At 37.5% G+C, this 288,358-nt stretch overlaps 19 protein-coding genes and 1 non-coding gene across 30 annotated transcripts; 12 read left to right on the top strand and 8 right to left on the bottom strand.

Annotated features, from left to right (window-relative positions):
• Positions 1-11,441: 11,441 nt before the first annotated feature.
• On the top strand, positions 11,442-30,966 carry slc12a5b (solute carrier family 12 member 5b). Its single transcript, XM_028453721.1, has 24 exons — positions 11,442-11,489; positions 11,574-11,717; positions 16,508-16,654; positions 17,697-17,751; positions 17,819-17,949; positions 19,403-19,650; positions 19,735-19,946; positions 20,037-20,204; positions 21,918-22,016; positions 22,765-22,822; positions 22,935-23,109; positions 23,740-23,858; positions 23,945-24,043; positions 24,283-24,402; positions 24,666-24,770; positions 24,856-25,024; positions 26,015-26,210; positions 27,045-27,214; positions 27,333-27,464; positions 28,275-28,382; positions 28,526-28,645; positions 28,730-28,890; positions 29,519-29,652; positions 30,845-30,966. The coding sequence occupies exons 1-24, from the start codon at positions 11,475-11,477 to the stop codon at positions 30,934-30,936; spliced, it is 3,177 nt and encodes a 1,058-aa protein (XP_028309522.1). The 5' UTR covers positions 11,442-11,474; the 3' UTR covers positions 30,937-30,966.
• A 3,601-nt stretch (positions 30,967-34,567) lies between these two features.
• LOC114467452 (ammonium transporter Rh type B) lies at positions 34,568-36,525 on the top strand. The gene has a single exon (XM_074783814.1). It carries the CDS (start codon positions 34,681-34,683, stop codon positions 36,097-36,099), a length of 1,419 nt encoding a protein of 472 aa, XP_074639915.1. The 5' UTR covers positions 34,568-34,680; the 3' UTR covers positions 36,100-36,525.
• A 1,733-nt stretch (positions 36,526-38,258) lies between these two features.
• rbm39b (RNA binding motif protein 39b) lies at positions 38,259-48,139 on the top strand. Its single transcript, XM_028453759.1, has 15 exons — positions 38,259-38,525; positions 40,621-40,678; positions 42,153-42,202; positions 43,194-43,385; positions 43,469-43,522; positions 44,427-44,544; positions 44,643-44,795; positions 44,917-45,054; positions 45,520-45,585; positions 45,657-45,861; positions 46,728-46,814; positions 46,897-46,990; positions 47,667-47,772; positions 47,880-47,958; positions 48,039-48,139. Exons 2-15 carry the CDS (start codon positions 40,628-40,630, stop codon positions 48,137-48,139), a joined length of 1,494 nt encoding a protein of 497 aa, XP_028309560.1. The 5' UTR covers positions 38,259-38,525; positions 40,621-40,627.
• Positions 48,140-49,365: 1,226 nt separating this feature from the next.
• Positions 49,366-54,854, top strand: uqcc5 (ubiquinol-cytochrome c reductase complex assembly factor 5). Its single transcript, XM_028453796.1, has 2 exons — positions 49,366-49,663; positions 54,509-54,854. Exons 1-2 carry the CDS (start codon positions 49,510-49,512, stop codon positions 54,598-54,600), a joined length of 246 nt encoding a protein of 81 aa, XP_028309597.1. The 5' UTR covers positions 49,366-49,509; the 3' UTR covers positions 54,601-54,854.
• Positions 54,855-55,764: 910 nt separating this feature from the next.
• LOC114467470 (mimecan-like) lies at positions 55,765-60,872 on the bottom strand. Its single transcript, XM_028453786.1, has 6 exons — positions 59,972-60,872; positions 59,827-59,899; positions 58,673-58,834; positions 58,392-58,594; positions 57,254-57,346; positions 55,765-56,235 (listed from the first exon to the last, which is right to left on the bottom strand). Exons 1-6 carry the CDS (start codon positions 60,203-60,205, stop codon positions 56,065-56,067), a joined length of 936 nt encoding a protein of 311 aa, XP_028309587.1. The 5' UTR covers positions 60,206-60,872; the 3' UTR covers positions 55,765-56,064.
• A 512-nt stretch (positions 60,873-61,384) lies between these two features.
• LOC114467474 (14-3-3 protein beta/alpha-1-like) lies at positions 61,385-66,717 on the top strand. The gene is made up of 6 exons (XM_028453792.1): positions 61,385-61,548; positions 63,677-63,978; positions 64,080-64,203; positions 64,910-65,073; positions 65,167-65,262; positions 65,358-66,717. The coding sequence occupies exons 2-6, from the start codon at positions 63,685-63,687 to the stop codon at positions 65,412-65,414; spliced, it is 735 nt and encodes a 244-aa protein (XP_028309593.1). The 5' UTR covers positions 61,385-61,548; positions 63,677-63,684; the 3' UTR covers positions 65,415-66,717.
• Positions 66,718-67,429: 712 nt separating this feature from the next.
• LOC114467433 (embryonic polyadenylate-binding protein-like) lies at positions 67,430-80,316 on the top strand. Of its 6 annotated transcripts, none has more exons than XM_028453737.1 (18): positions 67,430-67,576; positions 70,744-70,800; positions 70,931-71,135; positions 71,900-72,093; positions 72,190-72,305; positions 73,745-73,825; positions 75,537-75,676; positions 75,767-75,861; positions 76,292-76,429; positions 76,541-76,636; positions 77,148-77,408; positions 77,570-77,657; positions 77,731-77,841; positions 77,911-78,047; positions 79,222-79,330; positions 79,404-79,534; positions 80,087-80,161; positions 80,244-80,316. In XM_028453737.1, the coding sequence occupies exons 3-17, from the start codon at positions 70,943-70,945 to the stop codon at positions 80,147-80,149; spliced, it is 1,953 nt and encodes a 650-aa protein (XP_028309538.1). In that variant the 5' UTR covers positions 67,430-67,576; positions 70,744-70,800; positions 70,931-70,942; the 3' UTR covers positions 80,150-80,161; positions 80,244-80,316. The 6 variants fall into 6 exon arrangements, with proteins under 6 accessions (XP_028309538.1, XP_028309540.1, XP_028309536.1 ...); XM_028453739.1 differs by having other exon boundaries at positions 70,928-71,135; XM_028453735.1 differs by having other exon boundaries at positions 70,744-70,815.
• A 1,459-nt stretch (positions 80,317-81,775) lies between these two features.
• On the top strand, positions 81,776-97,643 carry LOC114467438 (natural resistance-associated macrophage protein 2-like). Its single transcript, XM_028453746.1, has 16 exons — positions 81,776-81,986; positions 83,815-83,907; positions 84,825-84,979; positions 86,221-86,343; positions 88,766-88,885; positions 89,956-90,062; positions 90,128-90,198; positions 90,279-90,346; positions 92,471-92,626; positions 92,708-92,866; positions 92,984-93,070; positions 95,206-95,325; positions 95,421-95,570; positions 95,862-95,935; positions 96,017-96,170; positions 97,324-97,643. Exons 1-16 carry the CDS (start codon positions 81,965-81,967, stop codon positions 97,429-97,431), a joined length of 1,767 nt encoding a protein of 588 aa, XP_028309547.1. The 5' UTR covers positions 81,776-81,964; the 3' UTR covers positions 97,432-97,643.
• A 9,744-nt stretch (positions 97,644-107,387) lies between these two features.
• ctdsp2 (CTD (carboxy-terminal domain, RNA polymerase II, polypeptide A) small phosphatase 2) lies at positions 107,388-120,776 on the top strand. Its single transcript, XM_028453791.1, has 7 exons — positions 107,388-107,851; positions 111,441-111,613; positions 112,963-113,064; positions 113,961-114,017; positions 116,220-116,312; positions 117,409-117,594; positions 119,682-120,776. Exons 1-7 carry the CDS (start codon positions 107,791-107,793, stop codon positions 119,805-119,807), a joined length of 798 nt encoding a protein of 265 aa, XP_028309592.1. The 5' UTR covers positions 107,388-107,790; the 3' UTR covers positions 119,808-120,776.
• A 1,513-nt stretch (positions 120,777-122,289) lies between these two features.
• On the top strand, positions 122,290-132,154 carry tegt (testis enhanced gene transcript (BAX inhibitor 1)). 2 transcript variants are annotated; one of them, XM_028453794.1, is made up of 10 exons: positions 122,290-122,531; positions 125,220-125,321; positions 125,398-125,506; positions 127,352-127,472; positions 128,134-128,182; positions 128,258-128,355; positions 128,455-128,534; positions 128,620-128,720; positions 130,536-130,611; positions 131,278-131,301. In XM_028453794.1, the coding sequence occupies exons 2-10, from the start codon at positions 125,266-125,268 to the stop codon at positions 131,299-131,301; spliced, it is 714 nt and encodes a 237-aa protein (XP_028309595.1). In that variant the 5' UTR covers positions 122,290-122,531; positions 125,220-125,265. The 2 variants fall into 2 exon arrangements, with proteins under 2 accessions (XP_028309595.1, XP_028309594.1); XM_028453793.1 differs by having other exon boundaries at positions 122,316-122,531; positions 125,217-125,321; positions 131,278-132,154.
• Positions 132,155-142,571: 10,417 nt separating this feature from the next.
• Positions 142,572-198,471, bottom strand: nckap5l (NCK-associated protein 5-like). 3 transcript variants are annotated; one of them, XM_028453717.1, is made up of 13 exons: positions 198,252-198,470; positions 166,244-166,330; positions 158,942-159,082; positions 156,727-156,795; positions 156,615-156,653; positions 155,006-155,128; positions 154,218-154,310; positions 150,734-153,603; positions 149,230-149,362; positions 148,422-148,494; positions 147,602-147,880; positions 145,496-145,641; positions 142,572-143,270 (listed from the first exon to the last, which is right to left on the bottom strand). In XM_028453717.1, exons 3-13 carry the CDS (start codon positions 159,080-159,082, stop codon positions 143,010-143,012), a joined length of 4,227 nt encoding a protein of 1,408 aa, XP_028309518.1. In that variant the 5' UTR covers positions 166,244-166,330; positions 198,252-198,470; the 3' UTR covers positions 142,572-143,009. The 3 variants fall into 3 exon arrangements, with proteins under 3 accessions (XP_028309518.1, XP_028309519.1, XP_028309520.1); XM_028453718.1 differs by lacking the exon at positions 198,252-198,470 and adding an exon at positions 177,255-177,506; XM_028453719.1 differs by lacking the exon at positions 166,244-166,330 and having other exon boundaries at positions 198,252-198,471.
• A 1,201-nt stretch (positions 198,472-199,672) lies between these two features.
• On the bottom strand, positions 199,673-208,776 carry kansl2 (KAT8 regulatory NSL complex subunit 2). Of its 2 annotated transcripts, none has more exons than XM_028453757.1 (10): positions 208,647-208,776; positions 206,861-207,118; positions 206,584-206,756; positions 206,382-206,496; positions 204,492-204,655; positions 204,240-204,403; positions 202,670-202,766; positions 202,065-202,318; positions 201,233-201,439; positions 199,673-200,134 (listed from the first exon to the last, which is right to left on the bottom strand). In XM_028453757.1, exons 1-10 carry the CDS (start codon positions 208,706-208,708, stop codon positions 200,045-200,047), a joined length of 1,584 nt encoding a protein of 527 aa, XP_028309558.1. In that variant the 5' UTR covers positions 208,709-208,776; the 3' UTR covers positions 199,673-200,044. The 2 variants fall into 2 exon arrangements, with proteins under 2 accessions (XP_028309558.1, XP_028309559.1); XM_028453758.1 differs by having other exon boundaries at positions 206,650-206,756.
• LOC114467747 (small nucleolar RNA SNORA2/SNORA34 family) lies at positions 202,443-202,577 on the bottom strand. The gene has a single exon (XR_003674568.1). It is a non-coding gene; the product is annotated as a small nucleolar RNA SNORA2/SNORA34 family (small nucleolar RNA).
• A 5,644-nt stretch (positions 208,777-214,420) lies between the features above and the next one.
• On the bottom strand, positions 214,421-222,670 carry ccnt1 (cyclin T1). Of its 2 annotated transcripts, none has more exons than XM_028453728.1 (9): positions 222,461-222,670; positions 221,287-221,368; positions 221,014-221,142; positions 218,591-218,651; positions 217,636-217,698; positions 217,506-217,560; positions 217,186-217,349; positions 216,096-216,166; positions 214,421-215,920 (listed from the first exon to the last, which is right to left on the bottom strand). In XM_028453728.1, exons 1-9 carry the CDS (start codon positions 222,631-222,633, stop codon positions 214,652-214,654), a joined length of 2,067 nt encoding a protein of 688 aa, XP_028309529.1. In that variant the 5' UTR covers positions 222,634-222,670; the 3' UTR covers positions 214,421-214,651. The 2 variants fall into 2 exon arrangements, with proteins under 2 accessions (XP_028309529.1, XP_028309530.1); XM_028453729.1 differs by having other exon boundaries at positions 217,506-217,551.
• A 1,432-nt stretch (positions 222,671-224,102) lies between these two features.
• Positions 224,103-229,104, bottom strand: sarnp (SAP domain containing ribonucleoprotein). The gene is made up of 10 exons (XM_028453795.1): positions 229,052-229,104; positions 227,809-227,908; positions 227,629-227,672; positions 227,462-227,535; positions 227,240-227,297; positions 226,334-226,407; positions 225,900-225,966; positions 225,749-225,817; positions 224,546-224,632; positions 224,103-224,452 (listed from the first exon to the last, which is right to left on the bottom strand). Exons 1-10 carry the CDS (start codon positions 229,082-229,084, stop codon positions 224,411-224,413), a joined length of 648 nt encoding a protein of 215 aa, XP_028309596.1. The 5' UTR covers positions 229,085-229,104; the 3' UTR covers positions 224,103-224,410.
• Positions 229,105-231,269: 2,165 nt separating this feature from the next.
• Positions 231,270-241,028, top strand: pmelb (premelanosome protein b). Its single transcript, XM_028453747.1, has 12 exons — positions 231,270-231,327; positions 232,810-232,905; positions 234,198-234,344; positions 235,142-235,270; positions 235,492-235,653; positions 236,221-236,553; positions 236,617-236,841; positions 237,742-237,879; positions 237,970-238,072; positions 238,151-238,356; positions 238,454-238,544; positions 240,869-241,028. The coding sequence occupies exons 1-12, from the start codon at positions 231,270-231,272 to the stop codon at positions 241,020-241,022; spliced, it is 1,842 nt and encodes a 613-aa protein (XP_028309548.1). The 3' UTR covers positions 241,023-241,028.
• A 1,449-nt stretch (positions 241,029-242,477) lies between these two features.
• Positions 242,478-245,310, bottom strand: tuba1c (tubulin, alpha 1c). The gene is made up of 4 exons (XM_028453764.1): positions 245,178-245,310; positions 243,901-244,123; positions 243,670-243,818; positions 242,478-243,586 (listed from the first exon to the last, which is right to left on the bottom strand). Exons 1-4 carry the CDS (start codon positions 245,178-245,180, stop codon positions 242,606-242,608), a joined length of 1,356 nt encoding a protein of 451 aa, XP_028309565.1. The 5' UTR covers positions 245,181-245,310; the 3' UTR covers positions 242,478-242,605.
• A 7,168-nt stretch (positions 245,311-252,478) lies between these two features.
• LOC114467453 (tubulin alpha chain-like) lies at positions 252,479-254,979 on the top strand. The gene is made up of 4 exons (XM_028453763.1): positions 252,479-252,617; positions 253,206-253,428; positions 253,511-253,659; positions 253,742-254,979. The coding sequence occupies exons 1-4, from the start codon at positions 252,615-252,617 to the stop codon at positions 254,720-254,722; spliced, it is 1,356 nt and encodes a 451-aa protein (XP_028309564.1). The 5' UTR covers positions 252,479-252,614; the 3' UTR covers positions 254,723-254,979.
• A 2,012-nt stretch (positions 254,980-256,991) lies between these two features.
• Positions 256,992-259,177, top strand: LOC114467455 (tubulin alpha chain-like). Its single transcript, XM_028453765.1, has 4 exons — positions 256,992-257,118; positions 257,680-257,902; positions 257,977-258,125; positions 258,204-259,177. The coding sequence occupies exons 1-4, from the start codon at positions 257,116-257,118 to the stop codon at positions 259,173-259,175; spliced, it is 1,347 nt and encodes a 448-aa protein (XP_028309566.1). The 5' UTR covers positions 256,992-257,115; the 3' UTR covers positions 259,176-259,177.
• Positions 259,178-261,488: 2,311 nt separating this feature from the next.
• Positions 261,489-286,349, bottom strand: jph2 (junctophilin 2). The gene is made up of 6 exons (XM_028453727.1): positions 285,535-286,349; positions 278,071-278,884; positions 268,548-268,666; positions 266,699-267,594; positions 265,010-265,110; positions 261,489-264,930 (listed from the first exon to the last, which is right to left on the bottom strand). The coding sequence occupies exons 1-5, from the start codon at positions 285,911-285,913 to the stop codon at positions 265,030-265,032; spliced, it is 2,289 nt and encodes a 762-aa protein (XP_028309528.1). The 5' UTR covers positions 285,914-286,349; the 3' UTR covers positions 261,489-264,930; positions 265,010-265,029.
• Positions 286,350-288,358: the final 2,009 nt, after the last annotated feature.

Raw genomic sequence — 288,358 nt, 5'->3', positions numbered from 1 at the left:
GACACTCTAATTTGCAACTTTTAACACATTTCTGTAGTTATTAAAATGAAAACACCAAAAATATTTTGGGAAGTCAGTTTTAACAGTGTTTTTTAGGGGGCAAACACAATAAATCACGGTAAGAATGACATAAGAATACTTCAATGCATCCGACTGCAGGACTCCAAATCCCACAATGCAATGCACAAAACTTTTTTACAGTGGACATTAAACCAGAATTTCAAGTAGCAATTTCAACTTTTTACCGGTTTTTTTGGAGAAAATTATCTTAAATGTATTGATCTATGAGGCCTAAACTTTGTCTTTATCTGAGTGTATGTGTGTGTGTGTGTGCATGTGTGTGTGCGTGTGTGCGTGTGTGCGTGTGTGTGCGTGTGTGTGCGTGCGTGTGTGTGCGTGTGTGCGCGTGTGTGCGTGTGTGTGCGTGTGTGTGTGTGTGTGTGTGTGTGTGTGTGTGTGTGTGTGTGTGTGTGTGTGTGTGTGCGTGTGTGTGCGTGTGTGTGCGTGTGTGTGCGTGTGTGTGTGTGTGTGTGTGTGTGTGTGTGTGTGTTCATTTCTGCCTCCTCTGTGGTCCTAGCAGCTGCTGGATAATCCCTTTGAGCCTTCGTCCCCATTAAGCTTTTAAAAGCTGGTATAAACTGCCCATTTTTTAATAGCCATGTCACATCAAAGGGACAAATCTGCCCCGTCGCGTTTCATCTCTGTGCTGTGGTCACCTTGTCACAACAGCAAAGAACTGATAGTTTCCTGTTTTTAGCATTAACGTCTTCAACCATCCAGCCTTCCTGACCTGATTACACCTAGTTTGACCCTGATCGGGGGTCGCAGGTGACGTCATGTTGCATCAAATCAAGAGTCACAGTAATAGTGAAGTTGGACTAGGATAGAGCTTAATTACTTCATTACTTATCGCTTTCTTTGGAAAGCCTAGAGTCATCCATGAATAGATCCTCCACTGTTTTTACAAATGTGATTGAAAACCTTATTAGAAAATCTATGCCTTAAAAAATGCAATATATTGCACAATATTTGTTTTATTAACTTTACAGAATGGGACTACTTTACCGTTTTAGAGCCTGTATTCCGCCATCTTCAAATCACGTGATAGATGATGTCACACGGCCCCACTGTCTGTAAACATCCCATTGTTTTATATGGGAGTGATACTTTCAGCCTGCTTTTTAAATCATTTAGCAGCTTTTTCACTCAAAATGCCAATTTGTGTTGCTTTTGGTTGCTCTAGATAATCAGGAAAAGTTAAAGATGCCAATGTAAACCTCCGAAAAAACAAAACTGTTGAAGGACTCCCACCCAAAATGACTTCTATTATCATGGTGTGTGTGTTTTCAGCAGTCTGTAATTACTTTTTAAGGGGGAGTAAAAGTTCCCTAGGAGAGCACTTCTTCTCTGCTTCATTGTCTACCGTCGAACAGCAGAGTTTGAACAGTCTGTTTATTATTCTCTTTTGGTAAACAAAAAAGTTTAACATTGGCATCTTTAACTTTTCCTGATTATTTAGAGCAACTAAAAGCAGCACAAATTGGCATTTTGAGTGAAAAAGCTGCTAAATGATTTAAAAAGCAGGCTGAAAGTTTCACTCCCATAGAAAACTGGATGTTTACAGGCAGTGGGGCCGTGTGACATCATCAATCACATGATTTCAAGATGTCGGAAAAAGGCTATCAAATGGTCCTATTTTAGTCAATAAAACAAATTTTGTGCAAAATAAGGCATTTTGTTAGGTATAGATCTTCTAATAAGTACATTTAGAAGATTTTAGGCCACATTTGTAAAAACGGTGGAGGACCCACTTAGAAGGATTCATTTGAAAGAGTCTTTCTTTATTTGAGTAAATTTTTGTGCATGTATTTCTCTACGGTATAAAACTATAGTCAATATTGCTTCAGTTCAGGTTGACCTGAGCCACAAACAGACACATATAATTCTTTCCTGCTGCTAATTCACAGTGAGACCTGGATTTGTGGTGTAATATTTCTGTCTCACAGTGGGAATGCTCTGTGCTTGCCTGAGAAACATTTCTGTGTGGAGGTTGTGGTTAGAGACTTAATCACAGCTTGTCCAAACGTGACAGCACACTCACTCACTTGGGTGAAACGTCCAGCCTGAGCCGGAGATTAAATTATTCAGTTGTCAAAAACATGAAGTTTCGGTTGAGACATAAAACTCCTAATATGTGTAGATGTTTCATTTCAACAGTTTTTTATTTTTTTATTTTTTACATTTACTGCTCACAGTCTTCATGAGCCTCATTAGCCAAGACAGACTATTGTCATATTTGCTACATAGGCCTATTGGGTTTTTGAAATATTCTTGAATGCATTATTCATTGGGTTTGAATTCCATATGTAGAAACATTTGCAGTGCTCAAATACCTACTGTAAGTACAGTAATGTTCTGTGGTAAAATCTAACCTGGTTATATAATTATTTGGGCTTTTATGAATGAGTTTATTTAGTGTCCATCTCCAACACCAGAACACACAAAGTCTCATGTTCAAAACATCATAATTGTAATTACTTGTGAATTACGTGATTACAATTATAATTGACTCCAACCCTCTACAGCACCTTACTGAAAAGAAATTTGACAACTTGGTGTCTTTTTTTTTTTTTACATAGTCTTTTTATCAATCAACTATTGATTCCTTTCTTGATGATCAATACCATTTTCATGTTGCGCTGCATCACAGGCTTTTAAAACATTGATGTGCACAACTTTTTAAATGTGACACAAACCCGTACCTTTGAAAAAAAACAGTCAGTGTAACTACACTAAACAGTGGAAGTGACGCACACACTGCTCCGTGCCATTTGTAAACGTCTATTTCATTCATCTATTTATGGTGCAAGAGATCGAGTTCAAATGTAAAAAATTAATTTCTAATCTGGATTAAAATCTGTTAAAATGAAGGATGAAGGATGGATAACTATTTATCACTCATTCTTCAGTCTGTCACTCCTTATTGGGTCCTTGTACCAAAGTAACCAGAAAGAAATCCACACTGGCACAGAATGAACATTAACACTCACATAATAAGACACAGAAAACAAAATCCAACATTTAACAAAATAAAGCTTTGCATTCTTTTATAAAAACCTCAACAAAGTCAAACCTCACATTGTTACTACACCATTAAATTCTTAGGGCGTGGTTTTGTGCTGAGGTGACCCACACATTACTAATGAAGTCATGACATAAATACAATAATGATTTTATTGCTGCAGCAGTTCAGCTTCTCTAACAGGCTGTTTACGGTAAACTGAGCTTTCTCACACACATTTGAATCTGATACCTTACAAATGTGAATATAAACCATGCTCAACACTTCAGCATGTCAATCTTCTTCTGAAATGAAGTGTTTTTCCTGTGTTTTTACTTCAGAAAAAAAGCTATTTTTTTCTTTTGCACTTACAACTCCTTTACTTGGCTATAGATATTTTTATTGATTATACTCAGGCAGACCAGGCCATGGAGCATATTTTCTGCCTGGGAAGATTAACACTAGAACACTATCGTTAAAATTAGTAACACCATCCCTATCACTAGGTGATTTTTACTCCATATATCTGTAAATATCTGAATCATATTTGTATACAATTTGTATATTATTATTATTATTATTATTATTATTATTATTATTATTATTATTATTATTATCTATCCTACTTTATTTTCTACTACTGTAATGTGTGTGTATCTGATCCCTATTTTTTTTTACTTCATTTTACACTTATTTAACGTTTATTCTTTCTCTCGTCTTTGTTAAACGTTTTATTCTTTTATTTGTGATTATTTTCTGTGGCTGTAACATAAGCAAAATTCTGATTCTGATTCTGATATATTATACCCAATAAAAAGTAAATTACAGTTGTGTTCCTTTATTTTCAACTATGCCATGTCTAACAAAATGAAAAAAACTACCATGGGTGGACTCTAAAAATATCAACCAAAATCTCTCAAAAAATTAGCAATGTAAGAACAAAAACTTCTTAGAAAAAAAAGATGAAACTTGAAAGTTGGTCTTTGGTCCACACCTTCTAAAAACATCAGAGAAAACACTGAATCCACTACACTCTGACAAACACAACTTCATGAAAATAATGTAAATATGTAACATTTGCTCAGTAAAAATCACCCGCTGATAGTGTTCTAAATCTGGGGTTCATAATTCCGGACATTTAAAAGTGCTGACTATTCTTAAAAACTAACAGTTATTAAAGTATGAGTCATGTTTTCAGGCTCCGGCTCTATCATTCTGCTGCAGCCACATAGAAACAGAAGTCTAATGATGACGCTGCTCCATATACAGTATGGTATAGAATGAATGTGATGATGTATGATGACCTGCCTGAGAGGAGTTTAAATGCAGAACAGCGGATTTGGATTTCCAGTGTGAGTATGAGACTAAGGTCATTGCATCCAAGGTTTTCAGATCAGCTTTCTGCTTGTAATGATAAACGTTTTTATTGATTAAGGCAAGGCAAGGCAGGGCACATTTATCTGTATAGCGCATTTCATACACAAGGCAATTCAACATGTTTTACATGATTAAAAAGTGCAACAGAAAACATTTAACAGTCAAAAAGGAAAGAAAAAAAATAAAGAATAACATTAAAATCAGCAGTAAAAACATTGAAAAATAGCAATAAAAACATTAAAACAACAATAATATGATTTTAAATCTCCTTCTCAGTTGTACGCAGTAGAGAAAAAGAGTACCTTTGATTAAAATAATAAAAAGTAAGGAAGTTGCCACATAATGATTTTGGTCCATGAATTTTCTATTTATTACGGTGTTGAAATGTGAAAATTCCTTTGCAATGACGTCAGATTAGTACTGCACCGTACTTTGAGTAAGCAGATCTAATGCTGTGCTGTTAAAAGCTTTGAAGCCAGAGTATAATACCAAAATAAATACTTTTTCCAGGTGCTCACGTCACAAGCAAAACAGTATTTTACTGACTAGACTAGAAGTCAGAGGTTTAAACTAATCCATCAGGCTTCTCTGACATTCATCAGAACAATACAAATGCTTTTCACTCCACTCTGCAATGGCAAACAGCGTCATAGGATGAATACGCATCCTTCAAGTAGATGTTAATCCAGATCCTATTCATTATAAACCTGCAATAAAACGCTTTTTTCATCGAGTCATGGCTAGACAACAGATGCTAAAAAGCATCCTGAGATGTTCTTGCATTCAGGAGGACAAATGGCTGCCAAATCCCTTTCTTCATGAAGGATTAGACCTGCCTGCTGGGTCACATTTCACAAAAAAGCACAGAAGTTTTTTCACAGCTGTGAGAGCGTGTTTCCCCTCCAACCAAGGGGGTTTCCTGTTGAGAAAAGGTATTTTTTTAAAAAGCAGTGGCAACCGCTTTCCTACCTGTGTAGAATTACGAGACTCTACAGTGCAGTCAGACAACAAAACTAAACCTTTAATCTCTAAATATTCACTGAACATCTGCTGTGACTGTGCGTCCTCGGGGGCAGAGAGAAGTCATGTGTTGAAGTATTAAGCAGATTTGTAGTTGTTGTGTTTTCATAGACATCACTACAGATAAAGTAGCTCAATCCTTGTTTACAAGGGAACTGCATCTAGTAGTAGTCATAGCATGGCTCCCATCTTTATCAGAACATCTGTGTAATAAAAGACTTATTGGTAACACTTTACAATAAGGGTCCCTTATTTAACATTAGTTAATGCATTTTTAAACATTCGTTAACAGTTTGATACTATATTTGTTGTTTTCAGAGGAGACAGATGCTTTTTTCCACCATAATGGCAGCTATGCGCCACCCTTTAATGTCTACTGCACAGAGTTAATAAAAACATTATTCAAAAAGTTACATAATCTAATTATTTATCCTTATTTATCCATTACTTACTAATAATTAAAATTAAAAAACAATTTTTTTTTTTTTTTGCACACAAAGCGCGGAACCTTTTTCATTGCACACGTTCCCGGTATACCCATAAATACTGAAGCACCGGCTGCAATGGTAGAAGCTGAGGAGTCTTTTAGCTCATACATTCTAGTGAAAAAAGACACCAGATAAAAAACTAAAGCCCAGCTCTACCACCTCAATGCTAACTATGTAGCAGCTTGCATGGACAGCGGGCCTTCGGACGGTACTGTAATGACACAGTTGACCAGATGAAAAGGTTCAGAGCCAAAATGAATAAATCCATGAGTGACAACTGAACAAAGTGAGTAAATAAATGATTGTAGTGGACAGTCAGCCACTCTTGGTAGAGGATGTGGGCTACTACTACAAGAAGGGATTACTTGATGTTATTACAGTGCTTTGTGATGAACAATGTTAATTTTGATGTGTTAATTTACAGCACTGTGATTGATGGGTCTGTTTTATTTATTTTATTAATAACAAGCAACAAGTTTGATGTTCAATAACTGTGTTGATCAGAAAATGATTCTTACTGTTTATAATGTGCTAACTTAGAGCACTACATTTGAACCTGATGTTTTATTTCATTTCTGTTTTCTAATATTTGGAGATCAATTTTCCCCTGATGGTCTAAACTAAAGGTGTCAGCAGCCCTTTATAGTCTCACATACAGAAGAATGGAAATGTTCCACGTCTGTTAAAAATAATAAATGACTTTATTAGTCCACTTTGCTATATATTAATGTTTCAATCTGCCACAATAATGTAATTTAAATTAAATATCTCAAGTTTTCTCAGCAATTTTTAGGTGAGTATAAAAAAGAGATTATTAGATTAATTAATCACAGAGCATAATTCATTAATGGCAAATTATTTTTAATCTGTTGACAGCACTAGTTAGAATACATTTTAATTTTAATATTTGTCTGTTTTGACGTATTTGATGCTAAAGGGAGAGGAGAGATTTAAACTGAAAATGATTCTTGTAAAAACAATGAATAATACAAAAGTAATCAACCATGCATTCTCTAGCTAAATATGATATTTAAATTTTTTGCCAGAGATGGGCAATATTTTTGGCTGACATTTGCTATTAAATGTAATATTGGTCAACGTCGGAATCAGTCTTTGTTTTAAATGTTTATTATCTTTCTTATGACATCAGATTTATCTCTTTAGCATGTGTAGCAAAAACGAACTGGCATGTCAAATCTCACGCTACGTAATCTAGCGTGACTTTAGCATCTGCTTTTGGCGCACTACTGTAGCGAAAAAACAGGAAATACATAACAATGGCTACCTCAACGAACCGTATTGAGCATTTTTGGCTCGATTTAAAACAAAAAGAGGGTTATAGCCAGTAATGAAATCTAATTTATGAAAAGCTAATGAAATGAAAACAGTGGAATAACAGAAAAAAGGGTAAACTTTGAAACTGAATTAAGGAAATTTTGAAACGGAAAATGGAAGGGTGACAGCATGCAGCACAGCAGTAATGTAATCAGATACTTTAGTGAACACAATAGCTGAACAAATCACTGAGGACTGATGGGTTGCGCAATCACAGTGGGATGGATCATCAGCAGATATTTGACCTCTGACCTCTGCTCTAAGGTCACACGCAGACTAAATGAAGAGGATGGGGAATCTCTAGTCACAAAAGTAATTTGCTGCAGCTTGCAAATGAATGACTTGTTGACTTCAGGAGGAAAAAGTGTAACAAAGGAAATGAGAGTTCAGCTTTTCATCTGCAGGAATGTAATGAGTGATGTTTGTTCTACAACACTACATAGTACACAGTTTGCACCTCTCTGGGCACTAACTCAGGGCAGCCTGTAGAGATGTACCACTGCTGTTTTTCTGGCAGTGAAATAAAATTTCTGTTGCGTGACTAACTTTAAAATGTTTTGGAGAAACTCTGTGAGGCTCGAGAGGCCGAAACCCAGCAGGGTTTAAAGTGTTTCCTGCTGCGAGAGAACTAATAACAAGACATTTCCATTTCTTTAGTAATCACAATGTTCAAAAGTAAGAAGAATGGTGACTAAAATAAAAAAAAGCAACCAGCACTACTAGAAGAATGACATTTCATACCAGTTCTAAATGCTTTGATGGTCATGCTTGTTTGTTTGTTTGTCTGTTTGTGTACACAATAGTGTCCTCAATTTTTGACAAATCCACTTCAATTTTTTTTCTGTGAATTGTTTTTTTGGGCACAGATGAGAGCATTCAATTTTGGTGAAGGTAGGTTGAAGACCAAGGTCACAAAAAAATATGAAAAATTGCAAAATTCCCTAACTTTAACAAAGGGCAAAATTTCCAACACTCATATTTCCATCAGATTTTCATCGATTTGTTCAAGATTTAGCAGGATGATGTAAGGCTATGACATGTAGCATCTGACCAAACAGGATCCGTATCTGATCCAGATTGCTGACTCATTGATGTTTGGAAATTAACATTGGACAGCCCATTTACGACTTTGGAATATTCCTATAGAGTTTAAATAGATTTTGATTTCATTCAAATTTGGTGGATTGATGTCGAGTTGTGACCGCTATCAAAATGTTGAGTACCGTACGGATCCGATCCAGAATGTGGATTTGGCAGCAGGTTGAAGTTTACCAATTTTGACATGGAAAACCCCATTTAGCTGTATTTTATCTAACTGACATCCGTAGATCCAGTAACTATGATTATGACAAATTTTGTCAGCGATGGAAACGGTTAAGAACGAAATTGGCCATTTTCGAAAGTCTGCGCTGCACGAGCACTTTCATTTATTTTGTCATTGTCGGGTGTTCTATGTGACCTTTCCTAATACAAATGTGAAGTGATGTAGAAGCTGCATATTCAATAAAAAGTACTTTAAACTCACACTTGTGGAGGTCGACATGTTTGATAAATTGTGACGTAGTCAGTGTTGTGATAGTTACCAAAAAAAAGTAACTAGTTACCGTTACCAGTTACTTCATTCACAAAGTAACTCAGTTACTATTTTGATTACTTACCCCAAAAAGTAATGCGTTACTGGAAAAAGTAACATTTGAGTTACTTAAAATTAAAGAATGTGTTATTTATTTTGGGTCATTCGTGTCCATACAGCTTCATATTAATGCTGTAATAATATAATTCACTATTGATCAACTGCTATAAAACAACCATAAATGATGTGCATATAAAGCACAAAACAGCCGCTCCAAAATGAAGACAGTAATTTTTCAGCCTTAGCACAATAATGTAAAGTAAACTGTGCATATTCCAGGTGCACATTCTGCTGTTGAAAATTAATGTGGAAAAACAAATTTGCAGCATTTTTGTTTTTTTTCCTCAGCTACACAATGCTAAACATATCAGGCTAATGAGCTGCTGTTAGCGGTGACTCAGCAGCAGCGACATGCTTCTTATTTACAACAACATACCATGCAGTAGTTTGGCTGACCTGTCCCTGGATAACAGTCACAGTCCGTTAAAATCCAGCCACAATGTTAGCTTAGCTTCACTGATGCATCTTTTGGAGACAAAAATAATGCACGTATTTCCACTCTGAGAAGCTCGTCCTTGACTCGCCATGATTGCCGCACGTGATGTAAACAGAGACACGCTGACAATGCTTCTTCTTCTACTGTTTTACCGTGTTTGGCACGGCATCCCGCGAAAATATGTAGCGCCACTGTAAACAGGAAGTACACTGCAGCTAGCAAAGTAACGGACAAAAGACCATATTCTAACGGTAACGGCGTTATTTCTTTAGAAATATATTGCGTTACAGTACTAGTTACTGTCAAAAGTGACGTTGGGGCGGTAACACTGAACGTAGTGATTACTCAAGGAGGTGCTTCATTTACATAATTCACACTGGTTTGATGAGATTAAAGGCATCCGATAGATGCCATGGTAGCGTATAGACTTTTCACGATCATGAAATTTGGGTTGATCATATGAATTCACGTTGTTTTTTTTAGGTACCGAACAAATTCCTTCGGTACTACCTGATACAGACTCACGGAAAATCAAACGGTATGATGTTTCGGGACCTAAACACAGCCTTGTGACTGTGAGGGAGTGGAAGAGTTGAAGAATTTCCATGCAGGACCTGAACATAACATTTGTTGTCAGTGTGTGTGTGTGGATGCGTTGCCCTTTAACTCCGAATGAATGTGCTGGTCGCTCAACCTGAGTGAGGGACCGAAGTGTGACCGAAGTAGATCAATTATAAGCTGTATGCCATTTTTAGTGATTGGCAAAATAAACGTTGCAGTTGTTGAATAAACCGGAGTCCCATATCATACTCAATGACTGCTGTGAAGCAAGGGAGTTAACCCCAAAGCTGAGGATAGCTTCAACTACAAGAGAGTTGCAGACTCTGTAGTGGCAGACCACACTGGAACTACATGAAACCTCAATTAGCATCAGCATTAGCATTAGCATTAGCATTAGCATTAGCATTAGCATTAGGAGCAAAGACATATCTCCTGAGCGTGGCATCGCAAAACCTGTTGTTGCTTATAGTCCGTAATAGTATATTTACTTCATTTATCAACAGTGAATGTATGCATGTACAATACAGGAAACAGTTTGATGAAATCATTATCAAATATGATGAGGCTGCAAAATGGAAGGAAAAAAGACACAACGATAACTTCAGAATAGCTCTCTTACCGATCTGAGTATATAGAAGTTAAACAAACAATATTTGTGTATTTTAAAATTTTAAATTGATAAATGATAAAATGGCTGTTACCGGTAAGAGACTTTACCAATGTTATAAATTATCATTTGAAATGTTTTTCACTCTGGTTTTAATGTTAAACATTTTCTTTCTTGAAAAAAAACAGTTAAATATTTTGTGGAGATCATACTGTTTTGACTGTGTGACCCTGGGGAACATGCTTTTTTTTTTGCTGTACTAAAGTGTAATTGCACATCTACTACTGTAGGCGGCAGTGGCGCTGTCATGTGTGTGAGTTTGCGCTCTATTTAGAGACCATAGAGCAGGGGTTCACAACCTTTTCAGCCCATGACACGATACAAAATAAGTAATTATTATTTTTTCATTAAAGAAAAATAAAAAGTAATAAAAGTATGTATGATTCATGCTGATATCGGATCAATATCAGTATCAGCTGATACGCAAGGCAGCAATATTGGTATCATATTGGAAATGAAAAAGTTGTATTGGGACATCCCTAGTAGTATTTTGATTAGAGATTTTCCTGTCATAAAAACACTGTTTCATCTGTCTGTATTTTAATTACTCCTACCCTAGGAAGCAGGGTAGGAGAAACATGTACAGCATGTTTAGTCTCTTCTTTGCTAGAAAACTGCCCTTATAGAGAGCCCTTTACTATGCATGGACTAAAAAACACTTTATTCCAAAACAAAACCAAAGCCAACCATACTTTTCTACATTTGTATATACACAGCATGTCAAACTGCTGGTTTTCTATCTTTCAGATGATGGAAACCCTAAAGAAAGCAGTCCTTTCATCAACAGCAGTGCAGACCTTGACGTGGAAAAGAACCTGCAGTATGACGGCAATAACATGGCTCTGTTTGAGGTGACGACCTTTCCTTGATTAATGATTGACATCCTGGTGTTTAAATATTTTCATTTATAATTGATCTATGTGTTCCGGCTGCAGGAGGAGATGGATACCAGTCCGATGGTGTCGTCTCTGCTCAGCACATTGGCAAACTACTCCAACCTGCCCACGGGCAGCAAAGAGCACGAAGAGGCCGAGAACAACGAGGACGGGACACGGCCGCCGTCCAAGAAACCTGTCAAGGTATAGTACAGCATGGGAATGAATCCTATACGACATGCACCAACATAAACCTGGGACAGCCATTTAGTCTCTATCAGTGATAACAAACCCTTGACCTGAAGGATCACTGCAAGCTTACTTTAAAGCACAAATAAATTCAACTTTATTTATATAGTGCAAGTTACAACAAAAGTAATCTCAAAGCGCTATCAAATAATAAAATTTGTAATAAGAAGGAAAAAACCCAACAAAATCCACATGAACAAGCATTTAATGACGGGGGAAAGAAACAATGGGTAGAAATCTCCAGCAGAACCAGGATCAGAGTTGGCAGCCATCTGCTTCGACTAAGTGTGGAGTGAAAGAATAATCCCTTAATTCTGTAAAGCGTCTTTGAGTGTCCAAAAAAGCGCTATATAAAATTGATGCATTGTTATTGTTATTATTATTATTATTAGATAAAACATCAGAGTGTCCCAGACTAGTTGAACCGTGAACCACCGGTCAGGAACTATCAGCTCCAGCTTCAAGACACCTGAAACAGAAAAGAGCGAGGAGAAGGCACAGACTGCAGAAAAACATGATACCCTATTAGCAGGTCTGCTGCACGGTTTAGGGCTTTGTTCCTAGTGGTTAAGTTAGCGGCATCGCCATGGTTTGTAGATGCGGCCATTACAGAGGAGACCATGTCTGCTCTATTGATCAAGTTAACGCTGTTACACAGTATATGCTTTAGCGAATAAGTAGGTTTTAAGTTTAGCCTTAAAGGTGGAGAGAGTAGTAGCCTCCCGTACTAAGACTGAGAGCTGGCTCCAAAGGCGAGGAGCCTGGTAGCTAAACGCTCTGCCTCCTGTTCTACTTCTAGACACGTTTGGAACTTCTATTAGACCAGCAAATTGAGAAAGGAGTGTTCTGCCCGGACGATAGGGCACTAACAAGTCTTTATGATATACAGGAGCTTGACTATGTAGAGCTTTGTATGCTAACAGGATGATTTTAAACTCTATTCTAGATTTTACAGGAAGCCAATGAATGGAAGCCAATACTAGAGAGATATGCTCTCTCCTGCTTGTACCTGCTAATAACCTGGCTGCAGCATTCTGAATAGACTTTTTAGTGAGTTACTGGGACATCCTGACAGTAGAGAGTTACAATAATCTAGTCTAGATGTAACAAATGCATGTATTAGTTTTTCAGCATCACTCTGGGCCAAGATATTCCTGGAAGAAGGCTGTTCTTAAGTATTGCTTAATATGAGAGTTAAAGGATAAGTCAGTATCAAAGTTAACGCCTAAGTTATGAGTCATTTTAGTTCAGGGTCCAAATGGGAGGAGTTTGATCTAAAGTGGGCCACAGATTTTAAGCAGTAAAATGGGCAATTTCAACATTAATGTGCCCTAGTTTACATTTCTAAATATACATAAATTATAAAATATGTAAGAAACCGACCTTATCCAAGCAATAAGTGGAGAGGATATTCACTTTAATTTCCTAGATTTTGTGACCAATTTCCATTTAATTAAGGGAATTATTATGTAAAGACTGAAGAAAATTGAAGGACTTTGTGAGAATTTTGCATTTTCTAAACACACATTCACACAGGGGATTGGTAAGTGGTTCTCCATTGGGGATCGGGGGTCATCTGGGGCGGGTGGCGTGTGCTGAGATTGGGGTCGGAGGCAGGGTGCGCTGGGCCCTCAGCACCTTGGGGCTTTCGCGGGTGTGTGTGTGGGGGCTGCCTCTCAGCCTGTGATCTCTGCGGTGTCTGGGGGGTGCTCGGTCGTGGGGGGGTGGCCCGGGGCTCCTTGGCCCTCACTTTTTCTGCTGGCCTGGCGGCTTCTTTGGGCCCGGGGGGGGGGGGCACCTGGGGTCGCAGAAGTGGATCTTGCACAAACTTTGGTCATGGACGGACTGGCATGTTTTGGGCTGTGGGATAAACTTGTACTGGGCTTAACCGTAGACACATTAATCTCAAATACCAGTTTTAGGGAGCCAAGGACCCAGCGCACCCCACCACCAACATCAACCCTAAACCCCCACCCACGTCCCAGCACCAAACCTTTCAAACAAACATTTCACCCAAAAATAACAAGAAGTGTTTCTGAACAAGATTGCTGATCCTTAGATCCTTTAAATCCTTTGAACCTCCTATTTTCCTTTTTTTCCCCTTATCTTCTGACCATTCAAAGTCAATGGAAGAGTCGAGTTTATCAGCGAGCACATGTAGGAAGCATCTGTACAACACAAAGACTTTCTCCTTGAATCACGCCAACGAGCTCGCTATGCTAGCATCATTGAGCTAACAGACACCACAGTCACTTTCAACATTCAGCTCCAAATCAAACCCGAGGCCACATCTGCAATCAGCATGAGTCCAAAACGTCTGATTTCTTCAGACGGTTTTAATCATGTATAAATAGAAACCTGTGTGTGTGTGTCTTCAGAAAACATAAAACTAAACAAATACCTGCCGCAAGTCAGAAATCAGGATTATTTTCCTACTTGACAACCACAGAACAACCTTTATCTTTGCAGAGGGCTGATTACCAGATGTACCACCTTCACACTCATTTTTAGTTTAATTCATACTTCATACTTATTTAAGTCATGGTATATTCTCCTGTAAACCTAACACCTTTGTTTTATTGCATATAAGAGGGCATTCTTAAAACAATGGCTCAGGTCTGTGTTTGCAGTGTCGGAGCTTTTTTCATGAGCATTATTTATATTATTATACATCAAGTTTACATAGCTCTTTCCTGGGTACTCAAAGTCGCTTTACAATGAATGGAGCAGTGTTCGGGTTCGGTACCTTGCTCAAGGGCACCTCGGCAGTGCTCGAGAAGTGCCCTGGCACCTCTTCTGTAACTAGAACAAGTTTTTTTTGGTATAGGCACTGGGAATTGAACTGGTTCCCAACCTATGTCCCTACGGACTGAGCCACTGCTTAATATGAACAATATGAAATTTATTTACAAAAGTAAGTATAACAGGTGCTTCTCAGAGAGCACAAACCTCCGTTAAGCGCCAAAAATCTTCTTTGCAAGATATTAGCAATGATCTGGATCGGTGATCCTGATTATGGTATCATGGTCATTCACACTTTTAAGGCTTGAAGGAAATTTCCATCAGCAATAAAAACCATACGATAGGTCAAAATTATACAACAAAATCCAAATGAAATGCACAATCTGGAAGAATTTCATGAAGATTGTTCAATTACAAACCAAGATATGAATTTTTGAAATTTCGCCAATAATGAGAGAGGGATATTTTTCATTTTTCAAAATTACCCAGAATCATTATGTTGATGCAGATCCCCTCCCAAATTTAATAGAATCTTTCATGGCCGAAGGCAGACATGGGCAGCTAACGACCCGGGGGCCCCCTAAACCCCCCTAAACCCAAAAAATTATATTTCAAGAAGTTGGAAGGAATATAACGCCCGACATATAACACAGAACAACTCCCAAAACACACAAATTGACAGCAAAATGCACAAAGTACACAAAACCATACAAAAAAATAAAAAAAAATACACAAAATGACTCATAAAACACAAAATGACAACAAAGACAGACACAACAACTACTTAAACAAGCAAAATGACTACAAAAACACATGACAGAATAGCTCCAAAGACACACAAACTGTAAACTAAATCACACAAAATGACAGACAAACAAACTAACAAAATAGTCATGTAGAAGCACATGTGGGAGGCTTTTGGTACGGGTCAATGCGATGGCTTTCAGTAGCGGCTATTGTGGGTGCACGGGCTTGTTTGAAGCTTCAGGACAACTTACATTGGCACAGCTTAGACATGACTGTGTCACACCTATGAGAGCACACTCACTCCCTCTGTTCACCTTTATCTCATTATGTCTGAGCAGTAGGATATTTGCTACTTATTATCTTTTGTCACTACTGGCACAGCAGACTCCACTTCTTTACATAATATCAGCAGCACGACTAAAATGGCTTTGCTTTAACCATTTTTTTTTCAACGTTCTCCCTAACTCTTTTTCCCTTGCACAGTATTTCCCCCTCTCATGCAAGTGTAACACAGCCCTCCTTTTTTTATTACTTTCACACTGATAAAGTCTGGTTTAATTTCCCCACAATAAGGCAAAAATAAATAAACATAATTTTGTTTTTGCAAGAATAAAACAAGTATATCTGTGGCAAAAGGACTGGACCACATGTATTATTAACTTATGACAAAGTATGCAGACATGAGGGAAAACAAGTATACAGTATAAGATTACAGTGAATCTTGGTAGGCTTTAAACATTTAATCACAGCAAGGTATGGAACTGAAAAATTTAATATAGTAGTCTGTCTAACTATTAAACAACGTGTCAATACAAAGATATTAGTATTGTTACTAATATTATTATAACTGTTTTTTTTTGTTTCTTTATTCACAAAAGATATTTGACATATTAAGACTATCACAGAGGGTAAATCCAGGACAAGTTTGAATTAATTAAGGTAGAATTTCCTTTTACAGACAGTTCTTCTCTTCAGACTCAGGGAGTTCATGAGCTTTTGCTGCCATCTGTTGTTCACCTCCTTTTTATGTTGTGTTTTTTTATGTAATTTACTAAAACAGTGCAACCCCCTGTCCATAAATGAGGAATAGCAGTTTGTTTTATTGTATAAACACTTTGCATCCGCTGCTGGGTTGGTTGTGGTCTGCGGGCCATATGTTTAACACTCCAGCTAAAAGCTGAACTTCAAATTAAGATCATTCCAATTAGCTGAAAGTAAAATTTCAAACTCACCTTGTCTTTGCTCTTTGTTTGCAGGCGCCTCAGCTCGGCACTCTGATGGGAGTCTACTTACCATGTATTCAGAACATTCTTGGGGTAATTTTGTTTCTACGAATGACGTGGATGGTCGGGGTCGGAGGCGTCCTCGGCTCTTTTGTTATTGTCTTCATGTGTTGTTCGACCGTAAGTAAAACCTGCATGTGTTAATGTGTTAAAGCTGTGTTTTCACCATGCTGATAGTCTTTCACTGCTTTTGGTAAATTCTCCTAAAACCAAACCAGAAAGATGGAGGTACAATCTTAAAATGTAAATTTAATCTCATCCTTTAACTTTCTGTTGTTGCCTCAGTTCTTTCCATCTGAAATGACTGAATATGACAGCTGATCAGCTGTTCTGTAAATGAGGCATTTGCATATTAACAATGTACATAATTTGTGTTTAGAGTTTCATTTAATCTGTAGTGAGTGATGCTATAACAGGTGATCAAACTTAATCTTGAGTTTTTTAATTGTCTATATTCGTTGGTTGTAACTTTAGGCCACATTTGTCAAACTCAAGGCCCATGTGCCAAATCCGGCCCTTTAGAGCATCCCATTCGGCCCCCAGAAGAAAGTGAAAATGACAGGGAAAACATCAATCTTTGTATTAATTACCAACTCGGTCAGTTGTAGAAATATCTCAGCCCCTCCAATTACACAAATACAATGAAATATTTGCAGGGCTCACAGGGTCCCCGTGCTGCAATTGTTTGTTTTCCTCGCCTTAAACCTGCGATCCACTTGAGATCAAACTGCTCTGTATTTGGCTCCTGTGCTAGAATGATTTTGACACACCTGCTTTAGGTTTTTTTTTCTGAGCTTTAATCACTTCTAAACTGTTCTAATCTGATCTAAGCACCTTCATGCCATTTGTGTCAAAGTCAGACAAGCTTGAAATGAACCTGAAAACTGTTTTTTTATGGTTTACAAACATCTAAATGTTGAGTTTCATGATTTATCAGCAAAAAGACTTAAAAATCCCTTTCCTGCACATAGTCTAACATTCGTTCTCAGCAGGACGTGATTACATGATGTCAGAGTTCAATTCACTTGACTACAGAGATGTTAAACCTGAGTCACATTGAGCAGTTTAGATGTGTGATCGCCTTGACTGTATTATTCATTAGGAATAAAAAAAAAAGCTTGGTTAAATTCTCTGTGAATTCTCTACCATCTTCTATTTTCAGACCATGCTAACGGCTATCTCCATGAGTGCTATAGCTACCAACGGAGTCGTACCTGGTGAGCACACGTCACTCTCCTTTTACCTATACGCGTCTCTGTGTTACTGAGTGTGTGTGACTTTCAGCTGGAGGATCTTATTACATGATCTCTCGCTCCCTTGGGCCGGAGTTTGGCGGCGCCGTTGGCATCTGCTTCTACTTGGGCACCACTTTTGCTGGAGCCATGTACATCCTCGGCTGCATCGAGATTCTGCTGGTAAGACAAGGACGATGTCGACGATTTTATTTTTGGTTGTTTACTTGAGTTGACAGTTTGGCATCTAGCGTCAGTATCAAAACATTCTTTAATTCAATTTTGTCACAATGTACCCAAAATTCATCATATAAACACTCAATCTTAGTATCTTGTAGGGCCTGTACTACGAAGCTGGATAAGTATATCTGGGATATCTCTCCGTTAGCAAGCTTCACTTAATCAAACTTTCCCTGTGACAGAGCACCTGTACTACAAAGCAGGATATAAACACTTTCACTTAACCGAGGTGATTTCAGCCTGGAGACTTTGCTCGCTCCTGTGACGGGGGTAGAGATTGCAGCATTGCAGACTCACGTCACAATTCCGAAATAATTCTTTAAAATAGAATTAAAATCTATAATTCAGACCAAAAACAATACTCTTGCTGCAGCATAAGCAGGACGTAAAGAATGCAGGAATTGATGGCTGTTAAATTTCTGTAAATTAGTGAAATTGTACAATATTCATCAGAGAAGACAGACACTCTGATCAGTTTCACTTTACTAAGGCGCAGACCTTGTCTGTGGCTCTGATGCTGCGTTCATACAGCTCAGCCTACATCATAAGGTGGACAATATTTATATTTTATACAGCCTGTATTATCTTAAAAATCTAATTATCATAGGGGGTACGTGAATATATATTAAAAACCACCTGACAACATTTCAAATTAGAATATGAATTGACCAGCACTCAGGAGCCTCCATGTCTTTTCACAAATTGCACATTGTGCCGACAGTGAATCCGGAAAGTATTCAAAGTGCTTCACGGTTTTCGCATTTTGTCATGTCTCACCCTAATTCAAAATCCTATTAAATTAATCTCTTTCCTCAACATTCTACACAAAATACAACATAATGACAATGTGAAATAGTTTTTATTTAGATTTTTGTAAATTTGTGAAAAACAGAAAACAAAAGTTTTTTAAGTGTGCAGGAGTAGGTGGTACATGGCTTCAGATTAAATATCTGAGACTCTGAAAAGTTTGGAAACCACTTTTCCAACAGATGTCATCGGGTAAATGAAAGAATCGCATCGATGCCCAAATACTTTCTCTCTCCTGTCAGCATCACATCAGATCCTTAGAATGATCTACCTATTCTTGGGAAGGAAATTTTCCAAGAGAACTGATTGGTCAGGAGGCGGGGCTTTCATACTTGCTCACATCCTAGCCAGAACAAAACCTGGTCCTGACCAGGTTAGCTGTTCAGCCTAAGTTATCATGGTGATTTAGCCGCGTAAGACGTTATCCAGCGTCATTGACAACACACAGAATAAATCCTGGCAGTTAGCGCAATAAGAGGAAATCCAGCTTCGTACTACAGGCCCTAAAAGTGACAAACTGTCAACAAAGCTTAAGCTTAAGTTGCACTTGTTCCCTCCTCACAATCCTGTCTTATTTGTACCTTTTCAGATTTATATCGTTCCCCAAGCAGCCATTTTTGAAATCGAAGGTCTGGAGGGTCCAGAGGCTGAGCTGGCTTTACTCAACAACATGCGCGTGTACGGCACCATCGTGCTGAGCTTCATGGCGCTTGTGGTGTTTGTGGGAGTGAAATACGTCAACAAACTGGCTTTGGTCTTCCTGGCTTGTGTCATCCTCTCAATTGTGGCCGTGTACGCTGGAGTCATAAAGACCGCCATTGATCCACCTGTGTTTCCGTAAGTGAACTCTTTTCTTCATCTCAGAGATGTATGGTTGACGTGAAGGGAAAGTAATTTTTGTGGATGCATGACTTCTTGCAGCGTCTGTCTCCTGGGAAATCGAACCCTCAGCTCTAAAAGTTACGACGTTTGTGCTAAAGTCATTGAGATAGAAAACAATACGGTGACAACCAAACTGTGGACGTCCTTCTGTGACTCTGACACCCTCAACGCCACATGTGATGAATACTTTATTAACAATAACGTCACCGAGATACAAGGAATACCAGGCATCGCCAGCGGCATCCTGGCTGGTAATTATTCACTCAGAACAAAACAAAATACGTCTCTAAAATCCTCTTTTGCTTCTTTGATTGAAGAGGTATTTCTCTATATTTCCACAGAGAATTTGTTCGGAAACTATCTGGAGAAAGGCGTAATCCTGGAGAAACGCGGACTTGACTCTAACATGGATCCAGACAGTACTACTACCAACTCCAACCCCTACATCCTTGCTGACATCACCAGCTTCTTCACTCTGTTGGTGGGGATTTACTTCCCCTCTGTCACAGGTTCGCACTTGTTTTTTTCTTGGGATCTTGGGGGCGTCTGGGGGGCTGCTCGGCCGTGGAGGGGTGGCCTGGGGCTCCTTGACCCCGCTCTCTTTGTTGGCCTGGCTGTAGTGCCTGGGTTTGCAGTAGCGGTTCTTGCACATACATTGGTCTACGATGCACTGGCACGCCTTGGGCTGTGGGATAAAACTTGTACTGGGCTCAACCTTAGACACGTTGATCCCAAACACCTGTTTTAGGTATAACCACTCACTCCTTCCCTCTGTCCACAGCCACCACCATTACACCTAAGCTTCACACCTGTCACCAGACTGGCTTGATTACACAACACAATAAGCACAATATGCACAACTACAACTTCACACCTCACTCTCACTCTAAAGTAATCCACTTTTCTCCACCCTCTCCATTTCCTAAACTGACTCCTTCTTCCCTGTTCCCTTCCCCCCACCTAGATGTAACACTATTTAATTGCAATATTAATACATGCATTGCTGTCTTAAAAAGATTGCACTTCTTGTAGTGTTGACCTTTGACAGCATGTGCAGACAAAGGGGAAAAAAAGGAAGAAAAAAGGTTTGCACCTGTTAAACATCTCCAAAACTAATTAATCTATTATCAAAGATATTTCTTATTTAAATGCAACAGCATTGTAGAAACTGTATACAGGGAACAGTATACACGTAACAGCAACAACAACTCAACACCAGGAAACATCCACATCATACAAACAGGTTATACATTTTACAGAGGTTCAATGTTTTGACAGCCTTTTCATTAACTGACTTGGCAATACATTTTAAAATGAAGTTCAACATATTTCTGGAAGAAAACAAATGAAGGGTCTTTACTAGTATATTATCATCACAGCTCTTTCTGGAACGCACAGGCAAAAACAGTTGTTCATACCTTTTGGATTTGTCCATATACTAACATTGTTTATCTCTCCAAGGATTTTATTTTATACTGGGAAAATGTTGTTTTTGGTTTTCATAATTTTTCTAAAAAAAGAAGAAAAATGTTACTAAACTTTTTTTTGTTTGTTTTTGATTTAAGTGAAAAAAAAATGTATCTGTAAATATAAATAAACTATTAAAAGACTAAAATACAATTGCTGATTTGCTGAAATCTCCAAAATGGCGACGCCCACATACAAATTTGAGGCTAAAATCTGAATAGGTTTTGTAATTCATATTTAGACAGATCATCATGTATCACTTTAAAAATTACAATGTACATATATTACATAATGCATATATGTTACAATACATGTATTTGTATATGTTGCAAAAAAAAATTCCAATTCAATTTTAAACAAATATCTTAAAGCCAAACATTACATATTCTAGTTACCGGTAGACTGCTTGACAAAGAGGAAATATTGTATATTATGTTTGTTTGTCCAGTTTTAAGGTGTAACTTGAAGAAAATCAAACTAGGTTTCATTACAAGATACTCATTCATTTATTTTATTTATCTTTATTCTTTTTCAGGGTCACAGGGTCCACTAGTCTACTAGCAATGTTTTAGCAATGTTATAACTGCATAGCTGGAGAACATTTTTAGAATGTTCATAGAGAATGTTTTTCTAAATATTTTTAGAACTTAAAAAATAAACTATCCACATTTTTTTCTTTTTAAACAGTAAAGCATAATGTTCTAACAATGTTAAAGCTAAACACGTACCTCCACTCACCATTCCTCCTTTCTCAGGAATCATGGCTGGCTCCAACCGCTCTGGGGACCTGCGGGACGCCCAAAAGTCCATTCCCATCGGCACCATCGCAGCCATCCTCACAACGTCCATAGTGTGTATCCTTCACTGAGCCATAAAAGAAGAAGCTCATGTTCAATTTAAAAGTTAAAATAAATAAAACCTTTGAGTTAATCAAACACTGTCGGTAATAAAAGCACTGACTGACACTTTATTTAGCTAATTGTAATCTAAACTGATGTCAGTGTTTAAAACAGTTGAATGTTTTGTTAATTTAGCTCTGGGAATGTAAAATTATTTAATTTTACACCATTACTTCAGGAATATACAACTAAAACTTTCCCTTTTAAATATACTGGGTGTTCAATTTTATTCAGCAGCTGACTGAACTAAATACTGTCAAGTAAAAAATAACTGAAGTGAACTTGAATTGTAATTTTGTACTTTAAAAGTACGTTGTTTTTATTGGTTTCGTTGGTTTTAAGGTTATGTATCTGGGGGTTCTATTTTGTTTTAATATAATGTATCCTATTCAATTGTAGAATATGCTTCTGTTTAAGGTTAAAACGTATGTAACACATTGATTTATAATAAATAGGTCAGTTTTTTTCATACCTACTGCTGTTGACTCTTTTTCTCTGTTGAGTAGAATCGCTTAAACAATCCTTTTCTAACATTCCACACCGCAAAATAAGTAATAAAAGTATGAATGATTTATTATGATATTGGGTCGGCTTGATATCGGTATCGGTCAATATTCAAAGCGGTAATATTGGTATTGTATCAGAAGTGAAAAAGTTGGATTGGTAGGCCTCCACAGTCTATTCCTTAACAGTATATTTACAGACATCTCCGCCGTGGTGCTGTTTGGTGCTTGTATAGAAGGAGTCGTCCTCAGAGACAAGTACGTAATGTCTATTTAATCCAAATTTTTTCATATAAATTTGACATCAAAGGGTTTTTTTCAGAACTCATGCTCATATTACAGTTCCCTCCTCATTTCTTGATTTTTTTAGGTTTGGTGAAGGCGTCAACGGGAACCTGGTGCTTGGTACGCTGGCTTGGCCGTCGCCGTGGGTCATTGTGTTTGGTTCTTTCTTCTCAACCTGTGGAGCTGGACTGCAGAGTCTGACTGGAGCTCCACGCCTCCTACAGGCCATTTCCAGGGACGGAATCATTCCTTTTCTTAGAGTGAGTTCCTAAAACCCAGCACAGCTGTGTCCCTGGACAATCATCCCATTGCAGCCCATTAGAGCTATGTGTAGATGGTGGATCATGTTTGAATATAATGTTGGTGTTCTACTATATATGGTGATGAGCTAAGGTTAGAGATATGACCCGATAGGATGACCTTTCTCTTGTCTATATGGGCACTAGCTTGTTGGGAAATGCTTTAGAGTTTGCAGACATTGCAGTGGTTGCAATGATCTGGCCAGCAGCTCTCAGCAGGTTGTGACTCTGATTGTACAATAAATGTCGTACAATTTGCAATTCAGCTGTACCAAAGATTTCTTCTACACCACCTTCTTTGTCATCACCATCCACACCACCAGATGCAACACTATCTAATGTGAATGCATTACATACTAATTTTGACATTAAGCTTAGTATGAGTAGTACGTTAGTATGACATTTACAACACACCCTTTGTCTCTGTGCTTTTTGGTCTTGGATAGTGTGGCTACACACTGGACCAATCTGGATTATAAATCCGAACAAACTAATACTGTATATACTATATTACTACTAATGAATTCTTGCAATGTTTCACAAATTAGTTGATTCAAATTTGAGTCATTCAGGTTGTGTTTGATGTTGCAGGTTTTTGGTCATGGTAAAGCCAATGGGGAGCCTACGTGGGCGCTCCTACTCACAGCCGGTATCTGTGAGATCGGCATCATCATCGCTTCCCTGGACGCGGTTGCTCCAATTCTTTCCATGTAAGGACGACAAAATGTTTGCCTTCTCTTCTATTTTCATGTCACTTCTTCTTCATTTTACATCTTTTTCTGTCCTTTTTGTGTAGGTTCTTCTTGATGTGCTACATGTTTGTAAATCTCGCCTGTGCACTGCAGACTTTGTTGAGGACTCCGAACTGGAGGCCGCGCTTCAAGTTCTACCACTGGTATGTGCAGAACAACATTAGACACCAACAACAGGCATTCGTGCTTAGAACAGTGGCCTCTGCCATGTTTCAAATGAATAAGCGTTAGAAACCCAAGCATGCCTTTCTCCAATTTCTAAAGACAAAATACAAAACATCTGGGGTTCACGCTGGCGTCATTACAGTGTTACAGCTGCTGATGGAGTAGCAGAAAAAAAAATCTGTTACACAAACATCAAGTGACGTGCTGTCCTTCACAGGGCTCTGTCTTTCCTGGGTATGAGTCTGTGCCTGTCGCTCATGTTCATCTGCTCCTGGTATTACGCCATAGCGGCCATGGGCATCGCCACCTGCATCTATAAATACATCGAGTTCTGTGGGTAGGTACTTTTGATTTGTATTTTCAACATCAAGGTTGGGGTCAATTACATGATATTAAATGAATGGGAAAGAAAAAAGTCAAAAAGTTAAAAGTTACAAATTATAAATGTGCAAGCATAAATCTCGGGAACTTTCAGAATTTTTTGATAGCTTATTTGTCAAAATAATTGACCCCAACCCTGTTCAACATCTAACTCCACAAAGCTTCTGGGTTTTTGCATAGCTTTGTTTTATAAGTGTGAATGAACTTGATAATGCACAGGGCTGAGAAGGAATGGGGCGATGGAATACGTGGGATTTCTCTCAGCGCTGCTCGTTTTGCTCTGATGAGGCTCGAGGAGGGTCCGCCTCACACCAAGAACTGGAGGTCAGCTCAGATCAGCAGGATGCTTTGGGGAGGATTGTTTTAAAGTTCTCTCTGTAATATCTCCTGCTGTTTTATGTGTTGGCAGACCTCAGATCCTGGTCCTGGTGAGCGTAGATGCTGAGCAGAATGTGGAGCAGCCTCGTCTGCTGTCGCTCACCAACCAGCTGAAAGCAGGGAAGGGTCTGACCATCGTCGGCACTTCTGTACAAGGAACCTTTCTTGACAATTACACTGAAGCCCAGAGGGCAGATCAGGTCACTGCACTGCTCATTATAATAACATTTCTATATCTTGACACTATTTGATACCTACAAACATTTTAAAAAGTTGTCAACTTGGAAATTTCAAATGCCATTGATAATAAACATGACCTTTTCTGTGTTTTTGTAGATCTTCAAAAAGCTTTTGACATACTAAATGATAGAAGAATATTTGCTAAAATGTACAAATGTGGTATAAGAGGAGTGGCACATCTAGTTATCTAAAACAGGGGTTCTCAATGTTGGGGTCAGGACCCCATTTGGGGTCGGGAGACACATGCCTTTAAAAAAAAAAAAAAAAAAGAATAATTTTTTTTGAACAATTGGAGCCAATTTTTGCTCTTTTTACTCTTTTTCTGCAACTACACCCAACTTGCCATATTTTAACCTATTTTCATCACTTTTTCTTGCTATATTTTTGCTCCAAAAGAGAAGTTTCTGTCACTTTTCAAGGCCTTTTCTGAACATTTTTTCCACTTTCAAGACATTTCCGGCATTTATCAAGCCTTTTCCACCCCTTTTCCCACCTAATGTCACATATATTGACCCATTATTGTTCCTTTTAACTTTTTTTCACCATATGCCATGCTTAGTTTGACCAATTTAACCCCATTCACACTTTGTCATGCCCATTATTTGCCATTTTAAACTAATTGTTCCTAAATTACATTACCCCAATACCCCCCCCCCCCCCCCCTTTTTTTTGCCCCTTTTAAACCAATACTGACACTTTGAGAACACATCAAATTATCATAATTACCTAATATGTTAAAAAAAAAAGTGTAGCTGTATTGTGGTTGTTTGCCTTTGTTTAATGTATTTTTTTTATTTTATTTTATAGAGCGGGCAGATATTATAAGTTATACTTTGCCCTGCTCCTTTTCATTCAAGTCTTTTTTTCAATGTGAAGGAAGAGTAAATTTGTTTTAAAATGTCTTGAACGAAGTAAACAAACTAGTAAACATCTGCTTGGTTTTTCTGTAGTCTTTGCGTAAGCTGATGGAAACAGAGAGGGTGAAAGGATTCTCTCAGGTGGTTATTTCCTCTAACCTGAGGGACGGGACCTCTCACCTGATCCAGGTGGGAGGACTGGGAGGTCTGAAACACAACACTGTGATGGTGTCCTGGCCTCACAACTGGAAACAGCCGGAGTGCCACCAGCAATTCAGAAACTTCATCGGTAAGTTCATCAGTAGAAGAGAATAATGTGATTCGGTGATTTGTGGATTATGTTACCATATCATAACATATCATCTCAGCTCATGAAAGAATATGTACATTACATCATATTCAAATGTTTTAATTCTGCTTGTGAACAACCAAGATAAAACAAAAGTAATATAATGCAATGCAACATTATATAACACAGCAAACACCATGTAACACAACAAAGAGCAAGAGAATGGAAGGAAAACACAGCATATTGTAACATTTGGCTAAGAAAATTAATGAAAAGTGCAATTAAACATAATATAACAAAAAACAAAGCAACGCAATGTAACACAACTCACAAAGCAATACAAACGTAGCTGTATACTTCTTAAAGCGATACACAACCAATCAAATGACGGTCTAAAGCTGAATAATAAAACGTTGTTACTAATTAATGTCAGAAATGTATTTCATAATAACTTCGTCACATTTTGTCACACATGTCGACCTCCACGTGTGCGTTTAAATTTAGGACCAATGTCATGACCTATGCCATATTTGAGGTGAAGGAAGTTGTTGGCGTGCATCCAGGATCTTATATTGTCGATGCAGTTGGTCACAATGTAAGTTGAACTGGTGGAAATATAGATCTGGATGTCATCGGCATAGCAGTGAAAGTAGTCACCATGATGATAAATGATATTACCCAGGGGGAGAATGTGAAGCATGAAAAGGAGAGGGCCAAGTACTGAACCTTGCGGGACACCTTGTGTAATGTAACTATATACATTTTTTCATGAAGTAAAACTCCTAAAGCTTGCTGAGGTCCTTTGTCACTCTGTGTTCTTTCTTCTGTGTGCAGAGGTGGTCAGAGAGACAACAATAGCCAGTTTGGCCCTCATGGTTCCTAAAAACATCTGCAATTATCCTTCCAATGGTGAGCGCTTCACTGAAGGTCACATAGATGTTTGGTGGATTGTCCATGATGGAGGAATGCTGGTGCTCCTGCCCTTCCTGCTACGCCAACACAAGGTGTGGAGGACGAAAACTCATTTTCCTGCACTTTGAACATCATAAATGATAAAGTGCTTTTTGAATAAAAAGAACACCAAGCATGATGTAAGAAAAATATCAATGTTTTGTTCTGCAGGTGTGGAGAAAATGTAAGATGCGCATTTTCACCGTGGCTCAGATGTGTGACAACAGTATCCAGATGAAGAAAAGCCTCATCACCTTCCTCTATCAGTTACGCATTGATGCTGTGGTGGAAGTGGTGGAAATGGTGCGGAATGACTTTTAAATGTTTGAAATCTGTTTAGTGCAAATCAGGGATTTCTGACTCTGAGTAGCAGTATTACCTTTTACAGCAAATTTTGGTTTAGTTTTAGTCTTTTGACTAAAATACAATGTAGTTTACTAAATGACATTAAGATTTTAGTCGACTAAATCTGTTACAGATGTAGTCGACTATAATGTATGGAAATATTACTCAATCAAATTTCAAGATGGTGTTTACATCTGAACATCTGCAAAACCTTTTCATTGTATGCCTAAGAAGATCAATATTAAAGGTGCAACGATATACTGTATTGTGATATTAAAATGTCACAAGATGTATTGTCAAGGGTATGAGTGGTATCTCTGGGGGGGGTCAAATCCTTTTTTTTAAATCCAAACAATCTCCTACACATCACATTGCAATGTTTTTTTTTTTTTTTTTAATTATTTTTTATTTATTTACATTAGTTAAAAAATTAGTAGTTAAAAAGGTCATACCTGTCCAGAGTAAATGTCAAATTAAATCATGTTACATTTCCAACTGCAGTTTCTCTTTTTTTCTTTTTTCTTTTTCCAAAAATATTGCAACGTATTGTTATTGTGAGCCCATTATTAACCATCGTATTGTGAACTCAGTGCATCGTCCCAGCTCTACTGAGCATCATTTGCTGAAGCCATTGAAAAGTGTTCCAGGGAGCCATGAGCCAAATGGAATCAATACGCTCTTTCTAACTTTGTGAACATGTCATTCGGGAGGTAAACCAACTGTCTTGACATATTTATTATCTCAGGACTCTGTTCTCTGTTTTCACAGCACGACAGCGACATGTCAGAGTACACTTATGGTAAAACACTGATCATGGAGCAACGATCTCAGATCCTCAAACAGATGCATCTGACCAAGAATGAGATGGAGAGAGAAGTGACTTTTTTCATTATTACCATAGCTGATTAAAATACTGCCATTAAAACAGGAAATTCGTTTGTAATAGAATGAACCTGTCTGGACCTGTCCTCACTGGTGTGATAGCAGATAAGGTGATCATTTGAATCTTGTTTCCACAGATCCAGAGTATTACAGATTCATCCCGTGGGTCAATTCGTCGTAAAACTCCATCTACACTCCGAGCTCAGCAAAGTGTTGAAGAGGCAGCCGGCATAGCTGAAAAAATAGCAGAGGAGGAGGTAAAAACCACATTACTGATGTAGCCTACAACTTCATGTACTATTATAGTTGACCTTTTTCATACAGAGCTCTCTTGTTCACAGGTGGCTTACAGTAAGAACACCTCCACACCAACCAGTCCAACAGGTGTCACGTCACACACAGTGTCTGCAGGTGGCGCTACAGCGGCGAAGAACATCAAAAGTGCAGAGACAGGGAAGAACCTGTCAGCAACAACCCAGGAGGCCAACAAAAACATGAAGCCGTGAGTCAAAGAACAACAGTCCCACACATAACGCCCACTGATTAGTAACAAAGGTTTGTGCATTGATTCATGTCTTTATTTAAACAAAAAAGAAAAAAAGTTGAATGTAAACAAAGCTTTGAACTTGATAACAGAAAATCCTGAGAAAAACACTTTGAATTCCAGTTTTGTTTGCATGCTTTGAAGAATGGATCATCGTAGTTTACTTTGATTTAAACTTGATAGACTTGACGATGGAGGGAAAATAGTGGAGAGTTGGACTATTTTTAGTGTAGAAAGAGAACATCAAAGTATCACAAGCTATTAAAACTCCAACACCATGACATAACGAGAGAAAAAGGACAGAGAGAGGAGGTTCCCGAGCATCCTAAATCTAGAGTTTCACTTAATTTTTATGTATAGATTATTTTCCAGATGGCTCAATTATTTAAAAAATATTTTTTTGGTCCACATGATGTATTTTCCATAAAATGTTTCCAACTTCTGGTATCAAACTAAATGATTACTATATCTCCCCCAAAACTGCTGCAGTGAATGGGAGAACCTGTAAGTAACACAGTTTGTAAAAGGCAAAATGAGTGGTGGGGTTTTTTGTGAGCTGAATTTTCTTGGACGTTTCTTTCCTCAGGAAACAGACGGACCTCCGGCGAATGCACACGGCCGTGCGGCTGAATGAAGTCATCATAAAGAAGTCTAAGGAGGCTAAACTGGTCCTGCTCAACATGCCTGGGCCTCCAAAGGACCGAGAGGGCAATGAAAACTGTATCCTTTTTTCCTCTTAGAGCTGAGTGTTTACCCCTGTAAATAAATGCACAGAACAGTCTGGTGCATTTTTAGTTTATATGTGTTAAAATGATCAATTTGCTTCTTTTCCTCCCAAGTTTTTGTATTGAACATTTTGTACAATCAGAGGCCAAAAACAGGGTGTCAAAACCTGCTGAGAGCTGCTGGTCAGATCATAGCAAATACTGCAATCTCTGCAAACTCTGCAAACTGCCAACTCGAAAACATTTCCCAGTAAGCTAGTGCCATGTCTCTAACCTTTGCTCAATGCCGTATATGGAATTACCTTGCTCTAGAAATAGTTGAAGAAAAAGACGACATAAATCAGTAACACAGGGCGCTGGGTTTTTGACCCCCAAGTTTAAATATATCTTAATGGTAGACTGATTGAAAAATGAAGGCCTCTAAGCTCTTCACTGTGATCTATTGAAAACAGTTAACCTTTGTTCAAAAGAGTATAAACCTTATAATATCGAGATGTTAAATACTTTGATACACTTCATGACAAACGCTGCTCATGTTTATTTTGCAAGTTTGAAAGACACACTCTTTTAGAAAATATGACCTTTAGTGTTTGCTTTGTATTGTCCTCAACAATTCCATTTTTTCTGGTCCTTATTTTATACTTTATTACCTCCGCCAATGACGTAATACTTTCGCTGGCGTTTTTTTGTTTGTTTGTTTGTGTGTTAGCAGAATTACGCTGAAAGTCCTTAACGAATTTTGACAAAATTTTAGCCAAAGATAGACCTTATGCCGTGGAAGGTTTTACTGTGATTCGGATCAATATACGGATTTGGGATCAGTTTCCAAAAACGAAAAATCCCTATCTCTCAATATCGGCGAAATTTCTCAACTTTCTATCTCGGTTCGCTTATGACCGATCTTTATGAAATTGGACTCAGTTATGTCGGGTTGGTTCTTCAATCACCTCAAAGAGTTTTATCCAGATTGAATCTGGATTGCGCATTTCATCACGATTTTACATAAAAATGTAGGTGCCCATACATTTGGACCTACTGTATGGTTATTAATGGTGATAGAAATTTCTTCCAATCCTTTGAAGAATAAATGATCATGATATCAGAATTACTGATCCAGATAACTGACAATATCTGGAAAAGAGGAGATGTAAACAGAGCTGCAATCCTTGACTTGGATCATCTCTCAGACATGGAGTTCCTTGAAGTTCTCACCGAAGGACTGAACCGTGTTCTCCTGGTGCGAGGAGGAGGACGTGAGGTCATCACCATCTACTCCTGAGCTGAGCTTTGAGCACGTTTCATCATCACCCACATGAACTCTGCTCTCACTTCCTCCGTTCCAGTCTAGGAAATACTATACCTCCTAATCTAAATGCTTGTGATGTGGAGTTTGTTGGTTTTATATTTTGATAGCGCTATGAGATGACTTTAGTTGTAATTTGTGCTATTTAAAAAAAGTTGAATTGAATTAATCTTTTGCCACCAGTCATACATCATATCTGCATTGTTTTTAGGAGACACAGAGACACAAATTGTTAAGGTTTCACCTCTGAAGGAAACACAAGCATGAAGTCACCTCTTTTTCCTGAATGCAGAATAAGTTACAGGGAGCTTGAGAGTCCGCAGCTTCATAATCTAAATTTACCCTTTTCTTCCTGCTTTTTCTTTATGTTCTGTGAAAAAAAAAACATGCGATATAATTTCATTATCTCCTGCTTTTTAGTTTCGGTGTGTGTTAACTGTTTATTTACCCAAACGTATGTCCATCTATTTTTTTTTTTTTATATATATATATTTAGTTTTATTTGAAGCAGGCAAACACTGGATTGTAGTCGAGTGTACGGAGTAACTTTGGTGAAATGCCAATAAGCACAATCTTGTATATGTGTATGTGATTGTACTCATGCTACCAGGGATTTTATGACACTGCAAATTTGTTGCATATTTATTATTCATGAATTAATAGCATAACCAACAATTATTCCTTTAGTTTACACTGACTTTTTGTGTTAAACAAACATTAAGGTCCCATCTAATTTTTATTTCCTTTAAGTATTTTATTATTTTACGTATTTTAGTTTTTCCGAGTTAAACGCAATATTAGTTGGTGGAAATTCTAACAGGGATGACGTCACGCAGTAAACGTTAGGTTCTCTAACCTGACCCTTACCTGCTAAATCAGGTTTTACTTTGTAGAATATATTGGTGATGGTCAAATGTCCCTACGCCGTAAATCATCTCTGGCTCATCCTCGGATTTATGTGCTCACTTGTTGACATTGCTCACAAAAGCTTGGCACAGAACCACATGTAAAGCAATGATTTAATAGACAAAATCCATTAAGTCTCAACCAACCTGCCTGTGTGTCTGACATCCGCCACAGTGAAAATGAATCGAGCGACGCCATGAAATCTAAAGCCTTCCTTTGAGCTTCGATGTTTAGATTCTACTTGTGTGTTATTTAATTGATAACTGAAAACTCAAGAATCCAGGTTTAACTGACTACTTCTTGTTGTACGAGGGTGTGTGATGTTTGAAGTCATGTCAGAGGAGACATTTAGGAATAAGAGTGTGTGTTTTATAATGTGTATAAACACAATATTTCATCTTAACGTTAGTTCTCTCTTACTCTTCATCATCATAATTATTAAACCTCAGAGTTTCCCACAATGTGGTTAAAACTTCACATTATTCCTTTGAACGTTTTTTGTAAATGTTGGGCCATCATAGCTGTAAAACATTTGTAGAGCCATCAATGTTCAAATATTATAATGAGCACGACAGCGACGTGAGGCTTGTAAATAAATCTGTAGGTTTTAGGTTTAGTCTCCATGTGTAACATGTCAATGCGGGTATTTTGATTGTGTTTAAACTGGTAAATAAATACAATTTATGTTGTATTTCATTTGATGACACTAAATGCAATAAATTGATATAATTTTATCATGATGTACAATGCGTCTATTTTCTCGCTTGAAGAATTGATGATGTTTTACAATAAAGTCTGTTTTTGTACAAGTCTGCACCACAAATACAATTGATCTTAATCTTCTTTAGCTCATTTTATGAACAATCTTCCTCACATAGGAACAAAATACAGAGTCTGACTTTTGGCTGTATATGATAACTTTTCCCCAACAGCACTCAGACTCTCAAACGTTTTGTTCTTTGGGGACGGGAAGCAATAAAATGTTCACAGATCACATGCTAATAACAGTTTTCTAAATTATAAACCCTGTTTATAGACGTAGGATTGCGTCTCAAGCTTTAAAAGAAGATAAAAAATACTTTTTTGTCTCTCAGTGGGAACATTTGGTCATCACAACAGAACAGGTTTTACATAGAATAGAACATCAGTGCAGTAAAAGGAGACTGGAAAAATTGTTCCTCAAGAAATCCATTTTGATCTCCTTACAAAAAAGAAGACATAAAGAATCTTGCGGGAAATATTATGCGGCAGTCAAGGAAACTTCAATGGAAACATCAAAGCAGTTAGCAGACGCCTCTGACGAAGACTGGCAGTTGTCAGGAGATCAAAGTGGATTTCCTGAGGAACAGTTGTCTGAATAAATGCAACCTTAACATATTCAGAAAGAAGACAAAAAAAAAATGTCGCTGGAATTATTACGCGGAAGTCAAAGAAACTTCAATGGAAACATCAAAGCGATCAGCATGCGCCTCTGACGAAGACTGGCAGTTGTCAGTCGAAACATGTCAGGGGATCAAAGTGGACTTCCGGAGGAACAGTTGTCTGAATAAATGAAACCTTAATGTATCAGGAAAAATCTATAAAAAAAAACTGTTTGCACACAAACCTTTTTTCACACAGTGAGTGGAAAAACCATAAATCAGTAAATACAGTAAATGTCTTTCTGCAGCTCCAATATCCCTAACTCAGTCATTTTAACACATTGTGTACCGACTGATTACCTGGAAAAAACCTGATTTACTTAAAAAAGCTGAGGATAGACTTTGAAAACAGTCCCAGTTTGAACCTGTCACGCTGAAATCAGCTGAGTGAGGTTTAAAGGTCAACCATCAGCAATGCCAACGTTTGGGAAAAGTTCCACAGCGAGGTCAGAACGCGGGCACGTCTGTTTGGGTTCCCTGTGAGATGGGACAGCATGTTGTTTAAACGTCACAAAACATTCATTCTTTAAGGATTTGACCTACATTCACTGTGTGGAGATAAAACTTTAAAACTGTATATTCTACATCAGGCTTCAAATGACTTCAAAACCATGCAAATGACAACAAATATACACAAAATGATAGAAAATAAACACACAAAAGCACAACAAAAATATGCAAAAAGTTAAATAAACATCCTAAATATCCTATATCTTATTTCATTAACTGACATAATTCAATTCAATTCAAACAGCTTTATTGACATGACAAACAAGTTTAAATTGCCAAAGCAAGTGTGACATAGAACGTAGACATAGAAGTACACACAAAAAGAATAAATATTAAAAAGAGCAACATTTTTGTTGTGCAAAAGAATAAAATAAAAATTAGTTTTCACTATATATATGTAGAACAAAATGTACAATTAACTTATAAGTGTTATAAAGGAGAAAATGTTTACATATATCTGTATACAAACACGTGCATCTGGTTATAGTACATACAGTACATGTATACATACATGTACTGTACATAAACAATCTCTATGTAGTTTGGTGGGGGCGTCCTGCTAAGGAGCCACACATAGGTAGAAATGACTCTGAAGAAGGCAGAAGGGAGAAGGCTTTAACTTTAAAAATGTGTGATTTTTATAGAAATATATGATTGAGATAAACAATCTACTGTATGAGTATCTATACTTATCACGATGAAACATACGATAGACTTTTCAGAGCTTGGTTTTATGATGTTGGACAAAGTCCAGCCCCTGCAGCCTTTCACTGTGTTTCACTGTGTTGGTGCGACCAATGTCTTTGACCTGCGTTATCTCACCACCGATAATAACCTCACAGGGAAAAGTCATGACTGTCATTTGCTCTGATGAGCTTTGAGGATGAAGACGCGCTCGCTGAGCCTGAGAGTGAGGTTACCTGTGTTTGTGTTGGTGGCAGAGGTGGCGTTTGTCGGCCTTTACGCTGCCTTCGTCACCTACGACCAACACACCGACGCCCGGCTCCAGTCCAACCACACGGACCTCATGCGTAACTCGGTCTACAAAGACTACCTGGTGTTTACAGACATACAGGTCATGATCTTCCTCGGCTTTGGGTGCCTGATGGCGTTTTTCCGCCTTTATGGTTTCGGAGGGATGGTTTTTAACTTCCTCGTGGCTACTTTTGCCATCCAGTGGGCCATTCTGGTGCAAGGCTACTTCCAGTTCAGTCACAATGGTAAGATCCACCTTGGACTGATTAACCTGATAAATGCAGAGTTTGCCTGTGCTGCTGTGCTGATCTCCTTTGGTGCAGTGCTGGGGAAAACGAGTCCTCTGCAGCTACTCTTCATGGCTCTGCTGGAAGTGCCAGTGTTTGCAGTCACAGAGTGGGCCGTGCTCCACTATCTGAAAATCAATGATGCAGGAGGATCGATTCTGATTCACATCTTTGCTTGTTACTTTGGTCTGGGGGTCACGTTCATGCTCTACAGGCCTGGCCTGAGCAACGGCCATGTGAAGCAGACTAGCAGCTACCAGTCGGACATCCTCTCTGTGATGGGGACTTTGTTCCTGTGGGTGTTCTGGCCTTCATTTAACTCTGCGTTAACGCTGGGGGGGGACGACCAGCACAGGGCCATCCTGCACACCTTCATCTCCCTCAGCGCCTCCACCCTCACGGCCTTCGCTCTCTCAACCATGCTCCACAAAAATGGGAAGATCACCATGGCTGATGTTCAGAACGTGACCCTGGCCGGGGGAGTAACAGTGGGAGCCTCTGTAGACATGATGATAACTCCTGCAGCGGCCTACGCTCTGGGAATGATGGGCGCCACCGCATGCATGCTGGGATACAAGTACTTGAGTCCCTTTTTGGCACGGCGCTGCAGGATCCAGGATCAGTGTGGAATACACAACTTACACGGACTAACAGCACTTATATCCTGTGCTGCTGGGATTTGGGCCATACTGGTGGCCACTGAGGAGGATTATGGTCCCAGTTTGTATGAGATCTTCACTCACAGAGCGCCACAAGAAGGAGATCCAAAGCTCAAAGAGCTCCAGACGTTGATTCCCAGTTTACGCCCAGGTTTGGGAAGGACTGCCCAGCAGCAGGCTCTGTTCCAGGCAGCAGCCGTGGTTTCCACCATTGGATTGTCAGCAGTGGGCGGAATCATCACTGGGTTCATTTTAAGGCTGCCGTACCTCGCACCACCATCAGATGACTTGTGTTTTGACGACAAAGCATTTTTTGAGGTTCCTGCAGAATACGATTCACCACTTTATCTCCATCACACAATAGAGGACTCTGCAACCTAATGGGACCAGACAGTAACACTTTACTTTAAGTTTTATACATAAGGCTGACATTGTGCTGTCATTATCTGTCATTAGCAAGAATCAGGTGTCATGAAGGCTGTGATTAAGTGCTGTTCGCTAAATTATGACATCTTTGGAGCCATGTTGGCATTTCTTGGGTTAGGTGGAGGAATCAATTGGGGTTAGGTAGGGTTAGGTGCATTGATTATTGGTCTTGATGAAGCCTCATGAATAGTCCTGGGACTGATCCAGCTTGGAATAGGGAATCAAAGGCAGGGCATGGGCCAGCATATGTGACAGGTTTCTCCATACCGGGTACATTCATCAAAAAGGTTTGTGAAGGTGTATCAGTACGGAGTGTTAGTTAATTTTAGGGTTAGGGTTAGGGTAGCGAAAGGCTAGGGTTGGGGTAACAAAGGGGTAGTGAACGACACTTAATGACAGCCTTCATGACACCTTATTCACGATAATGACAGGTTTCATTTCATAATAATGACAGCGTAATGTCAGACTTATGTATAAAAACTCAAAGTAAAGTGTTACCAAAAAGACTAGAAATGCAAATACAAGCCTTTACAAATGTTTGTGGGAATGTTTTTTTTTACAATCTTGTTGACAGCCTCCGTTTACAGTGAATATAATATGTTTACATTTAAGTAGTTTGATAAGCACTACACATTATCTGATGCAGCTTTAAACACCACCTTGAAACTTTTTAACAGGAAATATGAGTGATGAAAAAAATAAATAAAAAAGCTACATCTCCAAAGTGTAATCATATCCATCTATCTATCTATCTATCTATCTATCTATCTATCTATCTATCTATCTATCTATCTATCTATCTATCTATCTATTTATCTATCTATCTATCTATCTATCTATCTATTTTTGGCAGTTTATGTGATGATTGTAACTAGTATTTTTTTTATTTAGCTTCAGTTGACTATCTTTTTTATTCAACATGTTTTAAGACGTATTCAAATAACCCCATTGCATTTAAAACAGATGATTATTATGAGTGTGTTATTACTGTGAAGTGTAATGTGACCATCAGCACTGAGGATGCTGTATTTACAACAGTTCTCTTTATTCTTCTCCATGATTCATACACTTAAAAAATCAAATGCAATGTGGAAGTAATCCATACATCCCTCCATTTTCAGACCCGCTTGTTCCTGTTTTTCAAGGTCGCGGGATAGGTAATCCAAGTAATCAAATTACCTTACTCAGATAGAGTAATATAAGCAATTACGTAACAAATTACATTTTTGGGCATGTCTTCTGTAATCTGTAACAAATTACATTTTGAAAGTAACCTTCCCAACACCGTATTTAGCACATTTATTTAAAACATTATAAATGTAACATTACTAAACTTCAATTATTTACAACTCTATTAAATATATACCCTACTACTAACCTTGGGAAAGATGAAAGCCAATAAAAAATACATCAATAACTGAAAAAAATATGTTTAAAATGTATTAATCTATCATCCAACAATTTTAAAAAAATGTATTAGTGGTTTATTATTACATTAATAATGAATAGTTTTAACAATTTGACTTTTAAATGTCAATTTTGTTACTGTAAAAGAGCATCCGATTTTTGTCATAAAATAATCTATGTGTAAGTAAAATTTTGCAGATTAAAATAATCATATTTAGTTAGTTAGTTAGTTATTCAGCTACAAGTGCAGTTGTCATTGATTGATCCAGATTCATTAGTTATCATAAAGAAGTGTTTGTCATATTTGTGTCTTTATTATTCAATAATAAAAAAAAAAGCAAAAACAATTCAATCAAAAAAAGTTTACTTCAATCAACAACAACAACAAAAAACATTTTCAATCAAAGAAAAGTGTGGGGTTTTTTGTTTTTTTTACATTTGAAAACTTTTTTTTTCTTTGATTGAAAATATGCATTTTGGATTGAAGTAAACTTTTTTTTAATTTAATTTTTTTTTATTGATTGAATAAAAAAGGCATAAATGTACCTCATATTGTTGCGGCAGTGGTAAAGTTTGAATATTCTACTAACTTCATTCGAAGGCGTAAACTCGTCATAGTGTAATACCCCTTTTAACCACTGAACGGCAGCAATATGCCAGTCGGCGTCGAGCCTGCGGGAAATGCCCTAGAGTCGAAGAAGATCTTCTTCTTCTGTGTGTCCAGTAGGTGACAGTAGAGAGTCGGTGAACAACGCCGCTGCTGCTGAAAACTCTAGAAGACAACGAAGAAGAAGAAGAGGAAAGAAGAAAGGCCACGAGCGCTGCCTCCAACAAGCTTACGTAACTTCGATTTTGTTCCACTTTTTAGTCTGTTTCTTCGACATTCGTTGAGAAGAACACCGAAGAGGATATCTCCTGTCCAGCGTTAGGCAACACATTCTCACTTTGGAGGCACGTTTTTCTGCCTTTTCACGGTAATGTCGCTGTTTGCTAAGCCAGCTAGCAATTTTTAGCTGCCGCGGAAACAGTGTTCGCTGCCATGTTGTTTTTAGTGCCCGCTGAACAAACGCCAGCATGTTAACGACAAAAACATCCACTAGGAATAAGTTAGCTAATAAAATGTAGCCCCTTTCCTATTTATTTTTGCTTTATATTGATAATTGAGGCAGAAATGTCCATAATATTGATTTTGTAGGCGTATTATTTGAAGTGTGGCCTGTTGGTTCACGACCGACGGGATTCCAGACCAAACCGTCAGTCTCGTGTTCAACAACACGCTTTTGACCAACTCTTCATTATTTAAGTCCTATTATGGCATTATAAGATCTTTTAATTGCGCTCAAAGCAATTTTAAGTTTTAATTAATACTCACCGTGTGTTACATTGGAAGAAAACATATCGGGTACTGAATATAAGGGTAGGACTAAATAACTTTATACTTGTTCCTACTCCTTTTCGCGCTTGTAAACTGAGATGTTTAAGTGATTGTGAATCAAATCAATGGTCTTTTTCTGCTGTTGTAATTTATCTTTTTTTTGTTTTAAGTAAACTAATGATCGGTTATCATTTTGCATATTCAAAATGAGGACATTTATTAAAAACGTTTAATAATCACACTTAATTCTTTCGATTGTGTAACTTAAATCTAATATTTCAAATATCTTGTGTAGGGGTAAGATGTACTATTGATTTCCAATCTGTGCACATAATTCTGCGTTTTGGGATCTTTATACATAGAATGTAGACATCAATGTTGCGTTACGAATTTGTTGGTTAGTACTTTTGACTAAGGGTGTAAGGATTCACTCAACTCCCGATACGATTCGTTTCACGATTTATTTTACAAAATGGGACTGTAGTCAAATGATGACTGAAAAATATTCCTTTTTTTTGGGGGGGGGGACTAGAAAATACTGTATTTTCCTTTTATTTTTAATTGTAAAAATAATCCCTTGATAAACTATTCAAAACAATGCAATTTAACTAAAAATAAATCTTGAATGAAAAAAAAAAGGAATAATACAAATCAATGCCAATCGTGATACCTATGAATCGATTTTTAACTTCCTTACGATTAATCGTTACATCCCTACTTTTGACTAATAAATCTGGTGTTTGACTATTAAAGGTCCTCCTTGTATTTGGTGATTTATTGCATTTATTAATTTTTTTAGGCCGTTAGACTGCCACTCTGCATACGCAGTGCCCTTCAATGGCCAGTTTAGGTCACGTGATAGGTGCACCACGTGACTTAAAGTTCCGTCAGTTGTATTTTAGCTCATATTTATTTGTAGCTACCCCACTAACATGGCAAGTCATAATTATAAGTTAGTAAATGTATAATTGAGAGTTAGTAAAGTTATAGTTGTGAGATAAAAACTGAGCATTTGCTGCAGTCTACCAACACTGTTACTATTCTTAATTCATTTTGAATATTAATTCAATATAAACATATTTTGGCTGTTTATTCACTTCTTAGAAACAACTCATGGCACATAGTGTAGAAAATAGTGGAAGTACCGTATATAAATATGTCTTAATTGCAAAAATGATCGTCACATCTTTGATTCTTTGCAACTTTACTTAAAAAAATAATTTTAATGATGGCTTTCTATCTCATAATTATGACTTTCTATAGTGGTGGAAACTTGCTTCTATAGATATGTGTTGGATTTGATGTTTTAAAAAAGAATGAATGTATTTTTTGCAGGACACAATATCTCAAGACAACACACAGAGATGCGTTGAACAACTAATTTTATCAACATTTCTGTAAACAAGTCATTCTACTTATTTATTCTTATGGGAGTCTTACTCTGTGCAATTCTGTTTTTTAATATAATGCTCTGTCTAGAATAAATAACAATATTTGTGGTGTCACTTTGGTAAACCATTCCTTGCAATTAAAAAGCAAAAGAAAGTTTGTTGCATCGATAGCATTTTGATTTACCTTACCTGTGAAAATGTCACCGTGTAGCTGTTTTTTAGTTATTTTTAGGGCCACCCATTAGCATCCACGTCTCATTTCTAGCACAAGTTTTAACGGTGCCTATTTTTACTTGTTTACAGGATAAAAATGGCTGATGACTTTGACGTTGAGGCCATGCTGGAGGCTCCTTACAGAAAGGTGGGTTGAGACGCAGTTACAGCCGTGAAGCCTGTTATGATGTCATGATTTTACTCCTGTTGTTGTTTTTGATGCTGTGACAAAGTTGACTTGAATGTTTGTGTGGTGTGATTGAGTATTTAAGACGCAATACAGAATTATAAATAAATCCACATCTATCTCTCTTTATAGACTTCCCTAATGATATCTCACCTCTACTCCCATGAATTCATCTTTGATTCCACTGTGAACTGTGAAAAAAAGGAAGGTAGTTATTGCGCATATACTGATGTACTGTGGTTCACTTTAGGACTAAAAGAGATTCAACCTCTAAAAACATCCAATCCCTATTCAGTTGCAACTAGATGAATACCAAAGGTTGATAAGCCCATCTTTATCTGTCCAGCAAAGGAGGCAGTATTCAGATTTACAATCTGCATGTTGGTGCTCTATGACAAAGGAACTTTAGCTCATGATTCACCATATTTCTACTCTCCTGCTGTTTTTACATTTCTAGATGAGATGCTTTTTAGTTGTTTTTTTTTTTTTTTGTTAAATATTTGATTTTAATTTTATTTCTTTATTACATTGTGCTTATGAGTGTAATTATTTAGTGACTACATTTTTACTGTTTTTGACATAAATGCTAAAGTTGAAATGTAAACATGTAGAAGTTGTAAATCTTGGTTGTGTGTAAAAAAGACATGTTACTTATTTTTTTATTTTATATTTGCCAGTAAATTAGAATACTGCCTCTTTGCTCTAGTCTATTGTAATGTGAATCAGCATCTTGATGTTTATTTGCATGCTACACAACATGCTACTTCTATTTAGCATTTATGTATTGTTACAGTATGTTACATTTTCACTTGCTAATCTAAAAACAATTGAAGTCAGACTTAAGGAATATGGTAGTGTAACACGTGGCTGAATTTTTATTTAGATTTACTTTTTTAATCTTTTATTTTCCTTGGGCGTCAATATTACTAAGAAGTGTGAATCCCTGTTTGCTTCAGGGCAAGATGTGTGACAGAGGTGGCATCGAGCTCTTACAGTCCAAGAACGAAAATGGGTGAAGATCACTGGACTGACACCAACCACACAGGATCTCTTTTAGTGGCCCGTGACTCATACGTGGTCACATGATTAGACACAAATAGTGGCATTGGTACGACTTTTAGGAATGGGAATGAAGTGAAGATGGATATCCTGTTACTACCAAAGCTTCCTGAACTTTGCTAATCAATCAGTGACAGCCGTCCATTGGCTTTTGTTTTGCTAACTTAAGTTGTGAGCAGTCTCATTAAGTAAAACGTGGGATGGGAAGCTACTGGGGTGGTGGAGAAAGGACTGGCCAGCCATGCTGTAATGTTTGCATTATTATTAATTCTATATATTTGTTATTCTCTTTTGTCCCGTCCCTTCCCCCTTTACCTTGACGACTTGAAATGTCTCATCTTCGTCCTCATGATGTTCTTCTATCAACCCTGCTTAGGATGAGAACAAGTCCTCTCATGCAAACGGACACGATGACCAGAGCAGGAAGTAAGTAATGCACCACCAAACCATTCACATCCTTCACCATTTGGTTTTTTAAAAAAAGAGTTGGCTGTGTTTGAAATGTCATACTAACGTACTACTCATACTAAGTCAGATGTCAAAAGGAGTATGTAGTGCATTGCCATGAATCTGACAATACGATAGATCCCGAAACTAAACACTACAGTATACGTCGCGATATATCGCAATATCAACAATTGCTAATTTCACCTTTACAGGTACAAAATAATCTGAAATAAAATGTATTTTTTTTTTTTTTTTTATCTTCCGAGATCATGTAAATGGTAACTAACTGTAATTGAAGTACCAATATCAAAAACAAGTGGTATGTTTATCGTACTGGTTTTTTCTTTAAACATGATTTGAAAAATAGATTTTAAAATAATCACACGTTGAATTGTTGCAGAATTGATTTTTTTTTTTTAGGACCCTTATTAGATGTTCTGGAAAGATTGAGTATGTGAGAAATACCCGGATGTATACTATATCGGGACATTTCTTAAGTATGCACGGTGGGCACATTAGTCATACTTAAAAGCATCTCTTCTTGTCTCCTTTGTAAATAGGGATCTTGTTTTGCCCGTAGCACAATGGCGGGTCTCTGAAATGTCGGCATGGAATCTGTTTTTCTCTAGTTTTATGAATAAAATCCCCACATGTTGATATTCTACTTAATCACTTTCTCACTTAAAATGTTTTCAGAACTTTCTAGGGTGAAGAATCAACAGAGATATTTAGCCTCTGTGTGATTCAGGTTTTTGTCGTTGGTTCAAAATACATCTTGAGACATTTGGGGGAATACTTCAGTGGAAACGGTCATCACCCTGATCATACTTATACTATATAGTAAACAGTATATACTCATTGAGTCTGTCGTGTATCGTACGGATTATGCCATTTCGAACACAGCCAGAGGGTAAACTAAATTATGGATGTTACTTTGCATGTTGAGCTTCTTGTGCCCCCACCTTTTCAGAAAAAGGAGGAGCAGGAGCCGTAGCCCCGGCTCCAGAAAAAGGAGAAGCCGAAGTAGGAGCAAAGATAAAAGGAAGGCCAAGAGGAGGAGCAAGAGCAGAGAGAAAAAACGCAGCCGTAGCAGAGAGCGCCATCGCAGCCGCTCCAGGAGCAAGGAGCGCTCCGGACGCTACAAAGCACGCAAGAGCCCTGTGTACGTCAGAACACGTGGAGGAGATCACTGATGCATTTAAGTTTTACCTTTCACTGTTCATCACCTTTTGTTTTTCATTTCAGGCGTAAACGTTCCAAAAGTCGGAGTCCTTTCAAGAAAGAGAAAAGTCCCATTAGGTGAGTAGAAATGGCAATTTCTATTCTTTACATGTCTGTCGGGCTGCGTTTAAGAGAAAAACAAGAGCGCTCTGAGAGCTCCATTATCCTCTGGTAGATGTTATCTGCATCATTGATCATGTTATTATGATCATTCACACTTGAAAACAGGGGTGGTAAACTAATTTTAGTTCAGGGGCTAAATATGGACCAGTTTGATTTCTAGAGGGCTGCAGATTTTAGGGGAAAAAGAAGAATTTATCATTGTGCCATAGTTTTTACTATCAGTCCCTGCAGGATCTTCACTTCAAAAATTCTTGATTTTGTAAGTAATTTAAAGGAATTGTTTGTGAGAAATTGACTAGATTTATGGAAATATTTAGAGATATTTCCAAAATTTGTAATTAAAAATGATTATGTGCTTTAAACAAAGTAAAACTGCAAGCCCTTAAAAATATAGTAGTTTCATTAAATTGGTGACTTTAAGATATCTACAACTGGATTATTGGATAATTTACACAATAATTAATGTTTCCTCTGTCATTTTTACTGTCTGCTGTGTGCCAAATTAGATGCTCAAAAGGGTCGGATTTGGCCCCCGGGCCACAAGTTTGACACACCTGCTTTAGAGGCCTAAAAGACATTTGTGGCTGTGCTTATGACTGTCATGCACAGTCACCAGCAGGGGGTGTTATAGAACAATTTTCTAGAGTCATATTGATCCAGATCATCTCCAAAATGTAACCTTGTTCCTTTTCCCATTTCAGATCTTTCCTGAATTTCCTCAAAATCAGTGCATTAGTTTTAGAGTTGGACCGAGCACAGACAAATAACACCAGCAAAACCACATTTACCTCAGCAAAGGTTAAATTAAGGCTGTCTATGATCACATTTTAATCACATTTTTTATTCCCAATATTCTCAGGCAACCCATCGACAATCTGACCCCAGAGGAGAGGGATTCCCGCACAGTGTTCTGCATGCAGCTCGCTGCCAGAATCAGAGCGCGAGACCTGGAAGATTTTTTCTCAGCTGTTGGAAAAGTCAGTTGACCTTAAAAATTTCTCTCAACAAATCAACTCTTATTCCTAGTTTATAAATGTTGCATAAATATTGATGATGTTACTGCTTCATTCTGCAGGTCAGAGATGTCAGAATGATCTCAGACAGAAACTCCCGCAGATCCAAGGGCATTGCTTACATTGAGTTTGTGGAGGCGTCGTCCGTCCCACTCGCCATCGGCCTGACGGGCCAGAGGCTGCTTGGAGTGCCCATCATTGTCCAGGCATCTCAGGTGTGTTAGCTTAGCACTTATGAACTGTTACTGAATCCTTTACTGAGAAACTATTCTGCTGCAGCACATGAGAACGATCATGTACTGATTTGGATTTCTAACACTCCTCTGTTCTATCCAGGCTGAGAAGAACCGAGCAGCAGCTGCTGCCAACAACCTGCAGAAAGGAAGCTCTGGTCCGATGCGACTGTACGTGGGCTCACTGCACTTCAACATCACAGAAGAGATGCTTCGAGGGATCTTTGAGCCTTTTGGAAAGGTCAGTCAAAGCTAGTTTTACACACACCATTCATCTGATTGCCTGTCGATACTTTTATTATTACCAGGTTATGTTTTCACCTGCGTCTGTTCATCTGTTAGCAAGATAATTTGAAAGGTTATGAACGGATTTTGATTACATTTTCAGGAAATTTTAATAATAGGACAAGGAACAGGTGATTACATTTTGGTGACGTTCTGGATGACCAAAAATGAGCAAATACCACTTGTAAAAATCACAATATGCGTGGATGTGCCTGTTCCTTTAAGCATGGTGGCTTATGGGTAATGTAGTAGTGGTAGGGAAGTGCTGTTACACAAAACTGCCAAATATCCATTAGTCTTTCAAAGATGACATATTATTGACTAAAGAGAGAGAAAAGCCCCAAGTCTTATTAAAATTGTCTTAACAACCTCTGATACTGTGTCGATTCTTTAATGTTAATGTCATGATTTGTCTCCACAGATTGAAGGAATTCAGCTGATGATGGACAGTGAGACCGGGCGATCCAAGGGATATGGGTTCATATCGGTGCGTAACGTGGAGCTGTTTGGATTTATATATTTTTTATTCTCACTCACTTGAACTCTCACTCTTTGCAGTTTTCAGATGCAGAATGTGCGAAGAAGGCGCTGGAGCAGCTCAACGGCTTCGAGCTGGCCGGGCGTCCAATGAAAGTAGGTCATGTGACGGAACGCTCGGACTCGTCCACGGCCAGTTCATTCCTGGATAACGACGAACTGGAGAGGACTGGGATTGACCTGGGAACCACAGGGCGTCTGCAGCTGATGGCTCGTCTCGCTGAAGGTTTGTAGGTTTGGCTGAAACACAAGCTCTGCTTTTAGCCCTGGGAAGGAAGGAAATCACAAACATTCATAGTCTAAACTAGTCTTATTACATATATACAGAGGTGTACTGATTTATTAAGAATCAATCATTTTATTTTCCATTTGTGCATACACTAATAGTCAACACACATAAGAATCACTTGGTCATAAAAACATTTAAAAACACACAATTGATAAGAAAAACACATAATATATAAAAAATTACAACTGTACAAGAAAAGTTCATCCTACTCATGTAGAAGAACTGTTATTTGATTGAAATTTTTTTCAAGTACAAGTAAAAAGTTGCTCAATTAAATAGTACTCAAAGTAAAAGTTATTAGTTTCACCCTGCCACATTTATTTTTGGTAATAAATCTTGCCACGGTTCCCGTGAGTACAGTAAACATTTCATGTATAAACTTATAAAGGAAGCGACCACATCTTCTGCAATTATAACTTTTTTTTTTTTCCAGTATAAAAATTAAGGTTTGTCAAAATGCCCAATTATTTTTAAAATAAAAACTATAATTATTTATATATATATATATATATATATAAATAGATTTATGAACTTGGAAAAAAAGTGCCATGCCATTACTGTATTTCTTTTAAAACATACTTGACTACAAGTAAAATTACTGATTTAGAAATATAGTCAAAAGTACAAGTACTCATAAAAGCAACTCAGTTAAAGTAACGTTAATACTTGTAATCTATTACTTTCACCTCTGCATATAAATCTTTGTAAGGAGCTGATGTGTTGCTGGTTGTCTTGGTGCTAAAATGCAGCTTTTCTTTGGTGTCTGAGTCAAAGTGTGACGTTGTCTTTGTGGTTCTCCTCAGGAACCGGTCTTAAGATCCCTCCTGCTGCTCAGCAGGCTCTACAGATGACTGGTTCCATCCCCTTTGGAAACATCGCTGCTCCACCAAGTCAGTGCCTGCCTGAACCTTCTCACCTCCTCCTGTCTTTTATTTACATACTCACTAAAATCATTCCTCTCCACTTTAACAGTTCCCACTCCAACTCCAAGCCAAGCTTTGAACCTCCCGTCTCAGCCACTGGCAACTCACTGCCTCCAGCTGTCCAACCTGTTCAACCCACAGGCGTAAGTCTGAAAGCAACACTCTAGTATGCATTTCTGTGTTTAATGATGATGATCCCCTGTGTAGGACAAAAAGCTTCTACAGTTGTACATCTAGAGCCTTGTTAGAGCCCGATATGTGACAACGACCCGAATTGTTCTAAAAATAAAAGTAATAAAACTGGTCAATAATGTAACAATGCTGAGCCCGAAACATAAAAACTTTTTGTCCAAAATGTGGAATTTTTTGTTATGGGGCAGGCAAAACATTTTAACATTTTATTACATCATAGTGAATCTGATTTATGAATTGAATGGCTTATTGTTTCAATGTAGTCATATCGTACACAAGTGTGTATGCTTAAATGTGTGTATATATTGTCAAAATTAATATAGCTTGTCATTTTTGGTAACTGTTTTCTTACCTTCATATATATACATTTTTTAAAAAAGTTTGTTTTGGGCTCAGCATGTTACATTATTGACCAGTTATTACAGTTCGGGTTTTATTCTTTTTTCTTTTTTTTTTTTAACAGCATTTTGGGTCTTGTAACATATCGGGCCATTTTTGTTCCAAATAGTGAATTCTGTTCATTGCTATAACAAACTCTGAGGCTTGTGCATGTTAATTTAAGCTAGTGAGGAACACACTGAGCTTTATCGACTGACTGTGTGAATAACTCATGTTTTTTATCCTCAGAGAAAACGATCCCACCTGGGCTGTTGAAATCCAGGACGATGTGATCGACGAATGTAACAAGCACGGAGGAGTCGTTCACATTTATGTCGACAAGAACTCTGCTCAAGTAAGTTAAACGGTTTGAGTGTTTGTGACTTTTCACTTTTTCAACAATTGAATTGTTCTTTTATTAATATTAACTAACATTGTGTTGTGACCTTTTTTATTTCCCAGGGTAACGTGTATGTGAAGTGTCCCTCAATACCTGCTGCGATGGCGACTGTTAACGCACTTCATGGACGCTGGTTTGCAGGTAAAGATTTTTTTTTTTTTAATGGAAATACTGAGCATGTGTTTTTCTCTCGCTCACCTTCGTTCTTTCCATGTTTGCAGGTAAAATGATCACCGCCGCCTACGTTCCTTTACCGACCTACCACAACCTCTTCCCGGATTCTGTAACAGCGAAGCAGCTTCTAATGCCGACTCGCCGATAGTCTGACACATGCTTTTCACAGCGGGTGTACATAGCATTTGTTTGCATTTATGAATAATGTCATTGAAACTGACGCATTGAAATTAGTTGGCTGTGTGTAATAAAAGTGGCCTCCAGTTCACACCACATTGGAAATTACTTTTTTTTTTTTTTTTGTTTCCTTTTTCATTTTTAGTTGTTTTTCAAACTTTGTCAGTTTGTGTTGTGAATTACCACGGGGAGGAGTTCTCTGTGGGTATCTATTGCTCTCTATGTTTTTAAATATTACCGTCTTTAAACTGCTTGTTCAGAATAAGCCGTTTTAGAGTCACAATTTGCAGAGTTACAAAATGTGTTGAGTTAGTAGGCCTTAAATGCCAAAAAAATATCAATATCATCTGTAATCCTTTGTAACTTTATACAGCCATAATTTCATTTTTGTATGAAGGCTCCCAATAAACTTGAAAAAAATTGGAAAATTTGTTTTTCTCGGTTTTAAGAGACTGTCAATTCCAGGTGGAGACCGTAATACATTTGTTATTAAAGTCTTAATCCCAGCATTGGATCCAATGTTTGTAATGAGTTAATTTGGGTTTATAATAAAAAAATGGTACAAATACAGACTAAGCATTACATCTCTAAAGCTTGTTTTTTCACCTTTGACTAAATGCTTTGATCTGAATTATGACAAAAATCCTCAAAGTAACGTCAAGCTATGATAAAACCAGACAAAGATGCTCTTAAAAGTTGATCTGGAAAATAAACTGATAATACATAATTAAGAATATATAACTTAATTTTCCATACAACTACACAATTGAAAACAAAGCAAGTTATTTTATTAATGACAAGATTTAACAGCATTATGTAAACAATCAGAAAACATTAAAACAGGGAATATCCTTTGCATATTTGAAAAAAGGTCACATCAAAAGTGAAACAATAGTAAGTAAATACCAAGATGTCATTCATTTAGAATAAAAAAGATGGAAAATACATAGTACTAAAATGTTTTTTTAGAGTTTTTTAAGAACTTCATATACAAGTTAAAATCGTTTAAGAAAACGTTACATTTGGGGGATAATTTTATTTATAGGATAATTTTAGTACTTAATGCTGGAAATAATGGAAATTTTTAGTTTGACATTGACGCTTGTTTCGATTTATTTTTGAAAGCGCTCGATCTGACTTTAGACAACAGCATGGGGGTGTCAGTTCATTCTTAGTTGGGAGAGCACCGCTCACCTTTTTTGCGCCGTGCTTCAATACAAGCGCTCCTGCTACCCCGTGTCGTAACAGTGAGTGAAGGACTCTTTAAAGTCATTTATCTCGGCTTTGTTTTTACTCCAGTAGTTGTGGTCTTTCCCTCGGAGTGGTGGACCATTACCGGAGATGTTCTACCGCTCCAAGTCCATTAGGGACGTGCTCAACCTGTTTCCGGGGAAACGACGTCTCGGGTCGTACAGGTTCCTGCCAGTGTTCTTCTGCATCGGAGGAGTCATGGAGTGGATCATGATCAACGTCAGGATCGGGAGGGAGACTTTCTGTAAGTGTGAACACACACACACACACACACACACACACAGGCCGAACAGAGCTGTGCCAGTTCAGATCTGCTAGCATGTTAGCATGTTAGCTAGGAGACAGATAGTGCCAGAGAGCAGGAACAACATGTAGAGAATAAACTTAAGAAAGTTATCACCAGAGGTTTTAAAATGGTGGGTCGGGACCTAAAAGTTTTCAGTCGGCCATGAGTGTCTGTAATGACAATAACGAAAAAAATATTTAAAACGATGTGTTTTTATTTTGAAGGAGATTTATTCATGTACCGGTGTCACGTACTGTGTTTACCGCTATACTGGGATTATAGCCCTAACCCTAACCTAATCCAATAAATAAATGAAACACAAGTCCGTTCAGTTTGAAAATAAAAATTATTATTATTATTTTTTTTTTTTTTTTAGCAAAATATTTTTTTTTTTTCGGTAGCGCGCATGCGCACATACAATCTCAGTACGATCGACGCAATCCCAGTACGCCACACCTCTACCCTTTACCTCCGCCAAGGTTACGTTTGTTTGTTTGTTTCCTCCACAGAGCTGGTTATGTTTTTGAGTGGTTTGTTTTTCTGTGATTGTTCCAACAAAAATACAGATAAAGATTTTTGTTTGAAAAAAGTCAAACTTCAGTTTTGCTAAACTCCATAAAATTTAGTAACAAATAGATGGAATTCAACAATGGTGTATTTCACCTAATGATCTATGCTTTCCTTGTAACTTTGACTGCAAAAGTATTCTGTGGGCCAGGATAGACACTCGATTGGACCACATTTACCCCACGGACCTCGAGTTTGACATTATACATGTATTACGGGCTGTGCGACTCCTAATCGTTATAATGTTTTCACTTTTGGTACGATACGTCAACGCTTTCCCCGCCACTGCAAATTTTTTGTTCTTTGGTTATTCCATTTTAAAACCAAATCAAAATACCAAATAAACAGTGTGGTTATTTTGTTTCACTGATTAAAAACCAGATAAGCAGCTATTTTCTGTTTGTTTGTTTTTTTGTTCTGTTTGTGTGATGGGGAAATTAGAGCGAGAACTGAAGTCCGCTGCACCTCCCTCCCCAGGTTCTGGACCAGGTCTCCTCACACAATAGGACTGGTAACTTAATGATTCATTTTAGCAGTTTTCTGGTCCTGCTCCTGTTTTCATTCAGTCTGTTGATGTTTTAGCTCGTAAAAAGCTGCTCACGTTTATGTTTTCATTCACGGTGTTATGATCCAAATAGACAATTGACTCTGAGGCTGGTGTGAGGAACAATAGATGTTAGAACTTCTACAATTTGACACTTTTGCAAAAACTATTACAGCTTTTTTGAGGGCAGCGAAATGTTTATTTTGCACATCATAAATACCGCTAACAGCAGCCGTCAACACACACCGAAGTTGATCACAAGAAACAAGGAGCACCAGTAGGTTCATTACACCAACTCTGGTTTCACATATCATTTGCATGTTTTACTTAACATGTATTTTTTGATTTTGATTTATTTATGTATTAATAACGTTTCAATTCACCATAATGTGACTTATGCGTTGCTTCTTTTTATGTCCGTGATACTATTGGGACCATGACACTGTTTGGTAAAGTTGGCAGATAAAGGCAGTGGCTATCTGTACGGTTGCCGTATCAATATACCGACATTCTATCCGTACGCAGTGCCCCTATTTGGCCAGTTTAGGTCACGTGATAGGTCAGTCATTGGTCAATTTAGGTCGTGTGACTAAGACAAAACCTAAATCTAAACCTAACCCTAAAAATTGATGCGATATTGGGTTATAACCTGACCCTAAGACGCTACGTACTTGTACTTGAGTAACTGTACCAATAGCATCGGGGGTTGTCTGTACGGCAACCGTACAAATAGACACTTTCTTCAAAAAATCGGACTTCCAGCTTCAATAATGTCTGTCGGTCATTCTGTGTGATGAGATTAAAACATGAAGCTCTCGTCGTATAGTTTCCCTGTACGTTCCCTGTACATTTAAAACAGAAAAATGCTGCTTGTTTGGTTTTTGTTTTTTTTTTGTTTTCCTGTTTCTGGTTTTAAATTAATAAAACCAAAAAACAATCGTTTTTTTCCTATTTGGTTTTGAAACGAAATAACCAAAGAACAAAGGGTACGCGGATTATATTAAATCAACAGCCTATCTGTAAACAATGTAATCAATTGTAGTGTTCACTCATTTTTTTCAAACCAATCATAGTTGTTGTTGTTTTCGTTGTGATGATCTTGGACTTTGTGTTGTCTACATGTCAATTATGTCCAACTATGTTTTTTTATTGAGAAACTACGCTATCCTGACCTGGAGCAAACCCCAGCACAACCAGTCCATCAGAAACTGAATGTCACATTTACTTTGAATTTAGGTTATTATAAATGTTCTTTGATTGAAGCAGGAAATCAGAGCCACACGGGAAGCCTCAATCCTCTGATGAGAGGAAGCGTGTCTGACCTCATTTCACAGCAAATGATGAAATAATTGAATCGTACAGTAACTCTGATTGTCTGACAAGGTTCTTCCATAAATTAATTTTCCTCTCACTCAGAGATAAAATGAGTCAACGGCTCCTTCATTGTATGATCTGTTGTTGCATTCATTGCTGCCTTGGAGGCTTTGGTTTTTCTATGTGGCGTGTGCATGTTCTCCTTCAGTATTTGCCATTTTTCTTTAGATTCATTTGGTCTCCTTTAACAGATTTAGTAGAAGAAGAAGTATGTAAGTGTGAAAGTAGATACGTTGCAAAATGGGAGCGCTTGTATAATGTGATGTTTACTTGTCTAAAATAATTTTATGGGTACAAATGTGTTTTGCAACAGACGCGGATTCACGTAGTTTGTGCATCTGTTGCGGCAGATTGGTGAAGTTGTAGTTGTAAACGATCATTGGCGTGAGTATTAAAACATTTTAAAAAACGTGCGAGTAAATGTTGGATTACAAGTTTGTAGCTGTCGTTTTATTTGTGTAAATATCAGTCTACACATTTGTGAATATTTTTCTCTATGTGTGAATATTTTCTTTGGGTTTACATTTTTAAATCTACAGGTTCACATTTTATCCCTTTATTTGTGGCATAAAATTCATTACACGTGTGGATTTTTAATACAAGCGGAGCTCACATCACATTCTACAAGCTCTCCCATTTTGCAACATGTCTACCTTCATATGTAAGCACTTCCTTTTAGAATGATGAATGAATGTGTCTATTAATTACTTGCATATCTGTTTATCTTAAGTAAAAAAATGTGTTGGAATGTGATCTCATTTACAGGTGGGAAAGTTAGTAGATATACTTGTTCTCCGTGACTCTAAGGTGAAGTGAGTACAGAAAATGGATGGAAGATTTATTTGGCTTTTTTTGGCTTAATGTGGTCACAAATCCATCTTAACGTTTGATCATATTGTTATTCAAAGTGTTCTGAGAGGACTCTGGACCTTTGTTCTGTTCATGTGTACAATTTTTCATGTATTCATACACGATGACTGCATTATTCATTGTACTTTTGAACAGAAACGTTGCTCCTTCGCTGAGTCATGTTAGATTAGATTACGCGCTCACAGTACAGACACAGGTTGTGCTGTATTCATCAGTTCCAGCAGAAACCAGTTTGATTCAAGGTCGCATAAAAAGCCTCCCTCACTTCACACCCTCCCCTTCCTCCTCCTCATGCTATAAAATACATTGCTTTACTCCTTTCAGGGTTCAGCACGGCACCATTCCTGCATAGGGGGGGTCATTGTATTTATCCTTTGCTCTTTTCTTTATTAAATACTTTTTTTTTTATTTCTCATCTCAGCATGGATTTCATCAATACAGAGCAACTGTTGTGGGTCTAAATCAATCGACAGCTGAAAGTAGTACAGGTACAATGAGTTTCAGCAGGAGAAGTCCCCATCACAGCGTTAGGCACAGCGGTTACACGGCAAACGGAAAAAGGAAGACCAACATGGTGAATCAACAGTTTAAAAGTCCAAACATACTCGGGCGGAACGGAGTCTACTGACGTCTGCGTGAACTTAACGCGGAAGTCCGTGACCTCGTGCTGTCTGCCTACATATTGGTGTCAGAGGGAGAGTGAGAACAGACGAGATAAATTGCGTGTAAACCTAAGAGAAGCTTATTCAAGGTGGAGAGAACGTGCAAAATTCATTTGCAGTTTGAATGCGGAGTGGTGTAGGTCTGCTCTGACCAGCAGCTGGGGTCACTGCAAGCGGAGAAGGGGCTCACAGCAGCAGCCACCAGCCGCTGCTTTGGAGGACAGTAACTACAGAGTGATACATGCATTCAGGATGTCAGAGTCTCTAAAACATCAGAAAACTCTCCAATAACACAAGATAAAGTCCCTACACTTGTTAAGTCTCCATTGAGAAAAAAAAGTGTTACGGTTCTACATACTGCAGCTTTAAATACAATAGTATCATCAGGGAATATAGAGATTAGATTTTCTCTAAAAGACACAAATCATTCACCTTTGTTTTAATTTGTCTGGTAGGATTTAGCTCCAAAGTCCTTTTATGTTTTTCAGATTTATAAAATCCTTCTAAACACATTTTTGGCTTTGAAAGAGCACAGATGAAACTTGTTAATTTTCACTCAAATGGTATGCAGCAGGCTTTACTTATGGTAATAACTTGCATTGGTGTTTTTCTCCAGCTGCCATGAGTTAAAATACCTGCAGAGGAAAAGAAGAACGGTTCCGTACTTTCAAACCTTTTAGAACCAAATTGGATACTAAAATCTCAACGGACAGATAAAAATGTTGTTGTTTGTGTAAAACACGGATTGCATTTAGTCCTACAGCCACTCTGTTATTCTTTTTCCAGATGACGTGTATCGAAGGAAACGCTCCGAACGAGAATACCAGCACAAGATCTCAGAAGCTTTGATATCTGCTCAACAGCCGACCGCCAAGTGAAAGATGATCCCATTTCACCATCACAATCAGACATTAAAGAGGAGTAAAACGCTGATGGAGGATGCAGGTTTCATTATTTATTTGACATTCAACTCGTGTAAAGTCACGAGGAAAAAAAATCACAGCATAACTTCATATATTTATGAGAAGATAATCAGTGTATTTTTGTGAGAAGGAAGAATGTCTGATCAAAACATGGCTCTCTCTGTTGAACTACAAAAAAAATGAATAAAATGTTATTATGTTGCACTGTTTTCCAAGAGTTTGCACATGTGCTTAAGTCAAACACTTTTGTCAAAAAACAAAAGAGAAGTTGGTTTCCATAGTCTATATTGTAAATCATTTTATTTGTTTAACCCTCGGAGCTCCTTTGAGGACCAAACGTGTACCTTCTGCTTATTCAGTTTTTTAAATTCTCAACATCTCATTCAGTTTAAAGACTAATTGTATTTTTAAATATCATGTTCATAATTCCATGATCACTTTTATTGCAAGATGTATAGAACAGGTGATATAACATGTACAGACACTCTTTGAGTTTTTGGTCCCATTGACTCCCAATATAACCACATATGTTTGGATATACAGTCTGTTATTATGACATTTAACAGTGGTTTTCTCATAAATAACTAATTTAGCCTCTTCCTTCAAAATACACCTTGTTTTTTTTGGGAGGGTGTATAATTTTACAAGTTTTTCTCATTAAAAAAATATTTTTATGACAAAAATGGCCAAAAAAAGTTTAAAAATATAATGAAAAACTTTATATTTATGGTTAGGTCTGAAGTTGTTGAAAAGATCTGATGTGAAAAAAGTGGGGGAAAATATTTATATGTGACATTTTGAGTGTCAGTTTTTTAATAAATGCTCATAGCTCTAAAAGTAATAATGCCTCAAAATCAATGTTTCTATCAGTTATTGACCTATTCAAGGCTGTAATAACTTCATACCAAATATTCCATTTTGCACTTTATTTTTGAAAAAAGAAAATGCATAGTTTGTGGTTTTTGTTCTTGAAATAAATTGTGTTTTTATGATGGAAATGGCATAAAAAGGTTATAAATACAGAAATTTGATGAAAACTTCATATTTATAATTAGGTCTGAAGTTGTTGAAAATATCATGTGAAAAAAGTGGGGCCAAATTTTTATATATGACATTTTGAAGATACATTTATGAAGGTACCATTTTGATACCTAAGTCCTTTTTTTTTTTTTCTTCTCAAAGGTGCTCCGAGGGTTAACACAGTGGTTCTCAAACATTATCACTTTTCTAAAGTATGTGATTCCACATTTTATATTTTCATGAGTTTTGAAGAAGAATAGACACTTTTCTGATTCTTCAGAGGGGGCGCTAAAGAAATAACCGAAAAAGTTAGCGAACCACTGGTTTAACAGACGTTTCACTATAATACACTTCACTATTTAACTTTAGAGAGCCGTGACCTGTGTGATGTGCTTGGGGTCAGTGGTATGAGCCGATGGGCAGGGACTGCAGACAGATGAAGCTGTTGGGGTGCTCCCACAGCTGTACGGGGTTTCCATCTAGTCTCACTTCCCTCAGGTTGGTCCTGATGTAGTAGCTGTTGTTCCCCTGGCAGAACGTGTCGTCTGTTATTGTTGAGATTTGGTTGTTCTGCCACGGATCCAGCAAAATAAAAAATAAAAAAACCACAACATGAGTCGTTATAACAGAGCTGCTAGTTGTGTTGCCATTTTTAGGTGAACTTACATGTGGTCATATGTTCAAGGCTTCAGTTATTCAGACAATTTTTTTACAGGAAATTTACTTTAATCTCCTGACATGTTTCAACTGCCAACTGTCAGTCTTCCTCAGAGCAGGGTTGGGGTCAATTACAATTACATCTTCAATTATCCATGTTCAATTACAAGTCGATTATCATTACATTACAATTATTATTTTCCCCCCTGAAAATCAATTACAATTACGTTCTTAATTACTAAAGTTTTATTACCATTAATCACAATTACTGCGCCTTTGATAAATAAGCCCATAAAACTTGACCTTTCTCTTGTGTTAGCTTTCTGTTAGCATTTATTATGATAATGGGTCAGTTTGACCCATGTCAGCTGTAAAATACACTAACATAATATTATCTATCATCTATTTTACCTTGTAAGGCTTGGTTATCCATAAAAATACTGGCATTAATATTTTTGGTGTGGGTGTCTGAGCTTTTTTCTGTCAGTGTACCCCTAGATTTAACTGGTAAAATGATCTTGAAGAGAACTGACAGGTAGTGGGAAAAGTTGTCATGAAACATATTTTAATAATTATTAACTACGTATGTGTAACCCATAGAACTTCTACAGGTTTGCGTTTAACTGAGTTGTAATAAACAGTTTTTGTATTGAATTTCCATGAAATTCCATAGAAATGTCTATAGAATTACAATTACAAAGTAATTTATCTGAACTTAATTATTACTTTAAACTAACCCCAACCCAGATATCTACTGATTACTTTGATGTATTCTTGCGAGTTTTTTTCTAAGGAAAGCATCAAAGCAGTCGCAAAATGTCGGGAGAGTAAAATTCCAAAGTAAATGTCCTGAAAAAGGTTTTCTGAATTAATTAAACCATAACATATTATTTCAAAAAAGATGCCAAAATTAACTTGCTGTATTAATTACCTGCAGGTGCACGACATGAAGAGACTCTGGGAGTTGTGGTACAGCCGTCAGGTCATTATTTCCAAGGTAAAGGTACGCTAGATTTGGGAGTTCCTTCAACATATAACAAAGTAGTGATTTAACACAAATAGCACATGGAAAAAGATTACTTTATATACATGAGAACAGGGTTGTCAAAATCATTTTAGTTCAAGGACCAAATACAGACCAGTTGGATCACTAGTGGGCCGCAGGTTATAGGCGGGAAAATGAACAACATTTGATCATTAATGTTTGCACTTCTAGTTATGATTTAGACATTAAGTCTGGAAGGCGTCGACAATATATAAGCAATAATTGAGAGAGACTTAAATGTCCTGTGTTTTTGTTTTTATTTTGACCAAATTGTGTTTAATTTGGGTAGATTTTGTGGAATAATTTTACAAAAATTGCAGGATTTTTTCAAAATTTAGAGTTCTTTCAACAACAATTTACAACTAAATTATTTGGTAATTTACACAAAGATTCCTGCTTTCGCTGTCATTTTCATGTTCGTAACACCTGAAGTTTTATTCATAAAGGCCGACATTACGCTATTAAAAAAAAAAAAAAAAAAAAAATTGATTTGTTTTATATCCATAATTGAACTATTTATTTTAATGACATTTTTAAATTGGGTGGGGGCGATAATCTTTTTTTTTTTTTTTTATCTCACAGGAAGCTGCAGACCCTCTCTTCTTTTATTGAGTCCTGGACCTGTTTTATTGGAGGTTTTTTTTTACTTTGTTCCTTTAATTCCTGGTTTTTCTCTTATATTTTGATTTTACTATTTTAAATCTACTGTAAGGAGGGGGAAGGGGTTTCTGTAGCCCATGCCTTTAAACATGTCTATCCCTACCTAACCCCACTATCTCTCCACATAACCCAAAAAATGCCAACATAGCTCCAAAGGTTTTATAATTCAGCGAACGACACTTATTGACAGCCTTCATGACACCTTATGCATGCTAATGATAGCATAATGACAGCCTTATGTATAAAACTTCAACTAAAGTTTTACCTCACTGTCTTCTGCGGCCTAAACAGATGCTCTGAAGGTCCGCATTTGGCCCCCGGGCCTTGAGTTTGACACGTACATGAGAACAATGGACTGACTCACTTTGAAAGCAGTCTCCTTTAAATTCTGCGTCAGTATTTTATTGAAGTTCACGTTGAAAGACACCAGCTTGTTTGGCAGCGCGGGAAGTTTGGTGAGTCGATTATCTTCCAGATTGAGTTCCTCCAGATTGGTGAGTTTTAAAAAAGCCTCGTCTTCTATCTCACTGATGAGATTACTGGTTAAGTCAATTCGTGTCAATGTTGCTAAAGAAAGAAGAGAAACAAAGGTGAGCCTGATGGATGACACTCATTGAATAGTACCAGTAATTTCATTATATTTACCCAGCTCTCCAAAATCTTGGTTTCCTATTTTTGTGATTTTATTGAAGCGTGCGTAGAGATGTATGGTTTTCCTCGGCAGGGATGGGACCGTGGTGATGTCGGGGCTCACCTCACAGTATACAGATCCACTCAGACAAACACACAGCAGGCATGTTGGGATGTCTGCAATGATCACACATTTTATCTGTGTTCAAACACATTTCTTTCCAAATTTTGAAAAGCTCACCAAAATAATTACAATGGGTTGAGAGAGTAAATTATTGATATTAAGGTTGCAGCCAACGAGCCAAACTTTATCGAAGAGGTGTCAAACTCATTTTAGTTCAGGGTCCAAAAATGGACCAGTTTGAGTTTAAGTGGGCCACATATTGATGAAGTATGTGAGTATATCCGTCCCTGCAGGGTCTTCCCTTAAATATCCATGATTTGAGGACATTTTTTGGGAATATTATTCAGATTTTGGAAAAGTTGAGAGTTCTTCAACAAAATGACTGCCATCATGTGATGTAAGAACTGGAAAACTGAGCTCTGCAAATATTGTGGGTTTTTTTTTTTTTGAGTTTTTGTATTTGGAGGTGCTGAGATATCTACAACTGAATTAGTTGGTAATTTACAAAGTATGAACAATTAGCTGGCCAATAATGGGTGTGACAAATCGTTAATCTGGTTAAGTTGGCAAAAAAAATATATCATGAAATATGGTGAAAAAAGGTTAAAAGTGACAATAATGGGTCAACATATGTGTCGTTAGGTGAGAAAAGTGGTGGAAAGGGTTTATAAGTGCCAAAAATGTCTTGAACTTGGAAAAAAAAATGTGCAGAAAAGGCATTGAAATTAGATGAAGTGGAAGAAATGGGAGTAATGTAGCAAAAATGCATTAAAAGGAGCAAAAATGTGGCAAGAAAAAGTGATGAAAAATAGGTTAAAATATGGCAAGTTTTGCGTAGTTGCAGAAAAAGTGTAAAAAAAAAAAAAAAAAAGCAAAAATGAGCTCAAATTGTTAAAAAATATATGTTTTGTTTCGGGTTTTGCAACCCTAAGGTTGAGAACCCCTGCTCTAAAGGGCCGGATTTGGCCCCTGGGCATTGATTTGGGGACATTTGAACTAAACGCTTCTTAACCAGCTGTTAAACTACATCTGAATGAATCCTTACTTTCTGCAGTGTCAGCCATAAGGCCAGTGTTGAAGTCTGTCTGGGATTCATATTCAAAGACATCTGCAACTTCCTGTGAAAAGACGTAGATCTTAGTTGGATTTCCCCCTCAATCATCCTGATCTTCAAGACTGTTTTATTTTACCTTTGGCTTTCCTTCTTCAAGGTACTCCACCTTTGCTGCAGAAGAAGACATCCACAGGAGCACAAAAGAAGTGAAAATCCAAACGTGTATGTGCATGATGCAGAGAAGAGAATTCAGCCTCAGACGGAATTCGGAGGCACATGTGATGTGAGAAGAGAATTCTTTCTGTGTAGTTATAACAAAGCTGCCAGTATTTTCCTTCAAAAGAAGAAGAAACAGTTTAACCCGATCCATTCTGGGCAAAATGTTGCAGGAGGCTGCAGTCGAGTAGAAAGCTATGGATTTTAGGCAGGAAAACAAACAATTTCAACAATAATGTGCTCGCATTTTCACATATTTAACCTACTGATAATATCTAAGCATTAAGTGACTGATATTAGTCTCAGAAGGATCTTCACTTTAAATTTCCCAGATTTTGTCCCCAATTTTTGTTTTATTTTATGGAAATTTTGTGAAATAAATTCAAGAAAAATTACAGTATTTTGGAAAAATCTGAAATTATTGTGGAATTTATAACATGTTTCATGCCTCAGTGGAACTGAATCTCTGACCTGTTTACGTAAAGATTATGTCGCACATAAGATTTGTTATTAACTGAGATTTATTTGAATCTAATACAGGGGTGTCAAACTCATTTTAGTTCAGGTGCAAAATCCAGAGCAGTTTAATCTCAAGACAGATTTTATTCCAGAAAAACGAGAAATTTCAACAGCTAGTTTGCACTTCTACGTATACATAAAATACAGTACATAATATGTAAGAAACCAACCATATCAAAGCAATAAATCATGAATATCAGTCCCAGCAGGATCTGTGCTTTTAATTTCCTAGATTTTGTGACAAATTTCTATTTAATTAAAGGAAATATTGTGTCATAATTTGAGGAAAATTGAAGGACTTTGTAAGACTATAAACTGTTTAACATTAAAAATGACTGCAATCGTGATAAAAGCACTTTGAAATTTGTGAGCACTTGAAAATTTTGTGAAGTTTCATTTACACAATGATTCATGTTTTCTCTGTCATTTTTATTTTCTCCTGCGGGCCAAATTGGATGCTCCAAAGGGCCGGATTTGGCCATCAGACCATGAGTTTGACACATGGGGTCTAATATATAAGACTACCAACAAATTATGATTCCTGGTCAAGTCTGAGATTAGCAGTTTACTAAATGTATGGTTCTACACCTAAAGAGGTTGTGATATGTCTAATAAAATCACGCTGATAATAACAGCAGGAATATATGTCTGAAAAAAAATGCGTATATGTCTGAAAAAAAATGCGTATATTCAAAGCGACACAGAATGAAAGTACTAGTTTAAAGCAGCCTTTACAAATATAAGTGCAGGATTAAGGTGTGTAGATATATATATTAATAAGCCTTTGAGCAGTGGTTTAAGTAGCATGTGAGTAGTGGTTGCATTACGTAAGACAGATGTGCGGTTAGAAAAGAGGAAACCAGGAGCGGCGTAGCGGAAGTGGAACTGCCCTGAACGATACGCGGAGCGAGACCGAGGACGCAGCCTGGATCGCCTTCAGAGAGCGACATTAAAGCGGGATTAAAAGTCACCAATTCTGTAAGTGTTTGGGGAGTCAAACGCAAGAATATCGCACAATAACCGCGGAACTCGAAATGGTTGATGGGCTCGTCCGGCTGAATCCCGTTCACAGGCCGTCAGCGCGACGCGAGCTCGCGGACTCTCCAGTGAAAGGCTTGCGCTAGCATTAGCTGTTAGCCTCTGAGCTAAGCTAGCAGGGTTTTTTTTTTTTTTTTTTTTTGAAAGACAGCTTTAGAGTTAGCCGTTAGCAATTGAGCTAACAGGCTTTTTTCAAAGGCTGTGTTAGCATTAGCACTTAGCCACCTGGGTTTGGAGACGGGTAGCTTAACATCAGCCATTAGCCGTGGAGCTAACCGTCTTTCGGGCTCAGTGACACTTTGTTCTGGGAGGCTCGGCTGTCTGGGCGGGCCGTCCCACATTCGTCAAAAACGAGTACATAAATTTAATATGAATATATTACATCGTAATTAATATTTTTATTTAGTTATATTTGCATCTTAAACGCGATCGGAACATTATCACGGCGAATTCTGCCCAATTTTGTTGGTGTGTGACTGAATGTCGGGCGTCGTTCTTGCGGGCCTAGTGGCTACAAGAAAGCGGCGGCGGTGGAACAGACGACGGCCGCCCGTTTTCAGATGACCGGGCCGCTCATGTCCAAAGCCGAACAACATACATCTTTATTATTAATTTGTAAAGCGATCATAAATCACAGGGAATGTACATGAAGCGTCGTTCGGGCCGCATTTAATATTAGAGTATTAACATTTCGAGCGATGTTACATCCGCCTGCTAACCCGCTAGCCCGTTTGGTGGAGGACATTAACGAATGCTCACAACGGCGAAGCAGCTATAGGTCCAAAGGTACACAAATGACCCAGTTTTATCAACAGCAGCTAAAAGATAAACACAGCCATAAATCTTCTGACGATTTTAAATCCTTCTGGCAGGATCGGATCGAGGCCACCAGGGTAACGAGTTAAGCTAGTTAGCAGCTAACCTTAGCTAGCTCGCGATGTGGTTGACCCACTTGTCGATGGGCCCAGTTTATACAGATCAACCTCTACAATCCACTGGTTACTGAACACAATCCATATTTGTTCTGTGCCGATAATACGTCAATGTTTTATTGAATAAACCTCCATGAAATGTTAATGGAAGAAAATGCGACGTACATCTGAACTCACTGTACAATTAAAGCACAACGTTTTATTAATCGGATATCTTAATCACATTAGAGGAAATAAAAGGCACTTAAGTTAGATCAACAGTTAACACCCGCTAATTAATATAATTAAAAAACTAAAGCTTTAATTAGAATATAATATAGTATTTCTCTACAATACCATTTGTCTGTTGTTTACTTATTTGCTTACTAAGTCAGTCTAACTGATCAGATCTGCCTTAAATTATTTGACTTTTGTATTCAGAGTTATATATATTTAAAAACAATTGTCTACGTTTTTGAGGCCAGTGGAATAATAAGGAAAGTGAATGTGTATCAAGCATTTGCATAAACAAATATTAGATTCTGGCGTTTTTTAATAAAAAATCTAATTATCTTGTTTATATCTTGAGCTTTACGTTTATAGAATTGCTAATAGGTTCAACCTGTGACATAATTCTCACAACAGCACATGGCTTTCTATTTTTTTCTTTCTTTTTCCTTTTACCAACTTTTTAAAATATATTTTGTTGTGTTTGATATACAATGTCAATAAGTCATATTCATCTATATCTTTAAAAACATGTTACTTTCTCATAAACTAGAGAAAGTAAGGGACACATTGGTAATCAATAAAACCTTTAGTAGCAGAAAAAAATTCCCACTAATAGATCAGAATCAGATGTACTCTTTTTTTTTTTTTTTTTTTTTTTTTTTAACAGATGCTCCCGAATATTTCAAATGAAAAGAAACACAAAATGAGAAAAGTAAACTTGCATAATTAGACTGTTAATGAAATGGGGATTAAATTCAAGTGTACACCCCCAGGAAAGTATATTAAAAATGTACAAATATAATGCAGATAAATACAAATACAGTACAGTGAGCCATCTACCAACTACATGTAATTAATAAGTTTGTGTTGTTTTTGGTTTATGTGTTACTTTTTCTCTAATACGTCTTCTGTGTCTTTTTCTTCAGCCTAGAAAATGGATAAGAACGACCTGGTACAGAGGGCCAAGCTTGCCGAGCAGGCCGAGCGCTATGACGACATGGCTGCGGCCATGAAGTCGGTGACGGAGCAAGGCACGGAGCTGTCGAACGAGGAGCGCAATCTTCTCTCCGTCGCCTACAAGAACGTGGTGGGAGCGCGCCGTTCTTCCTGGCGCGTCATCTCCAGCATTGAGCAGAAGACCGAGGGCAACGACAAAAAGCAGCAGATGGCTCATGAATACCGGGAGAAGATTGAGAACGAACTGGAGGAGATCTGTCGTGATGTGCTTGTAAGTGCTTTGTTTCCCTCTTTATTAAGTAGCACATCAGCAGTTACTTCTAGATAGTAACACATTATTGATTCTATCTTGCTTTTTTTTCCTCACCCAAGGAGCTACTGGACAAATTTCTCATTGCCAACGCATCTGCTGCTGAAAGTAAGGTGTTCTACCTGAAAATGAAAGGCGACTATTATAGATACCTGTCTGAGGTTGCATCTGGAGACAACAAGAAGGGTAAGATAAAATGTATTGTAGATATATTGCCTTTATATGTTTTTCTCCCATATTGGTGAACATTGTGAGAAAATTTTGCTTAATGGAAGTTGGATTACTAGCTTCTGTAATAATAGGATCCTTAAAGAGTAATTAAACCCTGTCGTTTTGGCTTTGCTTTTTATTATGGGTGGGGCTCCTGGAGCACTTAAGGCACTCCCAATTTATAGCATAACATTTCCAAAAAGAACAATCTATGCTATGCTAACTAGCTACTCAATACTCACTATACCTCTCTATTCACAATTCTCTCACAATCACATATTGCAGTGTGGGGGAGGGGCCAACAGTTGTGGTTATTGACATGGGAAGCCTCCAAAATGTCAAAGCACCATCATCAGCAAAATTCAGTTGTAATAGTCTGGTTTCAACCCATAGAGGGCAGTCATTCCGACATTTAAAAATAAAATGAAAAAAATTAAATACTTTGACAAAAATGTCAAGAATTGGATAAGAATCAATATATAACACTACTTCATAACCAAATAGATTTGTTTTTGGAAATAAAGTAGTGTTTTTTTGGGTTTAGCGAGTCATCTGAGCGTGTTTAAAGGCACATACTTCTGCTAATGATCAGGGTTTGGTGATAATGCAGCCCACGACTGGCCCAAGCTTAATAAGCTTGTCTTACAAATGTATTAAAATCTGGTCTTTTTTGCTTTCACAGAGACAGTGGACAAGTCCCAGCAGGCGTACCAGGAAGCCTTTGACATTAGCAAGGCAGAAATGCAGCCAACACACCCCATCAGGCTCGGCCTCGCTCTCAACTTCTCCGTCTTCTATTATGAAATCCTCAACAACCCGGACAAGGCCTGCAACCTGGCTAAGCAGGTAGGAACTCATCAGCATATTCTAGTTTAAATCATCTTTAGATCTGCTGAAAACATGAAATAACGCGTGCATGTTTTGTATAATCATCCACAGGCATTTGATGATGCCATCGCTGAGCTCGATACTTTGAATGAGGATTCCTACAAAGACAGCACCCTGATCATGCAACTACTAAGGGACAACCTGACTGTGAGTTTCCCACGTTTTGCAGTGGTTAATTTAATTACTCTGTGTGTTAATCCTCATCAGAAGTCCTGAAAGTTTCCCTTTTCTTTTCTCTCTAGCTGTGGACATCAGAAAACCAGGCAGATGAGGCAGAAACCGGAGACGGGGAAAACTAATGAAATTGCACTGTTAATCCACCTACACTCTTATCTTAAACACAGACAGCTTATATACATCCCCCCCTCCACTCCATCGGCCCCTCCCGTTCTGTATGACAAGCAGCCTGAATTGCTCATGACCAACTAGTTTACCCCTCTCAGTTCACTGTGAGGCGACAGGGTAATTTTCAGTTGTTTAGTGGATTCAGTCACTTTGTGTAAACATGTTGTATTGATTAGTGAGTCCACGTTGCTGTTGTTTTCGTCAGCTTTGTAGGTGTGTATGTAGTAATTGAGATTTCGAGTGATTGAGAATGAATGTGAGATATTTTGTGTGTTTGGTCTTTTTGGGGGGAGGGGGGGTGTTGTGAATTCTAATCGTCCTTCCGAATTCCTTTGTCCCAGCTAGTTTGTGCATTTTTCATCCCCCCCATTTTCTTTTTCTTACTTTTTGTGATTCCTCATGATATTTACAGGTTTTATTGTACGGTAATTAAACTGGCAGTTGATTTTCACCAAACACTGTGATGGTAGGTGTTTGCATTTACTTCACAACCCCCACAAAAGGAAAAAAAAAAAGAAAAACGGTTTTCAGTTCTAATTTCCAGACATGTACAATCCTGTATTTAATTAACTGCAATTCTGCTGTTGGCTCATACAGAAAGGAGGCAGGCTGTATTGTGACACTGACATCTTGGTGTAATGCTCTTGGATCATGTTCACACACAAAAAAATCACGTTTTCTTAAAGTTCTAAAGGAGCCCTTCAATTTGTCCTGGTAAATTTATGCAGACATTCCACATAAGGCTTCTGGAAAGACAGTGCTTTCTGTTTTTGTTGTTTGCATTAATAAGTATGGATTGTCATTGGTAGTGTTGCTCACTGTCCAGGTTCTGCTTGAACTCAGTACAATGAAAATTGTATGTGCGTAAATGTGGTTCCATGTATTTTGCAAGATTGACTATCATCTGTATGTAAAACCTAAAAGTAACATTTTATTGATGTTAATTGAAAATGTCTTACCACACTGTACCAATCCTGCTTGCAAAAATCTTCCTCTTAAAGCGGTTGTTTTCTCCAAAACGTTCGTGCCTGGCTTTCTCTTTTAGCCTCCCATATATATATATATATATTTTTTTTTTTTTAATTTTTATTTCGGTGGCAGCCTCTTGTAATTTTAAGTGTTACGTGAACAAGTTACATTACACAGAATTTGCTCAGTTTCCACCCGTAATGCATTGCTCTGCTATGTAACCATGTGAACAAAAGCCTCAAACACCAAAAACAAAAAAATAAGGAAAAAAAAAAAAAAAAATTTAAAGCCTGTTTGTGTAGGTGCAATTTAAAGGAATCCCATGTCATCAGTTTGTGAAAAGCTCAGTGTCACAATACTATAGGTTCTCACTACATTCCACGTTAACGTAGTTAAAACACCATTCCACATCATAGCTGATGGTTTGTTTACTCTGATAATGCTTCATGGAATTGAAAATCTGTTGGGGGGGAAAGAAAAAAAAAAAAAAAAAGATCCGTGTTGGTTTATTATTATGCTTGATGAAAAATGCAGTTAGTGAATGTGGAACGAAGCCTGTCTGTATATCAGGTATCTACTTTGCTTTATTTTTACTGACAAGTCTTATGGCTACAATTTGCTTCTGTAACAGTCCATTATTATTATTACCAAGTGCACACACGTTGTTGTGAACAATTTAGAATAGCTATTAAAAAAAGAGTAAAAAAAAAAAGCAGTGACGAAATGGAGATTAAAAAAAAAAAAAAAAAAAATGGTTGGTGTAATTCTCGCTTTGTGTTTATGTATCTAAAGACCATTCTAGTTTCACTATTCATGTAAGAAATAGGAACGTGTCAAAGACCATTCAGTGAAATAAAGTTTCGTTTAAGATAACGGGTCAAATACGTCTTCATTTTTGTCCCAATGCTGACCCTTGAAGTGATGTCAAAAGGTGGAAGAAAAGAAAGTCAAGACTGTGGCAGCAGGATCCGTAATAAGAGAACTACATTTCCGCGCGGAAGGCGACATCCGTTGCTGTCTTGATTGAACTGGTGTGTCGCCAAAGGGGCGCGCAGGTGTTCGACTGCGTTAATTAAACGAGGAACATCGGTTGAGGGTAACGTGCACCGAGCGGCTCAAACTCTCATCTAACGGCCTCCATTTAACAGTGAGTGTTTCACCACACCTTGGCCTCAAATTAACCTCTTTACGTACTTTTACCTGCTCAAATACACGTTAATTAGTTAAATACTGGTAGCGGCTAGCGACGTTACCGAAACTGTGAAGTTTAACATGGTTAGTTCGTTACTTTAGCTTATTCACGTTAGCTTGACAAACGTTTTAGCGTCAGATTTTACACACACGAAGTCGTTGTCAATTTTCGGAATCAACGTTTTGTTTTGTTTTAACCAGAGAAATGGGCTAAAAAATGGTTTTAAGTATGTCAGTTTTTAGCTAAACTTTGTATTGAAGTATTTTACGCGAACTATTCATAGAAGTGCTATGGGTTTTAATGGCACTTTGTCATGAATGCATGTTTTATTAAAGTTTATTGTTACACTTTAAACTAGGGCTGCAGTAAATAATAATTTTAGTAATCAATTGTGTCCATTTTTCAACTGTTATTCTTTAATCCTAGATAAGTCACGTGTCTGCCGTTTTAACGCATATCTTATTGATCAGTTAAGATTAGTTAATTTATTTAACTGACCTTATTCCAAACCTTTTGAGCGCCTTTTATTGCTCAAAATAAATAAAAATACAATAATCTTGACAATATATTTATTATACACTACCTTTTTAATTGGCTTTCCTCAAAAAATGTCTAATAAGCAACATTGCCTAAAGAAACCAGTACATTATTTTTGTAAGTAATATTTCCATTTATTTCTATTTGAATCTTCTTATTCATGCAATTCGTTTTGTTTACATTTTTATTGTTTTTCCATATCAATACATAAAAGAGCTGCAGTAAGTAATCAATTCATCTAGCCAATTTTTGACTATTAATTGATTAATCATAGAGAAGTCACGTGTTTGCAGTTTTAATACGTTACTGATCAGTTAACATTTGTTATCTTACATAACTGACATTATTCCAAAACTCTTGAACTCTTTATTGCACAAAACAAATACAAGTATGTTAACAATATATTTCTACATTACCTTCTAAATTGGTTTTCCCCCCAAATAAAGGTCCAATAAGCAACATTGCTTAAACAAAACCACCATTTTACTAAACAGTGTATTTAGATCTAAACTTTGGTAAAACCAAACTTTTCCCAAAGTTCATCAATAAACAATGAAATTGTAAATTATTTTTTTTTTTTTTTAGCTGTAGTAATGTAATGCTTTGTTTTACTGAATATGTAACTGTTGGAGGCCAGGCCAACAATTACTAATTTAATAACAAATACAGCTTTCCTTAAACATTAAGCAACATTAACATTTTCATTTATTTCCTATTCATTTTTATTGTTTTCATATATAAACATATAAAACACATTTTGAAACATGTCTTGGCCTGGTTTATGAAAGTTTATTCATACACACTTAAAACAAGGGCCTAAATCAGGCTGTTTCGGGGCTGACTTACGCATATTCATGAGTGGGCGTGTCTATGGACGCTGACTACATGTCTTGCTTTTGCGAGGGAGATCAGTGACCACCATAGCAGTTTTCTTTTGCTATCCATACACTGTTATTGTTTTCAGCCAAAAAAACTGCACATTACAGTAAAACACATGGCTATTTATGCGGCTATTGTGACTGTGACTCTGTCTCAGTGCTTTAGGCTATGTGTTGATCACAGCAGCAGAGTCATTCAGCTGTTTCAAACACTCATCGCAGTGTTAAGCTGCTAAGTCACTTTCTTCTCCTCATCTCTATTAACTACAGGAAAGGTGCATTTAAGGTGATAATCATTTGTTTTGTTCAACCGCTGCATCGCATTTTCACAAACAGGTCAGATCAAGTCAAAGGTGATACTAGGCGATATAACGGATACTAAAAATGGAACTGCTCCCGATAATTTCTTGTGTTTATCACGATAACGATAAAAATCACGATAAATAAAAACTCTAAATAAATAAAAGATTTCACAACTTAGTGTAAAAAGGTTCCTTACAAACACAAATAAATCTGAATACATCAACACTAGACACATTTAAAAAGGCTACAATAACTGCTGACTCAAAGAGCTCATGAGCTGATATTTTATGAAATATATTTGTGCATGTGGATCACTATCAGTGTTATTGTATGTAATTCATTTATTTCCTCACTTGAAATAAAATTATTTTAAAAAAAAAAGCACATTTTAAGCACAAATAACTTCATTAGTGTTTTTACTGCTGATGAAATATAATGAAAAAATATTACGTTTCACAAATTGTTATGTTAATATTTATTTCACACAAAGTGTGACATGTTTAGCTTTTGTTTTTCCATACAAGTGTTAAATCTGACCATAAACAAATTGGTGGCTTTCTGTGGCTGTATGACAGTAAGACTTGTTCTTTTTACTTGGTCTATTCTTTATATGAAGTGGTTAGCATTAGCTCTTAGCCCAGTCGGTGTGTTAGCTTAGCATAGTTAGCTTTAGTGGAGTTTCCAGTTCATAATCGATGCTGCGGGTTAATCTGTCGCCGTGTTTATGGGAACTTTGGGTGGATCTGAGGGAGGAACTTGAATCGGTTCACTTTGTTGGATGGTTATCTGGTTTTAACCAAGTAGCGGTCCATGATGTATCACAGCATAGTAGCTTCTGGTAGCTGTGACGAACACACACACAGACGGCGGTGTGTGCGGTGGCGGTGCACACCGTGCAGAGCTTCCGTAAACAATGTTCTGCTCCAGAGAATAAGTTGTTGTCAACAAACTGGGTAGTTTTTGCCCGTGGAATGCATGTTTTGGGGGCATTCTTGGCTAAATTGAGGGACAAATGGACCGTGGCCCTCGCTAATTTCAGACATGGGAATTTATCGTTTATATCGAGGGATGACAGATTCTTACCGGTGAGAATGCTTTTGACGATAAATCATAAACGATAAAATATCGCACATTCCGACTGTTAGGTGACGTCAAGTAGCGGGGAAAATCCAAGTCTCCTGTTTGGAGCTGACTTTTTGCAAAATGTGGAAAAACGAGGGAGGAAACATAACCGTTTCAACTTTGGCCTATGAATGAGGCTACAGGGATGTATATCACCGTAGCAAAACCATTATAAAGTGATTTTTTTTTTTTTCATAATACTGCCCCTTTAAAAGACTTAAAATGAATGTTTATTTTTCCACAAATCTTGCCCTATGCTCCTTTTTTTTGTTGTTGTTGCAGATCGGATCGGGGCACCTGAAGCTTTCACTTCTCTCCTTTAAAGGGCCGAGTCCAGTGGTCAGAAAAAATTGAGTAAATCAACAAATATTTTGAAGACATGTACAGTTTTTTTAGACTTTTTTGTAGATGTAAAGAAAGCAAGGATTAACACATTCTCTAAGGTTTGTTTTTGTTGTCCTTTAAGCAGCTGTTACCCATAATGAATAGCGGCGGACCAACGTATCCCTTGGCTTCTTTGTATGCCGGAGACCTGCACCCCGATGTGACAGAGGCCATGCTTTACCAGAAGTTTTCTCCCGCTGGACCCATCATGTCCATCCGTGTGTGCCGTGATATCATCACACGCAGATCTCTTGGATATGCTTACATCAACTTTCAGCAGCCAGCTGATGGTACGAGGCTAAAATAACCAAAAGAAACCTCACCAATATTTCAATTTTATCAAAAACCTGAATGGAGTTGTCTATTTGAGAACATTAAGTGTCATTTATAGACATCATCAACCTTTGTTGGCTTTATGCAATAATAATAATGAATAAAAAAAAAAAGATGTACAAATATATATAAAAATTTTGACACCTGAACCACAAGAAAGATCATAAGTTGTACAAATAGTAAATAAATGGTAGCGGTAGATACCACAGTGAAAAATGTCTTAAATTGATCTAAACTTGTTAACATTTTTAATGCAGTATTAGGGCTTGGTGATATGGACAAAAATTCATATCTATCTATCAATAAGTCTGACCAAAACGACAATTCATGTTTAAATTTGATGATGAAAAATACCACACTGGCTAAAATAACATCACAGTGCTTTAAGATTGGTTAAAAAAAATAATAAATTCCTTGTGCGTGTATCACAAACATGGTTAACTAGCAGCCCCAAAAGTAAATGCAAAAAAATGGCAAATAAAACACAAATTAACAGAGAAATACACAAATACGCAATAAAATCTACAACAATGTACAAAAAAATGGAGAAATACATTAAAAGAGAAAAAATACACAAAGGAACAGTATAGTAGGTAAACCACTGTAGAGTTGTGCATTTTTGTGTATATGGTGTCATTAGCTGTTATCATTTGAAATGATTTGAAAACTTTTATACTCCAAACAAATGGAAGGTTTTTTTTGTTTGAAATAATTGTTTTAGCGGAGTGTGCTTTGGACACAATGAACTATGACCTCATCAAGGGCAGACCAATCCGCATCATGTGGTCTCAGCGGGATCCAGGACTTAGGAAGTCGGGTGTCGGTAACATCTTCATCAAAAACATGGACGAGTCCATTGACAACAAGGCGCTGTATGACACTTTCTCAGTTTTTGGCAATATTTTGTCCTGCAAGGTAAGTGATGCAATGCAACCTCACCTTTTTGTAATCAGATAAATGTTATTAGTGCATGAAGTGCTCTGTGATTGGCTAATCTTTGTGTGTTTACAGGTCGTTTGTGATGACAGAGGATCCAAAGGCTACGGTTTTGTTCACTTTGAGACGCAGGAGGCTGCGAACCATGCCATCAAATCCATGAATGGGATGCTGCTCAATGACAGGAAAGTGTGAGTGACCTCAGATGCTTTAGCTAATAAAGATTGTCAATCATTCATTAATTTTGAAATGCACTGAAGTCTAGCTTGGCTCAGACTAGGCACTGATTAGCCATAATTTAATGGCCATCTACAGAACACAATATTGTCTTTGTTTTTGCTGCTTATACAGCTCAGACCTTTTGAATCATGAGCTCTGAGAGCTTGCTGTGGCAGGAGTTTTTTGGTTTGTAAAGAATACCTGTAGTGAATTTTATTTGCAGGCTTTATCATAAGATCATATGTAATACTAGAGGTTTAGTTATTTTCATCAAGTACCCTTAAAAAGCAGCTAGGAAGAGCGAATACTGGATTGTTCGCGAGAGACAGTGTTTGCCATTTATGCCCTAAGTCAGTGTTTTTCAACGTTGGGGTCGTGACCCCATGTGTGGTCGCTTGCAATTTAAACAAGGTCATCTGAAATGACTTGAATTGACTAAAAAAATACTGATTAATATGATTCTTTTTCATATAGAATACAATGTCAAATAACTGTTAGATACGTACACTTTCAAATAAAATGTAAATAATAGAATGAAATGATAAAAATAAAATGATTATAAAGTATAAAACTATATCAAGTGATGCATCTTGTCACTTTGTTTACTAATACTGTCCTCTCTGTGTTTGTAACACAGCATAACAAACATGATCAAAAACTAGATCTAGAGAAAAAAATCGTCTGGCATTGCCAGAAATTTGTGATATAAAAGTTTCTTTTTTGGGTCACGACCCAAAAAAGGATGGGAACCACTGCCCTAAGTTGAAGACCGGTGTTGTGACAAAATCTGTCTTTAATAATAATACATCAATTTTCATATAGCCCTTTTTTGGACACTCAAAGTCGCTTTAAAGTATTATTCTCTAAACTACTGACGGAAGCAACACTGCCATAGTGCGCCATCGGTTCCCCCGACCACCACCAACACTCACTCTACATTCCTACCAGGCAATGTGGGTGAAATATCTTGCCTAAGGACACAATGACATTCACTAGAGTGACTGTTCCCACTGTGGCACCTGGAGTTCTCAGTGGTCTCCCATCCAACTACTAACCAGGCCCAGACCTGCTTAGCTAAGATCTAACGAGATCGGGCAATGACAGGCTGGTATGGCCACTTTACCCTAATGGAATTTAAGCTTTGTAGATGCTTTGAACCACTCAAGTAACCATTATATTATTATTTCTTCTTTGTCTTGCTTTTAAAATCACAAAATATTGATGGAAAATATTCACTGCCAAATATATTCTTCTTTTCTGACATAATAAAGTGTGTATCACATCAGTGTCTGAGTTATGGCTGACCAGTGCTTTAGTTGTGTAAACGTGAAATAAAAATGAATTTTCATGACTTATTTTGAAGACTTCCCAGATATTCTGCAGGTGATTTCTCTCTGTGTTTTTCGCTCAGTCAAATGCCGGGTAGAAAGTTGGAATCTGACAATGACAAGTCAAAGGCTCGAGTCCTCGAGGAGAATTGTCAAAACACTGTGTAGGTCAGCACTCTGATAGAATCTGTTTCCAGGTTTGTTGTTTCGCTGCATGTTGTGTATTTAGGGCAGAGATTTCCAGTTCTGGTCCTGGAGAGCTTCAGCAAATTTGAATCTTATTAAATGTTACCTAAAGAAAAAAGCCATTCCTCACATTTAAATGTATTAAAGTAAGAACACATGAAATAGCAACATGGGGGGCTCTCCAGGAGCAGAGTTGGAGAACACTGATTTTAAAGGGATACTCAACCCATAGATTATTCTCTGTAAGCTTTCCTTGTGCGAATGTGAGGTGATTTAGAAGCTGCAGATGCAATAAAATCACTTGAAACTCACACTTGTCGAGATCGACATGTTTGACAAATGGACGTAGTGATTATTTCAAGGGGGTATCGTGTTTTTTTTAGGCACTTAATGCCATTCTATAGCATACTCAAATAACTATGCTACCCAATTTTTTTGGGAAAATGCAGCAAATATTAAAAAAACTTATAAGAAATTTCCCTCTGAAGCACACGGTTCATGACGCTTCGATTTTGCTTCTGTCTCTAAGAAACTCCAAGCTTGTCTGACGTGCCCATGGACACTCCCCGTCAGTACTCATACAAACACGCATGGATGTGGTTTTTCTGTGCGCTGTATTTGGCTACTTTCTACATTTTTACATTGCTACAATACATTAGAATGATTATCAAAGTGAGGAATGCTAACGTACGGACGGAGATCTCTCTTCCCCGTCATTGACGCACACACCCGCTTACCCGTGCTGCGAAGGCGAAGCTACACCTAAAATGGCTGCCATCAGAGTTTTTAAAGATTACTCAAACATACATGAATGAGCCAAGGCAACTCTCTAGGCATGTTTTTAATGAGGGAATGACATTGTAACATGATATAAATCTTGAAGAAGTCGATTTTATATAATACCCCCCCTTTAAGGAAGTACTCCATTTATGTAACTCAAAGGCATCCGATGGTTGTCATGGTAGCGTAGACTTTCTGTTGTAAGGAGTCTTTCTTGTTCAGCTGAAGTCATGCGTTGATCTGTAGTAAGATGGATGATAGTGGCGTCCAAATGCTGCACCCACCTTCATTTTCAAAGCATCAAATCCTTCCCCATAATATTCTTGGTCTGAGAAATGTCAATGTCCAAGAAACTGGATGACTCGTAACGGTGCTAAAAGGTCAGATTAAAATATTTTTGCTGTAGACACTATATACGTGAAAATACAAATACTTGTCTGGCGGGAACATGAAATGTAAACGCTGATTTGCTAAAATATACAAAATTGCAACGCCCACATGTAAAGGGCTAATCCATGCTTTTAAGGCTCAAAGTTGACATAAATGACCTCAGTCATTTCTGGCTCGAATTAGTAACACAAAGTGTTTTTATTCAGCTGCAGAAGTGGATTCATGTGATGGGTTGTGTATCGCTTTATCTGTTTTTTAGGTCAGGGGTGCTTGTGCTGTCTTGCATATTTTAGTTTAGTCTCCCTGCTCCAACACCACTGAATGTAATGATTGCGTCGTCCAGCAGCTCTACAGAAAGCCTGATAATGAACTAACCTTTACAATCAGCTGTGCTCGACCAGGGGAGCATCTAAACCAGGACTGGGGTACCCCTGTTTTAGGACTATGCAATAAATGTGACTAATGTATATTATTTTCATTCTCTGAACTTTTATGGCGTTTGGATTCAACTGTTGGCAGTTTTGTTGGCCACTTTAAGTCACGGAAGGAAAGGGAGGTGGAGTTTGGCACCAAGGTCATGAAGTTCACGAATGTGTACGTCAAAAACTTTGGGGAAGATTACACTGATGACAAACTCAAGGAAATCTTCACTACCTTTGGTAGGAAAATAAACCTACTATTTACAATTGTTTTGTTTTTTGTTGTTCCATTGGATTTTCGGTGGCTTCAATGTGTGATTGTGTTCTTAGGAAAGATGCTCAGTGTGAGAGTGATGAAGGATGACAAAGGTCGCTCACGGGGATTTGGCTTTGTAAATTATTCCCATCACGAAGATGCTCAGAAGGTAAAATAACTATTTAACTGTAGTAGACAGCAGGGATGGGTGATATGGTCTTAATAATAGAGGTAATTTTAAATTATGGATTTTATTCCCCATCAAAAATACAAACTAGTTTTTAATCCTTGTAGAAGTGAAACCTGACATCAACACAAAATATTGTAGACACTGTTGATGTTTTTTAAATGCAGAGCTCAGGATCGTCTGCTGTATATTTTTTACTTCAATGTATTCCGTAATGATAATGAATCTTCAAACAGCAGGAGACAGCCACTGTGCATACAATTGTGTGTGAGAGAAATGCTTGATTATGATTAATAATTGCTAACACTGCTGTTTAAAGAAAAAAAAAAAGAACAAATTGGTTTGAAAATAAATCCCTCTTTGATGTGTTTAGTGAGTCTTTTCTTTTCACCTGATTCTACTTTTCTTTCAGGCGGTCGAAGAAATGAATGGCAAAGAGCTGAACGGGAAAATCCTGTACGTCGGCCGTGCTCAGAAGCGTTTAGAGCGTCAGGGAGAGCTGAAGCGCAAGTTTGACCAGATCAAACAGGACCGCATCCAGCGCTACCAGGTGCATTTCTGTAAAGGAGATGTTTTTTTATAGTGCTGTCTGTTAGAACCTCAGCATTGTCTTGAATTTGTCTCCTCTACCTTAAGTGACATGTTTGTGGTCTTTCTTCAGGGCGTGAATTTGTATGTGAAGAATTTGGATGACACCATTAATGATGAGAGACTGAGGAAAGAGTTTTCCCCTTATGGTACCATCACCAGTGCCAAGGTAATCTAAGAACACACCTGAGGAAGCTGAACCTTTTAATATGTCAGTATCATTACGGCTCTAAACAATGGCTCGTCTAAAGGTGTGAATGAAGCCTCTAATTTTCTGTGATCGAAAGAAAGGACAGAAATCACGGAATTAATTTCCTGAACAGAAATGGCATATGAGACAGAATATACCCTCACCTACTCGTTTTAAGACATTATCAAGCGTTTGCACTTTTCACTGTTAAACGGGGTCAAATGTGTTACAAGTTCCTGAGAAGTTAAACAGGCAGACACGTCAAGGATCTTGCTAGATTTAAGCAAATTTTTCTGTGCTTCACTTCTGAAGCATATTAAAATAAAATTATTTACATTATTCAACTTAATTAACTTGGTTTTTATACCTCGAGTATGTCAGTATTTACCTCAAATTAGACGCGGCTGATTAAAATAAAAGCAGAATTTAGACAAATTTAAACAAAAAAATCAATTCAATCTGTGCTCCCATCTGTGTATGTCCTCTTCAGGTGATGACCGACGGCTCCCAAAGCAAAGGCTTTGGCTTCGTCTGCTTCTCGTCTCCTGAGGAAGCGACTAAAGCTGTGACTGAGATGAACGGGAGAATTGTGGCGACCAAACCTCTGTACGTGGCGTTGGCTCAGAGGAGAGAGGAGCGTAAAGCAATCCTCACTAATAAGTACATGCAGAGACTGGCCTCCCTAAGAACCATGGCCACGCCCATCATCGACTCATACCACCAGTCAGGATACTACATGACCGTTCCCCAGGCAGGTTTGAACCCTGATTGATGAGGAAAGCATAAAAATCAATAATGTTAGTGTTGTTAAAAAAGGATAATTTTGCTCAAATTCTATTTAATTGTTTGTGGTTGAGAACTCTTCATAAAGAGATTTTGTACAGTTGTAGAGGTTTGTATTTATTTTTACAGCCTCCCGCTCGCTCGTACTATAACCACAGTCCTGTGAGCAACATGAGACCAGTCCCTCGCTGGACAGGACAACCTCCAAGGCCTCCGGGTAAGTGGTGCACTGGTTCTGTGTGCAACTTCACATAAACGTATTCACACTTCTTTAAACTATGTGCCTTCAGGTCACTACTCAACCCAGTGTGTCGGTTCCATTCCCCGACGTGGATCCATTACTACAATGCGACAGGCCTCCACCCAGGCTCCACGCATAGTCTCCTCCTCTCAGAAGACAAGTACGAGAAACAAACCAAGCGTTGCGATGTGTCGATGTCTGACACGTGTGTGTGTGTGTGTTGTGACAGACAACATTGGGACTCAGACTGGGGGTGGTCGCACTGACATGCCGGGTGTGCCCAGAGCCAATCAGTACAAGTTCTCTTCTGCAGTGAGGAACCCTCAGCAGATCATACCTGTGCCCTGTTCCATGACCCGACACCAGGTAGTGCAAACGCTGAAAACTGTTTAAAAACACTGCCATTGGTTCATTTTTAAAGACTTTTTTTTTGTCATACATAGAGTTTGCAGGTGGCAGGGGGGGTATTGCCCTATCACCCACCCCCCTATGGATTTGCAAGCTGTTGAATGTTTTCTGTTGCACTTTTTGATCATGTAAAACACATTGTGCTTCCTTGTGTAGGAAATGCGCTATACAAATAAATTTGCCTTGCCTAGTGGTCTAAAGTTTTTTTTTAGTTTTCCCAAATTCATTTGAAAAAATTTTTTTCTTAATAGAGGTCGACCCATTTGGGATTTTCAAAGGCCAATGCACTCATATGATATAAATGTATATATTAGAAATTAAATACACCAATAGAACTCTCTGGAGCACAGCCTGTTGTTGCCTGGCTCGCGGTGGCTCTGAGTACGCGGGGTCCTTTTATCAGTCAAGCGGTGGCTGCAGCTGCCCACACAATATCCTAATACTATTATGTCCTTATCTTATTAAGGGTATAATAGATAAGGATATTTGATCAGGCACTATTTTTATTATATCCTTATCCTATTATATTTGCTTTTATTTGTAAACCTATTGGCTTCTACCTCTCCCATGCACATGCTATTATTACTTTTTTTTTATTGTATATTCATACATCTGGATGTTTCTTTTTTCCTTTAATGGCTGCTCTAAAGTGCTAAATTAGTAAAAAAAAAAAAAAAAAAAAAAGTCCATATATTGGTCAACTTCTTAATTCTTAATATAATTTATATAAATAATAGTAATATAACTTGATTCTAATATCTTGCTGTTGATTTCATGTCAAAGATGTTAGTTCTACCTCAGGTGTGTAGTTAAGTTTTCAGTGAAATAATCCCAAACTAGAATTTAGGTTGGTTCTTCTGTTGCGCAATTCGTCTTCAAAATGTAAATGGTGAAGCGACACTACGCCCAGCAGTTCATGCATGGCACTGCAGCAAAGATGAAGCAAAAAGCATCAGCTGGCCTGATTTTAATCATTTTTGCAATGTTGTATATGTTACACGTGGTTGGCACGAATCTCGAGACGCTCTTTATATTTCTATTTTTTTTTTTGCCCCCGCCCACTCCACCTATGATGTTTGTGTTTTAAGATAAAAATAGTTGAAGGTTAATTTGTGGAGGTTTGTGTCCTCAGGTTATTCCTGCTCCTGTGATGGAGTCGTGCGTCCACATCCAAACCCCCGAAGCTCTCACTGCGTCTGTGCTGGCTGCAGCTCCACTCAAGGATCAGAAACAGATTCTTGGTGCGTCCTCTATTGTCTCATCAATGTTTAAATGTTTTTGTAGTGGTTGTAACCCTACTGACTGTAACTACAGGCGAGCGTTTGTACCCGAGGATTCATGCAATCCACCCAAACCTGGCTGGAAAAATCACTGGGATGCTGCTGGAGATCGACAACTCGGAACTGCTGCACATGCTGGAGACGCCTGAGTGTCTCCACTCAAAGGCACGTTAGCGTTAGCTGCAATTTATCTCTGAGTCGGTCAAAATTGTTTCATAGTTGAATCCAGGAGTAATGCTGTGGTTGAGCTTCCAAATTTCTGTTTCAAAATTTCCTCCATTTTGTTTTGGGATTTAATCGTTTCAGCGTTACGGACAGAAATGCACATTTGTTAATTTTTCACACTTTCTACACATTTAATCAACCGTTTTGTGTCTAAATGTTTTTTGTTCTGAAACATGTATGTGAGACGTTTCTGTGTCATGTTGTCGCCTGATTTTAAAGAGTCACGGGGGGTTGAATAATAGGGTTAGGTTTAGTTTTTCTTTCTCCAGTTGAATTTTATGTTTTAGAACTTGATTTTTTTGTGATTTTGGTAAATCAGAGGCTCTACTGAGGCTGACTATTAAACTGGTGATAACTTCTGTAGTAATCAGCATTGAGGATCAAAGCCTGTTGTTGTTCTAATGGCCTTGGACTAGTTCTAGCTTTGGCTAACATAGCCAGCACTCCCCATGTTACTATAACTAAATGTAAAACTCTTTTGTTTGCTGTCAGGTGGATGAGGCCATCGCTGTTTTACAGGCTCATCAAGCCAAGGAATGTTCTCCAAAAAAGTAACGAAGCTCTCAGGTTGGAAACGTCCTCCACTCATTACAGCAAACCCTGTTCTGGTTCCTTATAAGTGAATCTCAGTGATGTTGATCTGTTCCAGATGTCCACGTCTTTAAGAAGAAAGCACAAAAAATGGGGAAAATGAGAGAAAATATATATATATATCTGCGTGGATTCAACTGTTAAAATATCTTTAGATTAAAGCTGTTTAGTTGTTGCAGTTCCTTTGTTAAAAAAATAAAGTTTCCAGTTAAAGCATTAAACATGTCTCCTGTTTTTATACAATGATAAAGTTTGGTACTCAATATTCACCAATTAAAAGCAATATTTGATCTTTTGTTTTCAATCAAGATAAAAAAAAAAAACCAGTAAGATAATTAAAAAAAGAGATGGCTACTTTTTTTATTTTACTGTATTTTTTATTTAGAACATGGTTGCACCAAAGGATGGAGGAAAAAATGTGGTTATTTTCCTGCTCACCAGGTGGGGGCACTGTTAAGTTTTTTTTGTACCATATCAGCGTACATTTGTAAAACAATTAAATAGGGGCAAACTGTTGTTCTATTGCGCTGCAGAACCTGCTCAGATTCAAACTATACATTGAGAAAATGTGTATGAAAACAAGTCTTACAGAAAATCTTCATTTAAAAAGTTGGAATGAAATATTTTAAAACAGAGATACTTGTATAATAACACGGAATTATATGGTTACAATAAAAAATTAACTCAATTTGTGTATTGCACATATTTCAAAAATTTAAATTCAGCCTGTCACAGCAACAAATCCAACCTTGATGGACAAAGGACAAAATACAGGAAACATTCAGTCTATAGAGTTAAAATATAAGTCTTTGTTATTCAATAAAAAAAAATATCTATATGTTTCCAATTTTTTTGAATTATTTGCACTTCAGAACTTGCTCAGATTAAAAATATATATGGAGCATGTGTACGAGCCAAAGCACCAATAAGTCTTATTGCAAATCAATTAAAAGTTGGAATAATTATTTTAATTTGAACAAAGAATACTTTTAAGACGCAAAATTGTAATGAAAATGTGTTACAATAAAATAAATGAACAAACTAAATTTGTGTTTTGCACATCTTTCAAAATTTTAAATTCAGCCTGTCACAGCAACAAATCCAACCCATCGTCTGATGCTGTGTGGAGGGAAAAAATACAGGAAACATTTAGTTCATGGGTTTAGATTTGTCTTTATTATTCAATCAAAAAAGAAGTTGCTTTAGTAAAAAAAATAAAAATGAAGAGAAATATATTTTCAATAAAAACAAAGAAAACATTGCTTCAATAAAAACCTTTTCAATCAAATCATTTTTAAAATGAAGCAAATATTTGCCATCCAAAAATTGCATTTGAACACCTTTTTCCCTTGATTCAAAAGATAATAGAAATAAATCTACCTCTATATCAGTCTATTTGTTTTTAACAGAATGCTTTAATTCCCTAAAGCATTTACATCTATAAAAAAAAAGAAACTAAAGTTAGTATATCTTTATCTTTTACCCATAAAGGTTGCCATTATGTAGTCCTGCCAATCAAACTGGGGGAAGGGGTGTGTTCTAGCTTTAGCCCCTCCTCCGCTTGTGCCACCTGTCCGGTAAGGCCACGCCCCCTGCCAAATGGACGCCGTTCAAACGTGGTCATGTGATCCATTGTTATTAGCCCGAAACCAGGAGCGGAACAGGTGATCCTCACCTGGTCCAGGTTAGGGTTCTGGTTCAGTCAAAGAGGAGTGAAAATGGACTTTATGTTGGCTTGTTTTCACAGTTTGACGCGAGTCTGAGTTCTTTGAAAAGAACATGATTTCCTTTCTTCGCTCAGGTGAGTCACAATGTTGGAGTTTCCGACCAACACGTCACTTCTTTGTTCAGGTGTTATTACATAGTTATGACCTGATAAAGTTCTATTTCACCTTAGTGTGATCATGATTATTATTTCCTTAGAAAACCTTCACAGCACATGATACAGAAATGCCATTAAAACCATTGTAATAACGTCACATTACCACTATGAGTCCATTTAAAATGACATGTTTTATATATGATCAATTGCACAAGTTTTTTTTGGCACCATATAAAGAAATATATTGATGTTTGTTAACATTTATAATATAAATAATCATTTATAGGTGAATATTTCATATGAATTGTCTCAATATTCCTCTAAAGAAGTTTACAAATCAAAGTCTGGTCATATTTTAGATATAGAAATATTGGGAGCTGATTGTAAAGTTGGGCATGCTAAAGTAAACCACAACAAACCACGTTTAAACTTTTTTTTTTTTTTTTTATCTCGTAAAAATAATGTCAATGTTAAATTTAAATGTTAAATATGAAATCTAAACATTTCAGATTTACATTGAGATTTAACATTTAGCATTTAGATTTAACACTTATATTTAAATGTAACATTTTGATGTAACATTTAAATTTAATATTTAACATTTAGAATTAGATTTAACATTTAGAATTAGATTTAACATTTATATTTCATATTTAACATTTAGATTTAACGTTGACAATATATTTTTACGGTGGAAAAATATCAAATTTTTTACAAGTATTGCTGTAAATGTGGTCAAAAGTAGCATTAAAAAAATCACATACGTTTTTTAAATATGGTTTGTTGCTAACTTGTTGAGCAACTTTACAAACTGCACCCCATATAGAAATGTCTTATTTCAACTTATATTATAATAGCGTCTGTTATTCTTGCTTTTATATTTTAAATGTATTCTATTTAGCACAAAAATAACAACAACACAGCCATAGCATGGTAAATAAAGATGATTTAAATTCCAGGTGTATTTCACATTAGTGGAGAGGAGAAACTCCCTTTAAACATGAAGAAACTTCCAGCGGAACCAGAATGAAGAGCGGACGCAATCTGCCTCGACTGGTTGGGTTTGGTGGGGGTGGGGTTGGGAAAATAAAAGAGAAGGACAGGATAAAGAGAGATAATATCTTTGAATAATGATGTGTAAAGGCTTTTACTTTCCAGTTTATCAGATTACCCAATTATGACCGAAAAGACCTAAAGCATGTTGGAGGCGCCATCATGCGAGGTTGCCTTGTTGGTTCTGGCATTAGATCTAAACGAGCATCTTCAACATCAATGTGCCCTAGTTTGCACCTTCACGTATAAATATTATGTAAAGTATGTAAAGCACTCATAATATCAAGTAATAAGTGATGTATATCAGTCCCAGAAGGATGTTTTCTTTAAATTTTCTTGATTTTGTGTCCAATTTTTTAACTTAATATAAGGAACTTTTGAGGAATAATTTGAGGGAAATTGCAGGATTATAATTGACCCCAACCCTGATTCAGGGTGTGCCCCCGGGTAGTCACCGATAACAGCTGGGAATGGATAGGCACCAGCAGACCCACGAGACCCTGAAAAGAAGAGATCGGGTTGGAAAATAGATAAATGGATGAATTAAAGTTGTTTAACGTTAAACATTTTCACCTTTAAGTCACACATTCAGCAGCTCAAGGACAAATAGACAGTTCTGACACATCCTGAGAAACCCAAACAACCCTAACACCATGGGTTCTCACGGATCCCTGACTCTGGAGGATTTGGTTTTGTGTACGATGATCATGTAAAAGTGGTTTTAATCGTGCTTCAATTACACCTTTCTTTGCAGTGAGAAACTCCTTTCGGCCTCAGGGTGAGAACATCACACCTGTTCCTTACAACGTTCCCACAGATCCAGTTCCTCAGATGAACGGAGGACGAGGTTTGTTTTTAGCCAAAGCTAAACTTTTATTGTACGCTTCATTTAAACAATCTCGAGTTTATGGGGTGTCGAATGTAAACACTGTCACTGTTTCATAGCCAACATATTTTAAACTTTTAGCCCATTTTTCTTTCATTTGAGACAAATTTATGTAAAACAGCATGTTTTATCATTGTTAAAAATGTGTAAAATGAAAAATAATACTAAATGTAAATGAAAAATCTAAATGTAAAAGTTATATATAAATATTAAATCTCAATCTAAATGTGAAATATAAATCTAAATGTAAATCTAAATATTAAATGTAAATGTACAATCTAAATATGAATGTTACATCTCAATTTAACTGTTAAATCCATCCAACCATCCATTTTCAGACCCGCTTTGTCCTATTTCAAAGTCACGGAGGTCTGTCGGTCCCTATCTCTGGTTCACACTGGACACTATCTAAATGTTAAATGTAAATCTAAATCTAATTGCGAAATGTAAATGTTAAATGTAAATATAAATGTGAAATATAAATGTAAACATTTAGCTTTACACTTGACGACCGATTTAACATTTAGATTTGCATTTAACATTTAGATTTGCATTTAACATTTAGATTTACATTTAACATTTACATTTAGATTCATTTTTCATGTGTACACATTTTTAACAATGATATAGAACATGCTGTTTTACATGAATTTTTGTCTCAAATGAAATTAAAATAAGCTAAATGTTCAAAATTTGTCAGCTATGAAATAGGGACCGAGGTCTTAGGCACCACATACGAGCTGTTTCTTTATTGGATGGATCGACTCAGGCTGATGATGTTATGATCGGTATCACAATAATCACTTTGATATAGAACGTGTGTTCTATAGAATAATAAACAATGACTGTCATGCTGTGATTTCCCTGTAAATGTCCAGCTGAGGACGCGTCAGAGAGGAAAGCTGTGATCCAGACCACACACACTCACAGAGGCTTCACTGCTCCTTCCGTCTTCCCACAAAATCCCAACAATGAAGAGTTTGCCAGTACTTACTTTGACCAGAGGGTTTGTGTACCTGAGGACGACTCTAAGGTAACACATTTATTTACACAACCTGAGGTAAAACCTGAGGAAGAGAAGTTGAAAGATTCTCAACGGTCTGGTGCATTAGTGCGTAAAACAAAATCCTCTACCACTAGAACAGGGGTTCTCAACCTTGGGGTCATAAGACACTGGGAGGGGGTCACCAGATGCCTTCATTAAACTAAGAATATTTTTTTAAACAATTTGAGCCCATTTTGCTTTTTTTTTTACTGCAACTACACCAAACGTGCCATATTTTGACCTATTTTCATCACTTTTTCTTGTCATATTTTTGCACTTTTAATGCAATTTTGCGACATTACTCCAATTTCTGCCACTTCTCTATCAAATTTCAAGGCCTTTTCTGCACATTTTTTTCCACTTTCAATACATTTTCAGCACTTATAATTAAACCTTTTCTACCACTTTTCCCACATAATGTCACATGTGTTGACCCATTGTTGTCACTTTTAACCTCTTTTCACCATATTTAATGCTTATTTTTGCCACTTTAAACTAATTTTTCCAATATTGACACTTTGAACCCTTTTTTTTTTTTCTTTACCAGTTTTTCTGTCTGTTTTTGGCCACTCTAATTTGCAACTTTTAACCATGTTCTGTAGTTTTCAAATCCCCATTTCACCACCTTTTCCAGCATTTTTGCTCACTTTTAACCCATTTTATTTCTGATCAAAACAAGGATTCAGATAAATAAATAACTGTGGTTATTACAGATTTATATAACAATGGGCCATAATTTTGCTGACTTCATGGATGACCCACAAAAAGCTTCCCCCTTCATTTTGGTGGTCGCGGTATGAAAAGGTTGAGAACCACTGGACTAGAGGACTAGACTTTCTGTCACTAGTAGTACTAGTAGACTTAAAATATGTATAAACTCAAAGATTTACATTAGATATGAAAACTTAACAGATTTTTGTATTTGAAGGTTTTCGAATTACAGTATATGATAAGTAAATTATTTTTTATGTATACCAAAGTTGTAACGCAAAGCTAAACTAAACTAAATGATGAATGAAAGCTCTTAAATCAGAGCTTTACCTGCTGGTAGAGATTGGCATTTCATCGACACTAATGGGTTTAATATGGAAAAAAATAACCTGATTTTATTTGGATCACATTTTAAAGAAGCTGAAACTGTGTTGTGTTGTTTAACGGTCACATTTTTTCTCATTTTACATTATTCATAAAATATCAACAAATCAAATATTTCTCTGATTTCATTACAGAAGTGCTTTAGCTTCCGTAAGCTTTGGGCCTTCACTGGTCCAGGGTTCCTGATGAGCATCGCCTACCTCGACCCGGGCAACATCGAGTCTGACCTGCAGTCTGGAGCTAAAGCTGGGTTTAAGGTAACACAGAATAATACAATAATAAATTAAATCCATTATAATAATAAAAAAAGGAATAAGACTAATCTGAAATAACTAACAACAGACAATGGGTTTGTTGAGCTGTTTGTTCACAGCCCGCTATATCCCGATACGAAACAATACGATATATTGCAATATCAATTATTACAATTTTCACCTTTACAAGTACAAAATGGTGTGAAATACAATTTATTTCAGTTTTTTTGACTTGCAAAAACAAGTAATACATTTTATTTATTTATTTATTTATTAACATCTGCGCCGTTCAGGTCACCCAAGGTCACTTAACAGTACACAATAAAACCACAATAAAATGTAAGCTAAAACATTATAAAAACAACAGTAAAAGTGTGGTGAATGGCCTTAAAAGTTAACAGAAGGATCTTGAAGTGGATGCAGAATTGAATGAGAAGCCAGTGGAGCTGGTGGAGAACAGGAGTGATGTGGGAGGTAGAGGGAGTTTTGGTGATGATGCTGGCAGCTGAGTTCTGAACTAAGTGAAGTTTATGGAGGGATTTGCTGGGGAGACCAAAGAGAAGGAAACTGCATTAATCAAGCCAGGAAGTGACGAGACTGTGGACAAGGACAGCGGCAGTGTGAGGGGTGAGGGAGGGGCGGAGGCCATTAATGTTACGGAGGTGGAAATATGCTGACCGGGTGATATTATTGAAGTGGGATTTGTAAGATAGAGTGCCGTCGAGGATGACACCCAGACTCTTAACCTGTGGGGAGGGGGAGACAGAGGAGTTGTTGATTTGGATGGAGAAACTATTGGATTTGGAAAGTGTTGAACCTCTGTTTTGTCACTGAGTTTTAGGAGATTATGATTTCACCAGAATTTAACTTCTGTGATAGTCGGTAAGGGATGGGGGGGAGGGTAGAAGATGGTTTACTGGTGAGGTAGAGTTGGGTGTCATCCACGTAACAGTGAAAATGAATACCAGATTTTTCTATTTGAAAATAAATAGTAACTAACTGTAATTTAAATACCAATATAAAAAACAACTGTTATGTTTATCAAACTTTTGCTTCTACAACAGATTCTGTTTCTGTTAAGGTCTTAAATTATTATTGTTGTTTTTTTTTTTGTAAAGTAACCCCATTCATCTATAAAAGTGCCCGGTATGTTTTATGAAAATAAAGTATAATTAACCTCAAATCTAAAATGTATTGAGGAGTGATGTAGTTTAACAAGGTCTGATATGGTTCACTGACACCTAGTAACTGGGAGTTTACCTGATATTTCTATTGCTATGTTATGCATATGTTAGCGCAATTAAATGTTTTTTTCATTAAAAAACATGATTTAAGAAATATTTTTGGATATTTTTTGGATCGATACGATAATCGCACAGTGATATATTGCGATATATCACATAATCGATTTTTTTCGTACACACCGTCCTGGTGCTGAATGATGGGTCAGTCAGTAACTCTGGAGCCGCTCAACGCTGCAGGACAAAGTTTAACAAAAGCAGAAGCTTAAGACACATTCCTGTATTCATCAGTGGAATTCCTTCAACCTGCTGGAATGTTTACTCACTGAGGTGCAGCCTCACACTTTGACCACACACAATACATCATCCCCCTCCATTTTCACAGCACGGTTTCAGTCATGAAGCATATTGTAAGATCATACATTATACAAACATTTTTAAACAACTGTTTCACAGAGGACGTGTACTGTATGATTCTCTTTGGTAAAAAACAACAAATGTCAAATGTCTTGATCCAAATAAAATCTGAGGCTCAGTTTGCACTTCCACGTATACATACAATTCAGAATTTGTAAGAAACCCACCCTGTCCAAGCAATAAGTGATAGATATCAGTCCCAACAGGGATTTTGTGTCCAACTTCTATTTAATTAAGGTTAACATTATCTCCTAATTTAAGTAAAACTTTAGGCTTTTGTTAGAATTTTGAGTTTTTTCAACTGTTTAACATTAAAAATGACTGCAATCGTGCGATAACTCACCATGAAAACAATGATTCTTGTTTTCTCTAACATTTTGACTTTCTCCTGCGGGCAGAATTAGATGCTCGAAAGGGCCGGATTTGGCCCCCGGGCCATGAGTTTGACACATGATCTATTTATTTATAATTGATAATTGTGTTATGTTTTAAATGTATTAATCTTTTTCTTCTTCTGTTGAAAACTGCTTCAGTAACTATTTATTTCCTTTTTTTACTTTCCCTTATCTCTTCCCTCATAACACACACACACACACACATTGTATATTGTAATTTTTAGTAACCTGTCGATGTCTCTGTTTCTGTCTTGGATGTTGTATAATTTAAGAATATATATTTATTTATTTATTTTTAAGTATACTATTGGGGTTTTTTGACGAATGACGGACTAAAATAGTTCACTTTCATCCTCTCATGAACCCCCTCAGCTCCTTTGGGTGCTGCTGGGAGCCACCATCATTGGTTTACTGCTGCAGAGACTCGCTGCACGACTGGGCGTGGTCACTGGGATGCACCTGGCAGAAGTCTGCCATCGTCAGTATCGTACGGTGAGGTTTTTCAACCTTTGTAGAGCATCACATCATCTGCATAACTGTGGTGTGAACATTCAATCCAAATACTGCCTTCATTTAAAATACAATACCTTTTTTAAAAGACAACGCTTATGGTTCATCGTACATTTACAACAATGATTTGGGTTACCACATAGTGTAAACCAGGGGTTCTCAACTGGTCTCACCCTGGAATCCACATCTTGCCACGGCGATTAAATAGCGACATTTTTTTTTAGAATTCAACCAATCAAATTGAGTTTTTCAAAACTAGCTGTTGAAAACCAAACACATATAATCTTTTTTAAAGCATAAATCTGTATATTTTCCATTGCAACATGGATTTCACAGCATGCATGCCAAAAGCAAAGTTTCAACATGCGAGACATTAAGTACTTATTTATTTTTGACCAGCTGTCCGTGACCCGCCCAGTGCAGCTTTGCAACCCACTTCTGGGTCCCAACCCACCAGTTGAGAATCACTGGTGTAAACAACATGTAGCCCTCGCCTAAGAATCCAAATATCACATAAAGTAATAGAGAGATTATTAGAGAGATTATTTTCACAATTCATTTATTATGAATGCAAAGCCTTAATATTACAGCTAGTTAGTGTTAGAACAGTCAGTGTGGCACTGACGAAGTAACTGAGGAACCAACCCGACTTAAATGAGTCAAATTATATAAAGATCAGTCAACTATGAACCCAGATATGAATTTTGGAAATTTCATCAATGATGAGCGATGGGCATTTGATTATTTTTTAAACAGGTCTAATATTGATATATAATGTTGGTATAATGATCCAGATCCTTTCCAAAATGTAATGGACTCTTCCATTGTGTAACGCAGTGGTTCCCATTTTTTTTTGCCCCGTGTACCCCCTTTGCATTTTTGTCAAATCATGTGTACACGTACCCCTGTTTGGGAACAACTGGTGTGAGGTCTAATTCTGTCAAAATCCGTTGAGTAGTTTTGACGTAATCCTGCTAACAGTAACAAATGAACAAATGCCAGTGAAAATATGACCTCATATTGTTGAATACTGACCTCAGTCGTGTGTCCAGGTGCCTCGTATCATCCTGTGGCTGATGGTAGAGCTGGCCATCATCGGCTCAGACATGCAGGAGGTGATCGGCTGTGCCATCGCCTTCAACCTGCTCTCCTCTGGAAGGTAACACACACACACTGCTACACTATGGTTCTCATGCTTTAACTTTACCCTCTGTCTGACTACAGGATACCTTTGTGGGGCGGAGTCCTCATCACTATCATTGATACCTTTGTCTTCCTCTTCCTGGACAAGTATGGTGGGTTTGTTCTGCTGGTTCTAACTTGTACTGGTTCTGCTTTGCATGGACTATGAACTGGTATCTTTGCTTCTCTGCAGGGCTGAGGAAGCTGGAGGCATTTTTTGGTTTGCTCATCAGCATCATGGCCATCACATTCGGATATGAGGTAAAACATGACGGAAACACATTTAAAGCTACTACACACACACACACACACACACACACACATATATATATCCCTTTTTTAATTTTTTTATTTCTATTCCCCACACATTTTATTTTATCTGATAATTCCATAGTGTAGGTCATATAGATTAAAAAAAAATAAAAATCAAAGATCATTTGCTCGAAGAAGAAAAAAAAAAAAGTCCCACACTTTCAACCAATTTCTGTGGTTTTTAAAATCCCATTTTACTACCTTTTCCACCATTTTTTGGTCACATTTTACCCATTTTATTTCTGATTCAAATAAGGATTTACATTTTTAAGATGACTATATACTATAGCTCAAATAATAACAAACTTCCTGGATAACATTATATTTCAACTTTATTCTCGACATTTTGACTTTATTCTTGATTTGCCCAAAATTATTTTCTCCATCAAAGTTGGCCCTAATCAGCTTCCATAGCTATCCCTAACTATCTTTTTGTGCATTTAACCCTTTTTTTTTAACTAAAAGAAATGCAGTTGGACAGAATATTTAGGTGTCACGTCATTGACCCATTAATCAAATTCAGGAGAAAGGAATAAAGAACATGCAGGACTGATGCCCTCTAGGACAGCGTTTGTAAACCCTTGATAAAAATAGATTTGTATTAAAATAAACAGGACTTTTCTTACAATCTGTAGTTTATTACAGAGATGGGCAATTCTATCACAGCGTGGGTTAGAAAAATGTGATTGTATCTGTTCCAAGGGCCACATGACTGATCTGAGTATTAATAAAGGGGGGGGGGGTCTTTTTTTTTTTGGTTTTGTCTGTTTTTAATCATTTTGCATGTTATTGGAGTCATTGTGTGTTTTTGTTATTTTTGTTTTGTTCTTGTTGTAATTATGTGTATTTTTCTGTCATTTTTGTAATTTTGTTGTCGATTTGTGCATCTTTGGGGTCACTTCCTGTATTTTTGTTGTTGTTTTTCTGTATTTTCCTGTCATTGTGTGCAATTTTGTTGACAGTTTGTGTGTCTTTGGAGCTATTCTATAATGTGTTTTACGAGTCATTTTGCATATTTTCCTAATTTCTCATGTGTTTTGTGTACATTGTAGTGATGTAACGATTAATTGTAAGGCAGTTAAAAATCGATTCATAGGTATCACGGTTCATATCGATTTTCTGAAAATTGAATCGCAGTACTTTTTTTATATGTTTATCCTTCTCTTGTCCAAATGCTGAGGCGGTGGGCGGAATCTACTACTACTTTCTTTCTGGCCGCCTTCTACTCTTAAACATGTTCATGAATGATTCATTACCCCTTTAGCACCGAAAGAATATCTGTAATATTACGTGAATATCTGTAAAAGTCACGTTTTTCTATTAGCTCTGTCTGCTAGCATAGCATCTCTTCTTCACAGCACAGAATAGCTGCAGCCCAACCGACCACTGGGTTACCAGCGCCCTCTGCTGGTCCAAACAATTATCTGACGTAAATACAGTGCAATACTGTTTTTTTTTTTTAAAGTCCAATTGTTAAGGCACATAATACATTTTCAATTGCACTTTTAAAAAGAAAAAGAACTATTATGAAGTTTTGCATTGTTTACTATCGAACCAGAATTAAAATTAATAGACTTCTTCTTCATTTGTATTATTCCTTTATTTATTTCATTCAAGATTTATTTTTAGTTAAATTGCATTGTTTTAAGTAGTTTATCAAGGGATTCTTTTGACAATGAAAAATAAAAGGAAAATAGTACAGTATGTTCTAGTTTTTTTCCCAAAAAAAATAAAGGAATATTTTTCAATCATAATTTTTCTACAGTCCCATTTTGTAAAAAAAAATCGTGAGAGAATCGTATTGTGAACCCAGTATCAGGAGTTGAGTTAATCGTTACGTCCCTAGTACATTGTGCATTTTGCTGTCGATTTGTGTGTTATGGGAGTTATTGTGTGTATTATGGCAGGTTTTATACTCCCTCCAACTTCTTGAAATACAGTTTTTGGGGATTTGTTCTGGGGGCCACATGTTGCCCATGTCTGGTTTATTACGTTTAATGAACAGTGACTGGACATGTGTGAATGTGTCCTTGTAGTTATTATGCACAGTAACCCACTCCTCCTCTACTGCAGTATGTGACAGTGAGGCCAGACCAAGGTGAGCTGCTGAAGGGGATGTTTGTTCCGTACTGTGAGGACTGTGGATCCACCCAGCTCGTACAGGCGGTCGGCATCGTGGGCGCCGTCATCATGCCTCATAACATCTACCTCCACTCAGCCCTCGTCAAGGTTGGATGGTAATCCCAGAGCTCTGTGTGTGAAGTGGAGTGACACTGGCCCAATAAACCTCACCTGTCACTTATCTCCCAGTCTAGAGAAGTGGATCGATCCAATAAGAAGGAGGTGAAGGAGGCCAACAAGTACTTCTTCATCGAGTCGACGGTGGCGCTGTTCATTTCCTTCCTCATCAATGTGTTTGTCGTGGCTGTGTTTGCAGAGGCTTTTTACAAGAGCACAAACATGGAGGTGGTGAGTTTCCAAACAGTGAACAGCAGGTCCACGTCCAGACAATTAAACCTGAACCAGATTATCAACAGGGTTTGTTTCTCATCCGTCTCGTATTTGTGTGTCTTTTCTTTATTACAGTACAATGTTTGCAATCAAACAGGAAGTCCTCACTCTCACCTGTTTCCTCAGAACAATGAAACGTTGGAAGTGGATATCTATAAAGGGGTATGTCCCCCCCCACACACACACACACATTGATCACACTAAGTATGTTGTGTAGGTTCTCCTTTGTGCTCACAAATCAGCCTTGACCCATCAAACCGTTGACTCTACATGACCATTGAAGGTGCATTTTTTATGTTAAAGAATGACTCTGTATTGATAGCAATTGCAGGAAAAGCATTGATTATTAGTTAAAACACAAATTAATTATTGAGCTCTTTCTTTTGCATCTCAGTTAAGCAGGAATAGGATTTTTATATGATAATTTTACTAAGCCTATGTATGTATTTATTTATGTGAATTAGGACATTACATATTAATCAATGTGTCAGCAAACACCGTCAACATAAATATGCCAGAGTTAGCACAATAGCTAAATGTCATCCTGCCTAAGGCAGGTAAACATGATATTTACATACAGTTGAACAATAACATTTAACATGCAGTCAAGCAACGTGGCACAATGAGACAAACACTAAATCTGACTGTTGACAGAAAACATGTTACCACATATATACATTTTACAATCAACAAAAACAACAGTCAGGAGTTAAAAAAACAAAGTCCAATATTATCTATGGGTGCTTGACTGCTTTGTTTTCAACCAATTTTTGACAACTGCTTTGAAGGTTGGGTAATTGCCACAGTCTCTGATGTTTTCTGGAAGTGTATTCCATAATTTTGTGCCTCTGATAGAAACCACCATTTGGCTAAATTTAGCCCGGTGCCTTTGTACTACACAGTCTCTGGTCTTTATTCCAGTGTTAGTTTTTTTAGATCAGAATCAGAATCAGAATTTCTTTATTCATCCCAGGGGGAAACTACCGTTGTTACAGCAACCCAATAATATATTACAAATAAAGAGAATAAATGTTAAACAAAGAAGAAAGAAAGAATAAACGTTAATAAGTGCATAATTAAGTAAAGAATGTTAAAAATAAGGATTAGATACACACACATTACAGTAGTAAAAAAATAAAACAAGATAAATAATAGTAATAATAAAAATACAAATATAATACAGATATCTACAACAATCAAAACTGTGAGGTTACAGTGATGAATTGTAAAGTTTGATTGCCTCCGTGGTTGGATCAGCCTGGTGCTGAAGGTGCTTCTGTCACTGACCAGCACATCATGGAGTGAGTGGGACTCATTGACCAAGATGACCTTCACCTTGGACAGGCTCCTTCTCTCTGTCACCACCATCAGAGAGTCCAGTTTCACCCCCACAACGTCACCAGCCTTGTGGATGAGTCTGTTGGCGTCTGTGACCCTCAGTCTGCTCCCCCAGCAAACAACAGTGTAGAGAATCGCACTCGCACATAAAACATCCTCATCATTTTTCTTCAGATGTTGAAGGACCTCAGTCGTCTCAGAAAATAGAGGTGGCTTCGGCCCTTCCTGTAGAGGGAGTCAGTGTTTTTCCAGTTTATTGTCAATCACGCAGTCCCAGGTATTTGTACTCCTAGATATAAAATCCATTAAAGGTGGAGGGCCAAGCCCAACTCAGAACATGATGTTAAACCGTCCTTTGTGTCAAACGATGGTAGTCAACATGAGGTTTAGCATGTGAGAGTGGCGTAGGAGCTGTGTAATGGATGTAAATTCTGGGACGCATCATCAGTAGTAGAATCAGGGGGTGTTTCAGCCTTTTTAACACTAGACACCCTCATCAAAGGTGGCCAGCTACAGGGTGATCAACCCTGAGCTTGCGTCCCATAGCTGTTTCCCACTCTCTCCTATCTGCAGCTAGTAGTTTCAAAAAGAACAAATTATGCTGAATGTGAAAGTTGAAGGAAAAACACCTCCATGCAGCCGTCTACGGGACTCCACATCCCACAATGCAGTGCACAAAAGATTTACGACAATGTTCAGAATGGAGAGTTTACAACGGAGATCAAATTTTATTTTTGAGTGGAAATTTCAACCTTTTACATTTTTTATCGAGCCACTTGTATTTCATATATTGATCTATGAGGCTGTACACTGTCTTTAGCTGACAAAAAAATCTAATCTCCATATAAACTGTACTTTTTCAGTGTCATGAACAGTAACACTATTGATTCCAGCCCTCTATGTGTTTGTGTCCTGGTAGTTTTAACTAACTTTCTTCCCTGTTTGTGTGTTGGCGTCAGGGTGTGGTTCTTGGCTGTTTCTTTGGTCCAGCAGCGCTCTATATCTGGGCCATAGGCATCCTGGCTGCTGGTCAGAGCTCCACCATGACGGGAACGTACTCTGGACAGTTTGTGATGGAGGTCAGTGGAAGAGGAAGTTAACAGTGAAAGAATCCTGCATTAGAGTTTGATTTAAGGACGATAATATGTTGTTGTATTTTTGTTTATGTTCTCAGGGTTTTCTAAACCTGCGCTGGTCGCGGTTCGCCCGGGTCTTGTTGACTCGTTCTATTGCCATCATTCCCACTCTGCTGGTGGCCATTTTCCAGGATGTGCACCGACTCACGGGCATGAATGATTTCCTCAACGTGCTGCAGAGTATGCAGGTATTGAGGGGGGAATGCTGCACTTGAGAAACTGCGAATCGACAATGAGTTACACGTTAAACTGTTAAAACTACACTACAATCATGTTAAAATTGGACTTTATTCCTTAGAAAAATGCAAAATAAGTTCTGGCCGGGCACGGTTCTCAACTATGACCGCTGAATCAAAATGATTTTGACACCCCAGTGTTACAATATCTGTAGCTTACCCTGTTTTCTTTGTGTGAATGAGAGATGATTTACTGTATATGTCCAATGAAAAGTAGTAACTATCTTTGCTGTTGTCTCCCAGCTGCCTTTCGCCCTCATCCCCATCCTCACCTTCACCAGTTTACCGTCACTCATGAGTGACTTTGCCAATGGCCGGTAAGTTCTCCTTCACCAGAACAAGTTAATGGTTGTTTTTTGTGTTTTTTTTAACCACAAATCCTCACTCATGTCCTTCAGAGTGTTTAAGGTTGGGGGAGGACTGGTGATCCTGGTGGTGTGTGCCATCAACATGTACTTTGTTGTGAACTACGTGTCGTCACTGCACAGCGTGGGGCTCTACGTGCTGGCAGCGTTCTTCTCCATCACTTACCTCACATTTGTGGGATATTTGGTATGTGAAGAGAAAAATCAACTTGATAAAAAGCTACAAAATAATTCAGAATATATAAAAGAATGCAAAAAGCAACATTATAGAAAAAAACACTGTACAGAGAATAAAAGCAATATATACAGTATTAAAGCTACTGGGGATGATATTTTTTATCAGATATATCCATAGTGTAGGCCTCATAGATCAATACATTGAAAATAATTTGCTTGAAAAAAGAGATACAAGGTTTAAATTTCTGCTCGAAAGTTTGCTCTTTTATAGACATTATCAGGAAAAGTTTAACGCATTGCATTGTGGGATGTGAAGTCCCGTAGATCAGTGGTACTCAAACGTTTTTGGTTCAAGTACCCTCTTTCTCTTTGTCCGACTACAACATTTTGCTCTGAATACTTTGACCAAATAACTATAGAACATAATGATGGAATGAATGAGTGATAACACACATTTAAAATGAACTCACTTTGTAAATAAGTGGAATAAAATGGTATTTAGTGCCTCATCAAGTTTGTATCATTTCTGGTCAGAGACTGACCTCTGTATTTTAATTTAATCATCATTATTATGATTATAATTTTTAAATTAAAGATAAACAATATAAAATCCCATATTTTGAATGCTTTAATTTGTTAATTTTCCACTCTCTCTCTCAAGTACCCCCTGTTGTGTGTACACGTACCCCCATTTGAGAAACACTGCCGTAGACGGATCCATAGAAGTGTTTTTACCTCATTCTTACTGTGATTTCTTGTGTTTTGCCTCCAAAAACTCTGCAATCAGGATCAAAAATACTTTAATAATCCCAGAGGGAAATTACTTTTGTTACTGTGGCTCCAAGTAGAAATCATAATCTAAGAATTAAATATTCAATAATGATTATTTATGAATAATCGGGATTAGATACAGGTGTGAATATAATACAAATATACAAAAATATATAATCAGCCATCTACAAACTACACTGTACGATAAAAGAAAGCTGTTAGGTTCACGTGACGAGTCTGAGGCCTACACTATGTCTGTATCTGATAATATATCATCATCTTCAGCGATATTTATGTAAATAGGTTATATTGGTGAATTGTTGAAATTTGCAGAATAACATAATTAAATGAACTCTGTCTTAATAGTTTAATATGTGATGCTTTGATCTCAGGCCTGGTTGTGTTTGATCGCTCTGGGCGTTTCGTGTCTGGATCCGATCACCAGGAGAGGAAACGACTCCACGGTTCTGATCGAGCGGCAGCCTGAGTTCGACTCCTGACCCTGTGTGTGTGTGTGTGTGTGTGTGTGTGTGTGTGTGTCCTGGAGCAGACATGAACATAATCTTTTGATCAGTCAAGCTGACCCACAGTGGTCACTGGATGCTGATTTGAACTAAACCCAGTCCTGACACTCACACCGTCCCAATGAAGCAGATGAAAAGAGTTTGTGTTTTCTTTTAAATAAAGGACTAAACGTTTGCACATTTACTAACATGCATTAATTATCCAGTTGTGACTTATTTTTGGCATAAATTAGCCTCTTTGAAACAACGCCGCCTTTCAGGAGCTTTAGAAGAGACGAGTTAGGACAAGTGGAAGCCTGAAGCCACAGGTTGTCCTGAGTAACATCACCGTGCTGAAACAGGAAGTGTAGAAAGAATGCACAGGAAGTACATCTAAGGATCCCATCCATCCAGCTTGTTCACTGGTTTCCAGTGATCAGGATCAACAGGTGACACCAGTCTGATCAGACTCAGACTTGGGGTCTTTATTGACAGTTGGTTTAATGAAGCACGCTCAGTCACGTATAAGGATTTTTCTTCACAGGATATTTGATCAAATCTGCATTATCTGCTTCACCAGTAAAGCAGGAAGGTCTACACTCAGATTTTTACTGGTCATGTGATCATTGGAAGGAGAGACACCTTTTCCAAGCTGGATGATGGACCGCAGATTTTAGGAAGGAAAAAGCACTTTTTAGCTCTACTTTGCCCTATGTTTGATTACTAGTACACTTAAAATCTCACTATTAGTCTTAGTAGACTGTTTTTATTCTTCTAGTAGTGCTAGTAAAGACAACATATTAACAAGTAGTACTCTTAGACTTAATGCAAATGAAGTAGGATGGATTATAATAGATCTCTGATTGGTTGTAATATTTTTTGAAAAGCCAATGTCAAGCTTTTCCCCGCCCCCTTATGAGTATATAAGGCAGTGGTTCCCAACCTTTTTTAGATCGTGACCCCATTTTGATATCATATATTTCTGGTGAGCCCAAAGACTTTCTTTTTCTAGAATTACTTATTGGTTATGTTTGTTTTACTGTGTAACAAATACAGAGTAGCTAGAATTAGCGCACAAAGTGACCAGATGAGCAAGCTCAGATATTTTTTACAACTTATTTTATTTAATTACTTGATTGTTTTCTCTCTTCTTCTCATTATACTGCATTTCTTTTAAACTAGATTTATATTTGAGAAAGTGAAAGTAGTTGTTTAGGATTGTTGTTTTAATTTGAAAAAGAATAATCAATTAAAAAAAATATATATGTCTCATTTTGATCATTTACTAAACCTTTAAGGCGACCCCACATGGGGTCACGTCTCCAAGGTTGAAAAACCCTGATATATATTCTTTACATTTGAGAACTAGTAAATCTTAGTTATGGTTGGTATCACTGATATAAAATTTATGCTAAAAAGACTTTCCTAAACTAAACTTTTTTTTTATTTTTCTATTTATTTTATTTATCTGCTTATTCGTGTGTGTTTCTGTGTTGGTATTGCGTATTTATTATAAGAGAGATTTCTTTTGAATTCATTTTTCACATTATCATTTTATTTTTTTATATTAAAAAATGCAGGAGATGAGACGTCTGCTAAACTGAAGTTCATCTTTTAACCACAGGGTGGCAGTGATGTGTTGACCTTTAAACACAGTAAACATTCACCATTGCAGCTCATAATATTCCATCAAAGCATCACGTGACGTGTAGGCTAAGTAGCGTTAGCGTGCGGTGCTAACAACAACACATAAGAAACACCTAGCAGGAGAATGACGAGTGTTTGTTGCGTTTGTACTTCACTGTGTGTGACATGCCTGTGGACTTGTGTAGTTGTTGTGTAGCTGTTGTGTAGCTACTGTGTAACCGCTGCTTCGGTGAATTCCAGGCCTTTTCCCCGCTGAGGAGAAGCAGGCCGACAGGTTTTTCTTTGCATTGTGACGGTGGTGCTGTTCCCTCCTCCTGTCATGGAGGGAGGCAGGTTATGTAAGAGCCTCCCCCCCTCCCCTACGTGTTTTTGTTCTTCTCAATGAGCCAATGGTTCCCTGTGCAGGCCTCGCAGCCTGTGCTGTAGCCTCTAGGCCTCTTTCCTGGAAACTCAGCCCAGGCAGAGGCCACTCAGGGGCAGCCCTGCTCTTCCAGCAAGTCACATGACTGCAGAGCCCACAGACTAGTCCACCATCAGAATCCATAGTCCTGTATCAGAGCCCACAGACTAGTCCACCATCAGAATCCATAGTCCTGTATCAGAGAAAGTCCACAGATCTGTATCAGTGTAAACAGTCCAACATGAGGATCAGATTCTGGGAACACATCTCTACATGTGGTTGTTCATCGGGGATGTGCTGAAAGCATGTTGGATCAAAAGTATGTGTGTGTGTGTGTGTGTGTGATTTTGTTCTATATTTATCAGGCCGGTGTGAATACGCAAACAAAGTAGAGCAGATCAAACAGGCGAATTCTAGAGCTATTTTTTATTTATTTTTTTGTCGGTCTCAGAGCGTTTGCATTCAAAGTCTAGAACGATTAGGAGTGCCCTGAACACTCTCGGACCGGATCAAACACGGGAAGTATGGCATTGTGGGTGATCGAGAACAACCAGCGACGGTGCAAAACCCACCAAAACTACGCCAACTTGTTGCTGCTCCATTGTTGAATGTTGATGATGGCAAAAGTCTGAGCACTCTTAAGTTCTTGCTTTGTCCCATAGTTGAGAGCCTCTTCTTCAGGTTTCTGTTTTCTTGCCTAGAGAAGTGTCTACTCCAGTAACGGCGCCATCAACTGGTTAGCCCATGTAACCGCACCAGAGGCTGTTTGGAGCAGATCAGAAGTTGTGCTCTGAACGCAAACCAAGCCAAACCCAGATGATAAAATGATCACTTGTCCTCTGCCCATTCGGACCGAATCTTGGACTAAACTGGTGTGAACGCACCTAACACAGTGATTCCCAACCTGGAGTACATGCAAATTCATTCTCAGAAAACATTCGCACATTGCATTGTGGGATGTGTAGTCCCATATACGGATACATAAGTGTTCCCAGTATTCCCAGTGATATCACCTCACACCACGAGAGTTTCAACTTTGGTTTGTGTTTTTCCGTGTAAGCTTCAAAATAAACATCTGCCAATGTTTTGCCGCAATTTTCAGATCATGAAAACGGCAGAAATGTGTTGGGAATTCACTTTGGTGGAGAGTTTGGCAAATCACAGAATTGAGGTAAATACTCTGTGAATTAGTCTATGGAACTCCATATCCCACAATGCAATGCAGGAAACTTTTCTTACAATGTCAATAAGAGTGTTTTCAGTAAAGATGAAATATACTTTAGAGCAGCAATTATGTTTGATTTATTGATCTATGAGGCCTACACTATGATAAACAATTATAATCTCCAACAGCTTTAATTACATAATGACATTTGAAACAATTTAAAGAAAATAAAAAGCATTATAATTTATTCTAAAGAACACATCGGCTAGAAGGGACACGACAGAAGACACGTTGTTTTGCAATAAAAACAAAGTATTTATAAGATTATTTTAAGATTCTTGAATATTTTAAGTTGTATTTTCATTAATAACTAAAGGTTTTCACATGTGAAATTATTTTTAAACTAACCCTAAAACTACAGGAGTTGATTACAAATGTTTAGGAAATGTTGTATTGTTGTTGGTCGCCGAGTGTGTGTTCTTTGTCTTGTTTGTTTTCTTTAACATTGTTTGCAAGTCCAGCTTTAAACACTCAGTGGTGTCTGTGAGCATGTGTGTGTTTGTTTGTGAGGTTTTACATCTACGTTGTTCTATAATTATCAGCCTCTGGGTCAGAGTAGGACAGTTATTGGATAGCTTTGGGGCGAGCGTGGTGGCTTAAGTGGCTGGTAGTAAAATGTGCCGGAGTATCCTTGAGCAAAAACTCAGCCTGAAGTTGATTTTCATAAGGCAGCTTGTGATTTATATGACACGTATGACACTGTTGTTGTGTAAGTTTGTGAATGGGTAAATATGGCCTCCGATTGTTCATGATCGTGGAAAACAGACGGAAAAAAACATGTTTCACGTTCTGAAATGGAAGACACAATCTGACTGCTTTACAATAATAATAATAATAATAATAATAATAATAATAATAATAATAATAATAATAATAATAATAATGATTATTATTATTATTATTATTATTATTATTTCTCTCTTTATTTAAAATCGGGCCGAAACATGACATGGAAATGTCTCACATTCATGTTTTGGGAAAATATCACAAATTTACACTGTTTTTCACTGGAAATTGGGTGACTGAATGTCAAGAAGAGCAGTTCCCTAACACTTTGTGTTTAGCTCCCCTTTGAAGGATGAACATTTTCAAACACCTCCCCCACCCAACCAACAACACAACACAATAACAACAAAATTGGCAAAAAAAATATGTATCTTTATAAAAAAGGTACAAAGTTACACTTTTCTTCTTGAAAATGTACAATCACATATTTTAGAACCGTAATAATAAAGTTTTTTGAGTGCAACGATTTTTATACTTTTTGTGCTCAATGTTCGTCAAGCCTGTTCCCCCCCACCATCAAGACGTCACGCCCTTCTACTTTACTGAGGATTTATCAGTGTGGCTAACATTGCTCTACCAATGTAGTCTCATGTGATTTCAACATAACATCCTGATTTCATATACTCTGTCCCCCCTATTCTATTGACTTACAGTATGTGACCCAATGCATTTGCATTGTCCGCCTATAGCCACAAACAGCTCTGTGTGTACAGACATTCCTCATACCGTTGGAAACTAATGGTGCATTCACACCGACGGATCCTAAAGAGGTTAAAACGCTCTAGGATTTGTTTGCACTGATTGTCCTCATGGTTTGGGTTGATGTGAAAATGCAAAGAAAGTCTAGAGCGGATCAAACAGGTTAAGTCTAGAGTGGATGTTTTTGCCGCTTGCGAAGTGTTTCCAATTTCCAAAACACAAGCACTCTAGGAGCGGATTGAACACAGGAAGTATCGGCGATGCAGTATTGTGGGTGATCAGGAGAGCCGGCGATGGCACAAAACCGGTCTTTAAAAGCACCAAAAGTACGGCAACTTGTTGCTGCTCCATTGTTGAATGTTGTGAAAGAACAAACAGAGAAGGAAGAAGTTTCTGAGCACTCTTAAGTTCTCGCTTTGACCCACAGTTGAGAGCCTTTTCTTCAAGTTTCTGTTTCTCTGCCGAGAGAAGTCTCTCCTCCAGTAACCGCCCCTCAACTGGTTAGCTCATGTAACCACACCAGAGGCTGTTTGGAGCAGAAGTTGTGCTCTAAACGCAAACCGAGCCAAACCAAGGTAATAAAAGTATCAGCTGCCCTCCGCCCATTTGGACTGAGTCAGTGACCAAACCGGTGTGAAAGCACCCTAACAGCCTAAACTGAATTAAACAATCTCCTGCGAACATCCCGTGTCAGATACTACGGCACACCTTTGGAGGTTAGTGCAGTCCATGATCTCAAAGGTCAGGATGAGGGATTTGCACAGCATCAGGCAGGATGCTTTGGACTGATTGGGCTTCTTTTAGCAACACCTGGGCAGATTCATCTGCAGAAGTAGCTTACCTCCACCAGTATGACTGTGGTGTGAATGATTACTTTAAAGCTAAATTTCTGTCTGTTGATTTTTACATTCACAGGTGCTACAACCTTCCTGTTTTTGTTTTTGTGTCTGTAGTTCTCTCGTGTTGCCTGAAGCTTTCCTCACCAGCGTGTTGTGATCAAAGTCACGTGTTTTCAACCATTTCTCCCCTTTCTTCAGCCCTGGATACTCATCCTCGGGGCCTCCTTCAACAGCAGCCATTCAGCTCTCTTTCTATGTATCCTCTGGGAGGAATGCAACACCAGCAGAGGAAGAGGGTGGGCAGCAGAAAGCAGGCTGAGATAATGAATTTCAGAAGCATTTAGTAAACAGTGGCATCAGCTTCAGACCACATGACATTTTCCAGCTGTGCGGTCAGTACTTGTTTGTGCATGGTTGTGTCAGTCCTGCCTTTAAATGTCTAACACCAGGAATGCAAACAGCAGGGCTGTTCTTGTTTATGTCTTGCATTGTGGCCTGTGTTGGCCCCCGGGCGTCAGTGGGCGAGTGAGGCGGTGTGACTCCCATCGGCCCTGAGCGGGGATTCCTTTATCCCTCATTTATCCCTCCTTTCTGCTGCAGCCTTGTTAGAGCGCTGTGGGTCGTTTTCCCTGTGATTTACTGCATGCTTAGATATCGGAAGTGTTTGTTGACGCCTAATTTCACACTACTATTGCTCAGCATGAGGATAACTTTGATTTGACTTTCACTGGATACAGCACTGCAGTGTGAAAGTAAATTTAAGTCTTTATTATTCAATTCAAAAAGTAGTTTAAATTTTTTTTAAAAACTTCGGCAGAGTCCTCTGAAGATGACTGGCAGTTAACAGTCAAAACGTGTCAGGAGATCACTGTACATTTCCTAAAAAACAGTTGACTGATAAATAAAACCTTAACATTTATTTAAAAAAGAAAACAAAAAGAACTGGCTGGAATTATTACGTAGAAGTCATGGAAACATCAAACCGATTGGCAGAATCCTCTGAAGAAGATTGGTAATTGTCAGTCGAAACGTGTCAGGAGATCAAAGTACATTTCCTGAAAAACTGTTGACTGATAAATAAAATCTTAACATATTATTCAAAAAGAACTTGCTGGAATTATTATGCGGAAATCAAGGACACATCAAAGCGATCGGCAGACGCCTCTAAAGAAGACTGGCAGTTGACAGTCGAAACGTGTCAGGAAATCAAAGAAAATTTTGTGAAAAGCAGTTGACTGATAAATAAAACCTTAACATATATTTCAAAAAGAAGGCAAAAAGAACTTGCTGGAATTATTACACAAAAGTCAAGGAAACATCAAAGCTATCGGCAGATGCTTCTGAAGAAGACTGACAGTTGACAGTCGAAACATGTCAGGTGATCAAAGTAAATTTCCTGAAAACAAGTTGTCTGAATAAATTAATGTGATAAAAGTTACCCATTCTTCTTGGGGAGTGTGTTGTTTTCTTCTAAGGACTCAAATATTCTGTTTTTAAACTTCTCTTCTGGTTTAACTGGAGTTTCTAAATGACTGCAGGCATGAATGAATGACTGATTCCTCTCTGTGTGTTTTCATCTGCTTTGGGCTCAGAGTGAGCTGTGATGGGCTCCTACACCCAGCAACCTCATGTTGAAAATAAAGATGAACTGATTTTGTTGTTTAGAGCAGGGGTTCTCAACCTTGGGGTCAAGACCCCACTTGGGGTCGGGGAGGGGGTCACCAGATGCCTTCAAGAATATTTTTTGAACAATTTGAGCCTATTTTTGCTTATTTTTATCCTTTTTCTGAAACTACACCAAACATATTTCAATGGTTTTTCATCACTTTTTCTTGCCATATTTTTTGCTCCTTTTAATGCATTTTTACTAAATTACTCTGATTTCTGCCACTTCTCTATCAAATTTCAATTCTTTTTCTACACATTTTTTTCCCACTTCCAAGACATTTTCGGCACTTATAAACCCTTTTCACCACTTTTTCCACCCAGTCGCATGTTGATCCATGATTGTCACTTTTAACTTCTTTTCACCATTATTCATGCTTATTTTTTTGCCAATTTAACCACATTCACGATTTTTCATGCCGATTATTTGCCAGTCTAAACCAATTGTTCCTACTTTTTAAATGTCATTATCCCCCCACCCCCCCTTCCCCCATTATTGCCACTTTTAAACCAATATTGACATTTTGAACCCTTTTCACGCCTTTTTCTGGCTCGTTTTTGGCCACTCTATTTTTAAATTTTTAACCAAATTCGGTGGTTTTTAAAATCCCATTTCACCACCATTTTGGTCACTTTTAACCAATTTTATTTCTCATTAAAACAAGGATTTACATCTTTAAGATGACTATATACTGTGGCCCAAATAATAATAAACTTCCTGGATAACAGTGGATATTATTCAGATAAATAAATAAATGTGGTTATCACAGATTCATAGAACAATGGACCATCATTTTGATGAATTTATGGATGGACCCCATAAAGTTCTCCCCTTTATTCCTCCTTATAGATGGCCCTGTCTCCACATGACTGTTCTTCAATGTTCATGTCTGGGGGTCCCCGCTCTCTGGAACCTTTATTTTGGGGACCGTGGGCTGAAAAGGTTGAGATTAATATCTAAAAGCCTTTCATTAATCTGTTTAAATGGTCAATATTATTTCTATAAAATAACAAACTCAATGTATTTTGGTATTTAGAAACTTTCACTTGGTCTGGCGTTTCATTACATTTGTTAATTTGATTAGAATGAGTTATCTACAACTGAATTATTTGTTAATTTACGTAACAATTAATGTTTTCTCAGTCATTTTGACTTTCTCCTGCGAGGCCACATTAGATGCTCTAAGTGACCGGATTTGGCCCCCGTGCCTTGGGTTTGACACATGCTCTATGGCTTTCATGATACAGCCTTATTTACTCAGTTAAAATAACTGATGATTCCATATGGTGAGAAGACATAATCTAATATATGTACCTATCAAACCGAGAGCTGGTAAACATGATCACACTCAGCCTAGAGCCAGCAGTCAGGAGTTCAAAACAACCTTTAAAATAATTAAAAATGCATAATTTATAAAGAACACTTTTTCATTTGGAGTACACACAGGGAATTTAATTAATGTATTGCAATACACAAGTAAAATATAATTCATACACCTCTGACTTACTGAAAACATAACAGTAATACAAATAAAGTGATTAATTATTAACATCAGTATTGTTAAACATCAATAGGGTCAGGGGTGCCGAATTTAAAAACTTGATCATTCTTTCGTAGTCGACATATTTTGAACATTTAGCTCACTTTCAGCTATTTTTTCTTTTATTTGAGACACACATTCATGTAAAACAGCATGCTCTACATCATTGTCAAAAATGTAAATGTTCAATCTAAATGCAAATGTAAATCTAAATGATAAATTTATATCTAAATGTGAAATTGGTCGCCAATAGTAATGCTTAATGTTATGCAAAGAGGGCAGGTCAGGGCCTGTCAATCACGAGGCCCCGCCATTTAGCTTAGCTTAAACTTGGCGATCGATTTAACATTTAGATTAAAAATGTAAATTTACCTTAAACATTTATATTTAACATTTATATTTTTATAAACTTGTAGACTTTTACAATAAGATTTATTTTTTCATGTTTACACATTTTTGACACTGATAATTTTACATGAATTTGTCTAAAATGAAAGAAAAATTAGCTAAATGTTAAAAATATGTTGGCAATGAAACAATGTCAGTTTTTAACATATCAGAGGAATAGAAGATTGAAAAACAATATATTATACAAGTCTAAAATTCACACAAAATTGCACAAAAATAAATTACTAATAATGTAGGATACAAGAGATGGTTGATGCTAAAAAAAAAAAATAATAATCAGCCAAATAAATTCTCATGGCGCTGATCGATAATAAACGTAATGCATCAGTGGTTGCTTTATTTTGTTTGTTTGCTTTTAACAGTAAAAATGCACAAAAAACACTGACCGCGGTCGCACGAGCAGCACTGGAATGTGTACGCCGCGGCGCGTGCGGGACAAGGAGGAATGCCTGGAACACGCCCCCTTTCCTCCCTGCTGTCCAATCAGCGCTCTGCGACTGTTTCAAGGCGCCCGAGGAGTCACAACTGTAGAAAAACAAAACCCGGGATAACAATAAAAGTCATATTTTGTGACCAACAATGGCGTAGAATCAATATTTATGCGTGAGATTCTCGTGGTCCGCGTGTTTGTTGCGCTTTTCCGCGCTCTTTGCGGCCTCTCGGGCGGTGTTGTTTATCTGTAGTAAAGGGGGCCTTGAAACCGACCTCCATTGCCCCATTTCCTCGGTTGTTTTCCTTCTCGCCTGGATTCTCCATGTTGTTGCTGCAAAAGTGAGGACTTCGTAGCGTCGGGAGAGGGGGCTGCCGCGGCGATATTCCCACTTATAGCTGCGGTAAAACCGGGAATACAGGAGAGCAAAGGGTACCCGGACCCTGTGGCTGTTCCTGAATAAGTGCCTTTATTATTCTGCCTCCTCCCCGGACGGCTAAGGAAGGACCCTCTGAGAAAAAGAGCCAGAAAGGAAAGGAAGAAGGAAGGAACGCCAGATAAAACCCCCTTATTCTCTCATCGAGGATTGTTACTGAGGCGGGTGACAAATTACCTCGGTGAATTGTGGAGTCGACTTGCCAAGAAAACTCAATGAGGGATGCCCATCAGTGCTCGGTGGCAGGAATTGAGGATTTTGAGGGCTCCGTGATTGTCAGATGGAAAGTTCTGTTATCACCCAAGTGCAGAAAGAAGACGTCCAAGTGTCACCGAAAACAGGTGAGAATCCACCGTTGTTTTAACCCACATGTTACTAAACGCAGCCTGGCGTGGGTGTGGCGTTTAGTCCTTGGACTTTTATTTTTCTGGAGTGATCTTTAATAAGGAAAAGCTTTAGTGCGCCAATTTGTTTGACAGTTGCGGGCGCAGTTTGAGCGCCTTTTCACGGGCGCATTGGCTTCCTTTGACATTTACACGAACACCTCATATTTACTACATAGTGTATCCAGAATGATCTAATAATGTATGTTAATATATGCTCACATTTTTCAACAACATGTTTTCCCCATCAGATCACCGATCTATTAGTATTGAATCCAGGCTCTGGTAGATTGTGTTTTGTTTGCCATCTACAGCTTTGCTATTGTTGATCCGGGTTTTATCTCCTGTTTTGTGTAGATCCACAAACCCAAGCTTATTATTATTATTATTGTTATTATTATGTCTATCAGCTTTCCCAGCGTGTTCTGCTCCATGTTCCACCACTGCAGTTGTAAAACAAGCTGTATATTTTGTAACCATTCCGTTTACCCTTCTTGTTGTTTGTTTGTTTTTTTAGTCACAGTTAAATAAAGGGGATCTAGATCTACACTTGCTCAATGCGGATTCATGGAGATCAGGATCTGTTTTGCATTATGTGGTACATTATCAAAGGTGTATGTGTGTGTGTTTGTGTAGGGGGGGGGGGGGGGGGGTGCACATTAAACACGTACAGTGGGACTGTATAGAAATATCAGGTGCCGCTGCATTGACAGCGGAATGCACGAACACGCCCCTCAGTTCACGCCCATTGTACTTCGTTGTTTGCCCTCTTTTCTTTTGCCTGGAATAAGGCTTTTCTTACTGGTTCAGGTCTTTCTTTGCTTGGTGCTGAAGTACAGGCCTCATTTAGAGCTGGGCGATATGGACCAAAACTCATATCTCGATATTTTTTTTCCTGAAAATGACGATATAATCATAAGAACGCAAAAGAAAAAAATATAATTAAGTATACAGACCGCCTCGAGATTCGCGCCCACCACAGTGTGTAACATATGCAAAAATTATTAGTTACATAATTGATAATGTTGACTACAAAATTTTGCGTTGACTGCCCTTTGTTTAATGTTGTAAATTAATGATGAAATCACTTTCTGCCTCATTTTTGCTGCAGTGCCATACATGAACCGCTTGTTGCAGTGTCGCTTCACCAGCATTTACATTGTGAAGAAGAATTGCGCAACAGAGAAGAACCAACCTAAAGTCTCAAAAGTTTGGGACCATTTTACTGAAAACCTATACGTCTGCAGTCAGTGTATTTTATGGCACTTAAAATATTTCTATATTATGTACATTATATTAAGAATTGTATTTTTTTTGAATGAATTTGGGAAAACTGTAAGGAAAATATTTGACCACTATGGAGGGCAATGCTCTCCCAGCAAACTCAGCGTAAGGATGTATATCTTGATAATTTTTTAATTCAAATAAAGTCTTTCCAGAAAAAGAAAAAAAATTAAAAAAATTCTAGGTTTACTTTGCTGATGCAAAACACCACACTGGCAAATTTATTAACAAACAGCTGCACAATATGTGCCACTTTTGTCTTTTTTTCCTGTAAGCCACAGCACTTGTGAGTGAGTTCTATAGTGTGGCTTGTTCAGTAATCCATCCAACTATTCTTTTCAGTGACACATAAAACAAGTATTTTAATACAAAATTCGCTATGAAATAAAAGTATATTTTTCTGTTTCCTATATCACCTAAATAGAAAACTCAATATATTGCCCAGCCCTAGCCTCATTGCAGGATAAGTGCACACACAGTTTACATGATCTGCTCATATCAAAGCATGCTTTGGATAAATTTCATGTTTAAGTCACACTATTAGCTGATTTGAGCAGAATAATAACTGCAAAATAAAGAAGATTGCAACCAAATTACTCATTTATATTGGAATGCATTGCATGTGTTTGATGTTTTCCACTGTAATTATGGAGCTGTGTAACACACTCTTTGGTCTGTTATTCTGTCTTTGCTTTACAAGCACAAAGTAAACATGTAAATCCTCCAATGTGCAAATGTCTGCCACTATTTCTTCACTTCCTCTTTCTTCTCAAAGACACTATTTATGAGCTACAGTGACACTCTATCTATCTTTGGGTATATCTTAAATTGGCAAGTCCTCACATGAAGCTGATCAGTGCAGACTTGCATGCAGGTTTTTTCCTGATTCTGCCCTCATTGGTGCATTGCACAGGTCTTGTAAAGCATAGTTAAACACTGGTGGTAGTGGTTGTTACATTGGCTGATCAAAGGCCTTCGTCAAGGCTCTGAAGTGTGGCCATTAGTTTTTTCCAGACAGCAGTCAAGAGATCCACGGGTTTAAAATGGACTCAGCGACTTCTGGCTGAGTGTGTGTGTTACATCGAAGAAGGCTGTGCTGAAAAGTGTGGGTTTTCCCGCCCTCTGTGATTATATAACACGCATCAGCCATTTCCAGCAGCAACAGAGACAGGCGCATTAAAAACAGATTCCTTGTGCGGGCCCGTCGTGCCATCGCTGCACACACACATGAAGGAGGAAGTTCATTCCACACGTTTTCAACACGCAGTTCCTCAATAACATGTTAAACAATTTCAAATATTTTTTTGTGTTCCATTCTCTGTGGGGGGAAGAATGTAAAAACTCAGTTTCTGTTTTATAGCCGACATATTTTGAACTTTTGGCTCACTTTCCTCCCATTTAGCTCAATTTTCTTTCATTTGAAACTGAAATTCATTTAAAACGGCAAGTTTTATATCATTGTTAAAAATGTGTACACATGAAAAATAAATCCAAATGTTAAATGTAAATCTAAATGTTAATTTTAAATATTAAATCTAAATGTTAAATGTAAATCTAAGTGTTGAATCTAAATGTTAAATGTTAGATGTAAATCTAAATGTTAAATGTAAATCTAAGTGTTGAATCTAAATGTTAAATGTTAGATGTAAATCTAAATGTTAAATGTAAATCTAAGTGTTGAATTTAAATGTTAAATGTTAGATGTAAATCTAAATGCTAAATGTAAATCTGAATGTTAAACTTAAATCTCAATGTTAAACTGGTTGCCAAAAATAAAGCTAAATGTTTAGAAAACTATAGAAAGTAGACGGGTCAGCATATGTCAATTATGTGGCCCCGTCCACACCACCGGCTGCGACCTCCGTAACCTGCCCACTCTGCGTAATTTCTAAACAGTAAGCTTTACACTTGGCGAACGATTTAACTTTTAGATTTATATTTAACCTTTACATTTAGATTTAACATTTAGATTTGACTTTTCCATTTAGATTTGACTTTTCCATTTAGATTTAACATTTAGATTTGACTTTTCCATTTAGATTTAACATTTACATTTCGATTTATTTTTCATGTGTACACATTTTTAACAATTATATATAACATGTTGTTTTACATTAATTTCTGTCTGAAATGAAAGAAAAATGACCTACATGTTCAAAATACATCGGCTATTAAACAGTGACCAAGTTTTTACATTACACCCCATGATTTTTGCACCCCTCACAACCTCCACCCGCCCCTCCCCCCCTTTGTGCTGAAACAGGCCAGGTGAGAAGCTCGGCCCTCAAACAGCCGCGGAGTTGTAACATCTTCAAAGCCCTCTTCTGCTGCCTCCAAGCCCAGGATGGCCCCAAAGCACCACCAACTTCTCCACCACCACCGCCTCCTTCCCAGCAGTCCTTGCTGGAGTCACAGGAAAACGGGACGGTTGTCAAGGTAACGCTTTTATCTGAAAACTATTTGGAAGAGATGGGCCTTTATTATTGTTTAGAATTTCACACGCACACTGAGATGTTTGCCATCTGTCGGAATAAATTGAACACACTGGTGTAAACATCAGCTCTATATCTAGTATATCTATTCTCCTGCTAACCGCACATTGCGTATTGTGAGCCTGATTTCTGGAGAGATGGAATCACCAATGAATGTTGGAGACTTTTTAATGAGATGCCATGTTTGTTAGCATTACTGTTGCATTAATTTACAGCAGGAAGAGGTTAAAGAGCTTTATTTAATAATAATGCAGACTCACAACACTAAGGTTATCTTGCCTTTACTGCAAATGGAGGTTCTTTATCTATCTTAGGTTGTTCTCTGTAATGATTGAGCTGCTTCTGTTATGTAACGCATGAATTGAATTTATATTATCAACTGTCATGTTAAGGAAATAGGAATAAACTCATGAACGTACAGCTCTGGAATTTAATTTTCCCTGCAGGTGTATTCCTGTTTAGCTTTACAAGATAAGCGAAGACATGAATACTGTTAACGTAATTCTGTGAAGCCTGAAACTAAAAAAAAATGTCTACAGCTAGATGGAACAAGCAAAAAATATTATAAAGTACAAAGATCATTAAATTATATTACATAAAATTAGGGGGGAAAACATGTCTAAATATTTAACATTTGTAAATCATATGTAAAATCAAAAACAATACATATTAAATAAGGAAAACAGGAATGTCACGCAACAAGTTAATTCCTAAAAACAAGTCAAAAACACAAAGTAAAAAGATTTCAATAAATAATTTACACATTGAAAAAAGGAGTAAGAAGACTTATTTAATCCTACCCCTCTTATAACCATTATAACCAATTTATCTATGAGCTACTCATAGATACATACACATATATGCACCCATACATATATATGCAGATATACACCTATACATACATAAGTCTATATACATAAACAATGTACATGCAGTATATTATATACAACTTATAATTACAATATAAGTTGCCTATATACATATGAACACAATAATAATTATATAAATAAAGGTGGGAAAAAATAAAACAAAATTAAAGCAAAAACAAAATAATGTAAAATAAATGAAATGAAATAAAAATAATGAATACTAAAATATGATGATATTTTTTATTCTACTATATTTTCTTATGTTTAGATTTTAAGGGAATTTTAAAGATGTGTAATTAAATGATTTAAGCCTAAAACAGTAACAGTTCCAGGGCAATGAAAGGAGATGACATGGGTTTAAGTTCGTCACAGACCTGAGTGCATCACAGCAGTAGCTTTAGTAGACGTGTTTGTGTCTCCACAGCAGTGTGAGCCCTCCCTCCTGCCTGAGGTGAAGGTTGAAGACCAGGGGAAGATCTGCGTGGTTATAGACCTGGATGAGACCCTGGTGCACAGTTCATTCAAGGTACCCCACCCCCTGGTTTCCCACCATGTGTCAACGCCACGGCGTTTCACTTTATGCATATATTTTGCCACAAACACTAAACAGGGTTGAGTAACTTGAAGTAAGCGAGTGAGTGTTTATTGAGTGTAGATCACATGTGTCAAACTCAAGGCCCGGGGGCTAAATCCGGCCCCTTAGAGCCTCTAAGTCGGCCCGTAGGAGAAAGTAAAAATGACAGAAAAAAACATGAATCATTGTGTAAATGAACCTCAACACTCCCGGTGCTTATATTGCATGATTGCAGTCATTTTGAGTGTTAAACTGTTGAAAAAAATCTAAATTTTTACTCATTGTATAAATTACAAAATAATGAAGTTGTAGATATATCAGCCCCTCCAAATACACATGGATACAAATGAATACATTTCTCATGCTTATATCACATGATGGCAGTCATTTTTTAATCTCAAATTGATGAAGAACAAACCAAAAAAAAATGCAAATTTCCTCAAATTATTCTACTAAATTAAATAGCAATTGTTCATAATATCAAGGAAATGTAGGTGCATTTAAGTTTAAAGTCACTTAATGCTTCTCTTATATACTTTATATGTAATTTATACCTGGAAGTGCAAACTAGGGCACATTGATGTTGAAATTGCTCTTTTTTCTGCCTAAAATCTGTGGCCCACTTGAGATCAAACTGGTCTGTATTTGGCCCCTGAGTCGGCCTGAAGTCTTCACTTGTGTTTGGTTTCTTTGCTGAAGCCGTCACATGTGTCAAAGTGAGCTGTGCTGTTTGTGTAGGCTCTGAGCCGTGATTTATGGCTGGTTCTGAGTATTCAGCTGTTATGTAACGCCATGTGAATGTACACAGCCTGCACATCATCAACCATCGCTCTGTGTTCTCCCTCCAGCCCATCAGTAACGCCGATTTCATCGTGCCCGTGGAGATAGAGGGGACCACACACCAGGTAAAACGAACGCGCCACTGCAGAGGAGATGCTTGGGTAGAGGGAGGCGGGGGGAGGGGGGGCTGCTGGGTTCAGTTAGTGGATGTGTTTGCAGTTGTTGATCAGAACAGGGATGGGGCTGAAAGCTGATCAGGCAGACTGGTGCACAGCGCCCTCTCCTGGACATCAGCAAGAAAACTCCAGTTCAGCTGAAACACGTGTCAGACTCATGTCAGGGGGCCAAATCCGGCCCATTAGAGCAGTGTTTCTCAAATGGGGGTACGTGTACCCCTAGGAGTACACGATGGCACCACAAGGGGTGCTTGAGAGAGAGAGAGTGGAAAAGTAACAAATAAAGGGTCAGTTTTGGTCTCACTCTAGGTGTGAGATAACCGGAAATGATAGAAATAAATCTATTCAGGAGCACCTAAATCAGTGTTTTTCAATCTTGGGGTTTAAATCAGTTTGCCTGAAATTTCTGAAAAATTTAAATCTTTTTTATTACAACAATACATAATCTTAAACAACTGTATTTCTATACTTTCCCCCTGTGTAATACAAATTAGGGCTGCAAGATTATGGCAAAAATGTCTGATCAATATTGTAATCACGATTATAATCACAATTATTTATCATGTTAGGAAAAAAAAAATCTATGTTTTTATTACACTAGCTTCAAACGAACAATATGTGTACAGTTTACGGTGCAAAATGAAGCTTTATATAAGAATTACACTAAAAATGTAACTCATGAATTTAAAATGTATCAAAGGCTAATGAAATAAATACATAATTACGGAGTGCAGAGGCATATTTTAAATGTGCATATTGCAACGGTCAACTTTATTTAATCGTGGCAACCAAAGTTGTGATCACGGTTAAAAATTGATTAATTGTGCAGCCCTGATATAAATCTAGTTCACGATCCAAAAAAAGCTTGGGAACCACCGCACGAAATACTGTTTCTTTCCACTTATTTACAAAATGAGATTTTTTAAATTGTGTGTTATCACTCGTTCATTCCATCATTATGCTCTATAGTTGTTTTTAAATAAAATACTTGGATTCATAAATAAGAAAAAGGAGGTACTTGAGCCAAAAAAGTTTGAGAACCACTGCTTTGGAGCATCCAATTGAGCCCGCAGGAGAAATTAAAAATTACAGAGAATACATGAATCTATGTGGAAATGAACCTCAACACTCCTGGTGCTTATATCACGTGATTGCAGTCATTTTAATAAGTTAAATTGTTGAAAAACACACCCCTGTTGGGACTGATATCTGTCACTTATTGCTTGGATATGGTCGCTTTCTTACATATTTTATATTTTACATAAGGGTAGAAGCGCAAACTAGGGTGTCAGTGAAGTGGAAGTTAATTGCACTTTATTTTCATAAAACATACTGGGAACTTTTATAGATGTATGTGGTTAGTTTCTTTATTGTTTTTTTTTAGAATTTAAGAAATTAACAGAATAAGAATCTGTTCTCGAGGCAAAAGTTCAACTTTTTTTTTAAATGTAATTTGACAGTTTGATAAACATTCCAGTTGTTTTTGATACTGGTAATTTAATTACAGTTAGTTACCATTTACTTTTTCTCGCAAGTTTAAAAAAAAGTTAAATTGCATTTCATACCATTTTGTACTTGTAAAGGTGAAATTTGTAATTATTGATATTGTGATATATTGCAATGTATATCACATTGTTTAGTGCTGAGATATATTGGGATATATCGTATTGTATCGTCAGGTTCATGGCAATGCCCAAACCCTATTATTTAGTGATGTTTAGCATATTTTCTATCAATTGTTTACATGTCCGTTAACAGAAACAGGTGGGTTTTTACTTCAATATTTAATCTTTTTGTTAAATGTTTTTGAATAAATGATTTAATTTAAACAATTATTTGGGTCATTTTTTTAATTATATATATTGTAGGTCTAATAAATGTGTATATTGTTCTTTATTTGACATGTGGAAATGTGTTTAAGTGGGAAACATGATTCCTTGGAGCTGTGTGTGTGGTTAAGGATCCTCTTTGGGCCTCAGCCTGGTTCAAGTAATCCAGGATAGGCTGGTTAACGCTGGCACGGCCTATTCTCGATTACTTGTTTCAGGAACTGGCCACGAGCGACGAAACTGAGAAGAAAACCCCAAAGCGAAGGCAATGTAATATAAGGAACCAGATTTCACATTTATTTATCGTCTGCTTATTCTCCAGGTGTATGTGCTGAAGAGACCGTACGTGGACGAGTTCCTCCACAGAATGGGGGAGCTGTTTGAATGTGTGCTGTTTACAGCCAGCCTTGCTAAGGTACCAAACGTCATAAATATCAGAAAATTAAGCTATTGTTTGTTTTTTTTCCCTACTGATCAGATTTTCTCTGATTCTAAGCTGTATTTCTCTACTTTTAGTGTTTTTACTGTGATAGCAGAATAGGGTAGTCACCCTTCTCGTGCTTTAGTTTTCTTATAGGCGTGTGTGTTTTGCTTTTTCTCTGCGGACTTAAAAAATAAAATTATATCTAAAATAATGTCTCTCCACTATTCCAACCAATATAAATTGCAGCTTTAAAATATATGAACTAAATGAAATTAAAATATGAAATAAATTAATTAATTTAAAAAATAAAGAAAAATAGAACAAAACTAAATAAAATAGAACAAAATAAAATAAATAAAAAATAAGAAAAAAAAATAGAATAGAATGGAATATCCTGGTCATGGGTGACCATGTTCTAATACTCATAAACTCCAAGTGTCAAATTTAGAATGAAAGAATAGGTAGAAATGTGTTTTTTTTACTTTCAATATATATCATTCTTTCGATTTGATATTCATTAGAAATGTATCATTTGGTTTTAGATCTTATGTTCTGTTAAGCTTAAGATGTAAATTATTGCTAGAATTTAAAGATGTATAAACAATTCCACATTGTAAAATATCATTTTTTTTCCTCCAAAAAATAAAACATTTTACCACTTCGTTTTTTTTTTTTTTCAATTCATAATTATGATTGAAAATTAATTTATTTTGGCAATTGTGTTGCCGTTTTCATTGCTCCTTGAACCCTTTTGCAGGCGAGCGACTGCATTAGTTCACTGTATTTCACAACAGGATTTCTCACAGCCAATTGGCTGAGAATAAATGGATGAAATGAATAAAATCTTCCAAACAGCTCCTACTGATTTAAATTGTTCTGATTTTTATTATCATTCTGGTAACAAAGTAAAATCTTAAAAAAAACTTTTTTATTTTTGCACGAAGTGCCTTTCCAGTGAGAGTTTTTGCTCGTTTCGTCTTCCTCTTAGAGATTTTCCCTGCTTCTTGTGTGAAACATGCTTCCTTACCTGGTCCTTGCACACCCCTGCTTCCCCCCCTTCCCCCTCCACCACCCGCTCCTCCATCAGTACGCAGACCCAGTGACGGACCTGCTGGATCAGTGTGGTGTTTTTCGGACCCGGCTCTTCCGGGAATCCTGCGTATTCCACCAGGGCTGCTATGTCAAAGATTTGAGCCGCCTGGGGAGAGAGCTCCACAAAACCCTCATCCTCGACAACTCTCCTGCCTCCTACATCTTCCACCCTAATAATGCTGTGAGTTTGCATTTGATTCCAACTCACCATCAGGTCAATCTAATACACAACTTTGAAGTCAGGGAGTCTGTTTAGTTTGAAGTGTAACCACAACACTGACGATCCCAGATACACATTTTCCTCTTAAGTAAAAACCATCTCCGGAGGAATTTTTGCGAGCTTTACCATCGATCTGAGAGGCATCTCTAATGCAACTATTATAGATTCACATAATTTAATGTGGACTAAAGTTTTCTCTGAATTTTGGCCTCAGTTTACTTGTGCGTAGTGGACATGGTAAGATAAGCAGGTGCACAAAGTCTTAATAGAGAGATTACCAGCTGTGTGAAACCAAAGCAAATTCTTAAAGGCTTGCCTTTTTTTAGGCTGAATCACTTATTCACCTTTTTTATTCTTTAAAAACAGTCTTAGGCTAATAAAGAACTGATAATGTTCTCTTTTTTTTCTCCAAGTTTTTTTTTGGGGTTTCCATGGTGACATATATTCTTCTCAAGGTACAGACAACCCATTTTTGTTATTTTTCAAACACAAAAAAATCATGCACAAAAAAAAAATGATAATAAAATGAAACTGTATACATATGGTATATATAAACACTAATAATAATAATAATGATAGTAATAATACATCTTATTTGTAACACACTTTTCATTCAGGGAATCTCAAAACACACACATATATACACACCAAAAAAAAAAAAAATAGCAAAACAACAAAATTATATCAGACAAACAGGTAAACAAAGATAAGGTGATAAAACATGTACATTGTGTGTAGGTATACAAAGGTACTACAGTGTGTTCCAAGTTGATAGTACAACACATTAATATCCTGTTACACAAAACTGTTAAATATACATTAGTCTTCTAATGATGACATGATATTGACTAAGCAGAGAAAAGGGATTATTCACATTTTTAAGTCGAGTAACTTAAACCCAAACAAAATATTTGTATTTCTTCTTCTTCACAATGGAAAACAACTAATTTTATACATCATTACTGGTTGTAATAATTATTTTTGAACAGTCTTCTGAGCATGAGTCTCAGTACATAAATAATTTACGGTAAGTTACAGTTTAATGGGAACGGTATAGAGTAGGGTACACAAGCCTGAATGTGCATGTGTATTAAATCTGCCCTTGTTTGTATAGATCTACATTATCCTAAGTAAATGACTTGATGATTATTGGTGTATTTTCTAAATTTGTGGTAAATAAGATATAAATTAGTGTGTATTAACTTATGGCTTATTTATGTTATCACAGACAGCTTATGGAGGCTCCACACTTTTTACCAACCGGTAACTCAAAGTTGCATGCATCTTAGCAGAGGTGTAAAGAGTACTGATATGTTCTACTCAAGTACAAGTACTGTTACTTGATTGAAATTGTACTCAAGTACAAGTAAGTCAGGCTTAAAATTATCAAGTACAAGTAAAAATTAGCTCAAATAAATAGTACTCAAAGTAAAAGTTGCTAGTTACTTTCACCCCCCCCCCCCCGAACGTTTATTTTTGGTAATAAATCTTGTCACGGTTCTCTTGCGTACAGTAAACATCTCATGTTTACTGTACGCAACTTAGAAAGGAAGAGACCAAATCTTGCACAATTGGAACTTAATTCATGTTCGAGGTAAATAAAAGGTTTGTCAAAATGTACAATTCTTTCTTTTTTTTTTTTTTTAAATAACACCAATGAATTCGACTATGATATGATGCATTTGATTGTTGTCTGGTCATTTCATTTTTTGTAGTTTTACAATGTCTGTTGATCATTTTAAAACAAAAAATTATGATTTACTCGGTAACAATTGGATGTAGAAATGCAACAAATTACTTCTTTTAAAATGTACTTAAAGTAAAATTACTGACTTATAAATAATAAAGTATTCACAACAGCAGCTCAATTACAGTAACTTGAGTACTTGTAATCTGTTACCGTACTTTCACATCTGCGTGTTAACATGTTTGCTAACTAAAGAAGATGTGAATGGTAGGATTTCATAGAGGGAATAAGTACAGCTTTGCACTGCTTTGGGACTTTTAACATTTGCATGAATATTAATATGTTCGTTTGTGTCCTTCAGGTTCCTGTGGTGTCGTGGTTTGACGACGTGGACGACGCCGAGCTGCTGAACCTTCTTCCCGTGTTTGAAGAACTCAGTCAGGCCGATGACGTTTACACCCGGCTCGACCAGCTGAGGGGACATTAGCCCCGCCCCCCGACGAACGTGCTCGCCTTTTCTGCAGCAGGGTGGAGTAAAACCACAAGCAGATATCTCACCTGACGACACCAGTTCTTTGTTTAAATATGTTTTTTTTTTCATGTGAGGTGAAAAAAGTCTGAATAAACACAAATGTCTTTGGCTGAACGCAAACTACCAATAGCAAAACAGAGGCCTTTGATTCAGAAACCTCACTGCCGACAATTTTTTACAAACCACTATCAGAAAAAAACACTACAAGTTAAGAGTCGGAAACGACGACCAAAGCAATCCCATCACGATCACTCCAGCTAGCATGAGTAATAAAGTGGTTCTAATGCCAAAAGCAAAGCCTGGCTGGACTTGACTGCTTTTCATATTGTTTTTAGGGTTTGTTTGTTTGTTTTTTTTTTAAGAAAAAAGATTGTGCCTTTATGGAACAACAAGAACCCAAACAGCAGCTCTTTTTTAGTATTATCAAAAAAAAAAAAAAGATTCATTCACTGATTTCCTTTTCTAGGATGTTTTTATTTTTTATTTTTTTATAAAAGAATGTATTTTTAATGGTAAACATGGTTATTCTATGCAATCCAGTTCCTCTCAAGTACCCTGTCAAGAGTTGGGTTTAGGTGCATATGAATATTACTTAACCTCTTTTTTACATGTTTGTACTAGAAGAGAAATCTACCAAAAATGCAACAGTGGTCATTGCTTATAATTTGGATGAATCGAGTCTTTGATGGTCCGTTGAGAGCAGACACTGGAATAAACTTGGCACATAGGACGACCATGAATGCCACATTTTTCAATTGATTATATTTCTTCTGTAGCTATGTTTATTTTATTTCTCTTCGTTTTTTTATTAGACAAACAACTTGCACTTGTTTTATATATACAGTGCTGAAAGTTAATTTAAAAAAAAAAAATACAACAACTAACTGTGCCTTTGAAATCAGAGCAGAGGGATGGGTTTTATGCCTGAACAGAGATTTGTGGGCCTACACACTCTGATGTGTCATGCTGAGCGTGAGAAAAACACTGTCAAGAGCAAGTGTATTGCCAATGGCTGTGGTACTTGCAGTGCAACACTTGAAATTATCAAAGTTGATTTTTTTTTTTTTTTTTAAAAAAAACCTTGTGTGACTGTTTTTCTATATTTATTGGCCAAAAAAAACTTGTAATTGTCCTGTTCTTATTGCTCAACATTTTCTGTTGTGATCCTTTTGCCTACTCTGAGGCTGGCCTTCTGTTCGACTGTTTTTGTTTGTGCCTGAGAAACACTTTACTGTCAAAATTTGTGTATGATTCAAAATGGTAAAATCACATGCAAATCAACACACGGTTGTAATTGTGTCATTTGTAATGCAAACAATGGCTTTCATCCAGACTGTACAACAATTTTTTTGAGGCGTTGGTCTTTGATAGTTTTTTTTATATATATATATATATAATGTTAGACATTTGATGAGACTATCGCCTGCATGTTCACATGTAGAATACGTTGACGAAAATGTGTACTGGTTGCAATGACCAAAAGTATTTCTTTTTAAAGTCAAAACTTGTCTTTTTTGTTATTAGAATGAGTCTAAATCTTTGTTTGTGTCAACCGTCTCTGACCAAATTTCTAAAAAGACAAGGTGCTACCAATTTTCATTTTTGGAATAAAATTGGTTATATTTTATAGCCTTTGTGTCACGATTCTTCCTCTGAGGCCAATGAACTTTGAGCTCATTCATAACCACGCATTTTCATTACATTCTCACACATTGACATTTGTAAGTTTCATGTTTCTAAATTTGTGAAGTAAAAAAATAAATACATAATTTTCTAATCACAATTTTGAGCCACAATGTCCTGCTTCAGAGTGATATCCCAAAAAATGTCCCTTATAATACTTCATAATATCCAAAATAATTATCTGCATATATTGAGTGTTTATACCTAGATTTTAAGTAGCCTACATTTTTTTTAATATAAGGAAACGTAAAACAAAAATAAAAAATATATTCATATTTATATTTATATAATTTTTTTTATTTTAAATTAATAAGTTATGTTTATATGTTGATTATTATATATTCTAAATAATAAACATAAATATGGAGCTTTGTGTGTGCGTGGGGGGTGTCAGACCCAAGTAAAAATTAGTGTAAAATAAAATAGTATAAAATAGAGCTAAAATATACTAAATGTTGCTTCAGCATGAGAATTGTCGCATTTGTAATATAATGCTATGATGTATTCTCAATTTTGGATGGATAAGCGGTACCGTCAAGGCTTATTTGTTCGAAAATCTTAATTAAAAGTCTGTTTTTCAAAACGGCCTGATACGCACTATAACGTTCACTTGTCGGCCATTTTAGATGTACCAGTAGTGTTGCTCTGTTACGATACCGGAAGTGCTCCTATCTATCCCCGTTACTGAAACAGTTTCCCAGCAACGCTGCGCAAAAAATAATAAAAGTGATGTTTCAGTGACTGTATTGTTGACGTCGGTTTTGTGTCGTTTTGACGGTATATCGTCGATAAATCACTTTAATTTTCGGTTTCTACACAATACAACAGCTGCGTACTTCTTGGCAGTTTCCATGGTGACATCACGTAGGCCGAGTCGAACGATCCTCTGGGCGTTTCCATAGTGACATCAGCAGGCGGCCGTTAACCGACCGACACGTACTGTTTAGTTAATAATAAAGCAGGACCCCTACAAGGCAGCACAGGCCCCGGTGACAGGTTCGTATCCTCGGTCTCAGGTTGCTTGGTTTGCCGCTGACGGTGATGTCTTGCTTCAGTTTAGCCCCCGTGCAGTGACCGGGGTGTCGAGCAAATAGCAGGGGACTGCTTATTTAAAGCCTTCGTGGTAGTAGCAACGTTAGCTTTCAGTCAGAGTTTCAGACGTGAGCCACAGGTCGGTGGTTATTACGCTTGTTTCCTTTATTCCCTAAAACTAAACATTAACACAGGGACCAAAAATGTCACTGTTGGCGTGTAAAGCACGGTTTGAAGTACAAACGAATCGTTGTTCGAACTGTAGTAAGGCTCAATAACAAAGCTAACAATTGAACTTCGATTGTTAGCTTTGTTGATTAGCCTTACTACAATTACTGTGAATGTATCTGTTGTGTAACTTCGACTAGTAAAACCATTAAAGCAGAAAAGCAGACGTTTATGTTTTATGGCGCACAGTCTGTCAATGATTACCGTCTTTGGTTGGATAAAACAAACCTGGTCCTTTAGCAGCATATGGTTCATTAGTTTTGGAGTTTGTTTTTTTTAACAATATAGTCATGGAATATATGGCGACACACACTAAAATATAATGTATTTCATGATCAAAATTGAATCCCACCTGTTAAAACTGGCTTTTCCATAAACACCTTTTATTTTGTTTTGTCTTATTTCCCATGTAAAGCGTCTTTGAGTGTCCAAAAAAGTGCTATACAAATTCGATGTATTATCATTAATAAATAACTCTATTTTACAATGATTTAAAACGTGTATTTTGGAAAATAATGTAATGAGCTCTGAGACTTTACTCTTGGTGTTTGTCAAACCTTTGCTAAAATAAATGTAAAACTGAAACCGTTTGTATTGTTAGAAGTAATAGAATCAAAGAAGAAAGTAGAATAAGCAGAAAAAAAATCCTTCCTGAAACAAAAATGACCAAAAACACGTAATTTTCAATAAATAACATAACTATATGATCTGGAGATTAACTCATGTCTTTCTCTATTGTGAAAACAGGTAAACAATCAATAGATTCTGTGTCTGTGTCCCAAATATACAGTAGTAAAAAAGACAAAATAAAAAGTATGACCCAAAATAAGTGATTATGTGAAATTCTTCAAACCCAGAAGTTGCAAACCTGTTAAAATGTACATGTATGATTTATATAGTTACTATTACGGCTTTTGGAGGATGTTTGTCAGACTTCTGCTAAAATAAATGTAAAACTGAAACCCATTTTGTATTGTTAGAAGTAATTGAGTAGTATTTTTAACTAACCATGTAATTATGTATTATTTATTTTGTTGGGAATGTCTAAAACAAATCAAATAAAGTCAAAATAAATAAGAAGAATGATATTGTGCAGGTATAAAACTATAGTAAATGTAATTGCTTCTGCATGTTTACTATTATAATTCAGATAAAACAAACCACACACCAGCAGCAAAACACGTCACACATTTGTTTTATTTTTTCTCAGGGTCATTTAGAAATGGTAAATTTCATTTACCAGCAGGCAGTAAGAATTTTAAATAAAGTTTTATGTTCATATCTGTTGACACCTGTGACCCTACCTAGGATTAGACTTAGACAATATTATTCCTCTTATTTTACAACTTTATTTGATTTGTTTTAGATTCTCCAATTAAGATGCATAATCCATAATTACAGGGTTATGTAAAAATCATATTCTATTACTTCTAACAATACAAATTGGGTTTCAGTTTTACATTTATTGTATCAGAATGCTGACACATCATCCAGAAGTTGTAATAGTAACTATAAAAAATCAAGCATTTCCTGTTTATACAATACATAAAAAAGTGAGCAGGTTTGTAACTTTTGTGTTTGAAGAATTTAACATATTCACGCATCTATTCTTTAGTTTAAACATCAAATATTTTAGTCATACTTGGTATTTTGTCTTTTTTATTATTATTTGCTTTTACATTTTGGACACAGACACAGAATGTTTTGATTGGTTACCTGTTTTCCCAATAGAGAAAAACATGAGGTAGTCTCCAGATTATTTATTGAAAATGTCATGTTTTTGGTCATTTTTGCTTCATGAAGTTTATTTTTGCTTTTTAATGTAATGAAACAATGACCTCTTTAACCACACATGGAGAAAACCAACTTTCAGCACTGTATATATAACACATTGAGAATTAATCTCCTGTTTGCAGATTTAGAAATCTTGTCTGTTTTAAAACTGTTGATGAGCAAATAAGACAACAGGAGCTGGTTTTACTTTTGTCAAAAGTGAAAGTAAAGGTATGTCCTGGGTCTAAAACAAAATTAAATATATTATATTTGGGCTATACATTACACTATTTATGTACAATCCAGTCATTAGAAGAAGTTTAATCTAATCTCGGTGTGTTTGAGCTGACACTGCTGGAAGGGAAAAAAACTAAACAGCCTTTTAACAAACAAGTTAAACAAACTAAAACTAAAGTCAACTTTCTTCTTCCAAAGCTTACAACAGAGCAGTTACGTAATGTTTTTAAATATTTAAATAACTAATGTTGGATTTTTTTTATTCCAACAAAAAAGTCCTGTTGAACAGTGTCCTTTTTTGTGTATACAGTCTTTTATTGTAAATGATATGTTGCCCACATATGTAGGAAAATAATGTAAATTATCTGTTAAATGCATTTGTGTATTTTTTTATTTTTATTCTCTGTTCAGAAGAGTCGTCCCCTATTGAAAACTACCAATCTCACATCCTGATTTCACCATGAACGTCTTCGACCGTAACATCAACATCGACGCCCTCTTGAAGTTGTCTCAGATGTACGTAAGCATGGATTTCTGTGTGAGACGCAGCTTGTCTGCTCCTCTCTCCACTCTTTGTTATTTGTTCCTGCAGATCTCACTCCACACAGGTCCACCTGAAGAATGTCTACTCCAGCCTGGCCGTGTGCATGTTTGTGGCAGCTGCAGGATCCTACGTCCACGTCGTCACGCGTCTCTTCCAGGTAGGTAGAAAAAAAATAAATGTAAAAAAATGTTTTGTTTTTTTTTTTGGTTTTTTTTCCCACTACTGTTTTTTCGAACTTTTTCGCGTTCTGTCCTTGTGGGTTACTGTAGCACGATGTGAGCTAGCCCTCTTTTGTTTACATTTCTTTACCCTTTGAGTAGGCTATATGTGTGCCACAGGCATGTTCAATTTTTTATTCACACTATGCTGAGATGCTGAGGGAAGTTTATGTTTTTAATTGTAATGTCATAAAATATGTAGTTATATGATTTTTTAATCGGACAATTTAAGCTACTGTGAAGATGCTGTTGCACTTTTGTTTAAACCTGGTTAAAGCTTGAAATTGTTGAATGACAGAGCCTAATTTACTTTTTATTTTGGGATTGTTCTATGTATTTTAACTCTTGTGGACAATCACAGCAATGAAGTTGCCCTTTTGACAATACAGTATATCTGATGTCTGCAGTAATTTTTAAGTGCATTGAGAGAAAAAAAAATAGAAAATCAAACATTTCTTTAAAAAAAATCTGAGATTTTTTTAGGCAAAATTGCCTAGCCCTAATTTCCAGAAAGGTTTTTAGATTGGCACAGCTGCTGTATGTATGGCTACAGTCTTAATTAACACACTGCCTCCAGCATGGCCAATATAAATTTCAACCAAGCACATATTTTTCTTACTTCTCTCTGTCCACTTAACTGTTACCACGTGAACTCTGTGCACGGGGCCTCCACGTCACACTTAGATTCTTTGCAGGATCATCTTTGTTGCCCGCATTCTTCTTTGTGTAAATATTAAGAGGAAATTTAGGCTTTTAGAGTTGTGACAAATTTACCATTATTTAACTTTCAAACCCCTTTTTCCCATCACATAGATTAAGTGTAAATGTAGATTACAGTTTAGGACAGAGATGAGTAACATTTATCACAGTGAGGGGCCACAAAACTGTCATTGTCTGATCTGAGGGTTGCATTATCATCAGTGTTTAGAAAAAATATGACAATTTTAAGCATTATTACAGGACAGATCAAAGGTTTTTGTGTATTCTTGTTGTCAATTTGTTTATTATATTTTATTATGAGTAATTGTTTGAATTTTTGTTCATTTATGTAATATTATCCTTTTTTCCTGGGTTTTAATCATTTTGTATATTTTTGCTTTAGTGTTTGGATCTTTTTTTCCCTGCATTAAACTGCGTTTACTTCAGACCCTGTTCAACATTAAATCGAGGGCCGCTTGTGGCCAGTTAAGGATGTTTGTCATTCACTAATGCTGAGTCATGTGTTGCAGATAAAATCTATCGGACTAAGCTTTGTTTAAATGTGAAGAGTTGAGGGAGAGGTTTGATTAGTTAGATAGAAACTGTCATTGTGACACAAATGTGGAAACCTTAACGAGCAGCTTGTGTTGTGACTGTAGGTGCCTTTTGCCTGTGGTTCTAGAATGATAAAATATGCGTTAAAGAATTTCAAAGATCAAGAGATAAGATAAAATATTTAGTGTTCAACACATTCATCCTTGTCGTGACCTTTCTGAACGCCTCCGTGCTGCAAAAAATCATCAGCAGGTCACAAAACCTGGACACGTGCACCTTAAAAATGCAGGAATAATCCTGTGTAAGCACGTTGTTTGGAATGGGAATATCTGATCAGACTGTGGGAACAAAGCAGCGTTCTCCCTGGATAAATCACCAGGGCTAACACACGTGCACATACACAAGCATTCATTCCTACTGATAATTTAGCAAATATATTTTTGGTCTTTGATGAACAAGTTTCCTGCTCTTGCATGTTGGCCCTTCCTGAATGCGTCTCAATGGTTATCGTACTGTGCTGCTGTCTGCAGGGTGGCGTGCTGTCTGTGCTCGGCTCTCTGGGGATGATGTTGTGGCTCGCCATGACGCCCCACAACCCTCAGACTGAGAAGAAGAGGCTGGCCATCCTGGCTGGCTTTGCCTTCCTCACAGGTAATCATGTGCCATTGCTCTTATTTTCTGTAACAATGATTATACTCTACATGTGTCTATCTTATTATTTAAAAAACACCTGTTAACTAATTATGGAGCTCTGAGCACTTTCATAAACTTTGGAGTTCTTTTCTGACGGAGTGTGAATTGCAGCAGCTCGTTTTTGTAAATGTCTAAATGGTTTTTCTATCTTTCAAAGCTGCTGGAGACGGATCATTTTTGACCAAAGACATAGTGTAGGTCTCGTAGATCAATAAAACAAAGTTTTGTTTGAAAAAAGTAAATGGTTGAAATTGCCACTCAAAAGTCTATTAAAAAATTAATAAACAATAAATGATTGTATGACACAGAGGCTACAATGACCTCATGTAAAGGATTTTCAATATTCGCAAGTGGTGAAATAACCACATAGTTGGGGATAAAAATGAAGCAGTTGCATGAAGAAAATTAGTTTTGTCTAAAAGAGTAATGTTTATACTATAAATTAAAACAGAGATCAGATTTTTATTTTATTTTTTACGTTCCCACCCGCATTTATTCAGCAAAACATATTGAATTTCAGTCTCGACATTGTGTCTAGTTTATGGTTTTTTACGTAACAGCTGAATTCTCAGCCTGTGATCACACAGGAGTTTAAATGAGTGTTTGCTGTTCTCTGCAGGCGTCGGCCTTGGCCCCACTCTGGACTTTGTGATCGCTGTCAACCCCAGGTTTGTTAAAAATTACTTTAACATTTAACTGAACAATGGTTTTAAAATCGACGTGTTGAATTTTCTCCTTCTCAGCATCATTGTGACGGCCTTCATGGGAACCTCCATCATTTTCCTGTGCTTCACGCTCAGTGCCCTCTACGCTAAGCGCAGGAGCTACCTGTTCCTGGGAGGTGGGGCGTCTATAACATGATCATTTCTAAGCACAAGAGAAAATTTTTTATTTTTTTTTGTTCCCATTATGTGACGTGCGTGTTTGTTCCCGCCCTCAGGCACTCTCATGTCCGGCCTCTCCCTTCTGATCCTGATGTCTGTGATCAACATGTTCGTTGGTTCCATCATGCTGTTTAAGGTAACACATGGAACCAGACCTGCAGGCTGTTTACCTCCTGCTGATAAATATGAAGTTCTCAGTGCATGTTTGTTATTTCCCACAGGCTCACATGTACCTGGGGCTGCTCATTATGTGCGGCTTCGTCTTGGTCGACACTCAGCTCATCATCGAGAAAGCAGAGAACGGAGACAAGGACTATATCTGGTGAGTGATAATGTTGAGTGCTGACTGTTACAGCAGCACAACTTTAAAGAGGAACTAAACCACTTTTTACTACTGAAGACAAATGTAATTGGGAATGAAGTAGTGTTGACATCCTGACATTTTAGTTAGTGCTGTAACGTTTTCACTTCTGATCTGATACCAATATCGCTGCCTTGAGAATTGGCCAATAACTGTACGATATCAGCATGTATACATACTTTTGTTGCTTATTTTGTAGTGTAGAATGTTAGAAAAGGCTTGATCATGTGATATTACTCAAATGGAGAACAATGGTCAGCAACAGCATACAAACATTTTAATCCAATTCAGCTTTGTTTATAAAGCACTTTAAATACCCAGGAAGAGTAGGACATTTGAACTTTCTACAATTGAATAAAATACATCAAAGAATAAATTAAAGGACCCTGAAATATAACCTCAATAAATCCAATAAAAACAAACTGTGTTGTATTTTTATGTTTTTTTGTTGCTATATCGGTTCGATAGCCAATAATTATCAGGTTGAGAGATACTTAATTGTAGTCAAACTATTACAATTTGGTGAATTTTGTTGTAAAAGTGTCAGAGTAACTGCCCTTTATGGGTTGAAACCCAGCTATTACAAGTTAATTTTGCTATACAATATCAGCACAGATCATACTTACTTTCATTACTTATTTTGTAGTGTAGAATGTTAGAATACGGTTGATCATGTAATATTCACTCAAACAGAGATCAATGGCCAGCAACAGCATACCGTAATATCCGGGCTATAAAACGCACTGTTTTATTGGCCGCATTACAATAATTTAGCAATTTTCTAAGAAAAATCTACTCAAATGCCACAGCCTAACATAGGCCGCACTCTATTGGCTGATGAGGGTGCCCTTCAGACAACTCGGCCAATCAGAACGGGCAGGTAGGTGGGCTGCTGTACTCAAGTTAGGTTTCACCGAAATGTCCGCGTTTCAACTGATACATTTCATTTACTACATGAAGTCTCCTCCTCACTGCCCCACGTCTACATGTCAGTCCATTTACAGCTTTTTATGCTCACTTTTTACTGGAACCAGACTGATACGCCGCTTTGTCCATTCTTCTTACCGTGAACTACCACGAAGCGACCACAGCGTACAGACGCGATCGCTTCTGAACAAACCAACATGGTGATTTAACAACTTCATGCTGTTATGATACTATTACAAACTGGCTGACTTTTACTGTAGATGGAGCTCCATCTGTTCATCCTCATTACCAGAGCGTCTCCATCAGCCTCAGAGTTCAGAGAACCGATCAATCCTGAACAAACCTAACAACTTTATGCTGTTCTATTACAAACTGGCTGACTTTTACTTCATCCCCGCTGCTGCTGGGGAGTCAATTCTGTGGTGGCATGAAGCTTATAAAACCGGGAAAAATCCACAATTCAGCTGAGTCATTGTTTAAGCCGCTGGGTTCAAAAGTTGCAGTTTATAGTCCGGAAATTACGGTATACACATTTTAACTTTACATTGGGGATATTCTACAATTGAATAAAATAAATTGGAGGACCTTGAAATATAACCTCAATAAATAAATCCAATAAAAACAAACGATGTATTGGAGTTCTTAAATCTAAAATTTTAGATGTAGGTCAATATATTTTGATACTTTTTTTTATTTTCTCTAATATCGGCTTGATATCTGACATAAAAATATTGGATAAATAGAGCCGAGACACACGTCAGACAAAATCTCAGGGTTTAGTAACTCTTTAATGTTTCTGAGTGATTCTCTTTGCTGTGCTTAAGCAAACTTGTTGTTTTTTCTTTAAAGGCACTGTGTGGACTTGTTTCTCGACTTCATCACCATCTTCAGAAAACTGATGATCATCCTGGCGATGAACGACAAGGTAATGACATCACAGCATCATTCTCGTGTTTGGGGGGGGTCATATCCCGTTCAATTCAATGACCAAATACAGACCAGTTTGATCTCAATTGGGCCTTTAGGCATTGAAACAAGTAATAACATTACTGTATTGAAACACGTAATTTCAACATTAATGTCCCTACTTTGCATTTCCACGTATAAATTAAATATAAAGTGTGTAAGGCATCCAAGCAATAAGTGACAAATATCACGCTCTGTACGATCTACACTAATATTTATTTAGATTTGGGCTAATTTTGTTGGAATATTTCAGGAAAATTGCAGGATTTTGGAAAAAATTAGACTTCCTTCAGCAATTTGATAAAAGAATGGGGGAAAATTGTGGAGTTTTCATTGAATTTGTGTGTTTAGAGGAACTGAGAGATCTACAACTGAAGAATTTGTTAATTTACACAATGATTCATGTTTTCTGTCATTATTTACTTTCTCCTGCGGGCTGAATTGGATGCTCCAAAGGGCCGGATTTTACCTCAGTGCTTAGGGCATTGAAGTTAATCTTTATTTTTCATTGTTTGTTAAAGGAACACCGTTACCATTGAAAAAATACACCTAAATGATTTTCCGCTGATGTAGAAAACATTGTTGAAGTTTTTTTTGTTTATGAATGTTTTTCCTTTTGTTTCAGGACAAGAAAAAGGAGAAGAAGTGAAGGAAGATATGAGTGTCTGAGTTAAAAATGCAAACAATGCGAAAAGGCACAATTTGGATGCGCTTGGTGCTTTTTTCACTCTTTGTCTTCATTTTTCTGATTAACTCCTGTGGTCTTATCACATGTTCTCTTTGATTTGTTCTCCTGAGCCTGAGAGGTAATGTATCTCTGCAGTAACCCAATTTGGCCTGTAGAGGGAAGTGTGGCTCATTGAAGGTTCCCACAAAGTTTAGCAGCAGAGCCTCATGGAAGAGTTTCACTAATAAATCTATTTAGTGCCATAATTAAAAAAAAAAGCTCTGTAAGCTTCTCCAATGGCTGATTTTGTTCCATTTTATGCAATTTAATTTGTTGATTTGCTTATTTATAGTTTCTGCTGCTTCCTATAATAAAGAGTAGTTCACACTTTCCTCTTGTTTTTCCTGTCACTAAAATTTAGATCTTTTCTTGTTTTTTCCCCAAATAAAAAGTGCAACAGTAGCCAACGAAAAGCCCTCACAGATCCATAGCCATTATGTACGTGGTTCGGATATGCTACAGCTTGTGGGTGTGGATTTTGGACGGGTAGAAAAGGAGGAAGAGTCATCGCCATCAGTCCTTTTTTTTTTTTTCATCTCAAAGAGCCAGTTAAAGCAAACTCACCCTCCTCTGTAAATTCCTCCTAAACATTTGTGCTTGTCTAGAAGGTTAGTTTATGAAGCTCTGTGTGAAGTGACCCCCAGTGATTTGGCATTGGTAGGACTTTTCGTTCCCTTGTTTCGAAGGTGTAAACTGTGAAGAATTTATTTTGTTGGTGTAAAATTGAAACTGATAATTTGATACATTTGCTCAAATAAATGTGTTAAACATAAAACAAGGTGACGAGTGATTTCTACTCTCAGATTCACACGATGTACTCATGTGAGCCCAGTTTTTTAAAATATGTAATTTGGATCAAAACTATATATTTTAAAATCCCTTTATTTTTTTTTTACCATCCAGGATCATGTAATCCAACTTATTTTATCCCAGTTGTTCAACGCAAAGTTGGCTGTGGATCAGTCTGATCCAAGAGACCCTAAAACTATAGATAAAATATGATGTTCATGTCGGAAAAAAATAAAACAAATTGAGTTAGGACCATCATTAGACCCTAAAAACTACTGCAAATATAATGCACAGGTACTTAACAACAGGGATAAGAAAGCAGTAAGGCAACAAAAAATGGACAAAAACAAAAATCACACCCAAAATCAAAAAGGCATATTTTTTTTCAAATTTCAAAAAAAAAAAAAAAAAAAAATTGAGTCAGGAACATCATTAGACCCTAAAAACTACTCTGCAATATAATGCACATACTTAAACAGGGCTAAGAAAGCATAAAGGCACAAAAAATGACAAAAAAAAAAAATCAAATTAAAAGTAAGGCTATAGCAAGGCATATTTTTTCAAAAATTAGAAAAAAAAAAAAAAAATTGAATTAGGACCATCATTAGACCATAAAAACAACTGCAAATATAATGCACAGACTTAAAAAGGGCTAAGAAAGCAGCAGGCACAAAAAACAAAAATCATCCAGCCAAAATCAAAAGTAGGCTATAGCAAGGCATATTTTTTCAAAAATTGAAAAAAATTCAAAAAAAAAAAAAAATTGAGTTAGGACCATCATTACACCCTAAAAACTACTGCAAATATAATGCACATACATAAAATACGCTAAGAATGCAGTAAGGCACTGTTGCGTGGGGTCATGACATTCTCCCCTAAATCTTTTCTCTTTGAGCAGGTACCTCATCAAGAGCACCTGCTTGATTCGCTGCAGGAGGGAGTCTGCTGGCTGTTTAAGGCCTGCACTTCATTCTGTGAGGGGAGCTGGGACAGACTGGAGAGGATGCAGGGCAGTGCTGAGCACATGCTTCATTTTGTTGTATTTATTTAGTTTATTATTTTAGCTTGGCCTGGGAGTGACCGCTAGTCAATGTTTTCGTTTATATATGTAGTTTAATCCCAATTTTCTAATTTAGGGAGGGGGCAGCTTCAACGGCCCAATAGGGGTTGGCCTGCCTCCCCCTGCATTTGGTTGTTTCAGCTGGAGCTTCCAGGCCCTTTAGTTTTTCACTTTTGTGAGTTTTGATTTATTTAATTAAAAACACTTAAATAAATCTTTGTGGTGATGTCCCTTATTATGTTCGGTCTTCTTATTTCAAGCCATTTGGTTCTTTTGTATTTCCTTGAGGAGACCGTAACAGGCACAATAAATGAAAAAAAAACAAACAAAAATCAGCCAAAATCAAATTAGGCTGTAGCAAGGCATATTTGAAAAAAGAAAAAAAAAAAAAAAAAAAATTGAGCTAGTCCTCATTAGTCCCTAAAAACTACTGCAAATATAATGCACATACTTAAAGAGGGCTAAGAAAGCAGTAAGGCACAAAACACAAAAATTAGCCAAAATCAAAAGTAAGGTTATAGCAAGGCATATTTTTACAAAAAATTTCAAAAAACCCTAACCCTAACCCATTACACCCCAAAAACTACTGCAAATATAATGCACATACTTAAAATGGGCTAAGAATGGAGTAAGGCACAATAAATGAAAAAAAAAAACAAAAATCAGCCAAAATCAAAAGTAAGGCATATTAAAAAAAAAAAAAAAAAAAGTAGTTCGGACCATCATTAGACCCTAAAAAACTACTGCAAATATAATGCACATACTTAAATTGGCTAAGAAAGCAGTAAGACACAAAAAAATGACAAAAAACTATAATCACCCAAAATCAAAAGTAAGGCTATAACAAGGCATATTTTTTCAAAAATTAAAAAAAAAAAAAAAAAAAAAAAATTGAGTTAAGACCATCTTTAGACCCTAAAAACCACTGCAAATATATCACATACTTAAAATGGGCTAAGAAAGCAGTAAGACACAAAAAATTACAAAAAACTAAAATCACCCAAAATGAAAAAGTAAGGCTATAACAAGGCATATTTTTTGAAAAAAATTAAAAAAAAAAAAAAATTGAGTTAGGACCATCATCTAGACCCTAAAAACTACTGCAAAGTATAATGCACATACTTAAAATGGGCTAAGAAGCAGTAAGACACAAAAAATGACAAAAAAACTAAAATCACCCAAAATGAAAATATAAGGCTATACCAAGGCATATTTTTGCAAAAAAATTAAAAAAAAAAAAGAAAAATTGAGTTAGACCATCTTTAGACCTAAAAACCACTGGCAAATATAATGCACATACTTAAAAATTGGCTAAGAAAGCAGTAAGACACAAAATGAAATGACAAAAAAACTATAATCACCAAAAATTAAAAGTAAGGCTTACAAGGCATATTTTTTCAAAATTCAAAAAAAAAAAAAAAAAAAAGAATTGAGGTTTAAGGCAACCATCATTAGACCCTAAAAACCACTGCAAATATAATGCACATACTTAAAATGGGCTAATGAAAGCAGTAAGAAACAAATAATGACAAAAACTAAAATCACCAAAATTAAAAGTAAGGCGATAACAAGGCATATTTTTCAAAAATTCAAAAAAAAAAAAAATTGAGTTAGGACCATCTTTAGACCCTAAAACTAATGCAATATAATGCACATACTTAAAACAGGGCTAAGAAAGCAGTAAGACACAAAAAATTACAAAAAACTAAAATCACCCAAAATGAAAAAGTAAGGCTATAACAAGGCATATTTTTTGAAAAAAATTTCAAAAAAAAAAAAAATTGAGTTAGGACCATCTTTAGACCCTAAAAACCACTGCAAATATAATGCACATACTTAAAATTGGCTAAGAAAAGCAAGTAAGAAACAAAAATGACAAAAAACTAAAATCACCCCAAAATCAAAAGTAAGGCTATAACAAGGCATATTTTTTCAAAAATTAAAAAAAAAAAAAAAAAAAAAAAGAATTTGAGTTAAGACCATCTTTAGACCCTAAAAACCACTGCAAATATAATGCACATACTTAAAATGGGCTAAGAAAGCAGTAAGACACAAAAAATTACAAAAAACTAAAATCACCCAAAATGAAAAAGTAAGGCTATAACAAGGCATATTTTTTCAAAAATTACAAAAAAAAAAAAATTGAGTTAGGACCATCTTTAGACCCTAAAAACTACTGCAAATATAATGCACATACTTAAACAGGGCTAAGAAAGCAGTAAGGCACAAAAAATGACAAAAAAACTAAAATCACCCAAAATCAAAAGTAAGGCTATAACAAGGCATATTTTTTCAAAAATTTCAAAAAAAAAAAAAAAAAAAAAAAATTGAGTTAAGACCATATTTAGACCCTAAAAACCACTGCAAATATAATGCACATACTTAAAATGGGCTAAGAAAGCAGTAAGACACAAAAAATTACATAAAACTGAAATCACCCAAAATGAAAAAGTAAGGCTATAACAAGGCATATTTTTTCAAAAATTACAAAAAAAAAAAAAATTGAGTTAGGACCATCTTTAGACCCTAAAAACTACTGCAAATATAATGCACATACTTAAACAGGGCTAAGAAAGCAGTAAGGCACAAAAAATGACAAAAAACTAAAATCACCCAAAGTCAAAAGTAAGGCTATAACAAGGCATATTTTTTCAAAAATTTAAAAAAAAAAAAATTGAGTTAGGACCATCTTTAGACCCTAAAAACCACTGCAAATATAATGCACATACTTAAAATTGGCTAAGAAAGCAGTAAGACACAAAAAATGACAAAAAACTATAATCACCCAAAATCAAAAGTAAGGCTATAACAAGGCATATTTTTTCAAAAATTAAAAAAAAAAAAAAAAAAAAAAAAATTGAGTTAAGACCATCTTTAGACCCTAAAAACCACTGCAAATATAATGCACATACTTAAAATGGGCTAAGAAAGCAGTAAGACACAAAAAATTACAAAAAACTAAAATCACCCAAAATGAAAAAGTAAGGCTATAACAAGGCATATTTTTTCAAAAATTACAAAAAAAAAAAAATTGAGTTAGGACCATCTTTAGACCCTAAAAACTACTGCAAATATAATGCACATACTTAAACAGGGCTAAGAAAGCAGTAAGGCACAAAAAATGACAAAAAACTAAAATCACCCAAAGTCAAAAGTAAGGCTATAACAAGGCATATTTTTTGAAAAAAATTTCCAAAAAAAAAAAAAATTGAGTTAGGACCATCATCAGACCCTAAAAACCACTGCAAATATAATGCACATACTTAAAATTGGCTAAGAAAGCAGTAAGAAACAAAAAATGACAAAAAACTATAATCACCCAAAATCAAAAGTAAGGCTATTACAAGGCATATTTTTTCAAAAATTAAAAAAAAAAAAAAAAAAAAAAAAAAAAATGAGTTAAGACCATCTTTAGACCCTAAAAACCACTGCAAATAAAATGCACATACTTAAAATGGGCTAAGAAAGCAGTAAGACACAAAAAATTACAAAAAACTAAAATCACCCAACATGAAAAAGTAAGGCTATAACAAGGCATATTTTTTCAAAAATTAAAAAAAAAAAAAAATTGAGTTAGGACCATCTTTAGACCCTAAAAACTACTGCAAATATAATGCACATACTTAAAATGGGCTAAGAAAGCAGTAAGGCACAAAAAATGACAAAAACTAAAATCACCCAAAATCAAAAGTAAGGCTATAACAAGGCATATTTTTTCAAAAATTTAAAAAAAAAAAAATAATTGAGTTAGGACCATCTTTAGACCCTAAAAACCACTGCAAATATAATGCACATACTTAAAATGGGCTAAGAAAGCAGTAAGAAACAAAAATTGACAAAAAACTATAATCACCCAAAATCAAAAGTAAGGCTATAACAAGGCATATTTTTTCAAAAATTTAAAAAAAAAAAAAAAAAAATGAGTTAGGACCATCTTTAGACCCTAAAAACTACTGCAAATATAATGCACATACTTAAAATGGGCTAAGAAAGCAGTAAGACACAAAAAATGACAAAAAACTAAAATCACCCAAAGTCAAAAATAAGGCTATAACAAGGCATATTTTTTCAAAAATTTCAAAAAAAAAAAAAATCGAGCTAGGACCATCATTAGACCCTAAAAACTACTGCAAATATAATGCTCATACTTAAAATGGGCTAAGAAAGCAGTAAGAAACAAAAATTGACAAAAAACTATAATCACCCAAAATCAAAAGTAAGGCTATAACAAGGCATATTTTTTCAAAAATTTAAAAAAAAAAAAAAAAAATGAGTTAGGGCCATCTTTAGACCCTAAAAACTACTGCAAATATAATGCACATACTTAAAATGGGCTAAGAAAGCAGTAAGGCACAAAAAATGACAAAAAACTAAAATCACCCAAAATCAAAAGTAAGGCTATAACAAGGCATATTTTTTCAAAAATTTAAAAAAAAAAAAAAATTGAGTTAGGATCATCTTTAGACCCTAAAAACCACTGCAAATATAATGCACATACTTAAAATTGGCTAAGAAAGCAGTAAGACACAAAAAATGACAAAAAACTATAATCACCCAAAATCAAAAGTAAGGCATATTTTTTCAAAAATTAAAAAAAAAAAAAAAAAAAATTGAGTTAGGACCATCTTTAGACCCTAAAAACTACTGCAAATATAATGCACATACTTCAAATGGGCTAAGAAAGCAGTAAGACACAAAAAATGACAAAAAACTAAAATCACCCAAAGTCAAAAATAAGGCTATAACAAGGCATATTTTTTCAAAAATTTCAAAAAAAAAAAAATCGAGCTAGGACCATCATTAGACCCTAAAAACTACTGCAAATATAATGCTCATACTTAAAATGGGCTAAGAAAGCAGTAAGAAACAAAAATTGACAAAAAACTATAATCACCCAAAATCAAAAATAAGGCTATAACAAGGCATATTTTTTCAAAAATTTAAAAAAAAAAAAAAAAAAATGAGTTAGGACCATCTTTAGACCCTCAAAACCACTGCAAATATAATGCACATACTTAAAATGGGCTAAGAAAGCAGTAAGACACAAAAAACAAAAATCACCCAAAATCAAAAGTAAGGCTATAACAAGGCATATTTTTTCAAAAATTTCAAAAAAAAAAAAAATTGAGTTAAGACCATCATTAGACCCTAAAAACTACTGCAAATATTTTGCACACACTTAAACAGGGCTAAGAAAGCAGTAAGGCACAAAAAATGACCAAAAAAAAAAATCAGCCAAAATCAAAAGCAAAGCTATAGCAAGGCATATTTTTTCAAAAATAAAGAAAAAAAAAAACCAAAATTGAGTTAGGATCATCATTAGACCCCATAAACTACTGCAAATATAATGCACATACTTATAATGGGCTAAAAAAGCAGTAAGACACAAACATCAAAAGTGAACCAAAATCAGAAGTAAGGCTATAGTAAGGCAAAATTTTCAAAAATAGAAAAATTAAATAAAATTTTTTATTTAAGACTATCTAAAAAAAACCCTAAAAACTACTGTAATCAAAAATCACATAAAATCAGATGTAAGGCTTTAGGGCAAATTTTTCAAAAAAAAAAAAAAATTGTGGTAAGATCATCATTAGACCCTTAAAACTACTGCAAATACAATGCACATACTTAAACATGGCCAGAAAAGCAGTAAGGCAAAAAAAAAAAAAATTACAAAATTTTAAGAAAAAGGCAAAATTAAAAAAAAGGAAAGAAAATTGAGTTAAGACCATCATTTGACTTTAAAAATCACTATAAATATATAGCACATACTTAAAATGGGCTAAAAAAAAAAAGCAGTAAGGCACAAAAACCAGAAGTGAACCAAAATCGGAGGCTATAGTCAGGCAAAATTTTCAAAAATTAAAAAATGAAATAAAAAATTTGAGTTAAAACCATCAATAGACCCATAAAACTACTGTAATGCACGTACTTAAACGGGGCTAAAAAAAAAGCAGTAAGGCACAAAAAAATGACAAAAATATTACATAGTGTATATTGTGTTTCCTTCTTGTCGCATTGTTGCGACAAGAAGGAAACACCTGCCTTGACATCAGCGGCAGCGGCAGCAGCAGCAGCAGCAAACACACACACACTTCTTAATGTAAAAGAAAAGTTTATTTTTTGTTGGAAAAGCACTTTATGTATTAGCATTTGCAATTTTGAGTGTATTACTTTAAGTTGTTTTTATTTTTTATGTGAATGAAGAATTAAAAGATGCACTTTTTTCAGTAAGCTCGGCCTACACCATGACAGACTGCCGGCTCCACTCCCTTTTTATTATTTATTGAATGCTATCACTGACTCTGAATGCATTATTTTGTACTTTTACATTCTTACTTGAACTTTATTTTGGAATTTTGAGTTGAAGAGCAATGAACATATTGCAATGTGAAGGAATTCATGTTTTTTATTTATTTTAGATATCAACATAACTTTTAGTCAATGAATGGGGAGATAGTTGATAATCAAATTGAGTCGAATCGAACTGGAAAAATGAATCATTAGATTAATCAATGCATCGAAAATAAATATCGCTAGGTTAATAGTTTAAAAAATAATCGTTTATCCCCGCCCTACTATAAATATAATGCACATGCTTAATATGAGCAAAGAATGCAGTAAGGGACAAAAAATAGAAAATTCATCCAACTTCAGAGGTAAGGCTGTAGTAAGGAATAAAATGGAAAAAAAAATGAAAAAAAAAAAATCGAGTCAAGACCATTAATATACCCTATTATTTCCTGTAAATATAATGCACATGCTTAAAACGAGCTAAGAATGCAGTAAGGGACAAAAAATGTCAAAAATCAAAAATTCACCAGAAAAATAAAAGACCATCAATAGACCCATAAAACTACTGTAAATATAATGCACATACTTAAAACAGGCTAAGAATTAAATAAGGCACAAAAAATGACAAAAATCGAAAACTCACCCAGGCATAAAAATGAAAAAACTTTTGAATTTCTTTTTTCTGAGATAAGGCTATCACAAGACCCTTAAAACTAGTGCAAATATGATGTGCACACTTAAACTGGGGTCAAAATGCATGAAAAATGAGAAAAAAGTGAAAAAAGAAATAAAATAATAATAATAAAAAAAGTGACAAACATCTCAAATTAGAGGTAAGAGATAAAAATTAAAAAAACTTTGGAATTTTTTTCGGAGATAAGGCTATCACAAGACCTTAAAAACTAGTTTAAATATGATGTGCCCTGGGATGAAAATGCAGTAAGGCATGAAAAATTAGAAAAAAATAACACCCAAAATAAGATATTTTATTTAAAATGTCGCTAATTGGAAAAAATGTCTTCACTATATTCATAATTTACATGTAAGTGAACATGGATATTGGAAGACGTAATTGTAATTGAAAAATGTAATTGACCCCAACCCTGGTTATATCTACATCCTGGTCTGAGCATCTCCCAGATTTACATTTTTAATTTTTTTCTGTCATGTTGTGTGTTTTTGGAGTAATTGAGTATTTCATTTGAATGCTCTTTTCATACAGTTCTAACGTCTTTGTTAGTAAATGAAAACACCAAGTAAATGAAAACATTTTATTTAGAAAGTTGAAAAAACGGCAGTAGGTACAGAGGAGCTCTATTTGCTAGGGAATAAACTGCAATAGAGATGATTGAAAACAAGTAAAGAAAAGGAAATCTACGAAGCAAGGAGACTGACTGCAATATTCACAAAAAGAGATGATGAGCTGCAGATGACACAGACTTGAAATAAATAAATAAAAATACATATTCATTGAATAGTGTAGCCTTTTTATCTATGTCATTATTGCTGGCATATATTACCTTTAAATGTTTCAGGATTTAAAAAAACAAAAAAAAAAAACAAAGAAACGACATCTGACAGCCACTCTCGGCTGTGAAACAATATCAACATGATTATTAAAATCGTTTGTACATTAAAATCATGATGCATGAGTTTTTGTGACAGAGTCAAAGACAAGAACATTCATTTTTTTTGGCGCTTTATTTTCATTGTTTTTTTCTTCATTCATTGCCTGATGATGACGGGACGTAAAATAAAAACTAAAAAAAGTGTGTTGATGCAGTACAACGGAGCCGCTCGCTTGTTACAGGAGATTTAAAACAACGGTTTGAGAAATATTAAAACGTAGAGTTTCAGTTTCAGGAAAAACGGATCACATTTCAACAGCAAACTAGGGGAAGTCGTTTAATATCAGTGATATCCACCATAGTTAAGTTATAATAGCAATGGTGCTCAGATTCTAAGTACATGCACCCAATTTTCAGCTTTCAAAAAATATTACAACCAATCAGGGAGCTGGATTTGGTTTTAATCCCTTTTACTTCATTTGCTTCAGGTCTACTAGTACTACTAGTGAATTTTTGGCTTTGCTAGTACTACTAGTAAACTAACAATGGTCTACTAGCACTAGAAGTGAGATTTTGAGTGTAATAGTAAACAATAAGTCCTTGTTACAGACTTACATCTAGGAATAGGGTCATTCCATCTCATTTCAACAAATTTTCAAGACATCCCACGCACTTCAGACTAAGAAAATTCAGAAATTTTTACCAATTATTCTTTAATAATTCAATAGGCACAAGGTACATTTTTAGTGTGATCAGATGAATACTTTTTGAGATATGGACAATTTAGTGAGGGGGGGGGGTATGCGTCGATTTTTTCACGTCCTTATTTTTCTTCCATTTTCTAATATCTCAGGAACTACATCACAGAGGAAACTGAAAATGTTGTTATAGTAATTCAGCTCCACCTACTCTTTAGGAATGTGCTATACATCCTATCTGGTGGACATGCCAGCCCATCAAAATTGGATTGAAAAAAAAATCTGTTGCTGTTGTAATCGTAATTGAGTTCAGATAATTGACTTTGTCAAGGTATTTGGCACAGAAATTCAATAAAAACTGTCATTTACAATGTAATTAAACAAAAAAATGTTACAGTTCTAAGGCTTAAACATATGTAGTTACTTATTAAAAAAAAGAGTTTCATATCAAGTTAACCTGCTTGTTAGTTCTCTTGAGGATCCTTTTACTTTTTAAAAATTTAAATCTATGGATATACTGACAGACAAAAGGCTCAGATGCCCACACCAAAAATATTAAAACCAATATTTTCATTGTTTAGGAAGCCTAACAAAGTAACCAATAGATAGGAAACAAATGAGATGATAGATAATATTTTTTAGAGATGCTAACAGAAAGCTAACACAAGAGTTTAAGTTTTATGGGGTTTACTTATTAAAGGCTCAGTAATTGTGATTAATTGTAATTTAAAGTTAGTTATTGAAAACATATTTGTAAAGGACTTTCAGGGGAAAATTAATTGTAATTTTAATTGTAATTGGAAAAAATGCCAGTCACTGTAATCTTAATTGAGATGTAATTGAACATGGATAATTAATACATAATTATAATTTAAAAATGTAATTGACCCCAACCCTGGTCTGTGTTCCTGAAACTGAAAACTCTACTTTTTCTCCCCGCTTTGTGAAACTGGGCCTGGACGAGGAAACAAAGGGCGTAAGTTGTGTGTTGAGCGTCTGCGTGGCCATGCGTGTTGTAGTCCGTGTTGTAGTCCTGATAAACAGATCAAAGTGTCCACGGCTAAGTTCGGTGGTGAAAACGGAGATTTTTTACGACAGAGTGGCTTTTGGCTTCGTGTTGGAAATCCTGAGGAGAACCCGAGTGATCCAACTTCATTTGATGACACCCGAACAGAAAAGTTCCGGCCCTGTAGCGTCGCAGCCCAACAGGAGACCCATGGTTCATCCCTGGCTGCCGCAGGACGACAGGCTGTCGTACAGCGAGTCGCTCAGAGACTCGGGCGTCTCCAGCACCTGAGGGCGACTCGGGGACAGAGCTTCCTCCGGACGCTCCCTGAGCAGCTCCAGCCCGGCCTCGCGGCTCATCTCGGGGACGCTGGGTGTTCGGATCTTCCCCCGCCGGCTCATCCCCGACTGGGCGGGGACGGGCAAGCTGCTGGGGTCCACCACCCGGCTGGAGGATGGCCCCCCGGCCTTCACGCCCTGAGAACACATGCAGAACTTTTCAAGTCTTATGCAACACCCTCAGGTGCAAAAGGAAAATGGGTTAGAGAAGCAACGCTGTTGCATTTTTAATGTTGAATAATGAATAATTTGTGGGGAGAGAATGTGCTTCTGTGTTCTTCTTATGTTATGTAAGACTTTGAGTGCAGATTTAAAAATGTATCAAACTGCAAACTCTGTGTCCGTGGATGCCCCAGATACTGGACACTCGTTATTTTACCTCCACCAACCAGCTCATATTTTCATTGATTGTTTTGTTTTTTTGTTTTTGGAGAGGATCCAGTTTGTATTAGAACAATCTTTACGAAATTTGACTCAAATGTCATAAAATTAAAAAAAAATACATGTGAACAAAAACTATATCAAATATATTGATAATCTGTTAACGAACAAAAGCCAAACTATAATTTCGTCACAATGAACGAAATCAAATCAGAACTGATGTGATCATGTGGGATTACGCATTGATCACATGAAACATTAATATCATCCATTATCAGGTTGATCAATGGTAATTGAATCTTTAAATAAATGCATTAACTCTTATGCTTTATATTTTAGTCGACTATATTTTTAACCGATTTTGTCGACTAAAATCTTAATGTCACTTAGTTAACTAAAACTACTAAAACTGAAATAGTCATGATGACTATATTTTGACTAAAAATAAGTGTCATTTTAGTAAAAAAAAAACCAATAACTATAATTAAATCAAAATTTGCTGTCAAAGTACAAGATTTTTTTTTTTGACTAAAATGTGAATATCATGACTAAAACTAGTCTAGAACTGAAATTGTGCTGATGACCACATTTAGACTAAAATTAAATAAAAATTTGCTGTCTAAATTAACACTGGTTGGTTCCTCAATCATCCCAAGAGTTTCATCGTGATCACATCCAGATTGTATATTTCATCGCAATTATTGTAAAAAAATGCGGGTGTCTATATATTTTGACCTACTACGTCAAAATCTAATCAGAATTACCTTAAATTGGATTAAGAAATAACTATAGAGTTTATTATTAAGGCGACCGTGGCTTAGGTGGTAGAGGGTCGTCTTCTGATCGAGAGGTTGGGTGTTTGATCCCAGTACCTGACTTTGTGTCCTTAATGTTGCAACATTTTTCCTTTAACTTCAAGTGTCCGTGTACCCTTCGTTCTTTGGTTATTTCATTTTAAAACCAAATCAAAATAACAAATAAACAGTGTGGTTATTTATTTATTTTTTAAATTTAAAACCAAAACAGAAATACTGAAAAACCAAGTTTTAAAATTAAATCTTGTTCTGTTTGTGTGATATTTGGATATTTACGGGGAAACTAGGACGAGAGCTTTATGTTTTAATCTCACCACACAGAGATGACCAACAGACGGACTTTTACTTTGCTGCGTTTGATAATAAATGATCTTGTAGCCTGTTTTCCACCTCACACTGATGGCAGAGGTGTAATTTGTGTGTCGATGACGTTTCGTTAAAGATATTATTGATGCTGGAAGTCCGAATCAGTGAATATCTGCCAACTTTACCAAACAGTGTTACGGTCCAAATAGTTTCCAGATTAACTGGTGAGTGAGTGGACTTTTGCTCCCGGACAAAAAAGAAGCGACGCATAAGTCACATTACTGATGAATTGAAACGTTAATAATACGTAAATAAATCAAAACCAAAAATTGGATGTTACATAAAACATGCACATGATTTGTGATTAAAGGAACTAGAGGCAGTGTAATGAATCTACTGGTGCTCCTCGTTTCTTGTGATCAACTTCCATATGTGTTGACGGCTGCTGTTAACGGTATTTATAAGTTCAAATTCAATATTTTAACTGTCCTCAAAAAAGCCGTAATTGTTTTTGAAAAAGTGTCAAATCATAGAAGTTCTAACATCTATTGTTCTTCACACTAGTCTCACAGTCTATAGTCAGTCATCAGTTTATTTAGAAAAAAAAAACTCTGCTTAGCTGGTTTTTGCTTTTTCTGTATTTCTGTTTTGGTTTTAAATCAGTAAAACAAAGCAACCACACTGTTTATTTGTTATTTTGATTTGGTTTTAAAACAAAATAACCAAAGAATGAAGCGTACATGGATTAACAATGAGCTACTAACAATGTTTTGCTTTTAAAGGCATTTTTTTTATTTGTCTTCACTCATTGAATTTAACAGTGAAGCTCTTCCAAAGCATCTTATATTGCAGCTGACTCACCGCTCTGAACGGTGACCCAAAGGGGACCGGCTCCTCCTCTTCCTCCTCCACTGCCAGGTAAACCTCTGCAGACCCTGCAGGGGTCTTCAGGTTGGGGAACGTCCAGGTTTTGGAGCGAGGTGAGAACACGTTGGCTCCGTGGGTCTCTGTAGAAGACAGTAAAATCAGCAAAATCCTTCCCCTTAGGACGCTAATTAATAAACAAGAGATGTGCCTATTCATTCAGAAAAATACACATTTAAAGTACTTTTCACAACAGTTTTATTCAAAACCTAACCAATAGGGAGCAGCCATTCAGACCAACCCTGAAACAAGCAACGCTATGCAACTCACTCACACATGCTGTCTCTTAGGAGAGAAAAAGACAAAACTCAACATGTGCTGTTACTTGAATGGACTTAAACATCGGCCTATGTTAATAACAGAAATTAAGCGATGGACAAAAGCTAATATCAAACATCTCTACTTTTTTTAATTACAGAAAACTTGTTAACAGTTGTGTGTTACACACAGAATGCACATACAAAACCTTTAAAGTTTCCATATACAAAGAGAATACTTGGATTAAATTTATCTCATTGGACAAATATGTTTGCAGCTGGCCTGATGTAACTGTAACTGTGATATAGTCATCTGTGCTGACTGAGGGATGTTTTTAATGCCCTGCAGCAGTAGACCTGGACTTACAAGTTAGAGCAGTAGATCTCACTTCTTGTTCTATAGCCTCCCATGTACCTCTGTGTGCTATAGAGAATGTAGTAGAACATTGACATAGAGGTACTGTACCTGAGGGCCTGTAGTCTAAACAAGAATGTGTTGGAGTTCGACAATTAGATTTTCGATGAATTTTTGGTACAATACGCCTGTACAGTACTGTTGGTGTGATTTGAGGTGTACTTGAACGCACCGTGAAGCTCCCGTCGGCTTTTGACGGCTTTCCCGCAATACGCGATGTAAACAGGCATTCTACTTTAAACCGCTGATTATCTCGGGTCTGAGTTACTATATCGTTGCATGTCATAGCCTTACATAATCCTGCAAAATCTTGAATGAATCAATGAAGATCTGACCCTAAAGATAGGGAATTTTGCAATTTTTGATATTTTTTGGTGACCTTGAACCTACTTTAACCAAAATTGAATGATCTCATCTGTGCCCAAAAACCAATTAACAGGAAAAAATTGAAGTGGACTCGTCAAAAATTGAGGACACTATTGTGTACACAAACAATCATGATGACCAATATACTTACTAATACTAATAATCCAAATGTTCTTAGTCACTCCATTTCTGATCAACACCCAGTCATTTTCTTAGCTTCAGGTTGTGTTGTTACCCACATGGCACATTTGGCATGGCACTGTTTTAGAATTCATACATTTAGCTATACTTAGAGTCTGAGAATTATTTGCTTTTGAATTGAATTCATTGGTGTTATTTTATTTGAAAAATAATTGTATGTTTTGCCAACCTTTTATTTTATACAGATGCCTTTGTTGAAAATAGATGAAGTTCCAATTGTTCAATATTTAGTCTCTTCCTTTTTAAGTTTATACATAAGATGTTTACTGTATGCAAGGGAACCGTGGTAAGATTTATTACCAACAATAAAAGTGGTTGTTGAAAGTAACTAGTAACTATTACTTTGATATTATTTAATTGAGCTACTATTTACTTGTACTTGAGTACAATTTCAATCAAGTAATAGTCCTTCTACTTGAGGAGGATATATCAGTACTCTTTACACCTCTGATCTTTAATCTCTGTAGGCCTCACTCTAGGTTATCAAAGATCTTTGACTAATATGTTGGTGTCAGATACCACAGCATCCCTCTACACATCTAGGCTGTTCAGTGTAAGCTCAAACACTTCGGTCGTCACTCAGCAGGTGTTACAATCTGTCTCACACACTTCAGAAAGTGCACGTCTTTGCAGACATAACACTGAGTCACACACTCAGCACACATTCCTGTTTATTTTAGGCCCATTACAGTGAGCTAATGGCTGCTCATGCCCTGCAGGTGTCCTCCTGTCTGTTGTTACTAGTGAGTAACCTTGATCTCCCTCGAGATTATATTATGTCTAACGTTGTGTGATTGTTGGCACCTTCATGGATGACTCCAGCAGAGCTCCTCCCCTCCAGCCCAGAGCCGTACTGGATGCTGGGAACCAGGTGCTTGTGAGGTGGATAGTTCTCCTCCTGAGACGTCAGATCTCGCTCCAGCGTGCGCGCTCGTCTCCCGGCCCTCCCCGGTGAGCCGCCGGAGTGGTGCTCGGCCACCGCCCTCGTCTTGGACAAACCCCGGAGCGCAGCGCCACTGCTGCAGTCGGGTAGAGGGAACGTACCGATGCCGCTGTCCAGAGTGTACGTGGAAGCACCAGAACCTGTGGGACAGGAAGAGGATGCAGATCTAAGGCTGAAGAAGAAGAAACCAGATGGATTTTTCTCTCATTTATAAAGCAACACACACGTTACAATTAGGAAATCCCTTTAGGAATAATTTATCTACTACAACACACTCAGCAGCAGCCTTCCTCAGAGGCAAGGCCTAGTTTGATCACTTTGATATGCTAATTTGTTAGCTCAGGATGACTTTCAGACAAAATCATGTGGATGATTAGTGAATAGTTTCAAACAGCTTAGAATAAATGTTAGATAATCAGTAAAATGAGATGAAATACATATTATTTACCATATGCTATGTGTAAAATGATAAAAAGAAACATTAAATAAATTCATCATACACAAAACATTTGAAGGAATAAAATTCAAACTCCAAATCTGAAAAAACACAAAATTATAACACTACGTCAACCTCGTAGCATTAAATCATCAACGAATGCTCTGACTTCTGTGTCCAAATATCACAGATTGTAATTTAGACACAAGTAGTCACCCCACAGCCCTTCAACAAACTGGACTCACCTGCAAAGTGCTGAGAGTTGACCGAATCGGCCAGGTTTTCATCTGATGTGATTTTCCCAATTCGTTCTGTTCCCTGTAGGAAATGAGAACAAAAAGGCATACAATTAAAAATGTCAGAAAGTCCCATTGACCCTTGTTATTAAAGTAGAAATACTCTAAGTAAAGCTGCCTTTGATAATTTTACGGGCAACTGGAGGTCCCCAAAGTGAATGCAAAAATGTACTCCAAAAACACACAAAACTAAAACCAAAAACTTACAAATATATAAAAAAATTTACAAATTGACAACATATGTAGCTACACAAAATGACAACAAAAAACCCACAAAATGGTAACAAATGAATGAGAGAAAAATAATACAAGCATAAAAAGACAATAAAAACACAAATTGACGACACCAAAAAAATTTACTCCAAAAACACACAAAATGAAAACAAAAATACACACAATGATAACAAAAAACATCTAAATAAAGAGAAAATTTTACAAATGAACAACACTTCACAAAAGGAAAATAATAAACATAAAAAAAAAATACATACTAAATAAGAGAAACACGCAAAGTGACAACAAAAAATACACAAAATGACTAAAACAACCAAAAAACATTTGCTGTTTGTTTCGTGTTAATGCTCTGATTAGTCATTATTCTAAATACTGACATGAATATTGACAACGTGGCCCTCAGATCAGATATTCACATTTTTGCAGCCCTCACTGTGGTGACAGTTGTCTCTGACCTTTGCTGCGTCAGCGCTATGAGCATCTCTTTGATGATTGTGGTTCCAAAGAGTATAAAAAAAATCACCTTCTCTATGTCGTCGTGGCTGGTTGTGTGACTGATGACGCTGCTCTGCTGCATAAACATGGGTTTGGACGACGTCTTACAGTCAAAGGACAGGCGACGTTGAGGCATGCTGATCACCTCTTTACCGTCCACTCTGCAGGTTTCAAACACACAACTTTACTTTAAACCTCGTCAACTTCACTAAACCACATCAAAAAATTAAAAAAATAAAACACATACAAGCAAAGATGAGAGTTTCTTCTTTTTTCAGCATTATTTTGCATTAAATACATTTTCACGTTAGCATTTAGCTTTAGCTCCTCACATTAATGTTCCTTCTTTGGCTGAGTTTATTTCTGCCACTACCTTCTAGTTTAGCTAATCTTTAGCTTTTAACTTTAGCGTTTGCTTTTACCTTTAGCATTCCACTTTATGGTTTTACAGGTTTATCTCATGTTGACAGACTGTTTATTAGCTTAACTTTTTATTAACTAAGTTTGTTTGTTTTGATTCATTGAGACTTTCCGTAGCTTCCTTAGTTTTTTTTTTAAGTTGTCTGACGCCTTCAGGCACTGAATTACACAAATTATTTTAAATAGCCGTTAACAGTTTTCCATGATCAAACCGGAAGTAAAAATAGGTCTCACACCCAGAGAAGGGGAAAATAATATAATAAGATGGAAAAAGAAGTGGTTTAGTCTAGTTTATTCTTATTTTTTTGTTTTACTTTCTTAGGTGTTTGGATTACATTAGCTTAAATCATTTCATCATGGTTCTATTTGATTTTAGTCTTTAAGTCTTACTTTTATTTTTAGCCTAGTAGGCCTATCCTTTAATCTTGCCAGAATTATCTTGGCTCTATTTTTAAAAATAGACACTGCATTAGCTTAGCACTGTGTTAGCAAGGTTAGCAAAGCTTATTCAATGTCAATTCATGTTTAGCTACTTTATTCAACTTAACCTTATAGTCAACATTAGTTTACCTTGGCAAATAATTTAGCACATTTAGTTGATGTTTTTGTTCCCTCTGTCACACTATCTATAATCCATATATCATCATTTATTCATTTATTTATCTTTATTAAACAAGGAAAGTCCTTCGCAAAAGCGATTCAGCTGGTGCGTAAACAAATATGAGTTATTGCAAAAATGTTCACATTAAAAATACAACAGTAGTCTAAAAGAAATCCCCTCACAAAAAAAAAAATGATTGAGAGAAATTTTGTTCATAAAAGCTTCATGTATTCTTATCGTCTAAGTTTGTTTTCTGAATAATATTTCTTTCAGATTTAAAAGACATTATTATGGAATAAAGAATTAAATTCCCTGTGTTAGCAACGGTAAAACCAACAAATTAAAATACTTGCTAAGTCCATAGCCATTTTGTTTATTCTGACCTGTTTGTCTACAATATATACAAATATATGATTCTGGCATGTAAAGAGGAAGCCACTGAGTGTAAAAACAAAACCCTAAAACCTGATGAGATAAAAATAAGTTGCTGTGAACATCCTGGAGTCGTCACCTGTTCAGCAGCTGTTGCATAAAGTTGTCGGAGCGTCCTCCTCTGTACATCACAGCCAGCTGACCCTGTGATTGGTCCATCACCACCTCACAGGAGTGACCTCGGCCTGACCGCTCCACGTAGGCTCGTTCCTCCTCCAGGGCCCTCCTCAGACCCTCGGCCTTCTCCATCAGCGTCGATATATTCAGACCCTCTACGCCCTCCTTACACTTGGTCGCCATCTTCACAGAGTCTCTGCCGACTGAAGGGATGTTGATCTTCCATTCCTTCTTCTCGTCCTTTGTCTTGGTGGCGTCCGTCTTGCGACTCAGTGCCGGCAGCTTGCTCTTCTTCAGCCCGAACCAGCTCGCGATGCCATTGGAGGTTTTCTGCTTGACCTCCACACATTGCCCGACTTTGTCCTGCTCCTGAAGCTTCAGCATATTCTCCTCAATACCCTTCATGACTTTTTGCTCAATGGCAGATTGCGGGCTGGGGACTGGCGGGATTGGCCTTTCTCCGTCAACTGTTGGCGGTCTAGGAGGCGGAGGTGGAAGGCTGTCCCCGTACATTGGGTTTTTCTTTCCTTTGCTACTGATCTTAGTCCTCTCTTCAGATTTCGACGAGTATCGGGGGGCCTCTGAAGGTTTCCCCCCTCTGTGGACAGATGGGCCCTGAGAAGGTTTGGACGGTGACTTCGGGGGGATTTTATTAGGGCTGTTGCTACTGTGTGGGCTAACACCAGATTTAATATTATACGGCAAATTGAGGGAGCCGGGACACTTGATGTGGTTCCGTAACACTTGCGGAGCATCGGCATTAGGCGAAGGCAGACCTATTTTACTCTTGGGAGCCTCTGGTTTCAGTTCCTGTTTGACCCCAGAGGTGTGAGACTTCACTGGCTGTTCGTACAGCTGAGAAGTGCCTTGATACTTTAAACCACCAAAGCCTCCTTTAGGTTTACCATCTATTGAGTCTGTTTGTTTTGAATGTCTATGTTCCTCCTTAAGGATCTCCGAAGGCCTCTGAGTCTCCGCTGCCTTGTTCCTCTCCTCTAAGTAGCTGCCCTCATTCACAGTATCAACTGGCCGGATGCCAACTTGTAAATCCTCAGAGCTCCGCAGCTTGCCCAATGCAGCAAGTCTATCTTTGAAAGCGATGTGACTCGAGTCAGCCTGGGATCTCCCAGCACTAGCCGTCGGTCTCTTGGGAATTGAGGAGGATTCAGTTCTTCTGGTCGGAGGTGGAGGTGGTTGCTGCGCGACCGCAGAGCCGGTTAGCGTGACGATGTCTGTTTCTTGTTTTTGTCTCGTTTGCGAGTAGCTAATGCGGCTCTGGGATGTGTTGGCGTTCATTGCGTTAGGCATGCTGGTGTGATTGACCCACACGGGGCTGTCTGAATCTTCCTCATCGTCGGAGGTGGATTCGGATGTTGATGAAGACGAGTGCTGTTGTTGTGGATTCAAGACGCTTTCAGGTAGCGATTTTATGAGCTTCCTCTCACCACCATTGGCCTTCGTTAGAGATGGAAGCGTTGTTCTCTTCTCCTGACCCTTGGTTGGATCTTCTCCCCTCGAGCTTACGGACAATTCACAGACATTCTCATAGTGAGGAATACTCTGAGTAACTTTAGGCGAAGATGAGGAGGAGGGAGCAGGGGAAGCACCAATCTTAGCACCAAGATTAGCTTTTGGGGCTGAATGTCTGCTGTAACATATTTCCTTAGTGGGTGGGACACAGACGTCTTCAGATTGTGGAGGAGATGTCGGTGCAGAGTGAGTGGTGGGGTAGGACTCAGACCTGGAGGGTGGGGGCGGCGGCTGCCTGCACCTCTCTGTGGTCGTGGCTCTGCGTGTGGGAACAGGAGAGTGATACACTTCGTAATTGTTGGTCCGGCAAGGGATTCTGGAGTTGCGGGTCAGCTGTGGGCTCAGGCGGACGGCCGGAGTGGAAGCCTGAGTCTTCTCACCTATTGAAGGAATTTTCAAGAACTTGAGCAGCTTGGACGGCGAGTTGATTGCAGCGGCTTTGACGTCACTGAGGCAGGACGGACTGGGGCTGACAGAAGCACTGGCCCTCACAGAAGAGTCTTCATCAGTGGTGTCTTTTTCTGGGACGGCTGAGGGATCGTTCAACCATGTAGCGTTAATGGGTGCCAAACCATTGCTTGTTTCGGTATCACAGTGGGAGATCGGTGCGCTGTCCTTGGCAGAGCTCGGTGGGTGGGGGGCAGCACAGAAACTTGTAGCCTCTTCAGGGATGTGAGAACTGAAATGATTTTCCTGCTCCAATCCCTCGAGGCTCTGAGCATCTGTTTCTGGGATTGACAAATGAGCAGCAGTCCCCGCTGGCTGCTGCTGGGGGGCTTCATTCTTCATACATTTAGTCGTGGCTACAGACTCTGCTGCTTGACCCTTATTGTGACATTCACTTGTAGCGGCTGCAGAAACTACGTGGCTCTGGGTGGCAGCGGTGCCGTTGGATGAACTACAGACATGGTTGCAAGGCTTCGGGGGGCTGTCCGGGCTCCTCTTGCAATGTAAACAGCAAGCGTTGGCGGCCTCACACTTTGATGCGCCGTCACCGTTGACGTGCTGGTGTGCGTCGGCGTCAGGCCGGGAACAATGGCAGGCCGTGTGGTGGGATTTGCACTGGAGGGGGAGGGGGTCGGCAGAGGCCAGCACGGCCTCCGTGGACATGAGCACCTGGCTGTAATCACAGAAAGACAAGCTGGTGGTGGACGGGTGGAACTTCAAAGGGTCCGTCTCCTCCATTTTGCGCAGAACCTCCAGGATGTGTGCTTTTTTCTTGAAGAAGGGGGACAGGGCGTCCATGGAGGTAGCAGAGCCTCGAGGACCGGGGGATGAGTGCTGTGTGCGGTGGCCATTTCCCTTCAGAAAAAAAAGATTACATCAATATAACACAATAATTATGCTTTCTTTTTTTAAATGTTCTGGTCTTTTAAGTATTGCCCAATATTTTAAAATAAGGCCTTTGAAAAGTAAATATTTTATGAGTGATCAAAACTAACTTGTTTTCAAAGTGTGAATGCAAAAGAAATGTTTTGATTAACAATGCACTTTACAAAAAAGGGAATAAAATAAAAATATAATAATAATAATAATAATAATAATAATAATATTTTTCAAAAAATATATATATTGTCCTTTGAATTATTATTTTTATAATTTGTAAAGAATTTCAAAGAATGTAATTAAACACAAACTGGTTAAAGGCCTAGGCCATTTGCACACTGTATGCTAATAACAAATTCAAAATTAGCTACATTTTCCATAACTTCAAAAATATTAATAAAAAGAAAACTAGCATAGTTTCTACATTGTTGTGCTGCTGCACACACAGCGACCTTTAACTGTGTGCGTACAGGAAAGGATTAACAGTGAGGCCTTTTTTTAAAGCACAATGTCTGAAAACAGTGGAAATGTCAGTGTAACACTGACGTCATAGAACCAGATGGAAGATTCAAAGTGTTCACTTTAAGCACCTTAGCTTGTGCTTCGCTCTGTGCAGGCTCCGCCGGTTTGGCCGAGTCATTGTGAAGCTGTGCATTGTAGTCTGGGAGGGGTCCCGCCTGAACCTGTAACAGGAGATTAACCGGGCAATTAACACGACACTGAACACACCGCAGGCTATTGTATGTGCAGATGCAGCATGTTTGGTATCTGCAGGTGAAGTGATTTAGATCTATGAGTGACTCAGAAATGACAGGCGGCATGAAGATCAAAGGAAAGCAATAAAATCAGGTCTTTGGCATGAAAACAAAGTCATTACTGAACACTTTTAAATGCTGTAATCACAGGATAATTATCAAATCTGAGATAAAAACAAATAATCATGAACTTTTGCTCCCAAGAGGACGATTTGACTGCATCGTTAAACTGTTATGGGTTGGAGACAAACATAAAAACATTGTTTAACACTAAAAACAGCAAATGAATACCTGAAAGTACATTTTTTTTGCACGTTTTATATTTCATGATTTAATGATTTACAGTTGGGAAAGCCAGTTGGGCTGTGGTAATCAATTTATACTTTGTTTCAGGATAAAACTGCAGCTGATTCAGCATGGATTTAGTGACAGACTATAAATGATTGTAGCCTGCAGTTAAATACAGTTAAAAGCATGCTAAGCAAGTGCTTGTATAGCTCCGTTATTCTACATCGGATCAGACACTAAGCTTTCCTTCTGTAATAGAAATTCTCAAGACGAGTTCACTAAGTATCAGTTATAAAACTTTGATTTCAAAGGCTATTGTCGGTGCGTGTGTTTACCTGGTACTGAGCACTGTTTGGGTGATTGGGGAGTTTCTGCTGAAAAAGCTCACACAGTGCTCGGTTCTGTCTCTCCAAGTCGAACACTAACATCTTCAGCTTGATACATTCCTCCCTCAGATCCTGTTTATGCACAATAACACACACACAATCACACACACACAACCACAGAGATGAAGCACTGCATTAGATATAAAAGTTGTAGAAGTAAAAGTTGAACTTTTTTGAAAAATGTAATTTGACAGTTTGATAAACATACGACTTGTTTTAGAAATTGGTTCTTGAATTACAGTTAGTTACCATTTACTTGTTCTCGCAAGTTTGGGAAAAAAAATGAAATAAATTGTATTTCAGACCATTTTGTACTTGTAAAGCTGAAATTTGTAATTATTGATATTGTGATATATCGCAATGTATATCGTATTGTTTAGTATCGGGATATATTGTATCTTTAGATTCATGGCAATGTACACACTAATAGGTATAATAACTCTACTCTAGCTTTGTACTGTGAATAGTTTTTCCAAAATACTAAGTCGGTTTATCGCTGAACTTTTCTTTCTCTACCATTTGGGTTCATACGGTCCCAATTCCCACTAAAATAAAAATAAAAAAACTCAATGTTTTCATATGAGGACAATAAATCAGTCTTACAGTATGAGTGAGAACATTATTAACCAACCTATTTCAAATAGTACCGTAAACATGAGGCTAATGAAATTAATTTTGATCCCTAAAAGCGACTACTTAATGAGTGCAGGCTTTCAGATGTTTGATAAACACTAAAAAACTAAAACACGTTGATAAACGCTGCTAAAAATAACTAATCTCAGTCCTGTACCAGTGACCGAAGGGCAAAATCTAACCTATATTTACTAGGGGTGGGAACCTCTGGGTACCTCACAATACGATACGCGATACAAAGCTCACGATTATCTCACGATATGACGATACTGCGATTATCGATATGTTGGTCAGAAATCAATCTATGATATAACAAGAAAAAAAAGATTAAGTGAAAAAATACAATTTTTATTTCGCATCTCTGAAAGACAATAAATTGAAAAAGCGTCCTATGAACAGTGACACTACTTTAGTGCAAAATTTCTGTAAATAAGTGTCAACATACCAATGTAAATGAATAAGTATCTCCAATAGTGCTTTCTGTAAACAATAAATAGGGTCTTTCTTACCAGTGACACCATTATAGTGAAATATTCCAGTAAACAATATATTGGTTCCTTCAACAAACAGTGACAACATTTCTGTGAAGACGTACCTGCACATTTTAGTGATAAAGCAGAAAAGGTTTTGAAAAAAATTAAAAAAATCGATACTTATCGGGAGCATATCGATAATCGATTGTGTGGGAAAATATCGCGATATATCGCCGTATCGAGATATCGTCCCACTATTTACTGTATTTCTCTCAGGATTTAACGTAGAAAACCACTAGATGGTGCTAACAGGGGCCCCCAATGAAGCCAATGGGTAGAAGATTGCATAAATGAAGTAAAAAAATCTAAAAGGGGGGGACAGTAGTATCCTTATGAGTACGAAGGGTCTCAAGAGGCTTTATTTGAAATGTAGAAAAGAACTGCAGCATTACCTTCTGGTTTAATAGAGCTTGGACCACATGATTGGCCACCTGAAAATGACAAACATATATATGATGAACACGTTATCAAATATGGTTTCAATAACCATGCAATGTCACTCACCTCATCTAAGCATCTTTCGTAGGCCTCTCTCTGGCTCTCATTGGCCAACATTAGCGCAGAGTTCTCCGCCTGCCGAGTAAATAAACCAATAAACTTTTTAAAATTCATGTTGAATCGTTGGAAAGTTAGTGTTTGTTATTGTGCAGGGGCGAAAAAAATCCAAAAGCAATGGGAAAATAATCAAAATCAAGGCACAGGAAAAACATGTGTTAATAATGAAACTTCATTTGTAAAAGTATTTTTACACAGTACCAAAGCATATATGGTCGTGCTGTTAAAAGTGGAGCAGAAATGCACAAAATGCAACAAAAAAATGCAACATTTAATGTTATAATATTGTAAAATATTTTAATTAGCGTCATGTGCCCTTTAAAATTTAAAAATGTTCTCACCATGAAACCATTTTCTCCTTCTATTAGTAACTGGACTGAAGTCATAATAAATGACTGTTGCAAGTAAGATAATTAAATCCGTCTGAAGCGATGAGAAAATTATCATAACATGAGATTATCTCAATGTTTTGTTGTGACTTTTCTTGGATGAAATCACACAATGTGACCCAATCAGACAGCACCAGAAACCAGGCAAAGCCCCATTAAGTCGAGGCACTTTTTCTACTTTGTAAGTTGGACGTTTGCCATGTTTCAGGCAGTATTTAGACGATCACACACTGATAATGACAGACACGGCTGTAGCATGTGCCACATGTGGCCCAGAAAAAACCCTTTGAGGAGGAATAGTAATACAGACACTAAATGCACTGAAATGGGAATTAGACAGGAAATCTCACCCTTTCTACCTTTTTAACCTAAACTGGACATTTAACTGTTTATTTGCACTTTTTGGGGGATTTCTTAACAGGTTACAGATCTGCATACATATTTTTTTTTATTATTATGTATGTTTTCTAGCAGCTCTTCTGACTCCATTTTTATAAAGGTTTGCTTATTTGTCGTTGGCTGTGTTGTAAATGTCACACTCAGTACTATACACTACAAACTCAATGAGTATATACTGTCTACTATCTAATATTAGTATGATTAGGATGGTAACTGATCGCACTGAAGCATACTTCCAAGTTTCCCAAGATGCATTTGGAACCTACAACAACAAAAACCTGAATCACACTGAGGTTAAATATCTCTGTTGATTTTCCACCTTTGAAAGTTATGAAATCATTTTAAGTGAGAAAGTGACCAAGTAGAATATCAACATGTGCTCATTTGATCCATAAAACTCACGTAAACACATTTCATGCCGACATTTCTGAGATTTTCAGAGACCCTCCATTGTGATACTAACAAAACTTCCGATGAACTTCAAAACAAAAGCCCTGTTTAGAAAAAGGTTAAAAAACTCATGGAAGACAAGAAGAGATGCTTTTATTTTAAAAAGGAGATGTTTAATTTTTAGCTTGAAGCCCAGGACGATTTTATATTTTGCTCGCAATGCATCATGGGGTGGTTGAGTATGACTAAAAAATGTCCACATATATACAGGGGTGTCAAACTCATTTTAGTTCAGTCAAATACGGAGCAGTTTGATCTCAAGTGGGCAACATTATTGTGGCTTAATTTGCAATTCTACGTAAAATATGTAAGAAACTAACAAAATCCAAGCAATAAGTGGCAGATATCAGTCCCAACAGGGTCTTCACATTAAATTTCTTTGATTTTGTGACAAATTTCTATTTAATTAAGGGAGATTTTATCTAAGAATTTGAGGAAAAATTAAAGATTTTGTAAAAATTTGGGAATTTAGAATGTTCTTTTTTCAACAGTTTAACATTAAATATGTCTGCCATCATGTGATATAAGCCCCGGGAAAACTGTGAGCCCCTGCAAATGTTGTTGAGTTTCATCAACACAATGATTTATGTTTTCCCTGTCATTTTTACTTTCTCCAGCGGGCAGAATTGGATGCTCCAAAGGGCCGGATTTGGCCCTCGGGCCTTGAGTTTGACACATGTGATATAGTATACATCCGTGTATTTCTCACATGCTCAATCTTTTCATAATATTTCATGCGAACGCACTACATACTCATTTTGACATCAAGCTTAGTTTGAGTTGTATGATAGTATGACATTTCCAACATAGCCTGGGTTTAAAATCTGACCATGAGCCGGGAAATTGTTATAGGAATAAACAATACAGTTGATGTTCTTTCTTGTGTTCACAGAGAGATCAGACATGAGTGGCTTAGGTTTCCTCACCTCCAGCTCTCTGAGCCGGTCCATCAGCTCGCTGCTGTTGTCCTCCATGAAAGACTCCACATCGGCTTCCTCACCCTCCTCGTCCGTTCCAAAGTCTTCGTCGCACACTCTCTGCTCCGTCTCGTCAGACATTGTTCTCATCTGCATCACAGGATGGAGATAATACACTGTTAAAGCATTAAAGGAGCATTTAAAGTGATACGCAACCCATCACATAGAATTATAGCATAGATATGCACTGTAGATGATTTGATGATGGATGGTTACTGTGTCCTCAGGTGTTAAAATCACCAAACCCTGAGGGAAACACTGGGAGATTATTTCATTTCAGAACGTTTAATTATATTTCTAATCATCAGACGTGCAGCTAATGAACTATTTCCACTCCTTTGACTGGTCTGAGTGATCAGACATCATCCTCACACAGACAATGGTCTCATTTTGTGCAGCAAAGCAGAACAAAATCACCCCTAAGATACTAAAAATGCACAAAAGGATAAGAAAAAATGCACAAAACAAAAAACATACACAAAAACACTCCAAAAAATTACAAAAAATGCACAAAGGGACAACAAAAATAGACAAATAATTTTGATAAACACATAAAACAACTACAAATATACAGAAAAACAACAGAAAAACACACAAAAAGCCAAGAAAAATACAAAAAATGAATCCCAAAACACACAAAGGAACAACAGAAATACACAAATCTTCTCCATAAACACACAAAACACCAAGAAAAACACAAATCTTCTCACAAAACACACGACTAGGCACATAAGACGACTACAAATATACACATAAATAACAGAAAAGCACATAAATGACTTAAAAACACACAAAATAAGAACAGAAATACACACAAAACGACAACAAAAACCATGTTGATCTCAGACAATCATAACTTTTGGCCCCTGCTGTGATGAAAGTGCGCAGTCGCTGCATTATTAGCCTCTGCTTATCTCACATCTAGTTTCAGCTCATCTTCAGAGATCAGAAATCAACATCAACAAGTTTCACAAACACATAAAGCCACTACTTTTAATACCTACGACACATGGTAGATCAGCGCAGAGTAATCCCTCCATCCTCTATTGTTTTAGATGTATTCACATATTAGCCTCTGTGTCCACGAGCCTCAGCTCACACTGCAGCCACTCGCTCACTGAGTGATCTGTGTGTATGTGTGTGTGTGTGTGTGTGCTCTGTGTTGGGCAGATGGCTGAGCACCAGTCTGGAAGGCATGGCTCCAGGTGTGTGTCTGTGGTTTTCTCTCTCTCTCTCTGTGTGTGTGTGTGTGTGTGTGTGTGTGTGTGAGGCAGAGAGCAGCCAGCAGGACTAAAGGGGGAAGTAGGTGAGTTGACACAGACCCAGATCAGGCCAACACGTCTTAGGGACTCATTAGAACAGATGGGACGAGTCTGATTCTGTGGCTGGAGGCCAATAAGGAAGTCTGGCACACACTCCAGTTTCTACAACTCGGACAGGTAACACACGCACACACACACACACACACAAACCTCGAGGTATGTCTGATTGTTGTGGCCTACTATGATGGTTGATGTTTAGAGGCATTTTAGAAAAATTACATGAAAACTTTGGCTTTTTTAGACGCACTGTAAAAAAATAGAGAAAGGTGATATTTTTTATTTGTTATAAAATTAATATATTGGTCTACATTGGCATCTGTTTTTCCACATATATTGAAAAAACAATATATGCTGTTGTATTAAAAACAAATGTAGAACTTTTTTCCATCACTAATATTATTATTATTTAATTCCAATGTTTAACCCAAACCAAATTCCATTTCCAATTTGCACATTTGTTTAGTTTTTTTCTAATTTACGTACGTCCTACAGCCTTTATTTTACACTATTACCCCATGTTGGTATTTACTTTTGTTCTTACTCTCTGCTCTTCTATTGTGTTGCTGTAACATGCTAATTTCCCCTCTGGCGATCAATAAAGGTCTATTCTATTCTATTCTATTATATTCTATTAGATAGAGGCAAAAAGCCAATAAAGTAAATAAAAAAATTACCAGTACAATCTGCTCACTGTAAAAATACACTTTTGAGTTCTAATGTTTGACTACAGATTTTGGTTTCTCGTGAGGAACCTAACTGTGAGCTGTTTGCAGTTTGTGCGTGAACTGTGTTAAAGTGCACATATATTGTGTAACATGTGAGCAGAGCAGAAGTCAGCAGCAGAGCCCGAGGGAAGCTTCCCTAACACAACGTCACTGGGATCAATTGTTGCTTTTTGAAATAGTGATTTCATTCGTGTTAAAAACATTTATGGCTCAAACTACAAACAGCATCACGTGCTGAGAGGAAACACTACAGTGGAGAAGTGGCGAGCTAAACTTTTGGCAGAATATTTCCTTTCAAACTGTTACTGAAAGTGATTGTGGAATAAAAGATGTGGACTTTTATCCTGAATTTATAATAGTGATAAATGGCTTATCATGGCTGTAATGACAATGATTAATGCTTTATCTATGAGCGTCATTTATTGTGACATGTACTTTAAGTATTATTTCAACATTTCAATCAAAAGGAAAACATAAACTCAAAAAGAAAATATATACTTGGAGCAGGAATTGGCAACATGCGGCCCGGGGGCCACATGCGGTCATCAAGCTTATTTTGTGCGGCCCCCAAATTAAAAAAAAAAATACACAAAATGAATCAACAAAAATAAACAGAAATGACAGAGAACAATATACAAGACCAAAAAAAAAAAATCATCCAAAAACACATAAAACAACAAAAATGCACAGAAATATAAACAAAATGCAAAATATTAGAAGGAGGAAATGCAAATAGATCAATTTAGCAGACGTGATTTTCTAAAAATGCAATGAAATTATGGGGAGAGGAAGCGTTAGGAGCAACAATAGGTGACAAAGAGAACACGGAATCATACATACTTTTAATACTTATTTGGTAGTGTCAGAAAAAGTCTTTGATCAAGTGATATCACTCAGAGAACAATAGTCAGCAGAAAAAAACTGACCCCTTTATTATGAAAGAATGGGTTACAGACATTTTAACCTTAAACAGAGTTTTGCAATTGAATGAATACAATAAATAATTAAATTAGAAGACACTAAAATATAACCTTGAAACTAATAAAAACAATAAATAATAAAAACTAATTATACTTTTAAAGTGGCACATAACAAATCAAGTTCACTTCAGCTCTTTTTTTTTTTACTGTCAGTATTTAGTTCTCTTTGCTGCTGGACATAAGTGGTGGAGTGGAGTCTGGAATGGACTGATTGTATGAGATATTTTAGATATAATCCAATACGTTTTTTTTTTTTGCTGATATCGGATCGATTTTTTATATCAATATCAGATCAGTACACCCCTAATTAAAATAGCTATTTTTTTCTTCTTCTATTTCTCCATCTTTTCTTGACTTTATGTGCTGTTCTTCTTGTTTTCTCCACAGCACTGACTTTCGCACAGACTGCCTCATATATTGTGTTTATCCTGCTTTTATTCACAGTAGTTTGCTGTGTTTATTTACCTTTTCCACTAATGCCTCTAACAAGCTATTTTATAATAAAATCTATTGGCATGCACGGCCCGTTTTGCACTCTTTATTTTGTGATCCTCGATAATACGGCCTGGGAATCAAACCCTAAACATTGTGGCGATGAATGTTAATAACATAGAGCTCTGTTTAGGAAGCTGCAGAGTGAACAAACACTCTTTAATAAGACAGAGAACTAAACGAAACTCATCTTCTGTACTGGTCGGTGCCAAATCCCAGTTTACAATGGCACACGCAGCCACTCCAACAGCCAATGTAGAGCTTCCACTCCCCCTACCATGTAGACTGTGAGTGTCTGCCTGCTCAAAGGTTTAAAGTGGTGTATTAGCTCCATGAGCTCAGACATAGATGGCCTCTGTGTTCTTTTCTCTGGTCAGGATGCATTTACGGGAACGCTGCTGCACACTTGTGTGCACGTTCAGTCCTTGTAGACGAACTCAAAGTGTAGAAGCCATGATCGACTGGATGAATCTACGCGTATAATGGATGATGGATCAATGCGGCTCATCTCAGGATGGAAGCGGACACCGCCATCAGCGTGACCTTGTACACGGGAGTGGTTCTAAATACAGGCTTTCCACTAATGCACAATGAAGGCCATGAGTGCACAATGCACATGCACACACATCTATGAGTATGTGAATGTGTGTGTGTGTGTGTGTGTGTGTGTGTGTGTGTGTGTGTGAGCGCTTTGTAAAAAAAAAAAAAAAAACTGCTGCGTGGAGCAAAAGAAAACAAGAGCGATGCTAAATATAACAAGAAATCAAGGCTCTGCTTAAGTCGCTGTGGTTTCCTTTCAAGTGCAGAGTTAACGTTATTATAAAACGCTCACGCACACACACACACCACCAGAGAAAAGGCTTCAGAAGTGAGTTAGCTCCTCGTCTGCTGGAGTCTGAGCAACACGCTGGCCTTAATGAGCCAATCAGGGTGAATGTCTTTGTTTACATCAATAAGAGTTTGATCACATCTTCCAGGATTCTTCGTTTAACTTTAGAGTCCAGGCTTTTATAATAAAACTGTTGCCTTTAAGCCAGCGGTTCTCAACCTTTTTCTTGTCGTGACCATATTTTTACATCACAAATTTCTGGCGACCCCAGGGACTTTTCTTTCTCTAAATGTAGTTTTTGATCATGTTTGTGTTTCTTATACTACGTTACACAGAATAGCCAGAATATGTGCACAAAGTGACAAGGTGCACCAGCTCAGATGTTTTTATACTGCAATTACTGCAGAAAGTGAAAGTTTAGAATCGTTGTTAACATTGTGTGTGGTGTTTTAAACTGAAAAACAAAATAATAATAAAAATGAAGGATATCATTTAAAGCAGTCATTTTCTTTTCTTTTATTATTACTAGACATTTCAGGCGACCCCATTTTATTTCTATGCGACCCCAAGGTTGAAAAACACTGCTTTAAGGTTTCAATATTTGGGTTACTCATTTATGACTGAGTATGAAGGTACGATAGACTACTACTCAGCATGTTTGGCAGGATTTGGGGACGTTTCAAAGCCTGTAATGACGTCTGATTAGGGGAGGAAACGATGAAACGGAAACAAAACTGAAAAGAATAAACTGCCGTGGAAATGAGTCAAACTCCTAATCAGACCTAATCTAGTCAGAACTACACTAATTCAGATTAACCGCAGTCATAAACTAGGACTAAATACACACAAAGGCAGGTGACAAAGACTAAAACGCATTTGTTCTGAAAAATGTATTCAGAGTATGAATGTTAAGGTTTCATTTATCCAGACGACTTTTTCTCAGGAAATTTACTTTGAAATTTACTTTGATCTCCTGACACTTTTCGACTGCCAACTGTCAGTCTTCCGCAGAGGCATCTACTGATCGCTTTCATGTGTCTCATGAGGACACATGAGAAAAAACATGACCATCTGGCGACAGGGGGCGTGGCCAGCCTGAGAGAACTCTCAAGGACACATAAAAGCGATCAGTAGATGCCTCTGAGGAAGACTGAGAGTTGGCAGTCGAAACATGTCAGGAGATCAAAGTAAATTTCCTGAAAAAAGTTTTCTAAATAAATAGAACCGTAACATATTATTTAAAAAAAAGAAGACAAAATGAACTTGCTGGAATTATTTATTCAGACTATGGTTTGTATAAATTCTAGGTGGGTCCACGCTATTGTAAAAGGGGAGGGACATGATATTTAATGAGCAAATAATTTTTTTTCCTTTCATCGACTAACAAAATTCTAGATACATTCAGCTGTTGAAATAATAAAAAAAATATTCTAATGACTACAAACTGTCATTTTTGTCCGAGAACTGGGTCAGTCACTGGTGTTACTGGTAATGCCTGCAGTGCATACTTTTTTAAACAAAACCTTTTTAAATAAACCACATTTGAATGAGAGGAAAGCAGAGAGTTGACGGCCATTGTGAGCTCAGAGATTCTTTCAGTCGCTCTGTAAACAAAGTGCAGCAGCGTTTCAATCACGTCTCAATCCCTTCATTCTGTTCACTAAACACCAGGATCATGTGTTGGCCTCGTAGCTCAGAGCATGTCTCTCTTTTGTTCCTAAACGGATACCTGTGCATGTTAAACCTGACCCGCGACTCGACACCACCTCGCAGCTGTAAATAAAGCGAGAGGCGTCCTTTTAAAGCTCATTAGCCTTCAGCGACGGCTGCAAAAGGTCACGTGTGACTTTTCACGAGTGCTCGATAACGCAGCAAAACGCAGAATGAGTCGTCCTCAGCAAACGAGGAAATGAAACAGAGAAGTGGAACCAAAAGCTACTAACCCACATTTGACAGCAAATTACGGCCAACGGACGAAAGAAAGACAGAATAGTTGTTGGTCACGTGTGACACTACAGTTTAAATTCTAAAGTTTCAGACATAAAAAAATAAGTTTTCTAAACATCATGGAGACAACCAGTAGTGCACGGACACATGCAAAACCTGAATTTTTTATTTATTTTTTTAATTTATTAAAACCTGAAACGTAATAACTGGTTAATAATGTAACAAGATGCGCAGCCTAAATCATAAAAACTTTTTTATATATATAAACTATCATAAATGTCAAGGTTCTCCAAAATGCTCTAATAATATACATAAATACTCTATATACACGCAAACACACATTTACATATGTGTATGATAATTAAATTATTACACTAATAAAGGAAAATATTTTTGCCTGTGCCATAATGTAATAACTTGTTACATTTTGGGCAAAAAGTTTTTACGTTTTGTTACATTATTGACGTGATTACATTTCAGGTTTTATCACATTTAAAAAAATTAAAAAAATTCGGGTCATTGTTACATATCGGGCGCGAACAAGGCACAAAGAAAGAAAAAATGATGTTATATCCTCTAAAACGGTGATTCTTAACCTGGGGGCAGGAGTCAAGACACAAAAAATAAATGTCCCTGATGAACTTAGTTTATTAAAAGACAAATTATGATATCAATGTTCATTTTGATTTTCAAACATTAAGCAAATCAAAAACTCAGCCCAGGTTTTTGTGTGTCTGAATAAATTATATGGCTTTGTTTTCAAGAAATCATACCTTATTTTTCCAATCACAAATCGTTTGGTGAATGCACTGATGAAGTTCAGTGCTTTTAATAGGATCAATAAAAAAAAACCTCAATCACTTGTTGCAATAATGCCGCCGTGAACTATTTTGCATCGGTTCAACTGTTTGGTCCAATAAATACAAAGAATGCTCACACGTTTGGTAAACCCTCACCTGTGAGTTCAGCTCTCGTAATGGTCCTTTAAGAGGCGCCAGTTGCTCATCAGGAACCTCCGTCTCCCAGCAGCAAAACCATTGAAGCTGAAGCAGAAAAACACACGTGTGCATCACCGTCTCATCCCTTTATCATCACAGTCAGTGTGAGATCCAAAACTCATCACAACTCAAATCATCTCAAACTGGTTTCTGAGTTCACTCCAGACACCTGATCTCCACACAATGTAGACATTTTAATGCAACATGTCAGATGAAGGTTTCCAGCACCTTGGTAGATCTAATGATGGACCTTAAGAGATACATTTTGTGCTCCTAAACAGGGAAATATTAGTTTTTAAAGAAAGGGCTGTTGATTTGACCCAATTTTATTGAAATTGTGCATATTAGAACAAAATAGAATAGAGTTTTTTGCCGTATGTACAAGTTAAAAAAAAAAAAACAAGCACAATGGAATTCTTGTACATGTCCCTGAGTCAGATTGGTAAAAAAAAAAATAAAAAAAAAATCAACAAATCAGCCAAAACAGTATAACAGTAGAAGGTGCAAAAAAGGATAAAAGAGAAATAAATGAATAAATGAATAAATAAATAAATAAATAAATAAATAGATAACTAAATAAATAAATAAATAAATAAATAAATAAATTAATTAATTAATTAATTAATAAATAAATAAAGAAATAAATAAAACCTCTTATTCTAAAACAATATTTAAAAATTATCTATATATTCTAAAATAAAAACTTTTATTTAATTTTTAAAAAAATATCTAAATATTTTAAAATGTAACCTTTAATTCTTTAAAAAATGAAATAATTATCTAAATATTCCAAAATATAACCTTTTATTCTAAAAAGTGTTGACAATATATCTAAATATTCTAAAATATAACCTTTTATTCTAAAAAAAAAAAAAAAGGTTATTTAATTTTTTCCAGTGTTTCTCTTTTAAATTCACAAACTTCCTTTATTCTGGAAGCAAACAGGAAACCAGGAACCTTTGGGAGATACCAACGCTCAGCAGACCCCCCCCAAAATCACTACCGCCTCCCCCCATCTTCTCTTTCATCTCTGAGTCACTGTGGAGTGTAATGAAAGAAAGGAGGATGAATAATTCAGCAGATGCAGTGTTGAAGAACCCCTCCCTCATTTATTTCTCTCTGATAAAGCAGGACGTTACATGTCTAGTGCCACGCGTGGATCTTTTCACTGGGATTCCCCTTCACCAGCATTCCCAGCTAGTCACATTCCCAGTCTGCTAAATGGGAGACGGTTCCCTGGGCCGACCTGGTTTCTCGTCACTTGTTAGGGCAGGAAAACATTCCTGATCTGTTCAGTGCCACTGAAATGAGATTATAGGTGTAGAGCATCTGTGCTCCCAATCTGGGTTTAATAATGAAGCAGGAGCAGATCAGCTGCTCAGACCCAGTCCTTCTCCTCTTAGCTCCACCTGGTCCTCAGGGAGGAAACGCGAGCCGACCTGTGATCCGTGTCAGAAACACAAAGACCTACGATCCAAGAGGCCACAATTAAACACAATAGACCTTTCAATGAAGAACCAGCAACGAAACACCAGCAGAGACGATGACACAACGTACTCATCGGTTTATTTTTAAAGTGGCTTTTTAACCAAACGTTTGCCTCCAGTTTAGGTAAAAGTAATTACTCTGTGGCAGGGTTGGGGTCAATTATAATTGTAATTGATAACTAATCACAATTTATGATGTAATTATACAAAAATTGTCAATTACAATTTCACAAACCTGGGGGACCATGTTATAGTTCTATGGCTTACACATACATAGTTAATAATTTTTCAAATATGTTTCAGATCAACCCACTACCTGTCAGTTCCATTGAGGATCATATATATATATATTTATGTCCATGCTAAATATAATAAAACCAATATTTTCATTGATAAGGAAACCTAATAAGGTAACCAAGAGATGAGAAACAAATTAGATGATAGATAATAATTTTTATTGTGTTTTTCAGCTGATTTAAGACATGGGTCAAAACTGATGAGATGTTAACAGAAAGCTAACACAACATGAAGGTTATGTTTTATTAGGTTATTAATTAAAGGTTAAGTAATTGTGATTAATTGAATTTAACATTAGTAATTAAGAATGTAATTGTAATTAACTTTCAGGGTAAAAATAACAGTTGTAATTTTAATTGTAATGCTGGTCACCGTAATCATAATTGAGTTGTAAATGAATATGGATAATTGAAGGCGTAACTGTCATTGAAAAATGTAATCGACCCAAACACTGTGAGATCTGCACCAAGCAGCACCAGCAGCACCACCAGCAGCAGCAGCACCAGCACCAGTAGCAGCAGCAGCAGCAGCAGCACCAGCACCACCAGCACCAGCAGCAGCAGCAGGTCCTTTAGGTTCAGCGAGTGGTTAAAGAATCAGACAGGTTTAACTAGCACACCTCACACATACTGGATTAGATGGCGATTTGGGGACTTTAGACGCTGAGTCAACACCTCCGTGTGTTTTGCGTTCCTCAAACCATTTTGTAAATAAATCATGCTTTGTGAAATGGAGAAATTACTGCCATCAGGAGAACCATCAGGGAATGAATGAATCGGTCCTATAGTAACTATATTTTTAAATCCATGGAACTGTATAAGATTGGCTGGAATTGGACAATCTGCAGCTTGATTCACACACCTAGATAACGCAATGAGAAGCTAATAGGAACGTTAGCTAGATAGCATTCTGACTAAGCGTTTTGAGCATGCGTCACTTTTTCACTCTCTTGCATTTAAACGTGTGATATTGTCTCAATACATGTTGGTGAGGATTTAGTCTGTGTCATAAAGGAAGGAACAATTTATTTTCCAGCACTTTACAGCAGAATGAACCAGTCAGCGGCTTCACTGTGGAACAGACGACTTATCGAGTGAGATTCAATAAATCAATTGATGAGCTGATGCTGGGAAAGGGAGAAAGAAGCTAAAATACAACCTAAACAGGCTTTGTTGTGACCAGAACGCATTTAGTTCATCATTCAAAAAGTGACAAAGAAAAGACACGACTTGTCTTGAAGCTGGGACAAATGAAGAATTAGACGAAGACGAGAAACTGATGGCTTTGTAATAATAATAGCGCGAGTAGTCGCTCACTGAAGCCTGGAGGCTGAGAAACTGGTGAAACATGAAGATAAATTAACTTTGAGGTTTGCTGCGACGCTGTCGATGAAGATCAGTCCATGTTTAACTGAAATCATTACTCGGAGGTTAAAAGTGGTGAGAAATCAAAGAAATGCAAACGCTTTGATATATTTACAGCTGACCCCAGTAGAAGAGGATCAGATCTCATAAATACGTCAAGAGGGATTTTAAGGTAATTACTAGTTTGTTTTTTTTTTGCTTTAAAGTCAAACTGCAGCGTTTCTGGCTGTATGCAAACAATGTACTTACATACTGCATAGTGCCCATTAAACCACTAGGGGAACCAAAGTCTGAGGAGGATGAAATGTAGCAGTCTTAAGAACAAAATATCTAATATAACAAGCTGTGGGTTTGTGTTTATGAGTCGTGTTCTAGCTCTCGAAGTTTTGAATAAATATTTTCTAACACTCAATAAGTGTTTTAGTGTGTTTTCCCAGACTCAGGCCCAACAAGCAGAAATATTTATTGGTATAATATCTTGATTTGGCTCTAGAAGTCAATTGGAAACGCTTTGAATCCGGACAAAATATTCGTTCCATATCAGTGGTTCTGAACCTTATTGGAGGTACTGAACCCTGCAGGCTTCATCAGTGCATTCACTGAACAGAACCATTCATAATTGGATAAATAAAATATGATTTCTTCCAAACGTAGGTTTGAATTCTATTCAGCCACACACGTAAGTCTGGGACAATTTTTTTTGTTTTTTAAGAAAATGTATCTAGTGTAACATGTTTTTAATGTGTGTGTCTGAGATTGACTCAACGAAGCCCTGAGATTCGATCAAATACCCTTATTCATCAACATCATGAGGATTGTAGTTTTCCTTGTATGGATCATTTCAAAACATTTTCAGGACATCCCACGCATTTTGGTCTCAATTTTTTTAAAGTTTTTTTTACCAATTGTTCCATGATTATTAAAATACATCACATAGGAAACTGAAATTTGGTATCGTAATAAAGCTCCAGCTACTCTCTCAGAAAACACAAAACAATCTGCTATACTGTACATCCATGTGGTGGACATGTCAGCCCTTAATAAGTTTGTCAGGGTTTGGGTCTGGAACATGCCTGGGTCTTCAGTAAACAACTTTTCATTTGATCAGCTTTGAGTTATATACATAGCGTTCACATCACTAATTATTACTCACATATACTGTATGCATTGGTTCTTGGGTGATAGTCTCTTGAAATCTGAAAAAAAACTTTTTTTTTTACTATTTTCATTGGCCCATAACTGCATCTGATCTGTTTTAATGTATAGTATAAAGGTCTTCCTCTGTCTTTTATAATAATTTATTGAACGAAGTGTGTGGGCCATTTCTTGAAATAACATGGAATGACGCTTGACGCGTATTTTTTTGTGGCTCAAGTTGAGATATTTTATTTTAAAGAAAAATTCTAATGTCTGTAGCCTGACTCGTTGTTATAAGGAAGCAGTTTGGGGAACATTTTATGGTGAAAACATCACCAAAAAATGCAATCTTTGTAAGTTGTGTGAGCTTCTGAAACAGCATTTTGCATATAGTGACGTCACAAAGCTAAAAAAGAACTCTAAGAATAAAAGGGAGATCATTTACTGATTGATAAATTTGGTGGTTTGGTGAAACGCTGCAGAAGAAGAAGAAAGGATGCGATCAAAGGTGTTGAACTAAAACCAGAATCGCGGTGTTTATGGGGTAAGTGAAACCTACGATGGAGGTCGTGCGCTGACAAATCTTGGTAAATCCTCGTGGTTTGGTGAAACGCTGCAGACGAAGACGAGTCAATGAGATTCATGAAAGGAGGGCAGAGACGACGCGGAGGGGGAGGAAAAGCTCAAAGACGGCTGACGGAGGCAGAGCGGAGAGGAGGAAGTGCAGGAAAGCTCCTTAAATCATGTCAGTCTCACTCTCAGGGATTTGGCATCGCGGCGGCTGTCTGAGGAGACGTCCTCCCATCCACCAATCAGAGGGCAGCTCTCTCTGTGGAGGCGTAAACAATGTGATCAAAAATCCAAATCCTCCTTTTGGTGAGAAAAAACAGGCATAACTCGCCAAAAAATAAAGAAAAGTGGGTCAAAGTGTGTGTGTGTGTGTGTGTGTTTGTGTGGTTGATAAAGACGTGGATTGATATCAAAGATGAGCAGAGACAGAAACAGGCTCTGCTGAGGCTCCCTCAGCGTTTCCTATCTGATGATTGGCTTCATGAACCGAGACAAATCGCACACAAGCAATATTTGGGTGGAGGAGGAGGAGGAGGAGGTGATGGAGTGGGGGAGGGGAGCTATACCTTCTCTCCCTAAAAAAAGAGGCTGAGAGGAAGGAATCAAACCTGAGGGCAGGGACCGCTCTGAGGAACCAGAGCTAGGTCAGTCCTGGACCCACAGAGGAAGAAACTCGGAAGTCAAACGCGTCGACAACGTTTTCTGTTGTTGGAACCACAACAGAAGCACGATGCGTGTGAAATTAAGCTTTTACATGGAAACACAAAAGAGTCGTTGGACACGTGTCGTCTTTGTCAGTGAACGAAGAAGCTTCACAGTGTGAAAAAAATCCTCCTCAAACCTCTGAGTCAGTACTGCTGTGAAGGTCACCTCAAAGACAACAAAATACACCAAAATGTACATTAGGGTGACCATATTTTCACTTCCAATAAAGAGGACACGTGGGCCGACCTCTGCATACTCAGTGTACTCGACGTTTTCTTGAATCTATCGTGTAACGGCAAAATACAATATAATAAATAAATAGGTTGTTATTGTCATTAAGGTTTAAAAAATAAATTCTCTCTTTATAACAAAGACTTAAAAACAATCTGAAATCTGTGGCGGCTCAAGTCAATCACCTTTATTTTGCACTTTAAGGATCTCATATACTGTATACCTCCTCAAAATCTCTCAATCATTGACACAATATGAGAAACATCTCCTCCTACAAATTAAAACTATAACAAGGAATTCAAGGCTTACAAAACAGTAAATAATAATCAAATATACACTTCAATAATAAACCTTTTCAATTAAATCCACCGCTATTTGGTCTCTATTTTACTCTTGGACATTGGTCATCTTTCTCTTTTCCTCCATCATACTACTACTCATACCAAGTCTGATGTCTAAATGAGTATGTACTGTGTTTACATTAGATAGTATAAAAACAATGAATATGGAAGGAATACCCAGATGTTTACTACAACGGGACTTTTTTATTTTTTAAGTGGCCTCACTCGTCATACTCAACCGCCCCATGATGCATTGCGAGTGGAATGCAAAATCGTCCTGGGACCGGTGTCAAGTGCGCATCGTACTGAGATTGTATATGCGCGTCTATGTGCATGCGTGCACTACTGGAAAAGGAATTTTTTGCTAAAAAAAAAATTATTCATTTTAGTTTATTTTTGTTTTCAAAGTGAATGGACACAGGTTTTATTTGTTTATTGGATTAAGTTAGGGTTATAATCTCAGTACGGAGGTAAACTCAGTACGCGACATCGGCTTCAAGCTAAAAATCAAACATCACCTTTTCAAAACAAAAGCATCTTTTCGTGTCTTCCATTAGTTTTTTTACGCTTTTGTAAATAGGGCTCTTGTTTTGAAATTAACCGGAAGTTTTGTAAGTAGCACAATGGCGGGTCTCTGAAAATCTCCGAAATGTCGGAATTATGCGTTTCCGTGAGTTTTATGGATCAAAAGACCACATGTTGATATTCTACTCCGTCACTTTCTCACTTAAAATGTTTTCGGAACTTTCAAAGGTGGAAAATCAACAGATATATTTATACTTAGTGTGATTGAGGTTTTTGTCGTTGTAGGTTCCAAATGCATCTTGGGAAACTTAGAAGTATACTTCAGTGGAAACGCTCATCATACTAATCATACTTATAGTATATAGTAGACAGTAAATACTCATCGAGTTTGAGCATGTTTGATATGAATTGGGCCGCAGATTATAGGCAGAATAATTAGCAGTTTCAACAATTATGTGCATTAGTTTGCATTTCCACTCAAAACATAAGTGACATGACATAAAATACTGAGTGTGAAGTATGTGAGGTACCGACAAACTCTAAGCATTAAGTGACAGATTTCAGTCCCTGCAGAAACTTCATTTAAATTTTCTTAATTTGGAGAAATGTTGCCAAATTGAGCAGAATTTTGTAAAAACAAGACTTATTTCAACAATTTGAAGTTAAAATGACTGCAGTCATGTGATAAAAGCATGGGAAAACCTCAGAAATATTGTGGAATTTCATGGAATTTGTGTATTTGGGGGAACTGAGATATCTACAACTGAATAATATACACAGTTGTTTATGGTTTCTACTGGGCCAAAATGGATGCTCTTAAAGGGCCAGATTTGGCCCCTGGGCCTTGAGTTTGACACGTTATCTAAAACATGCAGGACAGTGGATCTTCAGAACCGGTTTTAGTTTTTGTTCATAATTTTCCTGATCCAGGTCTTCAACTATTTAAAAGACCAAATGTTACCGTCTGCACTGAAAATACTCCTTCCTCTGTCCGTAAAGCAACACACTAGATCATAAGTTGCAAAATGTGCTGTGCTTTATGTCACATCCTCTTTCTGTTACGCTTCCTTTTCTGCTTCACTTGATGCTGAAATACACTTTTTCTAACAGCCTCTAATTCCCTTGTTGTTCAAACCCAAACAAAGTTCACTATCTCAAAAAAATAGCCTTGGTGTCGCTTTCTGTGTTCAAACTTAAGATAAAGACGCTCATAGTTAGACTGCAAACCTTTATTTTAATTTTAAAAAAGAGTTCTTCTCTCTGAAAATGTAAAGTTCTTAAAGTTTTGCTTCATTTGGAAGGAATTAGGCTGAAGAGGAAGAAGAAGAAACAAATCGAGAGCTCAGAGGTATAAAAAGTGGCATCACTCTGTGCTGCAGGAGCAGGAAGGAAGTTCAGTCATCGAACAACAAAGAAACAACACAAAGTTAATGTTAATGTGCCTCAGATTTTAGACTCGTGAACAGTGAAACATCTGTGTCACCTAAACATAAAAAAGATCTGCTGAAAACCAATAAATATGTAAACAATCACCTAAAAAAAAACCAAAAACAGCATCATCATCTCATCCAGAGCAGATTGAGAAAAAACCCTTCAGAAGTCAAAGGTGTAAATTATCAGTACACTTATAGATTTAATAATAATAATTTAATTTGTCTGCTATTATCTCTCAGAAACAAGAGGTGCAGCACAATAAATACAAACAAAAGTGAAAGAAAAGAATAATGATGAAGAATAGAATAAATTAGGAGTAGTGAGTAGAATAGTGAGAGAAATACTTAATAGTCATGAGTTAATTAAAAAGAGAAATACAACCGACAATTTAGTGAGGGAGGTATTTTTCAATTTTTGTGCGTCCTTAATTTTCTTCTATTTTCAGCTTCCAATATCTCAGGAACTACATCACATAGGAAACTGAAATTTGGTATAATAATACAGCTCCACCTACTCTCTCAGAATATACAGAATTATCTGCTATACATCCTACCTAGTGGACATGCCAGCTCCTCAAATTTAGAAAAAAGTTTGTCGGGGTTTGGATCTGGAACATGTTTGGTTCTTCAGTAACCAACTAAGCATATACCTCAGCGGCCTGTAATTTGATCAGGTTTGAGCTATGAACATAGACTGTTCACATCACTAATGATTAGTCACATATATGCATTGGTTCTTGGGTGACAGTCTCTTGAAATCTGAAAAAAATCCTTTTTTTTTTTACTATTTTCATTGGCCCATAACTGCATGTGGGAATGTAAGAAAAAATCTGATCTCTGTTTTAAGTCATAGTATAAAGATGACTCTTTCTTTGGATATAAAACAATTTTTCTTTATGCAATTTCTTCATTTTTTTTTGGACCCCAACTTTGGGTTATTTCACCACTCGTGAATATTGAAAATCCTTTACATGAGGTCATTGTAGCTTGTCTCTGCGTCTTATAATCATTTATTGTTTATTAGTTTTCCAAATAGGTCAAACAGGGTAAAGCTTTGATGTGAGCTGATGACTCTCTCACTGTGATTATCACCATGTTGTGTTCTTTAGTTGGAGCCAGACAAAATCAAAGCATCACCTCACTTCATCTGGTCAACAAACTAAAACACACGCCAAGTACTCACATGTTTCTGTGATGCGCAAACACATATTTAGACCTTTAAACATTCTCCTGTCAGCAGGTGCCAATCACAGCTTCTCCCAGTCATCAGAAAAACACAATTTCTCACTTAAGCAGCACAAAACTCTCCAAAAAATGCTTTATTTGGCGTCATGGACAAAAGAAGACGAGAGGAAACCCCCATTCAGAGCTTTGATGTATGAAATTCAGGTCAGCTTGGCCGTGACCTAATCACACACAGCCAATCACATCAGCTCTGAGGGCCATTGAAGGTCCAGCCAGGTCAAATCAACACCAGAAAAATGCAAAAAACACATGTTTCCTTTCCCCTGCGACCTCTTGGTGACTATTATGGAAGTAAGGACGGACACACACCTAAAATAAACCTTTTTTTATGGCACCAGGCTTGAATCTGGAGTCACTTAAACACACACGGGAAGTCCATGAGAGTCATTTGAGGAGCATTCAGGCTTGTATTTTAACTTCAAGATCTGCTTCTATTAGAAACTGAAGATAACCCGGCAAACACGGTTGGAAAAATGCCAAATTTGACACATTTATATCAGGTGAAAACATACCCACCCATCACGACACAAAAACCTCGACAAAGTCTGCCCTGAAGACACCAACAATATGAAATACAATATCAGCTCAAAAACCGAAGAAAGAAACAATCGCTGTCTGTGCTTTTCTCCATTAGTTTAAACCTCAATGATAACATTTCATTGCTGACGCTAAAAAACTGCTTCATTAAGACCTAGAATTAAAAAGACATCACACAACCTCCAGGAAACCTCCATTTAGACCTGACTCCGCTCATTACTGACATGAAAACAGCATTCACTTTATATCCTTTTGAAAACACAGAAACACATTCTCTGGCTCTCATAACTCAGCCTTAGTAAAATATCTGTTTCATTTTAACAAACATCTTCAAACATAGGGCTGGGCAATAAAAATCGAGATTCAAGATATATCAGGGTTTCTAATTTGGCAAGATAGAAAATTACAATATATATATATATATTTATAGCTTATTTTTTTAATAAAATACTTGTTTTCTGAGTGCCACATATTGTGCAGCTGTTTGTTGATAAATGTGTCTGCGTGGCATTTTGCATCTGCAAATTTAACCAAGAATTGTTTTTCAGGTCTGACTTTATTTGAATTAAAAAATATTGAGATTTATATCGTAAATCGATATTTACAAACGTCTGTCTTTTTTTGAGCTTTTCACTTAGGGAACTAATTTCCTAGAGACGTGAAAGACATGTCAACTTTACGCATCTTTAGAATCACATTTTTTTTTACTAAATCTTAATGTATACATCATGTATTTTTTAATTCATTAGTTGGTGTAATGAAAAATTGTCTTGATGTACCAATTGTAATGATTCTGTATATTTATAACTGTTCTTACATGTACTAGACTCCAGGAAGATGAGCAATCACCACGGTGGAAGCTAATGGGGATCCAGTTAATAAATAAACAAAATAAACATTGCTATTTTGAGAAAAAAATAATGAGATATGAGTTTTGGTCCATATCGCCCAGCCCTACTCAAACAGTCCGAGTCCCCTCAATGACAAACTAAACACAGACCTGCTAGCTGTCCTTTCACAATAAGAGCCCGTCCCCCCCCTGCTGTGTGGAGCCTAACAAACCAAGCAGACATCATGATGTTAGGGATGTTGCTCACCTTGTTCCACTCATCTGATGATCTCACAAAGCAGCACAAAGCCAACGCAGCCGCCCACCTCACATCTCTGCAGACATGACTTCCCCTGTGGGGTAAAGCGCTGAGCGTGGGCAGGTTAACGTCTTCCTCTCCGCTACACGGCGATCAGAGGACCGTCCTTGGACATGTGCATTGTGTGTGTGTGCTGCTGTCTGCAGAGGCTGCCATGCCTCCCATTGTTCAGGCCGACTGAGGCAGGCTTCCTACTCTGATAGACCCAACCTCCTCCAACAGCTGTGGACCAGCCCCCACCTCTTCATCCTCATCCTCATCCTCCTCCTCTTCCTCCTCAGCCTGAGCTGCTGCTGCTGCTGCTGCACATTAACCCCACAGCTGCCAGCAGCAGCAGTAGTAATAAAACCAGGGGGGGGGGATGTTGGAGGTCTGAGGGAGAAAAAGAGGAAGGATATCCAACAGTAAGTGGACTTCAGCTCCAAGCCGTTCAGCAGCTCTGCACTAAGAGGATTGTCTGTCCTCAAAAAGTCACAGGAAGCTGCAGCCAAGTGACAGGAAGTCAGAGTGAGAAGCTGCAGTTTTGTGCAGCGTCACGTCACTGCTCTGAAACAGCATTTAAACAAACAGCAAAGAGAGACTCCATCATAGTGAAGAACACACAGCAGAGCTTTACCTTCAAATAAAACACATCAAGTTTCATCCAAAAACTAAAAACAAACAAATCAAAACATAAAATTCAAAGAGAAATAGTTGACATTATGAGTAGTTAGTTACTGAAATCAGAATTTAATTACATTAATTAAATAATAATAAAAATGAATACATTCAAAATACATTTCAGTCAAAAACCTATAATCATATATATAATTATCATGCAAAATATATATATATATGTTAATTATTATCACTGAATCAATGAAAAAACTAAATTCAAGGAAGAAAATAAACACTGTAAATACATATATAATAATAATAATAATAATAATAATAATAATAATAATAATAATATTATAATAAATTGTTGTAAATAATAGTTTTTTTTGTTGAAAACAGAAAAAAGTTTCAAATTGATAATATTTATTCAACTGTTTTAGTTTTGAGAGAAAAGATTCCAACCATGTCCAAATCCAGTCAGATAAAGTAGGATAAGTTGGTTTAGAGATAAAAATGTCTGATTGCTGTGACTGAACCTCTCCAGTCTGCAGATTCATGTCTAAACTGGTCAGAGGATTTTTCGCTGCGCAGCGTCTCCGTGTGGTTTTATCTCGTCTTCACCACATGTGACTCATCAGCTGTCCTTCATCATCTTCACACATACCAGACACACTAAAGAGAGTCTGATGACACAACCACTGCCAGAGAACCAGAGACAACAGCCGCAGGAGGAAAAGTCCAGTTTAAGAAGCGCGCGCACACGCACACGCACACGCACACGCACACGCACACACACACACACACTTACACACATAGGGAAACTGTCTGGAAGCTCATACCTGTGTATTCTACATCCCAGTGATCCCATCACTGAGTGGGCAATCAGATTAAAGCCCTGTTGATGCTAATCCATAAAACAGGGTTTATTAATCCCACCCTGATCAATCCTGCCCCACATGACATTTCCTAAATCCCTCATGAGGACACTCACTCAAACTTTAAACTACATTTAGGGTCAGATTTCCCCCAAAAACCATGTGGGTATCTGTCTCTGTGTCCCAGATTCACATACAACACCAAAGAACAAGCCTGTGAAATAAAGCTTTTCATATCAAATCCACTGAGGTTCTTTTTAGCAGTTCCTGCACTTCATCAAGATAGAAAATGCTGGAAAGATGCTGAGCTTTGCATCAAAAGTCACAGGGATCGACACAGAGAGCTGGTATTTATCCTCTTACTGCTGACACATATGGCCGTCGTGTCTCTAATCTGCATCCACCAAGAGGCTGAAGAGTCAGAGGAAGTTTGTGCTGCTAAAGTCAGCACAAACTAATAATAATAATAATTAGCTGTTTTAATTTAAAGTGAATTCAGTGTGCCATAAACAGAAGAGAAGAGCATAATAAACTACAAGGCAGAGGCTCCGATTTTCCTTTTAAAAATTTCCCAAATTCCTTTTCAGTTCTTTTTCAGAACATTCGTTTCAATGTCTCACTATGGGATAAACACCTCCGTGTCATATCTCAGAAACCCAATCTCATTACGCCAATCCTGATTGGCTGGTGAAATGTATTCATCCGCCGCAGGTAGTCCCTCCTACTATAAGTAGAGGAGGCAGAGAATGCAGCGCCATTCAAAAGCCTCTTCTCACTCAGAACTATCTCTGAACTGTCCACAGGTGGACCCTTTCTGGATTCTGTTGCCGGACGCTGCTGTTGATGTTTTTTCTCTGCTCTGGTCCCCAGAGTGTCGACCAGTGTTTTCCCTGCTTCCACGCTCGGTTTAACACTGCTTTGACGTCCTGCACAGTCTTTCCCTCGTTGGCCTTGATACCCCCACCCACACCAGGGTGAGGGAGCATGGACACATTCTGATCCGGGTGGTTCCGCATTGGTCTGCCATGCACTGGCTGGCAGAGGTTTACCGTCTGCTGTTCACTCGTCCCTGGCAACTCCCGTTGTGAAGGGACCTGCTGTCACAGGTAGAGGGCTCAGTCTTCCACCTTCACCCAGAGCGCTAAGCGCTATGGGCTTGGCCCCTGAGTGGAGCAATCTGTCGGCCGTGGGACTCTCACAGCGTGTGATTTCCACCATACAGAGAGCTCGGGCTTCCTCCACTAGGTCTCTGTACGACTGGAAGGTGTTTGTGTCACCGAGTCATTACGTCATTTCTGCAGGAGGGTGAAAGTGTATGTCACGTGGGCTTTGGGGATAAAACTGCAAGTCAGCATCCGCTGATCGTTCATTTTATGAAAGAAGCGCGCAGACTCCACCCTGTGTCCAGGTCACTGGTGCCATCGTGGGATTTGGCTGTGGTTCTGGAGGAACTTAAACGTCCTTCTTTTGAACCAATGGAATGCGCAAACTTGAAGTTTGTGTCCCTGAAGGCAGTGTCTCTGCTGGCTTTGGCGTTAGCTCAGTGACATTCATGCACTGTCAGTGCACTCATTGTGCGCTCAGTTCTTCCCGGGCGATGTGAGGATGGTGCGGAAGCCCAACCCACCATTTGTGTCAAAGGTGTTGAGCTCTAGTTCTCCTATTGATCTAGTACTCTGCCTCACAGGGTAAGCAAAGGCCTCATTTGTTGTGTTCGGTGAGAGCTGTGCGCGCGTAAGCGTTTATGACAGGGAGCTTCAGGAGGAGCGATAAGCTCTACATCTCCTGGGCTCCGCCCCATAAAGGGAATCCTATTACTAAACAACGTCTGTCAAACTGAGGTGAACTATGGGTTATTTGCATAACCCTAGTTCTCTGAGTAATATGAGTGAGATGTCTCACTAGACAGCCCTTCTTGCTGGGTGAGTGAGAAGAGATTTGCTTATTTGAATGGCGCTGTATTCTCCACCCCCTGTCCCTATAGTAGAAGGGACTACCTGCGGCGGATGAATGAATTTCACCAGCCAATCAGGATTGGCGTAATGAGATAGGGCTTCTGAAATATGGCGAGGAGGCGCATATCCCATAGTGAGACATCTCAATCAAACTACTCAGAGAACCGGGGTTATGTAAATAACCCATAGTTTTTCTGCATCATTTTTAGCGTTTTCTTTCTGTTTCATTGGCTTTCCCCAAATCACGTCATTGCTGCCTTTTAAACGTCCCCAAGTCATGCCAAACATGCTTTATATGGTTAACTGAGATAACTTGACATCTGTACGTTTGTTAAAGTTGCTACACATGACGCCACATGTTTTAGGGTAGAAAATTGCATGTAAATGCATGACATTGTCCCATATTGTGTGCACTGTTTCATATACTGTGGGTATTTTTATTTCCGTTTCAGGTGAACTCCATCATATCATGTCGTATTTTGCGCAAGAATTGACATTTCCGTGTCGTTACTCACCTGTTTACGGTGAAGAATTGCATGTAAATGTGTGATGTACCAAAACAAGCACGTGAGGCTATATTTTCTCACATATTGCAATTTCTTGATTAAGTTCATAAATAATGACTAAAATTTTTTTTAAAAACTAACCTTAATAATAATATTTTTCTGCCTGTTTTACCCACAGGGATAGAACACATTTCCTTCTGGCGTGTTTAAGATGCTACAAGATGATGAAGCTGTTGTCACTATAAAGAGCCTGATTCAGAATCCAAATCAGAAGTACTTTATTTATCCCAGTGGGAAATTACTTGTGTTACAGCCACTCAGAAAAACAATACAAATAAAAAGAATAAACACTAAACAAAGAAAGAAAGAGAAAGACAACCGTACATAATAAAGTAAAAGACTCTTAATTAAATAATGATTAAATACAAGTGCATTCTTTCAGTCAGCTGCTTTTTTTAAGCATGAAAACATCTCAAACATGCAGGACTGTGACCCTCAAGGACTGGATTCGCTACACATAAGAAAACAAGTGCACGCTCAGATCAAACAAACAGAGGAACATTATGTGATACACAATGTGGTACAATGGCTTTCTATATGTGAGGCAGCAATGCCAACAACCACATGGGCCTAAAACCAGACCTTTGTTTATCTCATTTATTACGCCTGTGGATTATTTCGAGCTGCATGTAATATTAGACTTTACAAAAAAGCATGTCTGTTTGCTTCCTTGACATTTCTACACTGGCTGCAAACATGACACGAGTGTATAGAAGTATGACATTAACATTACTAAAATCAATTTATTTACCTCCTTTTGAATGTATTAAAGCTTCTTTCTTTGAGCATTTACACTTTAACTGAATGTAGAGCACAATTCATTCGTTTCCAATTCAACTGTCTTGCTCTTCTTATTTGAAGTCAAAACGATTAAACCAAAATGTCACTAAAGGTTAGTGTTAATTATGCATAAATAAATGTTCCTCTTGGGGCAACATGTGGGAGTATTTAGCAACATTTAGGTCAGTTTTGCCAACTTAGCGACAGTCACTATATTTAGGGACTTTTCAGACATATATAACAACAATTTCTTTTTTTTTTTTTGCTAAAATAACCCTTTTTTAAAACTAAAAGGCATGTTTTGGCTTACGAAATAAAAAAAAACAAATGGTTACATGCCTTGCTGGTGTATAAGATGGATTAAAAAAAAGAAAATTAACAAATACCTTTAAAAAAAATGCCAGTGTTGGGGTCAGGGTTAGCTAAAGGCTATTCTCGTGCTAACATGCGAAATGTTACATGCTATAAATGTGGTAATTATTGTGTCACATCACTTTTTAAAGTAAATCAAGTGAATTTTGCTTAATATTAGCAATTGTTTGGTCTGCTGTAAAAAGATGGGTGAGTTAGCTAAAGGCTACTCTCATGCTAATATGCTAAATGTTACATGCGAAAAATGTGCTAATAATTGTGTCATCAATTTTTAAAGTAAATCGAGTGTATTTTGATTGAAAAAAGCACTAGTTTGGCTCTGCTGTAAGAAGATGGATGAGTTGGATAAAATGTAAATACCGGTAAATAAAACTATTAAAGTGTGAACACTTTGTGTGACCGTAGTTAACTCCTGCTGTCGCCTGGAAAACTGGAATGGAAGCCTCGCTGTCAATGACATTTGTGTGAGACATTAACGCACACAGACGTCTGTATTGCATGAATCGGACGCTGCTCGAGTGCTTTCTCTCCTAAGAGGGTCAAAGGCTGAGATGACCTGAATGAGAGGCTGTCACATGTTTCCCCTGCAGCCAACACAAGGCTAGCTCTGCACATAAAAAGCCCATTGTCGCACCGTCCTGCGTCCACATTCCCCTCAGAGACGATCTACACCGACAAAACAGGAGGGAGACGAGTTCACCGGCTACAAAACGCATCCTAGCAAAAAGTCGGTTCACCCACTTTAGAGTCAAATGTGATGGAAATCAGACGAGCTTCAGCGTTTGATTACATAAGAACCAGAAAAAGCCAACAGAACAAATCCACCGACTCATTGATCGATTATCTGACCTACAGAAATATTCAGAGCTGAAGAAATGAAGACAAATCAGTCCACATCACTTACATCAATTCAGCTTTCAGCTCTTTTTTTGTGGTTTATCTCCTGGGGTTAGGACCTGGAACCTTTACGTCTGGAGTTTGCATGTCCTACTAACACGTGTGTATTTTTTCCATTATTATATTCTATTTTAATTGTATATTTTTATTTTTATTCTAAAATACAGTAAATCTAATAATCTTCCATCATATTTTCCCTATTATTATTATTATTTTTATTTCATCATACAGTATTACATTGTTTTTTTAAATTTATTTATGATTTGTTTTTTTTGTTTTTTTAATGTAATTTATTTGGCTCTTCCCCACCCCTTCTATTGACCTACCCTGACTCTTTCTCCCCTGTTCCCTACCCCCTCATGTAGGTGTAACACTGCCCTCTCTTTTTATATTATCCGTTTAATAAAGTGATCCTTACCCTGCCTTAGGGAGGGCTGGTGATGGTCACAATTATGCAATAAAATAAATGCATTTATTTCATTGCAATAATTAACCATGCATAGTGTTGACCTTCGACAGACAAGGTGAAAAAAAATAAAATAATAATAATAATAATGTTATTCTATTGTAAACGCGTGCATGCATTGTTTTCCTTAAATACCATCCTATTTTTTTTTTTTTTTTTTTTTAAAGACTCATGTAAGGAGCTGTTGAGGTTTTTTTTCTTGTAAAACCTTCAGACATTTTTGAAGAGAAACTCCTTGATGAACGGGAGGATTTCTCAAGGTGTTTAACATTAGGCTGCAGGAAACAATGCCTTTCCTGTTCAGTGAAGTCAGTTGGCTTTAAGGATTCATTGATAAATGTGAATTCATGGCAGCAGGAAGTTCTCAGATGAGTCTGTCAGCAGATGGTTCTCCACTGCCAGCGTTGGTTGGTCGGTGAGCAGCCGATGAGAAGGAAGCGACTGAATTAAAAGCTGTAAATCAGACTCCCAGCGCACAAACAGCCATTGAGCGGTCGACAGTTTAATGTGTGCGGCTCCCGGAGAGGATGGAGGGCTGATCCACCTCCAAGAAAGGTGACACCAGGATGTGTGGGGTCTACAGCTGGGGCCCTAAAGGCCTCACACTCATTTACATAAAACCTCATCACAGAGTCACAGATGAAGCCAGCAGAGTGAAACCATTAGTGGGCCATGTTCAGTTCTTTCACTAAATTACTAATTACAAGAGAAATGGAGCCAAACTTGTTGGCCTTCCTCACAGTAACATCTAAATGCAAGTCTAAATTACAAAAAAGAGAGATGATGTGCAACTGAGATATGGACGAGATTAAAACTCCAAATAAAAGAGAGGCTACAGTAATTATATATCAAAAATAATTATCTACTACACACATTGTCATGTAGCCCTTGATCCAATTTTGTGCAGCCTGCAAAACAAATACAAATACAAAAAAGCAAAACAAGTACCTATACAATGACTCTAAAACAAACACAAGGACAACAAATGATGACAAAAAAAACATAAACAAAATATACAATATTACTCCAAAAACACACAAATTAACAAGAAAACTACACAAAAATTGACAAAACCCTTTGTCCTTCCTAATATTAATGTTTGGACTGGTTAGTATTTTAAAATGTTTACATCCAGTGGGTCATTCACATTTTGTGTCTCTGATTTATTGCACTACACGTCCACGACCACACATGGACATAACAAACAACATGAATATGCTCATGTTGTACATCATAAATGTGTAGAAATATTTAAGTTTAAATGGACCATGTGAAAAGTTGTGAGAAATAAAAACACTTTTATTGATTTGGTTGGAGTAGTATGAAGGGAATCTCTCGTTGGGAGTTGGTCATGTGTTACGTTAAGGGAGGATCAAAGGTTTGCTTCTTCTTCCTCTTCTTCCTTTTCTTACATATAACTTAAAATGCAAAGAGGTTTTTCCATTTATAATTATTATTAGTTCCTGTGATTAATTTTATTGGAGCTGGATGAAATCTTGGAAAGCACAAAATCAAAGAAAGGTTATGTTTTTCAGTGTAAAATCGTCTTTGTTCAGACACAACCTGGAGTCCTTAGACCAACATCCGTTTTCAAAAGTAAAGCCAAGAGGAAGATCTATTTATGGTGAAGATGGTATACAGGGCTATTAATGGAAGTCCTTGTTCCATACCCAAAAACATGCTAAAAAAATCTGTTTTTCATGTCCAAACATCGCTGGAATGAGACTAGTGATGTTTTCCAAAGCCGACAGGTCGAGCCTCCGTGAAACCGGAAGCTGGTAAACGTTTGAAAACAGCGAGTGTGACTGAGCTCCTTGTGGGACAAGGTTCAGTAACTGAAGGGAGGGGGTTAATAACAACTTATTTTAAGACAAATGAAAATAAACTGCTGCTGCGCACAAAGGAAGACTGTTCAGGGGACAAACCTTCCCTCTGTCACTGCCATCCTCCATCAGCCTGGCCTGGATCTGAGCTGAGAACATACCTCTGAGCCCTCGACACGACCAACAGAACTTCACCACAGCTCAGATTCAAACATGAGAACAGATTCCTCTGCAGGGAGGATTTCTGTTCTCCTGCATAACGCTAATAATCCTGGCACGTTTTTGATCATACATATTTCAGAGGGCGAGGTCTGGAAGCGCTTTAATCATAGATGAGAAACAAAAGATTGAGGCTTTGGGTTGGTTCTGTAGAGGAGAGCAGAGAGTCATCCAATCACATGTTAGAGTTACAGTAAATCAGGAAAAACAGATTGTGTGCAGTTCAGCTTTTTCTCAGCCATTATTATTTCTGGCTCAAGTGCAACCCACAAAGACTTTTTCCTGCTTCACTATATCATCAGCGCACGATAAAAAAAAGGCAAAACTCCAAACCAGCTCAAAGTCTCCACCTACTGGTCTGGAGGTTGTTGTTGCTGTCGACGTATAACGTGTAACCACAAGCTAGGACGTGCAGAAAGATAAAGTTATATATTTAGGTGCGTAAATAGTAGGGGTGTGCATTGCCATGAATCCGATGGTACAATACAATTAACGATTTGTCTGTCACGGTATGATTTGTCCCAATACTAAACAATACAACATACATCACGATAAATCCCGAAATATGCCGATACTAAACAATACGATATACATTGCAATATATCTCCGATATATCATGATACTAAACCATATGATATACATTGCGGTATATCCCAAAATGACCCAATACTAAACGATACAATATACATTATGATATATCCCAAAATATCCCGATAATAAACCATACGATATACAACACGATATATCTTCAAAATATCCCGATACTGAACAATACGATATACGTCACAATATATATCCTGAAATATCCCAAAACTAAATAATAAGATATACAGTACATCACGATATATCCTGATACTAAACAATACAATATACAATAACGGTGGGGGAAAAAATATTAATAATTACAAAGTTCACCTTTACAAGATCAAAACAGCATGAAATTTTTGCGAGAACAAGTCAACTTTAACTAACAAATTCATGTATAAATATCAAAAACAAGTGGTGTGTTTATCAAAACTGTTTACATTTACAATTACACTTTTTAAAAAAGTTTAACTTTTGATTCTACAACTGATTCTGACTCTGTTAAGTTTTTAAATTCTTAAAATAAAGCCACATACATCTATAACAGTATGAAAATAAAGTGTGATCAACTTCCAGCTAAAATGCATCGAGGAGTGAAGTAGTTTAACAAGGTCTGATGTGGTTCACTGACATTTAGTGACTGGGCGTTTACGTGCCATGCATATGTTAGCGCAATTAAATTTGTTTTTTCCGTTAAAGACATTATTCAAAAAATCGATTTAGACATTTTTAGGATCGATACAATAAATGTGCAGTGAGATATCGCGATATATCGCCGAATCGATTTTTTCTTACATCCTTAGTAAATAGTGACGTTTCCACCAACCATATTCAAATGTGATGAATCTTAAAAACATAACAAGCATTAGTCGCCACTTTAAACATAATAGATACACATTGTTTTTGCTAAACAAATCACTTTCATTTATATTAAAGTAAACCACAGCATAAGAAATAATGAAATAATAAGATGGTGGATGTTATGATGGAGTCCTGCAGTCTTGCCCCCTGCTGGGAGCTCCGGGGCAGGAATATTTGGCGATGCTAATGCCGGCTCCGGCAGTGAGTGATAAAGCCCTGAGCTGGTAGCAGACTGCAGATAAGACACGGGGTCTCCAACCACCAGCTCTCCCTCATATCATCAAAGCACGGCCAGTCAAACAGAAAGGGGGAGACGTGGGAGATAGGGCAACTGCAGGAGGCTCTGACCCGTGTGTGTCGTGTCCTCCTACTCGCCGTCAAACTGACTCAACCATCGTCCTACTGCCTCGAAAGCAGCAAATGATGAGCTCATAAAAGGTGGGGTTTTTTTTTTTACACACACTGACCTTGAGCTTCTGAAAGGTCATTTCACGTGTTGCTTAGGATAATTGATCCAGATAACTTCCAATAACAGGAAAAATGAGATGGTGGTGGTTTGTGCTCTCTGGGTGTGACTGTTTTAAAAAAAATATTTTAAATAGAATATTTGAAGGCACTAAACTCCAAGTAATGTTAACCTATGACACATATGCTGACATGGTAAAAAAAAAAAAATTCTGATGAGAAATATGAATTTTTAGCATCAATACAATATATTTATTTTTTTCAATCATGGTATATTGTAAGTCAATATTTTTTTATCACCCCCAAGGTAAACCCACTGAGACAATTATTCCAATGATTAGCTAAAAAACTCTAGGCTCCGCCCACCACCACATATCTTGTAGTTGATCGATCATTTGTCCTAAAGTAGAACGTCCACATATTTATGACTATTTACCAAATATTGTACATCAGACATAATTTATGTGATCAATGCGTACGAACATATGATCACGAGTTCTGATCGGATTTCGTCCAATGTGACAACAGCTAGCATGATTTTGAATGTAGCTTCCCCGACGGCGCCGCCTTTACACCCCCCCCCCCCCCCCCCCCCACCCCCCCGTGCTCTGTTTCACTCACATGCATGTGCACAGCTGCTGCAGAAGAGGAGCTCAGCTCATCGCCTGTATTGTGTAGAAACGTCGTTGTCTCATGTCTACGGTGGCTGGGAAGTGTCAGGTGAATGCATTTACAGAAACTAACACGAATGCAAACCGGCCACAACGGAAGTGTTTTCGACGGACGGGTATTATGATATGATAGCCTGATATGAAAAATATAAGAGTATCCGTCCGTCGAAAACACTTCCGTTGCGGAAACACTTCCATTGTGGCCGGTTTGCATTCGTGTTGTGACCTGTTTGCATTTGTGTTCGTTTCTGTAAATGCATTCACCTGACACTTCCCAGCCACCGTACTCATTCAGCAGTAAGTAAACAATAAACTTTACCATTACATATGTTAAAAAACGTGAGCAAAAACTCTGTTTTAACTCTGTCAGCAGTGACGCGCTTTCAGTGTGAGCTCGTGCATGCGAGGGATCGAGAACGAGCATGGAGACAGAGAGACGTGATTGGTTAAAAAAAACGGGTCGTTTTTTTCCATTGGTCAAAGTTATTACAGGTTTACAGCTGCTACAGATGATGGATTTTCTTCATTCCTTTTTCAGAGCACATAAGATTTCTGTCAGGACATAAAGACAATTTCAACCAAAAACTTAAAAACTGTTTCTGGAGAAAATCACCTACCCTCGCTTTAACGGATATATCAATAGATTTTATATAGTTGTCGTTTAGATGTATTTGTTTTTTTTGTTTTTTTAATTAGTCGAGCTAATGTGAAAATGAAGTCGACGAAAAACAATTTGGAAAATCAACCCTGTCATGCATGAGCAATGCTGAACTCATAAAGGTGTGCTGTGGGGTGTGGTACTATGACGTTTGCAGCAGATCCCTTAAACCTCTAACGCACACGTGTCAAACTCAAGGCCAGGGGGCTGATTCCGACTCTTTAGAGCTTCAAAGTCAGCCCGCTCGAGAAAGTAAAAATTATAGAAAAACATGAAACATTTTGTAAATTACCAACTAATTCAGTTGTAGATATTTTAGCCCCTCCAAATACAAAAACTCAATTTAAATCCACAACATTTACAGAGCTCAGTTTTTCAGTTCTAGTATCACATGACGACAGTCATTTTTAATCTTAAATTGTTAAAAGAACTCACAATTTTTCCAAAACCTGGTAAATTTTCCTCAAATTATTACACAAAATTTCCCCAAATCAGGGAACTTTAAGTGAAGATCCTGATATACTCACATACTTTATCATTTGTACGTGGCAGTGCAAACCAGGGCACATTAATATTGAATTTCGTCTTTTTCCCACTTAAACTCTGTGGCCCACTTAAGGTCAAACTGGTCCATATTTGGCCCCTGAACTAAAATTAGTTTGAGAGCCCTGCTCTAATGGGACTACATGGTCCAACACATCCCAAAGTAAATCAGATTGGATTGAAATGTGAAGCATTTGGAGTCCAGCACCAACACCTAGGATTGATTTCTGTGTTTTTCCAGCGTTCCTAAAACATTGGACTCATAGCATCATCACATCACACTGATGCATTGTGCAGCCACAGAACATGACTTCCCAAAGTAAGTGACACACACACATGAGGAGTGACTCATCAAACTCTCTGTCACCACCTTCCATTGCTCCGTGGACCCATTCTGATGCCCATAAATCATTTGTGTCATGTTTTTTAATGATGAGGAGGAGTCTGCTTGAACATCCTGACTAACCACCACAATGTGGTCCTTGTCAAACTGGTTCACATTCCCACGCTCGTGCATTTTTACAAAGCTTTACCTGCAGCCTGAGATTTTCCCTTCAGACAGACATGCTCTATGGTGAAGGGATTCTTTGTGAAATTCATTTTGTCACAGGTCGTAGTTTTATTGACGATTGTGCAGATTTGAGAAAACGAGGTAAAATAAAGAGTATTAAAAAGTTTGGAGGAAATTACTGTCCCTCTTCTGCTTTTGAGTGTTTAGCACTGTTCCAATACAATATTAGCAACAAAATAAATTAACGAGTATTGGATCATATCCAACTGCATCTAAAATCTTCAATATAAACACTGATAGATAATTCGTTTTTATTGGCTCATTCCATGTCATTTCAATACGTTTTCAGGACATCCAACGCACTTTGGTCTCAAAAAATTCTGAAATTTGTAACGATTGTTCCATGATTATTCAATAGGCACACTGTACATTTTTAGTTTGATCAAGGTGAAGATGAATACTTTTTGAGATATGGACAATTTAGTGAAGGGGGATGTGTTGTCAATTATTCAGCTTCCAATATCTCAAGAACTACATCACATAGGAAACTGTAATTTGGTATAGTAATACAGCTCCATCTACTCTCTCACAATATACAAAAAGATCTGCTATACATCCTATCTGGTGGACATGCCAACCCCTCAAAATTGGAAAAAAAAAAAACCTTTGTTGGGGTTTGGGTCTGGAACATGTTTGGGTCTTCAGTAAATAACTGAGCATATGCCTCAGCTGCCTGTAATTTGATCATCTTAGAGCTATGAACATAGGCTGTTCACATCACTAATGATTAGTCACATATATGCATTGGTTCTTGGGTGATAGTCTCCTGAATTCGGAACACTATTATTAAAAAACTCACTATTACTTTTTTTTTTTTTTACTATAATCATTGGTCCATAACTGCATGTGGGAATGTAAGAAAAAATCTGATCACCATTTTAATTTATAGTATGAAGATTACTCTTTCATGGGATATAAAAAATGTTTTTTTGATGTGACTTCTTTTTTTTTTTTTATTTTGGACCCCAAATTTGGGTTATTTCACCACTCGCAAATACTGAAAATCCTTTACATGAGGTCATTGTAGCTGACCTCTGCGTCTTATAATCATTTATCGTTTTAGTTTTTTACTAGTAACGTAAAAAGAAAATATATAAAAACCATTGCACACTTTATGAACAGAATTCTGCATCAGAAACCAGTTCAATTTGTTTTCAGGGCATCCTTTTATTTTATGCTGCATCGCCTTCCATTTGTGGTGTAAGGCAGTGGTTCCCAATGTCCCGTGTACCCCCTTTGCATTTTGGTCAAATCATGTTTACCCCCTCTTCATATCATAAGTACCCTCACCATAATTTCACGTGCTTTTTCATTAAGATTCCCTAAGGTTTAATCTACAAATTTTAAAAGAGTAATTGTAATTTTAAGTGGAATTTAGTTAAACTAAAACTTTTATGTGATTACTTCAATAATAAGTAAATAAAGTCTCCTTTGTAAATTGTAGCAAATTGTCAGAAGTGTAATAAAATGGCTGCATGATTTAATCCTGTTTTAATAAATTACAAGAAAATATAGTATTTTATTAAGCAATAATACTGTTAATTTGTGGTGAATTTGTCCAAAAAAAAACAGCCTAAAAAGGATCAAACAACATTTTTTGATTATTTTTAAATTAATTGTTAAATCTTTCTGAGTACCCCCTGCAATGTGCTCCTGTATACCCTAGGGGTACACGTACCCTTGATTGGGAACCAATGGAGTAAGTTATCTCAATCAATCCAGTATGCATTGTATCGGCACCATGCATATGTCATGGATGTGATGAAAATGTGTTGAAATAACATGGAACGCCTCATTTAGGATTCGTGCTGATATCGTATCGGATCCATATCAGTATCGACCAATTCTCAAGGCCGAAAAAAATCAATATGTTCACGAAATTGATGAATGATGGGAGGCTTCTCGTGATTTGTTAACGCGTTTGTTTCCAGTCGTACTCGAACTGCAAAGATCCAGCAGCATGTGAATCAAAGAGCGTCCTCTCCCATCGTCAGGAAGTCTGAAGGCCACATGTGGCGTCTGTTACAGACGTGGGACACAAAGGCAAGCACCACATCTGTCAGCAATTACAGCCATGCAGCGCTCATGTTGCCCCCCCCCCCACCGACTCTTCATGATGTCATCATGCACTGCAGCTTGGACGTGTTTCACTGCAGAAAGTTGAACACCACACGCAGGCTGTGAATGTAACTCTGAGTGGAAACACATTCATCTGAGGTCATCATCGCTCAGGAGGAAATGTTTCTAGCACTTCCACAAATGCTCGTCCAAGTGTGATCACGCTTTTATTCTGAAATTCCTGGGTGTATCAGCTGAAAAACCTCCCAGGAATTTTCTCCTAATTATCCAACGGCATGTTTTAAAAACCCTTCTGGAATGTAAAGCCCTGTCGTCTGCTGCATGTTGTTGTTGTTGTTGTTTCCTTATCTGGAGCTTCTCACAGCAAGAGAATGTGATTCTAACATCAAAGCTGCATGAGATCACCAATGTTCACACGCTTTATCATTACTGAGGGATTTGTTTTCTGCAGGTGTTGGAATCCTTCATTTAAAATCGGGTCCCAACGTTACACGACAACAGCTCACTTGCACGTTTTGGGACAAAATCACACATTCTAAGTTATTTTTCATCAGAGAACATGTGACTGAATGTCTAGGAAGTGTGACACACACACACACACACACACACACACACAAAATGTGACAAAATATGCCCAAACAAACTCTCTCACTACATGTAACAGATCGAGTAGTGATCATGTTATCCTGTGACTGAAAGTGAATGCAGAGCTTCATCTGAGGTGTGTTTTTAACGTGTTGTGATAAACAAGCAGTTGAGATTATTACGACTGCGTTCAAAAAGGCGAGTTTAGCAGATGGTGTATCAGCTGAACTGGTGATTGGTGCATCACGGGGGGAAAAAGGCGTTAATTAACGTGAATAATGAGCAATCTTAAAAATAAGTCATGTCTGTATTGGGGGTATTTGAGTCCAAGTGCTTTAATAACTGTTACAAACCCAAGGGAAACCCTGAGGAGTATTAATTGAGTTCAAATTATGTGACTGAAAATGAATGCAGAGCTTCATCTGAAGTGTGTTTTTAATGTGTTGTAATGAGCAAGCGAATTCAGATTTTTATGACTGCATTCAAATGTGAAAAAGCACTGGTACAAAGACAGGTTTAGCTGATGGTGTATTGGTTAAACTGGTGATGGGTTCACCTGGTGACCCGTCACGGCTGCACAGGATTTCATGCATAACATGCAGGTGATTCGCTGGTTGGAGGAAATTAAAGGTTTCACAAATAATGTTTTGGGATCATATCACACGTTTTAAAGGGATTGTTCATGTTAAACAGGTGACTAAGGGTTTAGCGTGTGTGGCTAACGTTGCTCTAGCAACTAGGGGTGTGCATTGGCATGAATCTGGAGATCCGATATGATTCATGACTTCCATGATACGATACTAAACAATACAAAATACATTGCAATATCAATAATTACAAATTTCACATTTACAACTACAAAACGAGATGAAATACAATTATTTAATTTAAACTGTCAAATTATATATTTTTATTTTAACTTTTGCTTCTACAACAGATTCTGATTCTGCCCACATCTATCAAAATACACAGTATATTTAAATAAAGCTAGTGTAACGACGTCTGATGTGGTTCACTTACACCTCGTGACCGGGCATTTATGTGCTATGCATATGTTAGCGCAATTAAATGGCTTTTTTGTTTAAAAACATGATTCAAAAAATTGATTTTGACATGTTTTGGATCGATACAATAATCACGCATAAAAATTTTGCAATATATTGCCGAATCAATTGTTTCTAACACCCTTACTAACAACATAGTCTCGAGTGATTATATCTGAAAGTAAAACTAATAACAGTAGTTGACAACTTGACTTTATTAACCATATTTAGCTTGTTTGGAATGATTTAAGGACGTTTAATAGCCAGTAAAGTCATTTAAACATAAAAAAATGAGGAAACAAAAACAAAAAAAGCAGGACCTATAGATGGTCATAATCTAATGGCTGATAGTAATTGATGTATGGTATGGTTTATGTTTCTCCCACCACAGCTCACGGTTACATCAGCAGACGCTGTGAAGACTCAGCACGACTTGGTCTCCTCACGTGAAGATGAGAGCAGAGACTAAAAGATTCATGGAGCTGCTACGATAAGTGAATTAAGGATAAATTCTGCATCGTGGAGGAGTGCATCCATCCCTATTATTATTATCCTCCCATTTGGGTTCATGCAAAGCTCCACTTTGCTCCATGAGACAATGAAAGCATGGCTGCGTATTAAAGTTCCTAATCTCCAATCACTGAAGCTCTACATGTAACCAATGACGACAGATGTGTTTGGTGCTCAGTGAGTTCACCAGGGTTGGGGCCAATTATAATTGTGTAATTGACCATTCATTACAATTATGATGTTATCATAATTGTAATTGTATATGTTGATGTTGTAATCATAATTTAATTGTAATTTAGTTGTAATTGGCATGAACATTCCATAAAAAAAAACTGTCATTTAGAATTTAATTAAATGCAAAACTGGAGAACAATATTATAGTTCTATGGCTTACACACATATGTAGTTAACTAGGGATGTCCCGATACAACTTGTTCACTTCCGTTATGATGCCGATATTGATCCGATGCGATATCAACATAAATCATACATACTTATGTTACTTATTTTGCTGTGTGGAATGTTAGAAAAGGTTTGATCAAGTGATGTCACTCAAACAGAGAACAATAGTCAGCAACAGTAGGTATGAGGAAAAACTGACCCTTTTATTATTAACCAATAGGTTACATAACTTTCAACATAATATCTACAGTATTCTACAATTGAATAAATATAATATAATATGTATCGGACAGTTTAGATGCAGTCAGATAAAATCCGATAATCGTTTCCTGGCTGATATCGGACCGATATCCAATATCAATATTGGATCGAGACACCCCTATAGTTAACAATTATTAAACTATGTTTCATATTAAGTTTATCTGTCAGTTCTCTTGAGGATCATTTGGTTTGTAGTGTATTTTACAGCTGATTGAAGACATGGATTAAAACTGACCCGCTATCATAAGAGATGCTTATTATTACTTTCCAATTACAATGGAAAAATAATAAATTTCCCATTGAAAATGGAACATTTAACATTTTTGGTAAAAAAAATTCCCAAAAAATTTGAATTTTTTTCAGTTACAGTACATAATTATATAATTATAACATTCAATATAATTATGAATATTATATTATATTCATAATATAATATTAATATATTTCGCATTATATTATTGTAACCAATAATATAATAAGAATATTATTGGGGACCATATTCGTAATGAACTTGTAATTGAACATTGATAATTGAAAACGTAATTATAATTGAAAAATGTAATTGACCCCAACCCTGAACTTCATTCCTAAGCTGAAAACAGACAATGATCTCCTCGTGATGAGGAAACATGGAGTGAATCTGTGTTTCTGAACACGATCATTGTCAGACAGGTTGTTGTTGTCGTTATGCATCAATGCTTGAATTGTTTAGAACTAGAAACAGGAGGCAAACAATCAGCAAATAGTTTTCATCGTTCGTCATCTTTCATCCAAACAGTGAAAATGTCCCACAGAGGGAAGAAGGTGACCATGGACGCTAGCTTTTTATTAAAGCCTTTCAACACATTTTACCACCCATAGAGTAAAAGAATTTGAAAACACAGAGATGAACTAGTGACAATCACCACGTTATTCAGGTAGCACAGCTCTGCTCCACCTTTGAAGGTGTGCTGTGATATCTGGTGCCTTTTTAGTGTCCTCAAGGATGATGAGACCAAATGTTTCAAAGCACAACATTGCACAAAGCATCACACAACAACCAACAGGATTTTAACAAAAGACAATACTTTTAATTCATTTTTTTCTTATTTTAATGTTTTTATATTAATGTATTAATGTGAAATGTGTAAATGTTTTTACTTTCCTTTATTTATTGATTTTTAAATGTAGTAATTTTATTATTTTCTTGTTCTGAAATTTTCTGTTTGTTTTTTTAAATTATTTTTAATTGTTTGATTTCAATTATATTTTTTCTATTTTCTAATTTTGTAAAAAAAAAAAGTTTTGGGGGGGATTTATTTCTGATTTAAATGTTTTTACATGAATGTAAAAAAATAATGTTTTTACTTTCCTTTATTCACTGATTACAAAATGTATTTGTTTTATTATTTTCTTTTTTGTTCTGAACTTTTGTGGTTTATTTTTTTAATTATTTGATTTCAATTATATTTTCTCTATTTTTTAATTTTCTAATTTTTTTGTTTCTGTTTTTTGGGGGGATTTTTTTCTGATTTAAATGTTTTTACATGAATGTAATTTAAAAAAAAAAAATCTTTATACTTTCCTTCATTTACTGAATTTAAAATGTATTTATTATATTATTCTCTTGTTGTTCTGAACTTTCCTGGTTAATCGAAACATTTGATTTGATTTTCTATACATTTAAATTTTCTAATTTATGCGATGGACCTGTCCAGGGTGTACCCCTGCCTAGCGCCCAGCGTGAGCTGGAGATAGGCACCGGCAGAACCATCAGCACCATCATCACTGCAGAGCCTCCACCCACATATACTGACTGCAGCTATTAGTGATTGGATTAATCACTAATCAATAAACTGTGCAAATTACAATTAGTTCATGAACAGGAGCGGAAATGAGAAGGATCAGAAGAGGGTCAGGATGTTTGTTTTCATAGTTTCACGTTAACATGTTTCAAATCTGAATGCCAACTAGGGCTGGGCAATATATCGAGTGTCAAGATATATCAAGATTACTTTTTTAACAATAATGAAAATATCGATATGTTTTTTATTTTATAGCTTATTTTGTATTAAAATAATAGATTTCTGAGTGCGTCCTAACCCAGAGCTTCTCCTAAACAAGCAACACTACAGAACTCACTCACACGTGCTGTCCCTAAGAGGAGAAAAAGCCAAAAGTGGCAAAATATTGTGCAACTGTTTGTTAATAAATGTGCCTGTGTGCCATTTTTTTGCATCAGCAAGGTTAACCCAGAATTGTCTTTCCAGTAAGACTTTATTGAGGTAAAAATATTGAAATGTATATTGTATATCAGCATTTTGAGAAAAATTATTGAGATATGAGTTTTGGTCCATATTGCCCAGCTCTGTTTTTAATCATCAAGGTCTCACGTAACCACATAACGCTGTCAACATTTTGTATCTACAATGAAATTATTTAATCCAATTTTTTTATTTGATTTTCTTAATTCCACTTTTTTTTTTATTTCATTCCAATAAATATGTTTTTGTATCATTTCTGCGGGATTTAAAACAAAATACTTACATTTTTGTTTTAATTCTGTGGCACGTTTTCAGTCACTAATCCATTACTTTTTATATGTATTACATTCATATTATTTATAGTTTTTATATTAATATTGTAATTAAGTTAATTCACTTAAAAAGTGAATCTTTTTATTTTCAAACTGTTATTTTTGTTTTAATGTTTATAAATATTTTTTTCCAGGTGTATTTTCTAATCATTTCCTTTTTGTAAAATGTGGCTGGTTTCATTGCAGCACAGCCCATGGTAAATGTGAAGGTTACTGGTTTCTGTGGGATTACTGGAGTGGTTCCACCAAAGCAAACACCTGAGCTGCTTTAAGGAGCTGCTCTGGATGGAGAAAAAAGGCCCCGGAAAAATCCAAAACCCTGCCCGCAAACAGACGCCTCTGCTCGGGCTCCGGCACCAGAGCGTTCCCGCCCTGCAGCTCCACGGCAGGGAGACATGTCAGGACCCGGCCCGGTTTTGATGACGGACCGGGTTCGGGCTGTAAACCCAATGGTAAACCCCATGGTAAACCCGACACTTTCCTGCAGATGTTGAAACAAAGCGTGGACAGACCGTCGCTATCCGCTGCTCTCTCTGCAGCAACCCGCCGCACACAAGCTGTTTTCCGGCTTTATTTAAGGGACTCACCTCATGTGTGAGGCCGTCTGTATCGCTCCATGTCCGCTAACGTCCGTGTGAGCCGGGCTCCGACACCGGTGTGGAGCTCATCCTGCAGCCGGGCCAAGGTGTCCCTGCAGCGGCCGCGATCCTCCCGCAGCCTCGGTCCTCCGGAGCCAAAGTGATGTCATCGCATGAAACAGTGCCTCACCCGCCCCGAGTCCCGAGTCCTCCTCCCACAGGCTGCCAGCACGACTCCCACAACCCCCCTGCTCAAAGTGTGAGGCTCAAACACACCAGAGGGTCTAAAAGTGGCGATATGTTACAGGAAAAGCAGCTTTTTGTGTAAATTACACATAGGCAACTGGCGGCCCGGGGGCCACATGCGGCCCTCGGGCTAATTTTGTGTGGTCCCCAAAATAAAGCACTCAAAATTACCAAAAAAATACGGAAACATATTTTTTCTGAATAATTTTTTTTTATTTTTACATTTTTTCATGTTTTGTTTTGGGGGTTTTTCATGCTTTTTGTACAACTTCTGGATGGGGGTAGGAGGGGTAACTTATAGCAGTAGCTATAGTCTGTAGCATCAACCTTGTCTGTTATTTATTTCGGTACTTTCGGATGTCTTCCAGTATATTCTCTATATCTGTATTTATATATTATTTCAACTCTGTGTGCTGCTTTTCTTTTCTGTGATGTTGCTGGAAATATAATCTCCCTGACAAATCTCAAGGGATTAATAAAGTTTATCTAATCTAAAAGTTTTTTTCATCTGTTTTTTGGAGTAATTTTTTGGACTGTATTTTTTCTGATCATATAAAGCATTTGTGTGGCCCCAAAAAGAAAGCATTCAGAATGACAGAAGAATACCATGGAAGCGTGTTACGGAAGCATATTGCATTTACTTGAATAAATAAATAAAATTCTTCCGATAATTTTTTTCAGTTTTTCGGACACATTTTTAATGTAATGTAATTTTTTTCTGGTTTTTGGAGTAACTTCCCCATTTTTTCTGGTTTTTGTGCTAATTTCTTTCTGTATTATGGAGATACTTGGAAATGAAATTACTGATGAAATTAAACAAGCTGGCCAGGTTTGCTCTCAAATAAATACATCTGTTGCTTCAAATGCTCTCTAAGCTAGAAAAAAACCCAAAGAACAGGAAAAAAAAAAATACTTTCTAAAAAAGAAGTAAAAGAAACGTCCAAAAAACATGAAAAAAATAACTCCATAAGCAAAAAACAAAACTGCAACCCGCTATGGAAGCACATTGTACGTCCCAATCACCATAGCAACAAGCTATTTTTTGCCAAATCAAAAATATTTCTTTGGTAAAATGAAAGGAATTGAAATTCATGCGGTGGCACAGGAACCACACGTGTCTATGTTCTCGTGTGTGTGTAATACAGGAGGGTTCCTGTCTATCAGAACACAATGATGTGCACATGGATGGAATGAATAGGACTTTATTTTCTTCAAGACAAAGAAAGAAACAAACACAGGAACCTTTTCCAGCTCAATCTGCAGTCATTCCACATAAAGACGTCCCTTATTTCTGTTTTTAGAGACCAAACATGTCAGAATACATGCATCCAGTGAGTGTGAATGAGTCAAACATTGCTTTAGTTTTCTTTATGCCAACAATTATATGTGTCATTAGTTTTCAATGTGCTTTCCTTTAAATACAGCACATGAACCATAGCGGTTATTGTATGTCTGACTGTCAGTGCTTTATAGTCCATCACTTCACGTGTTCATGTCCCTTGTACGTGGATCAATAAACTGCTGTAATGTCAGTGTCTTTCACAAAAACCACGTGTTCATCTGGGAGCGTCGGATGAAGCTGCGTCGACGTCATGGAAGGAGTCGTCCACGGCGTCCTCTTCACCTCCAACGACCTCTGATCCCACCTATACAGAGAGAGACATCATTCAGTCTGGACCTCAGCTTTGGAACGCTAGAATAACATAAAAATGAGCCAGATTATGAGACACATGCAGGTAAATGAACACGAGTGGGCCTGAAGAGTCAAGCCTATCAAAACCATGTTTTACTGGAACCCAGTCAGAATGGATGGAGGAGCATTTGACATGTAAAAAAAAAAAAATACTTTAGTAAATGTACCAAAGTGAGTACTTCATTTTTTAGTCTCATAAAATTGAGATGTACTTATTTATATAAAGCAGCAGTGAGGTCACGACCATCCCGTATACTGTACTTATATTTGAATCTGCTGATAAACGCCATCTGTACTTCAATGTCATATTTCATTTAAAATGTTTTTACTTTAAGCTAATAAGTGGGTATTCATTTTTACTTATTTGAACAGAAACTGAACAGGTAAACAATTATTGTTTGGTATTGATAAAATGAAAATTAATTTTTTAAGAAAGAGTTTTCATTTTTTGATAATACTGAATTGTTGAACTTTGTAGCCACAGAAATTTGAAAAATATTTGACGGCTTTATTTTGCAAGGTAAGCAAAATAAATGTTACCTTTTTGCCCAAAGTTGGATTTTTAGAATCACTTGATTGAAACTTAGACCTTTGTTATTAGGAGTACGTGAATCAACAATTGCTTTTAATCGCGAGTCGGCTCTGAATCAATTCGTCACCCAAAAATCGGAATTGAATCGTGAGTTGTTGGAAGATTCACAAAAATGGATATCTATTTAACTTCCTATTTTTCCATTGTATTGTGGGACAAATTAAGTATTATCCTTCAGGCAGGAATGGGACATTTATGGTCCGGGGTTTTCGTACAGCGCAGAAATATAGTACATAATTAAGTGACTGATACCTATAAACGTAAGGAGAGGATGATTGTTTCTGTGATCGTCAGACTGTGTGTGACGACTGCTACTGATCCAGTTAGTAACCATGATCAGGATACATTATTATTTTAAATCATTCAAACATACTTTATTTGTCGAGTTTTTTTGTCCTCCCAGTGTGCCTGGTCTTTTCTCTAGGAACACTGTTTAATTTGCTGATGACTCAGCGTTACCTGCTCGTTCATGATGGCGTCCATGTCTCTCTCTGAGAGCTCCTGTCCAGATGTGTCCAGGTCCACCTGGTCAGGGTCCTCCTCAGTTAGGATGTCCATCGGGGCCTCTGCGATGGCTCTGATGGTCTGGTCCTCCAGAGCCAGGGCCGTGTCAAACTGCAGAGGTGATGGGGGCCCCTGCATGCCGTCCCCCTCCACATCCAGGTCCTGAAGGCAAAAAAAACCCATCAATTCTCTGAGCGCGACTCAAAACAAAAGCTTGATATCACAAAATGCAGAAAGAAACAGATGCAGCTGCTAGTTTTTCAAAGCACCTGGAAAAGCTTGTACGTCAACAAGCTGAACAACAAAAATCAGCTTTCCATCAGCTGTCGGTTAGCATTTGTTCATCTTTAGCTCATCTTCATTCCATGACAGTAACCCTCAGCAGACTTAACCCTTTTCGGGTCGTGACCCTATTTTTATATCACAAACTTCTGGCAACCCCAGAGATACATTCTTCTTCGGGGTTAGTTTTTGATCATGTTTGTTATGCTGTGTCACAAATACGAAGTAGCCAGCTCATATTTCTGTACTGCCTTTTATTTGAACTAGATTAATATTTGAGAAAGTTAAAAGTACAAAATATTATTGTTTGAGATTGTGTGTAATTAAATATTAATCAGTAAATTTCTATGAATACTAAGCATTTCAGGTGGCCTCATTTTAATTCCTGGCAACCCCACATGAGGTCATGAGCCCAAGGTTGAAAAGCACTGCTTTAGGAGACCATGGATGGGATCAGTAGTGAGTGTGCGTTGGTGTGTGGCTGAGCAGTGAGTGAATGTCATACATCGCTGAACTCCAGAGGGAGGCTCTCTGTGGGCTGCAGCTCAGCAGCGCTGAGGTACATGTCGTGGCTGGTGGGGGTAAAGGACTCCTGTGGATGGGCCTCCTGTTCAGGTTGATGCATGGGCGGGGGCAGGGTGAGATGCAGCGGGCAGCGGGGGTCTTCAGACTGACCCATGTGCACTGTGCGGTCACACGGTGCATCCTTCAGGCCCGGGCATACTTTGAACAGCACCTGGTTGGAGTCCTGGTAGATGTCTGAGCTCACGGTCAAGGTGGAAACATCTCTCACTGAGGCTTAAAACCATCAAGATCAATGTTTACATCTAAGCTCAGATTAATCATCAGAACAAAAAAGTCAGAAATAAATGACAATGAGGTGCTTTGTCCCTTCCAACTGAAGTGATCATTCCCTTTAAAACTCTGGGGAAAAATCAACAGACCACAGGAAGGAGTTGCTGTCGGCTCCCTTTGAAACTAACAGCTACGTCAAGCTGCTGCTTTTGATCGAAGCCCAAATAGATAGAGGTAAGTCACAGATGGAGAGGAACGTGTGGCCTTCATTCAAACGTTAAGTCATCAGGTCGGCAACAGCGTTACCAAGGATACGTGAGAGGCAGTGTCGAGCCATAGGCAGGCAGGCGTTGGTGCAACGAGCTCCGTCAACAAAGGAGGTGCATATCTCACCTACTGTTTTTGAGTAAGGCTGTAACAGAAGAGAGAAACACAAGGATAGAACCATTAGAGAAAAACAATTAGCAACAAAAGAGCAAAAATACAACTGGAATTCTCACTCAGTTTGACCTTAACAGACTCACACTAAAGAACACATTGGCTGTTTGAAATGTCATCTTAGCGTACTACTCATAGTAAGTCTGACGTCAAAATTAGTGTGTAATGTATTCACATTAGATAGTGTGGAAAGATTGAGTTCATGTGAAATACCCAGATGTATACTATATAGGGACATTTTTTAAGTGTCCACACTAGTGAGACTCAATGATGCATTGTGAGCAGAATGTAAAATGGTCCTGGGACCGGCTTCAAGCTAAAAGTCAAACATCCCCTTTTCAAAACAAAAGCATCTCTTGTCTTCCATTAGTTTTTAACACTTTTATAAATAGGGCTCTTGTTTTGAAGTTAACTGAAGTTTTGTCTATAGCACAATGGAAGGTCTCAAAAATACTCTGAAATGTCAGCATGAAATGTGTATTAGTGAGTTTTATGGATCAAATGACCACATGTTGATATTCTACTTGGTCATTTTCGCACTTGAAATGTTTTTAGAACTTTAAAAGGTGGAGAATCAGAGATATTTAGCCTCAGTGTGATTCAGGTTTTTGTCTTAAGTTTGAAATGCATCTTGGGAAACTTGAAAGTATACTCCACTGGGAACGGTTACCATCCTAATCATACTTGTAGTATGTAGTAGATGGTATATACTCATTTTGTGCGCAGTGCATAGTACCGAGTGTTGCACACAATACACATTGGTTTGTTTTAAATCTGGATAATGCGTTAATATACTCGTCCAAGTTCATTATTACTGAGAACTGACACTCATTGTATGTACTTGCTTTGAATGATTTTGTATATGTGAATAGTTTTTTTTTTTACTTTGTGCACTTTCCAAATAACTTGTACACTGGCAATACACACCTTAACTTAAGCATTTTAACTGTAACTTATATTCATGCACTTTGTATTGTATTTATGTACTTTAGGCCTTGTGAATAATGTTTGTTTTGGGATCTACTGAGGGACAACAGATAAAAATTAGTGTTTTTGCTAACTCCGGTGCATTTACAATGTTTTTTTTTTTTTTTTTTACACTTGTACATGTGCACTGCCCCTTTCAAATAAACAAAACGTTGTCCCAGCATTTCTGTTTTATTTTTTGAGATCGTTGGCCAAGATGAGACAATGCTAAACAGTTGGATTGGTATAGTGTTTGATTAATAAGCAGAGAAGTAAATCTAAACCTCTCTTCCTATTCATTACATTTTACCTGATAGTTTTTTGTGTGGTAGAAGTATCATTTTCACACAGTTCTCAGATCCAAGATATCATTTTCCATTTTGTTTGTTTGACCACACACTCAATTAGGAACTAACTGCATTAATGCTTGAAGAAAGTCTTTAGTTGGGAATCTTCAGAGAGCTGTGAGATGTGCTCCCACCTGTGAGGCTCCCTCTGTCACCGCCTGCCTTCGCTCCCTCAGCTGTCGGTGCAGCAGCGCTTCCACACCGTACCGACGACGGTATCGATGTAGAGCTTTGAGCTTCTTCAGGTTCTCCCGCTCCTTCAAAGACAGACCCTCAGGCCCTGTGAGGAGGCTGCTGCCTGCGTGTGGCACCAACAGAGCCAATCAGAGAGCTCCACTATCAGCACTTTACTGACTTAACATGTTGATAATGAGACGTGAGTTTACCCAGAGTCTCATGCTCCACTTTTCGGTTGTGCAGATATCTACGCTTCTTCTCTTTGAGGAGGTGCTGGAGGCGCTTGAATTGGTCGATGTAGAGCGACTGCAAACGGATCAGTTTCTCTCGTGTGATGAGCGCGACTTCCTCTGCTGTGTAGACTCCTGCATGTCTACAGAGTACAGGAGAAGATTCCTTACAATTACATCACTATTAATAAAAACACTTCTCAGATGTCAAACGATGAATTGAATTCATACATTCATTTATTATATCACACGTAAGGAAGCATGCAGGATTTCATGCAAAACGTGAGGGTGATCCGCCTATTGGCGGTAAATAAAGCTTTCACAAATAATGTTTTGGGACCATGTCAGACATTCCCATGACATTTTTCCTGTTAAACGGTGGCTCAGGGGTTAGGGGTGGGGCTAACGTTGCACTAACAAAATAATCTTGCATGATTTCAGCATCACCACTAGGGCCGGGACAACGCGTCAACATAATCAATGACATCGACGCAACAAATACGTTGACGCAAAATATGTGAGCCGATGCGTCGTCAGACCAAAACAAAGATGACAATGCCGGAGAATAACTAACGCGAGTGGCGCTTCAGAGTTTTAAAAGTGCAAGGCAGTGAAGGCACGCACTCATTTGCTGAAGGTAGCTGTTCCCTGTAACCCTCATCCTTTATCCCAGGTGTGACCAGACGAGGAAACACCCGCCGTGACATCAGCAGTAGCACACACACACCGAGCCAAGCGTATTTAAAAAAAAAAAAAAAAAAAAAAAAAAAAACAGATTCTCCTTACAACCGAGTGCATAACATCAAATGACTCTCACCAATAAAATATGAACAAAAAAAAGCTTTGCTCTTTTCCTGAGTCAGGGTGAGAAGTTGCTCTAAACCAGTGGTTCCCCAACTTTAATATAGAGCTTAATGATGAAATGAGTGATAACACACATTTTAAAGAATTAGATTTTGTAAATAAGTGGAATAAAACAGTATTTATTGGCTCCTGAATATATTTATTTCTATAGTTTTTTATCATTTAGTGTCATCTCCTCTAGTGTGGGACCAAGACTGACTCTGGTATTTTCAGTTCATGTTCTAATCAAGATCATTTACATCATCATCATTATAATTTCTAACTAAAAATGAACATTATAAAACTGCATATTTATTTGTTAATTTACCAATTTCTCTCTTATTTTTTGTTGGAAAAGCACATTCTATATTAGCATTTGGAATTTTGAGTTTAAGAAAAATGTGAGTGGCAGAGTATATTATTTTAGGTTGTTATTTTCATGTGAATGAAGAATTAAAAGATGCACTTTTTTCAGTGAGCTAGGCCAATGTGTTTTTAACATAAACCATGACAGGCTGCTAGCTCCCACTGCCTTTTTATTTTTTTAATTGAATGCTACCTCTGACTCTGAATGCATTATTTTGTACTTTTATATTCTTGAAACATATATTGCAATGTTAAGCAATTCATGTTTTTTTTTTCATTTTAGATATGTAAATCAATATGTGTAAATTACTTTTAGTCAATTAATGGGGAAATAATCGAATCTGGGATGGGATAAACAATCGTTTAAAAAACAATTGTTTATCCCAGCCCTAATCACCACCCATTTACTGTACATAAATCATCTGAAGCATAGAAAATTTATAATATAAGTAGTTGACTCCATTAACCCTATTTAGCATGAATGGTGCGATTGTGGGGAAGTTAAATCATGAGTAAAGTTGTCAAAACTAAAAGGGAAAGATGATTAAATGGAAAGGAAACAAAAGTTTAAAGTGACGCAGAAAATGGTAAACCCTGAAAGTGAATTTGGGACATTTTGAAAGGGAAAATAAGAGGCTCTAATTGTATAATTGAGCTCACTTTAATGGGTCCTCATGATCACTGTCCACACTGTCAGCCTCACTATCTGGATCTCCTCTCCACGTCTGGTCAAGCATCAGCGGCGTCTGCTCTTCTTCACTCAGACTGTCGTCATCTGACAGAAAAACAACAAAAATATATCAAACACTGACAGTAAACACCTCTGTTGTTAGCATGACACAGCTGTAATGCAGACATTAACCTAGAGTGCGACTGGCATCACTCCGCCCACCGTCCACACCGTACGTTTCGGATTGGTTGTACCCACTGAGCTGAGTTAACAGGGTTTCTGGTGATGGACCAGAGGAAACTTTTCTCATCTGTGCTCGCAGAGCCATCGTGTTTCTGCGAGCATGTTCAGCACAGAATGCCACACTGCAGAACAAGAGAGAAATAAAAAATAAAAAAAAAAAAACATGCACACTAACTTACTGCACAAAGCATCTTCAGTTTAAAATCTGATGATAATCTCCACCCACCCATCTTTCCTCTCAGCCTTAGGTGCAGCACTCGGGCAGCGCTTGCCGTTCTTGGCAGAGACATAGCTGCATTGCTTGTAAGGTGCATTTTTGTCCTCCAGAATGTGTTTGATGCAGAACTCCAGGCCCTCCAGGCGAGGCTGGGAACAAGGTCGCTGGGTGAACGAGCAGCCCTGGGGCTCCTGAGGCCGTGACGTCTGCGCCACACGATTACGACTCGAGGGCAAAACGTGGATTCGTATTCGGTTCATGGTGAGTCTTCAAAACAAATGCAAAAAATTATCACATCGAGGCTGATGGAACAATTTCTATAAGATTTTTAAACAGCAAAATTCTTTCCAATTGCACAACAGAATCATATCAGCTCTGAAGAAGGCCTGATAATGAGCTTCCTTTTACAACCAGATATGATGGAGCAATGACAGCATAAAACATGTTGGTTAGGAGCCTCACAAGACTGGCATTGAGTAAGTCTGCAGTAAAATAAATAACCATAAAATAACAGAGGCTATAATGGTAATCAATGTTCATGGTAAGAAAAATACCTGATCCTCCATCTTTTAGTACACAGAACGACTCTAAAACTCTAAGGCGGAAGGCGACATCACACCAGATAACATTTACATTGTACTTTTGATTGTGAATCTAAAAATTAAAGGGGTCAAAAAACATTTTTTTTAATTTTATTTTATTTGGGGAGATTGCATGTAATTCAATTGAGAAAAATTTCAGGATTTTTAAAAAAAAAATATAGAGTAACAAATACAAACGACTGAATAATTTAGTAATTTACACAATGATTCATGTTTTCTGTCGTTTTCACTTTCTCCAGCGGGCCGAATTGGATGGTCGGAAGGGCCGGATTTGACCCTCAGGCCTTGAATTTGAAACACGTGATGTCGGGCTTCAATTTTTCATTATCATGGAAAACGGATGAAGTAAACTGAATTCACTTTGAGAGACAGAATTTGGTTACTTCTGTCGAAGCTACAATATTTTCTGCTTTGGTATTATATAACACATGGATCTCTAAAATATTAATTTTGTACTTAATACTTTTCACATTTTAAACTGTTAACTTATTTCCTGTTTACAGGCAGATAATCCTCAAAAGCACAATCTCCATACATCAGCAGACATTAATATTAAATTAATTTTACTTGAACTTACTGATTTTAGCTCAGGCATGTGACCTGTGCTAGAAAAACAGAGGGTTATTTGGCTTTACAAACTCTAAACTGACCAAAAAAGCACTAAAAATATTCATTAAATCTGTGAATGACTCGCTTATTTTCCCGTTTTCAACTCAACAGTGTGTTGCCGTATGTTTGAAAAACCTCACATGCGCTGCCAGACATAGAACGAGCAATTATAGGCATAAACTGTCAAAACTCAGCTTCTGTAGCGGTTAATGGTGATAAAGAAAGGTAGAAAATGCTCAAAACAACGTATTTATACAATGGTTACGCCCATAAAAACAAAGTTTACATGTATAATTAGCAAAACAGTGCATACAGTAAGACGAAGACTTTCCCATACATTTTCCCATGTGAAATGAGGCACCAGCCTTTATCCCGCCTCTGAAACAACGCGTCACTCTCTCTCTTAAAACGTCGCCATCTTTGTTCGTCACTGCTAACGACGGCTAACTGCTAATGGTCCTTTATTCAGTTAAACCTCCCCTAGTTTATTCAATAGCAATCTAGATCTGTATATTTATACTTTATTGCAACGTCTTTAACCCAGAATGATGATAATTTCCAGTATTCTGTAGTAATTTCCTTACTTTGATCCCAGCCGATAGGGTAATGGTCGCTCCAGACGCTCCGTACGTCGACTTTGCTGCATTCCATTTTAACTGAGGCAACAGAACGGAAGCCCGCCCACCTTCAAATCTGATAGGGTGGGAACTCTGACTGTAAGCGAGCTCATTGGTTAATTGTACTGTCATTTACAGTACGATTAACGCTCACTTTTGTTCCAGTGCAGAGTCTATGGCAGAGAACTGTAAATACCCCAAATAATACGATAAACAATCCTTATTTTAATACTGTGAAGGCAAAAGTATATATAAAACAATACAGTTATTGCCGCTTGATACTAAAGTCTAAATAAAAATACAAAAAATAATTTGAATGGACGCAGCTCACAATAAACAGGTTAAAGTGGGTATAAATTAAAAAATTAATTGTTTGAATATAATATATATTATATAACTGTTTTCATCTATTTTATATGCATGTCGTTGTTTTAGTATAAAAATGGATTGAATGGAATAAAAAAGTTTTTATACATATATTTGTCATGAATCTGAATCAGTTAAAAATGATTAAGCAAGCCTGACAATGTGTAAAACCTTTCTTACACAATGTATAAAGGTTTAGTCTGGTCAAGATCCATTGTGAGACAATTTTGTTCAGAAATTCAAATCGAAAAATTGTGATTTGAACACTTGTTTAATTGATCCCAATTAATTATAGATTATAATTATAGAATATATAAGAACATGGAATATAATTATAATAATACAACTAAAAATTCTGAAAACAATTTACTCATAAGTTTGTCAATGAATAAAGGAATTCCCTGTTGCGCAAAGGTTTTAAACCATTAGCATATTTTACCAGAATAAAGTGTTGATATCTTAATTCAAACTAGCTATTACAAATAGTTAGAGAAAATGACATCAAATTAACATTTAGACCACCTTCCTTCAAGTAACCTAAACACTATAACAGGTGATATACCATGATTAAGGATGAGCAGAGTAGATCTGAATTGGGATAAATAATCAAAGCAAATATTCCATACTTAAAGTGTGGATCCGATTTAATGACCATATTTAATTTTGTGCTTAGCTGTTTTACATTCTTCATGTTGAACACTTTACACATTTAAATAGTGTGCATGCACAGCTTTGCAGCAACCTTAGTGAATTCATTCACAGCAGGTTAGGAAATAAAGATCTTTTGAGATCTTAATATATTTGACCCCCAGTATAATGAAAAATGCATTGTTAAAAAAAACCAAAAAAAAAACCACACACAACCTTACATTGATAACAGCTATTCTGAAAATTAACTTATTGCACTGTGGGAAGAGAAAGAGCCAGTTGAACCATACAGGAGAACAACTTCCTAGTTAAATAGCTCCAATATCTGCATTGCTACAAGAGACCCTATAGCAGAGGTGTAAAGAAGACAACATACATAAAATACTCAAATACAAGTAAAAAGTAGACCAAAAGTACTCAAAGTAAATGTTATTAGTTAAATTGCATTTTATTTAAACCACATTCAAACTTAAGTGGTTTAAAATTGTGTTTCATTTTAATTAGAAAAAAAATCATAATTTAAATGAAAAAATGTAAATATGTTTTTACTTAGTAATTCATTTAATCAATTACTAGATATTCCAGACAACCCCATTTCAATTCCGGACGACCACACATGGGGTCCTGACGCCAAGTTTGAAAAACTGCTGATTTTAATATCTATTTAATATAATTTTCCTCACTAAACCTGCTCCGACAAACTGATACGAGTCATGATGAAGAAAGTCGTTAGAAACACAGATTGTAGATTTCTTTAATGTTGTCATTTTACACTCAACCTTGAAAGGCATCCTTACATAGAAACTTTTGCTACAAGTTTTCATAAAATATTTATTGACTTTGAGCATAAAGCAACCACATATCAAAAAGAACAGTGTTTACGTACATCTTTTAAAAAGCAACAACAACAAAAAAAAAAAAGACATATCCAACAAGTATGCTTCATTTCCTGACCTGGATGTGACTGAAATACTTCTACGACTAAATAACTTATTGCAGCGGGTGTGGCGTTTGCATTGTTTCGTTGTCAGTGTCCAATGAAATGTGTGTTAAAGTCTTTTCATAATTAAAAAAAAAACCCTAAATTTGATCAAATAAACGAGCTTTAAAATGGCAGCTATATCGGAAGTCTTCATGTGTAACTGTTACACACGCAAGACTTGATTTGCATTGCAAGATAAATATTCAGTGCATTTACCATTTCCCTGTTGTAACCAGAAAGCAGAGCTTTCCTCTTCCAACACGGGTTTACTCAAATATATTTTACAATTTCATGATAGAAAATACTGCAAAACAAAAATGCAGACAGACGACGACATCGTGAAGCTTAGTATGAATGTCATTTACAGGGAGGAGGTACCTGAATGCAAAGGAAACGCAAAACAGCCTAATAATAAGCTGAGAATGGCACAGGATTTCAGACGTCATGCTACAAACCCTGTTCCTTTAAATACAGTTAGAAAAACCACATGCAGACATTTTTTAGATGGAAAAATAGAAACAATCTGAAGTAACAATTTATTCTGAAAACATGACTTTTCTTTTACAAAAAAAAGTTCTTAGTCACCCATGTTATTTCAAATTTGATGGAAACTTGTAGAAACAATTGGACTTGAGGATGAAGATTATAGTCAGTAACAATCAGTGTTTTTGACTAAAGTGATGCTAATGTTCAAAGTGATTAGGCTTGCAAAGGTTTCACTGGAATTTAAAGGCGGAAATATTGAAAAATATGGACTTTTAATGGGAATTACTTATTGGAATGATCTGGAAGTGATTTTTAAATAACTGAAGCTGATATTTTAAATCAGGGGTGTCAAATTCATCTTAGTTTGAGGCCATATACGTTTGATTTTAAGAAGACTCCATGTTTTTGTGAAAGAAACAAATTCTTTCTGCGGGCCAGACTAGATGCTCTGGCAGACCGAATTGTGCACATGGGCCTCGAGTTTGACACCTGCTTTAGATAGTGCTTGTTGAGTGACAAGCTTCAATTTAAAAAAAAAAATTCCAGAATTTTGCGACCTTGGGTGAAATTATATTTTTCTAATCGTATTATTCTGAATGAATGCTAATGTTTGTTTGATTACAATTCAATAATTTAAAATGACTCCCAATTTCCAGCTAATTTTAAGGTTTTCAACAATATTCAAATTCCAAAAATATTCCCAAAAAAACTTTAAATTTTGGAATATTCCCAAAATTCCCACGTAAATTTACCAGACATTCTGGAAATCTGACATAACAGATGCAAGTTTTGTTCAAAAAAAAAAAAAAATTAGTTATTTTTTAAATAACCTGGAAAATTCTTGCAAATTATCCCACAGAAATCTGGAAAATTGGATTGCAAATTTTGAAAAAATTAGTTGCAAAGTCAAGAAAGTTTCACCAATTGCTGAACACTCAGGATTGGCTTGAATTTGTGCTTTTTTTCCTTTACAAAAACATGGAATTTTCTGGTCTGGCCCACTTGAGGGTCGTATCGTATGTGGCCCTTGAACTAAAAGTAGTTTGACCCACTATTTTATGATGCTAGAATATATTCTCCAGACAATATTTAAAATCACTTTTAATGGACAACCTTCAATTTTGAAAAATTCCAGTTAATTACCATGGAAAATTTCCAATTTTGAAAATTTCTGGAATTTTGCAACCTTAGTTGAACTTATATATTTTTCTAATTGTATCATTTTGACTGGATGCTATTGTTTGTGTTTTAATACAATATATTAATTTGAAATAACTCCCAATTTCCAGTTCATTCAAAGGTTGTCAAAATATTCCAATAAATATTTCCCATTTAAATTTCCATGTAGATTTACCAAACATTTTTCACTCCTTTGCAACCCTAAACATGATGCATTTATGAAAGATTATCTTCTCTAGCTGTCGACTCAGATGTAAAAGACAGAGGAAATCTGACATAACCGTTAGATGCAAGTTTTGTTCAAGAAAAAAAAAAAAGAAAACCAATTTGTGCAGCTCAGAGTCTTTTACCATCTATGTAAATAATCTAATGCATTAGCAACACTGAATCTTCAAACATTTACACATTTGTAAAATGCTGTAAAATCACATGAATCCATCAGCCGCTAACAGCAATAAAAGCCGCGAGCATGCTGAACTTAAGCCACTTTGTTTCAACAAAGATCAGTAAAGAAAAACCTCAGTAAATCCAGCTGTTTCACAAAGATGAATCAATACATCAGATGTAATAAAGCATGAAAAGGAAAGACAAGCAGACAGCCAACATTAAGTCATGTACTGTTAATGCTCTGTTGTGTTTGATAGGTTTGGTCACTAATGAGAGCCAACACATCCCAGGGAAACTATTTCCACTTCTTAAAGACACATTAGAGAATCCTCACTGTGACCAAAACCAGAGTGTGAATAACTGACCTCAGTGCACTCAGTGAACTGAATGTAAATATCTTTACAACCATTTAAAACAATGACTGCAACAATCCAAATCTAAACATTAAAACTTCCACTACACCTCCATTTTTTTTTTTTTTTTAAATTATTATTATTATAAGAAAATGTAAAAAATATTTTTATTCTCTTGCCATCTTTGTACAAGTCCAATAAAGCATTGGGATAACACGAAGGAGCATTGCTCAGTTTCTTTTTTCCCTTGGAAAGTCAAGCTGAAGTAAACAATGAAAGGGAAGTGGGAGAAAAGGCTTTGGAGATTTAAACTCACAAATAAAGTCTGTACAGTTTTCTCCAATGGTTGCTCTGAGAGCACAGTAGGGATCAAACCTTTAAAAAGGTAGAAAAAGGAGACAGTTGGTTTTCTCTTAGAATAAATAAACGATAAAAACCTTAAATCAGGATTAGTAAACTGGGACTTTCTCCTAAACTGGATAACGTCACATTCTATAACTGAGCAGAACATTAAATATATTACTCACATTATTTCTGTAAATCTTTTTGTTTTTATCATATTTAACCTGATTACACACTGTTGTAGTACACCCAAAAAATATAACAATTGTCAAAAACAATTTACAAGAGTATGTTACTCCAGGGCTGAGAAAAAGTCAAAATTTTAAAATGTTAAATTTCTATAATTCTTCAAGCTGTTGGAGACTATGAAATCAGAAAAATCCATAGTGTGGGCCTCAAATCAAGAAATCTCAGATCATTTGCCTGGGAAAAAAAGATGTAAAAGGTAGAAATATCTGCTTGAAAGTTTGTTTTCATTTCTACTGTAAACATTTGGTTTGCTGACATTACTCGAAAATGTTGTGCATTGCATTGTGGGATAAAGAATGAAGTATAAACACTTCTAAGTATCCGTCTGCAGAACTCCACATCTCACAATGCCATGCATACAACTTTTCCGTCAATAAGAGCAGTCTCCACCTTTTTTTCCTCAGCAAATAATCTTGGATTTATTCATCTATAAAGGCTTACACTTTCTCTTTATCTGATACAACTAATCATCAGCTTTAATTTGTACCATAAAATGATCTGAAAGTGAAACAATGTTTGGATAAGCCTTTGTGAGCAAGCACAAAAGACAAGGACGTTGTTGTACAATACACATTTTCAAAAATCAACCCTGAACAAAATGCTCGTCATGAAATTTTAACAATTTAAAATGCATTATTAAACTTTGACCTTATTCGTTCACCTTTCTCTAAAAGTTTGCCTCAACAACACAGAATACGTTTTTGCTTTAAAAAAAAAAAAATCATACAATATTTTTATTCATAATTGTACATGTTTTTTTTGCAAAATTATTCTTTTTTTTTTTCTACCCACGATTGCATTTTATTTTCTTTCCTAAATTTCAAACTTCATTTATTAATTCAAGATTAAAATGTTTTTTCGTTAAAACTGTTCACCAGTACAATTCTCTGCTGTCTCGCTGATGCCTATAAAAATACTGAGGGAGCTTTAAAAATATTGTTGCAATACTTTGTATGCACGTCATACACAACAGGGTCTTCTTATTTGGGCAGGGGGGGTAGAGGGGGAGGGGGTTCTGAGGGCAGTGGTGGGGGTCTGGAGTTGCTACCTCTGGTCCCGGTGCCGTAGCGGTATTCCCCTCCGTACTGAGACCTGTACTCAAACATGGACGGCTGTGAGGGCTGCACGCCCTGCGCGCTCAGAAGTGAGTTCAACATCTCAAACGTGTCCTGGTACTCGTTGGGGTGGGCGCCCCCCGCCCCGCCGTGACCGTTAGTGTCCGTCTTTTCACCTTTAGTGTACGCGTACGCCCCCTGGTGGTGGGGCAGGCCAAGGGTGGGGAGCAGGTCGGGGCCGTGTCCGGAGGAGGAGGCGAGGGTCGGGAGCGGGTAGGGGTACCTGGAGGTCTTTGTGACTTTGGAAGCGGGATGGGGCACGGCGGTGGGGTCCTGGGAGTGCGTCCTCTTTCTGGAGGAGGAGGAGGAGCTGGTTCGAGACGAGTCGCCCTGGGCTTTTTTGCTGCCCCCGAGCGCCACGTTAGAGGCGGACGAGTGTTTGTGTGAGGAGGAGAGCGAGGCGCTGCTGGAGGAGGAGGAGGAGGAGTGATGGTGACGGTGGTGGTGATGGTTGGAGCGCTCCCTGTGCTTGTCCCTCTTGCTCTCCTCACCAGAACTCCCCTTCTGCTTGTCAGGCACTCGTATTCTGACTTTAATGTCGGGGTCCTGACCCCCTCCTCCCCCTCCTGCTCGTGCACTGCTGCTGCCCCCCCCACCGCCGCCTCCTCCCAGTGGGAAGCGCATTTTCAGGGAGCTCCTGTCCTGCCTCTCCTTCTCCAGAGGGATTTTTAGGATGATAGGTGAGGGGTTGGACAAGTCTGAGTTGGAGCTGGACTGCTGGTGATGGTGCTGCCTCTCCTTCCTGTGCTGCTGACCAATCAGAGCCTGAGCTGCATTGGCGTACTCCCTCTTCACACTCGCCTCCATGTTCTCCAGCTTCCGTTTCTGAGCTGCAAGGACGTCGGCGTTCTTGGCGCGGTACTCACTCAGAGAGACCTTAGCGGGTGTGTGAACCTCGTGGTTTTGCTGCTGTTGCTCGGCTACGGCTGAAACTTTGCCGCTCCACGTCTGCGCGCTGCCACCTCGGTCCTTATCAACCGCAGAAGAAGAAGAAGACGACGGTGGCGCAGAGAGGCTCATCAGACCGGCCACAGTACTCTCTGATGAAGCCATGGAGATCATGTTGATCATTGTGTCCCTCTGGTCGCCCTCCTCCTGGACTTTAGGCTTGGCCTTCGGAGTTTGGCCTCCAGCCTGAAACACATTTAAAGTTTATCTCATTAAAAAAAAACTAAAAACATTGAGGAGAACTGAGCCCCTATCTGTCATAAACAACAACCAAAAGTACTAAATAAGCAATGTTCAGGGTCACACAGTCATGAGTAAGACAACAATCCATGTCACAAAGTTCAAATCCTCCATGACACACCTTCCAGTTTCGAATCCGCTTCAGCCTGTTGGGTGTTTTCTCCAGGATCTGTAGGAACTCATGTGTGAGGTCTGGAAAGTCCAGAAGATGCAAAGTGGTTAAAAGACTGACAGGGGGTTTGTAGCGCAAAACCCTGACCTGGCCCCAGGTCTTACACTGGCTTTTGTTTTGCCTCTAACTGTAAATGTTTTCACTACCTGCCTGATATTACACCCATTAATAGGTGATGAAAACATATGAAGAGTAATTTGGTCCAGACTATGATGGAAATGCAGATAGATGCCCATGCTTATTTTATAATGTTTTTGAACAATGAGCTTCTAATAAAATTAAGCTGAATCTCATGCGAAGGTTAGAAAAGCTCTGTTTACACGAGGAGGCTAAATAACTGCAATTCTTTAAATTGTGGAAAAACATCCCATTTTTACTTGTTTAGGTTCACTTAAATATAAAGTTTACATTGGTGATGATACAGGTGACATTTTAGGTTTTAACCTTTAAGCTGCACTTGCAGTAAAATGAACACAATGAAAAAAACTCCTGATTCTTCATCTTTAGTCGTTACGATTAGTCGACTAATCAAAAAATGAGGTGAAAGATTACTGTCGGAAAAATAGTCATTAGTGGCAGCACTAATTACGCGTACTCTTGTATTAATATCAATAAATAAAAGATACTTAAATGGTCAACTTGACTTTATTGCCATCTTCATAAACTGTAGAAATGATTTAAAGGATTTCTTCTGTTTCATTTCATTAACTGTTGATGATGTTTCATTTACTGAAGCCACTGTAACTGATCTAAAAGCTGACTGGCTGGGAAGGAGAATTTGTTTATGCTATGATACGTTTACCTCTTTCTACCACAAAACAGAAACTTTGAAGCCGTTTCTACCAGCAAGTGTCAGTATTTCTCCAAAATGAATTTGCAATGAGTTGATTACAAAACATTTAAAAAAAAAAAAAAAAAAACACAAAGTCACATTTATCGGTTATTGTAAACGAACTCCATACGTTAACACTGATAAATGCATAATAAAGTGATAAACTGCTGTGCGGTGATAAAGTCATCACAGACTGGGTCAACATACCGTCCAACAACTCAAGTGTGACTGTGGGGTCGACGTACTCCCACCAGTGTTTCTCGTCTGTTGATACGGGAATCTCCCAGTTGGACCACTTGCAGGCCAGATGGATGCACACGCAGGCCACCACTGGGGGGCTGTACTGCAGGCAGAACGTGGTCAGGTGAAGACTGTGTGGCAGGATTGGACCGGGAGATGAAACATCGAAGGCACGGGAAAAAACAAAAGAAAAAGAGAAACCAACAGACATTCAGTATATCCAGTCTACACACAGAGAGCACATGGTGCACATGCACATAGCAAACAGCAGTTCACAGTGACTATACCTGTTGGTGGCCATGAAGTAAGATGTTTGAGCCAAATCTTTACTCGCTGGAACAACAACAAAGCAAAGGAGAACACTTAAAACCCGTCAACAGAAACAAAGTGCGGGAGGTGTGACGAGTGGGTGCTCACCTCGGACCAGCTGCGTGCACTTCACTACATGGGTGTGCGGGTGATCGATGGTGATTTCGAAAGCTGCAAAAATAAACAAAATGACGCAATTAAAAATTCTGAACTGAGTACTTTTTGAATAATACTGTAGAGTATCAGCAGATTCAATCTTCCCTGTGTTGGTGTGAGGATCAGTCAATTACACTGCAGGGTTCTCACCAGCGCTGTGAAGCATAGCAGCCCCCTACAGTGTGTTTCGGCCAGCGTAGGCTGGCTTTTCTGTTGTTTTTCCCTTTTTTGAATTGGTACAGTCCTAATAGTTGTTGCCAAATTGGCCTTCAGGCGTGGCCGTGTTGTTTAAACTCTTTTTATTCTGCATAACCGAGAAACACACATCAGCCGCACTGTAAAACAGGCAATTTGCTCGGATGCGGTCGTCTTTACCCGAGGACCCCTGCAGCCACTTGGCTGTCCCCGATGTTGCCTGTGTGCATCCTCCCCATGGTAACCTTAATTACAAATTCATCATCATAAATTTGAAAAGCATGACTTTGAATAAAATGTTATTTCTTGTCTCTACAGTGTCTGAATGTTTATTAGTGGAGGACCTATACCAAGCATGAGTAACTCCATTCATCATGACCCTTCACCTATTCAACAAATAACGTTTTGGCTTTAAAATAAGGCAGTAACAAAGATTTTAAAAAATGTAAAACACTATCTTTATGTCACAAAATTTGGCCGTCTGAGGGTTATAAATTTTCTGAGGAATGATGCGCATGGACCCCCTACAATATTCACTGGCAGCACTCGCTCGCGCATCGCGTGTTCCCACTATGCTGTGAAAAATTCCTGGTGAGAACTCTGCACTGAACACAACGTTTAGCATCCAAAGCAAAAACAAGTTAGTTCTACTTCTTAAATAACATGCGAGTCTGGAGGGGAAACCAATGAACACAGATCCTCCCAAACGTACCCAGGGTCTGCAGAATGATGCTCTCTAGAATGACCAGGTCTTGTGCTTCTTGTAGGTAGGCCTGAGGGTGAAAAAACAAACATGTTAGAGAAGTCTGTGGTTGTTGATGGTAAAAAGAAGAAAACTGAATTTCTTAACTTCAAACAAAGTAACAGACTTTGAATGGCTTTACTTGTAAGAAGCATTTTAGAAATACTAGCCCTGCAAATGGATTCTCTTTGATTACAACGGCTTGGAATCACCTGGAGTCGTGATGACTTAGGTTTTACATCCATTATTCCAACACACTTAGTGAGTGGCTTCTTATTAGACCTTCTGCAGAGCTTATTAACTGAAGTGGGATTGTTGGATTGCACATCGGACAAATATGTCCGATTCCACCCATAATCCTGTTCATAATCATGCGCACATTACGATTCAACTAGTTATGTCATCCTGTGATTAAAATATATGGAGAGCTTCATCTGAAGTGTGTTTTAAATGTTTAGATTATTATGACTGCATTCAAATGTGAAAAGGCTCTGAAACAAAGACAGGTTTAGCTGCTGATGTTTTAGCTAAACTGGTCATCATTTTACCTGGTGACACATCACAGCACAAGCATCTTCAGTCACATGCCTGTGCAGGGTTTTGTGCATAACGCGAAGGTGATTCTAATGTGGTAATTAAAGGCATCACAAAATATCTTAGCCTAACCATCACATTTACATAAATTCTCTGAAGCATGTAAAATAAATAACAGTAGTTGGCTTTATTAACACTATTCAGCACGTTTGATATCATTTCATGATGCTTAACTGTCAGTTAAATCATCTAAACAGGGAAAGATGATGAAACAGAAAAAGTAAGAAATGACACAAAAATAGTAAACCCTTATCCTGCTTAAGTCTACGAACACTAGCGACAGGGATCTTTACATTAGGACATACGAGATGTGCCAGTGAAGACAGGTTAGACGAATAATAAATTCAATCAAAGGCAATAATAGAATGGATACCTTTCCTTTTATCATTATTTACAGGGAAAAAAATGCACCATTACTGCATGTTCTGCCCAGTGTGCACAACCTCAGTAGCACCCCTAATAACACAAGCATCCAACGCAAAATAATCTCATTTCAAATCGAAGCAGCATCTTGTGGTATTGATGTTACATTAGCTTTAAAGTAAGGATGCACCGATCGGTACCCATTTCCCTGATTCTGGAGGATCGGCGATCGGCCGATCCTTGCATATGAAACCGATCTTTTGGATTTGAATAAAAGACTTCCACTAACGTATAACTGACCGTAATAAGAGTGAGAACAAGTAAGCTGTGTCATGTTAATTCTGTCATTACCCTTTGACTTATGAAAATGTAACATGCTGCACTTTATTTCTGTAGAATGTTTGACTTTTAGGTTTTGTCCTGTCAGCTGTTGCAAGTTATTCTTAGAATAATATTTTTGCATTTAAATATCCACAAAGCTGCTGCATTTAGACATTTTTTTTTTTATTTTTGCACTACAAGGAAACTGAGTTACTTTATTGGTCATTTAAGATGTTTTGCTAGTTTGTCCTGTAGATTATTATTTTATTACTTACCCCAAACCTTGTGATTCTGTTTATTTGTAAAGCAAAATACTGCTGTGCACTTTTTTTTAGTCAAAGAGCTTCAAACAGCTCTGCAGTGTAACCTGTTGGATACGTTTATTTTGTTTTTAAAATGTGAAAAATGATAGAAGGAACTGATATAATTCAGTATTTTTGAGAGCAATGCTCTAAACTTTGAATTTATATTTGAAATAACTACCTCGTGCAGTTAAAATAACAAGTTATTATTGAATGTTTTACAATAAAATAAGATTGGAACATTCAAGATGTATGATGTCAGTTGTGAATAAAAAAATTTAAAAATCAGCCAGAATCGGGATCGGCCAGAAAATTGCAATCGCTGCATCCCTACTTTAAAGCAGCAGAAACTGCAGAAAAGGATTATGACTTCATGACGTGTGTACGTGTGGCACTCGGCGCAGATAAAAGTACTTCTAAGTAATAGATTCAAATTGACTGATATAGCCAACTGTTCTAGGGATTATTTGAGGAATGTCAAGGCCAGTTACTGCAAAGCTTAACTAGTACCAGAAATATACATACATGAGAATAAAAAGATGCTTCTTATTTTGCATAAAAAACAATCATCCACCATCATTCAAGCTTTTAGTGTAAACCTTTGATCACACCATCCTTACAGACTAAAAACAACACTAAATCAGAGTCAACACAGACATGAGCTCCATGTCACCAGAGGGAATGAACCTATGATCTTAACACTGATGCAGCCATGTAACCCTCATAAACCAAAAACAACAAGACGACCATCCTGTAATATTTCCACAGATTATCTATTAACAGCTGAAGTTGAACGTATATAAAATCACTTACATCACTGCGTGTGTCTGGCGACGGCTCTTGGGGGTTCAAACACGCGTGGGCCACCTTGATCACATGTTCCAGTTTCCTGGGCTGCTCTTCTACCTTTGCAGCAAGGAAGAGCGCCGCGGGAGAGATAACCTAATGAGGGACACACAAAATGTACACAGCTACAATAAAGCACAGGTTTGACCACAAGTCTAACATACAATCACAAGAAAAGTTGGCTTTTGTTATTCTGGTAAAAAGCATCAATACACATTGTCATGACCAAACAATACTTACATTTCTGTGAAATCTGGTGAATGACTGGACCATGTAGAAGCGATGCATGTACACAATAGCAGTATTTATGGTAAGTTGAGACCTTATATTTCAAAGTTAAGGAAAATTAGAACAACAGTGAAAACAAAAATCAGTCCTAGAAACGACACCAAGATCACAGTTTGGAAATATAATTTTAAATGAAATGCAGAGCCTATGAACTGCATCTTAAAATGTTCTAAAATGCCAAAACAAAAAATAAAATCAAACTGGTCGTCAAAGAGCGAAAACCAGAACTAGTGGTCTAAAAAAAAATAAAAATAAAAAAATCGCGCAATATTTAAGGTACTGTGAGGTCACTCAACAGAAGCAAAACAAATTAAGCAGCTGACTTATGTAAATAGAAGATCAATAAGTAGCAATAAAAAATAAACCAAATCGATAATCAGTTTGTAATCCAATCGAGAAAACTGGGCTGTTTAACCAGCCCCAGTGTATTATCTGTTAAATATGTTATATTAAGTTATTTTGATGTGATCAAAACAGCCTACTTAGGCTCTGATACAGCGTAAATCAACTACCCTACAATCACTGATTAGTAGTGTTTATCCATCAAGAAATATATCCAGTAAGATAACACTTCATGTCACAAAGCTTAAAAACAATATAATGTAGTCCTACAGTCACCAGTATGCTAATAAAGCACTTATCTGGAGTAAATAAACATACATCACACACATTGTTACGCGTGATCTGCACCAACAACACTGAGAATGTATTTGTAAACATGAAGTCAGACCTGAAGGAAAACGGGGGTCCATAACATCATAAAAGGGAGAAACGCCTTTGTAACTTTACTGTGGGACATTATGGACAGGTTTTTAAGGTGATTTATGTGAGTTTAAGTATCAATTCCAGTGTCTCTCCATGGATGTGGAGCCTGACAGGAAGCGGCTCACGTCCCGAAGGCCCGCGGAGCACGCAGGCCTTCAGAGAGGCTAACTGTACCGAGCTAAGAAGGGGTAAACTGGTGTAAACAATTAAACACCGAGCAGCGAGTGAAACTAAAGTCACCAACATAAACCAAAACAAAGTCATCGAAGGAAATAACCAAGGCAAGCAGCCGGTTCAAACCCAGACTGTTGGACGCCGTTAGCATAAAGCTAACGGCTACCTTGGAGACGACAAAAGATACACGTTGAGCCGCTGGCCCATGTCCTGGAGCAGGTTGGCCGCCTGTTGCCGGTACGACAGCTCCTTGTCCGGGTCGAGTCCCGCTCGCCGAGATGGGTTGTCGTCAATCTGCTGCCGCGTGTAATACCATTTGTTGTTACAGCTTACAGGAGGTGAACGAAGCGCAGCCGCCATCACTGAGAAGGACGAGAGTTTAAATCTTCACACGACCCTACGTCATGACGTACGGGGACGTCACAACAGTTCCACTGCGGACCGAACGGTGGCGCCAGATGAAAAACAAATTTGATTTAGGAAATGTAATTATTTTGTATCACTTAGAAAACTCGTCCGATATACTTTTGTTTGGAAGTCAATTCCCGCTTGTTAAAATTAAAAAATAAAAACTAGGAAAAGTGAAATAAAAAAAATTAAAAATAGTTTCATAGTATCTCATAATTGGTGGTCGCCTGAAATGCCAAGTAATTGGTTAAAAATAAAACTAAGGTAAAAAAAATTAAAACATTTTTTTTTCAAATTAACACATCACACACAATAAATATCAAACAATTGTTTTCTATACTTAAACTCTCTCAAATATTTGAGGTAGTGCATCTTGTCACATCGTGCACTAACCCTGGCTACTCTGCATTTGTAAAACACTTTAATAAACATGATCAAAAACTATTTCTAAATGTCTCTGGGGCCACTGGACATTTGTGATATTAAAATGGGGTCACGAGTATTTCTAAACCTTGAACGTTTACACATTTGGTCACATTTCAGTAACAAATACAAATGCATGTCATTGAGATTTTATGTGATTGACCAACACAATGTCCCACATAATGGTAAAGATTAAGTAGGAAATGTTAAAAAACTGAAAATTGCAGCATGCAAAAAATATTCAGCCCATCCAAGTCAATAATTTGCCCAGTCCCATATGAAGAAAGGCATTCCCACTACCATATTATTGTGGTCAGATTGATGTTCAGGGTTCAGCACAAATTATTTGCTTTTTATTGAAAAAAATTAAAATGTTCTCTTTACTGACCATTGGTTCTTCCTTCATTTTTGCCATGTCCCCTAAAAAACTGCAAAAGAGACTTCCTGCTGCTTAGTTTCAACAGTTTTCCTCATCCCACTCTCCATTAAAGCCACATCTGTGGGGTTACCATGTTCTCCTTGTCCATCCAGTCAGGTTAGGTCACGGGTGACATAATACGGTCCTGAAGTGGATCAGCCCTGCATGTTTTATTTGTGGTCCTGCCCTAACACACATGAACCTAATGATTGTGTCATCACACTAAGGCTCACTGCTCATACACTAAAGTGGTGAAATAAATTAATGCTGCTGAAGAACAAAAATCAGACACCAGAAAAACTTGAAAACATTTATTTTAAATCACAAAAATGTTGTAAAATGCACAAATGACTGAACCCATTTGCCAAAAACATTTACTACAAATTTCTTAGATGATCAAAAAATAAAAATTAAATGAAAAACCAAATTATCTTAAATGGAAAAAAAAAAAATTAAAAGAAAAATAAATGATAGTTTAAATGTTATATTTCTATTTAACATGATCTGTTCATTGCCTTTTAATATATAAACAAATCAAAATTGTCCAAATTAAAATACAACCTTAAGTTATCAACTGTTTTCAATGGATTTTTCAAAATAAAACTGATTGAAATTTTTTTTGGATTAATAAGCAAATAATTAAATATTTTTGTCCTGAATATTGTATCACTCAGAACCTTGTCTGCACATCATCATCATCAACAAACTAAATTACAACCTGAACACAGCTGTGTGTTGAAACGAGACGGAAACCAGAAGTGAGCTCTGTGTTAAAATCTAAAAGTACTTCTGATTCACAGGCATCGCTAACGATGCTTTGGATACCTCCAGCGTTTAGCCAGCAAAAAAAAAAAAAAAAAATTGAAAGGTTTACAAAAACAACTTTATTTACACTTTCCCAAATCTTTCAGCGCGCTTCATTTTCTTAACCTGCAGAGAAAAGTGAAGAAATGGGAAAAAACAATCAGCATTACACACAGAAAACAACATGATTTTACTCATTTTATTACACTAAAGGGTTACCTCGACGTCGCCTGCAGCGGCTGATCCTGCACTTGTTAATATCCCAAACCGCTCCTTCCTCTTTTTCAGCTTTTCATCATCTTCAATCTGTGATTTAAAAAAAAAAAAAAACCCATTCAGAGGTTAACAATTCCACCTTATACTACCTCCAAGTCTCGTTTGCATTTTGCCTGTAATTCGTGTGGTTATGGGTGAGGATCACAAATAATACACCTACAAAAACTTTAAATTTGGTGAACAACTTGTTTTCCAAATTTCTAAGTAAAATTAACTGTAATGTCTATATTTGACCATGAGGAGGCGCACTGTAGAACAACACATTTGCACATGTAAATAAACTGAGGCCTAATATTGATGAAATCGCCGTTATTTGTTTTAATTTTTTTTAAAAATACATATGTGTTGAAAAAGGACTGTTGAATAATTCTCAATATTTTAACATTGGATTATGTCGTCACCCAACGTGCCACAAGTCGCACATGCGCAAAACGACCGGAATTAACTTAAAGCGGAATTAATTTTTGTTAACTGTTTGAAAGAAAGAGGAATTATTTAATTCAGAATTAAAAATGGAATAAACCAGCCACCTAATTCGGAATTAAATTAGCATTAGGATTAAAGTGTTTTTTTATAACTTTTATTGCGCTTTCAAGAGGAATTAAAGCTCCCATGTAAACATGGCCAGTAACTTCATTTCATTTCTACATTGTTAAAACATATAATGTCCCAATGAGTCTCAACAGACCGACTGCAGGAATGAATTAGTAATTTATTACTTCCTATAATTCCCTGGCGTTATCTAAGGTTGACCGTCTTACTAGAACTTATCCTAACCTAATCAGGATAAGCGGGTATCGGCTAGATCACACATGTGGGGCTCCTAAAGTAAATTCAGAAAAACATACAAAAGGACAGCAAAAATACACAAGACAACAAAAGAAAATGGAACAATATGCAAAAATAGACAGGAATGACTCAAAAAAAAAAAAACCCCACAAAATGACAACAAAAACAAAAGGAAAACTGAAATACACAAACCCTTTGTTCTTTACTGTATTAATGCTGCAATTGCTAATTATTCTCGGATCAGACAATCGTATTTTTCTAGCCATTGACGTGATAAAAGTTTTCTATCTCTGGGTGAGATGTTGACATTACAATTCATGTTTTTTTCAGTTGTGTTAAAATCTAAATTTAAGTCACCTTTTGTGAAATGGACGAGACGTTCATCCCGAATCTCTCCGCTCTTTTCTTCAGCTGATCGACGTTCACCTTCAGACGACACAAACACAATCAGATCATCAGAAGCCTCACAACTAACAGATTTAAAACTGAAAACATCTCCAGCACTTACCGCAGCCCCTTTACTGTTAGCCAGCAGACCTGGAGACGGGCTGGACGCGTCGGTTGGTAAGCCAAACCTGGAGGACAAAAGCAGAACCAGGATGGTTTCATTCATAAATCAGTCATTTCACCACTTGATTTTACACTTTTAGTTCATCTCTGACTTGCGCTAACAGACAGTGGATGAGCAGTGAACAGTGCAGGTGTTGATTGGTGCCGAACTACATGTCACCTACAAGTTAAAAGAAAGTAGTTTCTGTTTTTTTTTGTTTGACTTTACCGTATTTTACAGCGTGTATGTTGCTATTTTTTTTCATTTAAAGTTGAGAATGTGTGCAGTACGGCACAATGTATGAACTTTTTCAGGAATATTGTAAATTTCCTGGAATGCGGCCAACACAGCAGAAACAACGTTAATACAGGGAGCAGTGAGGTGAGTCTGACCTTGCGGCTCGTGTAGCTTTCTTGCTCTCAGCGGTCTCTGGCAGGTTGAAGCGTTCGGCTCTTTTCTGCAGTCTCTGCTCAGCAAAACGTAGCAAAAAAGATGTGGTAAGATTCAGCAAATACAAGCTCAGGTCATAAAAACTTGTTAATGTAGCGTGGGCGTGCATGAGTGCTGTAAAAGCAAACCAGTTTATATACACTCTCACAGAGCTGCAGTAATCACAAACCCATCCATTCACCCTCATGTTGTTTTGTTCTGATTTATACGTTAAAACAAATAAAGAAAAAAAATGACTGTAAGTCCATTTTTCCCCCCATTCTTTTGTAACAGAAAGATCAGAGCCTTTATAGAAGCAACAGCAGTTTTAATAGGGATGCACTGAAATTGAAATTTATGGCCGAAAACAAAAATGGAAAAGCCAAGGCCGAAACACTGAAAGAAATGGCGCAAATTATTAGTACCATTGCATTTATGGCTCTGAAGTCTGAATGTGTACTAACCTCACTAAAATGAAAACATTGGAATTGTATAACTTAATATTAATGCTTGAAAGAATAATAACATTAAAAATATGATTACATTTATTTAGCACTGACATTCCAACAATGCACAATATAAACTTGTCCCCACTCGTACATGAAATCATATTTTAGAGGCATATAACTGACTCAGCAGCTGAAAAACAGTCAAATTAAATATGTTCTGTCAATAAAACACAAAGTGCATCACAGAGCGTGTGCGTCTGTATTCTCTGACTGCAGCGTGCATCATTTCTCGTGCGCACTGGTTTAAACCAAAAATGCACTTTTTATGCCATTTTTGGTGGCTGGAATTTTGTTGCATCACTAGTTTTTAATGTAAACATAAAGTACATAGATAATACATGATCTGGGTTGTAGCTGTACCTCAGTGGCAGTTGATAGAGGAGCTATTTTCACCACCTTCTTCTCAGCCTCAGCAGCTCTGAAAACACAAACCATAGAATAAATGAACGACTGCAGCTGATCAGGTTGGAAGTAATCAAAAGAAATGATCTGTTACACAGCCATCAACTTGAAATCATTTCAGCTGAAGAGAATGACAAACATGGTAAACAGAATAATTACTGAATAATAAGGTAAACTCACGGCTCATCCTCAGCAGATTCAGCAGAGTCTTTGCTGTTTTTAATGTTGTTTGAGCTCTCAACCTTTGTGTATTCCTGACAACATGGAGGACAAAAAGAAACACACAGAAAGTGAGGACGGCTTCATCCCTCACAAGTCAATAATAAGAGTAGATAACACTCAATTACCACTGAATCCTCTGCTAGTACATCATCTACGTCCACGTCATCTTCTGTGGATCAAAGTCAACAACTTTTGAATAAACTCCCCAAAAAACCAATTGCAGTATTAATACAAATATTGCCTTCAGCCGTTAGTGAGCTCAGAGCATCTGATACATAAATGATCAGTGACGTGTGAGACCTCACCATGCTCCTCAAGGTAAGCCTGGAGCCGTGCGATCAGCTCCCCTTTGTTTCCCTTGGTCTCCAGACCTCGGGCCTCGCACTCCTGCCTCAGTTCAGCAAGCTGCAAAAAGAAGACAAGCCTTCAAAACTCTGAAGCATGCAATGAATATGAAGAGAAAAACAACAATGTTATATTTTGTGTTTAATGTAAAGAATGGGGGAGAATGACGAGGCAAACAGTGTTTTGTCAGAGCAAAACATTCTCAGTAGGGCTGGGAGATTTTGCCGCAAAAATAAAACTCAGATTTTTGAAAGAAAAATTTGAGTTTCAATTTGATTTTTTTCCCCAATGCATTTAAAAATGACTGCAGACATCAGATATATTGTCAAAATTGCAACTTTATTGCTGTGAGTTAAAATGCATAGAACATATAGCCTACTCAAAGGGGAAACAAAGAGGGGACGGGCTCATATCACGTTACGGTAACCCACAAGGACGGAACACAAAAAAGTCAGAAAAATAATATATATATATATATATATATATATATATATATCATTATTTTTCTTCAACTCTAATTTGCAAATCGTTTTTATCTACAAATTCAATAAAAATATATATATTTTTTTTTACCCAGCTCTAATTCTAGTTTTTTCAGTCTATAGTTTTTTTCTCAAAATGTTTCTTAAAGTAGTAAATCACTAACATTTTGAGTCTTTTAGTCCAGTGGTTCTCAACCTTTATTGACTCAAGTATCCATTTTCCCTTATTTCTGAATCCCAGTATCCCCTTTGTCCGACTACAACATTTTACTCGGAATTCTACAAATAAACAACTTTAAAACATAATGATGGAAGGAATGAATGTGATAAAAAATAAAAATAAAAAAAGTGGAATAAAATGATCAACTTTGTGCTTTAAAAAGTTGGACATTTATATTTAAAAACGTCAAGTATTTATTAAATAAATCTGTTTCATGATTAAGTGCTCTATCAACATAGTTTTATTTAGACGTTAAAAAATAAAGTTGAAGGGCATAAATGATGATTAAAACGTAATAAAGGGTCTAATTTCGTTAGCTAGCTTAGCTTAGCCACAGCTCATTGAACACATGCCGGTCTCACACATTAAACCTCCTCAAACCGCGACGTTAACCTTCAGTCAAGCTTCAGGTTCGCAAGATAAAACCTTCTTTGACCAGTTATCAACCACCACAACAGACTAACTCATGTAACAAGGAGTGTGTTTTAAACGATTACCCACCTTCAGCTTCTGTAGCTCTATGACTTCAGCCATGTTTCTTTGTGGAACTGATTTTCTTCTTCGATGCTTTTTTTTGGCGGTTGAAAACAACCTCAGGAGCTCTACTGCCCCCCACTGGTTCACAATAGAATAGCTTTATTGGCAAATTTTTTTTACAAACAATGTGACTTTCAGGTATTTCTATGGGCTGAGATTTGTGCTACTAGAAACTGAATTTGAATAGTTGGTATTTAATTTGAAATTGCATATTAATTCAATTTTGAAACTGAATTAATAACCTGAAGTAGTAGTTTTTCTTTTTGAAAAAAAAAAAAAATCTTTGCATATTCCAAAAATGTAATACATTTCTGCTTCTCAAATTCATATATATATATATATTTACTTTACCATTTACTGGACCAGAGTGTCAAGCTGACAAATCCAGCCTCACAATTTAGACACAGAGTACATTGAAATACAACAATAAATGTATACGAGCAGAAGAAAATTTAAATATTCACATAGTGCAAAGATATACACTTTGATACAATATATCAAGAAAGCCACCAAATAGAACCAGGATGTGAGAATTATTTTTAAAAGTGCAGCATCACTATATGAAAATTGCATGATGGGATTTTACAATACTCTGTGTACTTTAACCTCAAGACTTATGAATGGAATTCATTTATGTGAGTGGAGCTCTTATTTCTACTGTACGCAGGCATTTTTCATCCTCTTGGTTTCCTTCAGCTTTTCATCAGGAGGTCGGTGTATGACAGCGTGAGGCCGAGGGCGACTTAGGGAGTTCGAGGTTGGTTCAGCGACAGATGAAACAAGGCCTGAGCAGGATTTGTTGTGAATGCTGTCATTGTTTTAAGAAAGAGGTTTAAAAGGTGCTCAGTTTCTGTGTGTGATATACAAAGACCAAAAAAAAAAAAAGAAGGAAATAATTCAGCACTTTCACTTTAAAATGGGTCGATGGACAAAGCCGGATGAATTTAAAAGTCACAAGTGCTTCAATAAGCCTCATTATTAATGTTGCATTCCTCCCATTCTTCTTCTTCTTCTTCTTCTTCTTCTTGACCTCTCACACATATTGTTCCAGTGACACAGAAACAAAAAATCTGATCAGTTTTTACAAATGTTTCACACATTACAGTGAAGTCACACGTCAAACTCTGATAAATGACAGATGTTGTCCAAATAATGCAGATGCACACACACCACATGGATCTGATGGAGATATTTAATCTGTAGCAACACGACTTCAGAGTAAATCCACAAATAATTGGGAATATTTAGAAGGGCAGCCCAAAATGGATCAGGTGACTGCAGCAGAGGTTTAGGAAAGGCTTTCATTTTATAGTCACAAGCACATGCTTTAAAAACCCTTAAATCGATAACACTACAACTTTGTTTCATGTTAAGCTTTAACAATCCTGTGTGATAAAACAATGCTTAGAACCCATAAAAACCAGTGTTCTCACATTGATGCTAATAAAGTCTAACAATGCTACATATAGCTACTGTAAAGTAGATGAGTCTAACTTGTTTTTTAACTTATTTCTGAACTACACATACATTATTCAAATAAAGAAGTCATCATGAGAAACAAACACTTTCACTCGGGGGCCAAATCCAGCCATTTAGAGCAACAAATTCACTTGAGAATGTAAAATCGATAAAAAAAAAACATGAAACATTTAGTAAATTACCAAATAATTCTGTTGTAGATATCTCAGTTACTCCAAATACAAATATTCAATTAAAATCAACAATACTGTTTTCCAGTTTTCCAGTTATGACGGTAAACATCTTTAATCTCACATATTTGAAAGAACTCTCAATTTTCCCAAAATCTGGCAAATTTTTCTCAAATTATTCCACAAAATGTCCCCAAATTCCCAAAACCCTGTACAGTACATGTAAAATGATGCTCAATAATGTGTAAATGCAGCAAATTAAAGTTCTTTAACTGAACCTATGCATGCATCACAGCATCAGGTTCAAGTTCATGTTTTGCGGTCGGCAAAATTTGTAATCTCAGACATGCTTTCACTGTAAATACATGGATCACATTTAGTAGTATATGACCCCATAAACCTCCTGTGAGCAGGAGGAGCAGGAGGAGCAGGAGGAGCTAACATGCAGAGAGCTTATAAAGCCCTGCTTTAAGCTGTCTCCCTCTCGCTAAAGGGACATTTGGTCAATAAGGAGGTGAAGGACTGGACTGACCATGTGGACGTCTGCTGTGCTGCTTGTGCTGATGGCTGTGGCTTCACAAACTGCTGCAAGTGAGTGGATGAAATACACAGGAATTATAGGAAAGAAACACTTGATCACTAAATTACAACCTGCATATTAAACTTGAACCTATAGTCTTCACAGAATGTTTTTATAGCATGTCTTACTATAGTTGCTGTTGTTCTAATGCTTGTTTTCTGCATTATTGGGATTTCCCTGAAGATTGATGCAAATAAAACTCCAACCTTGTGTAAATACTTTCCCGACTAAACAATTAAAGCTGATTTAAACTGTGATAAAATCCAGGAATAAACACAGTCAGTGTGATTGTATAAAGACTAAAGATCATAGATACAAAAAAGTGGTCCAACATCAAACATCAGCGGCACCTTCTGCACAGTTTGGAGAAGTTTAATTAAATGAATCTCATCCTGTTCTCCATCAGATCAACCTTCAGGTAAACTTTTCTTCTCTTATGTTTTTTCTCTTGTGATCCATGAGATCTGTTTCTCATGACCTCTGCACTCAGCCTGCTCCACTGGTGGAGGAAATTCTACCAGTGTTATACCATAGATTAAACTAGTATATATATATATATATATATATATATATATATATATATACCATTTTGCCCATGTTTTATACCTTTTACATAAACATTTATTATGGAATAAGGAATGACAGTTTAACCAACTAAAATAAGAAATTAATTTGTTGGGAAATTAAACTCGAGTTGAAAACATTATCTCTTCACCACATGGTGTTCTGTTAATTGAGGAATCCCAAAATGTAACAAATATCCGTGAAGGTAATTTATTGACTCCATCAGCTGATTGATAATATAAAATAATGATAATAAGCGGCAGAAGCCACCATTATTCATATGCAGGAAAATACCTACGTTCAAAATAGAAACATGTGAACAAGTGTTCATTAACTTAATTAATTAGATTAATATTATACTATGAGCTTAAGTGAAGTATCTCTCCCTATATGTTAATATATTTTAACCAGAAAATAAAGACTCAAAGAAGTGCTCAAAACTTCACTGTATACCCCAAAATGTGCTGAATTAAGTGTGCATTTAATGTGAAACTGCCTAATTGATCCTCACATTAAGACAAAAAACCATGTATATCCTGTTACATGTGAGGTTTTGGGTTTTTTTTTTGTTTAATCCAGCTGAGAATGATCATGCTTGCACTCAGCTGAGCATCACATGAGAAGGATTTGGGCCTAGAGAGGGTTTATTTTGCCCCCTGGTATCAGCATGCCTTTACACAGAGGTGTCATAGCTATAACACGTGCATGAGCAGAGGTCAAACATGTAAATGTGATGAATGTTTTTCAATCTTAAGGTTAAAGGGAAGATTTGTCTTTAAAAAAAAAAAGCTTGTGTGTTCTTTAAAGCAATTTATGTTTTCAAATACTTTCATCTTACTGTGTATGTGCATGAATATGCTGCTGTATAATTTAATGCACATATAAGAAAAGGCCCACATGTCTAAAATGATCGTCTTTAATCCTTTTAGAGCCCAAAAACCGCTTCACTCGTTATCCATCATGGAACACTAAGATGTACCCAATCTGGAAAGATGGAGACGCACGTTACAAAGACTCCTGGAAAGGTAAGTTTTACTGTTCATCCAGCACAGATCTATCAAAGAATTTCAAAGCCATAATGCTCCAATTAGCCTTTCAATTTCTTTTTTTACATCTGAGTCTGCAATACATCATTCTTTACTGTAAAGAGATTCTCATCCTAAAAGACAACGAAAGCTCTACTGAAAGACTATTATATGTCAGCTTGCGGAATGTGAGCTGATTTAGAAGCTACAAAAGCAATAAAAAGCACTTTAAACTCAAGCTTGTAGAGGTCGACATGTTGGACAAACTGTGACGTAGTGATTACTCAGGGAAGCGCTCCATTCATGTATTGTCAAGTAATTTGATGGTTGCCATGGTGGCGTAGACTTCCTGTGTCTTCCTCGTTCAGCTGAACGCATGCGTGAATCTGTAGTAAAATGGATTATTATTCATGTGATTATAGTTGCGTATCACTTTAATTTAACCGTCTTTATGAAAAAACAATTTCTATTTGGACAGTTTAGGGTGCAAATGTCAAAGCAAAGTGATTTTCAGAATCAGAATCAGAATCAACTTTATTGACCAAGTAATGTCTGTTATACACACAAGGAATTTGAGTTGGGGAACTGTGCTCTCTCTAATAGTGTAAACATTAAATAAAAACAATCAACTAGAAAAAAATTAAATAAAAAATATAAACATGAATATAAACAGTAGTTAGACTAATATGTGCAAAACTAAATAAAATAACAAGATAACAATAACAAAATAAGATAATAATAATAATAATAATAATAATAATAATAATAATAAAATAAAATACAATAATAATAAGACAATAGTGCAGTAGTGCATTGATGAGTAGTGCAAGTGAACAATTAAATTAACTAGTATGTACATGAACATTCTCAGTGACAGATTGAACCAGGGTTGTTATGTTTAGATCCATGATTTTTCTAAATATCTAAAATATGACAGACAGAGTGATAGACCAATGAAATCGCAATCACTTTGTGAGACTAAAGTGGTGGTGCTGGATTGAAAGCTATAGTTATGCTAAACACCTTTCAGCTTTAAAGGTTTGCTTATAGCAAATAAATCAGATGCTAGATCTCTGTTTTGGTTCAAGCAACGTTTGCTACCAAGACTTAATCTAAGGTAGCCTACATATTTTGCAGGGACTGCTTATCAAAGTCTTATTTTTGACGTCTCACTCTACTGCGTAATTCCACAGCTTTCTTCTGTGCCAGTGAAAACTAAATCTGTTTGTGAAGCTGCTGCTTAGTAAAGACGTGCAGGTCTGACAATGACATTTTGCCTCTTTGTGCTTCAGGTGGGAAAGTGACCTTTAACGTGGGCAACGATTCTCCGACTTTGACCGGTGCAAAGGTGACATTTACTATTGACCTGGAGTTTCCTCACAACCAGAAGGTGCAGCCGGACGGAGACGTAGTGTGGGCTGAAGACTGCATCGTCAACGGTAACACTGTGTCAAGAAAGCAAAGACTGTTATTTCAAGCAAACACTACTGATCATATACAGGCTGTCACATTATAAAGCAAAGTATACATGTGGGTCGATCATAACAGAGATGGGGGACTTTAATCACAGCAGGGCCACATGATCAACATTCATGTCAGCATTTAGAATAAAATCCAGTCTGGGCATTGATACAGGAAAGAAAAATTATTAACTACTGTTGTTCATGTTTTCGGAATCATTTTGTGTTTTTTTTTGTTGTCTTTTGTGTATTTTCCATCATTTTCTGCATTTGATTTGCTTTTTTGCATGTTTTTCATCATTTAGTATAATTGTTGTGTCATATTGAGCATTTCTGTTGTTGTTTTAAGCGTTTTGGAGTAATTTCTGTGCATTTGTTGTTGTAGTTTTTTTGCATTTTTTGTTTATTGTGTTTTAGGGGTCGTAATGAGCATTTTCGTTGGTATTTTGTGTTTTTAGGGTCTTTTTTGCACTCTTTTGTTCTGCTTTTTTGGTCATTTTGCATGTTTTCTTTGCGTATTTTGTTGTCCTCTCATTTTGTGTGTTTTTGGAGTATTTTTGTGCATTTCTTTGGGGGCGGGGGGCACACAAAATTAGAACAAGGGCTGGCCCTAAGTTGCCAATGTCTGATCCAGTAGAATTACACTGATATCAGGACATTTGGAGAGTAGCTATGCTGCAAATCATGTTTTATAAACTAATGCACACACGTTTGTGAAAACTGATTTGTTGTCTAAGATTCTGACAAAATGTTTCTTTCTTTAAATCTTTCAACAGGGACAAAGTACCGAAAGTCCGAACCAGTTTACCCATCACCAAACTCAGACTGGGAGGCAGTTTTTCCAGATGGAAAACCACTGACTAAGGACAAGAGGCCAGCTTACGTCTTTGTCTGGAAGGCCTGGGGTGAGAGATGCATGTGTTCTGAATGATACCATAAACATCACATTAGTTGATCACTTAAGTTAAAACTTTGTTTTTGTTAAATCATTATTATTTCTTGTCCTTTAGCATAAATGTCATTCATTCTTTCCGTAGACATGTATAAACTGATTGTAGGAATGAATGTGTGTTTTTGTGTGAGGTCTTTAGATAACACACCATGTACTTGTGTGCTCTGGTATCAGGTCAGTACTGGCAGGTATCAGACGGATCCTCATCCTCACTGACTATTGGAACTGATGACATCCCACTGGGCTCCTACACCATGGACATCGTCATCTACCACTACAGGAGCAAGGAGAAGTTCATTCCTATGGGATATGCCTTTACACAGTTCTCCATTACTGGTACGCCCGCTGAGGAAGTTATTTACTGCTACCCACAAATACGTTCAATGTACCACTACACAAAGATGGAGTTTGATTTTATTTCTTTTATGAAGCTTAATTTAAACAGAATATAACATTTTATTTAGGCTTAAGGTTAGAAAAATTATTTCCCATTTAAATCGGTTTGAAATTAGTTTCAAATGTAGGAAATCATGTTAAAAACTCATTGTAATATTACAGCTGCCACAAATGTGCATAAATATCACAGAATAATTCGAAAATACCACTCATCCAATTTTGAATCAGACCTGCTGACTCTGCAACATCACTTTTGATGTTTTGGGTTAACAAGAACAAAGTAATAATAATAATGAAAATAAATAAAAACAGGAGTTCATTGTTAGGGTAAGGGTTGCAGTTCTGAGAATTAAGGTTTTTCTCTACTTTCTTTCTGGATCTTTTAAATTGAATGTTCCACGTAGCACGAAAAAATGAGGAAATCATGTTGGAACGCATAAAACATTAGATAGATTTATTTATGTGACAGTTTCACTTCCATCCCCCAAACCATGTGATTCTCCACAGACCAAATCCCGTTTGCCGTCTCCCTCGACCAAGTGAATGACATTGTTGCTGGAGATTTGCGTTTCATTCAGAACCGAGCCATCGCCTTCACCATCACACTGCACGACCCCAGCGAGTACCTCAGCAACGCCGACATCACCTTCAATTGGGACTTTGGGGATGAGAGCGGCGCCCTAATTTCCAGAGAGTTGACCGTTACACACACCTACATCAGCTCTGGGTCGTTCAAGCCTCAGGTCGTTATCCAGGCCGTCATCCCAGATAAGGCCTGTGACACGCCTTCTGATGCCTCCACTGCAGCCCCTGGACCACCAGCTGATCACCTCACCACCGGTAAGGAAATATGTGCGATAAATCAATGTAATGATTGTTTTTAAATACATTTTCTCTACACAGTGAGAGCTCCAGCCTTGGCATCTGATGCTCCTGTTTTGGTTTCCACCAAGTCTCAGTCCCTCACCGTTAACATGGCTCCTTCAGACACTGAGGACGACAACACTGAGTACGAGGCCTCCACCACCTCCAACAGCCAACAAGCTCAGGAGCCACCAATGGTTGCAAAGGCTCCATCCTCTATCAACCAGCTGCAAACTGACATGCTGGTGGAGAACAAGCTGACAGGTAGACCTTCAGGATGTTCGACCAGTAACGGAGCTGCTGTAAAATCTGAGTGTACTTCCATAAGCTCAGGATGAGTGGTTCTTCCAAGGGCCAACTCAAAGAAATACAGTTTAACACAACCAATAGACATGCAGCAATGATAGGAATATTTTACCTTATGAATGACAAATTTCTTGTGATAATAAAAGGCAGAGAAAGGACACAAGTATTCACCCCAGTCCCCAGGTCTTGAACCAAAGACCTTCCTGCTGTGAAGCAGTTTTGCTAACTACTGTTTTTGTTGTCATTTAGTGTGTCTTTGTTGTCTTTTGTGTTTTTGGAGTCATTATGTGAATTTCTCTGGTATTTTGTGTGATTCTAGAGTCCTTTTCTGTATTTTTGGTCATTTTGTGTTTTTGGAGTCATTCTGTGTGTTTTCAGAATTGTTTACTGTATTTATGTTGGCATTTTGTGTATGTTTCTTCTTGTTTGTTTTTGTTGCTGTTGCTATCTTGTGTGTTTTTTTTGTTTTTTTTCATAAATCTTTTGTGTGTTTAAGGTGTCAATTTGTGTATTTCTAGTCCTTTTGTGCACTCTTACATTAAATGACAGTTGCACTTTACTGTCATTTAATGTATTTTTGTTCTCATTTTCTGCATTTTTGTTCTCATCTTTATGTGTTTTTGGAATCTTTTGGCATATTATTTTAAACGTTGTGTGTTTTTAGTTTAATTTAGTGTATTTTGTGTTGTCATATTGTGCATTTGTTTTGGGGTGCACATAATTAGCCCAAGGATCACGTGTCGTCATATGTACAGTTTAAATTCTTGTGAAAACAGACTTTTGGAGACTCGTTGCTGTTTGCATGCACACAACAGTCTGATAGTGAGTTGTTGACCGTGCAATAATGTTTGTCCTCAGCAGATAAAAAGCGAACTGTGACACTGAGAGGCCAAGCAGCAGTTTTCATAGCAAAGAGGGACGCAGATGATCCACCGGTGGACGATGACTGTGTGATATACAGATATGGCTCTTTCTGCACTGGTATTGAAGTATTTGGTAAGTTTCTTTTTCTTTTTTTTACATTTGGCGTAATAATCAACATTTTTAGACAAACATCACTGACACTCCTTTTGTTTGTGTTTTCAGAGGGCATTAAGAAAGTAGAGATTGTGCAGATGGACAACAGTGTGATGGCAGAGCCTGGGAAAGGCAAAAAGGTTGTAGATATTACAGTCACCTGCCAGGGAAGGTAAATGCGCCCCAATGATACTGAATGTGTTACAGACGGGCTCCACAAACTTTACTCTGATGTCTCTATTCTGCAAAGCCTTCCAAAGGAAGTGTGCAGTGTGATCCTGGACGCGGAGTGCTTGAAGCCGATCCACACGGCGTGCAACATGGTGGAACCATCCAAAGAGTGCCAACTGGTGCTACGTCACTTCTTCAATGACTCGGGCATCTATTGCATCAATGTGTCCATGGCTAATGATGTCAGCTTAGCAGCCACCAGCACAAAAGTCAACGTGGACTTGGGTATAAAACACAGGCATCGATTTGAATTATTGTATCTGTTTGAGTAAAGAACAGCTCTGCTTTGTGCTGCTTTGTGACAATGGGATCCTTGTTTCAGGCTCCGGTCCATTGTCCTCCGGCACCATCGCGATGCTTCTGGGTGTCTTGTTGCTCGTTTTGGCCGTTGGGATTGTGGCATTTTCTTACAAGTAAGTGCTTTTTAAAAAGACATGCCTTATAGCTTCGAGGACAAACATAACAAATAAGTACACTTACCTTATTGTATATAGGCCTACAAGTTGAAGAATCAATCATTTAGCGAGTAGTCTCAACAATCAATATTTCTCCAGTTGTGAAAGTTCATGTTGTTGTGTAACTTCATTCAACACCACAAACACGTTACAAGAGCAAAAGAGAAAAGAAAAGTGATTATCCAGAACTAGAAATAGCCCTGAACAGAACCCATTGACTAGTCCCTATAATATGCACCTTATACTATATATCACAAACTCAAACAAACATCACACCAATACCAAACACAACAAATACTCTTTTAATTGATTTATCTCAATGCTGAAGGCTAATCTGCATGACTGAGGTGACCGGACACCAGTTTGTCAAAGAACAAATCAATTCAAACAGAAAATCTGTGGCTAGCAACAATGTTAAGTAAGATAGTAACTTTACACCCTGAAAGAAGAAAACCTCTTTCAACAATCCATTTCATGACTGACGCTGACCAAACGACTGATAGCATTTTACCCCAGAACTGACCAGTTTGATGGGCGGGGTTTACAGAGCTAATATCCAAGCTTTATCATTCAATGAACAAGGCATCTGCGATCCGCAGTTTTAAAGTTTCCGAGCAGATCACTTACTCTTGACCTGACTTTTGTTACACCCCGAAAAGGGAATAAACACATTAGGAAGGACACGGGAAAACAATTAGGATTTTATAACTTTTATTCATAACTGTTAACTATTATTTTAATTCTCCAAAAAAAAAGAAGAAGAAAGCTCAGGAACCTGAAGAACAGAATAATGTTAAACACAAATAAAGGACACAAAAAACCCCAAACCATCCCAAATCCTTAAACTATTGAACTTTAAACAAAGTTTACCTGGTGGGCCGGCCAAAAAGAAGAAAAAGATGCGGTACTGGGCCAACCCTATACAGGGCCGTAGAAGCCAGTACCACATCCAAACTAAGAAAGAAAACCCAATCTACTCCTGAAAACCAACTGAAAACGAAAACAGGACAGCCGGTCCCATCAGAAACAAACAAAACATACCTAAACCCCAAAAAGAGAAGCGCAGGTGGAGGAGCAGGTACAGACCTCCGCCCAGCTCCACGTCTGCAGGTGAATGAGCGAGAGAGAGAGCGTGCACTCCAGGCCCAGCCTATTTATAGGCGGGGCCGTAGGCTTTTCAAGCGCCTGAAACAAAAAATCCCCAAATTGGAAAACAGTATAAAAATAAAGAAGAGGTAATTTAATCACAACCAAAAACTACCTTATAACCAAGAAATAAAAAGAACAATGTCTTAAAGTCATATGAATGTATAATGTAATAAACATAAAGAACCTTGCAAATACCTAACACTTTGGTAAGGGATGAAATATCCACAAGAAAAGTTCACAAAAAGCTATAGTAAAACATTACATAGTTTTTGTCGCTCCAATAAAATGATCGATTCAGAACTTCAGCAAAACTTTCTACCTTTCTATCCTGGTAATTAATCCAAATCTCTGAACTACCAATGCAAAGCTGACAATCATAATGGGGCTGTGGTGAGGGGTGAGTAACTTACATTAAGAACAAGCAGGGAAAGATTAGATTTAGAGGACCAAATGTGAACATAGAGAGACAGGCTATGAACTTGAATTTTAATGAGAAACAAAAGCAATCAGAGTGCAAACCTGCGCCAAGCACAAAATCTTTTCTGGATATTGGCAGTTATCTAGATCAATGATCCTGATCATTGTACAATGACCATTCACACTTTGAAAGGCTTGGAAGAAATTTGTATCCCCATTATTAATTATACAGTAGGTTTGAATGTATGAACACCTCTATTTTATTGAAAGATCGCAATGAAATGTGCTATCCAGATCCAATCCAGATGAAAATTGGTGTAGTAATTCCATAAAGATCTGTCAATTATGAACCGAGATAAGAATTTCTCAAATTATGCCAATGTTGAAAGATTTTTAGATTTTTAAACTGATCCAGAATCACTATATTGATGTAGATGTCCTCCAAAATGTAATGGGACCTTCCATGGCATACGATTTATATTTCGTTAGAATTTTGTCAAAATCTGTCTTGTACCTTTGACATAATCATGTCAACAGACAATAAAACAAAATATTGAAAATATGACTTCCTTCACAGAGGAAATAATCAAGGAATAACGCATCACCAAACAAATGAGTGATTAAACTCAAACCACAAATCTTTAAACAGCTTTTCACTGCTTTACTGTGAAAACATGATCACTTGAACCAAACGCTGTTTCTGCTTTACTCACCAGACGCTTTAAATCATACCGTCCTCTGAAAGAAGATGACGGTGCAAATGGTGGCCCTGAGGTTGGTGGGATTTTGAGCTGCTCGGGGACCTCGATGTTTCGTGGCCTCCTGAACAAACAAGGAGCTGTGGATGACTGTCCTCTCCTGCAGGACTGACGGCCATGAACCCCAATATGTAAATCCATGGTGCAACCTAAAGACACCTGGAATGTTTTTATACCTTTTTTTTACACATTGTTTTGAAGTTTCACAATGTGTTGAAATATACCCTTGAACAAGCCGAGAGTTTTTGTATCGCCTTGAGGCAAACTTAGTAGAAATTAGTCGATAAATTGGACTGAAGTGTTTTTCCATTAAACATTGATTAAAAATGTTAAAGACTTTTTATTTTTACTTTTTCAGCAAATAAAGCATTTGGTGGTAAAATATTAAAACAATGTTCATCCTAATGATGTATGGATGAGATAGATAAATTATATTATTTATCCCAAATGAAAATTTCACAGCAACACAAGAAAATAAGATACACATGCACACATCTGTTCTTGTACACAGTGCTGATATTGGACTTCCTGTCCAGCTTGTTGTTGATGGAGGTTATACTATTTGTCCACCATGTCCACATTCTACCCCAGTACACTCAGTGGTTGTGAGCTGTTTCTTTTCCATGAATTAAATCCTTCAAAGAAAACACTGGACAATTCCTCTGAGAAAGATGTGTGTGATAAATTAAGGCTTTCTTTTTATATTGATGAGTAGAGGTTTGGGTTTTGTTCAATCAAACAAAGAAAAACTGGTCAGGTGTAGGAACATTTTAACAAATGCGACCAATGTCGATTCCAGCTCTTTCCAAGAGGAAACTCTCAAAGTCGCTTCCCTGGCAATGCAACCGAGGGCCTTTTCTGCTTTGTTGTTGAAGCACTAAACACTAGAACACTTTGGATTGTTGAAAGCTTAAACATTCTGTTCTTTACTCTATCTAAAAATAATTAAACAAGGAACGTGATGTTAAATTGTCCTTTGTGCCAAAAGATGGTAGTAACATGAGATGTACCATTTGAGAGTGGTGTGGGTGATGTGTCTCAGATATTGGAAGGATGTAAATGTTGAAAGGCATCATCAGTAGTGGTCCTTTGAATCAGTGGGTGTTTCGGCCTTTTTAACACTGGACACCCTCATCAAAGGTGGTCCGCTATAAGGCTATAAGCCTGCCCTTGCGTTCAATAACTGTTTCTCACTCTCTCCTATCTCCAGCTTTAGGCCTTGTCACTCGGTCTGTGGCCTTTGTTTTTTTTTTCTGCCTATGAAATGTCTCCTCTTTGATCTCTTCCATTGATGTTCTCTGTTACTGGGTGGAGTCCTAAATTCTCATGACACCTTCTTACCATACTAATGTGTGTAATCCTAACCTAATGCACATCTCCACCTGTGTCCCCTTCGCCTTTCCTCCTTCTTTATTGTCCAACCTCTCACACGCCCCAGTCTCACTTTGCTTTATAGAGATCAAATCGATGCCTTGCTGAGTACAGGATGAATATGTATTGAAAGAAAAAAAAAAAGCAATTAAGGTCAAAAGGTGTCATAATGATGAGAGGTTTATGAAGGAAAAAGTCAAACATCAAATGATTTTATTTTGAACCAAGCCAAACATGACATTTCAGGTGCGACAGACATTTTTCTTGGAAATGTTTCTGATTTAATCTGATTGTTTCATGTTTTATCCACACCTTTTGTTCCTTTTAATACTCCTCTCCTTCCTCCTCTCCCTCTCCCTCAATGGAGTCGACTCCAACCTCTTCGTAATCCTTCTCCAGAGCTGCCATGTCCTCCCTGGCCTCAGAGAACTCTCCCTCCTCCATCCCCTCCCCCACGTACCAATGAACGAAGGCTCTCTTGGCGTACATCAGGTCGAACTTGTGGTCGAGCCGAGCCCAGGCCTCAGCGATAGCAGTAGTGTTGCTGAGCATGCACACGGCCCTCTGGACCTTAGCCAGGTCTCCACCAGGAACCACTGTGGGTGGCTGGTAGTTAATGCCAACCTTAAAACCAGTGGGACACCAGTCCACGAACTGGATGGTGCGCTTGGTTTTGATGGTGGCGATGGCAGCGTTCACGTCTTTAGGAACAACATCGCCTCGGAACAACAGACAACAAGCCATGTACTTGCCATGGCGAGGGTCGCACTTGACCATCTGATTGGCCGGCTCGAAGCAGGCATTGGTGATCTCAGACACCGACAGCTGCTCATGGTACGCCTTCTCAGCTGAGATGACGGGGGCGTAGGTGGCCAGAGGGAAGTGAATACGGGGATAGGGCACCAAGTTGGTCTGAAACTCTGTCAGATCAACATTCAGGGCACCATCGAAACGAAGAGAGGCCGTGATGGAGGACACGATCTGACTGATCAACCTGTTCAGGTTAGTGTACGTGGGACGCTCTATGTCTAAGTTCCTGCGACAGATATCGTAGATGGCCTCGTTGTCCACCATGAAGGCACAGTCGGAGTGCTCCAGGGTGGTGTGGGTGGTCAGAATAGAGTTGTAGGGCTCCACCACAGCAGTGGACACCTGAGGAGCTGGGTAGATGGAGAACTCCAGCTTGGACTTCTTGCCGTAGTCCACGGACAGACGCTCCATCAGCAGAGAGGTGAAACCAGAGCCGGTGCCTCCACCAAAGCTGTGGAAGACCAGGAACCCCTGAAGTCCTGTGCACTGGTCCGCCTGGAGACAGAAGAACCAGTCTGAAACACTGCACCAATGTAAAATTAGCTAAATGTGCATAAAACATATACATACTGACTGACCAATTTGCGGATTCGGTCCAGAACCAGGTCAATGATCTCCTTGCCGATGGTGTAGTGACCACGAGCATAATTGTTGGCAGCGTCCTCCTTACCAGTGATCAACTGCTCAGGATGGAACAGCTGACGGTAGGTTCCAGTGCGCACCTCATCTGAAATTAGATTTTTATAACGACTTTAGAAATCTGATTAACGTCAATAAGTCATTATTTGTGTGTTTAAGGCGGGGCTTACCAATGACAGTGGGCTCCAGGTCCACAAAGACCGCTCTGGGGACGTGTTTTCCAGCTCCAGTCTCACTAAAGAAAGTGTTAAAGGAGTCGTCTCCTCCTCCAAGAGTTTTGTCACTGGGCATCTGACCATCAGGCTGGATTCCATGCTCCAGACAGTACAGCTCCCAGCATGCATTGCCAATCTGGACACCGGCTTGGCCAACGTGGATAGAGATGCATTCGCGCTGTAAAGAGATGAAAACACACACATGTAAATACCAGATTTTCAAAAACTACAATAAGAGCATATTTGTGAACCATGTCCCAACAGCAATAGTAAACACAGGCAGTGAGTGGCTAAATGTCTCCCCTGGTGGTGAGGATCAGGCAGTGCAGTCAGAAGGCACCTCCCCTGCACCACTGACTGCCACTGACACAAAAAACCACATCAGCCCACCACATTGAATCATCAGCCTCTTTGTCCCTCCTCCAAGCAGTTTTCATCACAAACGTCCCTCCCCCTACTTCTTCTTTCACTTTCCTTTTATCCTTACGTCCAATGGCTGCTGGTGTGGAATATTCCATTTGCTGGCGATGCAAAAATCTAAATTCTCAGCTTATAAACTCACACAAGGCTATTTGATTTTATCTTAATCATTTAAATGAAGATGAAAATACTCAAAAGGCTACATGTTTGATCTAAATATTTCATTATAAATTATAAATCCTGTGGTGTTCAAATGCGAGCTCTGCCCTGTGCTTCTGCACCATGCATCACTAGATTAAATGCTCTTGAATGATGAATGAGGTTACATTTATTATTGCTTCTGTCTACCATTAATTAATAATGATAAGTGCAATCTGAAGGCTCCATCCATCCCCACCCAGCCTGCCCCTCCTGCCTTTGTGTTACATGTAAGGATTTATAAATTTAGAAGAAAATAAAAAAGTCCTATAATAAAAAATAAAATGTACTCTAATTTGATATAAGATATCAGAGCAGATTTAAGTGGCTTCCTGTCGGTGTCTGCGCAGCCATGCGTATTGTTGTCCTCGTTGTTCCAGAACAATCTATGCATTCACTGCCAATTATATCGATCTGTATCAGACAGAAACATGGCCATAATAATAATAATAATAATAATAAAATCGAATTAAATTAAATCACCTTAGAGTGTTCAGACACTGACAGGTAACCTAAGCTCTTCCAATAACAACCCACAGGCTGCACAAAACCTGCGTTTCTTTCACATAAATAATGGTTTAAATGCGACAGATGAGAGGAGAGCATTCACTCACCATGATGACGTTTAGGCTTCAAACAAGAGGAGAAGAAAGAAAGAAGAGAGGTGGGATTTAATGGAGTATAAACGGTGTGTTTCCGTTGTGTGCTGTACCCAGCGGGGTCGGTGCAACAACTGCTGAATGTGAGGGCAACGTCACCGCTTTTATACTGACAGGAGGGGAGGGGGGAGAGTGGGCAGAGCTGGGCCTTCCACTGACACCACAGACACAGACATGTAGAAGCACCAGGGCAGACCTTCTTCATCCCACTGTGCATCACAAAATCTCAGTATCAACATAAATTGATGCAGCTGTTCTCATTGGATGTGGTTGGAATCCACTATCAATCAGCCCTTAAAGCTGTAGTATGTAAGTTTTTTTTGGCATAATTTTTGTCAAAATCCATAATCATCTTTGAGCATATTGTAATCCAAAGTGTTCATAGTGGACAGTGAATATCTTTTCCTTCTCCTGGCTCTGTAGTAGACATTCAGAAATCCAGGATCCAGTGACGCTGGATCTCCGCCAATCAGAGATCTTTCTACAAACACGAGTGCGCCATGAGCTGTTTCGGGTGTTACTATTGGCTGCTCAAGTGAAGTCAAGCACTTTCACGTGACATACAATATACTAAAAGTGCAATGGCGGCCGTTCTAGCAGAAGTCTCTATTGAGGTGCAAGGCACAATGGTTACGCGGTAAAGCAAGAGGAAAAAGGAAGACCAAGGTGGAGAAGCAACAGAATAAAGGCACAAACAAACTCAGGATGGATGGACTATTTAGAGATTATCTTTGAGTCCTTGCAGACCTCCGTGACTGTGCAGGGTCTACCCCATGTACTGGTTTCAGAGGGAGAGTGAGAACAGATGGGATTCATTGCATGTAAGCTTAATGCTGCATTCACACCGGACATGGCACAAATTTTTGAGATGCGGGTACCGAGGGAAAGCTTCCACAGGATCGAAAAACCTTTTCTTCATATTTGCTTCATATGTGCATCTGAAGTGAATATAAAAGCGCTGCCAACCAGACTCCTTTTCTTTTCACCATCAACTATGGAGGACCACCGTAAAATTGATGCTCTTTACCTTCTGTGGAAACTGAAGAGCCCTGCTTTCCTAGATTCACCAGGTTGACCGGTGGCACATCCAACTCGGTGAGTTTCACTGTTTTCTTCAGGAGCTGCACCAAAACCTTCCTCGTTCGGTACCGATAAAAAAACAGTCTGTGTCGTAGAGCTCCAGGTGGTCTTACACCATCATGATTATTTTCTCCTCCATGCTGAAATGGGTGAAAAGACCGGGGTCCGTGTTGATGGCCTGATGTCATTGTCAACAAGGACTCTGATTGGCTTTCGCGCCTCTGCGTCACACGAAACATTTGCTGGAGTTCAATATTTTCAACTCAAGCGAATGACAAATGTCATGGAAAATTGGGAGCGTGCATGCGGCGGCCAACGCTCTTGCCGCGTGGATCAAACCGCGCCGCCCAACAGGAGAAGAGTTTGCTTCTTTCTACATCTATCCCATTGATTTTGTACATAATCCGGTCGCACAAATATTTCGTAATGTGACCGGTGTGAACGCAGCATAAGAGAACCATATCCAAGGTGGAAAGAACAGTCGCAATTGATTTTACAGTCTGGATGTAGAGTGGTGATTGTCAGTCTGCCCTGAGCGGCAGCAGAGATCACTGCAGTCGCCTGTGTCAGCTGTGTGGCGGGACCAGCTGACGATAGCAGCCGCTGTTCAGGGCAGTAACTACAGAGTGATTCAATGATTCATGTGTCTAAATCACCATAAAACTCTCCACTAACCCAAGATAAGGAGCTAAATTTGTCACTAGTCTCTATCAAAGTCGCTAAGAGCTCCACAGTTGGAGTGTTCACAAAGGACGATAAATTTCGGTTTCGAAACAGGGAGCGGAGGGAGATTTATACATACTGCAGCTTTAAAAGCATGCTAACACTAATCAAAGACAGTGGACATATTCACTAAATAATTTCATATAAAGATGTTAAATTTTGACAGGGTTAATACAGAATATTAAACTAGACCCACATAGAAAAAAAGAGTTTACCATACCTGCTTGCGTTTGCAGTTATTATTTAAGAATTAAGAAGAGAGCAAAATAAATCTAAAAAAATGACTTTAGTGTTCTTATTTGTAGAGAGAGTGCAAACCTCTGCCAAGCGTCAAATCTCCTCTTTTCCAGATACACAGTTATCTGGATCAGTGGTCCTGATATCACTGTAAAGGCTTGGTGAGAAATGTCTATTCCCATTAATAACATAACAGTTGGTCCAAATGTATGGACTGAGTCAAATTTCATAAAGATCAGTCAATTACAAACTGAGATATGATTTTTTCAAATTTCCCCAATGATGATATTTTTCAAACTGGTCCGGAATCAGTGCATTGGTCTGGATCCCCTCCAAAATATAATGGAATCTTCCATGACACGGTACAAAGCAGCAAAAACAAATCACCTTCAAAATAAAAGCTTCAAATTAAAACAAAAAAAACAAAAAACCCACTATATATATATATATATATATATATATATATTAATGTGGCCCAAAAGTGGGGACTTCCTCATTTTATGATGACTTCACTTTTTCTGGGAAAAAGTGACTCTAAGTCTTGGATCATTGGTGCTCCTCTCATATTATTATTATTATTATTATTATTATTATTATTATTATTATTATTATTATTATTATATTGTGTTGTATTTGTTATTGTTGTCTTTAAAAATGAATAAATATAAAAATATGTGTTTTTAATTCCTTATTTTCAGACATGGCTGATATGACACAGACAGCTAAATTCCTGCAATAATAAAGCTTGGGTGCAGACAAAGCTGATTTCTTCTGCGTTTAGATCCCTAGAGGAGCCTCTATTGTGTGGGTGTGGCAGGCAATTGCTTTGCAAAGCAGCTCCTTTTGTAGGCCATCAAAATGCAAAACAAAGGGAAAACATCAAATAAAATCCATGCAAGTCGTCCGTGCACCTGATGCAAAATGGCTGAATGCTTGTGTGTGGCTGCAGACCATGTTGATGGCATCCGTGTTGCAGAGGTATCCGCCCCATGCCTGTGATTCCACCCCAGTTCTCAGGATTTCCTCCTCCCTCTTTGTCCTAGTTTCTCTGCAGTGATGTCATGCAGTGGGGCGATCACGTGGCTCATTGTTTGCCTGTCTCTGTGAGTGTCAGGGGCTGGAATAAACTCCTTCTGGTTTGGTCCTCTTGGAGGAAGTGAAACTGCCCCTGCTGCAGTTTCAATGACATAATGACACAAGGACATTGGCTTTTGTAAACTCTGATCTTTGGTTCCTTTGAGCAATGACAGTTATTTGTGAAGCAGCTCCTCTGAGTAAATAATGGTTTATCCAACAGCTTGCGCTCTGAAATAATAAATGTTGAATAAATCATTATTTATTTCAGCCAAGCAATGAGGATAGATCAAGGGTTCTCAACCTTGGGGTCGCGAGACACTTGGAGGGGTCGCCAGATGCCTTCAAGAAACTAAGAATATTTTTTAACAATTTGAGCCTGCTTATTTTTACCCTTTTGCTGCAACTACACCAAACTTGCCGGGTCGTGGGCTGAAATGGTTGAGAACCACTGGAATAGATGATGTTGACAGGTTTGTGTGGCCGTTTTTTACTCATCATTAATTCAGAGGATGGAGAAAATGATAGAAAGCAGCCATGGCTACCAGCCAGGACTTCTTGAAAGAACATTCGTCATTCCTCCTCCTCCTCCTCCTCCTCTTCCTCCTCCTCCTCCTCCTCCACAGCAGCTGTAAATCAGGGCGGGTCCTATAGCAGCTGTTCACCAGGATGGGAATGCTCCAGAGAAGGGAGAGGTCCTCCTCGAGTGCATGAAAGTGACCGCAATGCATCCAGCAAACAGGAAACACAATCCCCAAAAAGGATGGTGGAGCACATTTTCCATCTGTCACAGCAAATTTGAGTTCATGCCACCATCTATAATGGCTGTTGTCAGCTAAAAACAAGATGATAATAGGGGGTGTGTTTGGTTTTCCACACAAAGAATGAATTATGTTTTGGCACAAGAGGACTGAAGGTGGTTATATTTGTAAATATGGGTGGGTCAGTGACACGTAGCAACAAAATAACATATTCACAGAATTTATGATAATATACATAAGCATCTACACCACACTTGGCAAACTCAATGTAATTTAAAGAGTAGGAACAATTTCATTTTAACCTGCAAATACTGGGCATGAATGAATGTGGTTAAATTGGCAAAAATTTTGCATGCAATATGGTGAAAAGTGGTTAAAAGTGACAATAATGGGTCAACATATGCGACATTAGGTGGGAAAAGTGGAGGAAAGGGTTTATAAGTGCAGTAAATGTCTTGAAAGTAGAAAAAATGTGCAGAAAAGGCATTTAAATCTGATGGAGAAGTGGCAGAAATTGGAGTGATGTAGGAAAAATGCACTTAAGAAAAAGGGATGAAAATAGGTTAAAATATTGCAAGTTTGGTGTAGTTGCACACATTTTTTAAAAATAAGTAAAAAAATTTGGCGACCCCTTCCCAGTGTCTCACAACCCCAATAAGATCCCGACACCAAGGTTGAGAACTCAATTAACATCACATCCCAGGTTTAATGATTCTTTTTCCTGATTCATTTTGAACTGATGATGTTCTATTGCAGGGTCAGTAGCAGACGTTCTCTTCATTTTACTGGGATAAAATATTTATCTCAGGTGAACAATAAAGAGTAGAAATAATATCACACAAAGGCAGTTCTCTTCTGTCTTTACTTAACAGCATGCTATGCAGTGTGTGCAGTTTGTCAGGGTATTTTCCCCCCATACCTGTAACAACAGCCCTTTGATATTTGTTCATTTTGTAGTTCTGTTCATGTAGAAATCCTTTGATGATCAGTCATCATCAGATTATGAAGATGTTTGTGTCTCATTGAGCCATCTTTTTTGTATGTTGTTATTTTATGTTCAGTCAGTTTGGGCTCTTCAATTCTTTGGGCTTATTTTCCTTGTTGGTAATAACAAGAGATAGCGCCAATGACTCATCAAGTACCGGTATGTACTTCTTTTTTATTTTTTAATGATTTCTTTCTGTCAAAATATCAGACGTGAACTCAAACATGAGCCTGTTCTACGTCCCTCTCAGTAAACTTTGGGTAACTCTAGTTGCTCCACATTCAAACAGTTTTGACCGTCTCTGGGTCGGCTGTTGTCACGGAGATCCTCTTGATGTTAGCCTAACTATTAGTTTGGAGACTCATAAAGAGACTGTGTAAACTTTTCAACATAAAGGTAAATGTTTACCAAATAACAGTAGGGTGCATGTCTATAGAACTCTTTGTGGAATGACACTTGGTGTGTACAATTGTCTTGAGTCTTGGTGGAATTTTCACACAGGATGTAGATACCTGAAAGACAATGGAAGGTGTTCATTGGATGGTGTTCATTGGATTAAATACATTTTCCTTCCCTTGTAGCTAAATCCTATCATTTTATTTTGACAGGCACTGGAAAGATCTTTGTAACATGTTTTTTTTTCCTACGGGTCAAGCATTAAAACCTAAAATTAACATCGCTGTGGAGACCACACTATTCTTGCCATGTTTATGTCCACAGTTAGTTTATATGAAGACCTCAACAACAGTGTTTCCCTTTAGAGATGCATGAGGCAGAAGGGATGTGTGGTTAGGGGAGGTTGAAATACCCCCCACCCCCCCACCCCACCCCAACATGGGCAGCTGCAGAGCAACCCGTCTAATACCCCATTTAGGGTGGATCACATGACCAGCAGATAAAGGCGGCCTGTGTGGCTAGAGGATACCAGGCTGTATCTAGGCAACGTCTACCCCCATTTCCTAGCAACGGTTAATGAGGTTGGGGTGGGCTCTGGGGGGAGTTTGGTGTTTGTGTCCTACATGTGCATGATGGGGCAGCTTGACCTCTTTTATTAAAAGCAAAAGCCTCTATTTCAACAAAACATCACTCCTTGATGTCCAAACAAACACAAAGACACCCCCAAAAATAAATAAATAAATGGATAAATTGTTTTAAACACTTTAAGGAGAAAGTATACTAAATACAGATTAACCAATGCATTTAAGGCAGCAAGTGAACATGTCTTCAAAGTTAAAAGCCAGTCCATCATAGCATCCAATAAGTCCCAATGGCATGATTTTGCACAGAATCATAAAACAGAAAACATTTATTACGAAGTAAAACACCATAACGTTCAGCACCAGATGTTTGTGAGTGAAAGTTTCATTTTTGAGCATATTCTCTTGGATCTGTTTATGTTGTGCTTAACAATCTAGCACAGGGGTTCTCAACTCTGGGCCATTTTTTCACGGGCATTAAATTACGAGAATTCAACCAACCAAATTTAGTTTTTCAAAAAAAGCTGTTGAAAACACTTATATAATCTTTTTAAAAACATAATAAATAAATTTATTTTCCTGTGCAAAATGCATTTCACAGCATGCCGTCAAAAGAAAAGTTTCTTTCAAAATAAAAGACAAGTCCAACATGAGAAACATTAAGTTTTTATTTATTTTAGACCAGCTGACCCACTTTTGGGTCCCAACCCACCAGTTGAGAATTGCTGATCTAGCAAGATGTAGGACATTAAATATTGCTTCAGCTCTTTCTCAAACTTGCACTGGGCTTTTAACTTTTATATTTGTTGCCAGTTGTTTGTGCTTTTTTGAGATAAACAAATACATAGATATCACATGAACATTATCTTTAAAAATCACTTATTTTGTTAAAAAAAAATAACCAAAAATGTTAGGATTATCCTGGGCAGACTGGCTTGAAATCAAACTGGGTCATATAAGAACCCTGAATAAATTTGACATCACTATGTGCTAACACAGATTATGGATGGCCTGCTTCAATCTGACAGATATGGTTCATAATATATTGCTATTGTGATCAGTTACCAGCTTGTTTTTAGTGCTAAGTGGATGAAATGTTACACTTTTAAACACATTCTTTATTCAGTTCTTCAGGTGTTCTTCTTTGTTGAAAGCTTTTCAGCTTGTTTATCTGCACAAAAGGGTCACAGATTGATAATTTTCCTCCCTCATCCTGAAGCCGTCATGTTTGCTGGTGACGTCACGAGCTCGTGCTGATGAGAGCTGGGTTGAGCTGGAAGAAGTCGGGTGGGGTTCGGGGGCGGGGATATGAGTGGATGAAGAGCATCTTAACCAATGGAAATCTGGAGACAGTTTTCAAATTTTGACTGACAGAGGCTCAGCCAATAGAAACACAGGATGCACCGGCGACAGGGCTCGAGATGCTTAAATACCAGCGTCCATCCGTCCCGTTAACCATTGTCTCTGTCGTCGACGACATAACAGTCGAACTGTAAGACAAGACTCACCCTTAAGGAGCTGCGCTCTTTGTCCAAAGCAACACTAAACTGCAAAAATGGTAAGAAAACTCTGTTTAGGATCCAAAGTGATGATATTACCGTGTTGTTGGAAGAGAGGGAAGTGTTTCAGGCTGAACAAAGTGTTTCATTGGCGACTGGCTAAATAATGGCGGCTTAATTAAGACATTTTATCCTCTTATGACTACAACCAGGGCCATTATTACTCGTGACTCATTGAATTTAAATGCAGTTCATAGTTTAGTTAACTTGACACGACCTACAGAAACTTTACCGGAAAAGGTGATGAAATGCGATGTAAATATTTAATGTGAAATGATGGATACTTATGGCCTGACAAATGTCTGCTTATATAAACTCAACTTAGTCATGTTAATGCCCTTTGAGACTAGTGGAGAGAGCACCGAGCTGCAGCATGGTGAGGGATTTGTCGCAGAGCGTTGCTATGCGACAAATCCCGACAAAACGATGACGTCAAAGTCAAAGTTTCTGATGAAACCTGAAAAAAATGTCAGGTATCTTTATTTACCGACTTTTGTCTGTTTTTACTCTGTCTAAATTAATTTATAAAGCGAAACTTTATTTTATGTATTTATTTGTATCTATTCTATTTTTTTTACTCGTTTTAGCGCGAATGCATCTCTATCCACGTTGGCCAAGCCGGTGTCCAGATTGGCAATGCATGCTGGGAGCTGTACTGTCTGGAGCATGGAATCCAGCCTGATGGTCAGATGCCTAGTGACAAGACCATCGGAGGAGGAGACGACTCCTTTAACACTTTCTTTAGTGAGACTGGAGCTGGAAAACACGTCCCCAGAGCGGTCTTTGTGGACCTGGAGCCCACTGTCATTGGTAAGCCCCGCCTTAAACACACAAATAATGACTTATTGATGTTAAGAAGATTTCTAAAGTTGTTATAAAAATCTAATTTCAGATGAGGTTCGCAGTGGAACCTACCGTCAGCTGTTCCATCCTGAGCAGTTGATCACTGGTAAGGAGGACGCTGCCAACAATTATGCTCGTGGTCACTACACCATCGGCAAGGAGATCATTGACCTGGTTCTGGACCGAATCCGCAAACTGGTCAGTCAATATGAAGAAGCAGTCGTTGCATTATTTATTAAAGAAATACTCATGTTAGGTTTTCTTCTCCTTCTGTCTCCAGGCGGACCAGTGCACAGGACTTCAAGGGTTCCTGGTCTTCCACAGCTTCGGTGGAGGCACCGGCTCTGGTTTCACCTCTCTGCTGATGGAGCGTCTGTCCGTGGACTACGGCAAGAAGTCCAAGCTGGAGTTCTCCATCTACCCAGCTCCTCAGGTGTCCACTGCTGTGGTGGAGCCCTACAACTCTATTCTGACCACCCACACCACCCTGGAGCACTCCGACTGTGCCTTCATGGTGGACAACGAGGCCATCTACGATATTTGTCGCAGGAACCTGGACATTGAGCGTCCGTCGTATACTAACCTCAATAGGCTAATCGGTCAGATCGTGTCCTCCATCACGGCCTCTCTTCGTTTCGATGGTGCCCTGAATGTTGATCTGACAGAGTTTCAGACCAACTTGGTGCCCTATCCCCGTATCCACTTCCCTCTGGCCACCTACGCCCCCGTCATCTCAGCTGAGAAGGCGTACCATGAGCAGCTGTCAGTGTCTGAGATCACCAACGCCTGCTTCGAGCCGGCCAATCAGATGGTCAAGTGCGACCCTCGCCATGGAAAGTACATGGCTTGTTGTCTGTTGTACCGTGGCGACGTCGTTCCTAAAGACGTGAACGCCGCCATCGCCACCATCAAAACCAAGCGCTCCATCCAGTTCGTGGACTGGTGTCCAACTGGTTTTAAGGTTGGCATTAACTACCAGCCACCCACAGTGGTTCCTGGTGGAGACCTGGCTAAGGTCCAGAGGGCCGTGTGCATGCTCAGCAACACTACTGCTATCGCTGAGGCCTGGGCTCGGCTCGACCACAAGTTCGACCTGATGTACGCCAAGAGAGCCTTCGTTCATTGGTACGTGGGGGAGGGGATGGAGGAGGGAGAGTTCTCTGAGGCCAGGGAGGACATGGCAGCTCTGGAGAAGGATTATGAGGAGGTTGGAGTTGACTCCATCGAGGGAGAGGGAGAGGAGGAAGGGGAGGAGTATTAGGAAGTCACATGACTGCACTAAAAAGGAAATTGTTAAAAATAATATTGCTCCGATACTTTCCAAGCAAAGATAATTACCGTTTTTTCTCGATGATAAAAGTTTGCTTCTAATTCGTCTACAGATTGAAGTCGAACAGAAAACATGAACAAAGCGCGCTCAATGAGAAATACTAACTGTATCACTCCTCATAATGGCTTTACATAAAGTTGTTGGTCTATGGAATACAAAGTCATAAATAAAGTTCTTGTTGCAGCATGTTTCATGCGTTTGTCCTTATTTTCAGAAAAAGTCTTACGCCACCTCACAGTTCATGGTTAAGCTTTTTTTATATAGTTAGAATGGTATTTTTTTTAACTGTATATGAAAATTGTGAGTTAATGTCTAATGTTGTCAAACATTAGAAACAATCAAGGTTCCTGACTTTGAGAGGGGCAGATTCTTTGCTAAACACATACTGAAGTGAAAATACATTAGCCTCAACTATTTTTATGAATGGTTAAGTAACAGCTCCTTAAAGGAAAGAACAAAGGGATTTTAAAATTATTTTGTGTGTATTTTTGTTGCCATTTTGTATAACTTCCTCCCTTTTCATATATTGTAGTTTTCTGTCATTTAATCAGTTTTTGGGGTCATTTTCTCTTTTTTTTTTTTTAGGTTTGTTTGTGCATTTACTTTGAAGGGGATGCACAACATTTAAATTACAGTATGTTTTACCATTTTTAAAGTGTAAAATCAGCTAACCTGGAGATTGATTTGAACCAACAGGTCATTTTAATCTGACATCCCAGTTCCAACCAGTAATACTGTGCACTTTGCTGCGGGGTTTTTTTTTTTTTTTTTTTTTACTTGTTTTTAAGAATAATAAAGCTTGATGAGTTTACTGTACGTTCAACCTTTGAAGGTAAGACAAAGTGTTATGATTCCTATAATATCAGAAATTCACAAATCTATAGAAAAATCTCCATGAATGTTGATGTGGTTATTGTTTAAGAAAGTAACAATCATAGAGGATAAGTCGGGGAGACAGATTTAGATTTGCAGTTTCTGGTGTATTGAGGACCTCTAGTGGTAGAATTGTATTACAAACATGTAACGTGATGAAGTAAGTGAGCATTTTTTTTTTAGCATATGCCACTCATGTTTACCTGCTTTGGTTCCTTGTGTGTGGGTGAAAGTGAGAGGCTTAGAGTTTTCTGGTCCAGAACCTGATTGGCAGAAGAAGGAGGCTATGAATTAAAAAAATAAAAATAAAAAAAATGGTTGAATGATTAATAACCATTTTGACCTAAACCATATATTATAGTGTAAGAGATTATATTTTAAGTAACTGAAATAAGAAAAACAAACACATTTGATTACTTCAGTAGTCCAAACTTTAAATACTAAAGAGTTTTGTAATACAAATAAAAAATATCTGATAACAAACTCATGTCGGCCTATTTGTCTCATGCACAGGCAGCACATTATTGATCTACTCACTTAATCATCAGAAGACTGATACATTGTTTATGAACTTATATTTACGCAAGCATTTTTATATTTTTACAGGTAAAACGTAATATTCTCCTACTCTATTTATTTATATTTTTTATATATTATTTATTTATTTTTTGCTGGTCCAGCAGGGAGAGATAATCAATAAGGAATGTGGGTCAGGGAACTGTAGGGCGCCGATTGTAAAGTTGCGCACGCTAAAATAAACAGCAATATTTAGCAACAAACCACGTTTAAAATTGACAATATAATTTGATGAGGAAAAAAATATATCACAAAATTCACAAATATTGCTGTAGATCTGGTCAAAAGTAAAAGAAAAACAAATTCACATATGTTCTTTAATTATAGTTTGTTGCTAAATGTTGCAAAAAGTTGTTGTTGATTTTAGCATTTGCAACTGTACAAACGGCTCCCATAGGGAACAGCTGTGAGGTTGATTAGTTCAGGTGTGGAGGACTGAACCGATCAAGTCTTTGCCTTTATCTTGCAGTTTTCTATGAGTACAGTTATGCAGCAGTGTCCTCGCTTGACTTGAATCATTCTTTAGTGCCATTGTGTTGCAAACAATCACCTACTTGTTTTGAAGCTTTACGTTAAGGAACTATGAAGTAAAGCTCGAGCCAAAGTGAAGGAGCTTTGATTTGTCCGATTTTCATGAAAGCCTCGGGGTGTCTGCGCTAAACAGACGTTTAGTCCCAACCAATAAGAATGGACACCACGTGAATCTAGACCAATGAGCTTCAGGGGGGCGTTCCCGCCCCTTACTCGGTATAAAATGACCGCCTGGCTGATATTGCTCAGTCACTCTCTTACATAGGACCAGTTAAATCCTAATTGTGAGAGAAAACTATCTTTCTTCGTCTTTTCGATCCTCAAACTTCTTAACTTCAGAAAACATGGTGAGTTGATAAGATACTTTCTACCTTTTATCTAAATCAGAAGTGTTTTTATTTTTAATTATCTGTTAGCAAAATAAAATGATGGGGATGTGGATTCTTTGTCAGCCATTATCATATAATGTATTGAATATTGTAAGTGGTTTGATATTGGTCAGGGTTTACTTGCTTTTCGTGCACATGTTGACCCAGATAACAAAGGTCTGTGCATTCCTTTCTGATCCAGGCCTTTTAGGAAAGTGCTGTCATAGGCCTTTCAAACAAAACCCATTCATTCAAAGCTTTATGAACCCATCCTGTCTATCTTTCATATGTGTGTTTGTTAGCCTTCAGTTTTTTTTAAGTCTTTGTCCCAGCAGCAGCTGTATTTGTTTTGTATTCATCAACTTAATGGGAAAATGTTTGATCTTTTTCAATATTCTTTTGTCTTCTTGCCACTTCAAAGCATGTGTTGTATGACTGTCTTTTGTGTGTTATAGCATGTGTGTAACATAAATGTATCATGAGGTTAGTCATGATTCAGTGTTGCCAATGATTTTAACTATTTTATTGTCCTTTTAACAGCGTGAGTGTATCTCGGTTCACGTTGGCCAAGCCGGTGTCCAGATTGGCAATGCATGCTGGGAGCTGTACTGTCTGGAGCATGGAATCCAGCCTGATGGTCAGACGCCCAGTGACAAAACACGTGGAGGAGGAGACGACTCCTTTAACACTTTCTTTAGTGAGACTGAAGCTGGAAAACACGTCCCCAGAGCGGTCTTTGTGGACCTGGAGCCCACTGTCATCGGTGAGTGTTCTTCACTTTTGGAAGAATGCCTTCATAAATCACGTTTATGAATACTGACAATATTTCTTATTTAGATGAGGTTCGCAGTGGAACCTACCGTCAGCTGTTCCATCCTGAGCAGTTGATCACTGGAAAGGAGGACGCTGCCAACAACTATGCTCGTGGTCACTACACCATCGGCAAGGAGATCATTGACCTGGTTCTGGACCGGATCCGCAAGATGGTCATTCAGTATAAGTTTATTTAAAAGTTTCTAATTGAGTTTTCATTCTCACGTTGGCTTGTGTTTTGCTGTTTCCAGGCGGACCAGTGCACAGGACTTCAGGGGTTCCTGGTCTTCCACAGCTTTGGTGGAGGCACCGGCTCTGGTTTCACCTCTCTGCTGATGGAGCGTCTGTCCGTGGACTATGGCAAGAAGTCCAAGCTGGAGTTCTCCATCTACCCAGCTCCTCAGGTGTCCACTGCTGTGGTGGAGCCCTACAACGCCATCCTGACCACCCACACCACCCTGGAGCACTCCGACTGTGCCTTCATGGTGGACAACGAGGCCATCTACGATATCTGCCGCAGGAACCTGGACATTGAGCGTCCGTCATACACCAACCTGAACAGGTTGATCAGTCAGATCGTGTCATCCATCACGGCCTCTCTTCGTTTCGATGGTGCCCTGAATGTTGATCTGACAGAGTTTCAGACCAACTTGGTGCCCTATCCCCGTATTCACTTCCCTCTGGCCACCTACGCCCCCGTCATCTCTGCTGAGAAGGCGTACCATGAGCAGCTGTCGGTGTCTGAGATCACCAATGCCTGCTTCGAGCCGGCCAATCAGATGGTCAAGTGCGACCCTCGCCATGGCAAGTACATGGCTTGTTGTCTGTTGTACCGCGGCGACGTCGTTCCTAAAGACGTGAACGCCGCCATCGCCACCATCAAAACCAAGCGCTCCATCCAGTTCGTGGACTGGTGTCCAACTGGTTTTAAGGTTGGCATTAACTACCAGCCACCCACAGTGGTTCCTGGTGGAGACCTGGCTAAGGTCCAGAGGGCCGTGTGCATGCTCAGCAACACTACTGCTATCGCTGAGGCCTGGGCTCGGCTCGACCACAAGTTCGATCTGATGTACGCCAAGAGAGCCTTCGTTCATTGGTACGTGGGGGAGGGGATGGAGGAGGGAGAGTTTTCTGAGGCCAGGGAGGACATGGCAGCTCTGGAGAAGGATTATGAGGAGGTCGGAGCAGATACTGTGGGAGACGAAGATGACGAAGAGTATTAAAATATGCCTACTTCTCTGTTGGTTCAATGGCTGAATAAAAGTCTCTGAAAGTAACAGTTTCCTGTGTTGAGTCTTTTTTTTTTTTTTTTTTTTTTTTTTTTTTTTCCCAATAATGATTCATGGACTGGGAGATAAAATGTATCCTCATCACCTTTTCTATCCTGATAATAAACTCAGCTTTGTTACTAGAGGGAGTAATTGCCTAGAACGAAATAAAGTTCAGGCAAAAATTATGGAATCACCAGTCTTGGAGGATGTTCAGTTTGTAGAAAAAAAAAAATTAAACAAATCTTTAAACTGCAACATTCTGGCTTTAAGAAACACTAAAGGAAATCAAACAGAGGGAAAAAAAAAAATATGGAATCACCCTCTAAATTTCCAAAACTAACACCTGCATCAGATGAAATCTGCTCATTAGTCTGCAGTTATAAAGGAGTGCTCACACCTTGGAGAACTGTTGTACAAAGCAGATTGACATGAATCATGGCTCCAACTCGAGATGTTCGTTGGAACAAAGAAGAGGATTATCAAACTTCTTTAAGGTAAATAATCACGGAATGTGGTGAAATTGGTTGGTTGTTTGCAGTCAGCTATCTAAAATCTGGACCAAGTACAAACAATGTGGTAAGGTTATAAAATGCAAGCATATTGGTCGACCAAGGAAGACATCAAAGCGTCAAGACAGAAAACTTGAAGCAAAATGCACAGCAAAACAAATGGCGGCAACTGGAATCAACGTCTCTGACCGAACTGTAAGAAAACGCCTAAAGGGACTGGGATTCACATACAGAAAAGCTAAATGAAAGCCATCATTAACACAAAAGAACATGGTTACAATGGGATAAGGAAAAGCAATTGTGGACTGTGGATGACTGGATAAAAGTTATATTCAGTGATGCATCGCAAATCTGCATTGGGCAAGGTGATGATGCTGGAACTTTTGTTTGTTGCCGTTTCAATGAGATTTATGAAGATGAATGCCTGAAGAAAACGTGTACATTTCCACAGTCATTGATGAAAGGGGCTGCATGTCAGGTAAAGGTACTGGGGAAATGGCAGTCATTACATCTTCAATAAATGCACAAGTTTATGTTGACAGTTTGGACACTTTTCTTATTCCCTCATTTGAAAGGATGTTGGGAGATGATAATGCATCTTTCCATAGAGCAAAAACTGTGAAAACTTTCCTTGAAGAAAGACACATAGGGTCAATATCATGGCCTGCAAATGGTCCAGATCTCAATCCAATTGAAAATCTGTGGTGGAAATGTAATAAAATGGTCCATGATAAGGCTCCATCCTGCAAAGCTGATCTGGCAACAGCAATTAGAGAAAGTTGAAGCCGGATTGATGAATAGTCGTGTTTGTCACTCATTAAATCCATGCCTCAGAAACTGCAAGATGTTATAAAAGACAGAGGTGGTGCAACAAAGTCCTAGTGGTGCGTTGTAGTGTTTTTTGTCTTTTTGTTCTTCATGATTCAACTTTTTCCCCCCTCTGCTTGATCCATTTGGTATTGACTACCACATTTGTTTTCGTGATTTCTTTTAGTGTTTTCTTAAAGCCAGAAAGTTGCCATTCTAAATGATTCAGTTTTGTGGCATGTCTGTGATCTACTTTTTTTTTTTTTTATCAAAATTAAACAACTGAATGAACATTCTCCAAGAGTGGTGATTCCATCATTTATGCCAGGGGTTGAATATTCAACCCTGACATGTTTTGCGTACATTCCCCCGCTAGAGGGCAGTCAAAGTCAATACAGGAGTATGACAGGGCGTATATGGATGTAGACCTCACCTCAGCTTTGGATTGACTTGCTTTCCAAAAATGACATCATCACTTTAACAGAGAGGAATTATTAACATATTTTGCTTAATCTCAATTTAAACTGTTTACTTTCAGTGGATTTATTCCAACTCTTGAGGTAAAGAGACAGGAAATCTATAGATGTTGCCTGGACTTTTAATGGATTAAAGGAATTACCAAAGTGAGACCACTCTCTTCAATGTAAGAATCATCACAAAGTTCCTCTAGAGAAATATATTTTGACTTTAATTTACCACAACGAAAAATAACATGCTCTGAAAAGAAATTTTGAAAATATATTTGGAACACAATGATCATGTTGAGGATTTGGCTCCCAACCCTAACTTCTACTGTATGTATGAAATAGTGAGGATGGTGTTTAACCTCTTATCTAAACTGTCAATACTAAATGTCCACAAACATTATGTAAATGAATGTGAAAACCAAAGGAAAAAAATTCGGTAGCCAAAACAAAAAACTTTAAAAAAAAACCACCTGGAACTAAAATACATGTATTTTTTTTAAAACTTTATTCTTTCTTCAGGGCCCGGTAACAAATGTAGTTGGACCGGTACATGTCCACGGCTCAGTGGTTTGGGACCACTGAATTACAGCATCCTAAGACAGAGATATTATAGTACCTCCAGGATCAAGACTTCAACATTATTTGAATTTACAAAAACCTTCTTCAAAGTTGAATGTCATTTGGGGGAATTCTTTCAGATTTTGAGTTAAAAAAGAAGGAAGAAGTAGGGATTTAGAAGGAATCGAGTCTTCAAGCAAATCATTTGCAGTATGAATAAATATGATCACGATCCTGTGGAGAGAAGAAGGCCACATGTTTATTGGAGAGTTTTAGTTGAATTTGTACAGACTTGAATGATGCTTAACCTCCTAAATTAGCGTTTTGTTACTTTGAACATGCAGAGCCACCAAAAATTAAAAAAAAATCATTGTGACAACAAATTAGCTCATATGACGTGCGCACAAAAAAAACACTATTTTGTGGCCATGAAATATGAAATAATAATCATTCTGGGACAGTAGAGGGGCTAAAGCTACACGATGGACAGATATACGATGATACAATTTTATTTTTGGTGGCGAATGAGCTACAAAGATTTTCTAAAATGCCTAGCGTAGAAGGAACCAGAATATTGAGAACCACGTTGCTTTAATGGCAGCTATTCACGAATCAATATTAGTGGCCATGAATTAGTGTTTTGGACACATGTCAAAGCTAATTTATGGCTATAATTTATTAGTATTTTTGACAATGTCATGTCTGGGGACAGAAATATATGCTGTTGCGGACTAAATTTGGTCCGCGGGCCTTGAGTTTAACACCCCTTTTTTTCTATGAAATGAAAACATGTAAACTTACATCAAGCATGAAAAATAGTTGCCTTTTTTTTAGTTGACGGAGTGGATCTTGCAATCTGAGAAAGGCGGGGCTTCTGTTTGGCCCCACCCTCTAACCGCAACTAAACGCGATGTTGGCATCGAATTTGAGTAAATAATCATTCCAAAGCAAAGACGGGTGTGGAGTAGGATTTGAACTATTTACCTTCTTTTAGTTTTTGGACAACCCTGAGCTAGTGTAGCTTGAAGAATTAAAGAAAGTCGCCCCACATTTAACGCCAATATAGCGCCATTTTTATTGGTTTCAACATCGCAGTGGTCTCTCAGCAGGAAAAATGCACCTTCAAACGACTCAAAGAACATAAGTAATGGTTAGAGGTGTTCATCATATCTAGTCTAGCAGCTGTGGCTAGGCTAACATTTCCCCACCTCAAATTTTAGAAGGTCTAAAAACAGGGGTGTCAAACTCATTTTAGTTCAGGGGCCAAATACAGAGCAGGTTATCTTGAGTGGGCGGCAGATTTTAGGGGGCAAAATTAGTAATTTAATCATTATTGTGCTCTAGTTTGCACTTCTACATAAATGATTAAATATGTATGCCACCGAAAATATCAAAGCAATAAGTGACATATATCCATTTTATGGCCAATTTTGATGTAATTTGGAAACAATTTGTGGAATAATTTCAAGAAAGATGCAGGATTTTTGGAAACATTGGAGAGTTAATTTAGCACTTTGAGATTAAAAATGACTGCCATCATGTGATATAAGCATGGGGGAAATGTGAGCTCTGCTAATATTGTGGAGTTTCATTAAATGTGTGTATTATTTTGGAGATATCTAGCTGAAATATCCACAACTGATTTAATTGAATTTGCACAAAAATCATGGTTTCTCTGACTTTTTTGCTTTCTGCTGCGGGCAAAATTAGATGCTGTAAAGCAGAAGTTCTCAACCTTTTCATCCCGCGACCCCCAAAATAAAGGTACCAGAGAGCGGGGACCTCCACTGTACTTGAAGGTGGTTTAACACAGACATGAACATTGAAGAACAGTCATGTGGAGACACGGCCATCTATAAGGGCGAATAAAGGGGAGAGTGAAAGTCACAATATTAGAACAATTAAAAGAAACAATTATTTAAAATTGGCAAATAATGTGCATGACAAATCATGAATGTGGTTAAATTGGCAAAAATAAGCATGAAATATGGTGAAAAGAGGTTCAAAGTGACAATAATGGATAAATATGTGTGAAAGGGTTTATAAGTGTCGAAAATGTCTTGAAAGTGGAAAAAAATATGCAGAAAAGTCCTTGAAATATGATGGAGAAGCAGCAAAAATGGTAGTAAACTAGCAAAAAAATGCATTAAAAGGAGCAAAAAAAAAAAAAAAAATGGCAAGAAAAAGTGATTAAAACAGGTTAAAAAATGACAACTTTGGTGCAGTTGTAGAAAAAGGGGAAAAATAAGCTCAAATTGTTCAGAACATATTCTTAGTTTCTGGAAGGCATCTGGCAACCCCCTCCCAGTGACTCGCGACCCCAAACAGCGTCCCTACCCCAAGGTTGAGAACTGCTGCTCTAAAAGGCCGGATTTGGCCCCCCATGCCTTGAGTTTGACATCTGTGTCTTAAAAGATCACATTTGGAGGTCTAAAGAAGACCATGATTAACTGTTTTCATGGTAAAAGTGAGACCTACAAACACTACTAGACGGTCTGTTGTTAATGGTACTGGACTCTCTAACCCTCCCACCTCACAGAACATACTTTAAAAAGCACATACCTCACTCCGCTATCAACTCCCACCTCCTTCCTGCGGTCATTTAAAGCTTTAGCTCATTCTAAACTTTCCACAGTGCTAATTAGCATCGCCTGACACAACACGTGACGTACAGTGAACACACTCAAGTCGCAGTGACACGCCCACGCTTCGTTTTCTCATTGCTTTATCTGCGCCCTACACCGAAAGAGCAAGTTAACAGCAAATACAGACAGATCCCAGTGAAAGTAGAAAATTTCACAGTGTAGAACACCACAGTCTTATTAAATGCACAGAGGAAGCAAATAGCAGATATTCAACTTATTTTCTGATCTTACGCACATGTCAGACTCTTATTAAGAGCGTTTGTAAGGTTTGAAACACTAAAGAGCAGATGAACTAAAGCACGTTTTGTCTCGTCAACTTCAAGGCACTAAGAAGAAAATCATTATATCTGATTACATGACACGATCGATGATAAATCCCAGGGTGAAATGCAGGCATCTATTGAGCTACTGTAATCTGTGGTAAAAGCCAGTCGGTGTGTAAACAGTTGACACACAAAGTTGAAGCCCACTCCAGCTCCTCCAGGATCATCACCTCCAACATGTTGCACATTACCACACACACTCCATCGGTCCATGACAGACTTCAGTCATTCTGCGTCTCTCAGTCTGTGAAAGAGTTGCTCCGTGGTCGCTCCAAGTGACCAAAAACCTGGAGAAGAGCTACAGCTGAGCTACAGCTGAGTGTGAAGGAGGATCCTCTTCGCTCTGTTTCGTCTGCGATGAGTAAAAAGAACGGCGTCCTCCTCCGAGCGCTGTCGACCTGCGGGGAAACAAACAAACAACACACTCCTGTTTCACAAAGCCCATGTGTATCAGCTTCTGAGGCAGCCCTTTATCACCTGACATGGAGGAAAGTGTCTCAGGACAAAATGTGAACAAAGAGGATGGCCAGGCCGATGTTGAGGAAGATCACCATGCAGACCATGATGGTGTTTGGGCCCTGGAGAAGAAAGACAAAAAGAACAGTAACTTCAGTAACAAACATATTGTACCCATTTCCACTAGCGAGACCCAGATTCTCCTAAAAGTCATTGATCAAACAAAGATTAGGTCTCACACCAGCTGGGATCTGCTTCTTTAGTCAATCTGCTTTAAATCATTGCAACAGTTCAACAAATATATCTATAACCTGAAGGAAGGGATGATTTCTACAAGAAGTTTTCAGGAGACAGCCATTCAATTTGTTTTCTGTAACCACTAAAGGTGTGATGACATATCGCTCAACAAGATATCCTGATGTTAAAACGTCTAAAAATCCCTGCTACATCTGTCCCGAGCAAGTGAAAAACTAAAAAACAATAAATTAATATAAGACAAAGAGGAAAGCTACAATGGCCTCGAGTAAGGGATTTTCAATATCCACGAGGGGTGAAATAACCCAAAGTTGGAAAATAAAAATGAAGAAGTCGCATACATAATTTTTATATTCCAACAAAGAGTAATATTTATACTATAAAGTAAAACACAGATCAGATGTTTTCTTACATTCCCACATGCAGTATTGGGCCAATAAAAATATTAAAAAAAGTATTTTCTTAGATTTCAAGAGCATGTCACCCAAGAACCAATGCATATATGTGACTAATCATTAGTGATGTGAACAGTCTATGTTCATAGCTCAAAGCTGATCAATTTACAGGGAGCTGAGACATATGCTCAGTTGTTTACTGAAGGCCTCAACATGTTCCAGACCCAAACCCCAACCAACTTTTTTCCCAATTTTGAGGGCTTGGCATGTCCACCAGATAGGATGTATAGCAGATATTTTTGTATATTCTGAGAGTATAGGTGGAGCTGTATTACTATACCAAATTTCAGTTTCCTTTGTAATGTAGTTCCTGAGATATGGGAAGCTTAAAATGGAAGAAAAAATTTTGAGACCGAAGTGCATGGGCCATTTGTGAAATGACATGGAATGACCCTACAGTAGACAGTATATATACTTAATGAGTTTGTAATGTTAGTGTACCATTTTGAACACAGCTATAGTCAATGTCCAAAGAAAATGTAGACATGCTAATATTGTTGAAAAAGAAGTTGTCCATACTGTATCTTAAATCTGGGCTCTGTAAATTAACCTCCACAGTTCATGTATAGATAAGAGCATTTTTTGGAGAATGTCATGATGATGACATGATTTTTTTACATTTTTAGACTGGCATTAATAGTCTCTGTTTTTGCATTCTTTTGGCAGTGACACTTTTTACTAGTGCTCTGTTGAAGGTGTTCCCCGCTTAGCATCCAATGAGAGATAATGATAGCAACCACCATCAGGTCAGAAGATGAATGAATGAAAACTGATGCCTGTTTTCACTGTGGACCTTCAGCCTCATGGGGGCGCCGTCATAGAAGTAATCCAGATTCATTCTCAAGGCAACATAAATGCCACTGAGACATTTCAGGCTAATCCTCGACATACTTGTTGACCAAATTAGACAAAGTGACAGATTGGCATTGCTTTGCCGTTAGCTATGCTCCTGAGGTGACTAAAAATAATGAAATGTGAGTCTTTATGTTTCTTCTCTTACCTCCGGCTCCAAAGACTCCAAAGTCCCGTCAGTACTGAGGCTTGACATGGCCTTCAGTCTGCCTTCTGGTCTCAGGTCTGTCTTTACTGATGGTTTTGTGACCAGAGCTTTGGCTTCTAATTGTTTTGGTGCAGGTTTGGGTTCGTGGTTAGTCGCAGGTTTTGGGGGCGGAGCTGGGCTAGGCTGACGTTTGGGTAATGGTCTTGTCTCGGCTTTGCTTGGTGGTCTGCTAGCCTCCCTGGATTCCACCTTGTTCTCGGAGACGGACGGCACTCGTTCATGCACTGATGGGACTCTTTCAGGTTTGAGCTCCGGGGTCCTCGGTTCAGGTGCGATGGCTTTGGACAGTGTGGCACCCTTAGTGGCAGGACGAGGGGCTTCTTCTTCTTCATCGAGCAGAATGAGGCTGTTTCTTACAGGCGTAGCAGGGGCTTCAGGGGACTCTTCAGCTTTTGTTTCGGGGTCAAACTTCTGCAGAGGCTTGATCTCCAGCTCAGAGCCTGGCTCGGTCTTGTTGCTCTGACGGCTCGGGGTGCGCAATAGGCCTTGGCCGCCCTGGACCAACCCTCCTTCAGGTGCTGCCAGAGCGGGAGCACTAATCGAAGGCGTTGTGGGACGACTGTTCGATCTGCTGTTCGGTTTGCTGCCATCGTTTTTGATACTTCCTGGGCTGAGGAATTTGGACTCCTCCTTAATCATGATGCCCGGAGTGGGAGACGGGGTGCGGCCGGGGGAGGAGCCAGGCATGAGGCTGTCGAGTTCGTTAATGAAGGGGCTTTCGGGCGGCGTAGGCAGCGGCTCCTCTTCAGCGAGCAACGGTTCGTGCATGATGGTGTCTGTCATCTCGCTGCCATCCGCGGCTTCCTGTAACGTTCTCTTCTTCAGGTACTCTAGACCTGAAAGAGCAGAGATTTACAGTGTTTTACCAGTAGACCATGGCAGCTTATAGCCTGTGAACCAAAGTGATCCACTCTGTTACTTCTTCCTCAATAAAGAACAAAAAGGAGATAACCTGGGTGCAGGGGATTGGTTATCACTAAATCAAACAAGCCAGGAGAATTCACAGCCTGTTCAGTCCTAAGTCTGCAACTCGTATTTTGATTTCTTGATAAATAAAATATCCGATTCAATATACTGAAAAAAAAAATCCTTATCCTTTATAATTTCTTGGTTCGTAATTAATTGGTGGAGGTTTTCGCTCTCTGACTGCTCTCGTTCTTAATCTGTGACTAGTTCAAACTTTTAGCAGTAAGTAAAACATTAAGACGTTCAGTTGCTAATGTTTGTGACTGAAAGCTCTTTAACAGACTTCCAGTAATCTTGAAGTACAAATTTACATCTAAAAAGTGATAAACCACACAATATTTGGGAAATTGCCTTTTTTCCTTATGTAGGAATTCAGAGATTGTTCTGGTCCGGCCCAAATGGACAAAAACCCCTGGTTTAATTTACCTGGAAATGGGACTATGAAAATGTTGATGGGAGCAGAATTTGATGCCAATATCGTCCATTTTACTACAAATCCACGTATGACTTCAGCTGAACAAGGAAGACTCCTTAAAACAGGAGGTCTATGCAACCATGGCAACCATTGGATGTCTTTAACTTCATCAAAGCAGTGTGAGTGATGTGAATGGAACACTTCCTTGAGTAATCACTACGTCACAGTTTGTGTAAAGATTGTATAGAATAGTCTTTCATTGGAGATGCTTTTGACTTTTGGGTTAATAATCTATTTAATGATAATAGAGGTATGTTATTAACTCTGACTCACATGATTAAAAGCCTTGTGTCATTGATCAGCACTTGTTGAGGTTCTTTAGAAGAAGTTTCTAAAGTTCAGACCCACCTGGCTGGTAGAAAGACGGGGAGAGCTCTTTGGCCACCAGTCTGGCGATGCTGGACTCTCTATTGGAGGCGAGAGCCGCCTGCTGGGCTCCATCTGCCTTGGCCTTTGAGTGGGTTGTTCTGCAAGTAACGGAAGAGGTGGTTATGTTGACGTTGTAGTGATGACAAATATTTACAACATTGATACAATGTAGTTTGACATGGTCTTTGCATGTGTCAAACTCAAAGCCTGGGGGCAAATTGATCAGTTTTGGTTCAAAAAAGGATAAAACATTCATTTTAAAAACACATTTTCAACATTAAAAACCAATGCATTTTTCTTTATCAGGGTTGGAAAGGGATGAACACAACTTTAAAAACAGGTTGATGTTAGAAGACGGAAATAAAAAAAAGACAGTTTTTTCATGTGGTGCGACTGGAAGGTGCTGTTTTCAAAGTAAGAGCGTGTATTATAAAAAGGCTGGTGCGATGACTTCTATCTGTGTTTTCCCTTTGGAATCTTACTCTGACGTGATTTTTGACATGACAAAACTAGGCTTGTCATCTGCAGAAATCTCTGCACGGATATCACACCAAAGTGGAGGTGGAAGAGCTTTTTACTGCAAATGTGTGTCCCTGAGACACATTCTTTTATTTCAACTTCTGTAAGTTCTTTTTCTCTCCTCAAATGCGCTCTTACTTTGAAAATGAAAGCTTCCGGTCGCACAATATCATTTCACTAAAGGAAACAATTATTTTTTTTTCTTTTAGAAACAAAAATGATAAAAAAAAAACACTTTTTAGTTTATTTCTTCTTGACCTTTATAAAGAAAAATGCCTTACATTTCATTCCTAATCTTTGAATTTTGAAATGAAAATTAAATACCCACTTATTACACAAGCATTCAAGTGAAGAAGTGGAAGAATTTTGTTCTTCAAAATAAAATACCCATAACACTGATGAAAATTAAATACATTTAACTCTTAAAAACTGGAACAAAATGGTCCCTGGACCAATACTGGTCCACGGGCCAGTGGTTGGGGACAACTTCCGTTATGTGTTAGGGTTGTTTGGTAAATGAGAATACTGGGCCACAGCAGTAGGCCTAATGTTGGAGTGTTATATGTCAACTCTGACAAGCAGAGCCCTGTTTTTACAGCGTTTGATTCAGAACTTTTATGAATCTCTTAAACTCTTATTTCCTAAACTGAGCTTTTAGCTTTTAGCTTTCCAGGCTGCTGCAGTTTGTCCGTCTGTGACTTGGAGAATTACTGATTGTGATTAGTCTGTAGATACTTGACATACTGTAACATTACACTGAGATGAAAATAGCTTCCCGGTCCACTTTGAGAGTCAGCAGGGACGGTGCTTCCCACTGGAACAATTAGACACTCCTGAGTGATATAGATGGTCTCCACCTGTCCACCTCCCACCAAGACCCCCAGAGACCCAGTTCTTACAGAACCTCAAGGGTTAATGTACAACAGATGTATGCGGGAGAAATTATCACTAAAATGTGTTTAATAATGATATTAAATACATTTTAAACCTTACCAGTTTAATCAAAATTACAGTATATACATTTAAACTAAAATTGCCAGAACTTTTTATGTACGCTATTGTATATATTAATACTGGGTATAAAGGGCAGATGTTACATTGTGTCAATGACAGGTTTATTATTGTTTTTTCTATTTTTGATTTTGTACAATAATTTGCTTTTAAAATAATAAACCCTGTCAAAGTAGAGACAAATAAAAATACCATTAATTTTATATTTTATCAACAATTTATTATTTAAAATTTATATTTAAATTGAAATATAATATAAATGTTTATATTTAAAACATGTCTTGTTTTAGATTAAACCTGTGCTGTCATTGTAAAGATTAAACTAAGAATAAATTTTAGATAAAAAAAAAATAAAAAAAAATTGTTAGGTGTGTTAGTTCATCCTTATTTTTACATTTTGATGCATTTATAACATTTGCTGTGTCTTTTAGCGTGAACAGCCAGCTGGTGATAGGACAAGAAAGATGGCGACAGATGACGCGCTCCACCTTTCACCTCATGACCTGCTTGTGATATGAATAGAGTTTACATTGTGTGTCTGCAGTTTAAACTTCCTGTGGCCTCTAATCAATGAGTCAGCTGATGTTTGATCAGCATCGATGGGTCATGAAGTCAAACTAAATGCAGGAAGTCATTAATAAGGACTTTCAAAGTAATAATGAGTAAAAATGCATTACTTCAGCCACTGAAGACGAGCTAATCTAAATGTGTCTTATACACCATCAAAATAGTCCTTAATTATCCTCCATTATAATGCAAAAAAGATGAATATTATTAATATATCATGTTGCAGTGTGAGGTCAGACATAGTCCTTAGATGAAGAACTGCTAATACTTTGAGGCTACTGTGAGTAATAGCAGTAGCTCTGTGCACTAATATTGTGTGCATAGACTATAGTTAGCAGCAACATTGTTACTACTTCACTGAGCTAATTGTTAGCAGCTACATTAGCCACATTTACATGGGAGCTTTAATTCCCCTTTAATTAAGAATAAAAGTTAAATCCTCTTTAAACTGACCTTATAAACACTTAATTCCTAATGCAAATGTAATTCAATCCGAATTAGGTGGCTAGTTTAATTCTGAATTAAATAATTCCTCTTTCTTGGAAACACTGAATTCCACTTTAAGTTAATTACGGTTGTTCTGCTCATGCTCATCTTGTCGCGATGACAAACTGGTGACGACATAATCCAAGATGGCCGCCCAGACACCAGCCGAGACTGTTTATTTAATAAGAGCCTTAGAATATATGGATATAATGGAAAGAGTGGATGGATGGAAGTATAAACATGCGGACATTCACGCGGACTTACTGTATATACAGGAGACAGAGTAATTCTGCAGTTTGTAATATCACCAGTTGTTAGAGCTACTGTCTTTACCAGGGAGCAAATATTTATTCGGGGTAATTGTTTTCTGGAGTTTTACTGGGCTTTATTTAGCGGCGATTATTTCCTATCGCCTCCTGCTCACTTGACCAAAGTGAAACTGTATGTTATTGTTGAGCTGCTGTATTTAAAACTACAATCAAAATAAAAGTGAAAACTGTTCTTCTATGTTGTAGCTGAAAAGAAAAGGTTTGTTGTGTGTTTTTTTTTTCTGAATATGTCACGTTCGTCCCCTGTCCAACCAGAGCCCTTCCCAACCCCCAGACCTAAATTGAATTGAATAATGCAGAATAATCCTGTTTTCCATTACTAAATCCATGTAAACACGAAGCAGAACACTTAAATTCCATATAATTTAATTCAGAATAACTAATTCCGAATTAAAAACATCATGTAACCGTGGCCATTGACAGAAAGCCTTTTCCACAGCACAGGAAATATCACTTCTACTTTGGCAGGTGTGAGGAGTAGGTCACACATACACACAAAACATACACACACATTGGTTGTGGGGATGTAAGGTCACTATGTGTCGCACACAGACAGTTTTACACAGCCAAAACAGCTTGTGGTCAAACGAACCCCAGAGGAACATGTTCAGCACATTGAAAACAATGTCACCATGATAATTTTATGCTTAATCAATTGTACCCATCAAATTAGGAAAAGTCATGAAATATGAAGCAAAAAAAAATTAAAATCAACTATTGTTTTTTGAATGATAAACATTGAATGCACAAAATGAATAAAAAATAAAAAAAAACACTACTGAAAGAAAACACACAAAATGACTCCAAAACACGACAAACTAATACAAAAATACACAAAATGAATCCAAGAAACACACTACGGAAAATAAAAACACACAAAATGACTCTAAAGGACACAAAACTACAGAAAAACACACAAAACAACTCCAAAAACACAGAATTAACTCAAAAAACAAACAAAACGAATCCAAGAAACACACTACGAAAAATAAAAACACACAAAATGACTCCAAAATTACACAAAATGACAACAAAAATAAAATACACTGCATGAATTCTAAAACAAACAATACGTTGAGAAATATCATGAAATATGAAGCAAAAAAATAAAAGTGAACTATTATTTTTTGAATGATAACAATGATGTTCTGTTGCTACTGTCTTGAGACTGTTGGTAGCCCCGAGCCTGAGGTCACAATCGAGCTCTGTTGATCACACACACACTGAAAGTGCACGGATCAGCAGTACAGTGTGTAATCCAAGCCACACAACTAAAGCTAGGTGTGGTGCATGTATATACGGCAAGCCTTTATACCCTAGCACTTGCTTACGAGCTGTGTCATATTTATATCTGTGAAACCATTCGACACCGCTGCTGACGCAAGGTGGACAGAGATCAGGGACCAGGGACTGTTACTGGCCTGAAGATCCCAGCACTGAGAGAGAGAGGGGCAGGATTTAGGATCAGGCACACAGTAGAGGTAGGAAGGTAGGGGCGTGTACGCAATATAGAAACAGAAATACACAAAATGACTCCAAAGTTACACAAAACAAAAGAACACAAAAAGAAAAATATAAGAATAATCCAGAATGCACAAAAGTAACCCAAAAGTACACAAAAGAAAAACAAAGAATTACCTCCAAAAAGAAGCAATTAACTCCAAAAACACACAAAATGTCTCCAAAAAACACACTACTAAAAAACCCCCACACAAAATGACAACAAAAATACACAAAATGAATCCAAGAAACACACTACGGAAAATAAAACCACACAAAATGACTACAAAAGTACACTACATGATTCCTAAAACATACAAAACGTAGAGAAAAAAATACAAGGACCTTTGTTCTTTCCTGTCGTAATAAAGTTCAGATGAGATATTATTTTAAATTCTATGAGCAATAATAATAATAACAACCATATGTTAATAAGCATATATTAACCCTGCCTTGTATTTAATGTTTACATTCTCCAATATTTCCAATGTATATTTTATCACATACATTATGCTAAATATTTACAGTTTGTTTAATTTAATAATTCTAACCCCCCCCCCCCCCTTCATTTTATTTATTATTATTATTTCATTTAAAAGGTATTTTGGAATCTGAGTGCAGTTTAAAAGTCTGATTTGCTTACACGAGTCAGGACTCAGGAGTGAGTGAGTCCTGAGGATGTGTGTGTGTGTATGCAGCTAAAGAGGGAAGTGTGCAGTTTGTGTGTGTGTGTGTGTGTGTGTGTGACGATGCAGCAGGAGAAGGAGTAGGAGGGGGATAATCAGCTGTTGCATTCCCCTGTGATTATGATACAGCAAGAGTAAGCCTGTCCATATTTAGTCAGGGCTCCTTTGTGAGCACCGTGCTCATGCATGTGCATCATTTACACCCGTCCTGACCCACAGGTCCTCCTGCAGATGCCCGACTGTCAGTGAACGCAGCACGACAATGTCCACAAAGCGTCTGAATGCCAGTAAAAGCCCTTACCTGCCCTGTAAGCAACAGAGGAGCTGCTGTCTCTGATTCAGAGCATTGCTTGTTTTATGTATTTTTAACCCTCGACTTTGCTGCCAAAGGATCATGGTGAGAAGAAGCTACTGCCAGGAACAGATGTGTCATGTCTGCTTTGCTTATACAACAGGCATGCACGGTTTAATGGTCAGAGCTTACAAGAGAAGAGCACCATTTAAAATCTAACACCCTAATGCAGGGGTGTCAAACTCATTTTAGTTCAGGGGCCAAATATGGAGCAGTTTGATCTCAAATGGGCCACAGATTTTTAGCAAGAAAATTAATAATTTCAACATTATTGTGCCCTAGTTTGCACTATACGTATACATAAAATACAAAATATGTAAGAAACCGACCATATCTAAGAAATAAGTGACAGATATCAGTTCCAACAGGGTTTTCACTTTAAATTTCCTAGATTTTGTGACCAATTTCTATTCAAGTAAGGCAAATAATGTCATACTTTGAGGAAAATGAATTTTGAGTTTTTTCCAACTGTTCAACGTTGAAAATGCCTGCAATCGTGCAATATAAGCACTGGAAAACTGTGAGGCATTGTTGAGTTTCATTTACACAATGATTGACGTTTTCTCTGTCATCTTTACTTTCTCCTGCGGGCGAATTGGATGCACCGAAGGACCAGATTTGGCCCCTGGGACATGAGTTTAACACATGTGCCCTAATGCATGTAAACCCAATATTTGTCACTTAGAGTATCCACAATTAAATAGCTAAATATGTAGACACTATTCTGATATCTATAGAGAGTAGTTCATTGTAAATTGGCAATGCTGCGTGCCAGACATGGGAAACTGGCGGCCCACTTGGCGGTCTAGTTTTTGGCAGCTCGCAAAGTAAATGCACAAAACAACAACAAAAAAAGACAAAAATTCTTCAAAAACAACAATAATACACAAGATTATTACAAAAACACACAAAGCAACATCAAAAATGTACAAAACAACTTTGAAAACACACTAAATGACACAAACACACAAGATGACAGAGATCAACAGAAAAATACAAGTAACTTAAAAAAACACATTCAACAACAAAAATATACAGATGACTTTAAAACACTCAAAACAACAACAAAAACACACTGCATAACTTCAAAAAATGCACAAAATTACTTAAAAAACACACAAAACCACATCAGAAATATACAAAATCAGTTCAAAAACACAAATTGACTTAGAAAACAAACAAAACAAGAACAAAAATATACAAAATAATTTAAAAACACAATAACCAACAACAACAAAAATATAGAAAATACTTCAAAAACACACAAAACAATAAAAATACACAAAATGACTTCACAAAAACATCCAATTGATGTTAAATTTGATCATTAAATGATGACTAATAAATATTGATAATGTGGCGCTCAAATCATCAGACACAATCACATATTTGTGGCCCCTCCCACAGCTGTGATAAAATCTCTGCTGTATGCATTATTTTATTTCCGTACTAACGCTGCATTAGGTTGGATTGTCATAGTGTGAGTTGGATTCTAAGTGTTTATTAATGTGAGTGTATTTCTGTGCTGCACAGGTCAGCCTAAACTTTGGCACAGTGGATACGTCTGAAAAGCTGCTTTCAGTATTTATATTTCCATCTGCTTGTGTGAGAGTCTGTATTCTATCAGTGACGTCTCACTGCAGTAAACAAGGAGCTCATCTCAGCCCCACTAGTCCAAGACAGTGGAACAAAACACCACCGCAGCCATGTACGGTCACAAAGAAACAGAGGTCTGTAAGTGTGGAAATAAACCATAATAATAACTCTGCACTGTGGGAGACTGGGAGCACTCACAGGTTGGGAATAATGGTTTCCACCAAAGAAGTGAATGATAGCTGTTCTGTAATATAGTTCCGAAGGTAAAAGCCAAATTCTGCAAAAGTACAAGTTTCTGTTCAATGACGACTAATGCTAATATTAGCATGGTGAATATGTAACGCTAACTTTAGCTACCAGAAAACTGCTAAAACAATAGCTCTTGTAGGGCTGGGCGATATGGTCCAAAATTAATATTTCAATTTTTTTTTTCAAAATGGTGATATACAATATAAATCTCAGTAATTGTAATTCAGATGAAGTCTTACCAGAAAGACAACTCAGGGTTAAACTTAAACGGCTTGATAATATGTGCCACTTTAGGCTTTTTCTCCTCTAAAGGACAGCACGTGTGAGTGAGTTCTGTAGTGTGGCTTGTTTAGTGGTAAATCTCTGTTAGAACACAATCAGCAATCCATCTAACTGTGCTTTTCGTGATGTTCTGAGAAGTAGAGAAAGCAGCAACTCCAAAAACAGTTATTTTGATACAAAATAAGGTATAAAAAATACATATATATTGATATAGGCGATATTTACAATTTCTATATCACCAAAATAGAAAACAATATATCTTTAAACTCTATATATTGCCAAGCCCTAGACTCTTGTGCAGTGCAGTAAAAAATCCTAACTTGAGTTAGCTAGTAATGCTAACAGTCTTTTCAAAAATCTCTTTCCTAGCAATTAATGCAAATGCAGCCAATTCAACAACAGAAATGCTCCTTAATGCAGGCTAATGCTAACGCTGACAAACTACAGTAGCTAAGGCCTCTATTGTTCTCTTTCTACAGAAAAGAGACAATAAAAAAAAAAAAACTTCCTAAAACAAAACAAAAAAACACTACATGACACGGAACATACACTTATCCTACATGTTTTGGGAGAAAATCACACATTTTATTCATATTTTCTTCATTAAGTGGGTGGTTGTAGTCCCTCTGAGAGTAATACAAGTGTTTATGGGGTGATTGGGAGGTCTTTCATCCCCCCCTGCTGTCTTTGGCCAGAAAACTAAGCTTGCAACTTTCCCTGCCTCCGGACCAGTACAAGTCTCGCAGCTCTGTTCTCATTCCCGCGACAAGACGTACCGCGTTACGACAGCCCAATGCACACTAAAGGTGCGTTCACAACGACTGCAGTCACTTCAATTGCCCGTGATGAGTAGCTTGAACACAGTGGTGCTTTTTGGTCACTCCAACACGTCATCGCTCCAGTGACATCATTACCAGGGAATAATTGTGTGTGTGTGTGTGTGTGCAGCAGTGTGACAAAATGTAGGCTTATTCAAGAAGGTAACCGCTTTCATTTTGTCCCGGTACATTTAGGAAGCCTCCTGCTGCCCGTCTCACTGTAGCGGGAGGGAAGAGCTGCTGCCTCGGGGGGTGCGGAGTGTTTACGACAGTGACATAACCAAAAGGGACCTTTAGGGGAGCGCTAAGCGCAAGTTACTTAGTTCTGTTTAAACAGTAACAGGGCTACTATTTACTAGAAACAAAATCTTTGGCTAACACCATCAGACACAAAGCAGCAAATTACTGATGCTAACATCAGCAGTGAAACTAATTTGTTGGAGTTAGTGGTTAAACTGTGACGGACAAACAGTAGCTGTTTTTCCATTACAGATTTTCGCAAAATAAAAGCGATATTTGTAAAATTTGTAAAAACAGACTCTCCAAACCTCCTTAAAACACTACGCATTCCTTTGTTGTTTCACGTCTAATGTGGCAGTAATCATTTTTAAGTATAATGCTAAGAAATGTCACCTGTCCACACGTATAGCGCCATGTTTTCTCGGAGAGAGGTGGTCATGTGACCAGGTATGTCACGTTCTGTGACGTGTATTTGCGGAAAAAGCGTTTCCATAGCGCTTTTGAGATACATTTCCAATTCCTCCTTAAGAAAACATAAAAACCTTTTTGTGTGATTTACATTTTGCACATTTCCAAAGGTAATGGAAACCCAGCTACTGATAACAATTTTGCTTTCTGACAACAATTAATGTAATGCATAAGAACTACAAAGCAGTAGTTTAGACAGAGACAGAAAGAGAATGAATGACCTGTTTACTCCCCCCCTTCTCTTTCTTTCTCTCTTGCCCCGACATGAGATGTAAATGACTCGCATGCACGTTTTGGGACATTTACATTGGTATGTATTCCATGCTTTTGCCATAAGTTCTAGTGTCACAGTTAAGGGTACCTACATTCTTTCCTTTGCCATTGCAGCTCTTTTCTTACCTGGAGGCAGCGATCTCTGCCTTCTGCTTGGCGATGGCGGCAGCCCTCTGGGCTCCCTCAACGGCCCGCTCCACCTTGTGCTTGATCTTGGTTCCCTTCAGCTGGATGACCCTTTTCTTCATGGCCTTCACTAGCATGTTGTTCATGTACTTGCCCTCCTCCTTCCCTCCCTCAGCGAAGGTTGTGCAGCCGTACCCATGCCTCTGGTTGTTGACCCATTCACCCTCGTACTTTAGCCCACTTGACCTTTCGCTTATTCCATAACCCGAGCGCTTGTCGTTTTTCCATTCGCCCATGTAGACCTCTGTGGTGGTGGCATCAATGTCGGCCTCCACTGGGGGGAAGTCTTCGGCTCCGGCCAGGCTCTCGTCCATGCTGATGGTGGAGTTTGTGTCGCTGGCGTTGGAGCTAAGAGCCGACTCTGTCCTCAGAAAGCTGATCTTGCTCTTCTGGCTGGACAGTGACGTGCTCGACTCAGACTTCTTCAGTTTTCCCAGCAGGGAGCCCCGGCGAAACAGGCCCTTCTTCTTGGGCTTCACAGCTTCGGGGTCCACCTGGAGCGTAAGCGCGAAGCCTCCACGAGAAGGTCCCAGCTGTGTGGGAGTGGCCACGGGGGTCTCCTCACCTGAGGCGTTGGTGGTAGTGATGATGGGGATGTCCTGCTGCAGGACGGTGCCATTGCTGTGCTCGCTGCGGAGGGAAGTCAGCGAGGTGCGGAGAGGGGAGCGGACCACTGCAGCCATTCCGTAGGGAACACTCTGGCGAACACCATAGCCATGGCGCATCCCTCCAGTAAACTGACCCTGAAAAGTGCCTGGAAACACCACAAGGGAAGCACAGTTACATGAACCAGTGATACAGATCAAGCTACACATCTGTATTAGCCCGGTAGATACAGTATGTCAAAAAGATGTTCACTTCTGGGAGAATGCATGAACCTTTGTTAATTGGTGCTTTTGAATATGCTGAATACATTTTTAATGGGATCCACGCTGGCAAACCAACGGTTCCCACTCAAAAATCATGAAATCCAAGATGGCCGCCATCCGAGGAGGAAAGTGATTGGCTTGACCTCATTTTTGTTGTCGTTTGTTCACCTTACTTTGTGTGTAAACCCCTAAATCCTAAAACGAAAAAAAAAATTGCTGTTATTTTGCCACAACTTTCAGTCCATCAAAACACCGGGCAGAGTTATTGGGGGGCAAACAAAGTAAAAACACTTCGTCTGTCTACAGCAGGGGTTCTCAACCTTGGGGTCGCGAGACACTGGGAGGGGGTCGTCAGATGGCTTTAAGAAACTAAGAATATTCTCTAAACAATTTTTGCTTATTTTTACCCTTTTTCTGCAACTACACCAACTTGCCATATTTTAACCTATTTTAATCACTTTTTCTTATAATTTTTCTCCCTTTAATGCATTTTTTCTACATTACTCCCATTTCTCCCACATTTTTTCCACTTTTAATACATTTTCGGCACTTAAACCCTTTCCACCACTTTTCCAATTAATGTTGCATGTAATGATATTATTGTCACTTTTAACCTCTTTTCACCATATTTCTTGGTTCTTTTTTTGCCATTGTAACCACATTCATGATTTTGTCATTCCCATTATTTGCAGTTGAAACTAATTGTTCCATTTTTGGTCACTTTTCTGATTAAAACAAGTAAGTAAATGTGGTTATCACAGAGTCATAGAACAATGGATGACTGTTTTGCTGACTTTATGGATGGACCCCAAAAATCTCACCCCTTTATCCCCCCTTATGGATGACCCTGTCTCCACATGACTGTTCTTCAATGTTCATGTCTGTGTTCAACCACCTTCATATACAGTGGGGGTCCCCGGTTTCTGGAACCTTTATTTTGAGGGTCGCAGGCTGAAAAGGTTAATAACCACTGGTCTACAGGACTCCACATCCCTCAATGCAATGTGCACAACTTTTCTGAAAACCTGCTTAATAATAATTATGTTAATGCACACACATCAATCCTTCACCTTCCATTGCTTTTGTTTGTGCTAAAAACAAGCACATATGAAACTTGTTGAGGTTGTGCATGTTCCTGAAGCTGTTAGCTAAACAACGTCCCCTTAAATGTTTAACTTCCTGCTGTGCCTGGACTCCAGCTGATGTTAGAATGACGCCAGGAACATTGTTTGCGTCAAAAGACTTGTTCATTATCGTCACTGTAACATGCCAGTCTCAGGTCTGCTCGCATGATAAAAGTGACCTGACAGGGATTACAGTGATGGCCCTGTGCGTCTGAGAGGGTACAGAGAGCCCCTCGGCTATTATTACACACTGACATGTGGCGCTATCATTTCCCCCGACCGGCCAGTTCAGAGCTGGTGAGTCAGCTAAGTTTAACTTATTATGATTCACTCTGAGTGATTGAAAAAATCAGAGATAAACTTCATCAGAATTCATATGAATCCATGCAACCTTGTCAAAACATAGCGTCACAGCGAGGCTTGTGATGCCTGGTTTTTCAGATTTTTGCTGTTTGCTAAAACATCTGCACCATGTGACTGCAGACTCACAGTCCAGCTAGTCATCTCCGCCAAGGAGGTCAGAATTTCACCTGCGTTTGTGTATTTGTTTATTTGTCTGTTAGCAGGATTACGTCAACAGTATTTAAAGGATTTTGACACAATTGTAACCAAAGCCAGACCTTAGGCCACAAGTGTCAAACTCAAGGTCCGGGGGCCAAATCCGGCCCTTTAAAGCTCCCAATTCGGCCCGCAGAAGAAAGTAAAAAAATCACAGCAAAAACATGACTCATTGTGTAAATCACCAACTAATTCATTTGTAGATATCTCATTGCTTCCAAATACACAAAATTAATGAAACTACACAGTTTTCCCACGCTTATATCACATGATGGCAGTCATTTTTAATTTCAAACTGTTCTTCGGAAATCCTCAATTTGTCCTCAAATTATTACCCAAAATTTCCCCAAATTAAATAAAAATTGATCACAATATGAAGGAAATTTAAGGTCCCGCAGGTACAGATATCTGCCACTTATTATACGTGGAAGTGCGAACTAGGGCACATGGATGATGAAATTGCTCGTTTTACCACCTATAATCTCCAGATCACTGGATTAAACTGGTCCGTATTTGGCCTCAGAACCTAAAAGAGTTTGACACCCCTGCCTTAGGTCATGAAAGGTTCCATTAGATTTAGGCGATAATCTGGATCAATATACGGATTCTGGATTAGTTTAAAAAGATCAAAGAATCCCTATATCTCACAATTTGGGAAATTTCAAAAATTCATATCTCAGTTTGTAATAGACCGACCTTTATGAAATTTGACTGGTCAGATTAGGTCCTCAGTTGGGGATATACATTTCTTCCAAGCCTTTAAAGTGTAAATGATCATGGTACCATAAATCAGGATGGAGATTTGGCACTTGGTGGAGGTTTGAACTCTGATTCATCTTGTTTTACATGTTACCCAGCATTAATGAAGCTGAAGCTGTGTAGAAGATGTAGGAAACCTAAGGAGCAGAGAAACCAGTACAAACCCAAATTTACTTCTTTGCACGTAAACTAATTGAAAGTTTGCTACATTATTAGTTATTTTTTCTCTTTGAGAATGATATCGTTATGAAGCTTGGACTAAACAGAGTTTGACTCCCCTGCTCTTCACGTCTCTAATAAATATGCTAACCCAGGAGACGGCCACAGGAGCTGAAAACGGAAACAAATAAGATATATTTGATCTTTTAAAGTAGAGATGAGCAACTTTTGTCTCAGTGGGGGTCACATTATAAACATTCATGTTAGCATTTAGAATAATGACCAATCTGAACAATATTGATGTCATTTTTGTTCACTTTTATTGTAATTTTTTTGTTTACACTGTAATTTTCTTGATTTCTGGTGTCACTGAGTGTTTTTGTTGTCAATTTGTGTTTTTAGTGTCAATTTGTATATTTTTCTCAAATTTTGTGTGTCTTTGTTGTCATTTTGTGTATTTTTGTCGTGATCTTAAAAATTTAACTGTCATTTTGTGTATTCTCAGAGTCATTTTGTGTGTTTTTGTTGTCAATTTCTGTATATTTGTTGTCAATTTCTGTATTTTTCTGTAATTTATGCATCTTTGTTGTCATTTTGAGTATTTTTGTCATCATCATGATTATTTAACTGTCAATTTGTGTGCTTTTTGTTGTCAATTTGTGTATTTGTGGTGTAATTTTGTTTATTCTTGTCATCATCTGAGTATTTAACTGTCATTTTGTGTATTTTTGTGGTCAGTTTGTATATTTTTCTCAAATTTTGTGTGTCTTTGTTGTCATTTTGTGTATTTTTGTCGTGATCTTAAATATTTAACCGTCATTTTGTGTGTTCTCAGAGTCATTTTGTGTGTTTTTGTTGTCAATTTATGTATATTTGTTGTCAATTTCTGTATATTTGTTGTCAATTTGAGTATTTTTGTCATCATCATGATTATTTAACTGTCAATTTGTGTGCTTTTTGTTGTCAATTTGTGTATTTGTGGTGTAATTTTGTTTATTCTTGTCATCATCTGAGTATTTAACTGTCATTTTGTGTATTTTTGTTGTCAATTTGTATATTTTGTGCATCTTTTGTATGTTTTTGTTGTGAATTTTTGTGTTTTTAGTCATTTTGCGCGTTTACTTTTGGGGTCTACACAAAATTAGACCGGGCTCCGCAGCTGCAGGTGTAATCCTACCGGCACTGACTCTAATCATAAAGTAATGAGCAGTGTCGTTGTCAAATAAATATTAAATATAGCGCTGGCAAATAGATGCGTATGTTTTTCTCATAAAATGTGAGACTGTTTTATTGGCACAGATGATCTGAGACGCTCAAACAGCTGTAAGTTGAGGAGTGAAGTTAAATGTTTGAAGGCAGCACAGACAGTTGTTCATTGTGGTTGATTAGAAATTTAGAATGGGTGCAGAGGTCCCAAACTGCTGGCACGTGGGCCATTTCTGGTCCTCTGCGCCAAGTTTTCTGTCCCGCTTCTGTTTACAAAACATCTGACATTTGGCCTCTGATTTAAAAAAAAAAAGAAAAGAAAAAATCAATTAAATAACATTTCGTTCAGCGCTTTGAGATGACTTTGTTGCATTTTGCGCTATATAAATAAAGTTGAATTGAATTGAACATTTTGGTGTCGTAAAAGTACAATATGGACTTATTCAAGAGTTAAAATAATGTACATTTCTGTATATTTCTTGAAAAACATTGCAAAGGTCAGGCTGTAGAGAATGCTGCATTAATATAAAACAAATAGGATAACATTTATTATTTTTACAGATTAAATTGAAATGTTTTATAAGATTTCAATGACTTATGTAGTAATAATAATAATAATGATTTTATCTATCAGTCCAATCTTTAAAATAAATACATATTTTACTTGTTAAACTGACCTTCATATACCAAGATTTCATAACAAATAAATTAAAGTTTAAAAGTCCTTTCTTTTTTCTAAGAAATTTTCAAAATTTAAGGAATTTGCTTGGATCTTGCACCTTTTCTTTATTGTTAAAAAGAAGTAACGCTGCTGCCATTTATGAAAATTGTTTTATTGATGAATGTGATTTTATTGCACTTATAACTTCATCACGCTGTTGTAATTATGCTTTATTCTGTCTGTCAATTTTTTTTTTTTTACCTTGTATCTCTATCTCACATTTTATTTTCTTGTTTACCTGCCCAGGGACTGCAGACATAAATTAGCTATTTGCTGTAACTCTGGTGCAATTGAACAATGTCTCTGTTAAATAATCGATAAATGAATTGAAATTAATTCAGGAATAAGCAGGTAGAGACTAGGGCTGGGCGATATATTGAGATTCAATATATATTGAGTTTACCATTTTGGTGATATGGAAAATTACAATATTGCCTATATCGATGTTTAATTTTTTTTACATCTTATTTTGGATTAAAATACTCAGTTTAGGAGTCACAACTTTCACTACTTCTCGGAACAGAATTAAAAAAAACATTTAGATGGATTTCTTCCATACTACAGACCTCACTCACACATGCTGTCTCTTTTAGTAGTCTGGTCAGTTCGGGGAAATATTGTGCAAATTTGTCTACAAGCACCAAATTTGGCACACTTGCAGTTTTTGACCTGTTGAATTCAAATCTGGTGAGAGACGCAGCTAATTCCCAATGGGGTCACCACCATACTGGACAATTCAAAATGGCAGCCACCCAAAAACAGGTTTTTCTACTAGACAACCAAAAGTCACATAATTAAAATTAAAAACAATTTTTTTCAAAGTTTTGGACCCCAGGGATTCTAAATAAGATGCCTATATGACAGTAATCTTTACTGGCATTACCATATTGGAAAATCAATTATGGCCACCTGTGAATATTTAACATTGAACATTTACAAACAAAAATATATGTATTTTACAACATGGAAGCCTGACATCCTAGATCAATATCCTGAATTGATCAAATAAATCAACTGTTAATAAATGTGTCTGTGTGACTTTTTGCATCCGCAACATTAACCCTCAATTGTCTTTCTGGTCAGACTTCATTTGAATTAAAATTATCAAGATTTATATCGCATATTGCCATTTTGAGAAAAAATATAAAAATATGAGTTTTGGTCTATATCAGGATTGGGGTAAATTATAATTGTATTTGCGTAATTGAAATTGATTTACTATTATGTTGTAATTATAATTTTAAAAATCTGTTGCTGTTGTAATCATAATTAAAATGTAATTGAGTGTAGATAATTGACTTTGTAGTTGTAATTGCCGTGAAAATTCTACAAAAAACGATTTTATATTATAAATAATTAACAAAAATAATGATTGAATGCAAAACCGGGAAACCATGTTACTTCTATGTACTGTTCTACACAGTTAACAATTATTAAAATATGTCAAAGCTTTCCCAAATGTTACCATGACACAATAAAGGCTCAGACGACCATAACAAAAATATTAAAATCTATATTTTCATTGATTAGGAAGCCTAACAAGGTAATCAGGAGTTAGGAAAGAAATTAAATGATAGATATTTGTTTTTAGTGTATTTTACAACTTATTTAGGAGCTATAAGAGATGCTAACAAAAAGCTAACACAAGAGGAAGGTTAACTTTTATTAGATTATTTTTTTTTCAGGCTCAGTAACTGCGATTAATTGTAATTGAGAACGTAATTGTAATTGACTTTCTGAGGATGAAAAAATGTTGCAATTTAATTGAAATTGGAAAAAAATTAAGGTCACGGTAATCATAATTAAATTGTAATTAAACATGGCTAATTGAAAATGTAATTGTAATTGAAAAATGTAATTGACCCCATCCTCGTTTATATCGCCCAGCTCTAGTAGATAATATGAATGAATGAATGAATGAATGAATGAATGAATGAATGAATGAATGAAGGGTCTGTGTGGGAACTTTTGGTTGTTTTGTTTTTTTGGTGTTTTGTGCGTCGCTCACTTCCATCCGCGTACGTCTCCGTCCCGTACCCGTCCTGCAGCCCGTTGTTCCACGTGCCTTCATATTTGGCCCCGCTGCCCACGCTCACCCGGACTCCGTATCTGCCCTTAAAGCCGTGAGTCCACTCCCCTCTGTAAATCCAGTGGCCTTTGGTTTCCACTCCCAGCCCGTGGCGCTTGCCCTGGGACCAGTAGCCCTCGAAGGTGTTCCCGCTGGGCCAGGTGTAGACCCCCACCACCTCGAAGCCGTAGTTCCAGGAGCCCGAGAACTCTCCCTGGCCCTTGGGTCCGGTGCAGATGCCATGGCCGTGGGCCTTGCCCCCCTCCCAGCCGCCACAGTAAGCTCCACCGTCGTCGAACTCAAAGCGGCCGCCGCTCATGCCTTTTACGCAGCGTCAGAGCGCAGCGCGCGCGAAGAGAAACGCAGGGTTCGCTTGGTTCGTTGGTTGAAGATGATCCGTCAGACTAACTTCAACCTTCACCTGACATCAACACTGACTGTGCTGCTCCTCAAAGATCAGCCTGGCTCGGGTTCTTCTTCTTCTTCTGCTTGGTTCTGTTTGGGAGTCCATGAAGTTCCAGGACGCACCTTCACCACGGGTTCTCCAAGCTTCCTTCACGTTTCCGTTATGTTACATGTGGATTTTTAAACAATGTAAATGTTTCTGATTCATGTCACGACAAGCCAATGTTCTTGCATGGCTTTCTCTGCTCGGGTGGCCCCTCTTCCCCCCTGTCCCTGTCCCTGCAGGTCCACCCAGCCCAGCACAGCTATCTGTGACTGAGGCTGTCGGTGGAAATATGTGCGCAGACCTAACAAGGCGACCGAGACACGCACACACAGGCTCCAAAAATACGACCCAATCCTTACTCTGCAGCCTGCAAGGAGCCCAGCCAGAGCCAGAGACCTGCCACTTCAGGACTCAAGTGCGTGCCACGGGGGGCCACCAGAGGTGAAAGTAACGCATTACAAGTACTCACGTTACTGTAATTCAGACGGGGCAAAAGTACTATAGTCTTCAGCACTGAAGAAAAAGTATAGATACTTGAACAAAAAGAAGATACTCTGGTAAAAGTAAAAGTATTGAAGTTATTCCCTTATCTGAGTAAAAATAAAAAAGTACAAGCTATGAAATGAACTTAAGTAAAAAATAAAAAGTAAAACAAATGTCCTTTCAATAATAAAACAGGGTTTTTAAACCAGCAAATCCCATACATTTTTTTTTCAAGAACTTGTGGAAAACTGGTACATGAAAATAAATTAAATCTGTTACCCTTTATGAACATCTGGAGAATTTAGCACTCATGCTCCATTAAACCCAGAGCAGCTTTGAGGGTAACATTTTTTAAAAACTTGAAAATGTAAACCATAAAACTATAAAGGACCTGCCAAACAGAAAAATTAAAGCTCAAACTACCAAAAATTTTAATTCAGCCTCAAGAGAATCATGTTTTCCAGGTTTCTGGAATGAAGACGTGTCCTTTTTGGTCTGAAAATGAGTCCTGCTGCTAAAAAGTTTTTCACAAGCAGCTTTGCAGTTGTTGGTTTGTGTCTTTTTATGTCGTGACGTCATCTTTGAAGATCTTAAAAGTAACAAGCTCATTTTTAAAACTAGTGCAGTGCCCGTAGGAAGTATGTATTCATACATGCACGGGCAGATAATCAGTTTATACAGTTTATACAGTCTGCCCATGCACATATGAGTATATACATATGTAGGTGTTTGTGTCCATGTACTGTATGTATGTACAGTGTGTGCAACCGAACGCACATGTGTGTGTATATTGATATACTGTATCTAAAATTCTGTACATAATTGTTTCCCTTTTTTATAACACTCATAACTTAATTGTAAATTTAGTTCCACAGATATATAGTGAAAGCCTATTTTTATTTTATTATTTTATTTTATTTGCACATCACAAATGTGGCTATTTTTCTTTAGCATTGAGAGGGAGAGAGAGAGAGAGAACGAAGAACTCCTCAGCTCTGGTGCACTTAACTCTGCAGCAAAGTGGAGCTGTTCAGTGATTTGCTCTAACACACACGTGATCTGGCGCTGACAGCTCGGGTGGACAATTTTATGAAACAATTTATGAACGGTATCATTGCAGTTCAAACAAATCCGACGATGCACACCTTTGAACCAAGCAGCAGCCATGTTGAAAGTCTCAGGTCAATTTGAGCCTGATTCACAGAGATATTTGAGGAACACACAGACAGACAGAGCTCTCTTGCTTTATAGATAGATGGATAGATAGATGGATGGATGGATGGATGGATGGATAGATAGATGTAAGGAGTAGGAAGTACATATATATATTTGTTTAAAAAAGTAAGGAGTAAAGTAAAAAGTCGCTAAAAAAATTAATACTCAAGTAAATTACAGAAGCCAGAAAAAAACTGCTCATGTACAGTAATGAAATATTTGTACTTCATTACTTCACAAGATAAATGCAAACAATGACTCCAAAAAACGCACACAATGACAGAAAAAGATACAAAACGATACTAGAATGGCACAAAGTGATGCCAACAACACACAAAACATCGACAAACACACACAAAAGAAGAGACAAAATGAGTGCAAAAACAGAAAACGACAACAAACAAAAATGGACAAGAAAATTAAACAAAATGAATCAAAACATACAAAGATAATATAATATGCAAAATAATCACATAAACACACACAATTCTCTGATTGCTCATTATTCTAAATGCAGACCTGAATGTTCATAACGTGGCCCTCGGATCAGATATTGATATTTCTGTGTATTACCACTACATCCAAGTGGTTAGTTTTGCTATTACAATGGTCTAA

This window comes from Gouania willdenowi, chromosome 7 (genome assembly GCF_900634775.1).
Source record: "Gouania willdenowi chromosome 7, fGouWil2.1, whole genome shotgun sequence".
Taxonomy (NCBI): domain Eukaryota; kingdom Metazoa; phylum Chordata; class Actinopteri; order Blenniiformes; family Gobiesocidae; genus Gouania; species Gouania willdenowi.
Note: the sequence above shows the minus strand (reverse complement) of the source record. Positions and strands in the feature narration are given on the sequence as shown.

Bases quoted from the DNA above. Each gene is read 5' to 3' on its own strand.
- slc12a5b (XM_028453721.1), top strand. The intron at 11,718-16,507 runs GTATAGTACAGC...CTTTGTTTGCAG, and splicing joins CGTCCAAGAAACCTGTCAAG to GCGCCTCAGCTCGGCACTCT. The intron at 26,211-27,044 runs GTAAGTTCATCA...TTCTGTGTGCAG, and splicing joins GCAATTCAGAAACTTCATCG to AGGTGGTCAGAGAGACAACA.
- LOC114467452 (XM_074783814.1), top strand. From the start codon at position 34,681: ATGAAGACGCGCTCGCTGAGCCTGAGAGTGAGGTTACCTGTGTTTGTG.
- rbm39b (XM_028453759.1), top strand. From the start codon at position 40,628: ATGGCTGATGACTTTGACGTTGAGGCCATGCTGGAGGCTCCTTACAGA. The intron at 40,679-42,152 runs GTGGGTTGAGAC...AACCCTGCTTAG, and splicing joins TGGAGGCTCCTTACAGAAAG to GATGAGAACAAGTCCTCTCA. The intron at 43,386-43,468 runs GTACGTCAGAAC...TTTTCATTTCAG, and splicing joins AAAGCACGCAAGAGCCCTGT to GCGTAAACGTTCCAAAAGTC.
- uqcc5 (XM_028453796.1), top strand. From the start codon at position 49,510: ATGTTCTACCGCTCCAAGTCCATTAGGGACGTGCTCAACCTGTTTCCG. The intron at 49,664-54,508 runs GTAAGTGTGAAC...TTCTTTTTCCAG, and splicing joins GATCGGGAGGGAGACTTTCT to ATGACGTGTATCGAAGGAAA.
- LOC114467470 (XM_028453786.1), bottom strand. From the start codon at position 60,205: ATGGATCGGGTTAAACTGTTTCTTCTTCTTTTGAAGGAAAATACTGGC. The intron at 58,595-58,672 runs GTAAATATAATG...TTCTTTCTTTAG, and splicing joins CCAAGATTTTGGAGAGCTGG to CAACATTGACACGAATTGAC. The intron at 56,236-57,253 runs GTAATTAATACA...GATCCGTGGCAG, and splicing joins TTCATGTCGTGCACCTGCAG to AACAACCAAATCTCAACAAT.
- LOC114467474 (XM_028453792.1), top strand. From the start codon at position 63,685: ATGGATAAGAACGACCTGGTACAGAGGGCCAAGCTTGCCGAGCAGGCC. The intron at 63,979-64,079 runs GTAAGTGCTTTG...TCCTCACCCAAG, and splicing joins AGATCTGTCGTGATGTGCTT to GAGCTACTGGACAAATTTCT. The intron at 65,263-65,357 runs GTGAGTTTCCCA...TTTTCTCTCTAG, and splicing joins TACTAAGGGACAACCTGACT to CTGTGGACATCAGAAAACCA.
- LOC114467433 (XM_028453737.1), top strand. From the start codon at position 70,943: ATGAATAGCGGCGGACCAACGTATCCCTTGGCTTCTTTGTATGCCGGA. The intron at 73,826-75,536 runs GTAGGTCAGCAC...AACTGTTGGCAG, and splicing joins GAGAATTGTCAAAACACTGT to TTTTGTTGGCCACTTTAAGT. The intron at 77,842-77,910 runs GTACGAGAAACA...GTGTTGTGACAG, and splicing joins CTCCTCCTCTCAGAAGACAA to ACAACATTGGGACTCAGACT.
- LOC114467438 (XM_028453746.1), top strand. From the start codon at position 81,965: ATGATTTCCTTTCTTCGCTCAG. The intron at 84,980-86,220 runs GTAACACATTTA...ATTTCATTACAG, and splicing joins TACCTGAGGACGACTCTAAG to AAGTGCTTTAGCTTCCGTAA. The intron at 90,199-90,278 runs GTGGGTTTGTTC...GCTTCTCTGCAG, and splicing joins CCTCTTCCTGGACAAGTATG to GGCTGAGGAAGCTGGAGGCA.
- ctdsp2 (XM_028453791.1), top strand. From the start codon at position 107,791: ATGGAAAGTTCTGTTATCACCCAAGTGCAGAAAGAAGACGTCCAAGTG. The intron at 113,065-113,960 runs GTACCCCACCCC...TTCTCCCTCCAG, and splicing joins TGGTGCACAGTTCATTCAAG to CCCATCAGTAACGCCGATTT. The intron at 114,018-116,219 runs GTAAAACGAACG...CTTATTCTCCAG, and splicing joins TAGAGGGGACCACACACCAG to GTGTATGTGCTGAAGAGACC.
- tegt (XM_028453793.1), top strand. From the start codon at position 125,266: ATGAACGTCTTCGACCGTAACATCAACATCGACGCCCTCTTGAAGTTG. The intron at 125,507-127,351 runs GTAGGTAGAAAA...TGCTGTCTGCAG, and splicing joins TCGTCACGCGTCTCTTCCAG to GGTGGCGTGCTGTCTGTGCT. The intron at 128,535-128,619 runs GTAACACATGGA...TATTTCCCACAG, and splicing joins GTTCCATCATGCTGTTTAAG to GCTCACATGTACCTGGGGCT.
- nckap5l (XM_028453719.1), bottom strand. From the start codon at position 159,082: ATGAGAACAATGTCTGACGAGACGGAGCAGAGAGTGTGCGACGAAGAC. The intron at 156,796-158,941 runs GTGAGGAAACCT...TTTACTCGGCAG, and splicing joins ACCGGCTCAGAGAGCTGGAG to GCGGAGAACTCTGCGCTAAT. The intron at 145,642-147,601 runs GTGCCAACAATC...TGTCTTCTACAG, and splicing joins TGCTGGAGTCATCCATGAAG to AGACCCACGGAGCCAACGTG.
- kansl2 (XM_028453757.1), bottom strand. From the start codon at position 208,708: ATGCAGCAAAGTCGACGTACGGAGCGTCTGGAGCGACCATTACCCTAT. The intron at 206,497-206,583 runs GTTAATGTCTGC...TTTTTCTGTCAG, and splicing joins TGATGCCAGTCGCACTCTAG to ATGACGACAGTCTGAGTGAA. The intron at 202,319-202,669 runs GTATCCTTGGTA...CCGTGAGCTCAG, and splicing joins GGCTCGACACTGCCTCTCAC to ACATCTACCAGGACTCCAAC.
- ccnt1 (XM_028453728.1), bottom strand. From the start codon at position 222,633: ATGGCGGCTGCGCTTCGTTCACCTCCTGTAAGCTGTAACAACAAATGG. The intron at 216,167-217,185 runs GTATGTTGACCC...TGGACTTTCCAG, and splicing joins CACACTTGAGTTGTTGGACG to ACCTCACACATGAGTTCCTA. The intron at 215,921-216,095 runs GTGTGTCATGGA...AATGTGTTTCAG, and splicing joins AGCGGATTCGAAACTGGAAG to GCTGGAGGCCAAACTCCGAA.
- sarnp (XM_028453795.1), bottom strand. From the start codon at position 229,084: ATGGCTGAAGTCATAGAGCTACAGAAGCTGAAG. The intron at 227,909-229,051 runs GTGGGTAATCGT...TTCTTTTTGCAG, and splicing joins TAGAGCTACAGAAGCTGAAG to CTTGCTGAACTGAGGCAGGA. The intron at 224,453-224,545 runs GTAACCCTTTAG...TTTTCTCTGCAG, and splicing joins CCGCTGCAGGCGACGTCGAG to GTTAAGAAAATGAAGCGCGC.
- pmelb (XM_028453747.1), top strand. From the start codon at position 231,270: ATGTGGACGTCTGCTGTGCTGCTTGTGCTGATGGCTGTGGCTTCACAA. The intron at 235,271-235,491 runs GTGAGAGATGCA...CTCTGGTATCAG, and splicing joins CTTTGTCTGGAAGGCCTGGG to GTCAGTACTGGCAGGTATCA. The intron at 238,357-238,453 runs GTATAAAACACA...TCCTTGTTTCAG, and splicing joins AAAAGTCAACGTGGACTTGG to GCTCCGGTCCATTGTCCTCC.
- tuba1c (XM_028453764.1), bottom strand. The intron at 243,819-243,900 runs GTAAGCCCCGCC...ATCTAATTTCAG, and splicing joins CCTGGAGCCCACTGTCATTG to ATGAGGTGCGCACTGGAACC. The intron at 243,587-243,669 runs GTCAGTCAGTAT...TTCTGTCTCCAG, and splicing joins TGGACCGAATCCGCAAATTG to GCGGACCAGTGCACAGGACT.
- LOC114467453 (XM_028453763.1), top strand. The intron at 253,429-253,510 runs GTAAGCCCCGCC...ATCTAATTTCAG, and splicing joins CCTGGAGCCCACTGTCATTG to ATGAGGTTCGCAGTGGAACC. The intron at 253,660-253,741 runs GTCAGTCAATAT...TTCTGTCTCCAG, and splicing joins TGGACCGAATCCGCAAACTG to GCGGACCAGTGCACAGGACT.
- LOC114467455 (XM_028453765.1), top strand. The intron at 257,903-257,976 runs GTGAGTGTTCTT...TTTCTTATTTAG, and splicing joins CCTGGAGCCCACTGTCATCG to ATGAGGTTCGCAGTGGAACC. The intron at 258,126-258,203 runs GTCATTCAGTAT...TGCTGTTTCCAG, and splicing joins TGGACCGGATCCGCAAGATG to GCGGACCAGTGCACAGGACT.
- jph2 (XM_028453727.1), bottom strand. From the start codon at position 285,913: ATGAGCGGCGGCCGCTTTGAGTTCGACGACGGTGGAGCTTACTGTGGC. The intron at 268,667-278,070 runs GTAAGAAAAGAG...CGTTACTTGCAG, and splicing joins GCAGAGATCGCTGCCTCCAG to AACAACCCACTCAAAGGCCA. The intron at 265,111-266,698 runs GTAAGAGAAGAA...TTTCTTCTCCAG, and splicing joins TGGAGTCTTTGGAGCCGGAG to GGCCCAAACACCATCATGGT.